Source organism: Mytilus edulis, chromosome 7 (genome assembly GCF_963676685.1).
Source record: "Mytilus edulis chromosome 7, xbMytEdul2.2, whole genome shotgun sequence".
Lineage (NCBI taxonomy): Eukaryota > Metazoa > Mollusca > Bivalvia > Mytilida > Mytilidae > Mytilus > Mytilus edulis.
Window position 1 is genome coordinate 7,289,713 of NC_092350.1, and position 278,191 is coordinate 7,567,903.

General features: G+C 32.4%; 6 protein-coding genes and 1 long non-coding RNA gene across 18 annotated transcripts; 6 read left to right on the forward strand and 1 right to left on the reverse strand.

Moving 5' to 3' along the window:
• Nucleotides 1-4,561: 4,561 nt before the first annotated feature.
• On the forward strand, nt 4,562-19,553 carry LOC139529828 (uncharacterized). Its single transcript, XM_071325739.1, has 2 exons — nt 4,562-4,659; nt 15,775-19,553. The coding sequence occupies exons 1-2, from the start codon at nt 4,592-4,594 to the stop codon at nt 16,484-16,486; spliced, it is 780 nt and encodes a 259-aa protein (XP_071181840.1). The 5' UTR covers nt 4,562-4,591; the 3' UTR covers nt 16,487-19,553.
• A 7,860-nt stretch (nt 19,554-27,413) lies between these two features.
• Nucleotides 27,414-30,451, forward strand: LOC139529829 (uncharacterized). Its single transcript, XR_011665905.1, has 2 exons — nt 27,414-27,546; nt 28,326-30,451. It is a non-coding gene; the product is annotated as an uncharacterized lncRNA (long non-coding RNA).
• A 26,455-nt stretch (nt 30,452-56,906) lies between these two features.
• On the forward strand, nt 56,907-64,567 carry LOC139529836 (intraflagellar transport-associated protein-like). The gene is made up of 7 exons (XM_071325751.1): nt 56,907-56,995; nt 58,590-58,738; nt 59,649-59,824; nt 60,278-60,340; nt 61,245-61,314; nt 62,512-62,906; nt 64,352-64,567. Exons 2-7 carry the CDS (start codon nt 58,597-58,599, stop codon nt 64,496-64,498), a joined length of 993 nt encoding a protein of 330 aa, XP_071181852.1. The 5' UTR covers nt 56,907-56,995; nt 58,590-58,596; the 3' UTR covers nt 64,499-64,567.
• A 13,809-nt stretch (nt 64,568-78,376) lies between these two features.
• Nucleotides 78,377-200,753, reverse strand: LOC139529837 (LIM domain only protein 3-like). 11 transcript variants are annotated; one of them, XM_071325757.1, is made up of 9 exons: nt 200,658-200,719; nt 196,407-196,509; nt 166,795-166,863; nt 162,220-162,344; nt 157,113-157,321; nt 139,847-139,885; nt 82,604-82,826; nt 81,971-82,096; nt 78,377-81,518 (listed from the first exon to the last, which is right to left on the reverse strand). In XM_071325757.1, the coding sequence occupies exons 5-9, from the start codon at nt 157,195-157,197 to the stop codon at nt 81,329-81,331; spliced, it is 663 nt and encodes a 220-aa protein (XP_071181858.1). In that variant the 5' UTR covers nt 157,198-157,321; nt 162,220-162,344; nt 166,795-166,863; nt 196,407-196,509; nt 200,658-200,719; the 3' UTR covers nt 78,377-81,328. The 11 variants fall into 11 exon arrangements, with proteins under 11 accessions (XP_071181858.1, XP_071181857.1, XP_071181862.1 ...); XM_071325756.1 differs by lacking the exon at nt 162,220-162,344 and having other exon boundaries at nt 200,658-200,710; XM_071325761.1 differs by lacking the exons at nt 196,407-196,509; nt 200,658-200,719 and adding an exon at nt 189,186-189,364.
• A 5,348-nt stretch (nt 200,754-206,101) lies between these two features.
• On the forward strand, nt 206,102-230,928 carry LOC139529839 (rho guanine nucleotide exchange factor 39-like). Its single transcript, XM_071325765.1, has 12 exons — nt 206,102-206,209; nt 206,724-206,866; nt 208,179-208,394; nt 208,794-208,912; nt 209,379-209,449; nt 210,148-210,311; nt 211,028-211,237; nt 211,480-211,568; nt 212,246-212,357; nt 221,001-221,279; nt 222,711-222,946; nt 230,693-230,928. The coding sequence occupies exons 1-12, from the start codon at nt 206,182-206,184 to the stop codon at nt 230,793-230,795; spliced, it is 1,770 nt and encodes a 589-aa protein (XP_071181866.1). The 5' UTR covers nt 206,102-206,181; the 3' UTR covers nt 230,796-230,928.
• Nucleotides 230,929-238,408: 7,480 nt separating this feature from the next.
• LOC139529840 (uncharacterized) lies at nt 238,409-242,584 on the forward strand. Its single transcript, XM_071325766.1, has 2 exons — nt 238,409-238,632; nt 241,383-242,584. Exons 1-2 carry the CDS (start codon nt 238,447-238,449, stop codon nt 242,553-242,555), a joined length of 1,359 nt encoding a protein of 452 aa, XP_071181867.1. The 5' UTR covers nt 238,409-238,446; the 3' UTR covers nt 242,556-242,584.
• A 3,232-nt stretch (nt 242,585-245,816) lies between these two features.
• LOC139529841 (uncharacterized) lies at nt 245,817-252,973 on the forward strand. 2 transcript variants are annotated; one of them, XR_011665906.1, is made up of 4 exons: nt 245,817-245,865; nt 246,420-246,649; nt 247,486-250,823; nt 251,583-252,973. XR_011665906.1 is itself a non-coding variant. In XM_071325767.1 (2 exons), the coding sequence occupies exons 1-2, from the start codon at nt 250,632-250,634 to the stop codon at nt 252,753-252,755; spliced, it is 1,365 nt and encodes a 454-aa protein (XP_071181868.1). In that variant the 5' UTR covers nt 250,570-250,631; the 3' UTR covers nt 252,756-252,973. The 2 variants fall into 2 exon arrangements, 1 of the variants encoding a protein (XP_071181868.1); XM_071325767.1 differs by lacking the exons at nt 245,817-245,865; nt 246,420-246,649 and having other exon boundaries at nt 250,570-250,823.
• Nucleotides 252,974-278,191: the final 25,218 nt, after the last annotated feature.

The following is a 278,191-nucleotide window of genomic DNA, read 5'->3' on the forward strand; positions in this document are numbered from 1 at the left end:
CTTTTGGGTTAGTAGTTTGAAAAATGTGTCCGGTGACCTGGCCATCAAACCAAGATGGCCGCCATGGCTAAAAATAGAACATAGGGTAAAATGCAGTTTTTGGCTTATAACTCAAAACCCAAAGCATTTAGAGCAAATCTGACATGGGGTAAAATTGTTTATCAGTTCAAGATCTATCTGCCCTGAAATTTTCAGATGAATCGGACAACCGGTTGTTTGGTTGCTGGCTCTGAATTAGTAATTTTAAGGAAATTTTGCTCTTTTTGGTTATTATCTAGAATATTATTATAGATAGAGATAAACTATAAACAGCAATAATGTTCAGCAAAGTAAGATTTACAAATAAGTCAACATGACTGAAATGGTCAGTTGACCCCTTTAGGAGTTATTGCCCTTAATAGTCAATTTTTAACCATTTTTCGTAAATCTTAGTAATATTTTACAAAAATCTTCTCCTCTGAAACTACTGGGCCAAATTAATCCAAACTTGGCCACAATCATCTTTTGGGTTAATAGTTTGAAAAATGTGTCCGGTGACCTGGCCATCAAACCAAGATGGCCACCATGGCTAAAAATAGAACATAGGGTAAAATGCAGTTTTTGGCTTATAACTCAAAACCCAAAGCATTTAGAGCAAATCTGACATGGGGTAAAATTGTTTATCAGTTCAAGATCTATCTGCCCTGAAATTTTCAGATGAATCGGACAACCGGTTGTTTGGTTGCTGGCTCTGAATTAGTAATTTTAAGGAAATTTTGCTCTTTTTTGGTTATTATCTTGAATATTATTATAGATAGAGATAAACTATAAACAGCAATAATGTTCACCAAAGTAAGATTTACAAATAAGTCAACATGACTGAAATAGTCAGTTGACCCCTTTAGGAGTTATTGCCCTTTATAGTCAATTTTTAACCATTTTTCGTAAATCTTAGTAATCTTTTACAAAAATCTTCTCCTCTGAAACTACTGGGCCAAATTAATCCAAACTTGGCCACAATCATCTTTTGGGTTAGTAGTTTGAAAAATGTGTCCGGTGACCTGGCCATCAAACCAAGATGGCCGCCATGGCTAAAAATAGAACATAGGGTAAAATGCAGTTTTTGGCTTATAACTCAAAACCCAAAGCATTTAGAGCAAATCTGACATGGGGTAAAATTGTTTATCAGTTCAAGATCTATCTGCCCTGAAATTTTCAGATGAATCGGACAACCGGTTGTTTGGTTGCTGGCTCTGAATTAGTAATTTTAAGGAAATTTTGCTCTTTTTTGGTTATTATCTTGAATATTATTATAGATAGAGATAAACTATAAACAGCAATAATGTTCACCAAAGTAAGATTTACAAATAAGTCAACATGACTGAAATAGTCAGTTGACCCCTTTAGGAGTTATTGCCCTTTATAGTCAATTTTTAACCATTTTTCGTAAATCTTAGTAATCTTTTACAAAAATCTTCTCCTCTGAAACTACTGGGCCAAATTAATCCAAACTTGGCCACAATCATCTTTTGGGTTAGTAGTTTGAAAAATGTGTCCGGTGACCTGGCCATCAAACCAAGATGGCCGCCATGGCTAAAAATAGAACATAGGGTAAAATGCAGTTTTTGGCTTATAACTCAAAACCCAAAGCATTCAGAGCAAATCTGACATGGGGTAAAATTGTTTATCAGTTCAAGATCTATCTGCCCTGAAATTTTCAGATGAATCGGACAACCGGTTGTTTGGTTGCTGGCTCTGAATTAGTAATTTTAAGGAAATTTTGCTCTTTTTTGGTTATTATCTTGAATATTATTATAGATAGAGATAAACTATAAACAGCAATAATGTTCACCAAAGTAAGATTTACAAATAAGTCAACATGACTGAAATAGTCAGTTGACCCCTTTAGGAGTTATTGCCCTTTATAGTCAATTTTTAACCATTTTTCGTAAATCTTAGTAATCTTTTACAAAAATCTTCTCCTCTGAAACTACTGGGCCAAATTAATCCAAACTTGGCCACAATCATCTTTTGGGTTAGTAGTTTGAAAAATGTGTCCGGTGACCTGGCCATCAAACCAAGATGGCCGCCATGGCTAAAAATAGAACATAGGGTAAAATGCAGTTTTTGGCTTATAACTCAAAACCCAAAGCATTCAGAGCAAATCTGACATGGGGTAAAATTGTTTATCAGTTCAAGATCTATCTGCCCTGAAATTTTCAGATGAATCGGACAACCGGTTGTTTGGTTGCTGGCTCTGAATTAGTAATTTTAAGGAAATTTTGCTCTTTTTTGGTTATTATCTTGAATATTATTATAGATAGAGATAAACTATAAACAGCAATAATGTTCACCAAAGTAAGATTTACAAATAAGTCAACATGACTGAAATAGTCAGTTGACCCCTTTAGGAGTTATTGCCCTTTATAGTCAATTTTTAACCATTTTTCGTAAATCTTAGTAATCTTTTACAAAAATCTTCTCCTCTGAAACTACTGGGCCAAATTAATCCAAACTTGGCCACAATCATCTTTTGGGTTAGTAGTTTGAAAAATGTGTCCGGTGACCTGGCCATCAAACCAAGATGGCCGCCATGGCTAAAAATAGAACATAGGGTAAAATGCAGTTTTTGGCTTATAACTCAAAACCCAAAGCATTTAGAGCAAATCTGACATGGGGTAAAATTGTTTATCAGTTCAAGATCTATCTGCCCTGAAATTTTCAGATGAATCGGACAACCGGTTGTTTGGTTGCTGGCTCTGAATTAGTAATTTTAAGGAAATTTTGCTCTTTTTGGTTATTATCTAGAATATTATTATAGATAGAGATAAACTATAAACAACAATAATGTTCAGCAAAGTAAGATTTACAAATAAGTCAACATGACTGAAATAGTCAGTTGACCCCTTCAGGAGTTATTGCCCTTTATAGTCAATTTTTAACCATTTTTCGTAAATCTTAGTAATCTTTTACAAAAATCTTCTCCTCTGAAACTACTGGGCCAAATTAATCCAAACTTGGCCACAATCATCTTTTGGGTTAATAGTTTGAAAAATGTGTCCGGTGACCTGGCCATCAAACCAAGATGGCCGCCATGGCTAAAAATAGAACATAGGGTAAAATGCAGTTTTTGGCTTATAACTCAAAACCCAAAGCATTTAGAGCAAATCTGACATGGGGTAAAATTGTTTATCAGTTCAAGATCTATCTGCCCTGAAATTTTCAGATGAATCGGACAACCGGTTGTTTGGTTGCTGGCTCTGAATTAGTAATTTTAAGGAAATTTTGCTCTTTTTGGTTATTATCTAGAATATTATTATAGATAGAGATAAACTATAAACAACAATAATGTTCAGCAAAGTAAGATTTACAAATAAGTCAACATGACTGAAATAGTCAGTTGACCCCTTCAGGAGTTATTGCCCTTTATAGTCAATTTTTAACCATTTTTCGTAAATCTTAGTAATCTTTTACAAAAATCTTCTCCTCTGAAACTACTGGGCCAAATTAATCCAAACTTGGCCACAATCATCTTTTGGGTTAGTAGTTTGAAAAATGTGTCCGGTGACCCGGCCATCCAACCAAGATGGCCGCCATGGCTAAAAATAGAACATAGGGTAAAATGCAGTTTTTGGCTTATAACTCAAAACCCAAAGCATTTAGAGCAAATCTGACATGGGGTAAAATTGTTTATCAGGTCAACATTTATCTGCTGTGAAATTTTTAGATGAAACGGACAACCCGTTGTTGGGTTGCTGACCCTGAATTGTTAGTTTTAAGGAAATTTTGCTGTTTTTGGTTATTATCTTGAATATTATTATTGATAGAGATAAACTGTAAACAACAATAATGTTCAGCAAAGTAAGATTTACAAATAAGTCAACATGACCGAAATGGTCAATTGACCTGACCCCCTTAGGAGTTATTGTTTTTTATAGTCAATTTTTAACAATTTTCATAAAATTTGTAAATTTTTACTAACATTTTCCACTGAAACTAATGGACCAAGTTCATTATAGATAGAGATAATTTTAAGCAGCAAGAATGTTCAGTAAAGTAAGATGTACAAACACATCACCATCACCAAAACACAATTTTGTCATGAATCCATCTGCTTCCTTTAATATTCACATAGACCAAGGTGAGCGACACAGGCTCTTTAGAGCCTCTAGTTTTGTGTAAACAGAATTCAGTTACTGTGGTTTTGGGTTACAAAACAGGATGAACTGCCATAGGATTGGTTGAATGCAGTGGTCAGCTGGTCATGTAATTAGAAACAATCCTTGAATTTAAATAATTTTTTGTTTCTTTTCAGTTTTGCTCTTTTTTTTTTGTAACATTTTGTTTTAAAAATCTATGTCTTTATTTTGGTTGGGTTGATTAATTAATTATCTTTTTTTGGTTGAGAAAATTCATATTTTTATCAACTTTTCAAAGGTGCGTGTTTAAATTTGTTATAAAAAAGGTAAAAACTTAACAATAAGTGGTTAGATTTAAGGATTGTTTCATATATTTTTTAGATTGTATTTTTTCATGAAAAAATTTTCACCATTGGTTTCAATTTTTGTTTTCAGCCCACATATAGAGAATACATAGCGAATAACATAGAGACATGGAAATGGACGCAGTAAACGACTTAGTAGCAGTTTTAGGAAACGGCCTACCTCCAGTTGCTCCACGGTAAGTTATATTATTTAACAATCTCTTTTCATAGAAAAATGTAACCTCAATGAATTAGTAAACAAGCAAAAAGTGGTACTGACCAGTGGATTATTGCACATTCTTGTGAAAAAGATGAAATGGTGCTACATTGTATGTAATATATAAAAAAGAAGATGTGGTATGATTGCCAATGAGACAACTATCCACAAAAGACCAAAATGACACAGACATTAACAACTATATAGGTAACCGTACGGCCTTCAACAATGAGCTAAGCCCATACGGTCTCTTGATACATAGTTCAAGGGTGCAAAATAAACTCCCTACAGAAACACACAAAACTTATATTGGTATTTTGCACCCATGGTCATTCTCAGTTTAATATCTGTGTTTTAAAGTTTTTAAAACTTTAATAGTTTTTATAAACTTCATACTGGATTTCAACCAAACTTGGACAGAAGCTTGTTTATGATCATAAGATAGTATCCAGATGTAAATTTTATAAAAACAAAATACCATTTTTTCCCTATTTTACTTATAAATGGACTTAGATTTTAATGCCAGGAAACAACACATTCACTCTGTGGTTAAAGTTATTAAAATTTTAATAACTTTCTTATACTATTTTGGAATTGTACTAAACTTGAACAGAAGCTTGTTTATGATCAAAAGTTATTATCTAGAAGGAAATTTTGTTAAAATTTTGTACCTGTTTATTTGTATTTTACTTATAAATGGACTTCGTTTTTCATCAAGTTAACATTACATATGTACAGTCTACAGTTAAAGTTTTTAAAACATATATAAGATTCATAAACATATAAAAAGTGTGGGCACTGCATATTGATAATTGCCAAGACATATACCACTGTATAAGAAAGTTTACATGAATTCATTTCTTTTTTCATCTCAGTTTCACCTTAATTAAAAAGTGTTGGTTTAATAACAGTTGTTAGAAATCAAATCCAGTCAAGATTATCACGGGACCTAGACTCAAAGTGAACAAAAAAAATTATTTCGGATTAGGTTATCTAATGTTCTTTTTTTTTGTGTTATTTTAAAAAGTGCTCTTTTCTTAGTTTTAAGTTTAAACATATTAAAAAATTATTTACTTACATTTGATTGGGAAACAAGTTGTTGCAACTTATATTAATCCATTTCCACACTTTAGACACTCTTGGATGTTTTTAAAATATGTACATGATTGGGTGTTTATGAAAAAAATCCACCTCAAAATTAATAAATCTATTTTACAATTGTTAAGACATCTGAACTTCTGACAAATTCACCCAACCCCATCAAAAAAAGCATTTATGATCAATATGTCAACAGTATTGAGTGAGAGAGAAAAAAAGGTTTTGACATGTTTCCACTATCAAACTTTTTCTTTGATGTAGATTTTATTTTAAGGAGAAATATAGGTTACAATTCCACAGTTAAAGTGGAAAACAATCAAATGTTTAACAAATTGTTTTAAAAGATTTAAAGGAATTTCAGACATAAATTTGTTATTTTGCTTAAGGATTAAAAAATAAAGGGGACTTAATTTGCAAGTTTCATTTTTTTTTCCCCTTTAAACAAAATATTGCTTCAACAATTCATTTAATTTTAAACAAAATAGAGTGGACCGAAATAAAAAAGTTGTCATGGATCTATTCAAGTCTATAATTTAACAGCGTTGGCTAATTTTACGACTTGTAAACCAATATAAAAGTTTGAATGTTTCATGTGTTATTATCTCCTTACACTTGTCAATGTTAAACAAATAATATCTGACATGGAAATATAATGACTTATTAAAGTCAATAATTAGTTTTCAAAATCAGCTAACTTCATGACCCATGTATACACAGTACATGTACATGTATATAAAAAGCTCAGAATGAACTGCATAAAATTGTGACAACTTTTGTCTTCTAAAAAGGATTTAATATTAAAATACAAAAATGGACAGTCGGTATTCGAAATTCGTCAAAATTATCTCCCCATTATGCCAGCTAATTTTTACAATCATCAAACTGGAAGCCATTGTATGGATAAATGGCTGCTAGTTTAGCTCATGAAAACTGATAAAACATTTTCCACATACATGTAGCACCATTATGATCCTAATATATGCCAGTTGTATTTTAAATGTATCCATTAGCTATTGAGCATCATTTCTGCATTTAGTCAACTTAGGACTATTGTCCGAAGGGCCAAGTGAGCTTTTCTCATCACTTGGCATCTGTCGTCTGGTCTGTCGTCATCGTTAACTTTTCACATTTTGAACTTCTTCTAGATAACCGCTCAATGGAATGGCACCAAATATGGCATGAATGTTCCTTATGAGGGGCTAACCATGTGTTGTTACTTTGTAGCCGATCCATCACCCAAGATGGCCGCCAGCGGGGGACTTAGTTTAACAAAGGACCCCATGGGAAATACATACAAATATCTTCTTTTAGAGAACTACTGAATGGAATGAAACCAAACATGACATGAATGTTCTTTATGAGATGCTGACCAAGTTTTTTTCTTATTTTCCTTATGCAAAGTGACCTTAGCTTGAACCTGCTCGTAAAAATCTAGTGATCGCAATAAGCATGGATCTGTCACTGAAATAAGCTATTATATGATTGTACATGTTAAACATGTGCTCAATACCCATGCTTTTTTGTTGATTGTTGACAAACGGTTGTCAATCGTGAAACTGCGGCTTCACAACACGAACTTTAATTACCTGCCATATTTTCACAACAACACTGACTGAACGGAAAAAAATTGACGATTGTACGAAATTTATGCGCTAAAAAATGATAAAATCGTGCACAAAAGACTAAGTTTATCATGAATATGCATTGGTTCAAGAATTGGAATAATATTATTTTTCATCTTGTCTCTCGTTTCATATGACTTTAACATTAAAAAAACTTTCTTAAACTATCCTAGATTTGTACCAAACTTGGACAGAAGCTTGTTTATGAGTATAAGCAGGTGGGATCGTAAAAGGGGGGGGGGGGTTCCAACTATATGCTCCCATTCAAATGCATTGATCGTCCCCTAAAAAGGAGGGGTTCTAACAAATTTTACCATTCTTGAGTTAAGTCCCTTTATAATGTTATATCATCTAAGTCTCATGGACAAATTCTTCATTTATTTGTAGTTTACATTTAAAGTCGTTGATTAAAATTAATTAGACATCAATATCCTTCATAGAATTTTATAAAATGTTGGTTATTGATTTGGGGATGTATGGGGGTTGGTCAGGCGGGCAGCCGCCAAATGTTGTCCGTGCACTTACTCATGAACTGTTCAACCAAAGCTTTTATTAATAATATGTTGTTACTGACAACCAAATTGAGGTCAAGTTCAATAATGATGATTTTGACTTTTCCTGTTTTAGGAGTTATGGTTCTTGAAAGATTGAAAAATGTGTTTCCAATCGTGTCATGCATTTACTCATTAACACTGTTCAAGCAAAGCTTTTCAAATTTATATATGGTGTTACTGATGACAAAATGGAGGTCAAGTAGTATAATGAGGATTTTTGCTTTTATCGATCAGGAGTTACAGTTCTTGAAATATTAAAAAAATCGTGTTTCTGGTTGTGTCTGCATTTACTCGTGGACCATTCAACCCATGCTTATTAAATTTTAATATGTTGTTACTGATGACAAAATGATGGTCAACTTTGATATTCATGATTTTCACTTATATTGATCTGGAGTTATGATTCTTGAAAGATTGAAAAATTGAGTTATGGTTCTTGAAAGATTGAAAAAATTGTGTACCATAACTTGGAAAATTAAAATGTCAAATGTTGACGAAACAGACGGAAAAAAAAACCATGCTGTATCAAATATTCAATCAAAATTCAAATTGAGAGCTGTTTTAAGCTTAAATGGTGTTTATACACTTGCTCAACTGTTTGATCTCTGCAAGACAATCTGGTTTGCTGTCTCTTGTTTTCATTGTTTCCCACTATCCACCAACTAAGAAGATTGATTGATGAAAAGGAATAAATTTTGTCTCCAAAAAATACCCTGACTAAAATATTTTCTAAGTTGCAAATAGATATATTCCGGAGGGGCAGAGAATAGTCTTATTTATTTATGACGTATTCATATATTGATGTCATTATTATAAGTCTTGTTTTTATTTCAAACTGGCCAATATAATGAGTAACCAAAGAATCTTCATCCAGGTCAGGATACAGATGAAAATTGTTTTGTACATTTTACCTATCAGAAAATGTATGCCCAATAATTCTAGCATTCATGAAGTTCAAGATTTATAAGTAGTCTTTTGAATGCAAACCTGCCCATATTAAGATAATTGAATAAAAAACACAGCAACAATTTGACCCTTTATCATTATATGATAAGATGATAAACTTGGGACCTGGAGAGACTGAGTAAATATCTGACATTATGGTGATACCCAACACTACAGGGAGATAACTCTGTAAATTCAGCTAAATCGTTAATCATATTGTATTGTTAAGAAAGTTCTTAATGATCAAAATTAGTGTTTGTCAAAATGCTATGTATATCCAATGAAATTTTTCCAAGAAAGTGATTGGTTGAAGTCCACACTTCGGACAATTACTAAAAATCGCTTCAACCAACTTTTATGAAACTTTGTTGAATTGTTTATATCTATTGACGTAAGCTCCCTTTCGATTTTTATAAATTTCAGATTTCAGATTCATGTTATGATGTTTTATTCTTAAATAAAGGGTGATTGTCCAGTTTTCGGACAATCACTCAAAAAGGATTTCATCAACTTTAATGAAAATTTGGTGAATTGTTTATATCTATTGACCTATGCTACAGCAGGCGTATCATGAGTGTGCTTATAGCACCCTTTTTATATTTTTTTCAAAGGGTCAAAGCTAATATTGTGTCAAAATTTTATGAAAATTAAACAAACCAAATTTTATTTTAGTTAATGTGTTGGGTACAAGCTTAAGGGGACTTTACTAAGGCATTCTAATGTAGAAATTTTGTGTTCAAATGTCTTTGTACATGTATAAGCAGACATGCCAAAAATAACATGTAAAGTAAAGACACTTATCTGTTTTGAAATCAACAAGATGTTAGATTTTAAGTTTCTGAGTTGCAGGGTTTTATTCATAAAAAAGGGGTATTTTCCAGTTTTCCGGAAAAAAACTCCAATGCTTTCAGCAATTCTTATGAAACTTAAGTGAATTATTTATATCTATTGATGTAAGCTCTCTTGATTTTCATAAATTTCTTTTTATTGATATTGAGATCAAATTTAACTTTAATTGTTGAGTCTGACAACAGATTTACTAAGTATTGAGCAACAGCACAGTGTATTACACAACAGCAAAAATCTTTAATTGAATATAATTTTTATAACTGATTTCAAGTTCTTTGACTACATTTAATCAGGGTTCAGGGTTGGACCTCTGCAGGTGTACCTAGTTGTTCTCAGAGAAGCATTTCATTCCCTTATAGAGAAAACATTAAACAATAGAATTGGTAATGATTCAATGAGAGTAATTCATTTTATAAATTGCACAGAAAAATAACAAATAAAAAGACGATAGGGATCACATGCCTTACTTACTATTCAATTTGTCCTGTAAATTTTGATACAATTATCTCCCCTTGATTTTAAAAAGATTTTTTCTGAAAAACAACACTTAATTTTTTGACAGTTAAAACCTTTATTTCAAGTTTTAGATGGTCAAATTATTATCATTAAACTTTCAAAATTTCATGTACAGTCAGAGACTCCCCTTCTTTTTCTGTCAATTATAAGCAAATATTTTGTAAACTGTGGATTCATTATTATTGTTGGATACAAGTTTTTGTGGTTTTGTAGCATTTACCATTGTACCACAAATCAAATGTTCAACAAATTACAAATTTTCTATAGGGTTTGCATGGAAAGACTGGCAAAACCACGAAATCAAATATCCATGAAAAAGCAAGTTTTCCTTAATACATGAAAATTGATACCCACTAAAATAAATAAATTCACAGCTACATAATAAATTTAGCAGTTAAACTTCCTTGTTTGGTTCTCAAATGTTTTAATTTGAGTGCCTCTGATGAGTAATTGTGTGGATAAAATATGGTGTTTTTTTATTGTGGTTCCCAGGCCCGTAGCCAGGAATTTCCAAGGGGGGTTGGGGTTTGTTGGACTCATGAACTCTACTTTAACAGTCGCAATTTGAACAAAACGTTGACTTTAACTGTGCAGTGGCGGATTCGGGGGGGGGGGGGGGGTTGGAACCCCCCTTTTTTTTGGCCGATCAATGCATTTGAATGGGAGCATATAGTTGGAACCCCCCCTTTACTCTGGGTTGGGAACCCCCCCTTTTAACCCCCCTGGCTACGGGTATGGTTCCCATTTAAAATGTTTGCATCATGAACATCGGTCACCATGATCAGAATTGGAAATGTTAAAGAATGGTTCTTGAATGTTTTTCCAGCCATTCTTTATATTATCTAGATATAAATGGTATGATTGCCCTTAATACAAATATTAACACCTTAGAATAAGGACTATTAATAGGAGATCTCTTTTTACATATAACCTTCAAAAACAACAAAATCCTATGCTGAAGTGTTATATCTGAAAGTTCAAGATGACAAAATATGAAACACTTTTGTTGAATAGCCTGATTAAGACAGTAACATTATGAATTAAAAACAATGACAATCACAGGATTAAAGATTTTTTTAAGGTGCACTGTGGGTTGGAAGTATTTGAGAAAGAAATATTCTGGCCAGTGGGCAAAACTGGAAATAGAATAAACATGAATATTCTTTCAAAACAAATACAGGATACAGCTGTGTACTAAAATAGAAATGAATAATTGCATTTGCAAAAAAACATAAATATGCAAAAAAATACAAAAAAAAAAATACTCCTCAGCTGTCTTGTGAAAGACTATTTGCAGAAATGTTCCTAAATAATTGTCACAGTTCAGAATATGCCTTATAAACTGGAATTTAAACCTTTAAGGTGATCTTTTCACTTACACCAAATTAATTTATTATGACAACTTATATAGCCTAAAACAATGGAACACTAAATCACTTATATGAGGTTATAATTTTCATTTTGGGTACAGACAGGGAAAGCAGGCCGGATGTTTGATGCGATTTCAAAATGGCTAAAATTTTATAAACTACAATATATTGTCATAATGAAGCACATATATATATTTATATTTCTCTAATTCTAAGCTGATTTATCGTTTTCCTAATCGGTTGATTATTTTTATTTAATCAACATGTGGTTCATTTGATCTCAGCTATTCATTGGTCAAATTTCGATTATGACGTCACATTTTCTTGCTTTCCTCTGAATTTCTTATTGTGACTATTAAAAAAGGCGTCTGATGATGTTGTATAGAAAGATCACATCTTTTACAGATCAATGCAGAAAAAGGAATAATTGAGTTTGCTTCCATTATAGCATAAAAATCTCTAGAGAAACTGATTCCACCACTAAATCTTGTGTTATACGATATTTATCAACTCTTGACAGTTAAATTTTAAATATTAAAAACGCTCGGGCGAGCCTCGCATTTTAAATTGATAATTTAACTGCCTCTAGTGGATAAATATCATATCACACTTGATGGTTCATAAATATAGCTAAATCAATTACCAGATTAATGAAATATACCAATTTTGTGAAAATTTATGTACAAAAAAGGGAAGAAAGATACCAGAGAGACAGTCAAATTCATAAATCGAAAATAAACTGACAACGCCATGGCTAAAAATGAAAAAGACAAACAGACAAACAATAGTACACATGACACAACATAGAAAATCAAAGAATAAGCAACACAAACCCCACCAAAAACTAGGGGTGATCTCAGGTGCGCCGGAAGGGTAAGCAGATCCTGCTCCACATGTGGTACAAGTGTATTCATGACATCACAAGTTTCAAGTTTCAAGTTTCAAGTTTTTATTTCTCAAGACCCTTAACCAGGGTATGTGAACAAATACAATTGAATACAATTTAACACAATATAACAAAATAGGTTGATTAAATGAACAAGTTAACATATATACATGATATACATTTCCAAATATATGGAAGACGAACATATTATATAAACAGTAACTTCAATCATTTTACTAAAGAAAGTATGATTTTACAAAATTTTGCAGCTTTGAATATTACATTATAATTGTCTGAGTTAAACAAAGCATGAAATTTATCAACATTTGGATTTGTAGTGAATTCTTTTGGCAATAACATTTTCCTCTCGTTTTTGAAATAAGAACATTGGAATAAATAATGAAATTCATCACCTAATGAGTTACAGTCACAAATATCACAAATTCTATCATCTCTTGCTATTCCCCAAAACCTGCCCTTTTCAACTGGCAGTTTATTATTAACACATCTAAAATTACATAAAGATTTCCTTAAATCTGTAGGAAGTTCTATTAAATATTTTTCAAAACAATGCTTTCTTTTAAAAATTCTATAATTGAGACATTTAGGTGATTCATACACAGTAGCACACCATTTCTGCTTAAATTGGTCACATAACCTTTGCTTTACAATCTTAGCTAGGTTGACAGATTTAGACACATTTTGAGTTAACCAATATTCAGAACAACCACATTCATTTAGAGTATTTTCAACACAACGTATCCATTCTGAATGGTACATATTTCTGTTATGCATGGTGTATAACAATTTATACAAAATAGATGAAATCTTATCTTGCTTACTACACATGAATCTTTTCCATAGACCAATCATCCTACTTTTAATAAATACATCAATAGGATATCTACCTAGTTCTCCATATATAATACAATTTGGAGTTGACTTCTTAACATTTAAAATAATCTTATAAAATTGTAAGAATAAAGATTCAACAGTATTATTGTTACTATAACCCCACACTTCACACCCATATAACAATATAGGTGCTACCATTGTGTCAAACATTTGTAATTGCAAATCAATAGGCAATCCTAGACTTCTACATTTTCTTAACATACTGTACATGGCTTTTCTACCTTGTTCTAACAATTTATTCTGGTTATTTTTAAAGGAACCGTTATACATAAATATAATACCTAAATAAGCAAAATCATCAACAATATTCAAAACCTCCCCATTCAGTGTAAATACAGGTTTATCAGGGGATTTACGTTTCCTAAATACAACAACTTTTGTTTTTGTAGCATTAATTTCAAGTTTCCAAGTCTTACAATATAAATACATGGAATTAAGTGCAGCTTGTAACTCAGCCTTAGATTCAGCAAGTATAACAGTGTCATCAGCATATAATAATAGATACAATCTTAAATAGACAGAAATTTCATCAGTATCAAGAGCAGTATGAACAGCATTACAAGCATCTGACAACCCATCATATGCATTAGATACAAACTGGACTAAATCATTAAGAAACAGCGAAAAAAGTACAGGCGACAGGTTTTCTCCCTGTCTAACACCAACATTACTTTGAAAATAATCTGACATTTGACTACCCTGTCGTACACAAGATTTAGCATTTTCATACATAGCATGTACAATATTAAACATTTTACCATCAATACAGTTTTGCAGTAACTTATTCCATAAAGCTGTTCTATTAATGGAGTCAAAAGCCTTGCGATAATCAATAAAGGCACAATATAGTGGTTTATTCTTGTGTAAGTACAAATCAATTAAACATTTAAGATTGAATATATGATCATAAGTTCCATAATTCTTTCTAAAACCTGCCTGTTCTTCACAGAGAACATTCATATTTTCAAGATAAACATTAAGTCTGTTATTTAGTACAGCTGTAAAAAGTTTACCATAACAACTAAGTATTGTAATCCCCCTGTAATTGTCAGGGTTAGTGACATCACCTTTGTTTTTATAAATTGGACATATAACACCAATCGACCATAAGTCTGGCACAATACCAGCTTCAAAAATAATATTAAACAGCTTCACAAATATAGGAAGCATTTTATGGCTTGAATACTTTAAAAATTCATTCAAAATTAAATCTGTACCACATGATTTGTTATTTTTCAAATTCTTAATTGCATTTTCAACCTCTTTTTCGGTGATAACAGCATTTACATTAATATTCAGATTAGTAACAGTATTTCTATCAACATCTACAAAATCACAATCATTGTCCTCTTGTGCATTGCTTAACTTCTTAAAATGCTCAAAAAAACATTCATTCGACACTTTTTCAAGTACCTTATTTTTACCATTACAATTTCCTGACCTATTTAACAATGTCCAGTAAGACTTTGGATCATTCAGACTAAGATTTCGGAGTTTCTTGACAAAGTTTCGTCTATACTCATTATATTGACAATTCAATACCTTTTTATAATTTTTACTACATCTGACTAAGTTATTCATGCTATCAACAGTTTTGACACGCCAATTATAACATTTGGCTTTGTGATAATCACTCCTTTTTCTTTTACAATCTGCCTTAAACCATGGTTTATTAACCTTACACTTAGGTTTTTTTCTACATTTCTTCTCACTAACATTTAGTAAGACAAATTGGGACTTGCCACAAACTTGAATGAAAACTTGTTAATATTAGATAGAAGACAATATAACTCGTATATTGACAAAACATCGAATTTACCTTTCTGACTCTGATATTTAGTATGTGGAACTCTTAGCTCTGTTTTTAATTCGCCTTTTCAGAATCTAAAGAACTATGGGTAATCTAATTGCTTGTACACCAAAGTAAAAATAACGTCACATCATCGGTTGAATTCCAATTGTTTAGGACTCTTAACCAATCAAGACGCTTTAGTGTACGCTTTTTTTGCCTGTTTTTTAAATGTTGATGCTTTAAAAAACATGCATGAAAATTTGGAAAAGGCCTATACCTTACTTGCGCCTTGAACTATGAATTCTTATTTTCTGAGTGAACAATTTCTATTTATTTTCTTTGTCACTGTAAATTCAGAATTTGTGATTTTTTTTTAAAAGAATAATTTGGTACTTTCTAAAAAAATCACAATTATAAATAGATGCTATAATTTCTGAATTTACAGTATCTCAATGACCTTGTTTCATAATCAATTTGACATGTGATTGTTATGATAAAAAAAAGTGGGAAAGCAGAATATGTATTATATTCAATATATTATATTTCAGTGTGAGGACCTACGTGGACAACCAGATGAACAGGCGTCTCCAACGAGTTGGTATGCCATACGGATATGTGGCTCCACGACTAGAGGCACCACGATGCTCTCGTCGTCTTTTAGGGTTGGAGCCAGAACCAGTACTTCTCCCAGTTGCGTCTCCTGAGCTGCCAAGAAATGATCAACCTGAACATTTCGAAGCAGTTATTGTACCTCGGGCACGATTATTCTCCGTCATAGTTCCTGAAGCAGCTATTCACATTGCTGATGACGAGGATGATATGGTTGAGGTTGAGATAGCTGGCGAGGAGCTCTCGGTTCTGGAGGACGAAGAGGTCATCGAGCTGTCTCTGCTGTGTGGTATGGACACAACGGTGGAGGAACCAGCCGACTGGTTCCTGGAGAAGACAGTGTCTTTCCTGCCAACAGAGGAGGAGACTGTTTTGTTCGAGGAGGTAGTGGATGAGGATGCAACAACCAACCATGCTGAAGAGACTGTCTGGTATGGTCCTGAAGAGGTTGAGGTTCCAGCCACACCAGTCACACCTTATGTTGTTATAGGTAATGATGTAGGTGTTCCTTTGGACTGGGAGGTAATCCCTGCTCCAGTGGTTGAGGTTGCTCCTGTCCCTGAGGCAGCTGGGAGGTTTGTTGGGTGGAGACAGGTGGCTAGAGTGCTAGGCTGCCTTGTTACTTCATACCAAACTGTCTCAGCTGTCTAATTTTTTGGTTAATTTTTGGTAAATACATATACATTTTGTATATTTTCTTAAAAAAAGGAAAATTGGAAAAGTATAAATTTTTGCTTTAGTTTAAAAAAAAAAGTTTGGAAAAGTATAAATTTTTGTTTTAGTTTAAAAAAAAATGTTTGGAAAAATTAATTTTTAAAACTTAACTTTTTGTTTTGATTTATGGTCATTCCTTTTATTTTTGAAAGATTTTCATTCTTTGCTAAGTAACACAATTTCTTCAAACTTCAAAAGATTTTTTTTATAATTTTGGCTATTTAATCATTAAAGGTTTTAAGAAAATATTTTGGTATAATTTAATTGAAAGTTTTTAATGTTTAATTTACTTTACTTGGAAATTTATAAAGAATGTGTGTCTGTGTTTTTGTAAGGTGACTGTTCTTTTTATCCAACACATGTTAAACTGTCAAAATGGATCACCATAATTATCAGTCAGGTCAAGGTCAATCAGTATAGATATCCAATCATTTCAGGTCAACATTTTCGTTTAAAGTTTGGTCATAAGTTAGAGGTTAAAAGTTCAGGTCAACATTGACAAGAAAAGAATGGTCATTACTCCTTTATAGGGTAGAGGTCTACTATAGAGTTAAGATCAAACTATTTGTAAGAATGGTTATATATAAGGTCAAAGATATGCAGTGTTAGGTCAAGGTCAATGTTTACTTCTACAGAATGATTGTATCTGTTAGCAGGATCACAGATATGATTAATTGCTTAAAAGCAACAAGCACATGTAAGAAGCATATTCCTGCTAAACAGCTTTAAATATGTGTACTTATTTTCACAAATAAGAACAAAAATAGGTCCCTTCCCCAAGGGTTGACTGGGGTATAGAAATATGGTCATCCCTTGGTCTTCATTTGACCGGCAGTAAAATGCTTGCCAAAGATCAGCCACCGTTTAGTTAATACATAGCCACATCCTGTTAAAATTTAAAATTAAAAAGTTGCATCTAATACCAGAGTAACTTTTAACCCGAAGTGTGACAGAGAAACAAACGAACAGACAGACAAAGGAACGGACGAACAGGTAAGACCAGAAAATTTTGATGAAAAATACAAAATATTTCCTTTGACTCCGTTAAAACATTTAAATTGTCACCACCCTTTAGAAAGAAAATGAACATTAAGTCCCCTACATAAATTTCATAGTTTAAATAAAGGGATTTTTTTCTGCAATTTTCACTTCTGGATGAAAGGATAAAATTACCACTTCTGTTTCATTATTCATGGAGAGCATTTATAAAAAAGTACCAATCAGAAGTAAAACAAAAAATGAAAATATCACTTATTTCCTATTAAACATCCCAAAAATTTCACATTTGTTCATTTTAACCTTGACCACTCTTTTAAAATTTAATAAAATATTAAATAAGGTTTCTGTATCTGAATTTGGCAGCTTCTGATAAATTAAAGAATATATTTGGTATATATAAATCAATGAGGGGTACTAAACAAACAACAAAAACAAGACGTCTTTAGGTCAACATAGTCTTCAACAAAGATAGGGATCTATACAATTTGTTCAGTGTTTATAGTTCATCAATTCATCAACAAAATTTACAAAATATCTATAAAGAAAAATGTCGACAAAATTTACTAAATATATAAATATCTATTAAAAGAAAAAAAGTCAACAAAATTTACTGAATATCTCGAAAGAAAAAAGTCCACAAAATTTACTAAATATTTCTAAAAGAAAAAAGTCGACATAATTAACTAAATATCTATAATGAAAGAAGCCCACAAAATTTACTAAAAAAAGAAAGTCCACAAAATTAACTAAATATCTATAAAGAAAAAAGTCCACAAAATTTAATAAATATCTATAAAGAAAAAAGTCCACAAAATTTACTAAATATCTATAAAGAAAAAAGACCACTAAATTTACTAAATATCTCTAAAAGAAAAAAGTCCACAAAATTTACTAAATATCTATAATGAAAAAAGTCCACAAAATTTACTAAATATCTATAATGAAAGAAGTCCACAAAATTTACTAAAAAAAGAAAGTCCTTAAAATTAACTAAATATCTATAAAGAAAAAAGTCCACAAAATTTACTAAATATCTATAATGAAAGAAGTCCACAAAATTTCCTAAAAAAAGAAAGTCCACAAAATTTACTAAATATCTATAAAGAAAAAAGACCACTAAATTTACTAATTATCTCTTAAAAAAAAAGTCCACAAAATTTACTAAATATCTCTAAAAGAAAAAAGTCCACAAAATTTACTAAATATGTATAATGAAAGAAGTCCACAAAATTTACTAAAAAAAGAAAGTCTACAAAATTAACTAAATATTTATAAAGAAAAAAGTCCACAAAATTTACTAAATATCTATACAGAAAAAAGTCCACAAAATTTACTAAATATCTTTAAAAGAAAAAAGTCCACAAAATTTACTAAATATCTATAATGAAAGAAGTCCACAAAATTTAATAAATATCTATAAAGAAAATAGTCCACAAAATTTACCAAATATCTTCAAAGAAAAAAGTCCTAAAATTTACTAAATATCTTTAAAGAAAAAAGTCTACAAAATTTACTAAATATCTTTTAAAAAAAATAATAATAAAGCAAAATAATTTTAAAAAATTTCTCTTGCAATTAAATAAGCTTTAAATTTTTAATTCAGCAAAAGATTTTGGCTCACAACAACTTGATGTGAATGATATTGCATTATTATAGTGTCTGAGTACAACATTATTACATAACTTGCTGGATTCAAATTTCATTTTTTTTACAAAAATATAAAGTATATCCAAAGTTAACACTGGCAAGTCAAGTATAACAATGTATCTAACACTGCACAATCTGCATAAACCTGCATACCTGCATAGGATAATTAGCATTGCATATATAAATTAACATGTAAAGCTTATGCTGGCTTGCTGATGTTTTCTTTCATTGTTCTATTTAATTAACCCCTAGCCAAATATAGCAACATCTATTTAAAATTGACCTGGGACTTGGATTTTGGGCAGGTAGGGAGGAATAAGGGAAATACCTTGGCCTGGGATTTTAGGGCTTAAAGAAAGGGGAGGGGAAACCTTGGGACTCTGGTGAAGTGGGTATATAAAAGGAGAGGGGAATCCCAGGACCTGGTGTATTTGGGGAGATAAAAGAGGGAGAAGGTTACATCCACAGTCTGGTGAACTGGGGGAGATAAAAGAGGGAATGGGGAAATAGTTGCTGTTCATTGAATGAAGTAAGTTATGTGTTAATGTTGTAATCACATTGTTGTGATGATTGTATTGTTGCTTTGAAGTTTGTGGAGCACATATACCCCAGTAATTTTGGATAGAAATGATAATGAAAAAATATTCCCGTTTAGACTTTGTTTTTAATAAAGATGAATATTCAATTGTTCAAATTAACTATTAAAGTGGTCTTTCTTAAAGTTGTCAAATAAGAACCAAAGTGTACCTTTTAAACTTTAAAATATGAATTGAACATTGAATTAGAAACCTTTGGTTTAAACATTTATGCGTGTTTCTGAATTCCTTTCATTAAAATTGAGTAAATAAAATCTCACTCTATTTAAACAATTTTGTGTTGTAAAAAAACCCACAAAAACATACTTGACCTATAGTATAGAAACTTGTTTTTGTTGGAGACTATATTGACCTCTAGGGTCCAGGTTTTTTGTGTTGTTTAATTGCGGTCTCAATAACATAATCCCTAAAGTTATTTTCCATTAATAATAAACAAAGGACAAATTACAAAAAACCCAGAATATCCTAATCATTCATATAAACTTATAATAACTGTTAATTTTCCTTCAAAATATGTTTCACACATCTCCTTCGTTTAGATAAATTTCAAAGTGAAACAGAAAATGGAAGCCAAATAATTAAAATTTAGATCAATTGAAATAGCCTCCCCACTTAAAAAAAAAATAAAGAACAAATTTTAACAGAAAAAAGGGGGAGGGAAACCTAAAGATACAGAATTTAAATAGTGATAAAAAGATCCTCCATCCTTTTCTAAACTTCTTTTTAAAGTTTTAAACTTGGTAAATTAGATGTCCCCTGAATTTAGAGTATCCATGGGAACATGTCTCATTTTTACCAGAAATTAATATACCCATAGGAACAATTACAGTACATGTTCCTCTTCAAAGTAATAAAGGTATCCATAGGAACATCACATCACATGTTCCTCTCCAAAGTAATGAAGGTATCCATAGGAACATCACATGTTCCTCTTCAAAGTAATAAAGGTATCCATAGGAACATCACATCACATGTTCCTCTCCAAAGTTATGAAGGTATCCATAGGAACATCACATGTTCCTCTTCAAAGTAATGAAGGTATCCATAGGAACATTTCATGTTCCGCTCAAAAGTAATGAAGGTTTCTATAGGAACATCATATGTTCCTCTTCAAAGTAATAAAGGTATCCATAGGAACATCACATGCTCCACTCAAAAGTAATGAAGGTATCAATAGGAACATCACATTTTCCGCTCAAAGGTAATGAAGGTATCCATAGGAACATCACATGTTCCTCTCCAAAGTAATGAAGGTATTCATAGGAACATCACATGTTCCTCTCCAAAGTAATGACAGAATTGGCTTTACAATGAACTTTGAACTCAAAGACATGGATACACATGTTTCAGAAAAGTAAGTTTGGTACCTATATCTCTTTTCACACTTTTGTTATTTTTAAATCATTTGTAAATTTAATTGTAAATGTAACATATTTAAGTTGTCAAATTTTTGTGTAAAAAGGGGAATGACCATATAAACTTTTATTTTTTTATTATAAATTTTATTATTTTTGTTATCATGATACAGAATGGATACATTCTTTTAACTGGAATTTGGAGGATTTAATTATATCATGATACAGAATGGATACATTCTTTTAACTTGAATTTGGAATTTAATGAAATCATGAAACGGAATGGATACATTTCTTTTAACTTAAATCTGGGGGAATCAATTATATCATGATACAGAATGGATACATTCTTTTAACTGGAATTTGGAGGATTTAATTATATCATGATACAGAATGGATACATTCTTTTAACTTGAATTTGGAATTTAATGAAATCATGAAACGGAATGGATACATTCTTTTAACTGGAATTTGGAATTTAATGATATCATGAAACGGAATGGATACATTCTTTTAACTGGAATAATGGGGATTAAAATAAACCCTTTAAAAAAGTGGGGTTTACTGTTTTACCTCTGTCTGTCTGTCCATCATTCAGTCTGTCAGCATCAACAATCGTAACAAGGATTTCTGAAATTTGGTTCAGTGTTGAAAAATGCAGCTTTATTGTTTACCTAACACTTGTATCATTTACACATGATAGCTAAGTTGAAAATTTTTGTCACTTATTCTCCGGAACGTCAATACAAGGATTTCTGAAATTTGGTTCAGTGTTGATATAATGCAGCTATACTGTGTCATGCGTTTTTAGATTCATCACTCAACAACTTCCTGTTTACTGAACACTCGTATCATTAACACATGTTAGCTAAATTGAAAATTTTCGTCACCTTGTTCTCCGGAACTTCAATACAAGGATTTCTTAAATTTGGCTCAGTGTTGATATAATGCAGCTATACTGTGCCATGCGTTTTCAGATTCATCACTCGTCAACTTCCTGTATACCTAACACTTGTATCATTTACACATGATAGCTAAGTTGAAAATTTTCGTCACCTTTACTCGGGAATTTTATAAATACAAGGATTTCTGAAATTTGGTTCAGTGTTGATAAAATGCAGCTATACAGTGCCGTGCGTTTTTAGATTCATCACTCAACAACTTCCTATTTACCGAACACTTGTATCATTTACACATGATAGCTAAGTTGAAAATTTTCGTCACCTTTTTCATGAGGAACTTCAATACAAGGATTTCTGAAATTTGGTTTCAGGGTTGATAGAAGTCGGCTTAACTGTGTGATGTATTTTCAGATTCATTACTCAACGACTTCCTGTTTACCAAACATTTGTATCATTTACACATGATAGCTAAGGTGGAAATTTTTGTCACCTTATTCTCAGGAACTTCAATTCAAGGATTTCTGAAATTGGGTTTCTGAGGATTAATAATGGTCAGCTATACTGTGTGAGGTGTTTTTTGGATTCACAACTCAACAACTTTCTGCGTACTGAAGTTTCACTTATTTTGCAATGATACGGAATGGATACATTCTTTTAACTTGAATTTTGGATTTATTTATATCATGATACGGAATGGATACATTCTTTTAACTTGATTTTTGAATTTAATTATATCATGATACAGAATGGATACATTCTTTTAACTTGAATTTTGAATTTAATTATATCATGATACGGAATGGATACATTCTTTTAACTTGAATTTTGAATTTAATTATATCATGATACCTTTTTAAGAGTATACATTTTTATTTTCTGAGGATTGTTTTGATATGTGTAAGTGAACAGCAACCAACAACACAAACAAAAAAACGTAAAAAGATTAGTTAATACATTTTAAATAAAGATAAATAATGTTAATACCTTTTGTCCTTCATTTGGAAATTTCAAGATAAAATAATATGGAAATTTATAAATGAAAAGGAATAATGCTATATTCCCTTTAAATTTTTATAAAACCATAATTCATGTTTGATGTTAAAGGTGAAATAATTTTTCAAATTTTCAAATTTTAGATCAAATTGCCCTTAAAAATCAGACGTAGAACATATATGTATCAGCTATTCCAAAACCATTTTACAGTTTTTAAAGGAACTTTCAGAACAGAACATTTAAGATACCAATTTCGTAATGCAAGGTTTATCAGTATAATTTTGGGAATTTCCCAAAGTAAAGGGTGTTAGTCAGAGAAAGATCTCCAACCCTTCCGGGATACATTATTCTGACTCGGAGTCAACTAGACTTTGCTCTTACTTTTAAATACTACTTGCTTAAGGGAGAAGCAGCAAATATCCCTTTTAAAGTCTTTAGTTTGTCCATACATGGGATAGAGCCCTTTACCTCCAACATATCAGGCAAGCATAGGACCATTGAGAAGGTTATAATTGGTAGTGAAAAGTATTCTTTTTAAAATATTCATATTCATTTTATTTTTGTTTATTTGAAAATGAACTGTTACTCATTTAGACTGTTGTTCAATTCCTAGTAGTAACCTAAGAAAACATAAATTTTTATATTTGGTTTAAAAATATTTTGGTTTGAAAAGTTAATCAAAATATTTAATCGAAAAGTATGTCTCCATGCAAAATTATCCATCCCTCTACAGGACTTGTATCTTAATATAAAAACATCTTATTCTTAAAGTATCAACACTAACCATTACAAACAATTGATACTTAATTAAATAGGTTTAAGGATGGAAGACAAGAGAGGGAGAGAAATGAGAGGGGAGGGGATAGGGGAGAGAGAATAGAGATTGATGGAGTGAGTTTTCAGATAAGGGTTTAAGGTACTAGTCTTGTAGAGGGATATGTCTTCTTGTAAAGTTTATGTATTCAGTCAAAAAAGAGAACTTCTTGTTAACAATATGAATATGAGTAGGAATACAAACCAATTTTTTTTTTGGTATGCAAATCCAGTCTGAAAGTCCTTGTTTTAAATAATGGGTCTATTACATTTCAAAATTATTTCCAAGTCTGTAAAATGTTTGTGACCCCAGTGGCCGATCCAGGGGTTGGGGTTGGAACCCCCCCTTTTTTTTTAATGATAATGCATTTAAATGGGGATATATATTTAAAACCCGCACTTTCTCCTGGGTTGGATCCCCCTTTTTTTAAAGATTGCTGGGTCCGCCTCTTAACCCCTTTTCCCTTCCTATTTGGTAAAGACATATAAGATTGTGTTCATAGTACACAGATGCCCCATCCGCACTATCATTTTCTATGTTCATTGGACTTTGAAAATGAAGAAAAAACCTCTAATTTGGCATTAAAATTAGAACGATGATACCATAGGGAACATGTGTACTAAGTTTCAAGTTGATTGGACTTCAACTTCATCAAAAACTACCTCAACCGAAAACTTTAACCTGAAGCGGGACGGACAAACTAACAAACGGACGCACAGACAAGAAAACATAATGCCCATAAATGAGGCATAATAAATGTTTGCCTTGGAAAACTCCCTTAACAATTTGTATAACAACAGCCAGTCTAGCCTGTCATAATTCAGTAACTTGCAAGTTATTTATCTATTCTTGATAGATATGACTGTTTCAATGCCACTTGTAGTACTCCTAGCTATTACAAGGCTGCCAGTTTTTATTGGTGGCAGAAGCCATATAAATGGCACCTGAAAAACCACTGACCTTCAGTGTCTGTAAATGTTGTCCTAAGTTTCTGTTGAAATGTTTGTACTGGTTTGAGGTATTGCTGATTAAAAGTGTTGACGTCTGATTAAACAAAAAACATCCTTTACCAAATTGTCCAATTCACAACTTCTGGGGAGATAAACGTATTGAAATAAATCCTTTACAACAACTTTGGATCAATATCTTATAACGGGTACTCTGATAATATTTTTGGAAAGATTTTCAGAAAAGCAATTTAAAAATGTGTTAAAGGTATATTCTCTAAATTAATAAAATAATTGGTCCAGTGATCAATGAAGAATGAAAAGATGAGATGTGGTCAATATGCCAATGAGATGTGGTTTTGAATAAAGCTAATAATGTGCTAAGAATGCCAATGAGATGTGCTAAAAATGCCAATGAGATGTGTTAATACAACTAATGAGATGCACTAAGAATGCAAATAAGATGTGGTATGAAGCTAATGAGATGTGCTTAGAAAGCCAATGAGATGTGGTAATAAAGCTTATGGATGTGTCAATAAAGTTAATGAGATACACTAAGAATGCAAATGAGTTGTGGTAAAAAAGCTAATGAGATGCGCTGAGAATACACATGAGATGTGGTAGTAAAGCTAGTTAGATGCACTAAGAATGCAAATGAGATGTGGTAATAAAGCTAATGAGTTGCATTAAGAATGCACATGATATGTGGTAATAAAGCTAATGAGACGTGCTAAGAATGCCAATGAGATGTGCTAAAAATGCCAATGAGATGTGTTAATACAACTAATGAGATGCACTAAGAATGCAAATAAGATGTGGTATAAAGCTAATGAGATGTGCTTAGAAAGCCAATGAGATGTGGTAATACAGCTTATGGATGTGCCAATAAAGTTAATGAGATACACTAAGAATGCAAATGAGATGTGTTAATACAACTAATGAGATGCACTAAGAATGCAAATAAGATGTGGTAATAAAGCTAATGAGTTGCATTAAGAATGCACATGAGATGTGGTAATAAAGCTAATGAGACGTGCTAAGAATGCACATGAGATGTGGTAATAAAGCTAATGAGACGTGCTAAGAATGCACATGAGATGTGGTAATAAAGCTAAGGAGATGTGGTAATAGTGCTAATGTGATGCACTCAGAATGTAAATGAGTTGTGGTATTTATGCCAATACAATTTGGTAAGAATGCCAATGAGATGTAGTAAGGATGCCAATGAGATGTGGTAAGAATGCCAATGAGATGTGGTTAAAATGCCAATGAGATGTGGTTCGAATTCCAATGAGATGTGGTTAGAATGCCAATGAGATTTGGTAAGAATGCCATTGAGAACTATTAACCAGAGATTGAACCACAAGGCTGCACGAGTTATCTTTCTTTCATGTAGATTTTATGTATACTTTATAGATGTAGGAAGATGTGGTGTGAGTGCCAATGAGACAACTCTCCATCCAAATAACAATTTATGTATACTTTGTAAGCTCCCCTACAGCTGATAGTTTAACATTTTCAGCAATTTATGATTAAAGTTGCCCTTTCTTTTAATAAAATTATTTTATAAATAAACTTTTATAATTTAGCAAGTAGAAAAAGCTTGCTATAAATCTCAAATTCAAAATTTTCTGAAAACCCCCCAGTAAGTAACCACTTTTGATTTTTTTTTGCCAAATTAAAAAAAAGATATACCAGTAAAGGCACTAGCATAGAAGATGTGTGGAATCAAATAGGTTACAACTATAGTGATAATGAAATATTCTAATAATAACCAGTTTTAAATGTATGGACTTAATGGACTTATTGTATGATGTTATATGTGACCAGTCAGAATAGTGGACAATGAAATATTCAAATGATGGAACTGACTGACTTTTAGTGAATAGACTAAATTCAGGATCGAACAGCTTTGGAATTCGACCGACAAGTAAATATTGACACCAGCCTTGTAACCAGCAAGTGAATTATTGACATTTATATTGATGTGACCAGTATTCATGTAGATGGACAGTGCTAGTGGACTATAAACTGATAAATCTCACAGAAAGGCACATCACAACTGGGTCTGAAGCTGTTACATACAAAAGATGAGGTAATTATACTCAAAATACATAACATTACACTGAATGTGATTACATGTAGATGTAAAACAGATGTGGTATGATTGCCAATGAGACAACTCTCAACAAGAGACCAAATTATCAAAAAATTAACAATTATAGGTCACTGTGCGGCCTTCAACAATGAGCAAAGCCCATACCACATAGTCCGCTATAAAAGGCCCTGAAATGAAAATGTAAAACAATTCAAACGAGAAAATATAAACGGCCTTGCTAACTTGTGTACCAAAAATTAACGAAAAAACAAATATGTAAAAACTAAAACAAACGACAACCACTGATGTTTATTAACCTTATATAAGCATTTAGGTTATTTTGAGTATTTTGAAAAAGATATAATAAATGTGTAATAGAGCCAAAGGTCTTCATTACAAAAAAATCAGCCTGGTAAATTTAAAAACAACATGTACCGTATGTACCTGATTGGATGTTTTATTATACTTTGGTGAAAAATTGTCCTACTTTTAATTATAATTAAAATTCCATATAAGCATTTTTAAGAATGTGGCTGTTCAACATAATTTTTTCTTCTTCATATATCCAGGAAATAAGAATTGTATGTGATCTATTACAAGATCTGAGGACAGTAGGACCTGGAAGAACTATATTACCAACTTCAAGGTGAGTTTACAGTAAAACAAAATGGTAATAAACACATGTTAAATCGCTAAAATACTGAACTCCGAGGAAAATTCAAAACAGAAAGTCCCTAATCAAATGGCAAATCAAAAGAATTGACTACATATATCATATTAAATTAATTGGTGGATTGAACCTGGTTTTATAGCGCTAAACATCTCACTTGTATGAAAATCCCAACAAATTCCATTATATTGACAACAATGCGTGAATAAAACATGATAGGTAACAATGTCAAAATAGGGGTTCAGCAGTCAACACAGTGTCACAATCTTAATCGCAACAAAAACAAACAAATATTTAATAAAGAAGCACTAAAAAGGAATATATCGATCACATTTAACAACCTCGTTCATTATGCTTGCTTATTTTTGTATTTTATTTATTTATGCCAAATAATAAATTGCTCCTGCAATTATACAATGGAAACTTGTTTATCATCATACCTTTGTTTATCATACTGTTAAAGTCTTGGCCAAATTTATTTCAATGTTTGAATTTTGAAAAGAAACATTGATGCTACTTAGCAAGATTTAATACTCTCATTTCTGAGTTATAGGTTATGTTTAATGCAAAAATTAAAATGTCATGGTAAATATGCATGAAATATTTGCCACTGGACATTAAGCATACAACAATCAATCAATCTTATATATGTATATATGGTATGAATAATTTCTGACATATCAATAAGAATTAAATCTGTTATTTTGTGAATTTAATTTCCATGTTTTAATTGACATTTTGTTGTTTCTCTGTAGATTAACTGCTTGGGAATTTACAAATCAACTGATATAGAAGAATTTTGCCATTTAGATGAACTTGGAAACATTATTGACAAACAATATAGTGTATTATTATTCTTGTTAAAATCAACAGAAAGAGAGAGAGAGAGAAAGGATAGGAGAGAGTCAATTGTAAAGATTTATGTCTTTTTAACCAGACATGTCGATTACATTAGAATTTCAGAGACCTACAGTTCTCCCTAATTAAATGGTCATGAAGCAGTTTAATGTTAAGACTTTGATGTGACCAGCAAGAACAATCAGGCAGCCGCCATTGGTTTAAATCTCTTTTTTCGAAGATGTTTGGTTACATTAGAATAAATCTGTGTGGAATGTCAAAAAAAAGTAAAAAAATAATAATTTGTGGTATTTTGTAGTTTCATTATGCAATCTTGAATACATTTATGATTACTATTTAGAAAGAAATATAACATTAGAATGGAAATTGTATAAACATTTATTTGAGACAGAGTTTCACATTATGTCATTAAAATAATTAAATTCTTTTTCTGTGAATGAAGGACAAACAGGGAAAACAGACAAAGCTGCTATTCGATAAATTTCAAATTGTATTTATTCACATTTGATTGATTAGTTAAAGATTAACTACAAGTATTCAGCATAGTACAAAATTAAGGATGCACTGCAAGTGTATATTATCTTTATAGTTATCATCACACTATGGATCCAATCTAGATGTACAACACTCTTTTTTATAGTGTTCTGTAAATTATCAGGAACACCAGTTGTGATGAATGGGAAGACTGGCAGGCTGAGAAATGGGTATAAGGGGAGGGAATACCCCTGCTTATCTTTTCATACTGGTTAGTTCCTTTGGTCAAGGTTTTGTACAAATGTTGTTCATATCAGATGTATACTTGTTATTTGGAGCTCTGTAAAAAAAAAAAAAAAAAAAAAATGTAAAAAAGAAAAGAAAAAAAAAAAAAAAAATTGTGAACAGAGTTCTAGATAATAACTGGGTGGTATGAAATGTGGGTTAAATATTTTCGGTATATTTTAAGTGATTTTTTTTTTTTATGCATCTGATATTTTTTGTGTATAAAATGTTATGTTATTTTTTTATAGAATTGCTTTAGTTGCCTTCTTGACTAACATTTATTGGTGAATGGAGAGACTAGCAGGCTGAGATTGAGGCATAAGGGGAGGGATTACCCCTGCTTTTCTCTTCATACTTGTAAATTCTGTCACTGCACGGAAGGTCAACAATTAAGAATATATAATTTTTTTTATGTATCAATGTAAGTTAGATAAGTTATATCAGATGTATATAAAGTAAGATGAAAGTATTCTTTAGAGCTCTGTAAAAAAAAAGCTTGTAAACAGAGGTCTAGATAATGCATTAAGGGGTTTGGTTTGACATGGGGATTTCAAATTATATTTACAAGTCATCATCTACAAAAATGCATCTGATATTATTTGCCCCCAGCCCAGTTTCATGTCCCAAATATAATGACTGCAGAATAATGGCAACAGCTTAGTCAACACCCTTATTTAAAGTTTCTGATTCACTTCCATTCCCAACCCCACCCCCACCCCACCCTTTTAATAAGTAGTTATAGATTAAGGTTTCTTATTGGGAGTAATGATTGATTGATTTTAATTAAGTGTCACAGAATTATTAAGATACTAATTTCTGTGTAACAAGATTAATCTCCAATATTTAAAGGTGCTTTTGATTAAGATTTATTAAACTAAAAAAATTATGTTTCTTCAGCTCTGTCTTATATACTAAATGGAAATTTACCTCTATATATATATCTTCATTTTATATGCTACAAAATTGTGCCTGTTTTACAAAGGTTTATCTAACAGAATGAAAAACCCTGTCCATGAAATTGATTAAATTGAACTTAAATTGTACATGTTATAATCACAATATGATATACAGTATTATTAATCAAGTAAAATACTGCAAGTAATAACCCTGTTTGTTCATGACAATTGAACATGTGAAATATCTGTTACAATAACACACCCATGCTTTTTCCCTATTGGGTTTTTTAATGCAGGGTGCATGTTTTTCTATGATTTGTCATATTTTTGTCTTCTCTTTTAATAAAGACCATGCAATTACATAGAAATGTTTCTGTTTTGTTGAAAAATTGAAAGGTCCTTATTTAGTTCCTCTTCAAAGGTACGAGTTTGTTACAAATATCTTGACCCTAGCATAATTCATCAGTTTGGATGATTGACTCTGTCCTTGAGGCAAGGTCAGAAAGAAAACTGGTATTTGCAGCTTCAATGCCAAGGACACATCATTTAGGAGAAGTACTCGTCTGTCATATTTGTTTTTCATGAACTATTTCTGTTAATAGCTTTCTTGGTTTGAATTATCTCCCCTTGTTTTGTCCTGGGCATTATATAGTCAACTTCCTGATATACAATATGGATTTTGCTCATTGTTGAAGGTTGTATAGCAACGTATACGGCTGCTAATAATCAGCCTTATTTGAACTTTGGAGCATCGATAGACTAGTTGTCTCATATGTAATCATATGTAATCATACCACATCTTATTTTATACACTGGTTGGCTGGAATCAGAATATTGATTAAGGATATGTTGATCTAGTTGATTTTGAGGTTAAAATGTTGAGGCCACAGACCAAAAATGGAAGTGAAAGGTTTTTGTCGAGCCTTCGACTTTAGTCGAAAAGTGAGACTAAGCAATCCTACATTCCGTTGGCGGCGTCCACAAATATTCACTCCATCATGTTAAAGTTTTTGAAATTTTAATAACTTTCTTAAACTATACTTGATTTCTACCAAACTTAGACAGATGATTGTTTATTGTCAAAAGCTAGTATCCAGAGGTAAATTTTGTAAAAATAAAATTCCATTTTATCTGTATTTTACTTATAAATGGACTTAGTTTTTCTGCTGGGAAACATTACATTCACTCTGTGGTTAAACTATCCTGGGTTTATACCAAACATGGACAGAAGCTTGTTTATGATCATAAGATAGTTAATCCAGAAGCAATTTTTGTAAAAAAAAATCCATTTTTTCAGTATTTTACTTTTAAATGGACTAAATGTACTGTTATACCACTGTCCCAGGTTAGGAGGAGGGTTAAGATCCTGCTTACATGTTAAACCCTGCCACATTATTTATGTATGTGCCTGTCCCAAGTCGGGAGCCTGTAATTCAGTGGTTGTCGTTTGTTTATGTGTTACATATTTGTTTTCTCGTTTGAAATGTTTTACATTGTCTTATCAGGGCCTTTTATAGCTGACTATGCGGTATGGGCTTTGCTCATTGCTGAAGGCCGTACGGTGACCTATAGTTGTTAATGTCTTTCATTTTGGTCTCTTGTGGACAGTTGTCTCATTGGCAATCATACCACATCTTCTTTTTTATATTAGATTTTCTGCTAGGAAACAACACTTTCACTCTGTAGTTAAAGTTTTAAAATTTTTAATAACTTTCTTATACTATTTTGGATTTGTACCAAACTTGGACAGAAGCTTGTTTATGATCATAAGATAGTTTCCAGAAGTAAATTTTGAAGAAAAGAAAAAATCCATTTTTTCAGTATTTTACTTTAGATGGACTTAGGTTTTCTGCCAGGAAACAACGCTTTCACTATGTGGTTAAAGTTTTTAAAATTTTAATAACTTTCTTATACTATTTTGGATTTGTACCAAACTTCGACAGAAGCTTGTTTATGATCATAAGATAGTATCCAGAGGAATATTTTTATTGATTTTTTTCCTCATTTTTGTTGAGCCTGTGATTAACAGCAAAAGTAGGTGAGACACTGGGTTCCGTGGAACCCTCACAAATTTTTTGGTGAACTTCAAGGAATTTTGCTGCAATTTAATCTTTATTTGGATTAATTGGCTAGTGGTAGTGCATTAGAGAACCACAACCTTCGACAGGAAAACTGACAATTATAGTCAATTAAGATAAGTCGAGTGCACTTGCCACATGCAGGGTTAGAACTTACAACCTCAGCGTTGACAGGCTAGTGATTTCAGTAGTTGAACTACTATCACTACACCACCAAGACCTCACCTAAATTGGGATATATGTTATTTAATGAGAAAGATCAAATATGATGTCTTTAAGTTTAATGTCACATATACCAAAACAAACTTAAAGCAGTGCAGAAGCAGTATTGTCGCACACAGAACCTTGCTAGGAACTAAACTTGGATATGGTAAATCAATACATGGAAACCCCAAAATAATTTGTTAGTCCACATATAAAGGGTCCTAGTAATTCATTTCTGGACTGTATCTTTGGAACATTTCACAACAATTGTGTCTATTTTTGTGGTATGATTTCAGCAATAGTTAATGTATAAGTATAAAGTGCTATTCCAAATTATTCCATATGTTTTGTTTCCCAATTATTGGAGAGCCAACACATGAAAAATCTCTGCTTAGATTACATGTAAAAGTTTGCTAATAAGTCAATTCAAGGAGAACCACAATTGGTAGGTCAGTGGTATTTGATATGCAGTTGTATAAGCATTGGCACATCTCAAGTTTATGGAGATTATTAGGCCCTGCCCCTTCAGTTGTGGTCTATTGACTTTGAAACTTGAGCTGAATTTACATGTTTAGTGATTGTCAGTAAGGTGTCGCATCTCATTTCCATTGCATTTTATTGGCCCAGCCCCCTCAGTCCTTTAAATTGCATAGTTTACATTTTGAAGTCGTGATTAGATCAGTTTATGATCACATTAAATTCAGAAATTATTGCGTGCATTTATTATTGCAATTTTTTCAGTTTAGACTTAAATGCGATTTTGAGAAAAAACCTGTCTAATTCATATAAAATATTTCAAAATGCAAGTTTAAATTATTTGATTTTACAACTCTGTCCCATTTTTTCAATAATAAAAACCTCGCAATAATTTCTGAATTTACAGTAACCAATAATGCTAAGTCAATGATATTTAGTATGCAATTGTAATAGCATTCCCTATTATATGACCCTGCCACCCATAGTTTATTGACTTTTGCATTGTTTAGATGGTAAAGTTTGTGTTTGTCAGTTTAAAGGGAACTTACATATGAGAAGTCAATTGTATTAACTATGCAGTTGTATTGGCATTTGCAATTTTCAAAGAGGTTATTTGGCCCTGCACCTTCAGTCATGTAAAAAAATGAAGATGGGGTATGATTGCCAATGAGACAACTCTCCAGTCCACAAGAGACCAAATGACACAGAAAATAACAGCTATAGGTCGCTTTATGACCTTCAACAATGAGCAAAACTCATACCACATAGTCGGCTATAAAAGGCCCTGAAAATGACAAATGTAAAACAATAACAAGAAAACTAATGGCCTAATTTATGTACAAAAAATGAAGGGAAGACAAATATGTAACACATCAACAAACGACAACCACTGAGTTAGGGAGCTACCATTTGATTTTTATGGGGGGGGGGGGGGGGGGGGGCTAGGATGAAATTTGAAAAAAATAGGCAGGACAGGAATTTTGAGTAAAAAAAAAGGCAGGATCAGACACTTGCAAAAAAAAAGTCAGGATAAACTAAAAAAAAAGAAGGCAGGACCGAATAGAGTGAAAAATAAAAAGGCAGGACAGAGATTACAACTAAAAAAAAATGCAGGACAAAAAATGTCATCCTAGCCACCCCCCCCCCCCCCCCATAAAAATCAAATGGTAGCTCCCTTACAGGCGTACTTGGGACGTGCAAACATACAGAATATGGCAAAGTCAGACATGCTAGCACTCCTCTTAAACTGGGCTAGTGATGTATCCGTAAAACATGAACAGGATCACAACCCTCCTCCTAAACTGGGCTAGTGATGTATCCATGCAACATATGAACAGGATCACAACCCTCCTCATAAACTGGGCCATTGGTGTATCCATGCAACATATGAATAGGATCACAACCCTCCTCATAAACTGGGCTAGTGGTGTATCCATGCAACATATGAACAGGATCACAACCCTCCTTATAAACTGGGCTAGTGGTGTATCCATGCAACATATGAACAGGATCACAACCCTCCTCATAAACTGGGACAGTGATGTATCCATGCAACATATGAACAGGATCACACACCCCCCCCCCCCCTTAAACTGGTCTAGTGGTGTATCCGTACAACATATGAACAGGATCACAACCCTCCTCCTAAACTGGGACAGTGGTGTATCCGTACAACATATGAACAAACTATAATAAACAGCTGCGCCATGAGCGCATGATACGCCCGACGTCTTGTGTGGAAGTTTTATGCAATAATCATAAATAGTTTCTGAGAAAGTTTTAAGCAATAACCATATATTGTTTTTGAGACACGGCGGGACATGTGAAACCCCCAACCCTGTTTTTTTTTTCTTCGAAAAACTAAATATTACTAAAATAAAATTTTGAATCAAAACCAAAAGTATACAGATCTTAAGATTAATATAACAAAGAAGTGTGTAAAGTTTTAAGCAATAATCATAAATTAATTTTTGAGATACGGCACGACATGTAAATAAACACCTCCCCTGTTTAACAAAATACTCAATAACTCCAAAATAAAGTTTTGAATCATCAACAAAAAGTATACAGATCTTTAGATTAATATAACAAAGAAGTGTGTAAAGTTTTAAGCAATAATCATAAATTGTTTTTGAGATACGGCACAACATGTAAAAAAAACCCTCCCCCTTTTTTACAAAATACTCAATAACTCAAAAATGAAATTTTGAATCATCACCAAAAAGTATACAGATCTTTAGATTAATTAAACAAAGACATGTGTAAAGTTTTAAGCAATAATCATAAATCTAAAATGAGATATGGTGCGACATGTAAAAAACCCTCCCCCTTTTTTACAAAATACTCAATAACTCAAAAATAAAATTTTGAATCATCACCAAAAGGTATACAGATATTAAGATTAATATAACTAAGAAGTGTTTAAAGTTTTAAGCCATAATCATGAATCGTTTTTGAGATACGGTGCGACATGTGAAAAAAAACACACCCCTGTTTTAGTTACAAAGTGCCGTAACTCAAAAAGTTTTAATCTTATTTTCACCAAAAAGTATACAGATCATTTGACCATCATAAGAAACAACTATGTTAAGTTTCATGAAATTTGGATAAGTCGTTCTCAAGTTACGGTGCTACATGTTTACGCCGGACAGACAGACGGACAGACGGACGGACGGACACTGGACATTTGTATACCATAATACGTCCCGTCAAAATTTTGACGGGCGTATAAAAATCAGTTGAAAAAGGCTTTACTCATCAGATGGATACTGAAATAAAAATACTTATCAAAGTGGACGACAGGCAGGGTACAACAACAAAAAGACACTAAGTACAGATCTTAGAGTACTAGCAGTTACTTTGTATGTTCTGCATAGTTGACGCGTTAAAAGATTGCATTTCTATCTAAACATTTGCAGTATACTTAATAACATATGGGCGAGACAAATATCTGTGTCTACTGCAGTTTAATACTTATGATGAAAGAGATGAAATGTCTAACCAAATTTAGAAAATATGACTTTTGCTTTTTCAATATTTTACTTATAGATTTACTCAGTTTTTTGCAGTGAATATTTACACAGTATATCAATCTGAATTTTTTTTTTTTATTAAAACTCCCAATTTTTGACCCAACATCTTAACATTTCCAAATGTTTTGATAATTTGAAGAAGGCATATGTTATAATGTCTAATTATTTCAGTTAAAGAAGATTTAAACAGATTCACTAAAACTGATTTTTGTTGTAATTTTGCAAAATATCTGACCACTTTTTGAAAAAAATGAACAGTGGCCACCCTCAGTGACACCAACAAATATTTATGTTAGAATATTCCTCATGTACCCTATCTTTAACTTTTCACCATAATTTTAATAGGCAAGGGGTGGAGCCACATATGAAATCTTTAAATGAGGTTAAAAAAAGGTAACAAATATCTTGAAAAAAATATGATTCATTTGTCTATCTGTTGAGATGAACACGGCCGACACTCGGCTAACCGAGAGATTGGTCGGTTAATCTATATTGAGTATGCGGCTATATCGGCGGTTGGTCTGTTAATCGGGTTGGCTAAAGTCTGTTAATCAGGTGTTATCGAGACAATCATTGCAAATTCAGTATGTTTCATTGTATAACTTTTTAAATATAGTTTTGTCATAAAAATCATTTATGTCTAACAAAACAATTCAATGTACCGAATACAGTGGTGTAATTATTTTTTTTCTAGCTTCGATAACCGATCTATAAAATGAAAAGGCGGGTTACTCGTCAATAAATTTATACACATTTTACACACACAAAATGTACAAAAAATGGCAACTTGGTTGAATCTACTTGCATGCAATATTTTAAACATCGAAAAAATACAGGCACTATGTTTGTTAACTATATTGATATCATTGTGTGAAAAATCTACACGAAAATCGGTATTTTGGTTACATTAATCAATTTTCATTAAAAACCTGGTCTGTTAATGGGTCGGATGTATAAAACCCGGTCTGTTAATTGGTCTGTTAAGAGTTATGAATGGCATTAGTATAATTTGATTGCTTTATGGGGAGTTATCGGATCAAATGGGTAGGCTCCAGACAAGTGGCTAAAATATACGAAAACAACACATGAACAATGAAACATAAATTTAGACAATGGCAATGATAAAATTGGTTTTAAAAGGTGTAATATTTAAGTAATATTAATTTCATCCAAGAATGGTCGAATACATCATGTGGATTCTGTTTCGTTGTTATGATGATAACACCAATTTGTCATCTGCATTGGTAACAAGTATATAAATCAGAGATAAACGTCGTAATGTAACTAAACATCAGTAAGTAAAATCTATTGGGATGCATAAATATATAATAGAGAAAAAGTAATGAAAAAAATAAATAAAATGCAGAGAAAAGTGACATAACAATTTAAAGAATACAGAAATAAACAACACTCCCGATCCGTATCCTCATGGTATATACGAGAATCTGGATAGAGACGCAGAATATAGAATAGTAGGTAAAATAGATAGAGAGTGATGCATTGCTAAGAAAAGGGAGAAAAAAATAAGAATACAGACATGAAGCAACTTTTCGTTATTTAGACCCTCGAAGATGATTGTTCAATACAGTGGCGGATCCAGAACTTTTCCTAAGGGGGGGGCCCGCTGACTGACCTAAAAGGGGGGGGGGGGCTCCAGTCATGCTTCAATGATTCCCTATATAATCAACCAAATTTTTCCCACGAAAGGGGGGCCGGGCCCCCCAGGCCCCCCCCCCTGGATCCGCCTATGCAATATATGATAAGTAATAGAACAAAAGAACCAATTGAATGATACTGACGAATTAGGATTTTTAAACTTCTAGTGGAAAATGTCATTTGCATATGAGAACGACAACACGTTTTATCGCACCACGGGTAAATTATCACGTTGTGATTGGTTTAACGCCGTCACGTTGTGACCCCCTATGAGACCGTAGGGGGTTAGTAAATTTCATATGGGGTTCATGACGCGTTAATGGTGACGTCATCTATTAATGTAGTTGTGTTTCATTGTTTATTTTTCCACAAAACGCAGTGGAAAATGTCGAGCGTGCGATAAATTCGTTATACGGTTAACTACTGACCCCTACGGATCCATACAGGGTGAATAAAATCCCCATGCTTCAATGATTCCCTATATAATCAACCAAATTTTTCCCACGAAAGGGGGGCCGGGCCCCCCAGGCCCCCCCCCCCCCCCTGGATCCGCCTATGCAATATATGATAACATTGCTTCACCTAGCGAAAGAAAACGTCAATCAGATCAGATGGCTGAACACTACATCGAATCAGACAATATAAACAAGAAAAGTAGATGTGATTTGAACTACTCGAGTGCACCCTCGGCGATTGATAGCGAAAATTCCCACAATAGACTTGAATCTTTAATTCTTCAATTGTCGGCAAATTTTACATCTATGAGTAAAAGCTTAGAAAAAAGAATTGATGACCTCGAAACTAACATGGAGGAAAAAATATCAGTAAAAGTGTCCGAAAGAATTTCAACAATGATAGACAACAAGTTGAAGGAAAAGATAGATGAAGTAAAAACTGAGGTAAAGAATGAACTTGATGTTATGAAAAGTCAAATAAACAGTCTAGAAAAAAAAATATCAGATAAAGACACTAACAGTTCACGCCAAAGTAATACCAGAAACCGATTCATAATCAAGAATTTGTCGTTTGACGAGCGAGAGCTAACCGAAGATGAATTGACAAAACATAAAGTTAAAGGTATGTTGCGAGATGGACTGGGTTTAGCCAATGTTGATATAAAAAGTGTACAGAGAAAAGAAAGTAGGGGGGCTTACCCTGGTATAGTGGTAGTCGAAACGAGCAACATGGAAAACAAAAAGGAAGTCATGAAAAATAAATCGAAACTTAAAAGCAGTAGACAATTTGAGAAAGTGTATATAGAAAATGATATGCCGTTGGAAACGAGGAACTTCCAAAATGCGATGAGGACCGTTTTGAAAGAAATGGGAAAAGACAAAGACTATAAATTTGCAGGAAGTCGACTCTTAGCCAAGCGCACATAGGATGCAGTGCGGCTTGGGGTATGGAACTGCAGGGGATGGTCTACTAAATCGAACGAAAATTCAATTTTCCGGGGAAAAGTTTTAAACTATATTAACTGTGATATTATTGGAATTTGTGAAACATTTTTACGTGGAAATGAACGCCTACACGTTCATGGTTTTAGATTTTATGGAAATAATAGGAAAACATTGCATAAACGTGCCACTCGCGGCTCAGCAGGAGTAGGTGCATTTGTGAAAAACAATATAGCGGATATGTTTGATATACATGTTTTAGATGAGGAGGAAGAGGGAGTATTATGGTTGGAGTTCTCAGCTAAACTAGAAAAACTATGCTTTTGTGTTGCAATATGTTATTTGCCACCAGCAGATTCATGTAGACCTGTGGACTCGGACGTATTTTTTCGAAATCTATTACATCAGATATATTCTTATCAACACAAAGGGAAAATATTTATTTGTGGAGATTTTAACTCTCGTGTAGGATCAAATTCCGATTATATTGAAGGTGTTGATCTTGTTAAACCAAGGAATTATATTGATCATACAGAAAATCATCATGGAGATGTGTTCATTAATTTTTTAAGTGACGTTAATTTCGGCATGTTAAATGGGCGATTTAATGATAACCAATTTACCTGTATTTCTACAACTGGAAAATCTGTAGTAGATTATATATGTGTTCCTTACGAAGATATGGAAAATATTGAAGACTTCAAAATAGTTCCAATGTCAGATATAATTAATGATATTTCATACATTCCTGATAGTATTCCGGATCACTCAGTATTATATTGTGATGTGAATTTATCTATTAATTTAAAAAGGAATATGGATATGAATAAAAGTGAGAATAATGCTAGTCATAAGCATAATGTTTCATCTGTGCCAAATGATTTCTTGCTAAATGAGGATATATTTCATAAAGTACTGGAAGCTATTCAGAAAATAGAAAATTATATTGAAGTATCAAGTGATGTTCAAAATGCCTACGACGAATTCCAATCTTTAATTAAATGTGAAATGGACAACAAGTTACCTATTTATAATAGTTCAAGTGGGAATAAACGAAAGAAGTCACGTTTTAAACCTTATTGGAATGATAGTCTAGCTGGTCAATGGAGTAAAGTTTGTGAAACTGAAAAGAAGTGGTTACGTTACACTGGACCAACATCTTTAAAGCAAAAATATAAAAAAGCATACTGTTCCGAAAGAAAAACTTTTGACCGTCTAAACCGAAAATTTAAAAGAAAATATCAAGCCAATGAACGCCATATACTTGAAAATAAATTGTGTGAAACCAATCAGCGTGATTTCTGGAAATCTATTGGTAAATTGGGTATTGCCAACGAGCGTAAACCGTGTATTCCAATGGCAATTGTTGATGAGAACGGTTCAGTTAATACAAACAGAAACGATGTTATGAATAAGTGGAAGACCGATTTTCATTCATTATTTAAGCGAAAAACCGGTGTCGAAACTGAACTTGATTCTGCGAACTTTAATATTGAAATTGATGTAACTACGCTTAATGCATCTATTTCCAGAACTGAGGTTCTCGATGCAGTCATACGTGCCAAATCACGGAAAGCTACAGGAATTGACGACATCCCGGCTGAAGTATTAAAGAATGACACAGCTATTGACTTATTACACCAAATTATTATGGGCTGTTTCAATCTCGGCAAAGTTCCAATTCAGTGGAAAAGTGGTATTATAAACCCGATTTTTAAACACGGATCCGATGACAATAGAAACCCGCTCAACTACAGGGGAATAACTTTGATTTCGGTGCCTTGTAAAATTTATTGTAACATTTTAAACTACCGTTTAAGTAAATGGCTTGAAGATAACAAAATTTTATGTGACGAACAAAATGGATTTCGACGAGGCAGAAGCTGTGAGGAGCATATACATTCGCTATACTCAATCATAAATGATCGTAAAATATCAAGAAAATCCACGTTTACATGTTTCGTTGACATGAAAAAAGCATTTGATACGGTTGAGCATAGCTTTTTATGGTATAAACTGCAACGTGCAGGAGTAAGGGGAAAGTTTTTATTCGCAATTCAGTCACTGTATGATGATGTTAATTGTACCGTTCGTGTTAATAATGACCTTACTCAGTGGTTCAACGTTGAAGCCGGAGTAAAACAGGGATGTATCCTTTCACCGACATTGTTTTCTCTTTACATAAATGACTTAGCGGACCGCATTAATGCGTTAAACTGTGGAGTGAAGGTTGATGATTTTCATTTGAGTATTTTATTATATGCGGACGATATCGCCTTAATCGCACCAGACGAAAATAGTTTACAACGAATGCTAGATGTCGTATCGGACTGGTGTGCTACATGGAAACTTTCAATTAACATTAACAAAACCAAAATCGTACATTTCCGAAATCAATCAATTGCAAGGTCAGATCGGATTTTCAATTGTTCAGGCAATAATATTGATTACTGTGAATCCTACAAATACTTAGGTGTCTGGATGGACGAGTACTTGACTTTTAAAAAACATGTAACGGAGTTATCAAAAGCGGCTAGTCGTGCCCTTGGAGCTTTAATGACAAAGACGTCTATGTTAGGTGGAATGACATATAAGGTTTACACTAAACTGTATACATCAATGGTAGAGCCTGTTCTTCTCTATGGTAGTGGTATTTAGGGCACTAAAGCGTTTAGTGCCATATCGACAATTCAGAACCGGGCCTGTAAATTCTTTTTGTCCGTAGGAAAACGAACGTCTAATTTAGCATCACGCGGCGATATGGGCTGGACGTCGTGCTTTACAAAACAGCGAATTAACTTCTGTAGGCTTTTGTGTAGACTTTTACGCTCCGATCAACATAGAAACTGTACTAAAATACTTAAATGGACTTCAAGGTATAGAAAGGGTTGGGCTTTCCAAGTGCACAAAACTGTTGATTTGCTAAATGTGAGAGATCTTGTGTACGATTTATCTGTATCTACAAAAACTGTAATGCGTACAATTAGCGAAAAAATAACTGTTTTAGATAACACGGAATGGAACGAGGAAGTCTTTAATGATCGACATAACTCACAGAACGGAAACAAATTACGAACTTATAGGCAATACAAACAAAGTGTGAAAACCGAACAATATGTCCGTTTGAACATTTTCAAAACTGAGCGACGTACAATGGCTCTGTTTCGCTCCGGTTCACTTCCACTTGCGTGTGAGACGGGAAGATACTCCAGGCCGCCTACACCCATTGAAGACCGAATATGTGTGCTTTGCGAAACCAACAGCATAGAAACAGAAAAACATTTTCTAACGGAATGCTCATTATATGACGATCTTCGATACAATTTGTTTAATGAATGCTCAAAACTTATTGAAAACTTTCAAGATTTTAATACAAACAGAAAATTTATTGAAATTATGAATTGTACCAATATCCAGTATTATTTTTGCAAATGTTTACATAAATTTTATTTACGTAGAAAACTATTTTTACAGTAATATTTTTCATTAATCAATTTTTAATGCATTTATTTATAAGATTTTTACCCAATTTTATAGTATTTCATATTTCATAGTTAATACATATCTTTTTTTTTTTTTTTTTTAAACTAAGAATTATTTATATTTTAAGCTACTTGTTCCATTTAGATAAAACTTTTATGTGATTACTTACAAGTTTAAATAGTATATTTTTGTATATGTTTTGGTTTTAAGGATCAGTGTCTCATAAGTCATTTTTTGGCTGGATATTGATTGTAGTATGTATGTATATGAATATTGTGTGAATGTCTTGTTTCAATCAATATGTGACACTATAATAAACAATTTTTTTATTTTTTTTTATTCATTTTTTTATTTTATATGATAAGTAATAGAACAAAAGAACCAATTGAATGATACTGACGAATTAGGATTTTTAAACTTCTAGTGGAAAATGTCATTTGCATATGAGAACGACAACACGTTTTATCGCACCACAGGTAAATTATCACGTTGTGATTGGTTTAACGCCGTCACGTTGTGACCCCCTATGAGACCGTAGGGGGTTAGTAAATTTCATATGGGGTTCATGACGCGTTAATGGTGACGTCATCTATTAATGTAGTTGTGTTTCATTGTTTATTTTTCCACAAAACGCAGTGGAAAATGTCGAGCGTGTCGAGCGTGCGATAAATTCGTTATACGGTTAACTACTGACCCCTACGGATCCATACAGGGTGAATAAAATCCTCTAAGGATCCGTAGGGGGTCAGTAGCGAACCATATAACTTATAATATGTACCCGGTGTTGTGTTAGACAGACACTTTCAGTCGGATTTTAGAACGTGCTACTTTGAACAGACACAAAAATTAAGGCTGATTGGAAACGTTAATAATAAATCAATGCATATTCCAGCGGCCAATCTATATCACGCTATATTGAAGTGACACACCTTTCAATAAAATGCAACGAAAGTCAAAATAAAAATGCTCTTACTAGAAGGATCCTGTTGCACCGAATTGTCATGTTTTTACTCAAGTACATCTCATTTTTAACTTTTTCAATGGGATATACTTATAAAGGTAGCAAAACTATTGTCATGGCTAAATAACTCTTTAACTGACTCAGTTTTAATTGTCCAACCCATTAACAGACTTTATTCCCTTAATATCCACTAAAACGTGGTACAACTCACGTTATATTACAATTATGAAATATTCACTAATGTCAATTTATTTTTTAGAACCAAAAGTACAATTTTTGTGTCCTTTAAATGATATCTAAAATTGTTTGTTTCGTCTTTTATTAAACAAATTGCTATGCGTATAAGCATATATACCACATACTTGCGCGACGCCTTTTAGTTTTACTGAAATTTGCGTAGACTTTGAAATGTTTTTACAGATGGAAAATGTTCTTTGATAGATATCATTTTGTCAGACACTTTTCTTTTTTTGATTTGGTTCTTATAATATACCAAAAATCTGTATATTTAATAGAGTTTAACAATAAATTGTGCGTTTTACTCTTAACAGACGTATAACCAACCCGATTAACAGACCAACCGCCGATATAGCCACATACTCAATATAGATTAACCGACCAATCTCTCGGTTAGCCGAGTGTCGGCCGTGATGAAGAAACCATACTCTGAGTTCAATACTTTGAGTTAATTAAGTTCTAAAAATACATGAAGTCTGAAATTTACAAAATAAGTATTTATATGATTATTTATCTGGAAAATTACATTGAATTGAATGCAGACCTGACTGTATTATATATAATCAGAATTGTTATATTAATTTATCTTCCACTAGATAATATTCTTTGCACAGAAATAGATTTTTAATTGGGAAATAGACTTTTAAATGTTATTGTCTACCAAGTTTAAAGCAAGATGTAGGCAATTTTAAAGTCCTTATGAACTACTGATATGATATACATACCATTATCTGTCAGAATTTGTAGAATAACAATGTTTTGCCAAAATCTAAAATAATCCTTAAAACTTTTCAAACCAAAAAAAAACCAATAAAATAAAGAATAACAAACCTTGTCCTGTGAAGAAATGTGTTTACATAAGAACAAAATATTGGGGCCAAAATGGAATCATTAATAGGGTCTGTGATAAAAAAAAAAAAAACTCTAGAAAGAATTATATACAGACTAACTAAAGGTTTTTAGTGTGAGAAAAAATCAGGCATATTAATGATAACATAGAGAGAAATATGATATACTACTTTCATCCATCCATTCTAACAACTGTCTGATAGGGAATGATTCATCATAAAATTAATATAATCATACTAGTAAGTCAGTTGACCTGTTATGTACAAAGAGGGATAACTCGAACATTTTTTTTACATTTTAACAATAACACCATAGAGCATATAGATTGAAATAAACAATTAATTTCCCCATAGGCGACAATGGTAGCCTTTTTCGAGATACAGACGTTAGAAAGTTGATTTTCTTAACGAAACCTTGCTAGAATCAAAGAAAAGTTATTATGACAGTATTTTTTGGTCCAAAAAATATAGGTTCGCGTTGCTTTTCTTAGCGTATTTTGTACTTATCTCCCATGCCTATCAATTTTGCCCTTAAAAATACGTGTCTTGTCCTAGCGTTGAAAAGTCATCTCAGTGCCTTTAGGGCTACGGAATAATTTTTATTTTGCCTTTTGTATAAAGCAGAGTGCACGAAGTCTCTAATAATAAAAAACAACGGGCGCACATATCGACCAATCAGGATAAGTCATACTCTTAATTCTGAATACCATGTTGCGCCCATAAAATCTAATGGTGTATTGTAACCTATAATCAGAACATATTAATATGGACGTCAAGTTGGTTACCTATTCCCTATTCCCTATTCGTTACCTATTCCCTATTCCCTATTAGTTACCTATTCCCTATTCCCTATTAGTTACCTATTCCCTATTCCCTATTCGTTACCTATTCGTTACCTATTCCCTATTCCCTATTCGTTACCTATTCCCTATTCCCTATTCGTTACTTATTCCCTATTCCCTATCGTTACCTATTCGTTACTTATTCCCTATTCCTTATTCGTTACTTATTCGATTTTTAATATCCTTCCCCCTTTTTAATTGTTTATACTCTTATATCTGGTAATAGTTCTAAATTTGTTGAGGTAAAATGATCTTTTTATGACCTATTTATATGTGTTTGTGCTCAACCGATCCTTTTACTTTATGTTCGATACTCATTTGTTCCTTATTTGATTTTTATACGTTCTACCTTTTAACTGCTTTATGTCCGTATGTTTGAAGATGGATCTTGGTTCGAAGGGATGAAATCAACGCGTGTAAGCGCTTGCATAAAAAAAGATGTGGTATGATTGCCAATGAGACAACAACCCACAATAGACCAAAATGACACAGAAACTATCAACTATAGGTCAATGTACGGCCTTCAACAATGAGCATAGCCCAAACCGTGTAGTCACCTATAAAAGGCCCAGATATGACAATTTCAAACAATTCAAACAACAAAATTAACGGCCATATTTCATATACAAAAAAAATAAAAGGAAAACAAATCTGTAACACAAAAACAAACGATAACTACTTAATTTCAGGCTCTTGTCTAGGGACAGGCACATACTAACATAATGTGGTGGGGTTAAACATGTTAGCAGGGTGTACATCGTTTCGGAGCATGCTATTACCTTGTTTAATTCGTTCCATCACTCGCTTATAATTCGCTTATAATACGTGTATCATACGTTGCACCTTTTAAAACATGATTTTCAATTGTTTTGTTGTCTCTGGTGGTAGATTTGGGTTCTTAGAGGTGATATAACTCTGTAAGCGCATATGTACCCGTTCCAGCGCTCGGATAATACCCTGTTAAATATTCGTTACTTATTCGCTTTTAATACGTTTGTTGTACGTTGCACCTTTTAGAAAAGGATTTTCACTTGTGTTCATGTCTGTGGTGGTAACAATGTGTAATTAGAGATGAAATGACCCTATTAGCGTGCATGTACCCGTTCCAGCGCTCGGTTAATACCCTGTTACCTATTCGTTACCTATTCGTTACTTATTCGCTTTAAATACGTTTGTTGTACGTTGCACCTTTAAGAAACGGATTTTTTCAATTGTGTTCATATCTCTTGTGGTAATAATGTGTTCTTATAGATGAAATACCCCTATTAGCGCATATTACCTGTTCCATCGCTCGGATAATACCCGGTTACTTATTCGTTCCTTATTCGCTTTTAATGCGCAGGGTATACGTTGCACCTTGAAATAAATCGTTTTTTAATTGTGTTTGTGTCTCTAGTGGTAACAATGTGTTCTTTGAGATGAAATGACCCTATTAGCGCGCGTGTACCCGTTCCAGCGCTCGGATAATACCCTGTTACCTATTCGTTACCTATTCGTTACCTATTCACTTATAATACGTTTGTTGTACGTTGCACCTTTTAGAAAAGGATTTTCACTTGTGTTCATGTCTCTGGTGGTAACAATGTGTAATTAGAGATGAAATAACCCTATTAGCATGCATGTACCCGTTCCAGCGCTCGGTTTATCCCCTGATACCTATTCGTTACCTATTCGTTACGTATTCGCTTTTAATAGGTTTGTTGTACGTTGCACCTTTAAGAAACGGTTTTTCAATTGTGTTCATATCTCTTGTGGTAATAATGTGTTTTTATAGATGAAATACCTCTATTAGCGCATATTACCCGTTCCAGCGCTCGGATAATACCCGGTTACTTATTCGTTCCTTATTCGCTTTTAATGCACAGGGTATACGTTGCACCTTGAAATAAATTGTTTTGTAATTGTGTTCGTGTCTCTGGTCGTAACAATGTGTTCTTAGAGATGAAATGACCCTATTAGCGCGCATGTACCCGTCCAGCGCTCGGTTAATACCCTGTTACCTATTCGTTACCTATTCGTTACCTATTCACTTATAATACATTTGTTGTACGTTGCACCTTTTAGAAAAGGATTTTCAATTGTGTTCATGTCTCTGGTGGTAACAATGTGTTCTTAGAGATGAAATGACCCTATAAGCGCGCATGTACCCGTTCCAGCGCTCGGTTAATACCCTGTTACCTATTCGTTACCTATTCACTTATAATACGTTTGTTGTACGTTGCATCTTTTAGAAAAGGATTTTCAATTGTGTCCATGTCTCTGGTGGTAACAATGTGTTCTTAGAGATGAAATGACCCTATTAGCGCGCATGTACCCGTTCCAGCGCTCGGTTAATACCCTGTTACCTATTCGTTACATATTCGTTACCTATTCGTTACCTATTCACTTATAATACGTTTGTTCTACGTTGCACCTTTTAGAAAAGGATTTTCAATTGTGTTCATGTCTCTGGTGGTAACAATGTGTTCTTAGAGATGAAATGACCCTATTAGCGCATATGTACCCGTTCCAGCGCTCGGTTAATACCCTGTTACCTATTCGTTACCTATTCGTTACTTATTCGCTTTAAATACGTTTGTTGTACGTTGCACCTTTTAGAAAAGGATGTTCACTTGTGTTCATGTCTCTGGTGGTAACAATGTGTAATTAGAGATGAAATGACCCTATTAGCGTGCATGTACCCGTTCCAGCACTCGGTTAATACCCTGTTACCTATTCGTTACCTATTCGTTACCTATTCACTTATAATACGTTTGTTATACGTTGCACCTTTTAGAAAAGGATTTTCAATTGTGTCCATGTCTCTGGTGGTAACAATGTGTTCTTAGATATGAAATGACCCTATTAGCGCGCATGTACCCGTTCCAGCGCTCGGTTAATACCCTGTTACCTATTCCTTACCTATTCGTTACCTATTCACTTATAATACGTTTGTTGTACGTTGCACCTTTTTGAAAAGGATTTTCAATTGTGTTCATGTCTCTGGTGGTAACAATGTGTTCTTAGAGATGAAATGACCCTATTAGCGCATATGTACCTGTTCCAGCGCTCGGTTAATACCCTTTGACTTCTTATCTAAATTCTAATTGGGGATGGGCTTTTTAATTTGTTAACTGGGTCAGGTTTTTTTTTATATTGGCTGTATAAGTCATGCTTTAGTCAAGTCAGAGACTCTAAAATTGGTACTCCAAAAGGAAGAGACTGGTGGTCACTGCGGCCATTTGTTTCGGTGAACTAGCACCTTAAAGTCCAGATAACCCTCAGGCCAGCTGGCTAGTATATTAGCAGACAGGTACTTTTTTGCCATTTGGCATTTTTAAAACTTTTGGCAATTTTTAATTTAGACTATTTTCTTTCATTTATTTTTAAATTTAACAGTTATTAAAAGTTAATATGAAGGATTTGGTTATTCTTTTTTTTATAATTTGTCCTTCGTCTATTATTAATTGTCAATGACTTCTAGTCAACACTCGGCCTTCAATAAGTGTTTAATACTATCACAGTTATAAATTCAATTTTTTTTCAGATATCCTGGATATTTTGAAAACACGTAAATGATTTACTGAAGGAAAATCGAAGGAAAGTAGGACCTTGATGTAAAATATTACCAATTTTGTATGTTGATGGTTTCATTAAATCCTTGTTTCAAGGTAACATTAAAGATAATGAACGGTTCTAGTTTATTGCTTCTATAATAATACAATACCTAATTACAGATTTAATAATATGAAGATGTGGTATGATTGCAATTTTAAAAACTCTCCACAAGAAACCAAATGACATAAAAATTAACAGCTATAGGTCACAATTGTGCCTTCAAAAATGAGTAAAACCCATACCACATAGTCAGCTATAAATGGGCCAAAAAATTAGAATTGTAAAAATATTAAATGGAGAAAACAAACTGCCTAATTCATATCCAAAATAATGAACAAAACAAATATGTAACACAGCAACAAACATTATCCACAGCAACAAACATTAACCACTGAATTACAGGCACATACGGAGTGTGGTAGGGTTAAACTAGTTTGAAGTCATATTGTCCTTATCCATCAAATCTTTGGTTAAATAAAAAAAAATTGATGTTTATTTTAAACAAATCTGAAGTAAAATGTAAGTACCATGCTGGCATTTCATACTTAAGATGCCATAAGATTTAATACAATTCCAAACTGCTTTATATGAAGAATTTCTTTAGCATCTGTCTCCTGGTTACCCCATATATGGATAAAATGTAAATATCTTCTGACATCAACATTATATATATTATTTGGTGAATTTTAGTTTGTTTTGAATGTAAATTTTATTTTCTATTTGTAGACAAAGCATGCTTGTTAATTAAAAAATCAACTGAAGTAGAAGAATGGATTCTGTTAATCTGAGGAACTTGGAAACACTTAATTATTGACCAAAAAAATATGTAGTAATACAATTATGTTTAAGGAGAGAGATAGAAAGAGGGGGAGAGCCAGTTGTAAAGATTTATTCTTTTAAACCAGATATGTTGATTACATTCAAATTTCATAGGCCTACAGTTCCCCCTAAATGGTCTTAGTTAATACATGTACTAGGTGTTTAATGTAACACTTTGATGTGACTTGTGAGAACAATCAGCTGTCATTGGTTTAAATCTATTTTTATGCCCTTTCAGTTGGGGGGGGGGGGGGGTATTGTTTTACTCCTGCCCTTACACTCTACCATCTTATTATAGGTATTAGATATAAGAAGATGTGAAATTAGTGACAATAAGACAACTCTCCATCCAATTCACAGTAATTCCAGATAACTACTCCTAGAGTTTAATGAGTTATCTCCCATATTTGTAGGTACTTTTGATATTTTAATATTTCATGATAAGGCTAATGCAAATAGAAGATTTAACTTGTTTTTAAATTTAACAAATTGAGCATAAGTTGTGAGGAATGGAAACTAGCAGGCTGAGTTTTTCGGGTTAAGGGGAGGGATCATACACTTGTTTATCTCTTCATATGAGCTAGTTTTGTTTACTGCATGGAAGGCCTGCAAAAAATTACAATGTTTTAGTGTTATATATAATTGTTATATATTTTTTTGTTACATATGCTATATAAGTTGTAAATAAAGTAAGATGACAGTATTATTCAGAACTCTGTAAATAAAATCAGCTTGTCAACAGAGGTCTAGATAATGTATTAAGTGGATTGGTCTGACATTGGGATTTCAAATTATATTTACGCCGTCATCATCTACAAAAGTGCTTCCATTCACAATACTATCTGATATTAAACGCCCCTTCCTCCCAATTATGACTTCATTTTAAATTTAATGAGTTATCTCCCATATTTGTAGGTACTTTTGGTAACAGTATTTCATGATAAGCTAATGCAAATAGGAGACAACTCTTGTTTTTTGTGGAAAAGAAGATTTAACTTGTTTTTAAATTTAATGGTAAATCCTGTGAATTTTGTAAATTTTTTCTTAGCTTTAGAATAATATTTAACACCCTGTCCATGAAATTGAACATTGCTCCTCTTGATTTTAGTAAGTGAATTCTTTTGCAATAGTTTAAAAGAAATGTCAAATAGTATTTCATAATGCATTAGAAGGAATGGTATATTTTATAGAACGCTAGTATTGTTTTACTTGTATGTTTAGTAGTCACAAAAAATGTAATATATTGTTTGTTTTACTATTTACTATTTAATCAATTGGAATAACATGAACTAATTTCCCTGTTTGCTAGTTCATAACGATTGGAAAGATGTATGAGTTTTTTTTTTAAAGCAGGGTGTATTTTTTCAATATTGCCATATTCTTATGTCTTAAGTAGCAGTATTATATGAGGTAATTGCTACATAAATCATTTCTCATTTAAATAAATAATATTTATTTGAACTTTTTTATGTTTCTTTAAAATATTATTAAAATAATATTTTGTTCCGCTTTTTAGAATTAATCTTGTTTCAGTAAATATTTTGAGAGGAAGAGTTTTGAGTTTAAATCCCTGGCTGGGTCAGACCACACAAGATTAAAAGCTGGTATTTGCTTGTAACAATATTTCGGGTTACATTTATTCCTTCAGAATAATATTTTAGGGTATAGTGATTCTAAAGATATGTAAGAAGATGTGGTATGAGTGCCAATGAGACAACTCTCCATCTGCTGAATTATGTTTTGGGGTATGGTGATTCCTGTCGATTTTGAGGTTCACTTTTAATTCAATGGTAATCATTTCCAATTGTTTTTTTTTACATAGATCAGGCCTTAATAGTTTCTGCATTTGAAATTGTATCATGTTGTGTTATTTATGGCGCCTCTTACAACTTGCTTACAGTGGCCTAAACACCTACATCATGAAATAAGTACCTACTGATTTGTACTACTAGTATATAGTAATAACACTGTCTGTCATCTGACTCTTGTGTAACCTCGGATCAAGAATATCATAACCTGTTATGTTTTGTGCACAGTATACCTTAAAAATGAAGGTACATTGTCATTAGACAATAATCAACATTTGATAGTTATTCCAAAGCTATGTGGAGGTAATCTGACTAGCATTTGTATGACATAAATATGACATTTTTCATGCAAAGATTTGCAAGGCAAAAAGAATAAGATACCATTAGTTATTATCGTTTATTGGGAAAGACTGTACTTTGACATTTTCATAGCTTTGTTTTGGTTTTACTCTATTGTTGAGTTACTGTCACATTGTATTTACCCAAAAGGTGACATCTTCTTGGAGCCTTTTGAAAACCTTCAAGGAAACCAACTAAAACTGGACTACTTAGTACATTTGAACTTGTATAAAAAAATATATCACTTTTTGCACAGGAAACTTGGGTGCAATGTTTTTATCTTGTTATTGTTGTAGGTTTTTCATTAGTTATTTTATAAACATATTATAACTTATCAGTAATAGCATTGAATACTTGATTACATGTATGGGAAGTTAAGTCGCCATCTGTGTTGCGGGTTCACAGATACTATACCTCCCATTTTGGTATAGTAACGTCCCCACCATACATATCAGTATCTGCTAGTACTGGTAAGAACTGAGGGAGATAGATCACTCAGTTGGACCCTGACCGTCAGACCAAGGGTGCCTTGGTCAGACTGCGACCGAGACGTGGTCTAAAAAAAATTCATAGTACCATGCATGAACTGAGAGATCGATCACTCAGATGGACCGTGACCAAGGGTGACTTGGTCAGACTGCGACCGAGTCGCTGTCTTGTTGTTTTTATCCTTTAATTGTTTTTATGTTTTTATCCATATTTTAATTGGGGATGTTTTTATCTTTTTATCCATATTTTAATTGGGGATGTTTTTATCTTTTAATCAATTTTCTATTGGGGATGTTTTTATCTTTTAATCAAATTTTAATTGGGGATGTTTTTATCTTTTATTCAAATTTACATTGTTTTTTTTTTTTTATCTTTTTATCCATATTTTAATTGGGGATGTTTTTATCTTTTTATCCATATTTTTTATTGGGGATGTTTTTATCTTTTTATCCATATTTTAATTGGGATGTTTTTATCTTTTATCCATATTTTTTTATTGGGGATGTTTTTATGTTTTTATCCATATTTTAATTGGGGATGTTTTTATCTTTTAATCAAATTTTTATTGGGGATGTTTGTATCTTTTATTCAAATTTTAATTGGGGATGTTTTTATCTTTTTATCCATAATTTAATTGGGGATGTTTTATCTTTTAATCAAATTTTTATTGGGGATGTTTTTATCTTTTTTCAAATTTTAATTGGGGATGTTTTTATGTTTTTATCCATATTTTAATTGGGGATGTTTTTATCTTTTTTTCAAATTTTAATTGGGGATGTTTTTATGTTTTTACATATTTTAATTGGGGATGTTTTAATCTTTTTATCCATATTTTAATTTAGGATGTTTTAATCTAATTATCCATATTTTAATTTGGGATGTTTTTATTTTTAATCAAATTTTTATTTGGGATGTTTTTTCTTTTATTCAAATTTTAATTGGGGATGTTTTTATCTTTTTATTCAAATTTTAATTGAGGGTGTTTTTATCCTTTATTCAAATTTTAATTTGGGATGTTTTCAATTTTTATCCATATTTTAATTGGGGGTGTTTTTAACTTTTTATCTAAATTTTGATAAGGGATGGGTTTTTTTATTTTGTTAAATGGGTCAGGTTTTTTCATATTGGCTGTATAAGTCGTGCTTTAGTCAAATCAGAGACTTTAAAATTGGTACTCCGAAAGGAAGAGACTGGTGGTCACTGCGGCCATTTGTTTTGGTGAACTAGCACCTTAAAGTCCAGATAACCCTCAGGCCAGCTGGCTAGTACATTAGCAGACAGGTACTTTTGTACCATTTGGCATTTTTAAAACTTTTGGCAATTTTTACTTTAGACTACTTTTTTTCATTTATTTCTAAATATTTTTTACACCTTTCAATTAAATATATATTTTGGCTGCAAAATGGTTATCCAAGGATAATTTCTTTAAATAAAATTTACATCACACATTTTGGCTTATTGTAACTTTGGCTGTTACCTTAATTTTAAAAATAATGATAACCATTTAATATTGAAATAAAAACTACAACTCCAAATTAATTCAATATTAAAAAAAAACATGAAAAGTTAAAATCTTCTTTCAGTATTGAATTTTTTCATTCTTCCATGCCTGGTACTTCATGATTAAAATCTTTTCATCAACTAACACTTTCATGGGGATATTTAACACACAGAGTAGGCTAATATAGGTGGTTAAGGTTGATATGGATAAGAGAGAAATTGAGGGAGGTGAGGGTAAATAATGAGAGTGGTATGTATGGATATATGTTCTATAGGGAGAAAAGGACAAATTGAGTAGATGAGGGTAATATTGAGAGTTGTATGTAAAGTAGTAAGGGTGAGAATATTAATTTCTTTATAAGGGCTTGATGTACTGGTCTAATGGAAGTGCAGTTTTCTTTTTTCTCCTGCGTAGTTCTTATATTCTTCAAAAATCTGGAGTAAACATTTTAAAAGTACTGCTGTCAAAAATTAACAAGTTAACAGCCTTTCTTGTTACTGATTATGTGCTGCTGATATAAACATTGTAGCACTTCTCAGTGACTAGATAGGGTTGCAGCTTTTCATCAATTTTAACAGCATTATCTTACAGTTATAGATGCAGTGATCAACACACCTGATTAATGTTTCTTTCATTCTAAAAAAATTTGCTTTCCAGTCTTATATAAATTTCTTGGTCTAATGTTTCTTCTGTATCTTTGCTGTCAAGTTTGTAGTTCATTCGTATCATATGGTTTTTTCACAGGCACTTGTCTCAGAATTTTGTTTTCCTATATACCTTAATATAATAATATATGTGTTATATAAAGGTATATAGGGGGGGAAATTCTGAGACGAGTGCCTGTGGTTTTTGTCGAGCCTTCGACTTTAATCGAAAAAGCGAGACATAGCGATCCTACATTCCGTCGGCGTCGTCGGCGGCGTCCACAAATATTCACTCTGTGGTTAAAGTTTTTGAAATTTTAATAACTTTCATAAACTATCCTTGAATTGTACGAAACTTGGACAGAAGCTTGTTTATGTTCATAAGATAGTATCCAGAAGTAAATTTTGTAAAAATGAAATTCCATTTTTTCCGTATTTTACTTATAAATGGACTTAGTTTTTTTCTGCCAGGAAACATTACATTCACTCTGGTTAAAGTTTTTAAAATTTTAATAACTTTCTTAAACTATCCTGGAATTGTAAGAAACTTGGCCACAAGCTTGTTTATGATCAGAACTGAGATAGTATCCAGAAGTAATTTTTGTAAAAATAAAATTCCATTTTTCCCGTATTTTACTTATAAATGGACTTAGTTTTTCTTCTAGTTAACATAACATACAGTCTGCAGTTAAAGTATTTAAAACATTTTTAAGATTCTTAAACTAGCCTGGATTTTTACCAAACTAGGACAGAAGCTTCTGACAATCAAAAGATAGTATCGAGAGGAATAATTTTATTGATTTTTTTTCATCATTTTTGATGAGTGTGTGATTAACATCAAAAGTAGGCGAGACACTGGTTTCCGCGGAACCCTTACAAATTGTTTTATCAGTCTTCGAAGGTAGTAATGTGTGTAGGGTGCAGGTATCTAACATTTCATGGATAATTTTCAACAGTCAAATCAATAAACATGTTTACCAATTACAAGCAAAATACAAAATGGGTCACGAAGACATTTTTTATTGGCATACATCATTTTATATATCCAAGGCTCTTTTAAACCTTTAAAAAACAGCCTCTGTTCTCCTGTCAGTGCTTGAAGCACAAAAAGAGTTGAACTAGACTCTAAAATTGTTATTTACTGATTCTTACACTAAGCGCATGGCATTATCAAAGAAACTAAAAACCAGCAAAGACTGTTGCTTGGAGTCGAAATATTGAGTCCGCGAGCCGATAGAGTGACACATTTCTATTCGGACTGTCCCCTTGTGAACTAGCATGTTAAAAAGATCAGATATTTTTAGATTTTCTCATTACTTGGCGTCCGTCCAGTCATCTGAAATAGATATATGACAATTTTAAGGAATTAGCGAATCTCTGATACAAACGTTTATTTATACATGAACAAAGTAATTATTGGGGTTTAAATTTGCTCTACATTTGCTGAATGATTGGAAATAAAACAATACTATAGAACACACTACCCCTTATTCTCGCTCTGGATATTTAGTATTCATATTTTCATTTGACAAAGTCATGCTGATTGTATATGACTTTATATTTTTTTTTAGGTTAAGTCGGTTTACCATGATGAAATAGTACAAACATCAGCTCGCTTTTTGGCAACAATAACAAACCGTACAAAATAAAAACATCTAGGACATATATAACATACACAATAGACAATACATAGACAGCTATATTGCATACGCAAAAAAGTTCATATATAAAAGTCAGCACAACAAATAAAGCACTAATATAGCATAGGCGGATCCGGGGGGGGGGGGGGGGGGGGAGCCCCCCCCCTTTTCGTGGGAAAAATTTGGTTGATAGGGAATCATTGGAGAATGACTGGAGCGGGCCCCTCCTTAGGAAAAGTTCTGGATCCGCCACTGTATAGATTATAAGCATTTGCAAAGCATACGAAAAAATAAGCTTAACTCGTTCTTAAAGTTGCATGGAAAACATAAAAAAAAATAAAAAAAAGCTTTAATATATGAAGGAGCCACATCTGTATGAGTTGCCATTTTAGTTGTTGATCATACTTTTAAACTGGTTCAGATTCACTAGATTTATACATGATATCACAAAACACTAGATTAATACGTGATATCACAAATATTTCCGACTTTGTATGGTTTTAGAAGTCTTTGGGCTCAATGAAATCAGTCTCTTCCTAACAGTAGTACTTTTTAGATTCCTACTAAATGTTATCAAATAAATCATGGGTACGAGCTGAGACCACACTAACTTCTTCTTCTTCTCTGATCTTTACACCCTTTATAGGATAAACATACTTTCGTATGTCGAACAGTTCCACCACCCAAAAAAATAAATGAAAACAACACATGTGTTATAGTAGTCTGAGGTACGAGTTGGTAAGAATATGGTACGAGTTGGTAGAGAGTACGAGTTGTCGTGTACTGGTACCACTATTGTTAAAATCTTCATACAATACCAGTCTAAATTTTAGTAAACAAATATTCAGATTGGTATTCAGGTAATATGAATATTTTATTTACGTCCTTTTAAGGGAGGATAAAGTCAAGGGGTATAGAATAAGATAGAATAGAATATTTTTATTTTCCAATAAACCTATATGTCTCTGCTTGAGCTAACTGAATCACAGTCACAAAAACATGTTAAAATAAAAATGTTATACTCTATACCACAGATGTTAAATTTCCAAATAATAGCCCACTTTCGAGTCATGTCCATCAACGCAAAAGTATGTCTTTTTGACGTCATTTACCATGTTTACCAGAAATAGGGATTAAAGGCTGTAATGGGTGTATCTTCATGACGAATCATGGTTATAAGTCTTTGCAGACAATGTCAACAGTATTTTTCCTGCATGGCTATAAAATGTACACTTTCTTTTGGACGTTTAAAAAAAATCAACTGATTTTGACGAATCAAGTTATTTTTTTTCCAAAAATAACATTAACGTTAACTATTTGAGACCTAATTATTTGGACAACAAGGATGTGTACATGTACTATTAGTATACAACAATAGTACTATTAGTACATGTATAACAATACCATAATTAGCTCTGTAGAGCTTTTATAAGACATACCTATGCTATCAAACTTTACACATGTACAGTAACACTGTCTAAATTCTTAAATGTCTAAAGTTCTGGCTTTAAAAAAATCCCCAAAATAATTTGTGAGGATAAAAAGTTATAAAAATTTCTTTGATTTTGAAATATATACAATGTATAATCATAAGTAATCCAAAGTAATAATGATTACTTTAAAGAAAAGTAATCTAATGTAATCAATTACATTTGAAATAAGGTGTAATTGTAATGTAACCAATTACATTTTATTAGCAAAGTAATTGTAATTTAATCGATTACCTCTTAAAGACCTCGACCCAATCCCTGTGTACTAATACTAAACAAATCCTTGTCTGTACCTACTAGTATATAAATTATAATTTCTGTATATATATATGACTTTTGTCAGATCTGGCAGTATATTATATATATGTCTCAGGTTTGACAGATATAATTATCAGTTAAACATAGTTATTACAATTATTTTATAATAGGGACATAGGGGTTTGTTACTATTTGACAGGTTTATTATCCATGGGAACCCCTACAATGATTTTTTAAGGGTTTCCTTGGATAGTAAAAGCAGATATAGTAACAAACCCCTGTGATAGGATCTGAATAGAAAATTATTTAATTAAAAATCATCAAGTGCTCAAAAAAAGAAGGGGGAGGGGGTCTTAACATATACATTTCGCTAAACTTCTTACTAAAATGCTAAATCTCAGAGTTTACAAACTTTACAGCCTTTTACATTGATATAAAAAAAATTTCCCATTCATATATTTCTTACGAATTTCACAGCATCTGAACAGATGATAGATATTAGAAGATGTGTTATGAGTACATGACTATGAGACACGTCTCCATCCAAGATGAACAGTTATGAACATTTAGGCCATTAATATATATATATATATTACTTGAAATTGCACCCCATTAATATATAACTTGAAATTGCACCCCTGGCCCATTAATATATTACTTGAAATTGCACCCCATTGGTACATGTATATTTGACATTAATTTGTAGAATCACCATGGCCAGAGAGCTAACAGCTTCAGAAGAAAACAATGTTAACTGTCTCAATGATACAATGACATCGGCAATAAACAAAGTGATGGGACAAGATACACAGTCATATGACGAATTCATCAATGGGTTTCAGCACATAACTAAAGGTTTGTAAGTTACAGATTTGGTTCAATTAAAATATTGAGTAATATCAGATACTAGCATTCTTTTTTAATTGTCCATTTATGAATTGATAAATTATTAAGAAACTTAGGTTTCAAATCCCTAAGGCAAATTTAAGCTTATATGGATTTGGTTATTACAATGTATTTGTAGGTACTCTTTGTTTATATAAAGCTCTTCAGCTATTTTGGTTCTTATATGTGTTATGTATTGCTTTGTAAAAGGTGAGACGTTAATAAAATATTGTATTGTATATATCCTTGGTCTTCATATATCAGCTTAGAGCATTCCAAGGCCTGCTGAAGGTAAATCCAAATTTTACAGAGGCACTTTAGTCTCATAAAAGTTTATATCAAGTGCTGTTTTCATTTATACAGCTATTTAAAAAAAAAGTGAGAAAAAAAGTTAAACTTTATACATGTACAAAATGTATTATTGATCATGAGTTTGTTGACAGATTTGACAAATTAATGTACATTTGTGTATACATTTTTTACATGCATGTAAGTTACTCTAAATAGCTACAGCTTGAATGAACAGATTTTATTGGCCACTCAACTTAATAAGGACTGCTACAAACGTACATATCTAACTATATATTGGATATTGTATGCATACCTATTGTGGTAGATCTTACTTTGAACGTTGAAATTAAATAATAATGACACATCTGGCTGGATAGAGTGTCTATTGGCGGATCCAGGGGGGGTGGGTTTCCGGGGTTGGAACCCCCCCTCCTTTTTTTTTTGCCGATCAATTCATTTGAATGGGGACATATAATGTCAAATATGTGGTTTAAGTTTAAATATTTTAGAGGTATATCTCAGTGAAGTACGACTGAACTTGTGTGCATTATTGGTATATAATCATTTGATGATTCTTTGTTTTAATCAGAAACTGTTAATCAGCCTAAGAAACTGAAAAGCACCACAAAAACCCTCAGAACAGAGGATGTTGAGAGGAAACAGCCATCACAAACCAAATCAGGGAGATTACAGCAAAACAAAGCTGAGCAATTACAGGCTGACAAGAATACACATATAATGTCTGATGATGAACTGGAAGAAGAGGTTAAATATTTAAGATAATTGAAAGAAGCATAAAATATGCACATTAACATCAATACTCACAGTTAAATCCTAACTTATGTTTCTTAGTCTTAAGAGATTAAAATCAGGATAATACATCAAATGTCAGGCTGGCTCAAGTATTTTTGGAAGCCCTGAAAATTTCATACATGTATTTAAAAATGTTGTAATATTGTATACATGTGTATCTGAAAATTTACTTTATTTTGATTTGATAAGTCATACATGTGCAATCATATCTTATCCCCCAAAAGATTACAGAAATAACTTACTGGCCGTTTTCATGTATTCCATCACATGCACAGATTTATGATGGGCTTTTACAACACATCCCTTGATTTATATGAATTTATAAGCTTACAAAATTCAATGTTTAAAACTGAAAACAAATTGGAAACTGTTATTGTAAATAAGATTTTGATGACTGTTTTTAAGGTGCTTGACAGTGGAACCATAGCAACAGAAATGACTTTTGAAGATTGTTCATCTAGAGTCAAGGTTAGAAACATTATTTGTTTGATTTTGCTGATAATTCTCAAGTATTGTGATACCTTTTGAATTCATAGATGGAGAAAATCTCGCAGTATATACAATGCTAGTGTATCAAGATTTACCTTCTGTTGATTTCCACAGAAAATATCACATTGCTTCCTACATGCCTCTTTATGTACATGTATGACATCTTCACTTATTATATTGAAATTATAATAAGTAATTAGCAGAAAATGTTTTGAACAAAAAATGACCAGCAATACAATGTTTACAAAAATAGAAATCAAGGATTTTTTATAGCTGTTTTTTGGTTTAAAATAAAGACATTAAACCATAATAAAGCATTCAATATCCATTGGAATTCTTTATAATTATTTGTGTGAAAAAAAAAATTAAGAAAAAAAAATTGATAATGGTTTGGGTTATCCCTCTTTGTATAAGTACAATGTATCAAGACATGAACCAGTGCAACAAAACAATGCTGGTATAATTAAGGGGAGGATACACTCACTGCATACATTTAATCAAGACCACCAAAATCTTACAACCTCATTAAAAACACCAAGATATGAACACAAAAAAGTTTCTTGGGAAAGGGACAGGCTGATTATTATATGGTGGGCTCCAAGGAATTCTCTTTGAATAAAGCATTTCAATACCAGTAATTGAGTAGTAGAATTTTCAACTGATAATTTTACAGCCCATAACAAGAATTATCAAGCAATTATACCTTAGCCTTTCAGTTAATTGAATAAATCACTGTTACCATAACTTATACTGTTTTGGAATAGCTAAGTCATTATCTAATAGTCCCAACAAAAATGATATGTGAGAATATTTAACAGTAGAAATTGAGAAATTACCTCCCTTTGTCCATTTATAAGTGTTAGCATGTGTTTTTTAATTTTAGTTGGACAACTTTATTGAGGATGACATGTCAGATGAGGAGGTTCCGGGATATATAGCAAGCTTTGGACAAGGTAAAAATATTGTGTTTTACAAATCATTAATTCCTGGTAATTATTTCCTAAGAACTATGAACAGTTGTACCCAGTTTATCAGACATCAATAGAAGAAGTTATAAAGGATTTAAGATCTGACAATTACAAAGCAATGTAATAAAAACAGGCAAAACTGGAGTCTTGGAAAAAAAACCAGATTTATTACAATCAAGACTTAAACATCCAAGAAATGAGTTACACATTTAAAAAAGAAGGTTGCGGATCCAAGGGGGTTGGGGGTTGAAACTCTCTCTTTTTCTTTGATGATAAATGCTTCTGGATTGGAACCCCCTTTAAATATTGGCTCAATCCACCAGCCCCCTGCATCTTGTACTGGTCTAAAGTTGTAAGGCACATGTTATTTTTATGCTTTATTTAAAAGATAAACATTATTATAGAAAAAGGTCTGTATGCCGCTGTACGAGTGTGTACTCTAAAGACACAAATAAACAAAATAGGTGCATCATGTTTACGTTTCATTAGACATTTTTACTTAGTTTTGGCTTTTATTTTTATTTGGTGTTTAAAAGAGTAAAGTTTTTTTTGTAATTTATTCTTATTTCATCTGAAAATACACCAAGCATTGTGATACATAAATATATAGATAATTCATAAAACATATATATTGATATTAAATTTTTCAATAACAGTCTAAAATTAAAAAGTTAGCTATGCTAATTGTTATAAATTTTCTACTCGATCATACACATCCTTTGTCATTCTCGATTAGAATACCTGAATATGTTGGTAAGGTTAATGATGGCATCAGCCTTCTCCTCTAGCCAGATGCGTCACTTCCTATACAATGATGTTGAACATGAGAGGTACCAGGAGAGGCCACCAGAGATCATTAACAGATAACATGTTGGACAGAATCACATAATAAATGTCAACCTGAGTCAAGGGGAGATAATTCAAATACAATCAAACAACAAGTATATCAATATATATATATACCAATAACAATAAACATAGATATTATTAGATAGTACTTTTAAGATGCACACAAATCACTGTCCAGTTGTGATGTGCATCAAAAGAGTAAAGTTGTTCATATCATATTGATAGAGTTTGATGTGGCAGATAAATGGTAATAAGTGGACATAGTAAACTCTAAAAAAATACTTAATTTGTAAGAATAAATAAAAAGTTTAAAACATTTTATTTGTTTCTTAGAGTCAAATGAAAAGAATGAAGACTTGTTACCAGATATTCCTGATGTCAACACTGGCTATGGAAATTACAACTCGGACTGTTTAACAAATATGGAAACAACGACAGTTCATTCCAATCATACATCAGAGAATATGAAAAATGACGATTCAACTGAGGAGCCTGATTTAATGTCTGAAATAGTAAAGGAAGACAAACGTTTGGTATCAGACAGTTCAGAGAATGAAAATACTGATGAAAACTCAGACGTTATAGAAGTCGGAGATAAGACTAGTCAGATGTCATTGTACCCTGGAGAGGCGGAGCCAGAGTCAGAGGTCACAGGGAGGAACATAACTTCACATACAAATCTAGATTTTTTAGTGGTGACAAGTCGATCACATGATCAGAGAGAACAGGTTGGTACTGACACATGGCATATATAAAAAAAAAATGATCTGATGTCTATCTTAAAAATCAGTTTTGGATATGCCTGAAGTCAAATATTAATGTGCTAAATTCCTATAAAACTTTGTGAGATGCTATAATTGACTCAAAATAACTTCCAAAACCATCTTATTAATAAATGAGTATTGAATCCTGCTTGTCACATTTGACTTTAGTTTACTAGGATTGCCAGAGGTGAAGATTGAGGGTTTATTGAGGCACTCCTGCTTCCTCCACCAATAAAAACTGACTGTCATAAAATAGCCGATAGTACTGAAATAGTCGTTAAAACTCAAAAAATCAATCAAATGTAGTTCTGTAATTCCATTGATTTCAGAATATGGTTTAAAGTGAAATCAAACATACTTTGAATTCATTTATTTTCATGGGTACCAACTTTTGTTGAAGGAAGCCATTTTGAAGTGCAAGTTTGCAATTAAATATTAGATTCCTTCGTTTTGCTGAAGTTGACGTAAATGTACAAGGCTATGAGAACTTACACTTCATTGAACATTATATAAATAACACAGAGAGGGTGATAGAGCAGATTGTTTCCCCCAGAAAACATTGTCAACCGCCGCAAAGCCAAGGTTGACAATGCGTTTTTGAGGGGTACCAATCTGCTCTATCACCCTCTCAGCTATGTGTTATTTAATTAATTATACTGAATGTCCTATCATTATTGTCTTTTACTGATCAAGATTACATTATGTTTTCTGATCTGTCCGTCCATCAGTTCATTCGTTCGTCTGTCCGTTTGTCCCGCTTCAGGTTAAAGTTCTTGGTCGAGGTAGTTTTTGATGAAGTTGAAGTCCAATCAACTTGAAACTTAGCAACCATGTTCCTATGACATGATCTTTCTAATTTTAATGCCAAATTAGAGATTTCCCCCAATTTTTATGGTCTATTGAACATAGAAAATGATAGGGCGGATGTACTTGGGACACATTCTTGTTTTCAAAGTATTTTCTGTGAGGCAAGATGATTTATTTTTTTAATCAAATGATAAAATCTGAGCGAAAACGTAGAACTTAAGCATATATTTAATTATTTGATGTAAATTCAATTCATTGTCCTTTCAATTGTCGACTTCTGATTGGTCTGGACGAAAGGGTAACTAACATTAAAAAAAAACGTCACCTGCTCAGCCATGTGATAGAGTTAATTAACACTCTCGTAGTAGCCAATCAAAATATGCCATTTTAATGTGAAGTATAATAATTAAATTTATGGTTTATCTTCATGTTATACATAAAAAAAATGAAAAACAGTAAATCTCACTTTTAATAAATAACAATAAACATCTCAGTCAACTAATGGACTTTTTACAAGAGCACAGAAAACTAATTCATTGATTTAATTTTGATCATGATGACATATATTTATACTCTGTGAATATTTTTTTTTCTAATTTTAGATATGTCCAGATACATCAGACGAAGTAGAACCATTTTCATTGGACAATGATTTTGATTATGACAATGTTATATTAACTCCAAAGTTCACCATGAAGGAAGTTGCACATTTGAAATCATTTCTACCAAGAACTGATGTCAAGGCATGATACTTCAGATGAAAACTTTTAATCAACATTCCGTCCTTTATAATAAAATGCCAGAAATACTAATACAAATATTGTTCATGTTTTAACCTTGTAATGTTTTAAAACCAAAAAACCATGAAAATTGAAAGAATTAATTCCAATTTATTAAGCAGAAAATACCATGTAGCACCATTCAATCAGCACCTACATAAAGAGCATTTTTCCCAGTTGATATGTTATTCCAGGGCTTGTATTTTGCTATCACAATTTTCTTGATAAAAGGTTGCTTCTCAAAAAGAAGCTATTAAACCAATTGTTCTAAGTGGTGAAGTTGGAGTCATCCATTTGTGAATTGTATGGATGCCATCACAAGCTTGTTGACTGTTATGGAATATCTGTTTCACAGATGATAGCAGATATGCTTCAATTGTCGTAATTACAACCCAATTCCCTGCTCCCCAAATGAGACCTAAGGAAATGGCTTTTTATCAGGGTTTTAACTCACATGAGCAACAGGATGGTTGCCACATGTGGAGCAGGATCTGCTTACCATTCCACACCTGGGCACCTGAGATCACCCCCAGTTTTAATTGAGGTTTGTATGGTCCACCTATTTGTCTGTTGGTCTTTTTTCTATTTTGGCCTTGGTGTCAATTATATTTGACTTCTGAGTTTGAATTACCCTTTGGTTTCTTTCACCTCTCTTCCACTTAATATTTAATATGCACATGCATATGCATTCTTTTTCGCTCACCGTTCAGAAAGTGCTATCACCTGGTATCCCTCGTCCGTCTGGTGTTTATAAAAGGCCCCGATAAAACAATGTAAAACAATTGAAACAAGAAAACAAACGGTAAACTATTTCAAACATCTTCTCCCCTGAAACTACTGAAGCAATTACTACCAAACGTTAGCTGAATAATTCTTAGGGTATATAAACTTTGTGTTTTATTTTATGTTTCGTTTAAAAACATGGCCGCCAAGGCTAATAATATAACATAGGGGTAAAATGCAGTTTTTGGCTTATATCTCAAACACTAAAGTATTAAGAGCAAATCTGATGTGAGGTAAAATTGTTTATAAGGTAAAGTTCTATCAGCCCTAATATTTTCAGATGAATCTGATAACCCATTGTTGGGTTGCTGCCACAAAATTGATAATTTTAAGGAAATTTTAGAAGTTTTTAGTTATTATCTTGAATATTAGCAAAAATGTTCAGCAAAGTAAGATCTACATAAAAGTTTATGGGACCAAAATTGTCAATGGACCCCTTAAGGATTTACTGCCCTCTAAAGACAATTTACTGAATTTGTTCATCCAGTTTGCTTGCTTTAAAACTGCTGAATCACTTTCAGCAAAACTTAGGCTGAATGAGTTGCAGAATATCTAGTATAAATTTTATTTCCTTGTACGTCAAGAGACATAGCCACTATGACTAAAATGGAACATAGGGGGTAAAATGCACTTTTTTCGCTTTTGAAAATATGACAGATACAAAGAACATTTAAATGGAATTTTTAAGACACCCATTTAAAATATATATTGAAAAGCAAAATTATCATTATGGAACATAACAAGTGAGCTATTCAGGCTCTTCGGAGCCTCTTGTTTATATAGATTAGGCCATTCTTTTTCTTATATCTATAAAAAACAAAGATAAAATACATTAATTGTTTTTATCTTGAAAATGTAAAGATAGTCTAAATTAAATTCTCATGTTTATGTTAATATGCACATATGAAATGTTTACTGTTGTCCTGTGGTGTTAACCTTTGTTTTGTTGTATTAACCTTTGTCCTGTGGTGTTGACCTTTGCCATGGGGTGTTTACTTTTGTCTTGTGGTGTTAACCTTTGTCTTGTGGTGTTTTTGTCTGGTGGTGTTAATTTTTGTCCTATGGTGTTAACCTTTGTCCTGTGGTGTTGACCTTTGCCATTGGGTGTTTACTTTTGTCTTGTTGTGTTAACCTTTGTCCTGTGGTGTTGACCTTTTTCTTTTGTTGTTTACCTTTGTCTTGTTGTGTTAACCTTTGTCCTGCGGTGGTGTTTACCTTTGTCCTGTGGTGTTGACCTTTGCCATGGTGTGTTTACTTTTGTCTTGTGGTGTTAACCTTTGTCCTGTGGTGTTGACCTTTGTCTTTTGTTGTTTACCTTTGTCTTGTAGTGTTAACCTTTGTCCTGTTGTGTTTACCTTTGTCCTGCGGTGGTGTTACCCTTTGTCCTGTGGTGTTGACCTTTGCCATGGGGTGTTTACTTTTGTCTTGTGGTGTTAACCCTTGTCCTGTGGTGTTGACCTTTGTATTTTGTTGTTTACCTTTGTCTTGTTGTGTTAACCTTTGTCCTGTGGTGTTGACCTTTGTCTTTTACTGTTTACCTTTGTCTTGTGGTGTTTACCTTTGTCCTGTTATGTTTACCTTTGTCCTGTTATGTTTACCTTTGTCCTGCGGTATTGACCTTTGCCATCGGGTGTTTACTTTTGTCTTGTGGTGTAAACCTTTGTCTTGTGAGGTAACCTTTGTCCTGTGGTGTTAACCTTTGTTCTGTGGTGTTGACCTTTGCCATGGGGTGTTTACTGATGTCTTGTGGTGTTAACCTTTGTCTTGTGGTGTTAACCTTTGTCTTGTGGTGTTAACCTTTGTTCTGTGGTGTTGACCTTTGTCATGGGTTGTTTACTTCTGTCTTGTGGTGTCTACCTTTGTCTTGTGGTGTTAAACTTTGTCCTGTGGTGTTAACTTAATGTCCTGTGGTGTTAACCTAATGTCCTGTGGTGTTAACTTTGGTCTTGTGGTGTTAACCTTTGTCCTGTGGTGTTTATACTTTTTCTGTGAATTTTACCTATGTCCTTGGCGTTAATCTTTGTCATGTTGTGTTTACATTTGTCATGAGGGCTTTACCTTTGTCCTGTGGTGTTAATCTTATGTCCTGCGGTGTTTACCTTCTTATTGCGGTGTAAACTTTTGTCCTGTGGTGTTCACATTTGTCTTGTGGTTTTACCTTTGCCCTGTGGTATTTACCTTTTTCCTCTGGTTTTTACCTTTGTCTTGCGGTGTTTCAATTGTCTTGTCGTGTTAAAATTTGTCCTGTGTTGTTTAACTTTGTCCGTTGGTAAATAGCTTTGTCCTGTGGTGTTTATCTTTGTCATGTGGTGCATGTTAACATTTGTCCTGTGGTGTTAATTTTATGTCCTGCGATGTTTATGTTTATCCTGTAGTGTTTACATTCGATCTGTGGTGTTAACATTTGTCTTGTGGTGTTTACCTTTGACCTGTGTTGTTTACATGTGTCCTGTAGTGTTAACATTTGTCGTGTGGTGTTTACCTTCGTCCTGTTGTGTTTGCCCTTGTTCTGTTGTGTTTACCTATGATCTGATGTGTTTACCTTTGTCTTGTGGTGTTTACATTTGTCCTGTGACGTTACCATTTGTTCTGTGGTGTTTACCGTAGTCCTGTGGTGTTTACTCTTGTTCTGTTGTGTTAACCTTTGTCCTGTGTTATTTACCTTTGTCCTGTGATGTTGACTTTGTCTTCTGTTATTTACCCTTGTCCTGTGGTGTTTAACTTTGTCTTGTTTTGTACCTTCGTCCTGTGGTGTTTACTTTTGACCTGTGTTGTTTACATTTGTCCTGTAGTGTTAACATTTGTCGTGTGGTGTTTACCTTTGTCCTGTGGTATTTGCCCTTGTTCTGTTGTGTTTACCTATGATCTGATATGTTTACCTTTGTCCTGTGGTGTTTACATTTGTCCTGTGATGTTAACATTTGTCCTGTGGTGTTTACATTTGCCCTGTGATGTTAACATTTGTCCTGTGTTGTTTACATTTGTCCTGTGATGTTAACATTTGTCCTGTGGTGTTTGCCCTTGATCTGATGTGTTTACGTTTGTCCTTTAAGTATAACCATTGTTACACAGTCTTGGCACACACTTGATTTGTTCATATGAGAGATGATCATCTTACCAGCTTCTGGGTATATTGACATAATGGAAAAAATATGTAAAAGTCTTATATGTCTAAATGTACACTGTATGTGTTTTATTACGGCCTTGTGTAATGTTGGCACAAAGTAACAACAATGAAATTAACCACCAAAAAATTTAAATTCAAGAATCCGTTAGTTTCATTTATGTTGACGTGAACTTGTCCTCCTCTTTCTCTTGTTGTCTTTTATGTCAGATCATTATGGTCTTGCATTGCATATGGTTTTGTCATTGGCAATCATATCACATATTTTGATTTTTATATTGCATAAGATACAGACTTGCTTTCCGCAACGCATTGATAAGATACAGAAAGTGTATGGTACATATCATATAAAGCCGTTTATTAACTAATTACTGTGAAATAATGGTACTCTACTCAACAAATTTGTATTAGAACTCAGAAAGGGGAAATTCACAATTGTCATTTAGCAATCTATGAATGAAAGTCTTTAAAACGGGTTTTAAACGAACTGTTAACACATTTTTTTAAAATAAAAATTCAGGCTTCATTAAGATTTGTTTGAAAATAAATATGATTGGCTGTCCAATAACACCGGTATGAGACCAATGCAATAGGAAGATCATGCTCGGGCAATGGATTTAGGTACGTAGAGAATATTCCCACGACGAGCAGGTACTTGTTCTTGGTTAACCATCATCATTTTATTTCATACATTATCATAAAGAGCAAATTACTAAGTATACTACCATGTAAACGTGTGAACAAATTAAAATGAAATCGAGTGGTCATTTTAAAATGAACTTTTGATGAAACATTGACGTGTCTAAATACTCATTCTTGCTTGTCACATGTTGAGTGTAGCTGAAATCCAATGGTTAGTTTGGTAGTAAACGTGACTTTTCAATAATACCCGTCAATTAAGACAGTATTAATATAGTTATATCAACTTAAAAAAAACAATTAAAATAATTATGTTATCAGTGATCGGGAACGTACTATCTTTACAGTAAACCATTTCTACTGCTACTTAGTGTCAGAGTCAATCTATTAAAACGATGATAAACACATTAGGATATATAATTTTATCATCAAAATAAATAGATCATACTGCTAGAGATGATAGGAGAGGATAAGAATTTTCAGAAGTCAAAATTTATTGATTTTCTAACTATTTTTTGTTTTTCTATAAAGTTTAAGCTTAAGTAGCTCTCGGTTGGGTCTCTGATTAAGTTGTCTGATTCTGGTTGGTAGGTCTGGATGGACAGACGAAATAAAAGAAAACATGAAAGAGAAATTAGAACGTGTAATGACAACATCATATTTTGTACGATAAAATAAGTGATAGTGGTATTAACATCATTCAGTCGTAAATAATTTGGATGATAAGGTTTAGATAATTCATAATTTGTTTAGCTTCTGTTATAGATGATTTATTTTATTTTCAAACTGTACCCGCTAGGTATATATGACTTTCAGTATACAAACTGAAAATATTACCTTTCATCATAGAGGTGTGACTTTCTTGGTAAATATTTCATTTTCAGTTCAGGAACTGTTTTCAGTTTGTCCTTGCTTTTAACAGACATTTAACGATTTTAAACGGAACAAACTCTTGCAGAAATATGAAAAAACATTAATAGGTCACTGCTTCGATATGCAACTTTGATTGTAACAAGTCTTTCGCATTTCTGCACATGTAACTTAGTCATAAATGCTGAATGACAACTGAAAGAGCATCCTGTCATTTTGATTGTTCCTTTTCAAATTATTTTTAAAGAGAACAAAGAATATAGCTGATTATGGGGTATGGGCTTTCAAGTGCTTATTGTTGAAGACCGTATGGTGAACTGTAGTTGTTGTTTTCTGTGCCGTTTGGTCTCTTGCGGAGAGTTGTCTCATTAACAATCATGCCACACCTTCCTTTTTATTAAATCAAACTCAACATAAACCACGATGCAATAGCAACTAAACCAATGTATGATTTCGTGCTTTTGTTGATTTTTATACGACCGTAAAAAAAAATTTGGGATCGTATAATGGTATGATGTCGTCTGCGTCGTCGTCGTCCGAAGACGCATTGGTTTCCGGACAATAACTTTAGTTTAAGCGAATATATATTTATGTTTTTTCAGAAGGTTCAATACCACAAAAGGAAGGTTGGGATTTATTTTGGGGATGTTGGTCCTAACCGATTAGAAATAAAAGGCCCAAAAGAGGCCCAAAAGAGGCCCAAAACAAGCATTTTTCTAGTTTCAGGATAATAACTTGTGTGTAAGTATTTCAATTGCTCTGAAATTGTACCAAAATGTTTAATACCATGCACCAGTAGACGGTTGGGTCTCATTGTATGGGTTATGGTGCCAACACTTCAGGAATTAAGGGCCAAAAAGGGGCCAAAAACAAGCATTTTTCGAGTATCCAGACAATAACTTGTATTTTGTGCAAGTGTATGGATCTCTCTGAAATTGTACCACAATGTTCCATATAACAAAGGAAAAGCTGAGATTGAGTTTTGGGTTAATTGCCCTTAACATGTAGGAATTACGGGCAAAATAAGGGCTAAAAAGAAGCATTTTTCTAGTTTCCAGACAATAACTTGTGTTTAAGTGTATGGATCTCTCTGAAATGTACTACAAGGTTCCATACTACAAAGGAAAGGCTGGGATTGTGTTTTAGGGTTATTGCTTCAAGGGGGAATTCAATAAGCTTTTTTTTTGGGGGGGGGGTGATTTTTTGTTTACATTTTTTTTTAAGAGATTCATATTTTGTTTGAAGAAATCTTCAATTGCACAGTATTGCACAATAGATTTGTAAGATCTTTGACCACATTTATTGTGTGTCAGAAACCTATATTATGTCACAATTTTATCACAATCCAAATTCACAGCATCAAGCTTGAATATTGTGTTCAAATTTGCCCCAACTGTTCAGGGTTCGACCTCTGCGGTCGTATCAGGCTGCGCTCAGCGAATCATTGTATCACCGTTTGTTCTTATATTGTCCTGTTATCCGAGTATTTTATGTAGACGAAACGCGTGTCTGGCGTATTAATTTATAATCCAGGTATATTTGATAACTATTTACACCACTAGGTTGATGCCACTGCTGGTGGACGTTCGTCCCTGAGGGTATCACCAGCTAGTCAGCACTTCGGTGTTGACATGCATATCAATTATATGGCCATTTTTATAAATTTTCTGAAACAAAACTTTGAATAAGATTACCTTAGCCGTATTTGGCACAACATTTTTGGAATTTTGGGTCCTCAATGCTCTTCAACTTTGTACTTGTTTGGCTTTATAACTTTTTTGATCTAAGTGTCATTGAAGAGTCTTATGTAGACGAAACGCGCGTCTAGCGTATTAAATTATAATCCTGGTACCTTTGAAAACCGATTAGGGTATAATATTTATCTTGAGAAATACTTTAGTTTCAACACATCTTGTAATGCACCTAGGGTACTTCAGTGCCCGCCTGCCTCATCCTGATATTCGTGGGTAGGTTTTGGTTTTGATTTTCACAGACAAGACACGAACTGGAAGTGACATGACCAGATATTCAGGTCTTTGACTTCTAAATAAACAACCAAGTTCTACAATGAGATAGAAGTAAGCTTGTAAAGCTATACGACCTGATGACGGTTTACAATATTCCATTAAAAATCCAATTCGAATTAGAAACAAATGCGTCAAATATATTTTAGCCGATTTAGAATTGACTGGTGATAAATTTTCACCCCTCCCTGACTGTTTCCTCACAAGCTATTGTCAGTAGTAATTATAGGATAATTATATCTGAACATACAAATCATTGAAATCTCTGTGGAAATTACAGTTTCACGACTTAGATTCTGGGCATTAACGTTCAAAATTACATTGGTAGAAAATTACAATTTTAATCTTTAAAGAAGACCTCATTAAGCCGAGACAATTTGAAGCCGTTACCCAATGAGAAGGCTGAGATTACAATATATTCTAATAACTTCAGGAGCTTCTTCATTTTCTTAAGGATAGAAAGTATTCTGTTGATGAGGTCGGTTGTAAATCAATTATTTTTTCATCTAAATAGGAAGGGAAAACTGTGATGTTTTAGATACGTGGATTAGTGTTATAATGACTTTCCCAAGATTGGTTTACTCCTAACAAGATTCTCATGCTGAATGCACTGTGACGTAGGACAAAGACAAATTACCATTGTTAAAAACAATTTATCACTTATTTTATATACATGTATATTTGAAACAGTAATTTTGTGTACACTTGGTACAGACGCTTGAAACATACATGTATGCTTTCCTCGCTGATTCGTTCGTTATATACGTCACTGTAAGTCTGTTATAGAACCCAAATGACAAAAAAACTGCGACGTTTATAATATCATTCAATTTCTTTGGTGTGCTCAAAAAATTATGCCAAGTGTATAAATAAGATTAATTTGAGAACGCGAACAATTTTGTTATAGATTTAGGCATTTCGTTTTTGTAACTGCACGTTGATTCCGGGCTTCAAAACTGTCTGTTCCTGAAATAAGTCTCAATGCCATTGCAACAGTTCCTAAAAGATTATTATTACTTCTCAGTCTATAAAGTGCACGTGTGAAGATTTTTGTCGTTCTAAGCGCATGTTATTCAATCTCCACCCTTCTACCAATTTAATTTCTTTCATTTTCATTGATAAAAGTGTTGAATGTGCACAAATAAATTTAGGGGAATGACACGAACATGTCATCGGTTCGTATGTTGTATCTTCGATGTTGTGTCAATTTCACTGCCCAATGAATATAGAAAACGATAGTGCGAGTGGTGGTCATCCGTGTTTTGTTTTTGTTTTTGTTGTAAATTCTCTGATTTTTAGTTTTCAATAGTTTTAATAATCCCATATACTTTGCAGCGGTGCAATTTATTTTTAAATCATTAGAAACGTGTTCCGCGAAAACCATTGTCACTTGTAACTATGAACTAGAGATGTGCTACTGGACTGTAAAAGCGACCGTTTGAGAAGACAGGCTATAGAAGATGATGTTTAAATTCTATTTAAGGGGGGTTCGCGGGTCAAATTTTTTTATATAGGATTTCTCAATATTTTTCTATAAATGAACTTTATCTTATAGTTAAGAGAAAAATAAAATAAAAAAAATGGGGTCACCGTTCATTTGCGCTCACAATCTGCCTTCGAAAGAAGCGTACATCTTTGTAAAAGTATTTTTTTTTCTGTTGAACTAATAGGAGAAATAAAGGTAATATCGAAATAAAAAAAGAAATTTATTACAGAAATTGCTCAAACTTTACAATAATTTAGTCTAAGTAAAGCATATATCGAAATTATATTAAAAAATATAGGTCACCGATGAGTTAAAAGAGATATTTCAATTTTAAAGCCAAAAAATGGCATTTCCCACCAAAGGGAGATAATTTGGAACTTTTTAGATGATGTTTACATTTTAAAAGTCATCTGGGGCCAACACGAATTATTTTTTTTTGTACCATATGATAAAGTAACAACTACAAAAGGCAATAAATAAAATTTGTAATGAAAAACAAATGTTTAATTTTTTTCTGAAATTTGTATACCCTCGAGCTTAAATACTTAGTTCTTAATGGTTTTAATTGTCATTGATATTTTATAAAATTTGTGATAAAATAAAATATTCAAGAAACCAGCCAGTTTTGGTCGAATTTTGGTCTATATGTGTTTGGTTTATCAATGGGTTGTATTAAATTATTTATTTTGAAATTTAACATCCGTCTAAAAGAACAAAAATACATTCAATCACTACTTCCCATTATTTAGCCATTTAACCATTTAAGCCGTGAAAAATTATTGGAAAAATTAAATATTTTAATTAGCAATGAGAATAATCTCTGTATAATTACATCGAGTTTGACATGTTACACGTGGACAGATTGATCGCTTCAGCCATTTAACCACTTTGTTGACAGTAAAAATCATTTTTGTCGTCTGTATCAAATGCCGCATGAATTTTATTGAAAAGATTTCCTATTGACAAAAACGGGGGCTTTGATGTTCATTAACATATATTTTCACTTTCATTAAGCTGATAGACATCTTGACAGCAAGAATGTGGCCATTATATCCTAAAATATTAAAGGAAATTACATTTTTCTCTATAATCCGTTTTTACATCTTTTTCTGTTGAGAAGAATTGTATCATGATTGGCAACACATATACTTTCATCCCTCATAGAAAATTAGAAAGCCTACAACTACAAAATCAGCACGCGTTTGGCCGGATAGAAAACGACTTTTAATATTTTTCAAATTAGTTTCATGAATAATAAGTTGTATATAAATGTCTAAGATAGTATATATAATCTCCGTTGTCTGTCATTGTTTTTTTCATACCTATATATTGTATGTTATCAACTATGACAACTCCAAGCGGATTGCCGGCTAGGATTTACATGTAGATCCTGCAGCTATGACTGTCATATCCTATAAGACGGCGAGACAGGACGAGGACAGGACACCAGATGTACTACGAAATTAGTTTAAAGTTTACAACAAATATATGATAAAGGTTAACTAATCATGCAAGAGTACATTTATAACAGTATCAAAAAGTCGAGTTTTATACTTTATGACATTGAACTAAGACTTCTATATATACTGTTAAAATAGTCTCAGCATTGAAGTATTCTGATCTTTATGATTTCGTTTGAAGACTTTTGTCTTACTCACGACTTATTGTTTTGTTCTATAGTTTCAGTTATATGTGCTGAATCTAGGCAAAAGGTTCAGAATGTTGAGTGCTACCAATTGTCCAAATATGTCAAAACTGTTAGACGACTTCATATCGAGGTGCTATTGTCCATAGATACTGTAGCCAGCCTTAAACGACAAATCTTATTTTTTTTCCGTTTTTGCCTTATATCTTTAAAACTATAACAGATAGAGAGAAAATTTTAATTGCAAAAATGATCAGCAAAACAAGGTCTACAAATACGTTTAATGTTCGAAATCATCAGTCAACCATCTCCTTATTAGAGTTATTGCCCCTCTAGAATTACAATAATTAAGAAGGAATCATCTGATGACACCTTACTGGAGGTATTGAATTTTTCAATTTTTATGTGTTTTGCATAAAATGATAATAAATAAATAAGACCTTTTAAAAAATATCAAGAAGGCAAGATCTTCTTACAAATCAAATTTTACCAATATAGTTAAAAGACTGTCACTCTTTATGGGAGTGATTACCCTTAAATGGAGATTTTTTAAACTCTTTTATGTTTTAAGCAAAGATGATAAAGGCAATTTAACTAAACTACAAGATCAACAAAACAGAGATTTTTGTCATGAATTCTATTCTCGTCTACAATGTTGGAGAGTGTCCTTTGTTGAATATTCACAGAGACCTAGGTGAGAGACACAGGCTCTTTATAGCCTCTAGTATTTAAAGCAGTAACTAAGACATGAGGATGAGGTCAAGTATGAAACACATACACCAGACATTGATAGTGAAATGCAAGATTTAAAATTATAATTGAACATATTATCTAAGTAAAACTTTTAAGCAATCCAATCTAAGGGTGAAAAACAAATTGAGGCTCCTATTAACTAGCTTTACCACCAAATTCAAATTTAGCAAACATTGCAGAAATTCAATGAAGCATAAATGTTGAAGTTGGGTCATATTATCTCCACAGAGAAATGAAATGTGCTGATGCAAATATATAAGTGCACACCAAACATTATTGGCTTACCATTCATTATTACCTTTAATTCTACCTTACCACAAACTGAAACAATTTGTTGACACAACTGTCTTGAATAACAAGCTTAAGTCTCATCTCTGTGACTCTGTGAATGTGGTTTTGCTTTTAGTTGGAACTGACTCTGAACTAGCCACCATTAACTGAATGTACTCTTAGATGGGAACATTGTTTTTTGGGGGTCTTTTTGTTAGATTTTTGTATGTGTTAAGTACCTCTTCCAATGATTTGTATGTGTTTAATACCTCTTCCAATGATTTGTATGTGTTTAACCTCTTCCAATGATTTGTATGTGTTTAGTACCTCTTCCAATGATTTGCATGTGTTTAGTACCTCTTCTAATGATTTGTATGTGTTTAATACCTCTTCCAATGATTTGTATGTCAATGATTTGTATGTGTTTAGTACCTCTTCCAATGATTTGTATGTGTTTAATACCTCTTCCAATGATTTGTATGTGTTTAACCTCTTCCAATGATTTGTATGTGTTTAGTACCTCTTTCAATGATTTGTATGTGTTTAGTACCTCTTCCAATGATTTGTATGTGTTTAGTACCTCTTCCAATGATTTGTATGTGTTTAGTACCTCTTCCAATGATTTGTATGTGTTAAGTACCTCTTCCAATGATTTGTATGTGTTAAGTACCTCTTCCAATGATTTGTATGTGTTTAGTACCTCTTCCAATGATTTGTCTGTGTTTAGTACCTCTTCCAATGATTTGTCTGTGTTTAGTACCTCTTCCAATGATTTGTCTGTGTTTAGTACCTCTTCCAATGATTTGCATGTGTTTAGTACCTCTTCCAATGATTTGTCTGTGTTTAGTACCTCTTCCAATGATTTGTCTGTGTTTAGTACCTCTTCCAATGATTTGTATGTGTTTAGTACCTCTTCCAATGATTTTGATTAATTGTCCTTATGTTGTGCAGTCAAAACATCTTCTCAGGTGAGGAAAGGGTTGGAAGCTCACAGAAAAGTACAACCCTACTACATTCTGTATGCCCTTGTACATAGTCAGGAGCCTTTAAATTGAGGCTGTATTAGGTTGCTGTCCCCATTGTTCAGTTTTTAATTTTATCAGTAATTAAGCCTTTGGTTTTTATTTTTTTTATTTTGTTAAAACATTTTATCATGGTTGAGTCTTTCATAGCTTAATACCAAATGGTATTGGTACCGCCCATTGTTGTAGGCCATACACTGCCCATTTGTTGTTTAAATCCTTGACCTTAGGTCTCTGTTGGAGGAATGCTGTCAAATTGGCAATCATACCATATCTCGTATTGGTACACTTTATACGAAAAGTGTTAAAATGACTCTGCTACTAACACCAGATAAGAATCCCTTTGTTTTTATATTGAGACATTTGTTGCATGCAAGTCATTTGAAGCATCAACCATTTGCAATTGATGTTTATAAACTATAACATTTCCTCAGCAATGAATCGCCAAAATCTTGGTCATAACCCTTTTTTGGCATATATTACATAAAGTGGCGTGGAGCAGAGATAGTTAAACGGATATTTGCTACAGTAAAATCAAGTTTTATGAACGGCAAGCTTAAAATACAATACAGTTATCTCTATTTTAATGCCACATATTAAAATAAATGTCATTTAATAAATATTTTGGCTTAAAAATGGCATATATGAAAAAGTCTGCGAAACTGTTGCATCGTCTTTAGCATCCTTAAACAATCATATGTATACTCTGGATGTCAAACATGAATACTAAAGGTATTTTTACTTTTTGTACGCTTCAGAAAGGTTTCAATATAGACAAAAAGAAGATTTTGAGGCTCAAAATCTGACTATCTTGTTTATCTTTTGAGAAACTACATACCCGAAAAAAAAAATCGGAATTTAAAATGGTGGATTTCTTAGTTACGAACAGGTAGAACGTGGACTCTAACCCCTCAAAATATTTGTCAACGTCCAATGAAAATTATAGTTACAAACTTATTGCATTAGAATAATTATTGTGTATAAGTTTATTAACATTTGGGTGCAACAAACTAAAGTTAGAAAACTGAAACCAATTTTGGGATGTACAGATGTATGGACGTACCAAGAACAAGGGTAAACATAATACCCCCTCCACAACTGAAAGCAAATATCATTTGACAGAGGCTGCTGTTAATATAAACTGCCCATTTTAGGGTCAACATGAAAAGATAACATTTCAAAGATTGAATGGTATCTTTGGTAGAAATGGCTGACGATAATAAAAAAGAATAGTATACTGACTTTTTTATTCAACAAGAATCTGGACTAGAGAAAAATCACCTGTAAGTATATATACATATATACCGGTATATATATACAATAATATATATATACAACCAAACAATGAACATATAGACTAGCTTGTATTTTGATGTAAAATAATAAAATTCTAAAAAAAAATCCCAAGACTTAAACTCTAAATAAAGATAAAATTATAATTTGTAATGTAGTATTAAAGTCTCCAATATATTTTTTTGTATTATAGATTTACATAAGGTCATTTTTTGTTTTTTAATAAATTCAGGGATCTAAACTGAAAAGGTGGTTTAGTGTCTAGAAATTGAAAAAGAAAATGAGAAACTTAAAACAGAAAGTTGTTTCCAGATTTGTAAATACATTTACTCTATATTGAGTGTAAAATTGTCTGACATTGATGAAATATTCTGATTTAATGTTGCTATAAAAAGTTCAATTTTCTCTTTATTTTCTGAAAATGTTTAATAATACTTTTCTCTTCTTGTCATTTTAAGTTTCAAATCTAAATTTAGAAAAAAATATTTTGTAAAAGAAAGATACAAGTCTACAAAATTAGTTTAGAGTCCTAAACCACCTTTCATTTCTTCTGAAAATATAACACAGTAATTTGATTAGAATATCTCCTTAGTGCAAAAGTCTATGCATGTTTTTTGTTTCTTGAATCCACAAGAAAAGAAAATGTCCCCCTCCCCCTCCCTGTATCAAAACAAATCAAAGTCCTTGACCTTTAGTTGAAATGTGAGATTCATACAAATGTGGCAGCATGAAGTATTGCACCTCAAATCAAATATCCTTAATCCTGAAAAATGAGAAAAATAAATACATCATAAAAATCTTGTTTAATCCTATTACAAATGAAAAATAAAACTATTTATGATGATGAAAAATCTACAAAAGTGTATGCACAAAAACTTTGAACGTATCAACTTACCAAATGGAATTGAAAATGAGAAATAAAATTTTTCATTAGAACAGAAATATCTCTATATTAAAAAGGCTTAACCAAACTAACAACAATAACACATCTAACAGAATACCATCCTATGGTACAATATTTAAAGTCAGATAACTCTTAATACATTAATAATGTTAGCCAAAGAAGGATTTATCTCCATATCAAGTCGAGACATCAATTGGGAAGAAGTCAAAATGTTTCTTTTCATCATTAACTTCTTTATAATATAGAAATAAGGGATTAAGATCAATTCTATGAAAATTACAACATTATAAATCCAACTTAATGCCTTGATTGCATTTAAAATTGCACTCAATTCTGTTTACAACTTCAAAGGCTAAAAATCCTAGATTTCAGAACAAAAAGAGTTTCTTATTGTAAGAAATATAAAATACATATCATACTAAGCTACCATTTTTTTCTTCTAAAATTTAAAGCAATGGATGATCAAAATTAAAGTGTTGTCCATCCACTACACAGACCTTTCTACGTCTTTAAAATAACAAAATAAAAAAGGTATTTAGTGTTAAGGAAAAAAATTCCAATTTTAAAAATAAAAATTCAGGTATACAATATGAACACAAAATTACAAACTATAAATGGAATGTTAACATTTTTTTCACAAATTCCAGGGATGAACTATTGGATTGGCTCCAAAGATAAATCCTTAGAATTCATTCCAGTCCATAGGTCCATCCTAAGTTTTTCAGCCTGTCATATCTTTTTTTTTTATTTCAATATTTATAAGTATGGATATTTCATTATAAATAAAGTAATAATATAATATATACAAAATTAGCACTAAACTCTTGGAAAGTAAACAACGTTTGTTTTGGATTTCACTTTAAAGTAAATTTAATATATCTTATTTTAAATATAAATATATAATGATATGCACAGTGACTAAGAAAATAATTAAAAAAAAATCAGACTTCTGAAAAAAACACAATAAGTTGAAGTAATTCCATTATAAAATGTTCTTCTTTTCATACAGACACTCTGTTCTCTGTACAAAAAATAGTCAAAAAGTTAAACTGAAATGTTAAAAATAACAGTTATTTTGTTTTTTAAGAATATTTTGTAAAATGAGTAGCACTGATCGGCCATTTTTTTTTTAACAAAGGTAAAATTATACTTCAATTTCAAATAACAAACAAACTGAATCTGAATATTAAATTAGTCACATGATCTATCATTATATCTAAAAATAGCAATTACTCAACATCCACACAAGAAACATTATCATTCATTCAGATATAATCACTTGAACTCCATACTCTGGGAATGTACATACAATGTATCTCCCATATAAAGTTCACAATAATCAAGTCTCATTTGGCATACTTAAAATTTTCCAGTCCTTGAAGAATTGATCTGTTGTTTTTTACCGATAGTTACTGATAAAAAACAGCAAAATAATCCTGTATCTTAGGTATGAATTATATCATTTATGGACAAAACAGTGTCCTTGCAAAAAGAAAAAAATCATGTCCTTATCATTAAAGAATATGGTGTCTTTTGTAATAATAAATACAATTTATAAACAAGTAAAGTTTTAACGATTTACATATTTTTTTATGAATGTTTTTGACTAGAAAATGTCATACTTATGTACATGCATTACTAAGAAAAAGTACACAAAAAGTTACATAAGTGCTTTACAAAAACAACAAAATATTTCTGTTCAAAACTTCCATTTCATTTTCTTTTTTTTGGGGAGAAAAAATTTACATATTCTCAATTTCATACATAAGATTAATATGCTTCAGTAAATTTGAAATCTGTATTTATGTAAAACAGTTAAGAAACCACAATATTGATAATAAGAAAAACTTTCTACATGTTATAGTAGTGAAGAAAAGTTTGGACTGTCAATCATTTTAATGATACTGATGATTCCTGAACTATGACCTGCAGCCAATGGGAGACATCACATATGATAGAACCGGTACATATCATTATATCCCCTAGTTCATAAAGAGCCTGGACTTGGACTTCCATATCCGCTTGACAAATCGTCACTGAGACTCTGAGTTTGTCTTTTGATTTGAGTCAGTGCATTGTAATTAAATGGCATGTTAGCAAAGACCATTCTTTCTTCATAATCGTATTCACACAATATTTTGTTATCACACAAGTAGAATTTGTCTCCAACACAAAATCTGAAGTAGAAAAAAAAATTTGTTATATGCCTCGAAGAAAAATTGTGTATATAAGGTCAAATATAAACAATAAGAAATAACATGATACCAAAGGAGATGAGTTTGTTTGACTTATCCATTAAAGTTGACACAATTAAGATATTTTGAAGGTGATTTAGAAAGAATATGGAAAAAATATGAGTTATCTCCCCTTAAAATGATTTTTTTGTAAAACGCTGTACCATTCAAGTCAACACATGACTTATGTAACTGCATGCAAATTCAGGGCAGAACTATTTAACATTAGATTTCTTCTGATCACTTTGGTATAAAGAATAAGTACTCATTCCTTCGTTCCTACATTTTCATTAATCCTTTGAACAACTATTTGGTATTCAATAATAGAACTAGCTGAGGTTCCCTGTGCTTATTTTATATATCAAATCAGGTCATTAAGAAGAAATGTTTTTTACCTGTGATTACATTGTTGACAAGCAAAACATTCCAGGTGATACACGTTACTTTTGGCTCTCATAACCATTTCAAATGCTGGAATCATTTTACTGCAAGCAGCACAATAACCTGTGGTACCAAATAATCTGAAATATACAATATTCATCGGTCAGTTAAATGTTGATGTTCCGAGAATGAACTTTTGGCCCAAGGAATTTTGTGGCCTAAATTACATGGGTCCATCTATACCATGTTAATCAGATTTTTTGTAGATAGCCTGGTTGACATTCTAAAAGGATTTTTAACTTAGACCTAAAACTGGAAGTAGTGTTTTCATTGACCTGTAAGGTTTGTTCTTTTTTCAGTTTCTATAATGGTTATTTTGTTGCTAACTTAGTATCAGATACCTAACTGCAATATTTGTTTCAAGTTTAATTTGGGGCTATGGCAATCTATGTCTGGATGTAGAAAACGTTAGTGTATTGAACAAGGGGACATTTTATAAACAGTGAATTTACAGAAAATAACCATGTCAATGATATTCTATGTCAACACAAAAGGGCTGGCTATGATTGGACCCATGACAATTACATTTACATTACAAACTGAGATTTTTTATCTAGCTATCAATCATACACAAAACAAACACTCACCTCAAATAATCTCTCCTGCACAATAACAAGTTAGCCTTGGCAAACAGTGTAGATCCCACCTCTCCTAGTCGACAATCACAGCAGGAACACTTCAGACAGTCCTCGTGCCAGTACTGGTCCATGGCCTTTAACATGTACCGTTCTGATATCTCCTTCTTACAGCCAGTACACTCCTGCTTCACTCCAAGACTGGAGGCAGACTCCTGTGATATCTGCATTTGACCTGAAAAAAAGAACAGGAATTGAAATAGAAGTCTAAAAATAATACTTTCAAGGGTAGATTCTGGGTTGAAAGGAAAGAGGGTGTAATTATCTGTAATGGTAAAAATTGTGGCTTCTCTGCAAGCAAAGCAAGGTGAATGATTTTTTAAGATTTTATTCAATCACAAGGCAGAGGTAGGTAGGTGCATACAGCCTCTATATTCCCACCTGAATCTGACACTGACTATACATGTAATACTGGTTACTTTAACTGATGGACTGGGATTCCTGGTCTAGATCTAAGTTCAAGAACAAATAATGTTCAAGAACTGAGTTCAAGAACAAATAATGTTCAAGAACTGAGTTCAAGAACAAATAATGTTCAAGAACTGAGTTCAAGAACAAATAAAGTTCTAGAACAAAAGTTCAAGAACAAACACCGTTCTAGAACTCAGTTCATGAACAATTTTGGTAGTTCAAGAACAGTTCTTGATGTTCTAGAAAAGTTCTAGAACATTCAAGAACTTAAAATCTGTTCTAGAACATTTTTCGCAGGGGCCAGTGTAATGGATTGATTGTCTACAGTTTGCTGCCTCATAAGCTCTATGGTGGCATGTACAAAATGAGGTTTAAATTACCTTAAAATACAAATCGTAATAGCTTATGTGTATATCAACTCTTCTATTTTAATATGATCTGACCAAGAATTTCTCTTATTAAACAAACATTTTTTCATAAGCTTTCACAGAACACCACAATTTGAAACATGTGGTATGATTTCCAAGGAGAAAATTCATGTTGCCATCTTACTTTAATAATACATTTTTATTAGTGGTTTCCATCATTTTGTGTTGATTGTACAAATGTATTATAAACCCTATTTCTTCTTTCAAAGGATTCAGTAAACAATGTATATTATATATACTGTAAATGTATTTTTGGTATAAAATAAGAAAATAAATTTAGGATATAACAAAACATTTTATTCCTCAATATTAAAAAGCAATTTATTTCAACAAAATATATCAAAACAGTTCATTCAGTAAAATAACTGCATGAGGAAGACATCTCAATATCTGAACACAGAAAATATATACACAACATGAATGTTAATATCAATACACTTAAATATCTATCTTTCCTATAACATAACTACATACGAAAATATTTAGTAAACCGGAGAAAATATTTAGTAAACCTGACCTTAAGAGTGCGTTTACATCCAAGAAAGTGCCTGAGACAACTGTTTTGTACACAGAATGTTAAATAATCTGGTATAATTACACCAATCTAACTTCTATTTATCATTTACTGGCAAATTAATGTTCCCTAATGTCATAACTACATCGTTCTCTAATGGAACTGTTTGTATAACTTACATATGGTAAATTTCAACACAAAATATTTTTATAATGGTGTGTGATATGAAACTATTTGGCTGGAAGGCTGAGTACTGAAAAACCTCCGTAATTAATAAAGCAGAAATGAAATATGAAAATGCAATTTGTCTTGGCCAGGTGTATAGGGTGATTAAGTTGTACACATTACAAATCTATCATACAGAGTTAATGTTCAGCTTCTCGTAAATTACACTAATTAAAAGAAACTTACTTTTTAGTACAAGGTTTTATTAATGCAACGGAACAGCTATTAAGTATAACTTTTCTTTTATAATACAAAGAAAAGATGAAATCGAAATAAGATTTTTAAATTAATTTTTTGATCCAGTGATTAACTTTCACATTATTAAATATCGTTAGATAAGTAGTATGGGTTCATGTTGACCTTTCTGAATATTATATAAAGTCCACCTTTGTGCCCATCGGCAAACTATTGCAATGATGTTATGATATAAGGAGTTTAGTCAGTACAATTTCTTACAGTATTTACAGAAAAAATGTTCTAATAAAAAGACAAAGTTTTTATAAATATAAATCATTATATGCCTATAACTTTTGGGGTTTTGAAACTTTTTCTCAATTAAACTATACCAGTACATGAATAAGTCACCAGCTTCAAAATACAAGTACTTTCACATAAATTAAAAGTATGACATTTAAAAAATAAGGCTTTCTTTCATACTTGTTGAAAATTTTCAATTAGTGAATACTTTATACTTAACACTCAACAAAGCTGTCAAAATATGTAAACTAATAACTTTATTTTGATAAACTACCAAAATAATTTGGTGAAATCAGTGTTTTTAGGATAATTAGTTAAACAAATCTTTATCTTTAAGATCTATAACCATATTTCATATATGAACTAAACCACCCCCCTATTTTTTTTGTAATAATATGCATATAAATAGTGATAAAATCTGCCTCCATTAATCAAATCATAAGGCATTTATCACTCTAATTCAGTGATGTCAGTTTCCCATCTGATGTAATGTAAATTTCACTGTTGTTTACTAATGGTCACAGTCATCATATGGATGTCAACACTATCTATCTCCGTGGTGACAGAATCATTAGGTATAATGGACCCAGTCAAAATTACTCTCTTTATCTGCACTGCTGTTTACTAAATGAATGGTAATATTCTCAACTTGGTTAAATAATGGTGGCTTTTTTCAATTAACTAGTTTTGGAAGTTGTGAAAACTATCAGAACTAAATAGAGATGTCTCAGAAAGATGCCATGTCGTTTTAGTTGTTAATGTAGTCTACATGATATACAGGTAGTTAAGTGATACCATTGATTTAGGTCTTATAGTTATATAAATGGTAACAATATTCTGACCATGACCTCAAAATAATACTCAAAATACATGTGATATCAAAGTTTAGAAATTCTACTGATTTTAACAACATTCAATCACTGCTAATAAACCAAGAAGTTCAAGTCATTCCCTTTGATAGTTGAGCAGATGACCTGGGAATAATTATGTTGTAATTTATGACTTTACAAAATGAGTCTTGTCACAAATGTTTGACTTGCTTTTAGTAACTTGATGAGCGCCAACAGTGGAGCTGTAAGGGTCATCCTTCATCCTTCTTAAGATTTTTGGTGATTTTTTAAGATTTTCTCAGTCCTCAGTTCTCCGTGTTTTGTTGTGTTGTGTCCACTGTTATTTACCTTTCTTTTTGTTTTTTTTCTTTTTGGCTGTGGTCTGTTTTCTTCGACATGATATTCATTAATTGCTCATAAGAGTTATGACCCTTTTGTCTATATATGGATACATTAATATAAAACCAGATGCTCCGCAGGGCGTAGCTTTATACGACCGCAGAGGTTGAACCCTGAACGGTTGGGGCAAGTATGGACACAACATTCAAGCTGGATTCAGCTCTAAATTTGGATTGTGATTAAATAGTTGACACAGCATAGGTTTCTGACACAGAATGAATGTGTTCTAATGAACTTAAAATTTTTGTTTTCTCTTAGAGCAATTCACTATGCTGTTGAATATTAATCCTCTCAAAAAAATGTTTGAAGAAATTTTCTTTTTTATTTATGAAATTTCAAATGAGAAAAATTGAACCCAATTTTTTTAATCACATCCCCCTTTCCCTTATTCCAAAACTAATCTCAATTAAAATTTCTAATGGAGTTTGCAACAATAACTACTCATTTAAATACATCATAAAATATTAAAATGTAAAAAAACTGCTTGTTATCACTGAATGGTAAAGATTATTTTAATTTATCAGTTGGTAGTAAAAAGTGAATATACATTGTATATTGTATATAACAAAGATTTAAGTTGATTCTGGACAAAGAAAGATAACTCCAATTAAAAAAAAATCTTGCTATTGCACAATATTTTGCAATTAGATATTTCTTGCTTACTATTCTGGACAAAAAAAGATAACTCTAATTAAAAAAAAAATTTGCTATTTCACAATATTGTGCAATTAGATATTTCTTGCCATTGCGCAATACTGTGCAATTGAAAAGACTTGCTATTGCACAATACTTAATATAATAATTTTAGATCCTGATTTGGACCAACTTGAAAACTGGGCCCATAATAAAAAATCTAAGTACATTTTTGGATTCAGCATATCAAAGAACCCCAAGATTTCAATTTTTGTTAAAATCAGACTAAGTTTAATTTTGGACCCTTTGGACTTTAGTGTAGACCAATTTGAAAACAGGACCAAAAATGAAGAATCTACATACACAGTTAGATTTGGTATATCAAAGAACCCTATTTATTCAATTTTTGATGAAATCAAACAAAGTTTAATTTTGGAAATTGATTTGGACCAACTTGAAAACTGGGCCAATAATCAAGAATCTAAGTACATTTTTAGATTCAGCATATCAAAGAACCTAACTGATTCATTTTTTGTCAAAATCAAACTAAGTTTAATTTTGGACCCTTTGGACCTTAATGTAGACCAATTTGAAAACGGGACCAAAAGTTAAGAATCTACATACACAGTTAGATTCGGCATATCAAAGAACCCCAATTATTCAATTTTGATGAAATCAAACAAAGTTTAATTTTGGATCCTTTGGGCCCCTTATTCTGTTGGAACCAAAACTCCCAAAATCAATACCAACCTTCCTTTTATGGTCATAAACCTTGTGTTTAAATATCATAGATTTCTATTTACTTATACTAACGTTATGGTGCGAAAACCAAGAAAAATGCTTATTTGGGTCCCTTTTTGGCCCCTAATTCCTAAACTGTTGGGACCTAAACTCCCAAAATCAATACCAACCTTCCTTTTGTAGTCATTAACATTGTGTTTAAATTTCATTGATTTCTATTTACTTAAACTAAAGTCATTGTGCGAAAACCAAGAATAATGCTTATTTGGGCCCTTTTTTGGCCCCTAATTCCTAAACTGTTGAAACCAAAACTCCCAAAATCAATCCCAACCATTCTTTTGTGGTCATAAACCTTGTGTCAAAATTTCATATTAACTCAAACTAAAGTTATAGTGCGAAAACCAAGAAAATGCTTTTTTGGGCCCTTTTTGGCCCCTAATTCCTAAAATGTTGGGACCAAAACTCCCAAAATCAATACCAACCTTCCTTTTGTGGTCATAAACCTTGTGTTAAAATTTCATAGATTTCCATTCACTTTTACTAAAGTTAGAGTGCGAAAACTAAAAGTATTCGGACGACGACGACGACGACGACGACGCCAACGTGATAGCAATATACGACGAAAAATTTTTCAAATTTTGCGGTCGTATAAAAAATGCTATCCAATGACAATATGAGCTTAGTTTCACAAATGTGCCAGAGTCCACTCACACAAGGCCAACATCCTTGCATACGTGACATTTAAATACATGAACTAAAACATGAGAAAGAAAATTAATTTGACTTGTGTATTTCTATGCTTGCCATTCCTGTTATATTATTTATTGTTATTTTATTGTTCTTAATCTTCTTTATGAAATAGAAAAGTCTTACAGGATAAAGAAAATTGAAAATTAAAACACCTGATGCTAATGTCATATCGTTACTGTGTATTGTGCATTTGTAAGTCAGGAAACAGAAAACATGGCATGGAGCAACAGAATGGTCTTAGTTAGGAAACAGTAAAACATGGTATGGACCAACAGAGTGGTCTAATATTAGTGATGCAAGTCAGGAAACAGTAAAACATGGTATGGGCCAACAGAGTCTGATAATAATGATGTAAGTCAGGAAACAGTAAAACATGGTATGGAGCAACATAGTGGTCTAAGTCAGGAAACAGTAAAACATGACATGGACCAACATAGCGGTCTAATTATAGTGATGTAAGTCAGGAAACAGTAAAGTAGGGCATGGACCAACAGGGTGGTCTGATAATAATGATGTACGTCAGGAAACAGCAAAACATGGTATGGACCAACAGAGTGGTCTGATAATAGTGATGTAAGTCAGGAAACAGTAAAACATGGTATAGACTTACAGAGTGGTCTAATAATAATGATGTTAGTCAGGAAACAGTAAAACATGGTATGGACTATGCAACAAAAATTAGGGTAGAATTTTTTTTTATTATAAAGCAACACTAATTTTAATAAATTGAGCAAAGTGCACAATGCATACAATTTCACTCAGCTGCTATTTACATGTTGCAATTATATGCAAGCAAACCAGTTCTATTTTTCATGGTTATCTTATAATAATGATATTCAAATGAACTTCTGATTGATACTATAAAAAAACAGATTATTAACACATTTTAAACTAACTTTCAGGGAAAACCTAAGTTGACCTATTTCCACTTTTTGAGACATTGATTTGATCCTACTATTAGTATATGTCATTCCACATCTTGAGACATCGATTCAATCCTACTTTTAGTATATGCCATTCAATTACTACTTAATCAAATCTTTAACATCTTAACATCATATTTGGAATTGACATTAATATAAGCACGCTATTTTACTGTAGTATTATTCTTACAGAAAATATCCTGCTGTGAGCCTCACCTGAGTCTGCAAATTTGAAAATTAATAAGTGTTATAATCAGGGGCCAACAGAGGTAATTAACACTATGACAATTTCCTTCACTTAAGTTAAGCCTGTGATTGATGGGGACTATTTGATCTTCAATGATCACTAGTAATGTGTCAATGTTGGAGGCCACAGAAGGGAGAGACATGTTTCTTATCTGATTTGGCTTGGTTGTGATTTGGTAATAATTAAGGTTTTCAATTAATTTCCAACTTTAGGATATTGGTTTAAATTAGGAACTGGAGTGAGAAAAGAAAGAGAAATACTCAATGGGTTGAATGCAGAATTCACTTAATTTTGCATTTTGATAAATGTTGATCACAATATTTACAAAAAAATAAAAATAAAAACAATAAAGTTAAACTTTAATGCTGTTATGCAACCACCCAGAATTTAAACCAAAAAACCCACTAAAACTAATTTGATTACACAAGTTCTCTGTTGTTTATACAACTGTTTCTAAATATCAAATCACAGTGAGGAGAGGATTTTGTACACCATTAATTGAACATTTTTTTCCTGTAACCACTTTTCTACAATTTGTTAGTGCACCTTCAATCTAATCATCTTTTTTCATTACAAGGGATTGAAGTCGTCATATGTTAATCAAAACTAATTATACAGAAAAACCAGACAACAAAAGTGGACTTGATAAGGTTATTTTCTATTTCTTCTTAGCTCCTATTGAAAAAGTGTAGGACAAATACTGAAATAATAAGAAATTTAAAATCACTGACAAAAGTGAAACATAATTATTTCAAAGGAAGGGAAAAATATCTTGACAGCTCTTAACTTTGTTCAGGAGCTTTCCTTGAGAAAATTAAAAGTCTCCCGAAGTCCCACATTCTAGCTCAGTTTGTTTAAGGTTAACTAGTGAATTCCTTCCTGGATCAATTACTTTGTACCCTGCTCCATCTTTGCTCCATCAACAATTCCGGACCATCTCTACCATGTTCAGATTGTTCATAGAAATTGGAGGACTTGCAGAATAGAAAGGTATTAATCCATACTCAATAGACTAAGTAATAGTTAATTATACATTGATGTGTTAGGCTGGCTGAATTATTTACTCAAAATGTCTTCATACTAAATTGGTTTTGTACTAATCATGTAAATCCTTTAGAAATGTAGCTTAGCCGTTGGAAATAGGTACACAATACCATTTTTCAGACATATTGTGTTCCGTAAGCTTATTGTGGCTCATTGCGTCATGGTTCCTTTGCATCTTATCTTTATTTCTTTAACTCTCCAATATTTCATACAATATAGTGGTTATTTAACCAACTATTTGAGGGGGAAAAAGGACCAAGCACTAAAAGACTTTATCTAATGGACAAGAAACTTGAAACACTGATTATTTAATCTTATTTGAATGGGCCCATAACCCATCATTGATAATCTACTCTGATGGACCCAGGACCTGAATCATTCATGGATGAGTAAACACAAACATTATTCATTTGGTATTAATTTTTATTGACCAAGGATGTGGTCACTGACCATGAAAAAGGAGTAGGGGCATTAAGGTTTTAGCCCAAGAAAAGAAAATATTTGATAACCATTTCAAATTGGCACATAATGTTTAGAAATGCATAGGGTCAAGAAATATAAATGAAAAACATAAAGATTTTAATCTCGTGACATCACAATTACGTCATAATATGTACTGTTTTCATAAAAACAATGAAAAATACAGAATTTATGCAGTTTTCTTTCATTATTTCCGTTGTGGAAACATCCTGCGCAGCCCAGAAACAACAAAATAATTAAACAGAAGCTTTATTATAACTATTGGCATAATCTCACCAAATATAAAGTTGTTACTTGGGTGTCACATACTTTTTCAATCTAAAATATACTTAAAAATTTGATGAAAAAACAAGGAAAATCATGAAATTTAACAATATATGCAGATTAAGTCATGATTTGTTGCCATGGTAACTTGTTCGATGTCAAATTTGTTTAGTTTTTCTGAATACCTTGTACCTTAGTCAAGTTTTCAGTTAGTTAAGAATATGTATGATAACTTTTGAAATTGCAGTAACTTTTAGGCCAAATAAGGGCCTTTACAAAATTTACTTTAATGGATCTAAAGAACTTAACATGGAGACCATTCAAGTAATTATGTTTTTTTCCTGAAAAGACACAGAACTCAAAAGAGACAATTTATGTATTATAATATTAAATGGACTTAGGATGAAAAGTCAACCATGTTTAGTTCATTTTGAATGGAAAGTACAGGACCTGGAAACAATCACTCAGAATTTACTTACAATGTGTAGAACAAACATTCCCCACCTTACACTGAATTGAAATTTTATGTTTATTTCATTAATTTAAAATGTTTCTGTTGAACATATGTTGTTACTTAAGTATAAACTGGAGAGCCTTTCATTACCTGGCTGAACTGTCTAACAGACACAAAAGTAACATTATCAATTTGAATTTGAGTGGCCAATCTTAAAATCTCATTAGGGTACCAGATTGAACAGACAAATCCAGTATTAATGAATGGGGCTCTCTATGCTGAGTATCAGATACATCCAGTATTAATGAATGGGGCTCTCTAGGCAGAGTACCAGATACATCCAGTATTAATGAATGGGGCTCTCTAGGCAGAGTACCAGATACATCCAGTATTAATGAATGGGGCTCTCTAGGCAGAGTACCAGATAAATCCAGTATTAACGAATGAGGCTCTCTAGGCAGAGTACCAGATACATCCAGTATTAATGAATGGGGCTATCTAGGCAGAGTACCAGATACATCCAGTATTAATGAATGAGGCTCTCTAGACAGAGTACCAGATACATCCAGTATTAATGAATGGGGCTCTCTAGGCAGAGTACCAGATACATCCAGTATTAATGAATGGGGCTCTCTAGGCAGAGTACCAGATACATCCAGTATTAATGAATGAGGCTCTCTAGACAGAGTACCAGATACATCCAGTATTAATGAATGGGGCTCTCTAGGCAGAGTACCAGATACATCCAGTATTAATGAATGAGGCTCTCTAGGCAGAGTACCAGATACATCCAGTATTAATGAATGGGGCTCTCTAGGCAGAGTACCAGATACATCCAGTATTAACGAATGGGGCTCTCTAGGCAGAGTACCAGATACATCCGGCTCTCTAGGCAGAGTACCAGATACATCCAGTATTAATGAATGGGGCTCTCTAGGCAGAGTACCAGATACATCCAGTATTAATGAATGGGGCTCTCTAGGCAGAGTACCAGATACATCCAGTATTAATGAATGGGGCTCTCTAGGCAGAGTACCAGATACATCCAGTATTAATGAATGGGGCTCTCTAGGCAGAGTACCAGATACATCCAGTATTAACGAATGAGGCTCTCTAGGCAGAGTACCAGATACATCCAGTATTAACGAATGAGGCTCTCTAGGCAGAGTACCAGATACATCCAGTATTAATGAATGGGGCTCTCTAGGCTGAGTACCAGATACATCCAGTATTAATGAATGAGGCTCTCTAGGCAGAGTACCAGATACATCCAGTATTAATGAATGGGGCTCTCTACGCAGAGTACCAGATACATCCAGTATTAATGAATGAGGCTCTCTAGGCAGAGTACCAGATACATCCAGTATTAATGAATGGGGCTCTCTAGGCAGAGTACCAGATACATCCAGTATTAATGAATGGGGCTCTCTAGGCAGAGTACCAGATACATCCAGTATTAATGAATGGGGCTCTCTACGCAGAGTACCAGATACATCCAGTATTAATGAATGGGGCTCTCTAGGCAGAGTACCAGATACACCCAGTATTAATGAATGGGGCTCTCTACGCAGAGTACCAGATAAATCCAGTATTAATGAATGAGGCTCTCTAGGCAGAGTACCAGATACATCCAGTATTAATGAATGGGGCTCTCTAGGCAGAGTACCAGATACATCCAGTATTAATGAATGAGGCTCTCTAGGCAGAGTACCAGATACATCCAGTATTAATGAATGGGGCTCTCTACGCAGAGTACCAGATACATCCAGTATTAATGAATGAGGCTCTCTAGGCAGAGTACCAGATACATCCAGTAGTAATGAATGAGGCTCTCTAGGCAGAGTACCAGATAAATCCAGTATTAATGAATGAGGCTCTCTAGGCAGAGTACCAGATACATCCAGTATTAATGAATGGGGCTCTCTAGGCAGAGTACCAAATACATCCAGTATTAATGAATGGGGCTCTCTACGCAGAGTACCAGATACATCCAGTATTAATGAATGGGGCTCTCTAGGCAGAGTACCAGATACATCCAGTATTAATGAATGGGGCTCTCTACGCAGAGTACCAGATACATCCAGTATTAATGAATGGGGCTCTCTAGGCAGAGTACCAGATACATCCAGTATTAATGAATGGGGCTCTCTAGGCAGAGTACCAGATACATCCAGTATTAATGAATGGGGCTCTCTAGGCAGAGTACCAGATACATCCAGTATTAATGAATGGGGCTCTCTAGGCAGAGTACCAGATACATCCAGTATTAACGAATGAGGCTCTCTAGGCAGAGTACCAGATACATCCAGTATTAACGAATGGGGCTCTCTAGGCTGAGTACCAGATACATCCAGTATTAATGAATGAGGCTCTCTAGGCAGAGTACCAGATACATCCAGTATTAATGAATGGGGCTATCTAGGCAGAGTACCAGATACATCCAGTATTAATGAATGGGGCTCTCTAGGCAGAGTACCAGATACATCCAGTATTAATGAATGAGGCTCTCTAGGCAGAGTACCAGATACATCCAGTATTAATGAATGGGGCTCTCTAGGCAGAGTACCAGATACATCCAGTATTAATGAATGGGGCTCTCTAGGCAGAGTACCAGATACATCCAGTATTAATGAATGAGGCTCTCTAGGCAGAGTACCAGATACATCCAGTATTAATGAATGGGGCTCTCTAGGCAGAGTACCAGATACATCCAGTATTAATGAATGGGGCTCTCTAGGCAGAGTACCAGATACATCCAGTAGTAATGAATGGGGCTCTCTAGGCAGAGTACCAGATACATCCAGTAGTAATGAATGGGGCTCTCTAGGCAGAGTACCAGATACATCCAGTATTAATGAATGGGGCTCTCTAGGCAGAGTACCAGATACATCCAGTATTAATGAATGAGGCTCTCTAGGCAGAGTACCAGATCCATCCAGTATTAATGAATGAGGCTCTCTAGGCAGAGTACCAGATACATCCAGTATTAATGAATGGGGCTCTCTAGGCAGAGTACCAGATACATCCAGTAGTAATGAATGGGGCTCTCTAGGCAGAGTACCAGATACATCCAGTATTAATGAATGGGGCTCTCTAGGCAGAGTACCAGATACATCCAGTATTAATGAATGGGGCTCTCTAGGCAGAGTACCAGATACATCCAGTATTAATGAATGGGGCTCTCTAGGCTGAGTACCAGATACATCCAGTATTAATGAATGAGGCTCTCTAGGCAGAGTACCAGATACATCCAGTATTAATGAATGAGGCTCTCTAGGCAGAGTACCAGATACATCCAGTATTAATGAATGAGGCTCTCTAGGCAGAGTACCAGATACATCCAGTAGTAATGAATGGGGCTCTCTAGGCAGAGTACCTGATACATCCAGTATTAATGAATGAGGCTCTCTAGGCAGAGTACCAGATACATCCAGTATTAATGAATGAGGCTCTCTAGGCAGAGTACCAGATACATCCAGTATTAATGAATGGGGCTCTCTAGGCAGAGTACCAGATACATCCAGTATTAATGAATGGGGCTCTCTAGGCAGAGTACCAGATACATCCAGTATTAATGAATGGGGCTCTCTAGGCAGAGTACCAGATACATCCAGTATTAATGAATGGGGCTCTCTAGGCAGAGTACCAAATACATCCAGTATTAATGAATGGGGCTCTCTACGCAGAGTACCAGATACATCCAGTATTAATGAATGGGGCTCTCTAGGCAGAGTACCAGATACATCCAGTATTAATGAATGGGGCTCTCTAGGCAGAGTACCAGATACATCCAGTATTAATGAATGAGGCTCTCTAGGCAGAGTACCAGATACATCCAGTAGTAATGAATGGGGCTCTCTAGGCAGAGTACCAGATACACCCAGTATTAATGAATGAGGCTCTCTAGGCAGAGTACCAGATACATCCAGTATTAATGAATGAGGCTCTCTAGGCAGAGTACCAGATACATCCAGTATTAATGAATGGGGCTCTCTTTGGACAAAAAACAAGATAAATTTAAGACAGAGCCCCAGATAAAACTATTAAATTTCAACTATGTGACCTCAAAGCAGTGTTTTTTTTTTAGATAACTCCAGGAATATAAACTACAAGGAAGACATCAAATGATAATAAATTGGTATATAAACACACACATACAAACTTTCATATTTTTATATATTTACCTATACATTACACTTAATTAGAAAGTCATATCATTATCTTTCAACTATTCTCTACACTAAGGAACCAAAAGCCTTGCAGGTGTAAGCAACAACCTTAGTTTTAATATTCCAATGAGACCCCCACTGTAACAAAGACAGAGGAAATCATTAGAGAAAGTTCTGGCAAGAAACAAATTCTGCAAAAAAATTTAATGAAGTAGAAATTGTATATATTAAACTAATCAAAAGTGTTAACAAGACGACTAATTGGGAATCATATACAGAGCAAGGGTGGGCTGTAGTTCTAATGAGAATTCTACCAAAACTTTTAATCAACACAGCTGAACCCCAGGTCTGTTGTCTCAATTTGATAATGTCATTCAGGACATGCTATCATTAAGGGGTATGTCTAAAGTAAGGATATATTTTTATCATTGTTAATAAACAAGACAAAGGCATGTGTTCAGTGTTCGACTTGACGAAAAGGGGAAAGGAGAAATAAATCAAGGAATAGTAATTTATACAATTATGAATAGTAATTTATCAAGCATGTTCATATAGGAAGGTGAACTAATATAATCTAACCAGTTATACAAGTTGTCAAAGGGAAGTAACCTGAACAATGACATGTATTTAATAACATGTATTTTTATTTTAAGACAAAAGTTAGCAGAATGTTTTGCTAAAGATTTTAAGATACCAGTGAAATAAGACCAATGCTTTCTTTATAGCTTGATGAAGGCATTTAGTAATAACATATAAGTTTTAAGTTTGCATCATAGATCTGAACATACACTGTTATGGATCGACACAAAGTCAACTTACACAGAACATTTTAATAGGTCTTCAAAATGTTTATCTAAGGTCCCAGAATCTATGTTTCCACTGTACATTAAATACATATTAAATTCGTAAGAGCTTAATTCTAGCTTTTTTTTGTCTGATACACCAGTATTTCAATCATAAATTAGATATGTCAAAGCGACACGAATGGTCCCGTCCCAAAAAGTTGAAAAATCTGCAATTTCAATAACACATGTGGACACAAACATGATGGTAGTCTCACTTATCAAAAATCAGCTCAAAATCTGGAGGGGTATAGAAAAAAAATCCGTTTAACTATGATTTTCAATAATTTATCAAAGTCCTTAAAAAGCCTGTAATTTTAGCAAAAATTAGCGTAGCAGAACAAAACTGATACTTGATCTGTAACTCATCATGGTTAACTCACATATAAAAAATCAGCTCAATATCTGAAGACGTTTAGAAAAAAACTCTGTATAACTGTGATTTTCAACAATTTCTCAAAGTCCAAAGTCTGTAATTTCAGCAAAAATTAGTGGAGCGGAACGAAACTTAAACTTGATCTGTAACTCATCATGGTTAACTCACATACCAAAAATCAGCCCAATATCTGAAGGCGTTTAGAAAAAAAACTCTGTATAATGGTTTGTTGCGGAATGACAGAATGACGGAATTACGGAATTTCGAAATTTCAAATTTCGGACAAGTTAAAACTATATGGCACCGACAACTTTGTTGCGGGATCTAAAAAAAAATGAGCTTACCATTCATTTCCCTGTAATTCCTTAAGTATCTGAGTATGTACCCTAACTGATAATGATTACAGATTACATCAGTGGATATACCATAACCGACATTCTAATATCCAATCATAAAGGTTTTGATAATATCGTAAACACTCATCTTCAAATTAACACTTTCTTAAATTTCTAATTCACACCTCACTCACAGAGTCTGTTATTAATATAATAAAGATGAAAGTTTAATAACACTTAGATTGTTTATTAAAGCAACGATTATCAACATGGCATGTCTTTTAACCAGTTTTCTCTGGGCACTCCAGCTACCTCCACAAAACCAAAAACTGGCCGCCACAAAATAGTCCAAAGGTTGTGCTTAAAAGTGGGGTTTAAACACTAACAATCAATCTATCTAACCAGATTTTTAATGACCCCTCTCAAATGCTCTGTTGTTCAATTTAGAAACCTCATCCAAAGTTGGCATTTACTGGTAATTTAATTGGATATAATCATATTCAGGTTCCTTTTGTGGTCAAATACCTATTCAAATGTTTTAAGTTTGTGTTAATTTCCATAATGTTCAATTTCAAGCTGTTTTATTAATATTTTGATTCACAATATACAAACCTAACTTATATACATTTTCCTCATGTAGTCTGAAAGCCTTTAACAACAGAAATTTTTCTAATATAATGTTTGAGCTTTTGATTTTGCCATTTGATTAGGGACTTTCTGTTTTGAATTTTACTCATACTAAGTTCAATATTTTTGTGATTTTACATTTTTTACACAGAAAATTGAAATCTGAACAATTTACTTTGATTTGGAAGAAAAACTCAATGTATTTTTTTGTGTCAATTCTCTATTACATAGTTTTTAGTATCAGCAGTAACCACCAGCTATGGTGTGAACATATACAAATGAGATAAAGGGTTAAAATAGAGTGCTACATCAATAAAATAAGCATGGCTGAGTTACTCTATCATACTATTAAAAGATCGTTCACGTTTAAATATAGCTTGGATTCTTACCTTCACTAGCCTGGGTAATCATTCTATTATCCGTTAACAAAATACAAATGTTCAAACTGCTCTATTATCCAAAGGCGTTATAAAATACAAATGTGGAAATAAAATATAAACTGCTCTATTCTCCCATATCTTTATATTAAAACTGTACAAAAAAATCCAATAACTGCTGAAACTATGATGTGTGACACTATACCGACGTGATCCTCGGAAATTAATCCCCTCCCGTTATTATAGAGAATTAATATGTGTTATAATGAGGCTCTCAGTCTTCATATCAAGTCCCGTTGAGCATTAATAATACCGAACGCCTTGTTACTGTTGTTTATTCAATACAGTTATAATTAGGTAATAGAGAAAAGTGATGTTACTGGCCAATTGTAAATTTCTTTGTGATAGCATCATAATTATTAACTTTCCCCATTCATTGTTAAGGACTATAATTGTTTGCAAATAATTACTAGGTTAGCTAACATCTTGAAATTAATCATGGATTTTTACGGCTTTATATCCCACACTTATTTTTTCATATCTTAATTCATTTTTTAATCTAGATTGAAGTAAGATAAGCTGTGAAGGTTTATTGTATAAACTGATACACTGGTTTTTACAGTAATCAACCTTATTCTATGATTAAAAGCAATGTTACTCAACAAAATATCCTTTTATTCAAAACAAACTCATTAATTGCTAGACCATTGTTGTCCATAATAAGAAATTATTAATTTTCACGTTTCTAATTCACAAATGATTGACCATACTGAATGAAATTGCATAAAATTTAATCATTTTCATTATAATTATGCATAAACAATTTCAATTCAAATTCTTAATGATGAAATAAAAACTAATCTTGTAATGCTTTTTAAATTACATTTTATAATTAGTTGATTCAAATCTTTGAGCAGGTGCTTGCTCATATAAAATTTATATAAGTACATGCAGTTAACAGTATTAGTACATGCAGAATACACCATAAGTCTCTGTAGGTTTAAGTTTACCGATATATGAAGATGGTGGTATGATAGCCAATCAGACAAATCTTCATCCAAGTCACAATTTGTTCATTAAAGTCCAATATTTTAAGTTAAAATAAGTACAAAAAAATTAAAAGTACCAGGCAGAGCTCTCCCCTGCACCTTTATTCCCCAAACAATATAGAGAGGATACGCAGTGTACAAAGGAGCATGGGTGGCTGAGTGGTGTTATTTATAATAGTAGTACTAGTCAAACTAATGTATCACTTAGCCTGTCAACACTCGATCATGTTGTGTCAAGATTGAACCATGCACGTAGTATGTGTGTTTGTATCACTTAGCCTGTCAACACTCGATCAGGTTGTGTCAAGATTGAACCATGCACGTAGTATGTGTGTTTGTATCACTTAGCCCGTCAACACTCGATCAGGTTGTGTCAAGATTGAACCATGCACGTAGTATGTGTGTTTGTATCACTTAGCCTGTCAACACTCGATCAGGTTGTGTCAAGATTGAACCATGCACGTAGTATGTGTAAAATTGAGAAAGGAAATGGTGAATATGTCAAAGCGACAACCACCCGACCATAGAGCAAACAACAGCCGAAGGCAACCAATGGGTCTTCAATGTAGCGAGAATTCCCGCACCCGTAGGTGTCCTTCAGCTGGCCCCTAAAATATGCATAATAGTACAGTGATAATGGACGTCATACTAAACTCCGAATTATACACAAGAAACTAAAATTTAAAATCATACAAGACTAACAAAGGCCAGAGGCTCCTGACTTGGGACAGGCGCAAAATTGCGGCGGGGTTAAACATGTTTATGAGATCTCAACCCTCCCCCTATACCTCTAGCCAATGTAGAAAAGTAAAACAATAACAATACGCACATTAAAATTCAGTTCAAGAGAAGTCCGAGTCTGATGTCAAAAGATGTAACAAAAGAAAATAAATAAAATGACAATAATACATAAATAACAACAGACTACTAGCAGTTAACTGACATGCCAGCTCCAGACCTCAATTAAACTGATTGAAAGATTATGTCTTCATCATATGAATATCAGGTACAATCCCTCCCGTTAGGGGTTTAGTATCATACTATCATAAAATATATGAGAAGAACATAACCCGTGTCATGCCAACAACTGTTTTTTTAGAAATAAATGTGTTTAGTTCCGATGCAAAGACCCTATCAGTGAATCAATGTTAAAGCCAAAATATGCAATCTTTAATGACCTGACAACAGTATCGTAACTATATCCCCTTTTAATAAGTCTATTTAAAGGTTTTGTTAGTTTCTGAGGAGAATACTGACATTTTTGTGCTTTATAAAGAATATTTCCATAAAATTTTGGATGTGAAATACCTGAACGTATAAGATGTCTGCATGTTGAGTTATATTTACGAATTATTTCCTTATACCGGTGATAAAATTTAGTAAGTGTTTGTATCACTTAGCCTGTCAACACTCGATCAGGTTGTGTCAAGATTGAACCATGCACGTAGTATGTGTGTTTGTATCACTTAGCCTGTCAACACTCGATCAGGTTGTGTCAAGATTGAACCATGCACGTAGTATGTGTGTTTGTATCACTTAGCCTGTCAACACTCGATCATGTTGTGTCAAGATTGAACCATGCACGTAGTATGTGTGTTTGTATCACTTAGCCTGTCAACACTCGATCAGGTTGTGTCAAGATTGAACCATGCACGTAGTATGTGTGTTTGTATCACTTAGCCTGTCAACACTCGATCAGGTTGTGTCAAGATTGAACCATGCACGTAGTATGTGTGTTTGTATCACTTAGCCTGTCAACACTCGATCAGGTTGTGTCAAGATTGAACCATGCACGTACTGTGACGTAGTAGGTGTATTTGACTCCAATCTATATTGGCTAAGATTGTAAGTTTTTTTTGTATAAAGACACATATATAAATAACCTATAGAAATATATTCGGCCTTCTTGTTTTCCTACATCTTAACTTTACTACCAAATATAATTTTAATGTATCCTTCAAGATATGTAGGACACTGTGTTTGAAGAAACAGTTTATAAAATACAAAATACTAACTTTATTTACCTAGATAATCCAATACTAGAAGAAGTTTTAAGATACTGTCCTGTATTCAATGATATTTGTATTGCATTGACAACAATTGTCATGCTTTCTAGGCTGCATTTAAGACATCAAATTATAAACAATTATATTTCAAAAACATCCTAGCTGAGAATTTGTATGACAAGCTGTCATTGAGATATAATACAGACCATTACTTAACACTGGTTGTCTTCTTGTCTTTTAGTAATTTGATGAGAAACATTAAATAATGCTCGTTTTATTAGCTCCACTTCAATAACATTCAATAAAACTATTCAAACATGCATACAACTATCTAATAAACAAATTCACAAAGGAGTAAAATTTCATACTAACTTTAGAGCATGTTTCTCTTCCATTAAGAGGCTTTATATGGGGAATTCCTTAGGAGAAAATTGTTTAAATGAGAAACTGTCCATCACCCTTTGCTATTGTTTTATTTTTTCAACTTAAAAAACAGAAAATTTCCAACGGTATGATTTATCAATCACATGGTTCAAAGTTGGCATGTTAAAACATTTGTAGATCTAAGCTTTTTAGCTGTAACAAACCCTCTGTAAAAACACAGAATTAATTTCCAGTATATTTTTTATATGTATAAAACATGATCTTAACCAATCTAAAACACAAAGGAATGCATCGTCAGTTATAATTTACCCACCATCAATAAATAAAAAAATTATTTACTATAATACACACGGAAGAACTCAAAAGGAAATCCCCAATGGCTAGAAAATACAACATAGTCCCAGAGGGCCATCAAAGAAAGAATTGTAACCAAATTAAGACAAATTAAGATAGATGATGGATCAGAACCTACGAGATATGGTAGAAGGCATGTGTATCTAATATACTAATGTCTTGTAAAAACACAATGTATGCAAATAAGGCGTCATTGTTTTATAATTTTGTTTGATAAAGAAATTTTCTATCTGGCATAACGTTAAACATTTGAGAAAATCTACAAGATAAGTCATTAAAGTCAATATGCATTCAAATAAGATAAAATTGAGAATGGAAATGGTGAATGTCTGTCAAAGAGACAACAACCTGACCAAAGAGCAGAAACAACCGAAGGCCACCAATTGGTCTTCAACACAGTGAGAAAATCCCACAACTGGAGGCGTGCTTTAGCTGGCCCTTTATTACAAAAATGTGTACTAGTTCAGTGATAATGTAGGTTTAGAGCAATCAAGAAATAAGGTCACTTTAACCAAGTTATGGATCTAGTATCACAAAATCAAACTTTTAAGTTAAAAGTTTAATTAGATTTCAGTAAAAAGCATAAAAAACTCAATATAACATACCAAAGAGTTAAGTTCGTCAAAAATATCCAAATATTTCAAAGTCCTTCAAAAATATCCAAATATTTCAAAGTCCTTCAAAAATATCCAAATATTTCAGTCCTTCAAAAATATCCAAATACTTCAGTTGTACAGTAATATCCAATTTGAAAAAGAAAAATAGCTATTTCTACTAACAAATTCCTCAAAAAATCACTTCTTGGTGTGCTTAATATGTCGACACTAAACTGAAATGACTAATTCTCACAATGTCTGAAATAAAACTTTCACACTGACAAATTTGTTGTAAATTCTGAACAATTATAAATTGTTCTAAAAATATTTGTTATAATTCAATTAGTTAGAGTAAAGAAAGAAGCAGTCTTTAGAGTGTGTAATTGGATTAAACTTTCTAAACATGGACTTTCAACTAAAGCTAGATTACAGCTAATAGTGGAAACTTTCAATTTGACAGCATTAGTAAAGCAAAACAAACTACCTTGGTTGTATGAACCCTTGAGGTGTAAGTCTACTTACAAATGTAGATAATTAAGTGCTGTTTAAATTTAGGGTATTACACCAACCAATTTAAGTTGCATTTAATACCCTGGTGTGCTATAATTTTCTATTAACTATTTTTCTTACTTTAAATCAAGTGTTTACTTTGATTCCCATCTATAAAATTAAAATGTAAATACAATTAAATTCATTAATAATATTAACAAAGGAATGAATTAGTTATAAACATTATACAGAAGTCCATTTAAAGGCTATAAATTGTCCACTTGAGTGTATAATCTGTAAGGTATTTATTTGTGGCATCTACACAGCTTTCCCACCACCAAACTTCCATGCCACTAATATACAAGTACAAATCTGATGAGTTAAAGTCATTTTCAATTGATGTATTTTAGAATGTTTATATCTGATACACAACTGTCACAGTTTAGGAGTAGGGTTGTCAAGTCTCATAAACATGTTTTAAACCCGGCCAAAATTTCTGTATGTGCCTAGTGCAAGTTAAGAGTCTGTTTTTAGTGAGTAATGCTCTCTGCCATATTGGTTTTTTTAATCTCTTTCTACGATAGTAGAGTGGCATTATGTTTTCTTGTCTGTGGGTTCCTCCTCCCGTCTCTCCCACTTTAGGTTAAAGTTTTTGGTCAAGGTAGTTTTCGATGAAGTTCAAGTCCAATCAACTTGAAACTTAGTATACATGTTCCCTTATAATGATATGATGGTTTTAATTTTAATGCCAAATGTGACTTTTTACCCCAATTTCACTGTCCACTAAACATAGAAAATGCGAGGGGGGCATCCATGTACTATGGACACATTCTTATTTAGCATAAATCAGGAAGTTGGTTTTCTCTACTGAATTAATATTTCCTGCTTTGTCATGCCATGGCCTTTTATAGGTCATATAAGGCATGGGTCAAAAGGTTGGTTTACAGGGCATAATTTTTCTTGAGATTTTTATGTAACATTTACCTGCTTTAGACTACAATAGCTTCATTTGAACACTAAAATAAGATGTCTTTAGTGTGTCAAAAGGGAATTTGTTTCATGTCAAAGGAACACTGTACAGTTTACTTTAGGCTATGGTAGCAAATCCAATTGAAAATGGAATAGAAAATTGTACTGTGCAAACTCAGCTTTAGGAAGATAACTAGTTTGGCAGGATTTTTAATTAAAATGGAGTAAATCAAAAATTTGATTATTTAGGTTGGAAAAGCGGCAAAAAAAAACCTGTGACACTATTGTTCAGTTTTTGAAAGACATTAACTTTAAAATGTCCATTGTCCAGTTAAACACGGTACTTTATTTTAACCTCAACTGGTGGCTGCTCTGACTGCTGAAAACTTACATTTCCATTGCATTACAAATACACTGCCAATTAGTATAAGAGATGGTTGATAACAAATTCTGCAAATTATTGCACTTCAGTGGTAATTCTGACATGACTACAAACTGTTAAAACAATAAAGAGCCTTCCAATCATAGGTATTTAATAGACAAAATTGACTCCCTACTGGTTAACATGACATAAGCTTATTTTTTGAGCTAATGGTTTTAATGACTTTCAATACTAATAAATGTTTAACAGATTTTCAAACTAATGGATCTGCTGAGTGTTTAAGAAGTTGCATAACCCATGGAGGCTTCACAGGGTGACTTTGTCTAGGGAAATTATATTTCTTAAATCAATGAGAATGAAAAACTTTCCCAGTATACCCTGCCTAATCTGACACCAGAGTGAGTATTCCAACATCCTGCTTTATAAATAATGGTATTTGAATGGTTCCATAATATGCCTATTCTTCCTGAGTATTCCGACACCCTGCTTAATCTGAATTTTTTTTCTGGTCCCCCAGTGTGTTGGATAACACAGGTTTACTACACTGTATATTAGGACCACTGAAAACAAAACAAAGGGGAAATTTGATATAATAATAACAAGTGGTCATCTTACACAATGCACTTGCTTCTATCCATTAGGTCAACTATCCATATATATATATATATATAATTGAATGTATGGATAATCAATTTTCCAATGGATATATATAAGTGCCTGTGGTGCCTTACAAATTTACTCTCAGTTCAAATTAGTGTGGGTCCAATTTAGGTCCAGGACCTGTCTTTTCAAGGAGAGGACTTTTCATTTCTAAATTACAAAATCAAGGACCTATACCATTCTTTAGTTTAAACATATTTAATTATAGTGGATTGGGAAACAAGTTTTGCAACTTATATTAATACCTTTCCACTTTGCGGGTGCGAGTGCTGCCTTGTACCATTCTTTAATCTGATGCTTTAGTAATTAACCCAACCATGATGGTTTCTTTACTAAAAATTTCAAATGGTCCTGAACCTGAATTATTTAATGAAAATTTGAACCCCTGTTAACCTTATTCACAGTCTAACATTCAAATAAGGGTTTATACCATTACTACAGTGAGTACAAAAATGTTAGACTGATGCCTATATCTAAGTGTCAACCCTGATACAGCTCTTACAATCATAATCATTACTTAACATATTATCCTTATTTCATTTTCATTTCACAGAACAAAAAAACATCTGAAAATTTGTGAATGAACATTAAATTCATCACACGATTCATTAAGAACAATTTGTATCTATTGATTTTACTATTTACTGACAAAATAAAGAACTCACCCTCGCTGATCCTCATTTGAATATTAACTTTATCCCTTCCCATCAACTATTTATAAAGTCTATATGAAAGTTTCATAATGCAAAAACTGTATTAATTTGAAAGAAAAAAAGCTTGCCTATTAGAACCATTTAATCTTTGACAGCGGAGTGCAAAAACATTTTTCGTTAAAAGGTTTTACTCATTCTGCTTGGCACTTTACCATAACCTAACATTGACTCCTAATGGTTCAGATGTTAAGTTTTTATACAAAATGCTAACACTTTCATATGATTCAAATTTTCTGACATTAGTTAAGAGGTACGTAATGGGATTTAATATCAGGATTTTCTTAGAACTAAAATTAGATTAAGTGTTGAAGCTTACATGCATTATTCAAAACATTCTCCCCTTACAATGGCATGTACAAATCTAGTGATGTGGGGACTGACCAGAAAAGTACATGGATATATTTGGGAGGGCTGATGGGGTTGTCGGGTTTGGGAGACTTGGGATTAATCATGGATATGTTTGGGAGGGCTGATGATGTGGTCAGGGTTTGGGAGATTTGGGAACAATCATGGATACGTTTGGGAGGACTGATGGGTTCAGTTTGGATTAGGGAGATTTGGGATTAATCATGGGTATGTTTGGGAGGGCTGATGAGGTGGTCAGGGTTTGGGAGATTTGAGATCAATCATGGATACGTTTGGGAGGACTGATGGGTTCAGGTTGGATTAGGGAGATTTGAGATCAATCATGGATACATTTGGGAGGACTAGGGAGATTTGGGATTAATCATGGATACAGTTCGGAGAGCTGATGGGGTGGTCGGGGTTTGGGAGATTTGAGATCAATCATAGAATGCTGGAATAACCATTTCACAGTGTACATGCATTGTGCATGTCCCAAGTCAGGAACCAATTACATAGAAATCATGATAACTAATTAATGGTTTGAATGAAGTTTTAGATTTTTATCTAGCCTTAACAGATTAAAAACATAACAAAATTGATTGATTATTGTTAGTTTAACATTTACAATAGATCCTAAGGCTTTATAAATACTGCAGTGGTGTTTAATATTTCATAAACCATTAGATGACTGAAGTAATTTGTAATTATACCATTGACCATCATGAAGTTTGTCAGAATTGGTCTATAACTAGGGCCAGCCATTAAAATATCATTAACTTAAAAGAATATACTAAATGTTCTTCACATAAATAGATATCCGTTAATTTTCAAAAATTACAGGAAGTCAATTTCAGACAACCGTTTACATCAAGGTAAATACTGAGTATATACAGTGGAAATTAGTAATAAGTGAAGCAGACTTCTAAACTGGGTGAAATTAAGCCAGAAAATGCATTAAGAGTTAAGGTAATTAACATTCAATTACAATTGGTAAAATAATACAATGAAAAACACAAATTTTTAAATAATTATCACAATCGGTTGAAGAGATATTCATCATTTGTAAAGGAAACATGTTGTTCTTTGGAATTATTTCTGATGACTTAACAGTCCATAAATGTACAACCCTTACAACAGACTTAGTATTATATAAGAATATATAATTAAGCAGTCATGATTTTGCAACTTAACAGACTTTTATTATACTATGAATAAATTATTCTATTTTAGTCTGTACTCTGAATACTTCATTTTTAACTTCATAATACCGACTTCCTGTTCAATTTTAGAATATTAGGGGAAGGGTGACGACTCTCAAAGACTGGTTTCCTTGTCAATGTTAACCTGATGGAAGATTTACCTAATGGCATTGGTATTGATGTATGTACCCACGTAACATTTGCATGAACAACCACTTAATTTTAAATCCTCTTTCTACAATAGATGTGTGCTCTTTTACAAAGAAAAATATTAAGTCTGATCCATTTGGTCACTACTTCTTCCCTTTGAAAAACATTCTTTAATTGGAAACAAATTGTTACTTGTAGGATTGAAGTCACTGTATTACAACACAAATAGAAAGTTCAGTGTGACTGATGTTGTACAAGTAGTGACTTCAGTGTTACTGATGTACAATCAGTGACTTCAGTGTTACTGATGTTGTACAAGTAGTGACTGCAGTGTTACTGATGTTGTACAAGTAGTGACTTCAGTGTTACTAGTGATGTACAAGTAGTGACTTCAGTGTTACTGATGTTGTACAAGTAGTGACTTCAGTGTTACTGATGTTGTACAAGTAGTGACTTCAGTGTTACTGGTGATGTACAAGTAGTGCCTTCAGTGTTACTGATGTTGTACAAGTAGTGACTGCAGTGTTAACTGGTGTTGTATAAGAAGTGACTTCAGTGTTTTATGGGGATGTACAAGTAGTGACTTCAGTGTTATATGGTGTTGTACAAGTAGTGACTTCAGTGTAACTGATATTGTACAATTAGTGACTTCAGTGTTACTGATGTTGTACAAGTAGTGACTGCAGTGTTAACTGGTGTTGTATAAGTAGTGACTTCAGTGTTACTGATGTTGTACAAGTAGTGACTGCAGTGTTAACTGGTGTTGTATAAGTAGTAACTTCAGTGTTTTATGGTGTTGTACAAGTAGTGACTTCAGTGTTTTATGGGGATGTATAAGTAGTGACTTCAGTGTTACTGATGTTGTACAAGTAGTGACTGCAGTGTTAACTGGTGTTGTATAAGTAGTGACTTCAGTGTTTTATGGTGTTGTACAAGTAGTGACTTCAGTGTTAACTGGTGTTGTACAAGTAGTGACTTCAGTGTTTTATGGTGATGTACAAGAAGTGACTTCAGTGTTATATGGTGATGTACAAGTAGTGACTTCAGTGTTAACTGGTGTTGTACAAGTAGTGACTTCAGTGTTTTATGGTGATGTACAAGAAGTGACTTCAGTGTTATATGGTGATGTAAAAGTAGTGACTTCAGTGTTACTGGTGATGTATGAGTAGTGACTTCAGTGTTAACTGGTGTTGTACAAGTAGTGACTTCAGTGTTATATGGTGATGTTTAAGCAATGACTTAAGTGAACATGTAGTGACTTCAGTGTATTCAATGTTTACTAGCTTTTAATTTCAATGTTTACTGATTCACTATAGTATATATACAAGGGCTTTTGACTAGAAAACTTTTGTTATTTTTTGTCAATGTCAAGGGAGGTAACTCTGGAATATTATAAGTAAAAATAAGAGTCAAATTCGAACTTTTCTGGTTTTTAGTAATCCAACATTTTCAAGTATTTCCATCATTTTGCTAACCTGCTAATTACATCATCTCAATTGAGCTTTATGTACTCTAGACAAGGTTAGGTAAAAGGTGCAGCCTACGCTTGTTTGCTCAGTTGAAACAAGATACAAAAAGGAAACTCTATTTTCTTGATTTAAAAAATTAAAATACCCAAAGACTGGATCCCCAAAAAGATTATATATCAATGAATAACTTTCCAACCATCTAATTACAGAGCTGTATAAATAAAGGATTAAGCTGATGACCTTTAAATTGACCAAACTAAGACCAGTAGGAGTTCTAGAAGCATTATTAAAGGACAAAGGTTACAATGTAAGATGTATGACAAGGATGAAAAGTTTGTAAAACACATTGGACGTTGTGTTGTCCCAGGTGACGTATTTATAGTGTATTTAGCCTGAGTGTCTATTACTGTGAGTAGGGAAAGCTTTTTAGTGATGTGTATCTAATAAGGAATTGTCTTTGTATCACCACAGAATCAGCTTCTAATATCATATAATTTCCCTATGGGATCCTCTCCTTAATTGCTCCATTCAAAATGTCATGAATAGTTTGGTAACAAATATAGAAAATGCAAGCACTTTTTAACCACTATAAAAATGAAGAAGCTAGGTTGTTTTCCTTATCTGTAATCAATGCATTAATGACAACGTGAAAATAAATGCATATGGTTAATTTCAAATGATTTTTGTTCATTTATAGAGAAAACATTATGATACAGAAAATCTAAAACCCTGCTCCTTTTTTGCTGAAACAAACCTCTGATTGTAGTCACATATACATCCGTTTTCAATAGATAATATGAAAACAGCCAATTAAATCTCCAGGCAAAAACTGAAAGAGCAAATAGTTATACATTGTTGAACCAGTAGAAATACATTCTTAAGAGTGACTTAAGGGTCAAGTAAAAGCTACTTTTCAGTAATGGTTTGCATCAAAGAATATTAAAAAATAATAATTATAATTTCTTAAGATCCTCTTACTTCTAACAATTTTTTTTTCAAATTCAATCTTCACTATGCAAAAAAAAGTTCATAAAATACATTAAACTTCAAAACAAATTAATGTGTCAGAAAGTAGATTTTTTGATAATTGTATTAATATTTTCTGGATGCTAAAGTATTTAGCTTTATTATTGTAAACTCTCCTTTAATTATGGTATTTATATTTCCTAGATGCTACAATACACTATATACCCCTCCTTCAATTATAACAAATCAAAATTCCATTATGCTTTCGGTAAATACATTAAGCTGTAACATAATGACAGCAAAAAATCTAAACATTTTAATGGTGATTGCATTGCAATCTTAAACGCTATCAGTTAAACAAATCAGTATATGTCTGCCACGGAACATGAAAAGAACATTTCCATTTGATATGTGATATGTAAGAATTATACATGGATCTTTTTTTCCCTAGTTAATGATCCATGTTTAATGATCAGGAGAATTTTTATAAATAGCTTAGATAGTTTGTTTACACATTCAGAATGCAGTTGTTGGTTAATTTGTAAGATTTTAATTGATATATGTGTTCTTAGTGAGAATCTAGAGACCTGTCATAGACACTTGCAGGGACCACCAGACATCAGCTTATATTCATCATTCAAATTTGTTTATGAATGTAAAGCTGCCATTGTGAAATATTATTATTTCTATGACTGTATTACACAGCATAGAGGAAAACCATTGTAATTTGGTAAAAACAAAAGATATGTCCTAAAGCAGAATACTTTATTTACAGCAAAACATAAATCTGTAGAGAATATTCTAAAACTAATAGATTTGTTTAATTGTTTCCTTTTCTACTCTCTTATATTATATTTTTTTGGTTTCCTATATTTATACAAGTTAACATAATTTTACTTACTGTGTTTTACTGAGAAACTTCTTTATAAGTCCTTTATACACAATAAGTATCGTATTTCACGAATATAGCTAGACTTCTAATGAAGACTGACACAAAAATTACAATTTTACCCAAATAGCACCTTCCTCATTTCCCCCTGCTGTTTGAACACAGTTACAGTTAGTAATTGAATAACTTGAGAGTTTGGTCAGAGGGGAAATTAATTCAACAGTATATACAGGTTGCAAGCTAATGTAATTGCAACTCTGGGTTCGTAATTAGCTGAACAATGTGTATGCAATATTTTAATCATGTTTTTAATTACCTGACACTCGTGTATTAATCTATTACAAGCTCCTGCGTAACAAGATTTTCTGTAACAAAAATTGGTATTTGGTGTACGGCATGATTGGAGATGTGTAAGAAAACAATATGGATAAAAAGCTATTAAATATCGTAATTTCCATATCCAATAATGCTAGATAATAAAAACGGAAGTCCATAGTACCATAGTCTGATTACAGAAAGAAATTGAGGACTCTCTTTTCTATTACAATATTGTCTTCTAGGAATAGTCATTAAGTTTATAACCACTTGATTATAAAAATCTAAAAATTGTTTGAAGTTTCGTCAACTACTTACTAACAGTCATTCGTAAAAATAATTTTATTCAACAATCTCAAAGAAAAGTTCTTCCTCTACTTTTAAATAAGAAATCAAATGTGTTATGACATCTTCCTTCTTACCTATAAAGGTAATTTCCTTTCCTGTACTGGCATAGGCGGATCCAGGGGGGGGGGGGGCCTGGGGGACCAGGCCCCCCCTTTCATGGGAAAAATTTGGTTGATTATATAGGAAATCACTGAAGCATGACTGGAGCGGGCCCCCTCTTAGGTCAGTCAGCAGGCCCCCCCTAAGGCAAAGTTCTGGATCCGCCACTCAAGTCTGGCATTGCAATTATTTAAACCAAATTTATGAACTTACAATATATTTCCAAACATGGGATTACTCTTAATAATCAAGAAATATAAATAAAAAGACAATTGATATCTTTTCAACAAGAAAGCAACCCAACAACAAAACAAATAAGACATTTAGAAGGCAACACACAGTCTTTAACAATACACAGGTGTCTACACCATGAGTATGCATGGTACGTCTCTTTATATTCATTTAAAGTTGTGATGAAATAAAACAAAGTCTATATAAAAGATCAGCAATCCACACCTGAATTTCTTCAAATTACACATAAATAAATGGTGATATGACTTACAGCAATCAAAGACATTAGTTCGACTGGTGAACCTGACTTCTATTAAGCACATGGACATGTAGCATGATGCTGCAATGCTAAACTTTATTCTTTTGAGATTTTTGTTAAAAGACATATAAGAATCAATCCTTATGTGTCATCATAAACCGTATTCAAAGATATACCAGGGCTTATAATATTAAAGGCTAATTAAGACATACAATTAATCAACATTATAGACTCATTAGAGAGATTTGAATAAAAACAATTGGAAGACCAATTCAAATAAGATGTTGGAGAGCTTTTAAAAACACCTAAAATTCCAAAAAGTCCTTAAAATTTGATAAAAGTTTGATATTACCTTCTAGCTGATTCCAGAACTCATCGTCTATATCCAAATCTTCTCCCATCATAAGGATGAGAAAACAGCACTTAATGGTCAGTTACTAGCTGAGAAAACACCACTTAATTAATGGTCAGTTACTAACATCACCTAGACAGTCAACTTTCACAAGATTCCATCTGTCTTGATCAATAATTATGTTGTCAATTAATTAATTAAATTTACAGGTGAAAATAGGTAGGAGATTATAGGTCAGTAACCATCTGTCAACTTATGTCTTATGATTCAATTAGGCCTGAAAAATATATCTCTGCTACATTGTCACATAATTAAATAAGGCCAAGCTAAAAAAAACATCTTTTTCCTTCTCGTGAGTCGAAAAAAAATTGTAGTAGATTTTCATATGATATATATTATTATATTCATCAATTCGGCCAGAACAAATACAGTGTCACCTCATGTTGGAATATTATGGCCGGGCAGAGATATTTCTGGTTCATAATTTAGACTTCTCGCAGATTTAACCAGATGCTCCGCAGGGCGTAGCTTTATACAACCGCAGAGGTTGAACCCTGAACGGTTAGGGCAAGTATGGACACAACATTCAAGCTGGATTCAGCTCTAAATTTGGATTGTGATTAAATAGTTGACACAGCATAGGTTTCTGACACAGAATGAATGTGTTCTAATGAACTTAAAATTTTTGTTTCTCTTAGAGCAATTCACTATGCTGTTGAATTGATTAATCCTCTCAAAAAAATGTTTGAAGAAATTTTCTTTTTTATTTATGAAATTTCAAATGAGAAAAATTGAACCCAATTTTTTTAATCACATCCCCCTTTCCCTTATTCCAAAACTAATCTCAATTAAAATTTCTAATGGAGTTTGCAACAATAACTACTCATTTAAATACATCATAAAATATTAAGATGTAAAAAAACTGCTTGTTATCACTGAATGGTAAAGATTATTTTAATTTATCAGTTGGTAGTAAAAAGTGAATATACATTGTATATTGTATATAACAAAGATTTAAGTTGATTCTGGACAAAGAAAGATAACTCCAATTAAAAAAAAATCTTGCTATTGCACAATATTTTGCAATTAGATATTTCTTGCTTACTATTCTGGACAAAGAAAGATAACTCTAATTAAAAAAAAATTTGATATTTCACAATATTGTGCAATTAGATATTTCTTGCCATTGCACAATACTGTGCAATTGAAAAGACTTGCTATTGCACAATACTTAATATAATAATTTTAGATCCTGATTTGGACCAACTTGAAAACTGGGCCCATAATAAAAAATCTAAGTACATTTTTGGATTCAGCATATCAAAGAACTTCAAGATTTCAATTTTTGTTAAAATCAGACTAAGTTTAATTTTGGACCCTTTGGACTTTAGTGTAGACCAATTTGAAAACAGGACCAAAAATGAAGAATCTACATACACAGTTAGATTTGGTATATCAAAGAACCCCATTTATTCAATTTTTGATGAAATCAAACAAAGTTTAATTTTGGACCCCGATTTGGACCAACTTGAAAACTGGGCCAATAATCAAGAATCTAAGTACATTTTTAGATTCAGCATATCAAAGAACCTAACTGATTCATTTTTTGTCAAAATCAAACTAAGTTTAATTTTGGACCCTTTGGACCTTAATGTAGACCAATTTGAAAACGGGACCAAAAGTTAAGAATCTACATACACAGTCATGACAGTTAGATTCAGCATATCAAAGAACCCCAATTATTCAATTTTGATGAAATCAAACAAAAGTTTAATTTTGGACCCTTTGGGCCCCTTATTATGTTGGGACCAAAAGTCCCAAAATCAAACCCAACCTTTCTTTTATGGTCATAAACCTTGTGTTTAAATTTCATAGATTTCTATTTACTTATACTAACGTTATGGTGCGAAAACCAAGAAAAATGCTTATTTGGGTCCCTTTTTGGCCCCTAATTCCTAAACTGTTGGGACCTTAACTCCCAAAATCAATACCAACCTTCCTTTTGTAGTCATTAACATTGTGTTTAAATTTCATTGATTTCTATTTACTTAAACTAATGTTATTGTGCGAAAACCAAGAATAATGCTTATTTGGGCCCTTTTTTGGCCCCTAATTCCTAAACTGTTGAGACCAAAACTCCCAAAATCAATACCAACCTTCCTTTTGTGGTCATAAACCTTGTGTTAAAATTTCATAGATTTCCATTCACTTTTACTAAAGTTAGAGTGCGAAAACTAAAAGTATTCGGACGCCGGACGACGACGAAACCGACGACGACGACGACGCCAACGTGATAGCAATATACGACGAAAATTTTTTCAAAATTTGCGGTCGTATAAAAAGGCCAAGTGCAAGATATTTGTGTCATCTATTGATTTTTCATTTTTGATGTTTTAATGCCACTTTTAAGCACCACATTTAGGCTATTCCCTTGTGGCCAGTTTTTATTGGTGGAAGAAACCAGAGTCCCTGAGAATACCACCGACCTTCTATAGGAAAACTAACAATTCTAATCAATTAAGATTGGAGTCAAGTGCAACTGCACAAGCCAGGTTTAGACTCACAACCTGAGTGTTGAATGGCTAGTGATTACTGAGTAGTAACAGATACATATAATACAATTATATTATATGTCTCTGGTAGTACCTACTTAGACAACTCTCTCTGGTAGTACCTACTTAGACAACTCGGCCATCGAGGCCCTGTGTAATCTTTTGTCATATCAACCAAGATAGATAGACTTGAAAGATATCTCTGGTACATAATCTTTCTTTAAACTCAATTAGGCCTGAGGCCAAAGATATCTCAACTTATCCAACTTAAACCCTCATGTGGGAGATTGTGGGTTCAACTTAAACCCTCATGTGGGAGATTGTGGGTTCAAACCCCAGCTGAGTCAAACCAACTTAAACCCTCATGTGGGAGATTGTGGGTTCAAACCCCAGCTGAGTCAAACTAAAGACTTTTAAAATTGGTAAGCTTGAGGCTGGTAAGCTCAGTCAGAATAATGTGTTACACTACGTAAGCTTGAGGCTGGTAAGCTCAGTCAGAATAATGTGTTACACTACGTAAGCTTGAGGCTGGTAAGCTCAGTCAGAATAATGTGTTACACTACGTAAGCTTGAGGCTGGTAAGCTCAGTCAGAATAATATGTTACACTACGTAAGCTTGAGGCTGGTAAGCTCAGTCAGAATAATGTGTTACACTACGTAAGCTTGAGGCTGGTAAGCTCAGTCAGAATAATGTGTTACACTACGTAAGCTTGAGGCTGGTAAGCTCAGTCAGAATAATGTGTTACACTACGTAAGCTTGAGGCTGGTAAGCTCATTCAGAATAATGTGTTACACTACGTAAGCTTGAGGCTGGTAAGCTCAGTCAGAATAATGTGTTACACTACGTAAGCTTGAGGCTGGTAAGCTCAGTCAGAATAATGTGTTACACTACGTAAGCTTGAGGCTGGTAAGCTCAGTCAGAATAATGTGTTACACTACGTAAGCTTGTCAAATCGGTAAGAGCAAAGGCTGGTAAGCTCAGTCAGAATAATGTGTTACACTACGTAAGCTTGTCAAATCGGTAAGAGCAAAGGCTGGTAAGCTCAGTCAGAATAATGTGTTACACTACGTAAGCTTGTCAAATCGGTAAGAGCAAAGGCTGGTAAGCTCAGTCAGAATAATGTGTTACACTACGTAAGCTTGTCAAATCGGTAAGAGCAAAGGCTGGTAAGCTCAGTCAGAATAATGTGTTACACTACGTAAGCTTGTCAAATCGGTAAGAGCAAAGGCTGGTAAGCTCAGTCAGAATAATGTGTTACACTACGTAAGCTTGTCAAATCGGTAAGAGCAAAGGCTGGTAAGCTCAGTCAGAATAATGTGTTACACTACGTAGCTTGTCTGCTGACTCAAAAAGGCTAGGCTAAAGATATCTCTTTCACATATTATGAACTATATGAATGTATATTGGGTATTCCTGACAGTTTGTTATGGACATTGGAAGTCAAAGTATAAAAATACTCTGGTTAAGTATCAGTTTGTTGTTATTAAAAGTTATTATAATCAAAAAGAAAAGTTTAAAACATTAACATGTTTAAATTAACATTTACATCTTTTACAAATATTAAATAAATGGAAGAAATTATCCATGTTTGTATCAAAAGATTTTTATATACTGGCACATAGTACAGATTTTTAATTTCATGCAGATCTAATGTTCTGTCATGTAAAATGATAAGATGATAATTACCCTATCTGACTAATAAATCACTTGGCCACATTGTGGTCACCTACCATGAAAAAGGTTGGTTTCAGGATAATCATAGGTTATTATCAAGTTAATTAAGTTCAAAAGAGAGAATTAAATACAGCAAAGAAATGTGTGGTAATTATGGCAATAAACTAGTTCTTATTAACTGTCAAAAAATCTTATCACAACCCAATAATACAGGCAATGATCTATCACGATCATCATTAATACCGTCCTCAATTATACCGAGGGACATGTGTAGCCGAGATCATAGAACATTGCAGGTAGACAAATTAGAAAAAGTCACCATAAATTTCTTATCATGGCCCTAACAAGACCAAGCAGAACTATATGGTGGTAGTCAGATAACATCTAGAACCATGATAGCGGAGACTTTAACCATTTCTCATAGTTCCGATCGTTTATTATATGGCTTAATTACACATAATCAATCAGATGTTCAGACAAATTTTAATTAGAAAAGTTGAAAAATCATAAGAAATATTCATTGTTGCGGTTATCGTAATAAGACATAAAAAGTAACCTATGATTATTTAACCTGAACACGACTGATTAAAAATATTTTATGCTCCTCTGCCCCAAAAAATCACTGATTAGTTTTCTTGGCAAGTGTTAGAATCAACATTAAAATCGTCAAACCATGAAAAATTCACACACAATTATATAATTAGCTAGGCATGATACAATGATTGTTTAGTAATTAATTATGATCGGAAGCTTGTTATTAATTGATGTGAAGCATGTCACATGATTTATGTGACAGCCGATAGCTCTGTCATGTGACGTCCCATGGCCCTTCCTCCGGAGCCTTAAGCTAGACCGTTGTATGAGAAGTTAAATTATTTCACTTTCTGATCATATTAACCGTTTCAGTGTGCAAACTTTTCTTAATTGATTTTACTGATATAATTAATTTTACACTATTACTAAATATAATGAGAGGTGACCCTGGGGGGTAATATGAACTTATTATTGTAATAATTTTGTTATGTTAAGGTCCCATAAGACACATAACCTTCCATTACAAATATGAGTAAAAACAACAGATGCCTGGTCTGTAATGAAAAGCTAACTTACAAGTGGGTTTTTATGATGCATCAGTATGCATTGTATAATTAGAGAGCTTACAATAACTGTGAGTAGATCTGACATAGGAGGCTATTAACTGCACATTCACTAATTACATAGCTAATGTAGGATCCATTTACTGTATTACCTAGCTGTGTTTAACATTACATCAAATTTCCATCTGAAAGTCATTATCTAAAACATGTAGCCACTCAGAATCAAACATGACAACACTTTTATACTTTGGCAGTACCTAAGTGATTACTTAATACTTTTATATTTGTGTTAAATAAATTATATCTCATTTTTATGAGGAGCTTCTGTTAAAAGGTGCACATTTTCAGTATCTAAAATATAATTTTATCTTCTTTCTTTTAAATTCTGCAGAAATTTGTCAAGATTGATCACAGGCACTTGTCTCAGAATTTTTTCCCCTATATATGGGGAAAAAAATTCTGAGACGAGTGCCTGTGAGATAGATATAAGAAGATTAAAGTGCCTAATGAGAAAACTCTCCATCCAAGACACAATTTGTAAAAGAAAAGCCATGATAGGTCAAAGTATGCCCATTTAAAAAATGTTATCCTTTTTCTAAAGACCTGATAGTTATGATGAAACATTATCATAAATCTAAAAACAAGAATGTGTCCAAAGTACACGGATGCCCCACTCCCACTATCATTTTCCATGTTCAATGGACCGTGAAATTGGATAAAAAATATAATTAGGCATTAAAATTAGAAAGATAATATCATAGGGAACATTTGTACTAAGTTTCAAGTTGATTGGACTTCAACTTCATCAAAAACTACCTTGACCAAAAACTTTAACCTGAAACATGCACTTTCATTTTCTATGTTCAGTGGACCGTGAAATTGGGGTCAAAAGTTTAATTTGGCTTTAAAATTAGAAAGATCATATCATAAGGAATCTGATGTACAGTAGTTGTCGTTTGTTTATGTAATATATACGTGTTTCTCGTTTCTCGTTTTGTTTATATAGATTAGACCGTTGGTTTTCCCGTTTGAATGGTTTTACACTAGTAATTTTGGGGCCCTTTATAGCTTGTTGTTCGGTGTGAGCTAAGGCTCCGTGTTGAAGGCCGTACTTTAACCTATAATGGTTTACTTTTTAAATTGTTATTTGTATGGAGAGTTGTCTCATTGGCACTCACACCACATCTTCCTATATCTATGTGTACTAAGTTTCAAGTTGATTGGACTTCAACTTCATCAAAAACTACCTTGACCAAAAACTTTAACCTGAAGCGGGACAGACGGACGAACGAACGAACAGACGAACGAACGAACAGACGGACGGACGAACGAACGGACGCACAGACCAGAAAACATAATGCCCCTCTATTATCGTAGGTGGGGCATAAAAAGTTGGTTATCATAAAAAACTTATACATGTACGTACGTATACTTATACTTTTTTTAAAACAGTAATGTTATTGAAACCGTATATAGACTATACTATAGTATAGTATATACATATCAAAGCCCTAGTCTATCTGCTATCTTAAACTCAGTATTGCTACCTTATGTAGTTTTAACCCCAGGTTCAAATTCAAGAGGGGTCAACATTCTATTTGACCCCTTCATTAAGATCAGGGTTGGACTATTCCATCACAGATTTACTAATATTCATTATGCTGAATCTTGTTCTTAAAAACTAGCTAGCAGAAATAGAAATGTTTTATGTTGTGTTTTTTTTTTTTGGGGGGGGGGTCTTTAATTTTATAATAGCAGATTTTGTTTTCTTAATCAAGTGAAAGTTTTAAATTCTTGTTTCTAAAAGGGAGTTAATTTCTTTTTAAACCTTCAAAAGTATCACATGAGATCGCTGTTCAAGCTTTAGTTTTCTATGATGTATAAGCTGGACTAATGTTTTTCATTAGGTCTTTTTGTTTTTAATAATGGTGTTATTTTCATGATGACTCACGAGTTTTGAATGTCTCGTTGGTATTTACTGTCTTTCTTATTAACAGTCATACCTTTATAGCAGAGAAAAAATAACTGTGACGTACTTTTAGTGAGATATTAATTTCTGTAATACTAAGTTATCATTTTCTAATAAAAGCTATAACCTTTGAAAGGGTTACGTGTCATTTCCTGAAATATTGAACAATCTTTGTATGCGACCGAGTTAATAACCTTAAAAACAGCAAACAAAATCAAATATGCGAGAAGAAATTAGACAATATTGAATTTCTGGGAGGTAAAAAATGATGGAAGTTATTATAGACTTAATAAGAGTGCACACACTGAAATGCCTCGCCTTCTCTACTGACCATTGATATTATGTTGATAGTTCTAAATATAAAGCTCACTATTAAATTATTCTAAATGACTTAAATGTTCTTTGTACTTCTTAAATCTAAATCCACCAAGTTACAAACTGCCAGGCAGACATGTACAGCTAACAGTCCTTCCATACAACAAATATAGTTAACCTATTACTTATAGTTTAAGAAAAAGAAACCAAAACACAAAAACTAAACACTGAGCAATGAACTGGAAAATGAGGTCAAGGTCAAATAAAACCTAAGAGACTTACCTGTACATCATATAATATTTCTATACACCAAATACAGTTGACCTATTGCATAGAGTTAAAGAAAAAAAAGACCAAAACTCAAAAACTACCCTTTGACCACTAAAAGATGAAAATGATGTCAAGGTTAGATGACACCTGCCAATTGAACATGTACACCCTACAATCCTTCCATACACCAAATATACTAGACCTATTGCTTATAGTATCAGAGATATGGACTTGACCACCAAAACTAAACCTTGTTTACTTACCCATGAAATAAGGTCAAGGTCAAGTGAAAACTGTCTGACGGGCATGAGGACCTTGCAAGGTACACATATACCGAATATAGGTAACCTTTTGCTCCTTAAATAAGAGAGAAATTAACATTACAAAAAATCTGAACTTTTATTCAAGTAATAACTGAACCATGAAAAGGAGGCCAAGGACAATGGACATGCGACAGACGGAAACTATGTAACATAAGGCATCTATATACAAAGTATAAACAATTCCAGGTCTTCCAACTTCTAAAATATCAAGCTTTTAAGAAGTAAGTTAATGCTGCCGCTGCTGCTGGATCACTATCCTTATGTCAAGCTTTTTGCAACAAAAGTCACGGGCACGAAAAAATAATGATATAAGTATAAAAATTGACAAAAGGTTTTCTCTGAACTAAGTGTGCACAAAATTAGATTTTTTTTCAGACGCTATTTCTGAGTCTTCAAAAAAGGCTAATTCAAATTTTAAAACATTCAATAAAGGTCTAACAAAGTTATTGATGTTGAAATAATGTAATTCCAAACTACTGCAGTGTGCCTTTTTAAACTATCAAACAGTAACTGTTATGTCCTTGGATTGAGATATCCATTTCTGTAACAGTAAGTTTGTCATTTTCTAATAAAAGTTATAACCTTTGAAAGGGGTAGTGTCACTTCCTGAAATAGTGAACAACTGTTTTATGCAAAATTTAAAAGGTATTGTTACTTTAATAAAACTTTGTAGCAGTCAAAATCAAATATCTGAGAAGACATTAGACAATATTGAATTTCTGGGAGATATAAAATGACGGAGTTATAATACATAATGAAAATTCATTAAAGGGTTTAACGGGACATGCTGAGGTGTTGTTGCCTGTGATTCCTACTGTCCGTGTTTTATATTGACAAGTCCATTTATCAGTACAATAGAAAAATATCACAACATTACATTTCTCTTCAGATTCTATTTCTAGATCTTGAAAAAGCCTATCTTTAACATTGAAAGATGGTCTAACAAAGTTTAAGTGATGACTAAAAAATGTAATCGAAATTTTACGCTGTCATTACTGAGGACAACTTTTTTAATCATAAAAAAAGCTTTTGTCTAAGTTTGATAAAATTTGATGAAGGTTCGCCACAGTTTTTGATGTCTTATAATTTAAACAACTGACGCCAAACTTTAGGATCTTGCTTCAGCAACAAAATATTGCACACTCAGCAAAAATCACTAAAAAGTAGAAATAGCACTAGAAGTCTAAGGTCACATGATGCCTGCTTTAAAACACTGATGTATAAAACTTGTAATTCTATAACATATGGTACAGGTATAAGTTACTAACGAGGTACTAATTACCTGTACCATTTCCTTATAGTCAATATCTACTTTATTATTTTTTTGGTTTCCCAATTTCCTGTATAGATAATTGCTTCAATCTTTCTCTCTCTATATATATAAATAGTCCATACAATTTTATCAAAAATTTTGCTCTTCATTTAATATCCAACTTATTTTTCAAAATCCCAACGTAGCCATGAAAACGAGGAAGAAGTTAATACAGATAGACCATTAGTTATAGACAGGACAAAACGTACTTCATACCATTTTTTTCAATAAATATTTGTATATTGCCCCAAACAGTTTTATAAATCTTTTTTTTAAACAGAAGTGAATGAATTATAGTCAGACATGCACTACAGTTATACACGATAGGTCTATAAATAAAATACTTCCTCAATACATCTTATTTTACTTTTTTCTTTACTTTTTCCATATCAATTAAAATTGAATTAGGTAAAAATGTAAGATATGCACAAGCAGACATTTGAAAGGGTAATTTGCTAAAGATGTACGTACTTCTTTACATGTAAGAACAAACAAATAAATGATGAATTACATAGTTATACCATTATCAATCTTCTATGTTATTGTTCTTAATATTTCATATAATTTCTTTAATTTATCATGGGAGTAAAATGCGTCATAATAAAACTAAAGATTGAATTAAAATGTTTTTGTTGGGTTCGATGCACTGTTGTGTAATTCATATTTTGTCCAATTCCAACAAAAACTGACAAATCTCTGATAGATACTTGGCCCAAAATCCCCCTCCCTGCTTATGAAGAATGTCAGAATTACTTGATCAAACCCTCGATCTCCCTACTAAAATGGCATGCCCTAAATTACATCTACAAAAAATGAACTCCGTAAAAATTTGTTGAGATTAGTAACAGAAATCCAGGGATAAAATAATCATAGCAACCAATTTTTTCTTTTTTTTTCTTTGAATGAGATTGACAGGCATTATATAGGAAGCCTCCATCAGTTTGAAACTGACAACTTCACTCTGGTCATTCTGGAGTTACTGGCCCTTCTTTGGTTGATGAGATTAGACTCAGAACTTGGTATGCTTAGGTTTTCATTTCATTAATTCACAGTTCATAAATTAAAAGTAGTTTGTAATTAAAAGTCTCATTAATCCCCATAAATTAACAGAAGTTTTGACTAAATGGAATGTAAATGTTGGCGACCATGACATTATAATTTTAGGACTATTGCAAATTACAAAGCCATTTCAAGTAAAACCAGGTGCTCCGCAGGGCGCAGCTTTATACGACCGCAGAGGTCGAACCCTGAACAGTTTGGGCAAGTATGGACAAAACATTCTAGCGTGATACAGCTCTGAATTTGGATTGTGATCAAATTTTTGACATTACATGGGTTTTTTTTTTACACAAAACAATGTCAAGATTTTACAAATTTCACAATTAAAGATTTCTTCTTCAAACTTTTTAAATCTAAAATTAAATAGTTGACACAGCATAGGTTTCTGACACAGAATGAATGTGGTCTAATGAACTTAAAAGTTTGTTTTTGCCTTGTAGCAATTCACTATGCTGTTGAATATTAATCCTCTCAAAAAAATGTTTGAAGAAATTTTCTTTTTATTTATGAAATCTGAAATGAGAAAAATTTAACCCCCCCCCCCTTTTTCACATCCCCGTTTCCCTTTTTCCAAAACTGATATCAATTCAAATTTCTAATGGAGTTTGCAACAATAACTACTCTTTTAAATACATCATAAAATATTAAAATGTAAAATAAAGTGCTTGTTATCACTGAATGGTAAAGATTGGTTGGTAGTAAAAGTGAATATACATTGTTTATTGTATAAAACAATAAAAAAAACTTCATCAGCAACATTTTATATTGGCAAATTTCCAATGAAGTTATTTACATAAAGTTATTGGCAAATAAAAATAGAAAATGACATCATAGTCACGTCTGGCAAATGTCCAACATACATTATCTAAAAACATTTTAGATAAGATAAGGAAATAAGATGTAAAAAAACTGCTTGTTATCACTGAATGGTAAAGATTATTTTAATTTATCAGTTGGTAGTAAAAAGTGAATATACATTGTATATTGTATATAACAAAGATTTAAGTTGATTCTGGACAAAGAAAGATAACTCCAATTAAAAAAAAATCTTGCTATTGCACAATATTTAGGAATTAGATATTTCTTGCTTACTATTCTGGACAAAGAAAGATAACTCTAATTAAAAAAAAATTTGATATTTCACAATATTGTGCAATTAGATATTTCTTGCCATTGCGCAATACTGTGCAATTGAAAAGACTTGCTATTGCACAATACTTAATATAATAATTTTAGATCCTGATTTGGACCAACTTGAAAACTGGGCCCATAATAAAAAATCTAAGTACATTTTTGGATTCAGCATATCAAAGAACTTCAAGATTTCAATTTTTGTTAAAATCAGACTAAGTTTAATTTTGGACCCTTTGGACTTTTAGTGTAGACCAATTTGAAAACAGGACCAAAAAAGAAGAATCTACATACACAGTTAGATTTGGTATATCAAAGAACCCCATTTATTCAATTTTTTGATGAAATCAAACAAAGTTTAATTTTGGACCCCGATTTGGACCAACTTGAAAACTGGGCCAATAATCAAGAATCTAAGTACATTTTTAGATTCAGCATATCAAAGAACCTAACTGATTCATTTTTTGTCAAAATCAAACTAAGTTTAATTTTGGACCCTTTGGACCTTAATGTAGACCAATTTGAAAACGGGACCAAAAGTTAAGAATCTACATACACAGTCATGACAGTTAGATTCGGCATATCAAAGAACCCCAATTATTCAATTTTGATGAAATCAAACAAAAGTTTAATTTTGGACCCTTTGGGCCCCTTATTATGTTGGGACCAAAACTCCCAAAATCAAACCAAACCTTTCTTTTATGGTCATAAACCTTGTGTTTAAATTTCATAGATTTCTATTTACTTATACTAACGTTATGGTGCGAAAACCAAGAAAAATGCTTATTTGGGTCCCTTTTTGGCCCCTAATTCCTAAACTGTTGGGACCTAAACTCCCAAAATCAATACCAACCTTCCTTTTGTAGTCATTAACATTGTGTTTAAATTTCGTTGATTTCTATTTACTTAAACTAATGTTATTGTGCGAAAACCAAGAATAATGCTTATTTGGGCCCTTTTTTGGCCCCTAATTCCTAAACTGTTGAGACCAAAACTCCCAAAATCAATCCCAACCGTTCTTTTGTGGTCATAAACCTTGTGTCAAAATTTCATAGATTTCTATTAACTTAAACTAAAGTTATAGTGCGAAAACCAAGAAAATGCTTATTTGGGCCCTTTTTGGCCCCTAATTCCTAAAATGTTGGGACCAAAACTCCCAAAATCAATACCAACCTTCCTTTTGTGGTCATAAACCTTGTGTTAAAATTTCATAGATTTCCATTCACTTTTACTAAAGTTAGAGTGCGAAAACTAAAAGTATTCGGACGCCGGACGACGACGACGACGACGACGCCGACGCCAACGTGATAGCAATATACGACGAAAATTTTTTCAAAATTTGCGGTCGTATAAAAAGCTATTTAGCTTTTGTCAATCTGTAAATGTTTCCAATGCTGTCTTCATAAAAAAAGTTACAATTCTAAGTGTTTACTACCAAATCTAAAAGTAACTACCATCAAAATGAAATATAGTGTTACTGTTTATACATCAAAGAGAAGGAGACATTAGCAAAACCACACACAAATATCTGAAAGACAACCATGCAACATTCTGTACATGCCTGTCCAAAATCAGGAGCCTGTCCCAAATCAGGAGCCTGTAGTTCAGTGGTTGTCGTTTGTTGCTTTGTAAAATATTGTTTTGTACATAAATTAGGCCCTTTAGTGTTCTCTTTTGAATTGATTTAATTACATTTGTCATTTCTGGGTTCTTTTTTTACTCTAAAAAAAAAGAAATGTATAATACTAATTTTTAACTTAGGAACTTAAAAGCACTAGATCTTATTGTTAGCAAAATAATCAGGCCAAAATGTACCAGAGTGCATGAATTAAAAGCTGAACCAAATATTTTGAACTGAAAAGGCTTGATACTCAAAATTTAATTTTCAATTCTTTCATAACTCATTTACATGCAAAATGAGAAAAAGTTTTCTGATCTACTATTTATATGAGAAGTATGCCAGTGTCCATCATTGAATGAAAGAGAAGAAAATAACCTACCTGAATTAAGATGCCCTAACTAATCCTTTCTATCTGCTTAAAGAATGACGTTAAATCAGTCAAAAACCTCTTAATATATAACTAAACTGACAAAATTTATAAACAGTTAACATTAGTGTAGAAATCTGAAACAACAAATGGCGTATTTCCACCGAGAATTAAGATACAGAATGCATTAAGAATATGTCACAGTTTAATTTGTATGTCTCCTTTCAAGTATATTACATCAAGTGTATGAATATGTTGGACAGTCAATCTGAAAGCCTAATCTTCTTTTCCATTTCTAAGCTTCGTTTTCTCTATGATGTGTAGGGTTTAATTATAATGGGCCAACTAATGAAAAAGTAATGAAATTATCTTAATTGTCATTTTCTCAATGCGAATCAAGGAAATAAAAAATATAAAGGAAATTAAGGCAACACAGAATTCGTGTGGTAATTTTAAGACAGATTCTTTATTGGATACAACCAATACTAATGAAGAAAGGTGCTTTTGGCTGGCAGGATTTAATTTAAAGTTTGTAGAGATGAGGACAGGGTCATTACGGCATCCTCGGCAATCAAGACATATTTTTCTTGATGGTTACTCTAGTCATAACCTGTGTGGTTCGTTACAATGAGCTTATTAGAGGAGATCATGGAAGAAAATTAATATTTCTTACGATGAGCTTATTAGAGGAGATCATGGAAGAAAATTAATATTTCAGTGTAATTGGTGGTTGATTCAGTAGCTTATAAGGCACAATCATTGGCAATCTGAGATAATCTGATAGCAGTAACACACTTTGATTATTTCAATCAACGATGATCGCTTTCAATTCACTATTTTCTAACATAATATAACAAACTAGCTGGTTACGAAAGGAGAAAAGGGGGAGGGCAATTAGGAATAATGGCAAAGGAGAGGCAGCAATCAAGTTCAACAATGTTAGATTTCTAGATTACAGAAAAATAGGATTTTTTTTATGTAACAGGAACAAAATATCCATGTTTTACAAAAATACACTATTAACTAGAAATTTTTCATGAACAAACAAATTAAAGTTGTATGAAAAATTAATTTGGTAATAAAAAAAGACAACCAATGACCATAGAACATTTAAAACACATCACACATGGCAAAAATATAAACCCAAAAATGACCAAAAGTCAAAAATTAATCCTGTAACAAAACAATTATAAAATTAAACATTGATTGATCTATTGCTGTTTGACGCCACCTTCAACACTTAATTAATGTGCTAATAATTGCGTGGTGGTCAATTTATATTGCAGGAGAAGCTAGAGTCCCCAGAAAAATATAAATTATGTCTGATAATGTACTTTTAAGGGCATTTTTTTATTATTATTGTTTTTTAAATCTAAATATAGTTTGAACTACATTTTTACAACCTTTAAAAAACACAGTTGGCATGAAAATTCATTAATTTGTACTTTTTTACAAGTGATTAGTTTACAAGCTTGTAATACATAATGGTGTGAAAAAAACATATAACAACAAAAACAAGATTCCAATTTTTCATAAAATAACATTAAAATTCAAAAATAAATTAAAAAAAAGATTTGGTCAAGACATAATTGCTATCATAAATCATATTCCAAAATTTTGTCAAATTTAGTATTCAACATATGCATCTCTGTAACAATACTGTAATTTTTTCTCCAAATTTGATCAAATTAGGTATTCAACATGTGTATGTTTCTCTCTATAAAATAATCTTGTTATAGTATGACAATAATTACCCATGCTACAGTATCAATCTTAATTGATTAATGAAAAAATTTGTCACATTACGTTCCTCGACAAAAATTATGAAGTAATACATGATCAGAATACACCATTCTCATCACTCACGGTAAAAACACTCATTTGTCAAAATATTTAACAAGCATAAAAGTCTTAAATGACTGCTTTCACAAAAAGAACAAACATTTTATTGACACAGAAGACAAATTTTGTGGGAAAATTAATGTTCCGCATTGATGTTTTCAATAGAGAGATAAAGTAGAAATTTCATACTCATTTTACTCTTGTAATTTAACAAAAAAGAAAAATGTATTACAAAATTTTGACTTATTAGCCCTATGCTCAGTTAATGTTCCTGGGCAAACAAATGGGTGATTCTTTATTTGATTAGGGAAGCTTTTGGGTAATTAGTATTATCAGTCTGAAGTTGAGCATCTATGTAATGAGCCATGTTAATGTCCCACCAATCACACCAGATTTATAGAGAGGTGAAAAATTGTTTTCTTTGAGCCTCCACTGAAAGAAAGATATTTGTCTGTAAACTGATGTAAGTTTCTCATGAAACTGAACAATGATCTTATTCTAATCCATGAATTTCAATTACTGAAGCAAAGTTTTGACATCCATTTAAGATGCAAGTAATTTCTCATAGACTTGAAGAGAAAAATGATTTGTTTCTTCCTTGATATCATCAGGCCAAAACCAAGTTAATTATAGGTTTTAAGTCTTATAACTTCTTAATTCTGACTATAATTCAAATTCTAGTAAAATCATTTATTCAGTTACAAAGTGAACAAGAGACAAAGCAATATATCAATTTTAAGAAGAATCTTACTCTTTATGACTAATATTATGGGTAGAAAGATCACACACCCAGCTAGTCTCAAAAGCTTCAGTATGAAAACTAAATGATAGCTATACTTTCAACTTTGACTTAACACAACACCAAAAAAACCTTTGTCAATGAAAATTGGACATAATTCAAACTGATAAGTCAAAATTAAAGTGACAACGGTCACAACGCTATATAAAGTGACAACCCTATGGCAAAAAAAGTAAAATAACAAAAGACAAACGAAAGAACAAAAAATCAAAACATTATGACTGAGCAACACTAACCCGACCAAAAAACTGAGGTTGATCTCAGGTGCTCTGAAAAGGAGCACATCCTGTGCCCCATGTGGTCATGCAAGTACAAACCCAGTCAATCAGTAGCTCACATTTAGGTTGAAGAGGACAAGATTGTGGTTACAGAATTGGAACAAATCTGTTATCCTCTGTGAAACAGATATTCCATAACAGTCAAACAACTCTGAATTTGTGCTATGATATAAAGTTTCCCTTTGAGCAGCAACCCATTATCAAGGAAATACAAGCCCTTGAATATCATATCAACTGGAAGATAAATACTTCATATGCAGGCGCTGCTGGTATGTTACTACATAGAAATGGAAAGTTCGCAATTGAGAAGTTGAAATTATCTCTTTTTTTTTATAAACATTTGTTTTACCAACCCTAATTGTCAATTTCAAGAGGCAGACTTAACTGTATCAGTTGTATTCTTTATCGCAAGTTCCATGGAATAAATGCCTTCAACATGGTCACCAAACTTTGATATTTTTAGTGAGAGGCATATCATCTATATATAGAAATTGAATAGTTTCAGAAATTTCTGCCATTTTTTGGTAAAAAAGCAGGTAAATGTGAACAATTACCTGAACAACAGATAAATTTAATGTATTACTTTCAGTATTTATAAAATAATATGTGCCCCTTAACCCATCATTTTGCCTAAATAAAGAAGGACCAAGAATAACTGTTACTGAAGTGAACTAGACAGTTAACGGTACATCAAGGACATGATATGTATTTTCCTCATTACCCAAATTTTATAAGTGCAAAATTGACTGTGCTTTGATTAACATATTTTTGTACATAATTAAGATTCGGTATGAAATTAGTTAACTTCTGCCTTACAACCTTAGTGCCTTACACTAAAACACATTTAGATGAAATCAAAATAAATGATCTTTATCTTATGAAACAGTTGATGAGAGGAGCTGTAAGTTACAACAAAATGATAGATGCCCTTAAATTCTAATTTATTGGAAAAGTCTTATAACTGCCTGCTTTATCTTACAATCTTAAAGAAATATTGCAAAAATCTTCATCAGAGAATGTTTGTTCAAGAAATGAAGATGATAATTATCTTGTAAATTTGACAAATATAATCTGTGCCACTTCAAACATTCTTGTGACATTGATCAATCTGAGTTAACAAGGTCCTTGATTAAATAATCAAACCTCTTGTTTCTTCCTTCTTTCGGCTAAGAAACTGATAAATTGAAACTTAACATTGAACAAAAAATGCTTCAAATATAATTATAAAAGTATGATTGATCAATTATTGTTGCTTAATTTCCAGTGGAAAATTTTTCATAAATAAATGTTGAGAACACATAAATTTGACAGAAACCAACAACTAAAAGACATCAAGTCTTAAACAGTATGGAGTATAGATAAGTGTCTATACAATAGATAACTTCTAAATAGTTCATAGCAAGCTGTGAGGTTGATAAACAAAAAAAATGACATTTCATTATATACTTCTCCAAATGATATAGAACATTAACTATGATACAATGTATAAGACAATCACTTATGAGTTTCCTTTCTTGGGACAGACAGATGGTTAAACTAAAAGTCTATCATCCCTTTCTGAGTGCATTTACAAAATAAAAAATATGTTACATATTTTTTTTTTTTAAATTATCTTATATTTTAAAACAAATTTAAGTCAACAACCAGGTGCTCCGCAGGGTGCAGCTTCATACGACCCCAGAGGTTGAACCCTGAACAGTTGGGGCAAGTATGGACACAACATTCATTACCTTGATACAGCTCTGAATTTGGATTGTGATCAAATTTTTGACATAATATTAGTTTTTGACACAAAACAAATGTCAAGATCTTACAAATCTATAGCGCAATATTGTGCAATTAAAGATTTCTTCTTCAAACTTGATTTGGAATTTGAGAAATTTGGAAAAAATAATTGAAAGCTACTTCCACCCCGTTTTTTTTGCAATTAGTCTAAAACCTGACATTTCTTTATACATAATTTACAAGTAGTGTTATCTGAACATGCCCAACGTTGTATGTAAATGATTTTGAATTACCTCCCTTACACTGCTTTTAAATTGTTTAAATTGTCCATTGACCTTTTTGTCCCTTATTCCAAAATATTTTGAGCAATAACCCGCAAAGTCAATACTAACAATCCCTTCATGGTATGGAAACTTGTGGTATAATTTCAGAGAGATTCATACACTTTAACACAAGTTATTGTTTGAAAACTACAAAAATGCTTATTTTGGGCCCCCTTTTTGGCCCCTTTTTTCCTAAACTATTGGTACCATAACCCCCATAATCAATCCCAACCTTCCTATAGTGGTATTGAACCTTCTGGTAAAAATTTATAGAGATCCATTCACTTAAACAAAAGTTATTGTCCGGAAACTAAATGTGTCTTCGACAATGACGACAACGCAGACGACAATTAACATATCATACCATTATACGACGCAAATTTTTTTTTAAAAACTGACCTTGCATAACTTGACAATATACTGTTTTTACTGTAAAACTTGTATTGTAACAGTGACTGTTCTTCAGGTCAAGACAAAGCGATTTGTTTCAATGGCATCATTTTAAAGTATCAAATTATTTTATTATTATCAAACCTTTTTTACAATTAATGTGACCTTCATTATCTCCAATTTTATATCTTACTTTTACGAGTTATTAAATTATCTATCATAAAAATACATATTTGAGTGCAATTCAATACATTTCTATCCACAGTATCTCTCATCATTAGAAGATTTCACAACATGATAAAACTAATCATTTCTTTAATAATTTATAACTTTACAACTATACAGAACTGATAGATGTTTTAATCTTTGAATTTTCTATTTTCTTGAACATTTCATTTTTAAATTATTCATACATAGAATTCAAATACTATATATAACAATTTTGTAAATATTTTTGTGTTATTAATAATATATATGCAGATATGTTCTATCTTAAATTTTCTTTCTGTTAAAAAAAAATGACATGTCAAACTGAGGGAGATAACTCCAATTACTTACAAGAAATTACAAAATTATCTCCCCTTATCAAAAGGTTTCTTTTCATTGGATTTGATTTCACACATTTACTGAAAATAAATAATGCCAGTCAACGTACTTCTAATTCCTTCTTTTTGGTACAAGTATTATTACAAGCTCAAATTTATTTATTTATTAGTTCTATTTCTGGTGGACTGTCAGATCCAGAGGGTTGGTTCGAGTAAAAGTAAACTCCAGAGCAGGGTCAAACTGTAATGTTATTCCAAAGCCTTGTAGAGTTAAAACTATTATTACTTTAGCATAACAGTACAAACTTTCAGGAACTGTAGTTTTATTTCAGAGCAGGGTCAAACTATAATGTTACTGGTCAGTCAGCTCCCTATGGTGTGAACGTATTTACTTATCGTCTTTTATAGGTTTATACAGGAAGAACCTGGATTATCATATTGAAAACATTTTTTTTTACTCAAATCATTACAGGTCCCACCTAGAGGTTCTTTCATCACAAATAACCTTTACAAGGTTACTGACCAACTTATGAATAGTCACTTGCTCTATTTTAAGAGTTAGAGTAAATAATGTTTGGTAAAGAGATATGACCTTTAAGAAAAGAAAGACAAGCTTGACATCTCATGTCCTTTATTGATATTAATAAAACAAGGAGAAAATACAGAGGAGTGGCCTATAGTGTCCTTTATCTGGAAGCTAGTAGATACAGAGTGGCCTATAGTGTCCTTTGATGACTCTATTGTAGAGCTGGAAGCTAGAGATATCTATAACTAAGGTTTATAACAGGAGTTAGAGGTTTTCATCTGTAGATTGACCTCATCAGCACATGCACTTTAACCTTTTATTTTACAAAAAAGGGAAAGAGTATTTATCTGAAGATTGACTGAGCTCAGCATCACCTGAACTTTAACCTTTTGTTTAGTTTTACAAAAGGACGGAACAGGTTATTCATCTGAAGATTTAACCTGATTATCTGTGATGATTTTATGTAACCAAAAATTTGGTTGTTTAATGTACTGACTTTTAGCACCAACAGGTTTGTGTAATATTTCAGTTTTGCTACCCACTATAATATCTCTATATTTTATATTCATTTTCATTTTGAAAGTAATATACGTAATGGATGCCTGACAGATTCATCACATTAAATGGTGTTTCACAAACTTCAGGACGGTGTTATACCCTTAATTGGCTTCTATAATTGAAGCAACTGAGCTAGCCTCCGCATCCAATTATTGGTTAGATATACCATGAGCTGTAATCCTAACCTTCTCTGCTCTTTTTCAATTAGATATTAGACCATTTTAATCATTCACATGGTAGCACATGAAACGATGGCCATAGCCTTTTGCAATATATAAAATTACATATTTGTTTTGGTGCTTTCTTAAGACGATGAAAGTTAAAAGAATTGATTAACGTACAGACTGATGAGCTCTATTGTCAAGGTGGCGCTGAGGGGTGTTAATAGACAGATGGGGGTCGTGATAAGGGGCAGGCAACTCTAGCTAATCAATGTTATCTAAAACAATTGGCAGATTCTTCATTCTAAAACAATCAATCAGAATTGTGTTTGTCAATATACATTCCTATTAACTCGTTCCAATTATCAAAATTTCCCATTGAAAAAGAAATACAAAAGAAAATAGCTAATTGAGGGATCAAACCCTCATCACATCATGAAGAGCAGGATAATTTTCTCTAAATTGGTTCCGTTCATCAAAAAGATAAATCTATGGACCAGGACTTGTTTTCTTCCATTTCTTAACTAGATATTGACAATTTCATCAAGTGTTAAGTTTTCCTAATACATTTTACATATCGTATTTGTTCTGAAAGCTAACTTAGGGAATTGTTATTATTGAATAATATCGCTTGGTTAAAAGGTGATGCATACTGAATATAAATATAGCAATTTTTTTTTTATAAATTAGCAATGGCATATTATACTGTAGTAAAACGTTACAGTCAAATATTTTTACAGTAAAAAATATAACAAATTAAATTTTTTCACCCAAATTGGTTTAACAAATAAATATGCACTTTTAATAAAGCAATTCCAACTAGTGAACAAGGCATCATTATTTTTAGACTGTATATTACAGGACTTATTTGATTATACTGACACTATTATTATCTGCTGGAACCATATTCTGTAGATTTATGTTGATTTCTGCTTGACCTCCAGAATAACCTTAGAGTATAGAAGCTCTTTAATGTTAACATTGTGAACACTGGACCTTTTATAGCTGATTATGCAGTATGAGGTTTACTCATTGTTGAAGGCCATGAAACCTTTGTTACCTTCTTATAATTGTTATTTGGTTTCTGGTGGAGAGTTATCTCATTGACAACTTTTCCCCAAACGTTTGAGTTGCCAGTGTTACATGTCCATTCCAGAGCACTTCTAGGTCAGTTTTGTGACCTTTGATGTGACCTTTGGTGATGGTCTTTTATTAAATACAGGAAGAATTGATTAGATCTCTAGATTTCTTATTGAAATTTGTTTATCTACTTCTGTCGTATTTGGTCACACCTAGAGGTTCTGTCATCACAGTTAACCTTTACCAGATTAATGACCATTACTTTTGAATAGTCACTTGACAAAGTAAATGATATGTCTGGTAAAAGATAAAAAAAAGGCTGACCAGAATGATGTCCTATTTAGATGAAAAATAACAACTTAAATTTTTCTTTACACTTGTTTCTATATGAAACTTTCCGAAGCAATCTCAATGGAAAACTTACCACATCTCCTTTATTTTTATGTTGCAAAGTTCGAACAATTATAGAACTTCTGTAATGCCTAAACTATTTGAATCATTATGAACTTAAATAATTTGTCAGCTATATACACATCCATAAATTTTACAACTTGTTTCCAAAAATAAAAAATCTGCTAAATCAATATTTTTTTTTCATGATGTATTTCCTATTCAAATATCATTCTCTTGAGAAATCAGATTAACTATTGGTACAGATTAACATTGTATCTATATAAACACAAGCAGTTCAAACACGATCATATGATAGGCAACAACTCTCTCAAGCAATCATAATGTTTCTGGCTATTTGTGTTGGTAGGTAACTGTCACATTAAGACTAGAGGTAAATCACACACCACCTTGCATTTATTTATTTTACATTTTTGGCAAGTAAGTTACAATAACTGTCCCAAAATTGTGAAAAAGGTCCATTCCTTTATCTGTGACGAAGGTCCAATTTGTTACTAAATCCATGTGAAGCGAAATATATTTCTGCATTCACATCCAACATCTAATTGTATGATTTGGACAAAACAAACTGGATGTGATCAAGTTCTTTTCAATTTTTGAAGTGAAATTGTTCAAAATACTTGAAAGTGAATGAAAATTTAAAAAGGATAAAAATTTATTACATTGTCCAGTCTTTGTGAAAAAGGGTTTTGGAAGCTAGAAAAAATACTAGTGTTATCATGAGACCTGCAATAATGAAAACATGAAATGAAGAATGGACAGACAGAGTGATAGACAGAAAACAAGATGGAGAACAGAATACTATTACACAATCATTGTTGATTGGCATATAAAAACTAGAGCATTAACTTTCTTCATCTAAAATGTCAGCATTAAAATATTTTCACATCCCTATAATAACTTTTGGAACATCAAAAACACATTACAGATGCCCAAACTGTATTGTTTTTGCCTAAAAAGATTACAGCAAGTTCTTTGTATAAAGTTAAAACACCCTGATGATCTACAATTGTCACTGGGAAGCTTTGAAAGGCTAACTACAGTCTGCTGCGATGGTAATTATAGCGGGAAATAACATTTAAATGATTTAAAGAATTAAATCACAGAAAATTACAATTCTACGGAACCCTTCTCGTTGTAATTACATATGGTAAATAAATTTACAATTGTTTTTATCAGGGAAAATTAATCTATCAGTAAATTGATTTCTCATGTTCTTTATAATAATATTAAGTATGTAACGGGACTATAGGGTGTTTTCCTAATTCTAGTAATATGCTTTGTGATCAGCACACATAAGTGGAAAGTCAAATTTGTTGAAATGATAACTGTATTTTATTAACATCAATCTCTATGATAGCTGTCAAGTTTAACAACTTGTAAAGCTGTTTTCTTCCCCATAAGTATCAAACAATTTTCATTTTTTAATTAAGTATATTTTCACCACTTATGATATTAAGACCAAACACATACAAACGTTCAGGTGTTATAATCAAATATAAATCCATATATGGTCTTGGAATTGAATAATTTAGCCCTATAGAAACAAAACTGATGCATGAAGATAGACAGATATAGCCATCCCAAAAACCTTTGGTAGTCTTTTTAAATTAATTCATAACTTTCTGGACAGTTTATTTCCTATGCATGTTAACTGTTATAACATTTTAGGGGTAGTATCTAATTGACCCATACCCTTGTAATGGCACATCTCTATTCATTTGTGTACGCTCTCAAAAGTTAGCATAACAGACTATATTTGTTGGTTTTTTTTCAGAAAAACCAATCTTTAAATTATTGATATTTTTCACAGAACTTAGTTTGCTCATGTTTAAAGTTTGTGTACATTGTGTGACACATGCTTCTAAATGGTTCTAGGGAATTATTAACACTACACACCAAACATAGAATGTAGTTTCTAAATCATCAACACTGCACCCTGCACATTTCTAAATCATCAACACTGCACCCTGCACGGCATATAGTATCTAAATTACAAAACAATTTAGTAGATTGCTAACACTACCTATTCAGCTTTCTCATTATACCAGAAAGAATTGGATCTTAAAGTTAACTCATCGACTGTTTAAAGCTATGAATACTTAATTACAAACCAGAATGAAAAATATTTACCAAAGGAAGAAGTTTATAAAACAAAATGACTCCTAGTTGGAGATATCCATTTCAATCAAAGCTAATTTAATAAGATAGACTTAAGGCTGGAAAAGGCAATCTCTCCTAATAAAGGAACGAGCTGACTTCTAATACATTCCTTTATTTAAACCAATGATATATGTATCAGCAGCAATCGTAATGCAGAGAAAATTAGCAGTTTAACGGCGTAATGATGCTGATTTCATTATAGGTCTGTCACTTCTTATATGTTTAGTCAACTTATTTAAAACCTAAACCAAAGCCAAATCACACGACGCTTTCTTTAATAATTACTGCCCCTGTCAATGGATGGACGTTAGATTTCTGACGTTTGAATGACCCTCGTAATGGGTGAAGTGAAATAAATCAAATGTTTTTGTTTTTCTAAAACACAGGAACATTTACATATTAATGTAATTGTCCATTTTTTCTGTGAGAATTCCATATTGTCTGTTTATCCCTCCGACATGATTCAGACTAAACCTTCCATTTCCTAACATTGTTAATATGCATCCAAAAATCACAAACGCATTTTATCAGTTGATATGTGGTATTTACAATACGTCAGTGAGACAATTAGTTCTACTCAAATAGGAAATTAACAAACATTTCTGCTATCTCCCCAATCCTGAAAATCTCCCACAAATGAAGAAATTTACACTGAAATTAGAATGTTACCACCTTTTGATACCAACCTTAATATTATGGAATGGATTTTGATCTATGTCTGATACATAGATATCAAGATACCAGTTAAGGTTATAGGTCAACATTTCACATTTGCAATTAAAAAACCAATCTAGAAAATGGTAACAGATTAATCCCTCTCTCTTATTTAACTTCAAATAAAAAAAGAGAAAGGTAAAGTGATTGCATTGACCAGACAATTTGTTCAACAAAGTAAATAATGAGGTTATATCAAGACAGACGCAAAACATTTAGAATCGGTAGTTGGTTCAACACTTAAAATAAAAAGATGTGGTACAGATTGTTTGAACAGAGAGAAAGGGAGTGAAAGAGAAAGAAGAAACACTTAATGTGACAATTTTAGCTTTCAAGCATAGAGCCGGAATGTCCACACACATTTACTCAGGTTCAAGCTGAGATTTGAAAACATTATAAAGGCGTGCAAACAATTTCTTTAATCTTGAATTTTTTTTTAATTTAAACGTTATGTTTATAGGCCTAAAAAAACTTTTACTAAGGCTAAGTTGGAACAGCCTTTGGCTGTTTTATGATCTCTGACACATTCCTCATTTCCATTCTCAATTTTATATGTGTAAAATGTCTGTTCATCAACATACAAAAATTAAGCTGATACATGTATTACTCTCATGTTCTATGTTTTAACCTTGATTTGTACCCTCTAGATGGTCTAAATGGCTTTGTAAAATTTGAACAGCTTTAAAAATACTGTTTCCTCCAATCTTAATTAAGCAGATTACTGAATGTTTGTAGAGAGAAAACAAATAAGACCCCTATATTACAAACAGATTTAGCATAAAGAATTTATATAACTGCTTCCATCACAAGTACACTATAAATGAACTTGGAATCTACAGAGTAAAAAGTACAAATCCTTAAATCATTGAAAACTTTACAGCACAACTCTGGTATTTCAACATCCTTATTATGTAATAACTTTACAGCACAACTCTGGTATTTCAACATCCTTACTCTGTAATAACTTTACAAGTTAAGTCTGGTTACAATACTGTAAACCAAATAACTTTTCAGAGCAATTTATTTTTGTGACTTTGTGAGCAGAAAAAAAACACATATAAATTGTTGTGAAAATTGTAAAATTGAATAATTAAATTTGAAGAAATTAATTTGCTGCAGAGTGGACTAGTCAAAGAGCTTGATGCAGAATAAAGTAGCTGTGAAAATAAGTTGGTTTACAATGTGTATTGCATTTGAAGGATATATAACTTTGTCACCTGTTGTTTCCATATAATATAGTCAGAAAAGTGGACAAAGTCCATGTTTTGGTATGGAAAACCACAGAAATTAATCATCTCATTAATTCCAATTCAAGGGGATAGTTTGTAATAACTTTTTCAATAAGCTGCAGTTTAATGCACTGATATAAGTAGTTGTTCTAGACAATAAAGTGTCCCTAAATATCAAATGACTCTACCCCAAATCTAATTGAATACCAGCTTTCTTTCATGCAAAGGAACATTGTGTTCAAGTTTCATAAGGATCAGTCTAATATTGGCTTATGGTGAGAAAAAAAATCTGCACATTGGCCAATGCTGACAACAAACACATCTCTATTATATGACTATGACCACCAAATTGTGATGGTCCTTCTGAAGAAGGTGCTCACTGAATTGTTACAATTTACCTTAATATAATTCATCAACTAATCAATCAAACATATATAAAGTTTAAAAACTTCATTTTCTTCATTAATTTAACAGTAATTTTAGCAGTCTTTTACTGTAATTATATGTGAAAGAACTTTGAGATGAAATTTCTCAAATAAACCATTCTGGAAGGATTTTCCATATTTTTCAATCTGAAAAGACTTAGGGTGTATTATGTACCAATGAAAAGTCTTTATTTAATTATGTTTCAGATGGAAACCTTCAAAGAACTTTTGGAATATATTTCATACATATGGTTAAAACTTAAATGCATTTACAGAAACAAAAACTTAATAAAAAGTTCTGCCATTTCTCTATCTGTGAAATTATGTGTTTTTTTTCACTTGCCATTTTAATTATTATAATTAAATAATAAAAGTAATTTTGAAAAAAAACTTTGATAAAAAGGTGATAAAAGTTTAAAGAACAAACATGTTGAAATTTGATTTGCAACATATAAATGTTAAAAAAAAAAAGAATAAACTTTAAAATATAATGTCATATAATACAAATATTTTTTTTTTATAAAAAGCTTAATCATTTAAAATAATAAAATAAATATGAACTTACCAGAATTATCTACCTGGAGCTCTGTTTCTGTCATCTCTCCTGAAATAACCAATCAAATTCACTCGTTAAATAAAAAACTTTTCAAAAGTACGAACAATATTGTAGATAATCTGTGTATTGAATTACAATATCTCTCTATAAGATATATATCTAGAAATTTAAATGTTTTACTGCCAAATACAAAGGAAGTTTCACTTTTCAAATATGCTGTATCTATTGATGTCTATTTTCTCTTTGCTACATTTATAAAACATGCAGTATAAAATCAATAAAGAGTTTTGACAAGAAAGAGATGTATCACCTGCAATCGGCCTGTGGGCTGGGTTTGGTGATCAGTAATTAATCAGGTGATTGGCTCTGTCAGGTAGGGGTGTGACAATAACGGTAAAATTCATGATCATATCAGAGATTTCTAACTTTTTATGAGGAAAATAAATTCATGAAACTATTGAAGCAATATACCGTTTGATAATTTTATAACTTTTCCATCACCTGTAACGATCATTATAATTTCTTCTTTAATTTCAACAATATCAAATTCTTCATTTGGAAAATTGTATGCTAATTTGAAACTTCAGTTTTTTTGCTATTAAAATACAAATGTATAAAAAAAAAAAATCTGTGAAACCATATTTTTTGACGGATTCATTTTCTGCTTATTTTTGATTATTTTCCCCATTGAGGCCAAACTGCTAACCTGATTAACGAGGTCAGATGATGATTTTAACAAAAATAATGAATACGTTTTGTACTACCAGGTTTCAATCTGTGTTTTCAAACCATGTTAACCTTAATTATTAATGTTTAACCCTCATAAATCATGTGACAATAATTTAGTCTTCCTTGATATTTTACTATCTTGTCTTAATATATAACTTTCTCCAATTCTTCTCAGATAATTTACCCAGCTGGTTGATTGTACACAATTTAACAAAAATTTAATTATGACATCAAATTTTCTTGTTTTCCCCTGAATTTCAATTAATGAATTATGATGTCTGACATAAAAAGAACACATAATATCAGACTAGAAAAGAAAAGAAAGATAAAATTATAAAAACTAAAATTTCAACTCCTTCATGCAGTTGACTTTAGATGGAGAGCGGTGTTTTTGTTAAAGGTTCTTTTTTGGAAATATAGCTCAGTGAGTGAAGTTCAACAGTTTAAGTTTGCAATTATCCGCTATGCAATGAGCTTTCAAATATTCAGCTTTGAGGGTTTCAGAAAAGTGCTTCATATGCATGGTATTTATAATGTGTTCTTTTAATTTTTTAGTTGGGTAAAATGGGTCCCAGGTTAGAAGAAAGTTATAAGTTGCTCGCAAACAATGTATTTACCCTGCCTGTTTTAATTAATGCATTGCTGTATTTAACGAATTTAGAAAGGCAGAGTGGATTTACATTTTATTCAGAAAATTTCATTATCTAAATCTGATTTGGAAATTTCAATAGAGAAAATGCTGTTTATCTGACCAATCTAACTACTAAAAAATATTCTTAGAACTTCAACCTAATCTGAAACGAAGCTCCAAATTGACCCCACTTAAACTTTTGACTTAGCAGAGAGGTGGCAATAATACTATTCCAGGTGTCCAGGGTTAAATCTTTGAAGGTACAATTAAAATAAATAGAAAATCATGCTTCTATAAACCAGTACATGTGACATTATGTCTTTGTAAAGCTTCTATAAACCAGTACATGTGACATTATGTCTTTGTAAAGCTTCTATAAACCAGTACATGTGACATTATGTCTTTTTAAGCTTCTATAAACCAGTACATGTGACATTATGTCTTTGTAAAGCTTCAATAAACCAGTACATGTGACATTATGTCTTTGTAAAGCTTCTATAAACCAGTACATGTGACATTATGTCTTTGTAAAGCTTCTATAAACCAGTACATGTGACATTATGTCTTTGTAAAGCTTCTATAAACCAGTACATGTGACATTATGTCTTTGTAAAGCTTCTATAAACCAGTACATGTGACATTATGTCTTTGTAAAGCTTGAATCTATAAACCAGTACATGTGACATTATGTCTTTGTAAAGCTTCTATAAACCAGTACATGTGACATCATGTCTTTGTAAAGCTTCTATAAACCAGTACATGTGACATTATTTCTTTGTAAAGCTTGAATCTATAAACCAGTACATGTGACATTATGTCTTTGTAAAGCTTCTATAAACCAGTACATGTGACATTATGTCTTTGTAAAGCCTCTATAAACCAGTACATGTGACATTATGTCTTTGTAAAGCTTGAATCTATAAACCAGTACATGTGACATTATGTCTTTGTAAAGCTTCTATAAACCAGTACATGTGACATTATGTCTTTGTAAAGCTTCTATAAACCAGTACATGTGACATTATGTCTTTGTAAAGCTTCTATAAACCAGTACATGTGACATTATGTCTTTGTAAAGCTTCTATAAACCAGTACATGTGACATTATGTCTTTGTAAAGCTTCTATAAACCATTACATGTGACATTATGTCTTTGTAAAGCTTCTATAAACCAGTACATGTGACATTATGTCTTTGTAAAGCTTGAATCTATAAACCAGTACATGTGACATTATGTCTTTGTAAAGCTTCTATAAACCAGTACATGTGACATTATGTCTTTGTAAAGCTTCTATAAACCAGTACATGTGACATTATGTCTTTGTAAAGCTTGAATCTATAAACCAGTACATGTGACATTATGTCTTTGTAAAGCTTCTATAAACCAGTACATGTGACATTATGTCTTTGTAAAGCTTCTATAAACCAGTACATGTGACATTATGTCTTTGTAAAGCTTCTATAAACCAATACATGTGACATTATGTCTTTGTAAAGCTTCTATAAACCAATACATGTGACATTATGTCTTTGTAAAGCTTCTATAAACCAGTACATGTGACATTATGTCTTTGTAAAGCTTGAATCTATAAACCAGTACATGTGACATTATGTCTTTGTAAAGCTTCTATAAACCAGTACATGTGACATTATGTCTTTGTAAAGCTTCTATAAACCAGTACATGTGACATTATTTCTTTGTAAAGCTTGAATCTATAAACCAGTACATGTGACATTATGTCTTTGTAAAGCTTCTATAAACCAGTACATGTGACATTATGTCTTTGTAAAGCTTCTATAAACCAGTACATGTGACATTATGTCTTTGTAAAGCTTCTATAAACCAATACATGTGACATTATGTCTTTGTAAAGCTTCTATAAACCAGTACATGTGACATTATGTCTTTGTAAAGCTTCTATAAACCAGTACATGTGACATTATGTCTTTGTAAAGCTTCTATAAACCAGTACATGTGACATTATTTCTTTGTAAAGCTTGAATCTATAAACCAGTACATGTGACATTATGTCTTTGTAAAGCTTCTATAAACCAGTACATGTGACATTATGTCTTTGTAAAGCTTCTATAAACCAGTACATGTGACATTATGTCTTTGTAAAGCTTCTATAAACCAATACATGTGACATTATGTCTTTGTAAAGCTTCTATAAACCAATACATGTGACATTATGTCTTTGTAAAGCTTCTATAAACCAGTACATGTGACATTATGTCTTTGTAAAGCTTGAATCTATAAACCAGTACATGTGACATTATGTCTTTGTAAAGCTTCTATAAACCAGTACATGTGACATTATGTCTTTGTAAAGCTTCTATAAACCAGTACATGTGACATTATTTCTTTGTAAAGCTTGAATCTATAAACCAGTACATGTGACATTATGTCTTTGTAAAGCTTCTATAAACCAGTACATGTGACATTATGTCTTTGTAAAGCTTCTATAAACCAGTACATGTGACATTATGTCTTTGTAAAGCTTCTATAAACCAATACATGTGACATTATGTCTTTGTAAAGCTTCTATAAACCAGTACATGTGACATTATGTCTTTGTAAAGCTTCTATAAACCAATACATGTGACATTATGTCTTTGTAAAGCTTCTATAAACCAGTACATGTGACATTATGTCTTTGTAAAGCTTCTATAAACCAGTACATGTGACATTATGTCTTTGTAAAGCTTCTATAAACCAGTACATGTGACATTATGTCTTTGTAAAGCTTCTATAAACCAATACATGTGACATTATGTCTTTGTAAAGCTTCTATAAACCAGTACATGTGACATTATTTCTTTGTAAAGCTTGAATCTATAAACCAGTACATGTGACATTATGTCTTTGTAAAGCTTGAATCTATAAACCAGTACATGTGACATTATGTCTTTGTAAAGCTTCTTTAAACCAGTACATGTGACAGTATGTCTTTGTAAAGCTTCTATAAACCAGTACATGTGACATTATGTCTTTGTAAAGCTTGAATCTATAAACCAGTACATGTGACATTATGTCTTTGTAAAGCTTCTATAAACCAGTACATGTGACATTATGTCTTTGTAAAGCTTCTATAAACCAGTACATGTGACATTATGTCTTTGTAAAGCTTCTATAAACCAGTACATGTGACATTATGTCTTTGTAAAGCTTCTATAAACCAATACATGTGACATTATGTCTTTGTAAAGCTTGAATCTATAAACCAGTACATGTGACATTATGTCTTTGTAAAGCTTCTATAAACCAGTACATGTGACATTATGTCTTTGTAAAGCCTCTATAAACCAGTACATGTGACATTATGTCTTTGTAAAGCTTCTATAAACCAGTACATGTGACATTATGTCTTTGTAAAGCTTCTATAAACCAGTACATGTGACATTATGTCTTTGTAAAGCTTCTATAAACCAGTACATGTGACATTATGTCTTTGTAAAGCTTGAATCTATAAACCAGTACATGTGACATTATGTCTTTGTAAAGCTTATATAAACCAGTACATGTGACATTATGTCTTTGTAAAATAGTAATTCAAATATTTTCTCATTGTTGAAGGTCATACATTTGCCCATAATTGCTACAATATACTTCATTTGACCCTTGGTGGATTTTAGTTTTTATACTTTTAAGATGCAGAACAAATATTAGATAATTCTCATTCATGGAAGACAACAAGACTTCAATGAAATGTTTTCTACCCAAGGTCATTTGGATGGACAGACGGATTCCAGAGGTTACTTGACCTGTTTGACCTTTGGTGACGTAGATTACAACATTTAAGTCTGTCATATGTAAAGAAAACAGAGAGAATATAATTCTTAATCTTAATTCTCTCAGAGAATGAAAAAGGGGGAGATAATCTCATTTAGTATATTTCATTAATCAAACTTAAAAAAATATGAGAAATCTACATCTGTGTATAAAAGTCTGAGGATAGGGAGTCCAGAATAGGTGGTTATTGCATTTATTCAGGTTTTATTTATTGTCCAGTTATTATCTTGGTTAACTTGGTTGGCTGATGTTATTCAAAATTTTCAATTTTTATTATGAATTAATCAAATTAGCGCTTATGATAATAGCACTGTTGCCTTGTAGTAAAACCATGCTCGATTAATTTGTTTGGGTGGAAGTGACATTAATTTCCACATTTGCTGAGTTTCAAGGTGTCCATTTTTTCAAAGAAAATTTGGAGTGAATAAGTCTGACTGACCTGCATGTTATTTCTTTTTTACAGTATAACAGGTATAACAGTATATTGTAAATGCTGAAAATAGAAGTGGCATTCTCGTATGTATAAACTATGTAAATCATTCAAAACTAATGAACCATAACTTAAGGTGCAGTTCACGGGTTCTAGTACAAATAATTATGACGTCTGGGAAGGCTATTCTAAATGATTACTTTGATGCCCTTCTGCGACGATGTAAGGCACCAAAGAATGCCTTTCAAGACATGATAGTTATTTGAACTAGTAGGTATAAAAAAGAAGATGTGGTATGATTGCCAATCAGACAACTCTCCACAAGAGACCAAAATGACACAGTAATTACCAATTATATGACACCGTACGGCCTTCAACAATGAGCAAGGCCCATACCGCATAGTCAGGCCCCGAAAAGAATGTAAAACAATTCAAACGAGAAAACAAACGGCCTTATTTATATAAAAAAAAAATGAACGAAAACAATGTGACACATAAACAAACGACAACAACTGAATTACAGGCTCCTGACTTGGGACAGGCACATACATACATACATACATAATGTGGCGGGGTTAAACATGTAGTTGGGACAGTGGTATAATAGTACACCATAAGAACGAACTATAAAATTCAGGAGAAAAAGGCTTATAACTCATCAGTACTCACAGTTAATTGACAACTCGTTTAAAGTCACTAACAACTATTACAAAAAATCAATCATGCATCTAACATGCATAAATGGGTTCATTATTTAAGTTGTCATAGTTATTCACCGTCTCCATCAACAATCGTTTTTCAGGACTGCATGACACATAAAGCTTCACTCATACATGCATCAATATGAATATTTCTATTACGCCGGAATGAACGTGTCTTTTCGAAACATCCGTCAAAAGACCTTCACATGTTAATCTGGGATAGAGCAGAAATAGACCATTTGTGTTTTGTTTGGCATTGCATGTGATATTGCTCCGTACCGATGTACTTTTACTCAAAGAAAAAAAATCAAGATTGCGGAAAAACACTTGTTCGTGAGAAGTTCCAGACTTGTATATTCTAGCACACGATGTCAAATACATGGGGTTATTAAGATCTTTTATTTTTCATTTCCCAAACAAACAAAAAGTACGAAAACATCATTTTTTTTACCCTGGTAAAACAATAAAAACACAATAAGTCCTGTGCTAAATAAACCTCAACAGTTCAGTGCCAAAAAACACGCCATTTTAGGAAAACCCGATTAGTCGGCTGACAACCAATTTTGATAAAGCTTTAATATAGGATATTTTAAGTTTTTGAATGCACACGTGGTTCTAATATGTATTTTGTATGAAAAAAAGGAGCTCAAAAAGTCCACATTCTAATATATTGTGTATTTGAAAGGAAAACACACCATTAGTAGCTGTGTTCGGCCTGTTATCGTGTTTAGTGTGGAGCTTTTTGAAAAAGCCAAGAGTGGTACCGAAGCAAAATGAAATTTTTTGCAAAGTTAGATTATCGGTACCTTCTGTGCTCATATAAACATAAGCACTATGACTTCTTTTCGTCTATTTGGCTCATTTTATGTCACACTGTCTGAAAACAAAACGCGAAAAGTCTGTTGCCGAACCCGATTAGTGCAGAAACGCCGACAAAAACCCAATAAGTCCGTTACCATCCTACACCGTGATAAATGTAAAGAATAATGTGATCAATGGTTTTATCGGTAGTCCAGTTTTTATCGTAGTTTTCTTGGTTAATTTCTTGCAGATGTTATTCCCGGTACAAAACATTTTTTGCAAAGATGTCTGTTAATTACACATTTATGGGTTAAATTGTTTGGGCGGCAATGTCTTAATTTGGTAAATGTCAAGGTGGCAAAATTAAGTGTGAAACAACAATCTAACAGGTAGTCTTGGCCTTGATTAGACAGTGTCATGATGTCTCTTTCAAGAATCCTTCCATCCTTAAATTACTCCTTAAAAACAGTTATAGTCAATAGACCATTTTCATATTACCAACTTTTGACTCTGTGTACTACTATTTTTTAACAGGTTAACTTCTCTGTGGTAGGACATCCTGGTTCTCTGTCAATTAAGAGCAACCAAAAACAGTAAAATCAAATACATAATTTGTTCCTGATGATTTAGTCATGTATAGAAAGCATTAAACAGGTAACCTTCCCTTGAAATTGTACCGATTAAAATCTTGAATTTACTAATTTTTCTACATTCAATTGTTTGGGCAATGCACAAGAAGATGTCCACTTCAACTTTTAATTTAATATGTAGCTGTATGAAATCTTCTAGGAGGTATAACCACTGATGTTGATTTGAAGATGACATGATTTGAAATTTTTGATAAGGTTGAATGAACTCTGAGTTTGATTGCAGTAACTTGAGAGTTAACTGGTTGGAGTAACATTGAATATTCTTTGAAATAATTACCCATAGTTAACTGCACTTTAAGCTTGGATGCAGAAACTTTGATCATTCTTTGATAAATATATATATATAAAAGTATTGCAATTTGTACAAAATGTGAATTAACACATGTTTTGTAAGCTGAGAGAAAAAAATCCAGAAAAAGGATACAATATCTCAAACAGTGGCGTACTAAATGAAAGAGGCCTCAACTTCAACTTTGAAAGGTCTAACCCACATATTCATTTCAACTGCAAATCAAATAAAGACCTAGCTATCAAAAAAATAGTGAAATTTCGTTTCATAAAATCATTAAAATCCCTTAAATGTTGAAATTTCACCAATTCAAAAATATGAAATCTACATCTGTGTTTAAAAGTCAGGATATAAAGTCCAGAATTGGTGATCATTGATTCATTCAGGTTTTATTTATTGTCCAGTTGTTAACTTGGTTAATTTCCTGGCAGATGTTATTCAAAATTTTCAAATTTGCTAAATGTCATTATTTTTATTATGAATTATTCAAATTAACGCTTATGATAATAGCACTGTTGCCTTGTAGTAAAACCATGCTCAATTAAATTGTTTGGGCGGAAGTGACATTAATTTCCACATTTGCTGAGTTTCAAGGTGTCCATTTTTTCAATGAAAATTTAGGGTGAATAAGTCCACATAGAATTATGACTGACCTGCAGGTTATTTCTTTTTTACAGTAAATTGTAAATACTGAAACAAAAATGGCACTTCTCTAACATGTATAAACTATGTAAATCATTCAAAATTAATGAACCATCACTAAAGGTGTAGGACCAAAAACCCTCCATGGAAATCCCAATGCTTATACAATTGCGTACCAAATACCATATTCTAAATGACTCCCTTTAAACTGACCTCATTAAGGGCATACGATACAGTTACAGGGGAGGTAATGACGCTGCTTATGTAAATTGCTATTTTCGCGACGTCAAACTATGACTTATCAGGAAAAGATTCAGTTTTCAACTGATTTTTATCATTCAAACTTATTTAACTTGAAAATGAGTTCATGGATCCCTCTTTTTTAAAATGCCATTTGGTTTGATTACGCGAGAAGATTATGTGTGCCAATTTTCATGAGAACGTAAATAGTGCAATTGTTTTAAATATGATAAATATACACCAAAAAATGATGCTTTTTTCTGCATTCATGAACATTTGATAAATATGAGTTATTTCTGAATAAAAAATGCATGAATTATTAGGATACTTATAAAATACAGAAATTACAAATTATTTAACAAAAACAATTTGTGTTTATCTTTAAAAACAAGAAAGTTATGTCTTTCTTTCGAAAGAGAAACTACGGCCACAAATCCAAATTTTGAGCAAATATACAAAATTTCGACCTCATTTTACTCAAAAAGTAGCACATGAAGGTATATTCTTTATTACATATTTGATTTAATGAGGTAAAACATTGTCTATATGGAAATTTTTATCAAAATGTAAATACGGGATCAAAACTGTATCGTATGCCCTTAAACACAAACTCTTTTAAACATGTGAACTATGCAACATTTGACCATGACTAAGGAGGGCATAATGAATGTGATGTTCCTATGCTAAAACAACTGCATACCCAATACTATTAACCTACCCACTGAAATTGCTTCTAAGAGACCAGACAAGTATATCATTTGTCAAACAATAATCAAACCATAATAAAACCATTGGTGCCACATTGTGATGTTTTAGAATCAACCCTGCTTAAATAATTGTTGAAATAAATATTATAAGATATATAATCAAATGTTCACTTTACAAAGAACAACTGAAGTCACAATTAAAGCACAGAGCTAGAGAACAATTTTTTATTTTGTTTTTAAGGAAAATTAATGAGGATTGTCATGTTCACAAGGGGTGCCACATGTTTAGCAGGATCTGCTTACCCTTCCTTCTACAAGGGGTGCCACATGTTTAGCAGGATCTGCTTACCCTTCCTGCTACAAGGGGTGCCACATGTTTAGCAGGATCTGCTTACCCTTCTAGAGCACCTGAGATCACCCCTAGTTTTGGTGTGGGGTTCATTTTATTCTCTTTAGTTTTTAATGTTGTGTTTTATGTACTGTTGTTTGTCTGTAGAATGGTGTTGTCAAGTTTATTTTCGACTCTTGGGTTAGAGTATCCCTATGGTAATTTTTTTGCCTCTCTTTTTTGGTATATTCAAAGTTAAATTCAATTATCAAATTTAGGAATCAGACTTTGTTTAGATATAAGTCATGGGAGTCAAAAATGTATTGTTATTAATTTGTTATCTCTTGACATTCTGGCATACGTCATATAAAATTCTTTTTTGATATTTATTAATAACAATAAATCAAGTGTGAAACAATAATACTAAAACTATGACGTCAGCCTTTTTGTTTTGACCATTATTATTTTCTACAATTAAATGTCTTTAATTCTAATGTTTATCTAAAAGTGATTAGTTAAAGTTTGCACCTCTGTCCTAAGTCAGGAATCTGATGTTCAGTAGTTGTCGTTTATTTATGTGGTTAAGGTGGTACCTAACACTACAGGGAGGTAACTCTGTAAAGTCAGTTAAACGTTTTAATTACCTTTTGTTGTTAAGGGAATATTAAGCTTCTCAATGACCAAAATTGGTGTTTGTCAAACTGCGATATAACCAGTGTAATTTTTCTGATAAAATGGTTGGTTCAAAATTTTTGAAATTTTTATTTTTTCTTTAAATAGGTCAAATAAATACTTAGTCAAAATTTTATGAAAATTAAACGAGCCAAATTAATTTTAGTGAAAGTGTTGGGTACCACCTTAAATAGTGTTTCTTGTTTCTCATTTTTTATATAAATTAGACCGTTGGTTTTTCAGTTTAAATGGTTTTACCCTAGTAAATTTTGGGCCCTTTATAGCTTGCTGTTCGGTTTGAGCCAAGGCTTTATGTTGAAGACCGTAACTTGACCTATAATGGTTTACTTTTATAATTGTGACTTAAATTGAGAGTTGTCTCATTGGCACTCATACCACATCTTCCTTATATCTATAGTCAATTATGCCCTTTATTCTCAAAATGAAATAAATCTGATTGTTTTACGCTAATGATTTCTCTATATACAATTGGGATAACTATTTTAAAAGCTGATCACTGAATTTTGCAATTTTCATTATTAGCCATCATCAGGGATGGAACTCTTTGTTAAAATCTATCTCATGTTAGACTATTATATAAAACAAATACAATATGAATTGTTTCTGCTGTCTGCTTTCATTGGTTTACATTGAAGGGACTGAATTATATTCTATATATGTGAAATATTCTTTACACATTTTCCATAAACCATGAGTAACATTTATTTTAAACATATTTATTTATAGTGGATTGGGAAACAAGTTTTGCAACTTATATTAATCCCTTTCCACTTTGCGGGTGTGAGTGCTGCCTTGTAGCGGCATTAGCCTACTCTTTTTCAAAATCTACAAGGGTGTCTTTAACGTGCAAGAGATGTGGCTCTCTCTTAACACGGGTCAGCCATTTATCGTCCCCTTCCGACGGACTATCATTGTTTCCTCAAGACCATACTGAGTAACATTTAGGCTTACACTGTTCAAATTTACAAATTTGCAGTGGCAATTTTTTGTTCTTCCCTTTGCAATATTTGAACCCATGCCTTATATCAACTTACTGAGTTTTGTAGGTTTATGATAAATGTACACACATATAATCTGTCCCCTTGGCAGATGTGGAGTTATCAATAAGCTCGGTCAGTTTAGGATGTGTGTTGGGTCCTTAGCTTGTATCCAAAGTGGTAAAGCAGTTTATTTTTAGAAGGAAATTCATGTTTAACTGTAACATGTTTGTCAAATATCCTTAATAAAGTATGCATTAGTTCAAATATGTTAACATGAATGTAAAGACTAGCGATTCTTCATGAACATTTCAATTAAACTCAGCCTGAGCCTGCATGAATATTTCAATTAAACTCAGCCTGTGCCTGCATGAATATTTCAATTAAACTCAGCCTGTGCCTGCATGAATATTTCAATTAAACTCAGCCTGAGCCTGCATGAACATTTCAATTAAACTCAGCCTGAGCCTGCATGAACATTTCAATTAAACTCAGCCTGTCAGAGTCTGGATGAACATTTCAATTAAACTCAGCCTGAGCCTGCATGAACATTTCAATTAAACTCAGCCTGTCAGAGTCTGGATGAACATTTCAAATAAACTCAGCCTGAGCCTGCATGAACATTTCAATTAAACTCAGCCTGTCAGAGTCTGGATGAACATTTCAATTAAACTCAGCCTGTCAGAGTCTGCATGAACATTTCAATTAAACTCAGCCTGAGCCTGCATGAACATTTCAATTAAACTCAGCCTGTCAGAGTCTGGATGAACATTTCAATTAAACTCAGCCTGAGCCTGCATGAACATTTCAATTAAACTCAGCCTGTCAGAGTCTTGATGAACATTTCAATTAAACTCAGCCTGAGCCTGCATGAACATTTCAATTAAACTCAGCCTGTCAGAGTCTGGATGAACATTTCAATTAAACTCAGCCTGTCAGAGTCTGCATGAACATTTCAATTAAACTCAGCATGGCCTTCATGAACATTTCAATAAATCTGGGAGTATGATTTGTGCAGAGTCACAGGTTCTCCAAGAACAATAGTTGAGTAAATGGAACTGTGGGAGAACAATTCTTAATCTCAATATCTCTTGTTGAAGGACATAAGTAGGGGGAGATCAGCTCTCATTCAGTATATTTCCTATCAAATATAAGAAATAAGAATTATATAGAAATATAATTGTATAAATGTCATGATTAATAACTCCAGAATATGTGATCAATGGTTTTATCTGTTGTCCAGCTTTTATCTGAGTTTTCTTGGTTAATTTCCAGTTACACACATTTTTTGCAAAGGTGTTTGTTTACACCTTTATCGGTTAAATTGTTTGGGCGGCACTGTCCAAATTTGATAAATGTCAAGGTGCCTCAGTAAAATCTCAAAGTAAGAAAATCAAAGTGTGAAACAACAATCTAACAGGTAGTCGCTACGTAAGCCATTGGCCAGATTAGACAATTGATGTCATATAGTCTCTTTCTAGAATCCCTCAATCCTTTTATTATTCCTTAAAACAAGTTATACTGTGAATTCATTTATTTTCCTGGGTACTAATTATCATAGATTGAGGAAAACTTGCATGTTCGTGGATATTTGATTTCATGGTTGTGCCATAAAGGCTTCACAAGAATCTATATAAAATTTGTTATTCTCCTGTAACCCATGAAAATTGGTATCCAACAAATAAAAATGAATCCCCAGTAGTCAGTTGTTACTTCCACATTCAATTGTTTTGGGCAATGCACATGGTAATGTCCTCTTAAACTTAATTTATTATGTAGCTGTATGAAATCTTCTAGGAGGTATAGCCACTGATGTTGATTTGATGATGACATGATTTGATATTTTTGATAAGGTTGACCGCAGTAACTTTGATTATTCCTTGACATCACAGGCTACAATTGCACTTTGAGAGTTAACTCTTGATAAGTAGGTCCAAGTACACAGTTTTTTCGTAGTGCATTTCATTTAGACAATAAATGGAAATAAAAAAAATCCCACCTGCGCTTTCTCCATAATATTTATACAGTGTGTTGTACTACTTTTGGGACAAATTATATCAAAATTATAGAAAACCTCATCAGCTCTAACTCAAAATATGGACAATTTTATGTGAAGGGGGTCTTGAAATCTTTTGACAGCTTCTGAAATGTTAATTTTTGACCTTTTTCAACTGGACCAAATCACTACTTTACATTATAATTCATGAATCAAATTTTTTTACAGTGTAGTTTTATCCCCCTTCTTGCTACTTGAGGCATAAAACATAAATAAATAAATTTGGAAGGGGTTTAAAAAAAAATGACAAGTAACACACTGTCCACACTATAGGGACTATATTCGTGAACAACGAAAATCAAAGGACTATAACTGTGTACTCAGACCAGTAACTTTGATCAATCTTTTATCATTCTTTGAAATACCCATATACATGTATAGTCAATTGCACTTGGAGCTAATGGATGCATAAACTTTGATCATTATTTGATATGGTTAAAAGCACTGATATATTTATTTATAGAAAAGTAGTTTACTTTAATCCAGCAATTTGTACAAAATTTGTGTTAACATATGTTGTATATACGTATGCTTTAATCAAAAGTTGAAAGAAAAAAATCCAGAAAGAAAATACAATATGTCAAACAGTGGCATAATTTCTGTGAAAGAGGTCTCAACTTCAATATGCATTAGTAACTTGGAGTATTTTTGTTTCAAGGATGTATCTAAATGCTTCAAACAAAGATAGTTTGATTTAATAAAACAACTTATTTGCATCTGCCTGAATGAACCACCTGAGTTACCATATACTTATTGCCAGTTTTCTAATGTCTACTCCACAACTGCAATTAAATGTAAGTCCTATATTAAATGATATCTAAGTGAAACTTATTTCAGAAAACCAATTAAGTCCCTTAAATGTTGAAATTTCATACTAAACAAATTTAAATATATGTTAATAAGTTGGCAACATATTTTCTGCGTTGGAACTTGATGGATGACATCTGAGGACAGTATGGAAAAAATCTCTCTTATATTTAATCGCTATACTATGACAGATTTAGTTATTTAATTATTATCACTGAGCAGTTAATATGCCCTATCCCCACTTGTTAATTTATATGCAAATAATATCAAAGACATCCACTAACTTAAAATTGTACTGCAATTATCAAGCCAGCATGAAACACCAATATCACGCTGTTCTCATGTCTCAAATTTATGATTTATTATTTTTTAACATTTTAAAAATAATTTAAACAATTAAATTGAAATCTGAAAACTTGTATCTGCTGAGAATTTAATCCTTTTATAAATTCTACACATTTCATGGAAGTTTAGTTTTACCATCATTACACTACCTTAACCTGTATTTTGTTAATTTAATCAACAGAACAATCTTATATGAATCATTTTTATTCACAGTAAAAAATTAAATCTGAATATTCTTTACTTAATCATCAATCTTTAATTTTGATTGAATTTCATATATATTTTGTTTTGGTTGCTTTGAATAATTTCAGTCCTGCAACCTTTGCTTTTTAGTTGCTGTCACATGCAAAATAATTATGTCTGGATTTATCCAATAAATGCAAGGTATTTTTGGCAAATTCTGTTAAATAAAGTTTGTAAGCAGGAATGGGCCAGGTTAAACACCCCTGTCCTCACTAAGTCTGTGCCTGATTTGCATCTATGAGTACTTGAATGCGATTGGTCAACTTTAACTTTTTTCCGATGGTTTCAACTTCAAGAGTTGCAGCCGAACTATCTGAAGTTTTTATTCAGTTTGTGAGTTTAACTTATACAGTTTACAATATTGACAACTTTTAGATAAATTGAGTTTGTTAAAATCCTACAATGACAATTTGATCATTTAAATATTTGCCATGAAAAAAAGTATTTCATATCCATTTAAATATGTCACTTGTATGATGGAATAGCTGGCATTACAGTTGGAATAGAGGTTGAATTAGTGTATTAATGGAGTCAAGCAGTCACAATACAGTTGTATTAAGTCTTACTTCATGCAAACAAAGAGAAAACAATATATATACAAATGTATATAAAAAAAAAAAGAAGATGTGGTATGATTGCCAATGAGACAACTATCCACAAAAGACCAAAATGACACAGACATTAACACAACTATAGGTCACCGCACGGCCTTCAACAATGAGCAAAGCCCATACCGCATAGTCAGCTAAAAAGGCCCCAATAAGACAATGTAAAACAATTCAAACGAGAAAACTAACGGCCTTATTTATGTAAAAAAAAAAAAAAAAAAAAATGAACGAAAAACAAACATGTAACACATAAACAAAGGACAACCACTGAATTACAGGCTCCTGACTTGGGACAGGCACATAAATAAATAATGTGGTGGGGTTAAACATGTTAGCGGGATCCCAACCCTCCCCCTAACCTGGGACAGTGGTATAACAGTACAACATAATTAGAACGAACTATAAAAATCAGTTGAAAAAAGCTTAACTCATCAGATGGACAAAAATACAAGTGGACGTGGTCCGGTACTTATACATCCCAACACAAAAAGACACAATGAACAGATCTGAGAGTACTCACAGTTATCTGACAGCTAGTTCAAAGCCACTAACAACTAATAAAAAAATCATGCATCTTATATGATATTTATTGTTTCAGGGTTTTGAATTATACACATTTCATTGTCAAATCAACTAGCTGTTTTTATGATCCCCTGCTGACAGGTGGTATATGAAAGAAATAACAAAACAAATGGTGAATGGGCACAGATGATGCCCCTGCTTGCATATCATATAAAGGAAGATAACTGAAGAGGAGTAAAAGTGACGCTACCCAAATTTGTACTTGATCTGTGTGTTGTGTTTATAAGTATTGTGTGTATCAGTTTCATAAAATTTGCTTGATGCAAACATAAGTTAGAGACGGAAATGAAAAGTTAAGTAATGTTTCCATTGGTCATGGGCCAATTTACTCTAGAACAGTAAAAGTGACACCCCCAAAATTTAAACCTGATCTGTATTTTGCAGTAATAAGCATTGTGTATAAGTTTCATAATATTTGGTTGAGGCAAACTGAAGTTAGAGAATGGAAACCATCTTTGGGACGTATGTACGTAGATACAACACGGATAAAACAAAATGCCCCACCTGCTATGGTGAGGGCATAAAAATGATAGAATTTGTTTATACTTTACCAAAAAGTTAGTATATATTGACTGTTCAAAAATCTAGGAATCTAAATCTTGATGTCACCAATACAAAATGAAGAATCCCTATGTTTGGTTTTCTCAACTTATGTTGAGACAAATATACAAGGATATTTTTCTGCAGAGACAACTTATGCCTACACACCATTTGGTTTAAACTGAAAAACTTGTAAAAACTTAATTTAGTAAAGCTTCTTTAAGGGTTTTAGGAGGAGTTCTGAATACAAAATAGGTGCTGTCAAATAAAGTCCATGATTTGCTAGAAGACATCTAAAAAAATAATTAGGATAAATAATTTAGGAAGACATTGCACAAATCAAATAAAGTTCTATTTCATAATTCTATTACAAGAAAAATATATAAAGATTCAGACAATGGACGATAGGTGTACAGAATGATTGTTATATGAAAGAGTTAACTTCATATTCTTAAATTTCCTTAAAGTGAAAAAAACAGCTCACCGTCATCAGCCCCAAAATCTTGACTCTCCACGAAATCGACCATATCTAAAAATTCACTGGCGTGTGTGTGAACATGTTCCTCCATTTTAGTTTGTTATAATGAACCTGTCTGTCCACTAGATATTAATGTATCAATAATTATATGTCAGTAAGTAAGAAGAGGGCACCTGTTACACCGAGATGTAGTGTCACCAATATGTTACCAGCATCTGTCAATATCATTGAGGAAAATAATCATTAAATGTTTTATAGATATCATTTTCATAATTATTTAATTCACTACAAATTTTCAAAGATAAAGAGATAATTTGGATTTTAAAGAGGATTTGATTTTAGATAGAAAGTATATTTTTTTGCTTGCTACTAATTGAATTTGTAAACAAGTGTACAGGAGCTTGAATAGCGATTGAATATAATTTAATAAGAATGACACACAATTTCTCCCCTCCCCCCTCCCCCATAATAACCCATAATTACTAAAACCAAAATATTCATACCCTCACTGTTCCCTCATTTGAATTGTACATAAAAAGATAACAGGATCTAAAACCCAAATTTAGGCAGCACACTGCCAACAATAGATTTAGAACTCCTAAAAAAAAAACGCTTGACAAATAATGTCTAAGTTATGACAGAGTACATGATTCCTGAGTAAATTCACAAAATAATTCAAACGCTTGACAAATAAAGTCTCAGTTATGACAGAGTACTAGTCCAAATAATTATGAAGGCTTGAAAGCCTATTATATTTTTTTTCTTTAATGCCTTACATCGACGTCGACGAAATTATGGCGTCAAAGAAAAAAAAATATAATAGCCTTTCAAGACGTCATAATTATTTGGACTATACATAGTACATGGTTCCTGAGTAAATTCACAAAATAATTCAAATTTAAAAAGTTTATGCCTTTTATCTGCCATAGAATTAAAAATATATATCCCTTAAACGAACAATCTCCATCACAGAGTTCATATCTGTTCCATAGTCATGCGCCTCAATACAATTTACTACACTTAATATGACCTCTTGATATTGAATGTACTGTGACTTTAGTCCATAGTATTGAACGGTACGTATATGATCTCAGAGCGGGAATTCAACGAACACATGTACCTGAGTTTTAGAGTCGATGTGACCTCTAATTCCTTGTAAACTACTTGTATATATACACCCAAAATCAACCAATTTAGGACAGAGTCGGAAGAATAAATTATTGGACATGCAAATATCCAACAGATGCACAGATCAAAAACTTAATGGCCACTATATGATCCTTAGGCTGGACATTAAAAAAAACCCCACATAAAACAGATAACAGGAATTGCCAAATTATTCAACAGACCACTATAAAACCTTGATGTATAAACAAACTAATGTATCCTGGTATACATAGAAAGCAGGACTAGGAATTCAATAAATTATTGAAGTGATGTTCTATAAGGCAAAATGGCTTTAATGCAGGGCCTTAACTTTCTTGTATATATTGATAAAATAATCTGAAATTGTATATGGTGAACCAACACCTGAAGTGGTGATCATGTAGTATGGTAAATTGGGGGGTTGAAACTCAAGGTTTTAGAGTTGTCTTTTACCAAGGTAACAGATATATTTACATTAAAGACATTAATGGCTGCAGCTGAGCGAAAGTTTGAGGACATCATATATTTTACTTGGGTCAGTTGGAAGTTGTTTTTTTCTATTTGATTACAGATATTTCTATCTCAAAAGATAAACCAAAAGACATAACTGTACACATATCCTTGGGGGCTATGTTAAACCTGGAAGTAAACCAAAAGACATAACTGTACACATATCCTTGGGGGCTATGTTAAACCTGGAAGTAAATCAAAAGACATAACTGTACACATATCCTTGGGGGCTATGTTAAACCTGGAAGTAAACCCTTGTAGATAAACCAAAAGACATAACTGTACACATATCCTTGGGGGCTATGTTAAACCTGGAAGTAAACCCTTGTAGATAATTAAACCAAAAGACATAACTGTACACATATCCTTGGGGCTATGTTAAACCTGGAAGTAAACCCTTGTAGATAAACCAAAAGACATAACTGTACACATATCCTTGGGGGCTATGTTAAACCTGGAAGTAAACCCTTGTAGATAAACCAAAAGACATAACTGTACACATATCCTTGGGGGCTATGTTAAACCTGGAAGTAAACCAAAAGACATAACTGTACACATATCCTTGGGGGCTATGTTAAACCTGGAAGTAAACCCTTGTAGATAAACCAAAAGACATAACTGTACACATATCCTTGGGGGCTATGTTAAACCTGGAAGTAAACCCTTGTAGAAAAACCAAAAGACATAACTGTACACATATCCTTGGGGGCTATGTTAAACCTGGAAGTAAACCCTCAATGTAGATAAACCAAAAGACATAACTGTACACATATCCTTGGGGGCTATGTTAAACCTGGAAGTAAACCCTTGTAGATAAACCAAAAGACATAACTGTACACATATCCTTGGGGGCTATGTTAAACCTGGAAGTAAACCCTTGTAGATAAACCAAAAGACATAACTGTACACATATCCTTGGGGGATATGTTAAACCTGGAAGTAAACCAAAAGACATAACTGTACACATATCCTTGGGGGCTATGTTAAACCTGGAAGTAAACCCTTGTAAGACATAACTGTACACATATCCTTGGGGGCTATGTTAAACCTGGAAGTAAACCCTTGTAAGACATAACTGTACACATATCCTTGGGGGCTATGTTAAACCTGGAAGTAAACCCTTGTAGATAAACCAAAAGACATAACTGTACACATATCCTTGGGGGCTATGTTAAACCTGGAAGTAAACCAAAAGACATAACTGTACACATATCCTTGGGGGCTATGTTAAACCTGGAAGTAAACCCTTGTAAGACATAACTGTACACATATCCTTGGGGGCTATGTTAAACCTGGAAGTAAACCCTTGTAAGACATAACTGTACACATATCCTTGGGGGCTATGTTAAACCTGGAAGTAAACCCTTGTAGATAAACCAAAAGACATAACTGTACACATATCCTTGGGGGCTATGTTAAACCTGGAAGTAAACCAAAAGACATAACTGTACACATATCCTTGGGGGCTATGTTAAACCTGGAAGTAAACCCTTGTAAGACATAACTGTACACATATCCTTGGGGGCTATGTTAAACCTGGAAGACATAACTGTACACATATCCTTGGGGGCTATGTTAAACCTGGAAGACATAACTGTACACATATCCTTGGGGGCTATGTTAAACCTGGAAGTAAACACTTGTAAGAATATGTTTGCCTATAAATACATTGATCAACACATCAGGAAGCTAGTAGTATTATATCTTAATGTTATCAAAGGAATGTGGTATCTGTTAAATGACAAAACTCTGATCTAGTCTCCACTTTATTTTTCAGAAGTTTTTAAGTTTTGTGACAATTCATTCTGAGATGAACATTAAGTGTATAAAACATAATCTACTGGTGATGACGTTAGTCTCTAGATGTTTTTTTTGCTTCTTGCAACATCGGTTGCTACAAAACATAAAATACAGAAATGTAAACCAAGTGAAAAACATTGAATATACTGAATAATTTTGACAAGTAATAACTCTTTCCCTACCTAACAGTGACTTCAGTATAAACCCTGTGTATTGCTTGTGATTGCTGCTGTCAGTGTAAAATTATTATGTTTGAACTGTAAAAAGTGAGATTCAATTTTTAAAAAATATACAAAATTAAAAAAAAAATCAAATGTTTTCTTTAGATGCAATTTCGAGATTAGCTTCTGTCTTGGTTTCATAACAATCAATAAAGGTTTAAAAATTAATGATGTAAATAACATATGTCCTCTCTATCAGTAAAATACTGTTATTGTCTGTCCAAATTTCATGAAATTCCATTAAGGATTGACAAGTTGTCAGACAATTGTGTCTGAAAAACTTGAACACAGACAGACTGAACCTCAGATGATGATACTGATGATGATGGAATCTAGGATCTTATGTAGAGAAATAAGTTGTAATCATAAATGCTCAATTGTTACTTTAATAGTTAATAGTTAATAACCCTTAAAAACTTGGACACTGATCATATATTGGTTACTTAGCACATACTCTATTACTAAGAATTTATAATGTCAATTTGGAAAACAGGGAGTCTGAAAAACAGTAGGATCACTTTTCAATTGTCTTATAACATAATTAAACGTTTTTTGATGAAAATTGTGATGTCACTTATTACTATATTCAGAATTCTGTTAAAACTAGAAAACTAAATCATACATAGGTTATTTAGCACATACCATATTATTAAATATGTGCAGATGTCAATTTACCAACCCAGGAGTCAAAGACAAAGGTCTATAGTGTCACTTTACAACTGTTTTAATTAACACCAGGCCTTGAAGGCATAAAACTTTGATCAGTGCTCGGAGCACAAAAAACGTGCTCGAAACATGAAATCCAGCAATTTGATTGGTTGATTTTCGAGTCTGAGTACAAAAATCATGCTCGAAAGTTTTATGACCCTGAGGCCTGATCATTATACACTGAGTGCCATTTTCCAAATTAGTTAATACAATGAAGTGTCCGGAGTGAGTGAGTATTTCAAATAAAGTCAGCTTGGTCTAAATGTACCATCTCATCACTGTGGACTTTTCAAAAAGAGCAAATACATAATAAGAATGCTTCCAGTAACTTTTAGTACCATAGTTTTACAGTACTAGAAATACCATAATTTTACAGTACTAGAAGCTTTTATTTGCACTCCTGATCTGTAATACATGTGTTATACATTTGTACAACAGAGATACAAAATATATACAGTCCTTTAGTAAAAGTAGAATACTATATGACGTACATAAACTTGTACTAACAAATCCAGTATTTTATGTTTTCTGGTACATGTACTGAAATATCCTTAGACAAATTAAGTAGTACTATAATTACATTATAATGTACTTTCTCAAGCCTAAAGTACTTTATATGCAGATTCCAAATTATCCAAAAAATATGCATTGGACAACATCAAATTCTGTACAGATTTCATACAGTAATCAAAAATGGTAAATTAATTGTTTAAAGTAGATGTACATACCAGTACTTCATTAATGTTCAGATTAAATTCAATGTGAACAGTCCATACAGATATCAGTTTCATTCCAATGATGTTCTACCTTTTGCCTTTAATGTCCAGCCAGCATAAAAATCTGAATGAATCTCCTAATATGAAAACACACTGGTCAAGTAAAGCAGCAAAGTTGTCCAAGTACACAGTTCTTTTAGACAATAAATGGAAATAAAAAAAATCCCACCTGTGCTTTCTCCATAATATTTTTACAGTGTGTTGTACTACTTTTGGGACAAATTATATCAAAATTATAGAAAACTTCATCAGCTATAACTCAAAATATGGACAATTTTATGTTCAGGGGGTCTTGAAATCTTTTGACAGCTTCAGAAATACTTATTTTTAACCTTTTTCAGCTGGACCAAATCACTACTTTACTTTAAAATTCATGAATCAAACTTTTTCACAATGTAATTCTATCCCCCTACTTGCTATTTGAGGCATAAAACATGAAGAAATAAATTTTGAAGGGGTATAAAAAAGATTGGCAAGTAACACACTGTCCTCACTAGGGATAATATTCGTGGACAATGAAAATCAAAGGACGATAACTTTGTACTCAGACCAGATCTCAATAATAAACACACTGGTCAAGTAATGCAGCAAAAAACTCAATAACAAACACATTTGTCAGGTAAAGCAGCAAAGATCTCAATAACAAACACACTGGTCAGATAAAACAGCAGAGATCTCAATAACAAACACACTGGTCAAGTAATGCAGCTAAAATCTTAATAAAAAACACACTGAACAGATAAAACAGCAAAGATCTCTATAACAAATACACTTGTCAGATAAAGCATAAAAGATCTCAATAACATACACTGGACAGATAAAGCAGCAACAATCTCTATAACAAACACACTTGTCAGATAAAGCAGAAAAGATCTCAATCACAAACACACTGGTCAGATAAAACAACAGAGTTCTCAATAACAAAAACACTGGTCAGGTAAAGCAGCAGTGATCTCAATAACAAACACACTGGTCAGATAAAACAGCAAAGACCTCAATAATAAACACCTGGTCACGTAAAGCAGCAAAAATCTCAATAACAAACACACTCGGTCAAGTAAAACAGTAAAGATTCCAATAACAAACACACTGGTCATGTAAAACATCAAAGATCTCAATAACAAACACACTGGTCAGGTAAAACAGTAAAGATCTAAATAACAAACACATTGGTCAGGTTAAACATCAACGATCTCAATAACAAACACACTGGTCAAGTGAAACAGGAAAGATCTCAATAACAAATACACTGGTCAGGTAAAACAGCAAAGATCTCAATCACAAACACACTGGACAAGTGAAACAGGAAAGATCTCAATAACAAACACACTGGTCAGGTAAAACAGCAGAGATCTCAATAACAAAAACACTGGTCAAGTGAAGCAGGAAAGATCTCAATAACAAACACACTGGTCAGGTAAAACAGCAAAGATCTCAATAACAAACACACTGGACAAGTGAAACAGGAAAGATCTCAACTGGTCAGGTAAAACAGGAAAGATCTCAATAACAAACACACTGGTCAGGTAAAACAGGAAAGATCTCAATAACAAACACACTGGTCAGGTAAAACAGCAGAGATCTCAATAACAAACACACTGGTCAGGTAAAGCAGTAAGGATCTCAATAACAAACACACTGGTCAGGTAAAACAGCAAAGATCTCAATAACAAACACACTGGTCAGGTAAAACAGTAAAGATTCCAAAAACAAACAAACTGTTCAAGTAAAACAGGAAAGATCTCAATAACAAACAAACTGTTCAAGTAAAACAGGAAAGATCTCAAGAACAAACAATCTGGTCAGGTAAAGCAGTATTGATCTCAATAACAAACACACTCACTAGGTCAGGTAAAGCAGTAAGGATCTCAATAACAAACACACTGGTCAGGTAAAGCAGTAAGGATCTCAATAACAAACACACTGGTCAGGTAAAGCAGTAAGGATCTCAATAACAAACACACTGGTCAGGTAAAGCAGTAAGGATCTCAATAACAAACACACTGGTCAGGTAAAGCAGTAAGGATCTCAATAACAAACACACTGGTCAGGTAAAGCAGTAAGGATCTCAATAACAAACAAACTGTTTCGGCAAAGCAGCAAAGATATCAAGATATCTAATTACTCAAAAAAAATCAGGGAACACTTTTGGATTCAATTTGGCTACAGTAAAAAACTCAATAAATAAATAAGAATGTGCCCATCAGACACAGTGCTTGTAAATATATGATAAAATCTGCCAATAATCAATTTACAAAAGGGAACAACTCATGAAGGGCTTAAGTAATGTTACCCTAATTCAAACTTGATCTGTGTTTGGTGGTTATGAGCATTGTATAATTTTCATAACAAAAAAAAAGATTGCAGAAACTGCATCAACCCTTATCATCTCTAATGACATATTACCAAAAGGTTTTTTGCAAGCATTACCAAGCCCATGAAAAAAACTTTAATTAAAATATGATTGCAGACAATTTGATTAAAAGTTCTTGATAAGTCCTTACAATTAACACTTTAGATCAACTGGGAATGAGTTATAATTATAATATCCTGAACTTTTGAGTCAACATTTTTTTCTCTGCATTGTCACACGTTTCTAAAAAAAAAATCGGTTATAATTAACAATAAATGTTGTGTACGTATTCCCCCCGTTTTCCTGTGCTAATCAACTATAAGGAAACCTACCTTTTGTTACTAGACTGATCAGTATTCTTTAGCAATGATCCAAGTATTATCCATAGCAAATTTGATCAAAATTATACCAACATGAAATTATGTATGATACACAGGTCAATTGGTTTCGACATCTAAGATAATTGCATTTTTCATACAACTATATTAATATTCAGGGTAAATGGTATATTTTTTTATTTAATCTAAATGACATTGTCATATGCATGTGACAGGTATAATACATCCACAGAACCCTGGGGCTCTCTCTACGTTACTAAGGTCAATTTATTTTCATAGCTTAAGAGGATAAGGAAATCATGTACAAATATCGTCTTAGTTTTGGTAACGTACAAGTAGAGAAAGAAATAGCTGTAAACAAATTGGTTTTCCATTACTCAAGAATAGGTTAATTAAAGGAACATTCAACATTGTAAAAAAGGGGCCATTTCCTGAGTTTTGGTTGGGTTGTTGTCTCTTTGACACATTCCCAATTTTATTAAATTCCTGCCAATAACTTTTCGACAGATTTTACTTTTGGATCTAGTAAATGCAATGTAAAGTTAAAAAAAACTAAAAAAAAAAACTTTTGACTACTCTCTAAGCCCTATAGAATAATAAAAAGTCTACACCCTAAATAATTACATAGATTTAAAATAACAAAATGCCTTTAATGGTGTGTATTTTTGAAAATTTACAGCCAGTAGGTGCTTATTAACTAGAAGACACATCTGCCTTTCAAAATACAACATTCAAGTACGTGTTTTATCACTTTGCAAGAGCTTTTCCACTATTTCCACTCTACAATGGCTACCATTTGATGATTAAAATAGTCTTGAGACAATTCTGACAAGGCAGAAATCTTCCTTAATACCACATTAAGCAACATAACTTTCTCTTTTTATCTCTCTTCTGAATTCAATATAGGTTTCTACACCCATTTTTCTCATACCATTGAAGTATTGATTTAAAATCTATAGGTCATACAACCTGTCTAATTCATTTTTTTACCACTGCTGTCCAATTTGACAAGAAAGGGAAGTCTCATTTATTTAGGTGTCACACTTTCAGACAAAGCTATTACTTTTAATGTTACCATAAGTTCAAATTCTAGATTTTTTTCCTAGTGGACAACCACTTAATAAACTTTTAAAATTGAAAAGAAAAATTGTCCTCGGCTTTTAACTTGCAGGACATCAATTCTTTATTGTTTCTAAGATAACTTAGTTAGAATCCAATCTTTTTGTTTTGTTGGACTTATACAAAAGGAGAAGCACATTATACGTCAAATCGTCAAATCCTGTTTCGCCAGAATTTGATGGGAAATAAAATTACAGCATATGATTTTGACATTTTTGTTCCTGGTCTTTCATGGATGGTGTTATATACATTTTGTACAATTACGCCAAGGTGTATAAGACCTATACTGTTATTCAATTTGTATGATGTCTGTCATAACGCCTTATTTATGATTTCTTCATCTTAAATGACAAACCAACACTATGATGGTTGAATAAAGTATTTCCCACAAATTGAACTCATGCTTTTGAATTATTTATATCAGAAATATGTTTTCATATCATTTGATGGCACATATCAGAAACTGAAATGAAAATCGGCACTGACATTGATTCTATAATTTTTTTTTATAAAAACTATAAATGGAAAATTAACGTTTTATTAATATGCTGCGTCTGAAGTGTTTTCTGGAACCCATGTTATTTATATAAAGATAAAAGTGTTTAACAGTTCCCTTGATGTTCAGGTGTTGGTATTATTTTTTTTTAGATTTCTTGTATCTTTTACAACACTGATAATTCGTACCAATTAATAAAGTTCTTTTTAACAATATCTTACCAGTGATTGGGAGGACATCCTGGTCAAGGATTAGGGGAGATAACCCCTCTTCTGTCAGTTTCTCATCAGCTGAAAATAGAAATATTTGAGAATTAAAACAGTGTCATATGGAAATGATATCCCATCATGCAGTTTTATTTGTCATTTGTATTTAAGTGTTTTCCTAATGTACACATTCACATGCATATTTTTTTGTGTTTTTCTCTTAGGTTCAGTTTTGAGTACCAGGAAATATGGTTTTTATGACTGCAAGAGGCATCTTCAGAAAGTAGATCAATATCTACCTCCCTAAGTGGAGAAGTAAAACGGTTGATTCAGTATCCTTCATAGAGTACCAGTTTTGATGGGTATAGGTGAACCCTACCTCCCTAAGTGGACAAGTAAAACTGTCGATTCAGTATCCGATATAGAGTACACATTTTAATGGTTATAGGTGAACCCAAAATTCTATGTTCAATAAAGTACACATTTTGTAAAGGCTTGTGTGCAAACATAAACAATACCTCAAAATCAAATATCAACAAAAATACATAATATTGGTAGGGGGTCTCATTGGGGGTTCCAATCCCGGATCCCGCTTACTGTTTTGTCAGATTTCCGTATCCCGCTTACACTATGTACGTAAGCAATTCTCATTTTTTTGTCATTTCCCGGGTCCCGCTAGACCTCATTTCCCGTTTTCCCGACTCAATAATTTGACTTTCACGTGTCACCCTTACAAAATATCGGCAATCCCACGTCACGCTTAGACCCCAACGAGACCCTAGCTCTTGGTAATAAGGATAATAAATGAATCCAGAATAGCTTTGTTGGTGGAGCTGTGACTTCCTGTCACGTGCACCACTTTGGTCCATGACTGCTTATAGTTGCAAACTTTTTAAGAAAATAAAAAATCAACTATAAATTTGTCCCTCTTGTTTAAAAAAGTTAAAGAAATTTAACATAGTTAAGTTTGATGTTGGTAAATACCATCTACATTTTATAATGGTAATTTGGGTTGGAAAAGGTTAACTGGTACCCTTGACCTAGTTAAATGACTGCACTGTATAAGCTGTTCTCAGGTACTCCTTTAGAAAAGTTGGTATAGCATTTGTAAAATGTGTGAGTGGTCCAGGGTTTGTACTCCTTTAAATAGCTAGTTAATTTGGGAATAGTCTGATTAAAACCAGCCCCAAACACAAGTCAGGAAAAGTGGGACTCAGGTTTTAATCAGACTGATTTTGATCTACAGTTCAATTTATCAAAGGATCAGAAGACAATTTTTTTTGTGATCAGAGAATGTTGACATGCACTTTTAAATAGATAATTTGACAAATTATAGCCTAGACCCTTTATTTAGCTTGACATGCAAACTGTTTTCAAAGTTAGAAACACTTGACACATCTATTGAAAGTATATATACAATTTAACACTTCTTTCAAAACCTATAACACAGAGCATTAGTTATTCATGAAGACTTCTATTTTATCCTTTTATTCTGTAATAAGCCAATTTCTTTTCAATGAAAGTAAATTTTTTCCTTAATTGAAATGAGATTTTTTCTCGTGGATACGTGGGACCTTTCAGTAATCCATCACTATGCACCTGTCTACTGACGAGGAACTCGATTGGACAATTATAACGGAAATTGAAATGGCTCTAGCCTAATTCATTTCTGGCTAGTGCAAAACAAAAAGCTCATTTATTTTTTTATCATAAGATGTTAAAAGCAATTTTCTGAAATCCATATAACCACCAAAAGATTGAAATTCATTTTCATCATGACTTTAAATTTTCTTTTCAAATTAAGGAAGCAAACAATCAAAGAATAAATTGAAATGGCAATTATTACAGAAAGTACAAAATAAAGTGAGCTTAGATGATATAGGACTAAACAATCACCAGAAAAATATATATAGAAGCTTTAAGGAATAAAGTTCTTGGCAAGGACACTTGCATTTAATGGCCATAAATCACCAGCTAGTCAAGCTTGAACAAGGACAATCTACAGGCTCAGCCTGAACCCCTCACATGTCTTATGACCATGAGATGATATTCAGGTCTGGTTTTTAATTATATCACTAGCTTACATAGTTATATGCATTATTGTCTATTGTTATTTGTCAAATTACAGATAAACAGCCATGTCACTTGAAGTTCATAAACTCAGATCAACTTTAATCTTACACTGCATCTAAAAGGTTACTGACAGTGAAAAAAAGTTCATTTATAAGAAAATGATGACATCTGTCCCATTGACTATGTACAGGCTGTTTGCACAGCATCAGCATTCAACATACATATACCTGTTTGTAGTTTTGTTCAGAAGGGATATCTAGGAGAGAAAACTTTTAAAACCATAAATAGACATGAGGTCTTCAATGGTTTGCTCATTGTCGAAGGCCCTACAGTGACCAATAGCAGTTAATTTCTGTGTCATTTGGTCTCTTGTGGAGTCTTTCAGTTGTCTCAATGGCAATCATACCATGTCTTGTTTTTATATGAGGGGAATTGCAAGAATTGTTCTAAATGATATCAAAAATGGTCATACAAATCTAAAGTAGGATTGTATCTTAGAGGTAAAAGGCAGAAGATGGAAGCCTTGTTTATATTGCTGCAATCCTATAACATATTAAGGTCTCTAAGGATGTAATAAACTTTGTATTAAAGTTGAACTGTGTAGCTTAACTTCGAATTTGTTAGTTTAATCAGGGAAAATTTTCAATTGAAATCTACAAATTATTCGTGCAATCAACATTTGTATGATAGAAATGACTCGGATTAATCCAATAAGTCAATTAAGTTACGTTTATTACTCATAATACATCGATATTGGCTCATTTAAACAGGATTACGAACATACTCTACTATTTAAAAATTCTTCAAATAAAGAAAATCAAATTTTAGATTTCGACTAATATCCCTAATTTGTTAAATATTGCTTAAATTATGCCCTTGAGCTTGTCTTTGTGACATTAAATTTCAAATTAATGTTTAGAAAATTGAGCAATGAAGGGATTCTTATCCTGCCTAGGGAAGCCATTGAAAGTTAAAGTTTCCGTACTATTCTGATCATAACAAAAGCATTACAGAGGTGACTACAGAGTTAATAGGATTAATAGATTTTACAACAGTTTGATCACCCAAAAATTTGCATTTTATTACAGCTAAATTTTTTAAAACTTCCTATCTTTTGTTTATAGCTGTGAAGAAAACCGGAAGTTCCCAAGTGTTCATAGAAAACAATGGCACTTTTCATGGCAATTGTACAAATGTATTGAAAGAATAGAAAGTTGTAAAAGCCTGACTATTCTTCCTGATAGACTTATAGAATTGATGAAGTAAATTAACATTATATTATGAAAAGATTCTTATCTTCTTATTTCACTTGACAAAACAGATCAAAATGATGCATGACATTAAAAAACAAACAAAAACAATTTCAGATGATTTTCTAAAGATTAAAAACAAAATGTCTATAGTTGCTATAACCTTCTAGGTCATTGGGTCTCTAGTGGAGAGTTGTCTCATTAGCAATCATGCCACATCTTCTTACTTTTTTGGTTTTCTATAGAGGACTCAGGAATATGATTTCTTTACATTTATACTGGCTGACTGGTTGCAACAAATATTACACATATATATAAGGGAAATAATTAGTTCTATGCATTTGTAATTTAGCCAATATTGCACATAGATATATAAAGGAAATAATTAGTTCACAGAATATACTTTCTGCTATTTTAAAAGCTTGCAATATATCTGAAGCCGGAGGAGATAAACATTAGAATGGAGCAAAGACCACAGATTTAGCCATCATTATTTTGTAATGTTACAGGTCATGAAGGACTGCCAGGTGACAACATGAATTTGATTAAAATACATGAAAATGAATTTAAATAAGTATTAACAGTTAATACATATAGTATTTGGATACAAAATATCAGATCAAGGGTATAACGGTTTTAATTATTTCTTGACAATTATAGGATTTTGTATTTACAAGTCGTACTATGTATCCGAGCAAAAACTGAAATTTTTAGATGTGTATGCTATGTTTATAAAGGATTTAAGAAGGTTTATGAATGAGAACAAAACAGTATCTCAAAATGTATTTTACATAAAGTTAAAAAGATTAATATAATTGATGGGGAAAAAAAAATGTTTTATTATATTTTATCATATTCTGTGTATTTTCCTGGATACTCAGAAAGTATTTCACAGGGATACTTTATTGAAGCTTGGACAATGAAGTAAAGATGTAACAAGCAATTTGAAGAAAAAAGAATATTTATTTGTTGGTAAAAAAAAAAAAAAAAAAAATAAGTATTAACAGTTTGCTTATCTTGTTATTATGACATGAATAATGACATTTGTTTAACAGCAGCAGTTTGAACTATTCTAGTAATTAAATATGATTTCATGAAGAAATTTTGGAAAAAGTGGCAAAATTTTATGTTTATATAAGGTCATATTGGTTAATAAACAAAAGGTCAAGTTCTTAAATATTATTGTCCAACACCTGACTGGAAGACATAGTAATTTGATAAAGAGATACTGTAATGATAACTTGATCATCACACCTTTCTTAACCTTGGGCACACTTAATAACACCTGGACAATTCTGATAAAACTTAATACTTGATTACACCTGGACAATTCTGATAAACCATATCACCTGATCATTTACATGTGGACCGAGAATAACAATCATTTAGTCAAAGTAATGACTTCATATAGAAATATATTAAATGTTCAAATTACTTATTATTGCATAAAACTTAAAGAATAAATGTTAACCAGATGCTCCGCAGGGCGCAGCTTTATACGACCGCAGAGGTTGAACCCTGAACGGTTGGGGCAAGTATGGACACAACATTCAAGCTGGATTCAGCTCTAAATTTGGATTGTGATTAAATAGTTGACACAGCATAGGTTTCTGACACAGAATGAATGTGGTCTAATGAACTTAAAATTTTTGTTTTGCCTTTGAGCAATTCACTATGCTGTTGAATATTAATCCTCTCAAAAAAATGTTTGAATAAATTTTCTTTTTATTTATGAAATCTGAAATGAAAAAAATTGTCCCCCCAATTTTTTTTCTCACATCCCCCTTTCCCTTATTTCAAAACTGATCTCAATTCAAATTTCTAATGAAGTTTGCAACAATAACTACTCATTTAAATACATCATAAAATATTAAAATGTAAAAAAAGTGCTTGTTATTACTGAATGGTAAAGATTGTTTTAATCTATCAGTTGGTAGTAAAAGTGAATATACATTGTATATTGTATAAACCAATGATTTAAGTTGATTCAACTACTATTCTGGACAAAGAAAGATAACTCCAATTGAAATCCAATTGGAATTTCTTGCTATTGCACAATATTGTGCAATTAGATATTTCTTGCTATTGTGCAATACTGTGCAATTGAAAATATTTGCTATTGCACAATACTGTGCAGTTGAAGATTTCTTGCTATTGCACAATACTGTGTAATTGAAGATTTCTTGCTATTGCTGAATACTGTGCAATTGAGAATTTCTTGCTATTGCACAATACTTAATATAATAATTTTGGATCCTGATATGGACCAACTTGAAAACTGAAAAAAATTAAGAATCTACATACACAGTTAGATTTGGCATATCAAAGAACCTCAATTATTCAATTTTTGATGAAATCAAACAAAGTTTAATTTTGGACCCCGATTTGGACCAACTTGAAAACTGGGCCAATAATAAAAAATCTAAGTACATTTTTAGATTCAGCATATCAAAGAACCCCAAGGTTTCAATTTTTGTTAAAATCAAACTAAGTTTAATTTTGGACCCTTTGGACCTTAATGTAGACCAATTTGAAAACGGGACCAAAAATTAAGAATCTACATACACAGTTAGATTCGGCATATCAAAGAACCCCAATTATTCAATTTTTGATGAAATCAAACAAAGTTTAATTTTGGACCCTTTGGGCCCTTTATTCCTAAACTGTTGGGACCAAAACTCCCAAAATCAATACCAACCTTCCTTTTATGGTCATAAACCTTGTGTTTAAATTTTATAGATTTCTATTCACTTATACTAAAGTTATGGTGCGAAAACCAAGAAAAATGCTTATTTGGGTCCCTTTTTGGCCCCTAATTCCTAAACTGTTGGGACCTCAACTCCCAAAATCAATACCAACCTTCCTTTTGTGGTCATAAACATTGTGTTTAAATTTCATTGATTTCTATTTACTTAAACTAAAGTTATTGTGCGAAAACCAAGAATAATGCTTATTTGGGCCCTTTTTTGGCCCCTAATTCCTAAACTGTTGGAACTAAAACTCCCAAAATCAATCCCAACCTTTCTTTTGTGGTGATAAACCTTGTGTCAAAATTTCATAGATTTCTATTAACTTAAACTAAAGTTATAGTGCGAAAACCAAGAAAATGCTTATTTGGGCCCTTTTTGGCCCCTAATTCCTAAAATGTTGGGACCAAAACTCCCAAAATCAATCCCAACCTTCCTTTTGTGGTCATAAACCTTGTGTTAAAATTTCATAGATTTCTATTCACTTTTACTAAGGTTAGAGTGCGAAAACTAAAAGTATTCGGACGACGAAGACGCCGACGCCGACGCCGACGCCAACGTGATAGCAATATACGACGAAAATTTTTTCAAATTTTGCGGTCGTATAAAAAATGCTCATTATAACATGATATATAATAATATATAAATGTTAGAAAAATACTTATTATTTACACCATTTAATTGATATTTAAAAATAAATATCAAAAAATATTTATTGTGAACTGATACTTAAAAATCAACATTTTTGTTTTCAAAACCACTTTATAATAACCATTTTAAATTCATGATTTTCTTGGTGACTCCAGTTTAAAATTTGATTACTTATTTAATTAAACTACATGTACATGTAGAGGAGATTTGGTTTGATCGCCTATGAGACAACTACGTATCCACTAAAGTTCAAATGAAGTGGTTATAATGACATGTATAACAGAGGACCTTATTTAAAGACAACTTTAGAATTTGTAGGTATTATATATATATCTGCTTTATAATAATCTTTATTGCAAAATTACACCCATGAGGGTCAAGCAATACAATCAAACAATAATAATTAGATGTTTTATATACATATTTCTCGTTTCTTGTTTTTGTATATAGATTATACCGTTGGTTTTCCCGTTTGAATGGTTTTACACTAGTAATTTTTTTAGAATCCTTTATAGCTTGCTGTTTTGTTGAAGACCGTTACTACCTTGATCTATAATGGTTTACTTTTATGAATTGTGACGTGGATGGAGTTGTCTCATTGGCACTCATACCACATCTTCTATGTGGTTATACTAGTATTGAAATATTTAGTAACAGGTGTATCATGTATTGTCTATATAATAACAACAAAAAATTCTCTGCTTGTTCACTAGATTGAGATGTTTTCAAACTATCTGTCATGTATAATTTAGAAAACATATCAGTAAATTTATAAATTTAGGGATTATTTGGGATTTAGTACACAGTACATCAGCATAACATATACAAAATGTATTAAAGTTTGTTCATCTGCAAATTCTCTTGGCCTACATTGAGAAATATGGTTTTCTAGGATTTTTTATTTTCGTGATTCGAACCTACTGTGAAAACAAGGAAAAAAACTTGCCAAAAAATTTCCAGATTTACGAGTAAAAAGATGGCAACAAATGATGCCTGATCTGTACATTAGTTGAGAGAAAACTATAATGAGTGTCATTTGGCAGTAGAACCACTAAACAAAGAGGATAATGTTCCTTCATCCAAGCATATCTTGGATGTGCAGGATGAAGGTCATTCTTAGAATATGAGCCTGAGGCTCGAAAGTAATGAATTAGCTTTACTTCTCTATGAGGGGTGAAGCTTACATATGATATCTCTGTTTAAAGAAACAAACTATATAACCACCTATAGCTGGCCAGTGACCTTGACCCTAGTATATAAGCACCTGTTCCATAATAACTTGTCATAATTTAAAGCAAGTTTGTGTCGACCAAATATAAAACCCAGTGGAAAAGGGTGGGTCTGACTGATAATCCCTAGGGTGGGAATTAATTACTTTCGAGCCTCAGGCTCATATTCTAAGAATGACCTTCATCCTGCACATCCAAGATATGCTTGGATGAAGGAACATTCTTATTCATATTTCGCCTTCGGTCTCAAGTAATGAATTAGCTTGTTTAAAGTGTAGACACAAACTAAAAACAATTTTTATATAAATGCCAACATTTAATAAAGGATAAAAATCACAAGATCATCCAGTAACTACAACTGAAGAAAAGTGTTTTAGTACTGATATTATTTACTTTCCTGTTATAGAACTTGTAAAAAGTTTTACCATATGTCCAGACAAAACTGTTGCCATAATGTCCTTAATAGAACATCCTGAAGCTAAATGCACTTATGAAGAGGTTCCTCCAAATGAGTTAACCTTAAAACCTCGGATAAAATTAGAACTCTCTCTAACTATCTAAACTTTACGAAAAGACTTAGATGAATTCTCTCACCTATTTTGTACACAAAACATGATAAATCATTGTCTTAATCAACACAAAGTTTTGGTTTATCAAAACCTTTGATCACCTCATTAGGTAAACTAACTAACAGATCTAGTATTTTTCAAAAACTCATGTATATGAAAAAATAAAGTGCCATGTCTCTGAATGAAAGACATAGAATGTAAATCTACACCTGATAAAGATAGTACTTCAAGGCAGATGTAGTCAAGGCAAATAAAGACACAAGTATAAAAGACAGTTTCAATGTTAAATACTCCAATGAATATTAAGAACTTAAAAAAGATAGCGCTAAATTCATCTCCCAAGTGAAAGAGTATCTAACTCTTCAATTGCAGATTCAGGTTTAAGCAACCTTCCACAAATACATGTAGTAAACAAACAAATTCAGTAAAATCTATTTCTTAAAGGATAAACTCTGTTTCAACATAGACCAAGAAAAATTCACATTAAACATGCTGAATATGAAAAGCTTGTGTTTTACAAAAATTTCAATAATCCGTGACTAACATCCTTTTTAGATGGTGATAAGGAATTGGTTCTCTAATTGAACACACCAAATAATGAAATTTCTCAAAAAAATATTGATAATGCTTGATTATAGATGCATGGTCTCCAAGATGAAGTGTAAATATATTTTACAAATGATTCTGAAATCTCCTGTTTATATTAAAGTGATTTCTGAGTATAATACACACGTTTTTACCCTACTGCACAATCAACCCTTCAGGTGTTGGTTCACTTTAATTTTTTACAATATACAGTTAAATTAAGTCTCTTCCTGACGGAAAGACATTATCTTCAGTATGTAACATTGTTACTAATTTTTATGCTTAACAGTTTAACTGGCAAATAAATTAAAATTGGTCTTAGCAAAGAAAACCAACTCTGAGCAAGCCAAAAAGGATAATCAAAAGAGCCTTCTGAACTTTATCACTAATAATTTTCTTTATAAATATCCCCAACAATGAAAAAGATGGGAAAATATAAGGTCATAATTCTGATCATGAAAATAAAAACATCTCTGAAAGGAGCTTGTTGGTCAAAAGACAACGAAGTAATTATCTACAGATTGAAAATGAAAACGTAATAACAACAAAACAAATATATCTTCTTTCAATTGACATCCTTTTGAATCTGTAAATTTTTTAGACATATGATAAGCATCAAAAATTTTCTTACCAGGAATATAAAGAGCTGTGATAAAAATGTTCTTTCTTGAACACCAAGCCCAAATAATGAAATATTTGTAGTAAGCATGTTAAGTGACAAAGAGGTTACACCTCCTATTGCATAATAAAAGCTACTGAAATTGTATCTTCTGATTGTATAACTCTCTGTGACTAAAACTTTTTCTCCAGAAGAATATTATAGCCAACAATACTATGAAATCTATATGAAATGAGTGCATACTCTTAAAGAAGCTCCGTCTACCAACAGAAACATTTTCTTCAAATTTGGATCCCAAATCCTTATGTCAGAGGAATCTGGTACAACCCAAAAACTTATTTGGATGGGTCTATAAATCAAATTTTTAATTTCTGATTTTAAATTGTTAAAAAATTTCACCTATTGATGATAATAAACACTGTAACAACTATACAGTGTTTCAACATTATTTCTCGCCATGTTTCTGCAATGTAACATTCCCATGCATGCCACAGATACTGCATTAAAAGCATTCATCACAAGACCAATAAATGATGTAAAACATCTATAATACCGTTACACAATTCTATTTAAAAAGAATTTCCCAAGGGAGATAATTTTACCATTTCTCATCTGTCAGAAAAAACTTAAATAGCTCAGTATCAATAATGAGACAAAGGAAAACAATGTGCTTCCAAGGAATGAGTACCAACTTCTCAAAATTTTTCTGAAGCACAGCTTATCAAGCATTTGCACCACTTCTTCTGTATTCACAATACAATCATCTAAACTCTGATCCATAATAAAATAATCATCAATGTATAAACTATAGCATGTATAATAACTTCAAGTGACATTATTTCATAAATACATAGACAGGTTTTAAAACCTTAGTAAAAACTCTTGATGCAGAAGCCAATCCAAAACAAAAAAAACATAAATATCATATCAATGTCTTTTCCACATAAAACAGGAAATTGTGATATAAACATAAATGATACTTAAATATGCATCTGTGAGATCTATAGATGTTAGCTCTATCTATATATATATATATATATATAGATAATTATTCTAAAGAATTACATCTAAACAAAAGATAAATGGTCCTGCTCCAAATGCTGATAAGCCACAAACTTAGTTTGTTTTAATTTTTCAAATAGATACAGGCCTTGAAGACCAATCTTTCTTAGGAACCAAGAAAATATAGGAAATAAACTGATTTTCCATTGATCGATCAACCTTTTAAATAGCTCTCTTAGCTATCAATTTTTGGACTTCTGAAATTAATTCATCCTTATGAAAGGTGAAATGTATTTAATTCAAAAAGGATAAACCTTGTGGTACATCATTAAAAATAATTTTATAACCATTTCTTAATAAATCCAATATCAATAGATCATTAGTAACATTTTCCAAATCATAATATTTAAGTTATCTACTGTATATATAGCAACTGGTTGAGAAATGTGACCTCTTTGAGATTCTCTGTTCCCTTTTTGGAAACGTCTCCCTCTCAATGAAGGGAATTGCCTACTACATGTAGTATAGTCGCCCTGTTGACCAACAGAGCCTCTGCAGTTAAAAAACTGATATTGCCTTTCCCATAACAGCTGGTAGTAAATTAATTGCTAGACCTGGAACCTCTTCCAAGGAATCTATAATTTGCTAAGAATCTTTGTATAAACACTAAGTTTGCTTTTTGCAATCATAACTAGAAATGTGATAAAGCAACTATCACAACAGAATTACAAATAAGTTTTATCATCTAAATATTTCTGAGCATCTCCTATGGGTTTAACCAGAAAACCATGGTAAAACAAACAAATATAATTTTACAATAAAATCCTTGTCTTATCAAGATCCAATGGCTCATTCCTACAACAAGAAATAGCAAACTCAACAATAGGGGTGATGATCAACCCCTTAATAAAGTATCTCTGGGTTTCCTGCATCTTTGAAACCACAGAGTGGGCCTGTCTAGGCATTGCCATTTCGATTTTTTAATTATCCTAGACACACTAGGATTGTCACAGTTCTCAGTGTGATAGTATTTCCTCTAAGAACTTTATATATTCCTGATTTTATCAAAATCATGATTAAACTGTTCAACAAACAGGATGAGATAATGGACCATTAATCTCACTAAAAGAAGCCTTAAAGGCTTCTGAAAACCTTAATGCAGGATCAAAAGACGTATCAAATTCAACTCCGGCTGGACTATCATCAGCCATGGCACATACTCCAAAAGGAGGTACATACACCGTATCAATTCAGTAGATAAGATCAAAATTTAGAACTAAATCTTCATTAAAGTAAGCCTCTAATGGCAAAAATTCAAATATAGCAGCAGGTTTCTCTACAAACTCTGCTAGAGTTGAAGGCAGTGAAACTGTCTCAAACCTCATGATTCATACAGGTTCTTTAATACATTAATAATAAATAGTAAATGTATTAATATACATGCCTATCTAAATCTCAACAGCACTTTCGTTAGAAACAATCACAAATCAAGTAGATTTTGAAGTTATACAAGTAACACTAGATTTTAAAACTTACTTTTTACAGGTTCTGTTGCTTTGTCAATTATTTCCAATTGCCATGCCATTATGATCTATTATAAAACTACTAGGTTTTATAACTGTTTAAGAAGAGGATTTATTCAAAATACCTCTTGTATTCCTATTAAATTTATCATCTTTAATTTCTAAAACATTCCAGAGGTGATGAAAATCATAACCATCACCCTTGTAAGTGTAAACATCATTCTAAACATCTTGCAAAAACAATACATTTGCATAAACAAATTCAGCCATTGTAATACAAAAATGTGTACCTGTGCAGGTAAAACACGTGTAAATTGTGAAAAGTACTCACGACCTTCAGATGAATAGAAATACTTTTAAATATCTACCTGTTTAACAAACAGGAGTATGAATTAAGTAACAAATGTGCTATTAGGCAAAAACTTAAAGAATATATAAAATTGTCATACATCGTAGACAATAAAATATTTAATTAATTTCCATGAACACTTGTCATACATCGTAGACAAGAAATTTTTAAATTCATTTCCATCAACAATTGTCATACATCGTAGACAATTGAGGAATTATTATTTGTAAATAACAAAATAACATTAGAACTTGTCGTACATCGTAGACAAGTTAATGTAACTTTAATAACTTTCTGCCAAATTTAAGATAAAAATAAAATAACTAAAAAGAACTTATGTGAAGTGTTCACTTCAACCCTCTAGAAAAATAATGACAAGTTATTATGGAACAGGTGCTTATATACTAGGGTCAAGGTCACTGGCCAGCTATAGGTGGTTATATAGTTTGTTTCTTTAAACAGAGATATCATATGTAAGCTTCACCCCTCATAGAGAAGTAAAGCTAATTCATTACTTGAGACCGAAGGCGAAATATGAATAAGAATGTGAATGTTAAAAATCTCAAGTAAGTTAAAGCAAGGATTTGTATATTCAAGTGTTACTATCCTTGGTTACAGTTTGTTATAAATGTTATATGACCTAAGGGTTTAGGTCTTGTGCTTTCTTCATTGACTAATAGCCTCCAATAATGTTATCCTTTATGAATTCATATGAAGGTGACAACGGTTTTATTTTTACTTGACTATAATAACCAGATTATTTTTTTTTTATTCACCCTGGTCAACCATGGTTGTATGGATTGACCAAGGTCATTAAGGTAGAAAACCAAGGTTGTCAAATTGACCATGGTCACCAACTTAAGATTTGAGGTTTGTAAAAAATGGTTAACCATGGTCACACAGGTAGGAAATCCATAACTGACCATGGTGTAAAGAACATCCAGCCATAGCTGACCATGGTGTAAAGAACATCCAACCAATGTTTGACCATGGTGTAAAGCACATCAAACCATGTTTTGACCATGGTGTAATCACATCCAACAATAGCTGACAACTGTTAAAGAACATCCAACCATAGTTTGACCAACCATGGTCAAGTGTAAAGCACATCTAACAAAGGTTTGAATATGGTGTTAAGCACATCCAACCAAGGTTTAACCATGGTATAATCACATCCAACAATAGTGGACTACTGTTAAAGAAAATCAATCCATAGTTTGACCATGGTGTAAAACACATCCAACCATGGTTAGACCATGGTATAAAGAACATCCAACCATAGCTGACCATGGTGTAAAACACATCCAACCATGGTAAGACCATGGTATGAGAAACATCCAACCATGGTTTCACTGTGGTGTACAGCACATCCAACCATTGTTTGACCATGGTGTAAAGCGCATCCAACCATGGTTTGACCATGGTGTAAAGCACATCCAACCATGGTCTGACCATGGTGTAAAGCACATCCAACCATGGTTAAACCATGGTGTAAAGCACATCCAACCTTAGCTGACCATGGTAAGGTACATCCAACCATAGCTGACTATGGTATAAAGCACATCCAACCATAACTGACCATGGTGTAAGGCACATCCAACCATGTTGACCATGGTGTAAAGCACATCCAAACATAGCTGACAACGGTGTAAAGCACATCCAACCATGGTTTTACCATGGTGTAAAGCACATCTAACAAAGGTTTGAACATGGTGTTTAGCACATCCAACCATGGTCTGACCATGGTGTATAGTACATACAACCATGTTTTGACCATGGTGTAAAGCACATCCAACCATAGCTGACCAAGGTAAGGTACATCCATTCATAGCTGACCATGGTGTAAAGCACATCCAATCATGGTCTGACCATGGTGTAAATTACATCCAACCATGTTTTGACCATGGTGTAAAGCACATCCAACCATGGTTTGACCATGGTGTAAAGCACATCCAACCATAGCTGACCATAGTGTAAAAGACATCCAACCATAGCTGACCATGGTGTAAAGCACATCCAACCATAGCTGACCATGGTATAAAGCACATCCAACCATGGTCTGACCATGTTGTAAAGTACATCCAACCATTTTTGACCATGGTGTAAAGCACATCCAACCATGTTTTGACCATGGTGTAAAGCACATCCAACCATGGTTTGACCTTGGTGTAAAGCACATCCAACCATGTTTTGACCATAGTGTAAAGCACATCCAACCATGTTTTGACCATAGTGTAAAGCACATCCAACCATGTTTTGACCTTGGTGTAAAGCACATCCAACTATGTTTTGACCATAGTGTAAAGCACATCCAACCGTTTTGACCTTGGTGTAAAGCACATCCAACCATGTTTTGACCGTGGTGTAAAGCACATCCAACCATGTTTTGACCTTGGTGTAAAGCACATCCAACCATGTTTTGACCATGGTGTAAAGTGCATCCAACCATGGTTTGACCATGGTGTTAAGCACATCCAACCATGGTTTGACCATGGTGTTAAGCACATCCAACCATGGTTTGACCATGGTGTAAAGCACATCCAACCATGGTTTGACCTTGGTGTAAAGCACATCCAACCATGTTTTGACCTTGGTGTAAAGCGCATCCAACCATGGTTTGACCATGGTGTAAAGCGCATCCAACCATGGTTTGACCCTGGTGTAAAGCACATCCAACCATGGTTTGACCCTGGTGTAAAGCACATCCAACCATGGTTTGACCTTGGTGTTAAACACATCCAACCATGGTTTGACCTTGGTGTAAAGCACATCCAACCATGGTTTGACCCTGGTGTTAAGCACATCCAACCATGGTTTGACCATGGTGTTAAGCACATCCAATCATGGTTTGACCCTGGTGTTAAGCACATCCAACCATGGTTTGACCTTGGTGTAAAGCACATCCAACCATGTTTTGACCTTGGTGTAAAGCACATCCAACCATGGTTTGACCCTGGTGTTAAGCACATCCAACCATGGTTTGACCCTGGTGTTAAGCACATCCAACCATGTTTTGACCATAGTGTTAAGCACATCCAACCATGGTTATCAATGGCTTAAGTGGTGGTAACAATGGTTAACCGAGGTAGCATGTTGACAGTGTGTTGCGTGTTTCAAGTGTGTACAATGGTATAAGAAACATTGATATTTATATATGCAGCCATCCTTTGATGTATAAGAGAGGGCCATTCAAAACATTAAAGGAAGTTGATAACATTTAATCAAATCTCTAAAAGAATAGTTTAGTTTAGACACTTAAGTTTTTTTGGGGGGTAATATTTTCACTAAAATCTTATATATTCATAAATCCCCTCATAAGATTCTGAAGAGGAACAAATTTCACTTTTTTTTCTTTGGGATGATAATAACAGACAAAACATAAGTCAGAATTTATTCCTTATATTTAATTGTGAGAATGCAAAGAAAAACAATTAAAATTATCTTTTTTACCATCTTTATGGAGTAAAAAAATACAAGCTTTATATCAATTAATTCATCAGTAGCTGTCCAATGGAACCAAGCTGACCAGTTGTGGAAAAACTAAATAATCAATAACTTTGTTTCATAACATTCCCACCAAAAATTATTATTAAAGTTGTTATTTACCTTCATCAAAATTGAAATCAATTTCCTCCATTTAAAGCATGTGTTCTATTTCATACAGAATTATACAGGTATCTCTCATGTTTCAATCTAATCAGTTATATCCCGTTTTGGAGTATGTAAGGAGTTCATAGGTCATACATGATAGAACTTTATCATCCAGTAGCAAAATATTATGAACTTATACAGGGAATATGTGAAACAAAGCTCTATCTGGGGTATTTCAATATAAATCTCAGTTTCGTAAATATTATGAAGAAACTTACAGTCAAGAAAGTTTACATTGACAGAACATCCCCCCCCTAAATATATGATACAATTGAATTAAATAAATAATAATAAAAAAAATGTTTTGTGTTTTCAATTATCAATCTAGATATAAAAATTTATCAAATGTCTTGCAAATTGGTGAAAGCATTTTTGAGTTATTGTCCGAAATACTGGAAAATCCACCCTCCTAAATTAGGCCAAATAAAAATATATGTGTGGTTCCAGTAACCCGACCCTAGAACTTTTTTTTCATTTCTGAAAAATAAATTTTCAAACGATCAAATTTTGAGGATTGTGAATTAAAATAATTAAATTCATAGATTTCTGTCATTTGAATTTCCATCACAAGTACCTATCTGTTATGGCTAAAATGCAACAATTCATAACAGAAAGCAACAAAATTAACTAAAAACGTATCATGACTGTTTATTTTACAACCAAACACATGTAAAAATGGTGGACTTCCGGTTGGGGCGTGTATAATACCGGAAACAATTTCGGTAAACACACGATTTTTTCCGAATTTTGACATTCAAAAATTAAAATTAAAAAAAAAAAAAAAAAAATTTGCCGACCTACCGACCCTATTTTTTAAAAGTATGTAACTGGAACCACACATATATTTTTATTTGGCCTTAATAAAACCCCATAACTTGGAAATGTAAGATCTTAAATTTATATATATATCAAAAAGGGAGCTCCAAGTCAATAGATATAACCAAATTACCAAAGTGCTATGCAAATTGGTAAAAGCATTTTTTAGTTAATGCCCGACAGACAGACAGACAACGGTATTCCATAATATGTCCTGTAAACAGGCCTATGAAAAATGTAATTTAGAGGGGGGAAAAATAGAATACCAAGTCCAAAACATTTTCCAATAATAAATACAGTTGAACCTTGAAGCTTATAGAGTATGAAGCAGCTGATATGATAACCTAGGTGAGGCATTATTTCCTGTATGATGGCCATATTATAGTACATGATAACAATTTTAAAGTGTCCTTGAAAAAACTTATAACAAACTGTCAAAATGTAAACCTGTCAACCACCTGCTAATGACAGTACAGGTCCCGAGCCACCTGCTATAATGACAGTACAGGTCACATGGTACTAGTAGTTGTTTAGTCTGCCTCTAGATTACAGTAACAGTAGTTTGTTATTTTAAGGTACATGTATGTAACCAGTGGAATGCTGCAATTGAATGATTAACTTCCTATCATATATTTCCTATGGAATTATTTTTTAAAGAGTGAATCTAATACAGTGGTGGATCTAAGGAGTTTTCCAGGGATTGGAATAAAACCCTCCTATTTGCTTGACATCTTATGTTTTGGAACCCTCCATTTTTTTTATACCTTGAGTGTATAGGAACCCCTCCCCTTTCTAATTATGGTCCTTTTATGATTATTAAGTTATTCAAAATCAACATCATTCAGAATTTATCACTAAGAGGTATAATTAAAGTTGCCAAAATAAGAGTCATATTCATGGCAAAATAACCATTTTATTTTAAGTATGAAGCATTTCAAATAAACCTTTTTAGAACAGAACCTTCTAGTACTGATTGGCCCATGAAATTGAAGTTATGATACAGCTTGAAATACAGTCTGTTGTAGAATTTGTATGTTAAAAAAAACCAAGTTGCTTTCTTTAAAAAAAGAAAAGCAATACATGAACCTAAGACCGCTGACTGCCGGGTCACCAAAAGATTGTTGCTGAATTTGTGTTTGCTTTTGAATTGAAATAATTGACTGTGAATAGAAGAAGCCAGTTGAAAGTATATATTTACAGCTTCTATTTGAATAGTTATTTTAAAGCTGGACTATTTTATTTATTACTTGGGAATGTACATAATGTTTCCGATTATAACCCATTGGCAAATCCTAATTTCTACTAACCGGATGACTTATGCAAATTGCACAAACCTATCGCAATATAAATTTATGCACTCAGTTTGCTTTATAATCTGGAATTCTGGATGCATTCATTTTATCTATCATATCTTTATATTTTGTTTCCTAAATGAATGCCTTTATATTCTCAACTCGTATTTGAAGCTGTCTTTACTCATGGTAGATGTTGTATGCGGTTAAACCTGTGGCATGCAATTGATTGGGAGCTCTTATGAAGAGACTTATTTTGGTCTCATAAAACATCTCAAATTTTAAGGATTTCCTGATTTTACTTAAATCAATTCAAACATTATACAGAGAAACTTAGTTTTGCCAAAGAATATCTTAATTCAGAAGTTTATGAATACCTGTACACACTTTCAAAATAACCAATTTATATAAAAAGGTATGTAGATATAAAAAACGCCAGACACGAGAAAAGGTCAAAGTTTATAATAGGACAGTGACTCAAAAAAGAAACAAAAGAGAAACAACTCGAGGTCAGAATACCATTAGTAATGATGACCATGCTTGAAAGTCACATGTAAAGCTCTTTCTGCCGTGTCCTGAATTTAGATAACAAAAACGAAAATTAGCTTCCACGAGTGAATTTAATAGTATTGCATGCAAATAGTATTTTAGCGCACAAAATAGTAAATAGAAAGCATCTCACCGATACTCAGGAAAAGAAGACGCATTTGCGTCATCACATATCTTAATCTAATAGTTGAAATCGAATGTGGCCTACATTAAATGTTTTGACTCCGGATTCATTGACATTTTATCCGGAATTTTTGAGAACGCAAACCGATAGTTGTAATTAAATTTTGTTGTAATTATTGTTAATTATCTGTACGGTTGTTGTGAGCTGCAAGGATTTAAAATCATGCTTTATGAATTGAAACCACACAAGTATTTTTATTCACGACCGTTTAAAATTTTAATATTTAATAAATTGATCTTACTTTCCGTTTTATGGATATATTACAATACAAAATAAATAAATAATAATTACTCATAAAACATAAAAACTAAAATGGTATGAAATAATTAATGTAGAAATATAATGATTATTGTTTATACACATTTTTTTTGTAGGATGCAAGAATTTATTTAGATTTAATTTTTATGTTTCCTTTACAAATGAATATTTTAAAATACCAAAGCAGAGTATCTTGTCATATAAAATATTTAATTGCAAATCTAAAAATATTCTGATTTCAATCATTGTTAGTTTCTCCAGAAACATAAATACAGTATTTATTTTGAATATAATTGTTTGATTCCGATTGAATTAAATTCTTTTGAAAAGAATATTATCTTTCCGTTTTCCGATCTAATATTATCTTTCTGTTTTCCGATCTAATATTAATATTTTAACCAGAATGTTATCTCCCGTAAGTCTAGTATGATGAAATACACAGTATCCCGTGGTTAAATCTTCAAACATAATTAGTTTACATGTTATCTAGACAACAGACAATACCAGGTTATAATTGACCTAGATACACACAGTGCACAGTGGTCGTTTTAAAACAATTATAATTGCGTCGTCAAGGGCCATCAAGAGACCATATCAAAGACGTAGATAACAACCTGTTAAGACCTGTATAAATGACCGAAAACTTTAGAGATGTTCCGAGGAATTTTATTCTGACTTCCGGCCGAGAGATATCGAGTGGCCCATAGACACATCCAAAACTCGCCAATATATAAGCATGAACCCCTTGGGACCATGTATATTTAAGTGTGGTAAAATCACAAATAGATATCTGAGCTCCAATTAGACAACAGCAGTTTTTTCATAAATAGTTCTATATATATGTACTGGTATAAATAATTTGCAGAATTTGATATTTGTTTTTGGATGGTCATCTGTCAGGTTACTAAATGATGACATTATTGATCGTTACTAGAGTGACAAGTATTCAATGACATGTATTATAATAATTAAGTCTATTTAAACTTCTGGAATATGAAAATCAACACCCCGAGTTTCTGTAGAATTCAAATATTTCTGTGAATCTCTCTTTTTTGTATGTCATAGTGATAATTAAAATAAGAACTTTCCAAAGGGGACTACATTTAAGGTATTTAGTCAAAGTTTGTGATGATTTTTTTTCATCAAAATCTTTGATGGTGAAATGGATGGAATAGAATCTCATCAGGAATTATCCAATCACAATGCAGGTTTTTCTTTGACCAAGTATTTGATGATAAACTTTGAAAGTGACTAACAATGACTTGGACAAAGTAAACTTTGACAGGGACGTTACCAGGCTTATATTAGTTATGGAAATTCTTGTAGGAATAACAAATTATTACACACAGATTTGGCAAAGGTTCTTAACATAAGGTCTCATTCTTCAAGAAAATTACTGACATATCCTTACAGTATTTGTAATTCTCTATTTACTATATCAACTGTGCAATTCTATAAATAGATTCTTACCTTCAATTTTAATCCTGATCATATTCCCCCAAAAAATGATCCCATGTACTTATAAATATGTACTACTTGAGGGATATTATAATAAATATCCACTGTTACCAAACATTGCGTCACAAAAACATATCTGTATCCGGGAATAGACTCAAAATAAAAATGTCGGAAGGAAGTTTTACAATAGATTTAAGTGTTTTATTAATTCAATTAACATTGCAAACATTGTCCTCAAAGATCTTCTCCTTATGAGATAAGTACATGTTTTAGCAAGGGGGTCATTTGGGGACAATGTTTAGCAAGTACAATTAGTAAAAAGAAAAGGGTCAGTTTCAGGACTATGTTTTGCAAGTACAAGTATACGAAAAGGTCAGTTTTGGAACAATGATTAGTAAACTCAAGTAATAAGAAAGGGGTTAGTTTCAGAACCATGTCTAGCAAGTACAAGTATAATATTCATAAGTCGTTCTCTAAATTAAACCTTAACACAAACATTAACTTATGATAAAATTCAATCACCTTTGACCAAGTTTATTCTTTGACAAAGATGGTGCCACGGGTGGGGCTATATTAAGTTATACGCACAGTAAAACTCATTTTAAAAGAAGTCTAAGTCTGATGTCAGAATAGGTAACAAAAGAAACTTAGCAAAATGACAATGATACATAAATAAGCAAAGGACTACTAGCAGTTACTGACTTTCCAGCTCCAGACCTCAAGTAAACTGATTTAAAGATTATATCTTCATCATATGAATATTAAGCACAATCCCTCAATCCTGTTAGGGGTTTAGTATCGTACCATGAGGGGGGATAGGAGGGGTCCTGATCCCGAAATCCCGAGCTTAAAAACATGAAATCCCAAAATCCCGAATTTAAATAAAGTAAATCCTGACGTCCCGAAATCTGAAAAAAAGAATTCCCGGATCCCGAAAGGGTCAATCCTGAAATCCCGAGCTTAAAAACACTCGATCCCGGAGTCCCGATAAAGGTCCTATCCCCCCTCTACCATCATAAACTATAAGAACATTAAACCTGTATCATGCCAACAACTGGTTTTAGAATAAATGTGTTTAATTCTCATGCTAAATAAGACCCTTTTAGTGAATCAATATCAATATCAATACCTAAATATGTCATCCTAAACTACCCGACAACAGTATCGTAACTATATGATCCCTTCTGAATAAGTCTGTTCAAAGGTATGGTTAGCTTTATCATCTAGATATATGCTGCTACATCAGTATTTTCGTTTGATGTTTTCTGCTGTGTATCCATCTGATTGAGTTATGTCCTTTTCAACTGATTTTTATAGTATATTCTTATTTTGTAGTGTTACACCAATGTCCCAGATTATGGAGAGGGCTTTGCACTAGCAAACTAGCTAAACCCGCCATATTCTGTATGTGCATGTCCTAAGTAAGAAGCATATATATATATTGTCCTCAAACTGACAACATTTCTTCTTTACTTTTAATTTATCATTTGTCATAACATGCCCTGGACTTACAGTTTGACCTTTACTGACGAATAGATACATTTGTACTCAGTCTCCCCAACTCAAAAATATATATAAGAAAAGTTAAAAAATAAACTTACCAGACATTACAGTAATATTATGGAAAGATTTAAACATTCCCTATAAGTAGTATTATAAATCCTAACATTGTGGTATGTTACAGTTAACAATAGGTTGTAAAACTAACATAAGGAGACAGAAAAGTTATCCATAACCACCAGATATAAAGTAGGATTAAAATAAAGTAGATTGAATCAACGACCTTGACAAGGTCAACAGATCTGTCTTATTCTTCATCCACTTAATACTTCATAAAACTCTCAAACTGTAATTTATGATGACTTATTTGATGAATTGTGCATGGATTTGTCAGTCTGAATTTAATGCATTTAAATTTAAATGATTTAATTTAACTTAAAAAAAAAAAAGTATTTTTTAATCTAAATTGTTTGAGGAAACTGAGCACAAATTAAACCTGTATAACACTTAATCAGCATATCCTTTCCTGTGGCTGCACACTGATTACAGAAAATTACAATTTATTTGTTGAACCAACTGTTTATCAAGTGTTTCCCTATCCTTTTTAACTTGTTGAGACTATTTTGAAAGTTCAATTCGCTATATATTTTCTCATAAAATAATAAACTAGTTTATCCAACACATGTGTCGCCCCAGAGTAACTGGTCATCTATTCAGAGTATCATAGATTAAAACTAAGGTTTTTCATACATGAAAATTACTGTAATATGTCTTGTAAGAATAATAAACTATATTTTCAAGCTGCTCCTTAAAATAAGGGTTAAGTATTGCAACAAAGTAAATATTACTGGACCTGTATTTCATGTCAGTAGTCATAATACAAAGTTATATATGGTTCTATTTTTTAGGAAATGCTTTTATTTGTACACAGTTGACATGTGTGTTTCAAACTTCAAAGTACATGTACTACAAGTTAAATACTTAAAAAATCATGACAATTTTTTAGCCAGAAAAAGTAGAAATTTATCTTCAGTTCATGTTCTAAAATATAATCCAGTATTGTATCACCAAGGATTTGTATAGTAATCCTTGGTATCACCAAGTAAACATGCAAGTATCTATAATTCAGGTTCATTAATCTATTGATGAACAAATTAAAAGTATCCTCAGTTCATGCATTACAGATTACAAAATCACAGGTTAAAACAAAGGCGTTACAAAGTTGCTTCCAGTTATATCACATTACTTATACTGATGAAATAAAAATCATGTCTTCTTATAACCTAATATATATGTCACTTTATTATCCTGGAGATATTGTAGCAATTAAGCTTAATAATGAAGAGTTGTTGTTTTTTTTGGCCTATGAGACGACTATCTATAATAGGCCATTTAAGGATACCAATGGCAAAATTTCTGTAACAACAACGAAAACCAGATGCATCGCAGGGCACAGTTGGGGCAAGTATGGACACAACATCCAAGCTTGATACAGCTCTGAATTTGGATTTTGATTAAATAGTTGACACAACATAGGTTTCTAGACACAGAATGAATGTGGCCTAAGAACTTAAACCTAAAAACTTAAAAATTCTAAATAGGACATTTACCTATTATGGTCCAATATCTAAAATTTAAATACATTCAGCATATCAAAAAACCCCAAGAATTCAATTATTGAGGAAATCTAATAAAGTTCAATTTTTTACCCTTTAGACCTCAGTGAATATGGAACAATTTGATAACCGGGCCCAAATATCATAAATCTAAATACATAGGGTAAGATTCAGCATATCAAAGAATCCCATTTATTCATTTTTTGTTGAAATCAAACAAAGTTTAATTTTGGACCTCGATTTTGACCAACTTGAAAACTGGGCCCAAAAATCTAAGTACATGTTCAGATTCAGCATATCAAAGAACCTCAAGAATTCAATTTTTGTTAAAATCAAACTAAGTTTAATTTTGGACCCTTAAAGGACCTTAAGGTAGACCATTTTGAAAACAGGACCAAAAATTAAGAATCTAAATACAAGGTTAGATTCAGCATATCAAAGAACCCCATTAATTCAATTTTTGATGAAATCAAACAAAGTTTAATTTTGGACCCTTTTGACCCGGAATTACTAAACTGTCGGGACCAAAACCCCCAAATTCATCCCAACCTTCCTTTAATGGATATAAATCTTGTGTTAAAATTTTATTGATTTCTATTTACTTATACTAAAGTTATTATCCTGATTTCATCCGTCTTTGGACAATGCTGACAATGCTGACGACGCAGACAACGAGATACCAATATATGACCAATTTTTTTTAATTTTTGCGGTCTTATAAAAAGAATGGGCACTCTAAAATCTCGACTGCTTTACTTAAACCAAGATTGATTTTATGTCAATAGTTTTACTTCAAGCATCACATAAACTTAAAACATTATCAGCAATCCATGAAAATGAGGTCAAGATTAAATGAACCATGATCATGTGCCTGTTAGACAGGTTCACCTTGCAATCATTTCATGCATCAAATATAGCTGATCTATTGCTATTAGTATTTAAGAAATAGACTTAACTAGGAAAACTTAACTTTGACCAATAAACCATAATAAACAGCTGCACCAATAGCTCATGATACGCCAGTCGTCTTGAGTGTGAGGTTTTATGCAATTATCATAAATCATTTCTGAGATACGGCCCAACATGTGAAACCCCCCTTTTTTTTTACAAAAAAAAATCAATAACTCTAAAATAAATTTTGAATCATCACCAAAAAGTATACAGATCTTTAGAATTAAGAAGTGTGGAAAGTTTTAGGCAATAATCATAAATCATTTTTGAGATACAGCACAACATGTGACCCCCCCCCCCTTTTTTTTTTTACAAAAAAACTCAATAACTCTAAAATAGATTTTTGAATCATCACCAAAAAGTATACAGATCTTTAGAATAAATAACTAAAAAGTGTGTAAAGTTGTAAGCATTTTTGAGATACTGTGCGACATGAGAAAAAACACCCCCTGTTTTAGTTACAAAGTCCTGTAACTTTAAAAAAAGTTTTCATCTTCTTTTCACCAAAAAGCATACAGATCGTTTGACTATTATAAGTTTCATGAAATTTGGATAAGTTATTCTCAAGTTACAGTGCGACAAGTTGACGCATGACAGACAGACAGACAGACAGACAGACCTATTGCTAAAAATATATTCTACAAAATCAGACAAAAACACAAATTTTAAAATTGACCAATACACTGTAAAAATATTACCTCAACCAGACTGATATGTGTTCACTTGATATTATCAAGCTGAAAATAACTAGTGTGGCATTCTACAAATACATTATTTGTCTAGAGAAAAATAGTGTGGCATTCTCCAAATACATCAATACACTACAGAAAAATAATGTGGCATTCTCCAAATACATAAAAAGACTGGGAACAAATATAAACAGTGTGGTATACTCCTAACATACCCAACCAGACTTAAAACAGTGGGGCAATCTCCAGCCCCCAATCAAACTGGATAATTAACAGTTCTTCCCATCACAACATGTTAAGCAAATGAATTTAGCCCTTCAACTTAAAGTAATTTTTCTAGAAAAAGCTGAGATAACTTCAAAGTTATGGAGCAATTGATCTGAAATAAAACCTCACAATAATAGCCTTCTTATTACAACAATTATTTGTACAGCTGGGAAACAATTGTCAATCTTCAATATTTAATTACACAATTATTACTAAAACTATATTAACTAATTTATTTTCAACATTGTAATGCTCAATATGATTTCTGAGAGTGGAATTTTTTGCAAGTTTTCAATTAAGTTTTTTAACAAATGAATAAATATTCTATTTCTATCTTCATCATTACCACTTCATGACCGATATTCAAATAATTAAATATTATGGGATGCCAAATGTTTCAACAACTGTGGTAATTTTTTCTGGTCAGTTATAGCAATGATTCTTTATGGTTATTTCTGAAATTCTGTTATCATTTAATAATATAATTATCTAAGTTTAGTCAGCTATATGTTTTAATCTGATTTCTGTTACAACTGCATACAAAGTTCTGTCAGTATCCAAAGGGAGATAACTCAATATATATTAATATAAAAAAAATATCAAGCTCTAAAACAAATTAAAGTACTGAAGGATTGAACATCAGATGACTGCAAGTTCTTGTGGATGGCTGAAAGCACTTGTCTCAGAAAAAAAAATCTCTATACCTTAAAGTGAGGTAAATGAACAGATGATCATATAATTTTTTCTGCGACAGGTTTGTGCTTGGATGATAAATTAATGATAGGGAATTCATCCACACCGTAATGACAATTATATTGTAGTGATACTTATAGATTATCATTGATCATCTCAACGAGATTGATTTTCTCACTTGAGCCGGTATGGATGACCAATGATAATCTGCTTATCGCTATTTTACCTATGATGACGTAAATTTCATGTCAACTTCATTAGCAATGCCAAGTGCCCCCTTAGTTACTAGCGATAATTTTCATATCACTGGACTCCGCTGAGAAAGGAAATTATCAGTCAGCAAGATCAAAGGAAAATTTCGTAAAATAGCTATAAATTATATTAATACTTGTATACTACAGTTACATGTATATATAATTTTCATGTATTTGCATATCAGCCTATTCTACTATATTAATAGTAGTACAGTGCAAGTGCATGGTGGACACAAAACTCTTCTGTAATAATTCTATTTTCTAATAGAATGGATTTGAGTAGGCATCTGTATTTTCCCACAAAAAAATGTTTATTCATCCATGCAGAGTTATCTTTCCTAAAGATTGCAAACGTTCTTCAGATATTCTTCCACATGCGTTTGCATAGATATTAAGGATTTTTCAATTCTATGTATACACATATAACAAAACATTTTAATAATATCAATTTATCTTCTTCAAAGAGTATTTGATGAGTATTCCTTGAAGAAATGAATTTATAACAAGCGATAAGGAATGTTAGTTTGCACTTGATGATGTCGTTGTATTAATTATGTTTATAGATTGGTTAAAAACCCAAAACGAATATTACAGAAATCTAGGCGATAGCAATATGCCAAAATCCCCTCACGGTCATCTGCTGTAAAAAGTATTTGGACTAGGAATCATGAGGGAAAAAATGCTGTAAAATTTTAAAAATCCATAAACTTTAAACTTATATAGGCCCATACATTTTAGATAAGAGCCACTATTTGGACCTCAAAATTTTCAAATATATAGTAAATTAAAAAAAAACTTTAAAAAATAAAAATATGAAAATGAGGAGTCTGTGGTATGACTACCAATAAGAAAATTCTCAATCAAAGAACAAATGATGTAGAAAAGTCTTTTAAATTAGTTAAAAGTTACCAATAAATGAAACAGTTAAAATAAATCTAGACACTTAAGTACAGAAAAGTTACTTGTGTCAAATGATATCACTTTGATATCATCAAGCGACACTTAAAATCATTTTGGTTTGTCCAAACCCTTCCAAAAGGTTGAAACAGTGGGTAGGTAGATAGGTATTTTCTTCTTTTTTTTCGACAAAGAGAAACTAAAGCGTCAAATGTTTTTTTTTATCTGATTAAAAAAAACAAATTTTTGACATTAATTAGGGACAATCAAAGATATTGAGTAGGCAGCTATTTTTTGGGTAGGTAGGGTTAGGGCAAACAAACATATTATGGCCTCAATATGTCTAAATAAGGGTATTTAACGAGAAATTGCAATTCATGCTCAGTATTTTGTCAAGCTGTATATCTGCAGCAACTTTACCCAAAAGATTTTTTACACACATTTACATCCCTCAGTATAATACATATGGTTGCTAATTATGTTCTTGGGTTTTAGCTGTTGTTCATATCTAAATATTAATTACAAGATATGTGCAGTTTTTGCTGTTATCACTAAATGTGAAAGTTTGAAGCCCTTAAGGAGGCTCGCGGGTATAAGATTTTTAGACAAAAATTAAACATTTATTTTTCATTACAAATTTTATTTATAACCTTTAGTAGTTGTTACTTTATCTTATGGTACAAAAATCATTCCTAAAAATCAATTTGTGTTGGCCCCAGGTGACTTTTAAAATGTAGATATCATTGAAAACGCTCCTAATTATCTCCCTTTGGTGCAAAAATGCCATTTTTTGGCATCAAAATTGAAATATCTTTTTTAACTCATCGGTGACCTATTTTTTTTATTGTTGTTTTCGAATAAGCTGTACATAAAAGTTCTTTTTTTATTTCGATATTACCGCTATTTCTCCTATTAGTACAACAGAAAAAAAGGAGATTAACAAAAATGTATGCTTCTTTCGAAGGCAGATTGTGAGCGTAAATGAACGGTGACCCCATTTTTTAATTTCATTTTTCTATTAAGTATAAGATAAAGTTTATTTATAGAAAAATATAGCGAAATCCTATATAAAATAAAAAATTTGATTTAGACCCGCGAGCCCCCTTAAATGCCAATATATATGCAAGACAAATTCCAAAAACTTTAGTACTCATATCTGACAGATTAATGTTTTATAAACACCTGAGGACTGTATCTTAACAGATCCAAATATTGTGGCATAAGATCACATATAATACATAAAAGAGATATTAAAAGATAAATTTACCAAAGTGTGGACTGTTTACAGTATGGGATAGATGACTCTTGAAAGATCTGTTAATCTTGAAACAAGTCTATCTAAATTATTCAGCAGTTTTTACATATTTAAAGGGGCATAACTCTAGAACTGTAAAAGTGATGCCACCAAAGTTCATACTTGATATGTGTTTTGTGGTAATTAGCATTGTGTATAAGTTTCATAACATTTGGTTGAGGCAAACTTTAGTAAGAGAACAAAATTGTGACTTGGATGGAGAGTTGTCTCATTGGCACTCATACCAAATCTTTCTATATCTATAAACCAACTTTGGGACACACATACAGACAGATAAGAGTAAAACTGAATGCCCCCTCTGTTACAGAAGGGGCATAAAATGCCATCTTTAATGACTTCACAACAGTATCATAACTATATCCCTTCTGAATTAGTGATTATAGCCTGTTTAGAGGTTTAGTAAGCTTTTGAGTTTTCCACCCAATGTTCTTGCAAAATATAGATACAAAACAAACATTTACACAAAAACTTCAATTTGCTATTAACTTTGGCAGGTAATAATAGATGTCTTGACCAAACAGTTCTGATTAATTGCAAAATAATAATTATGTTTGATTAAAAGAAGTGGAACATTTTGATTAACAAGTACTAACCATTTATAAAAATATTTCTTGAGTTGTTATAAAGAGCTCTTACTTACCATCAATCCCCAGGGAGTCGTAGTAAATACTCTTCAACACCCTCATGGCTACATTGTGTACAATTCTTTAAACACCAGTTCTTTCATATTCAGCCCATTCAATCTGAAATTCATAGCAATATCATACAAAATAAATTATAATTCCCCTTAAAAACTATAATACTGCTGTGATTAAAACATCTTTGTACTGAAGTATATAGTAACAAGAGAAAAATAGAATAACCTTACCATGAAAATTGAACCTTGACCAAATTATTTTCATATTAATGATATTCCTATATACTGAGAATTATCCTCTACATGTATCAGATAGTCATGATAGTATCAGAGTGTTCAATATCAATCATTCAAAAGGAGTACACTACTACCGTTAATGGAATAGAGAATGGAAACCAGGATGCACGGTTCAGCTGGCTGCTAAACAATAATGTACACTAATAAAGTAAAATGAACGCCACACTAAACCCCAAAACATACAAATAAACCAATATTAACCAAGAAATGGGTTGCCTGCTTTATTGACCATTGACTTCATGTTGAAAGTCTTGAAGAAAATGGTTTTACTACAAGTATCGCATAAACGTTAACAATAAGGGGTACTAGATTCCCCCTTGTTACTTTATCCAGGTTTAAGTTAGGATGTTGTTTAACCCTTTCCTCCATGGAATTTTTTTTTAACATACTTGATTCGCGTAGGATTTTATCAATAAACGAATATTTTATATATGAAATTCAAGTCGGATATTCTCATGAATAACCTTTTCATATTGAATACAAATTTTTTAAGTCTGATGCTGATATTTTGTAGTCAAAGCGTTTCAACTGAGTTACTACACAAGCGTCAAAAGGCATCATTATAGAGTAAAGGGGGTGGCGTCAAAAGGTGTCATAATGGAGGAAAGGGTTAAGTAGAAAGCATGTTCTTGCAACATTTTATTATGTATTTGATTTTGATTGAAAATAAAAGAACAAGGAAGCCTACAGCTTATTTAAAGGATAAGGATTTCATTTTATCTTCTTTTGATATGCAGAACGAGTTAGGGGGGGTCTTGGGGTTGGAACCACCCTTTTTTTTTTTATAGCCGATCAATGCAGTTGAATGGGGACATATAGTTTGAACCCCCCTTTATCCTGTGTTGGGTACCCCACTTTTTTAAATGGCTGGATCTGCCCCTGCAATGACAAACAAAATCGTATAGCAGTTTCAGGTGAAGCAAGAGCATGGAGGATCAGCTGAAATATGATGTGCCATGGCCACATGAGCATGCCCAAACCAAATCCTTGAGTTATTGTCGAAGAATTTGGACTCACACAGCTCGTTAGAGGTGAAATATTTATTATGCATAACATAAAAGAATTTGTGCCATTTAAATGCTTAGACAAAAGCATTGAAATGGCACAAGTTCTTTATGTTATAAAATTATGGCATGTTTGCAGGAAATGCATTCGTGAAAGCAGACTTGAAAGTCTTGTCAGTTCAACATTCATCGAAGGATTGTCTGTATCATAAATATTATTTAACTTCAGTGCTACTATAATGAATTAACCATTGGTTAACAATAACAGCAATTAATATTCCCTGCAAAAGTAGGTGTTTTTTTGTATGATAACTCCAAACATACATTGTAATGATAATATTGTGAAACACCCTGCAATGCCAGTTGTGATTGCTTCCCCTGATTATTCATGTATGTACTATAATGAATTTACCATTTGTAAAAAGAAATCCTATTCCCATGTCAAGGCAGGAATATTTTTGTGTGTTAACTCTAAACATAATGATACTGTGAAACCCCTTGCAATGCCAGAATATGCAGGTGTGTATTAGAATTTACCATGCTTAAACATAAACATATTCCCCTGCAATGTGTGATGTGATTACTTCCCCAGAATATGCAGGTGTGTATTAGAATTTACCATGCTTAAAGATAAACATATTCCAATGCAAATGCCGGCATGTTATTGTACATTAAGTCCCAAAATTCATTTGGAATATCCTCTGAATGAGGCAGATATGTTTTGTAAAATTTGTGATTTTTGTTCCCTGCATTTGTAAGCAATACTTCCCTGTATTTACAGGAGTGTATAAATTTATGAAAATGATCCATATCTATTGCAGCCTTTTTCATGTAGCACTGATTTTGATGAGACTTTGTACAAAGTGAGAGGTTTAGCACTATAAAACCAGGTTCATTTTCTACATTTGAAAATGCCTGTACCAAGTCAGGAATATGACGGTTGTCCATTCCTTTTTGATGTGTTTTATCATTTGATTTTGCATGTGATTATAGGGACTTTCTGCTTTTCTTTTCATGGGAATTCAGTATTTTTGTGGTTTTACTTTAAATACAAAGATAACAATTACATAAATTACAATGTTGTTGATGAAATAAATAATGTACTTTTAGTTTAAGAAAACAGCAGGATCTGCATATATATATATATATATCTGAGTATTCATCAGATATGAGTGGAAATATGTTTAAATGTGCCGGTTTATTTTTGTTGTTGTTTTTTTGTTTTTATTGCAATGACCAGCCTTTACCCATGAATTTTCTTATGTGTTAACAGGAAGAATGGTATTGTTAGTGATAAGGGTATCCTTTATTTAATATTGAACTAGTCAACACTAGACAAGATCATGATTACACAAGTTGTTTCTTTTTATCCTTTTTCTTCCCTGTTTTGGCAACTTCATTCGCCAAACACTATTAATTGTCAATTGCTTACAATGGGAGGCATTGTACCCAATTGAAAAAGCCTTGGACTAGAATTACCCCATTGTTAGTTGTTACACCATCTGAATTGAAGTGTTCTTTAGATAGCCTGTGGTAAAGAGCGTGTTCCAGCCACATTCTATTATGTATATGATTTGTTTTTCTTAATCATCAATATTATCAATTTTTACCCAGATGGGGTTTAGGTGCTTCATATTGACACTTTGTTCATTGTAAAATTTTATAACTCATATAATGAGTTATATAACTAAATATGATTGCAAATCAAATCAATTAATCAAATCATTTCATTGGTGAAAAATCCAAATATTGGATTGTTACCAAGACAAACATGACAAAAATTATCATTACAAACATAATATTTAAATTTAAACAACATTCACATTCTATAAGACTATATTTAGATGTTTTGGAGGAGGTGATCCTTTTGCAAATTTGAAAGTACAAGTACGAAATTCATAATGCAATTGTTATGATATATATCATAATAAATTACTATAAGAAAAATAAAAAATAGTCATAACTTTGTACATCGACTAGTTTTTCTTATCAGCTAGGTTGTTTCTTAATACATACATATAAATCATTAACCTCCCTTGACAATAATTTTAGTAACATCATACTCATTAAATGTAAACATTAAATGCAAATTTTTCCTCATCAGACATTTTGAGAAATCTGGAACTATACTCTCTACTTCCTGAAAAAGTTTTTGCCTTAAAATTCTTCTAACATGTCTAAAATTTGACATTTTAAAGCAAAATGGTATTCATCTTCTACCTCCTTTTTACAGAGAGGACATAATCTTTTTTCCAAAGGTAATTTACGGTGTCTACCCTGTTCAAAATTTAGATAACTACTATTTTATATGATTGTGATTGCATTATTATAATAAACTAAAAGCATCTTTCGCCAAACACTTAGTTTTCAATCACAAAAAAATAGGACCAATGGACCCTGGTTAGACAGGCTGTTTGGGTAACCTGAGCCAATTTGTATGATGCGAATGAACAGACCGGAAACCTTCTGTCCCATAACCAGGGCCACAGAGCTGCTGGGGACCTAATACACCTTATCACTATTTGTCCGCCATTACTGGATATCACACAGGCTCCCGTAAAATTTTGCCGTCATAAAACAAAATATCTGACGCCACAATGGAAAAGTGATTGTTGTATGCATCAAAAGTTCAAGCGGCTGGGTCAGCCGGGATTAGCGATAAGGTGTATGGTACCCAGACCCTCCCCAATTTTTAATAACACAAAGCGTGCAAAATCCTGGATGTGTCCCTGTAAATGCATATATAACCTTTTCAATGAAGGTAAAAAATGCACAGGACCAAGTTAATGAAAAGAATGCAAATCAGTAGAAATCATAAATTATTGGACAATAAAATGTGCCAAAATAGCAAAGCAACTTTTTTTCCTTTCGATGTTACACATCAAACAGAATCGATTATAATGTAGATCATATTTTTTGGTAATTCTTTTGATTAACAAATAAAAATGTGTACATTTTAACAGTTATATGAATGGTTTTCTACCAAGCCATGTTATTTTTGTTTCCGGAAAATCTAATATTTCCCGTCTTCGACTTTTACTTAGAAAATCTCAAACCCAAAAGCTATTTATTATTTTTGTTAGATAAAATATGATTGTTTTTTTTCAGACAGGTTGTTGATAATTTAGATATTTATTTGTTTTTCAAATTTAAGAAGAATGCCTTAGTTAGGAAAATTTAATTATGGTTATTCATTATTGTTTAAAGATTAAGCGGACAAGCAGTTCCGGTTGACAAGGGGCGGAAAATTCAAACACCTGTCAAAGATTTGTTTGTTCGTAAATTTAACCAATTATCAATTTACTTTTCTATTCATATGTCATAACTATATCGAATTACAAAAAAGTAAAATCACAAAAATACTGAACTTAGAGGAAGATCAATTGGGAAAGTCCATTATTCACATGGCAAAATCAAATAACAAAACGCATCAAAAACGAATGGACAAAAACTGTCATATTCCTGACTTGGTACAGACATTTTCAAATGTAGAAAATGGTGGATTAAACCTGGTTCTATAGCGCTAACCCTCTCACTTTAATGACAGTCTCATCAATTTCCGATATTTTTTACATTGATGCGTTAAATAAACAGACACAATAAATATAATAGTCAAAATATGGGTACATCAGTCATCATCGTTTAACAATTTTAAAAGGAACAATTTAACAGAACACAAAAACATCTACTATCTACGAACACATTTATTGAGTGTCTGACGTCAGAAAATTTTATACGTCACATAAATTTGTCGTTCAACGTGCGTACAAACAATTTTAAAATTTTCATGGGAATGTTAGCATTCAGGGTTAAAAAATCAAAAGTATGTAAGAATAAATTTAAGAAATAGACCGAGATTTAAACTAGTCCAAAAGTTATATATAGAATTTATAAGAATCCAAAAATAGTTAATTCCACTACGCGATTGAATGATTTTGACGTTTCAGCGTTTGTGGTTCAACGTATTTTGTAATTCATAATAGAAATATATCATAATGACATATAATAGAACAATATTATACAAATGCACATATATTTGAAAAGAAGAAAAATATCGAACATGAGACATGTTCCAGAATCCTTCGCAAACCACATGGAAATAATTTAATTTTGAACTGACATAATTCAGTTTTGTATTACCCAATACTTCTTATACCCTAGCCGGCCTCTACCAACTGAGCCTAAAACCATGCAATTTTAATAGAATACAGTTATATCACTTCAGGATCAAGGGAAGCAGCATTTCCATTCCCCACCATGAGCTGTTCAGACAAGCCTCAAGCGTTCGTTTTTGCCTTGGTTTATTGTCATCAACTTATTGTGTGAGTTAATGGTCTAGTGGTTAAGACCGATGGCTACAGTGCTGAAGGTCTCGAGTTCGATTCTCATTCGGGGTGCTAAAAATATCAGTACATCAGAAGGGTAATTTTCACCCTCACACACATCTCTGGTACCCAGACAGGAGTTTAAACTAGAATGGGTACTTAGGGGGCCTCGGTTGGTCAAAGTTGTCCCCTACTTTGACCTGGAGATCAATCTTCTGATATCTCTCTGGTTTGTCTGTTTCCACTGAGTGGCCCGGTGGTTCTCTCCGAGTACTTCGGCTTCCTCCACCATAATAACAGACTTCCCGGTGTCCTACACACTCCCTTGGGCTGTGTTGGGTGGGGATTGTTCTGGTGGTGGGATAATATTGTAAAGGACACATCTCCATTAATCCTTAGGGAGTGTACATTGATCCGCTGTACCCTTGCAGTCAATCAAGGGGTGCGTCTAAATTGGCGGAATCTTGAGTACATACATACATACATTGTCCTGAGATGTTGTTGTGAGAAGTCTCAATTTATTATCATTTTCTTTATTTTTTGGAAAAAATCATTGTGATTCGTAAAAATCAGTTGATTTTGTAATTGTCTTTGAAGAAAGTGTACATTTTATTGTCATGCACTAAAAATTACCAATAACTTCACAAGTCAAGAATTTTTACTGTATCTGTATCAATATAAATTCTGGGGACACATTCTTGTTTGCCTTAGTTTAAATAAACATGGTTTTTGGGATACGATTGCTTTTAAGCAATCTGTACACTTATAAATACATTGAATGATTGACTCAGGGCCATGCCCTCACATCAACCGTTTTATTCTAAACATCAAGAAACATCTCAGATTCTTGAGATTGTCTTGCTTTAAATGGTTTAAAAAACAAAAGGATTAAATTTAAATAACTGTCCTTTAATGTTCTTCTCATAATCTTCATGTGTCGATATTTTCCGTGACTTGTATGTGTACATTTGCATGTTTTAACAACAGGGAAAATCAGAATTAAGCAGTATTTATAATTAGTGTTTTTATAAATTTAGAAACACGTCAGAGGGAATTCCCCAGTTTTGATAACATGGGAGAGTTCTCTGAATTTCGATCGATAAATCTATTTCTGTCATATAAGAACTGAAGTGGAGTTTTCATATGTCACCGTTATGAAACTGATATTTGATATTGTACTTCCAAAAAGAAATGGAGGTCGATAAAAGCCGTTTAATTAATATTTAATACATGTATATATCCTTGCTACAAACTGAGACTACTATTACACATAGTGTTATAGTAGTCTCAGCTACAAATCACAAGTCTGGGGTTTATTTATGTAATTATGCACATGCGAGTGTGTATAGTTTTTTTTTTCTTAAAGGGGTATCAGATTGAATGGTTGCTCTGGATTCCCCACTCCATTGATTGATTTGAAACTCACGAGATCCTTTCTATGTCTGTCTGCTATTGAGGGTTATTGTTGTTGCATAATTTTAAATCATATGCATAATTTAAATTAAAAGAAATTTAGTCCACAACGTAAAGGTGTAACTACATGTAGAACACCCCTTCAGCCAAAATGGAGTCTTCCATATTATTGCTTCGAGTTGTCTCCCTTCCGTAAGTTACTTTCTTCAAACGACGATACGTCGAGATAAATTAACTCGTTCTGTCGATAGACGTCATATTATATTAAAACCAATCGTAATTTAAACAGAGGAATGTGCACAGAAAGGAGTCATGCCACTGACCCAAAGGAAATTAAATATTTAAAGAGTTACGAATAGGGGTTCCACCTAGAATTCATGTAGGAAAATAGGTGATAAGGTACGAAGTGAAATACCTTCTCTCACTCGCAGTGACTGCTGTGGAAGTCAACTTGGAATTAATCAGTCAGGGGACTTACTGAAATAAGTGATTTTTAAATCACTTATTTGAGTAGCAAATTTGAGGTTTTGTCACAAATTGGGATTTTGTAGTTTTAAAAAAAAATTGAAACACATAGGTTTAAATAACATCTTTTAATTAGTAAAATGAAAAAATATGAACTTTTTGCTTCTTTTAAGTAGCAAGGTTTATGCTTTTGATGCTATCATTTACCCGAAAATTCTATTTTAGTTGAAAAAATGCTATAGTAATGGCTTTACATAATGAACTGATACTTTTTTAAAAGATTTTTCACAGCAGTGGGAGTATTTTTCCTGTGAAGTTTAAGGTTTCATCTTTCAGATTATGTAATAAAATTCTACTGTTCGCGATAAAAATTTCACTGTTCCGGGGTGTTGAGATTAGTGGGGGTTATTAAAAGAATGATACTTAAAGAAGTGATTTTTGGGAAGGAAATTGAGGTCTGATACTTAAACAAGTGATTTTTATGTCATTATCCTAGATTCAGTACAAGGTCATCACCTGAAATGACCTGGTCATCCTAGACAACACAGATGTTGGTTCTGATAAGTTTAGAAACATAATTAGTCCCTGGATCATTAGTATTCTATATTTAAAGCTACACTAATATTAAATCACTTCTTCTAGTGATTAATTTGTACTACTTAAATAGGTGATTATTAAAGAAAGACAACTCTAACTTCCAACCTTTATGGAAATAATGTTACTTGAATCAGTGATTTAGAAAATCCTTTGTTTATTAAGTAAGTCCCCTGACTGTTAATAGTACAAAAATAAAAGACAATAAGTACATTGTTCATACACTTGTATCGAGGATTGGCTATTTTTGTTGCAGAAAGCTCGACATAGGGATAGTGATCCGGCGGCGGCGTTAGCTAACTTCTTAAAAGGTTTATATTTTAGAAGGTGAAAGACCTGGATGCTTCATACTTTGTATATAGATGCCTCATGTTACGAAGTTTCCGTCAGTCACATGTCCAATATCCTTGACCTCATTTTCATGGTTTAGTGACCACTTGAAAAAAAAGTTCAAAATTTTTGTAATGTTGAATTCTCTCTTATTATAAGTAATAGGATAACTATATTTGGTATGTGCGTACCTTGCAAGGTCCTCATGCCCGTCAGACAGTTTTCACTTGACCTCGACCTCATTTCATGGATCAGTGAACAAGGTTAAGTTTTGGTGGTCAAGTCCATATCTCAGATACTATAAGTAATAGGGCTAGTATATTTGGTGTATGGAAGGACTGGAAGGTGTACATGTCCAACTGGCAGGTGTCATCTGACCTTGACCTCATTTTCATGGTTCAGTGATTATAGTTAAGTTTTTGTGTTTTGGTCTGTTTTTCTCATACTTTATGCAATAGGTCTACTATATTTGTTGTATGAAATGGTTGTAAGGTGTACATGTCTAGCGGACAGATGTCATCTGACCTTGACCTCATTTTCATGGTTCAGTGGTCAAAGTTAAGTTTTTAAGTTTTGGTCTTTTTATCTAATATTATATGCCAAAGGTCAACGATATTTGGTGTATGGAAATATATTATGATCTATATGTCAGTCCCGCAGGTTTTATTTGACCATGACTTCAATTGCACGGTTCATTGCACAGTGTTAAGTTTTTGTGTTTTGGTCTATTTTCTTAAACTATAAGTAATAGGTCAACTATATTTGTTGTATGGAAGCTTTGTTAGCTGTACATGTCTGTCTGGCATGGTTCATCTGACCTTGACCTCATTTTCATGGTTCGTTGGTCTTTGTTTAGCTATCTTGGTTAATGTTAAGTTTATGTGACAGTTGTAATCAAGCTTTATACTTAGGACTATCAACATAATATCAAGAAGGCGAGACATTTCAGTGTGTGCACTCTTGTTAAAGTTGAAAAACTATTCAGATTAAGTCAATTACATTTTCCGAGTATTTTACATGTGCAGTTGAATTATTTTTTTAAATAATACTAATACATGTATCAATGAAAACAATGGCAATTGTATCCCTCAGAGCAATCTGCTCTTTGATTGTTTATTTTATTTGACATTTTGTAAATAAGAAATAGTTTAGGTCTAATTTGTATATATATCTAAGCATTTGAACAGACTTAATGACATAGGCTCCAAAATGACAAACATCAAACAGTTAAAGCAAGGAAAAATAATGTCCTGATTTATTAAATTTTATAGTCGGAGATCATTCTGGATTGGAAAATATTTAATTAAACTTTGACTTTGTAGGTAGCTGGTGATGCCTGGGATCTGAACAATGTTGACAACGAGGAGTAGATTCAAAGGTTAACTATAGAATTTAGAAAATAACCTTATTTGGTTCCTCCTATAAAAAAACTTGCAAAATGTAAAATCACAAATATACTGAACTCCAAGGAAAATTCAAAAAGGAAGTCAGGAAGTAGCATTAATTTTGGCAGCTAGTGGCTCTTAGCATTATTATTTCAACATGATTTTTGTCATTTTATTGTCATTTTTTTATATTATAGACCATGTATATACATAGTGATTCTAAATTTTTACGATCATCATGATTGATTTATTGAGATATACATTTATGTTGCATTGTCATCGTTAGTTGTTGCGTAATGGACATTTAATTACTTGCAAAAAAAAATATACATGGTATGATTGTCAATGAGACAACTCTCCTCCAAAGACCAAATAATGTAGTAGTAAGCGTATATAGATCACAGTTCTGCCTTCAACAATGAACAAACCCATACATCACAAGGTATAAAAGGCCCGAAAGATTGACAAATGTAAAACATTTATTGCAAAGTCTTTTGTTTGTGACAGTGTTGAATGAGATAGCCCAGCAGAACAAGGAACAGATTGATACAGTCACAGAAGAAAAAAGAGAGAAAAGGAGAAAGAAAGTCATTAGAGAATTGTTTGAAACAGAAAAGACTTATCTGAACCATCTAGAATTAGTGAACAAGGTAAATGTATAGAGTTAATATAATGGTAAAGCTAGAATTACTGTAACTTCTAAATATAAAAGTTTTAGCACTGCACACACACTTGATACAGATCTTGCTTTTGTCAATGCTATTCCATTCCATTAAAACAAGCTAAAACATTCAATTTTAATAAATACAATAGTAATTATGGTAAAGACACAATCTATAGATAATTCTAACATGTCTAATAAAACTGAGAATGGAAATGGGGAATGTGTCAAAGAGACATGATTGAATTAAATATTTTCAAAACTACTAAAATGATAAAACAAGGGAAATATCTTTATTTATTATATACTTAGTAGTAAATACAGATAAATTGTATGTGTAATAAATCATTGGCAAGCGTGCTGTATCAGCCACCCGTGATGATATCGATATCAGCACGGTTGCAAAGGCTTTATCACACCTTTAATCTGTATGACGTCACGTCATCGATTGTAGTCATTGTTGCAAAGGCTTTATCAAACCCCTCATCTGTATGACGTCATGTCAAACCTATAATCTGTATGACGTCATTTCAAACCTCCTTATCTATATTACGTCATGTCACATAAAAAAATCTACTTTTAAGTATGTCAAGTATATATATATAATAAAGTGTATTTGATATGGCTTTTCCAATATCACACACCGTATCAACCCTCAACCAATATAATCCCTTGAGCAGAGCTCTTGGGATTATATTGGTGTCTCGGGTTGATACGGATGTGATATTGAAAAAGCCATATGATATTCTCTATATATAAGTATGATTATTTCTGGATGCTTGAAATACATGCTAAACCTTATACTTAGGTAACAACTGTTAAAGTGTCCAATCCAACATTCTTCAGCAGTAAATAATTTGGCTGAAAACCCATGCTGATTTTATTAAAGACGCCATATATGTCTGCTTCATATAACATGTATAAATCTTTATATGTTAAAATTTAAGGGAGCAATTCTAAACAACACAGCATCAATGAATAAATCTATTGGTCATGAAATAATATTCTGCAGATATATTTCTTTTATTTTTTCTGTATTAAAGTTCTATACAATATAAATATAAGAAGATGTGGTATGATTACCAATGACACAACTCTCTACCAGAGACAAAAAGACAGAAGTTCACAACTATAGGTCACTGCATTCAATGCCCAAAATTTACAAGAAAGATTAAATGGAGAGGGGTGAATGCCAAGAGAAATATTTAAAAACTATTTGAATTGTTGTTTGAATTTTCTGCTAGTGACTGTGTTCTTTTGCAATATATATTTATTTTTCATAAAGTTATTTTTTGTTTCAGTATTTTGATTTTCCACTGAGGTTTAACTGTTTAATCCCAGACAACATCCACAGTAAAATCTTTGGTAATATAGAACAGATATGGGAGGTCAACAAGACACTTCAGGAATATATGGAACACACCACTATAGGCCAGGCCTTTCACTATCTGGGACCATTTCTAAAGTTATACTCATCATATGCTAACAACCATGAAACTGCTTTAGCAGCCTTGCAGGTAAGTTCTCAGACCATTATCATTATCAATAATATTAGGCATACTCATTATTGAAAGGAAAAGGGGGAAAAAGTAGGCGCCTATACACTGTTTTTTCTCATTGTTAAAGGTTGTACAGTTGCCTATTAAATTGCCTACATTCATTTTATTTGAACTTAAGTAGATAGTTGTCTCATTGGCAATCATACAACATCTCCTTATTTTTATATGGAAGCCTTATATGTATAAAACTGACAGAAACTCTAAAAAAAATAAAATTTCATCTTGCTACAGTTTTAGGGTAAAGTCTTTTTAAATAAAATACTACTGATATAATTTTAAAGATTAACTTCCATCTCAAGAAGAAGGAAAACTTATTGTGTATCATGTTCATTCCTTTATTGATGAAAATTTAAATAGGAATGGTTACAGAAAAGCACCGAATTTAAAGATTTTATCCAGACTCAAGAGGAACGGTCAGATTTAAACGGTCTGAAACTAAATGCTTTACTGATTACTCCTGTACAGAGAATACCAAGGTATGGTTAAATAATGAGGGTATGATTAAATAACGAGGGCATGGTTAAATAACGAGGGTTCTCACAAACCAAATCAGAGGTACTCAATTTTATTACACCACAATATATAATAAGACATAGAAACAAATATATTTCAAAGAACAGGATAAAGAATTGATCTAGCAGTCACATCAAAATTGTTAGTATATTTAAGCAAATAATAAACAAGCCATTAGCAATAAATAAATATAATAAAGCCAAACAAATTGAATACACATTTGAGCTAGGCACCAAGCAAACAGCGGCCAAAAAACAAACAACTGTGCTGAACAATGAATTTTAAGTAAATAATTAAATAACTAAAATAAGAATCAATGTCTCATATGAAAAGAAAAGCACTCCACATGATGCTAAAAAGGCCTGGGTGGAACACTGTATTCTTCCCTGATTGAACCTCTAATGTAATTCTATTATTATTATTCCTCAGATATAGACTGTTACTAGAAGACCTATTACAGTGTACAACAGAAGAACATCATGATTATGAACAGATAAAAGGTAAAAATAGGATAATTAGATTTAAGTCCATTAACTTAACAAAATATATGATGAAAAAAACTTTTGAGTATTCATAATTAAATCCTTCAAAAACACATCCATACAGAATTACCTTAATGGTGTTAAAAAATTTAAAACTAGAAAGCATCTCACAAATTAGAACTAGTGCTCATGAACTAGCACTACCACTTCTTCTTTTTTATATCGCTATTGAGCAGGGTCATTATTAAAAATGTTAAAAGATTGACAAAGATAAAACAATTTCTTTTAAATTTTCCAATGGAATGTCCAGCATCCGAGAAAAAAAAACCAATTTAGGTTCTGCTTTAAAATATGTACATATTAATTTAAAAGAATCTAGATATAGAAAACAGATTTATTTGGCTTTTTTCATGTGAACAAACAAATATATTCAACACTGTGGTTTTGATTTGTTATAAATGTTAACAATAAGAAAACACTGATAAATTTAATTCCAAATGATCGTTATCATTTTTTTTTCTTTCTTATATGTATTTGTGATCATTATATGCAACATGCCCTTAAAAATGGATAATATTTGCCAAATTAGAGTTTTGACCCCTAAATTCACAGTCCACTCAACATAAAAAGTGATAGTGCAATTGGGGCATACGTGTACTATGGACACATTCTTGTTTCTTAATATTTTGATTTATGTACCTTGAAACTATTTCTAGAATCAGCCCAGCAGGTAGGAGAAATAGCCAGTCATATAAATGAACATATAAAACAACATGAGAACTTCCAGAAAATGTTGAGTATTCAGAAGTGTTTTGACAGCTCAGCACCTAAAATACTGGCTCCAGGCAGAGAGTTTCTTAGGGAGGGAGTACTGAAAAAGGTAAATAACTTAGGTGTCAGAACTTACATAGATTTATTTTGCAACATATCATTGAATACTGTGGATTCATTTATTTTCGTGGATTGAGGAAAATATTGTTGAAATTATATTTCATGGTTTTGCCATTCTCTGTATACAAAGTGAATAGAAATTTTGAAATTTGTTGAACATTTGAATTCATGTTTCACCTGTATTCACAAAATCCACAAAAAATGGTAGCCAACATTAATGACGGCACACTTGGTCTTCTGTTTAGCATCACTCTATTTTCAATATGTAGACTGATACTCTCAAAGTCAGTTGTTTCCTTCAAACCAGTGCTCATACTACTGTGAGACTAGGGCAAAGAATTTGCTATTCTACTCTTAACTTTGCTTTTTCTAGTCACCAACTTCTCCCTATGACTCCAAAAGTAGTGTGAGCCCAGCTTATCCAACCATTCTAAAACTAGATATCCAATAAATTATTATCAAATATATGCTTATACATTTTAATTGGAGATGATTTCCACATTATGCTTTTTCAAGAATTGTTTAGGTTTATGAAATAAATAACTAAATAAAATTTCACTGAAACCGACTCTTGAATATTTCATTATATTTAAGTTAAGATAATCTTTTTGAAGACATTTCCTTTAACACCCTCATATACTGTTTTCTAGCCATTAAACTAAAAACTACTTGACTTAATATATGTCTTTGTTCAATTGTTGACAGGTTTCAAGGAAAGGTGGGAAGTCACATGACAGGATGTTCTTCCTTTTTTCTGACATGATGCTTTATGGGAAAGCTAAGTTTTTAGACAGTGGTAACAATACCTACTCATGTTGTTGTGTACTACCATTAAAACACTGCCAGGTAGAGAGGATGTTTGGACAGAGTAAGAATGGTAATACTAGCCTGACAGAAACTGGAGGCATGTTTTCTGTGAGTATAACTAACTACTACAAACTTCTATAAAAGATAATTGTACACCAAAAAAAAATCAGGACTGTTTTTAGCAACTCTTTATGTTTTAATCTTAAAAAGATATTTCTTATTAGGCGTTCCTTTTCTTATTGTATGCAGGAAACCTTAAAATAATGAAACTTTATAAATTGAATGTCTTATATTTTCACTGACACATCAGTTTACCTTATAGATTTGACAGAATTGTTTCTTAATTGCAGATCGCATGTAAAGATGAGAGTTTACTGTTGTTGTCACATGACCCAGAAAATGTCCAGCAATGGGTGGAGACTCTGGAGGCTGCTATCAAGTAGGTTAAAAGGACTACAATGAATACAAAATAATAGGATATATATCAAAATAATTGGATATATATATATATATATATATATCCTACTCACTGGTTTGTCCTATTTCCAATGGAAATGAATTGGATGTCGGCTTCAGTGCCAAAAATGGTGTGACTCAAACGTTATTTTGAAGGCTATCACGTGAAATATCTCCAAATGAACTATACACTCTATTTTTTTTAACTTTATTTTTTTTCTCCTATAGATTTTCTATATCACAACATAAAACGATGCATAAAATTCCAGTACAGAAAAGAAAAGAGAAGCTTTATTCATTATTAAATCATTCAAACTGGTAAATAAAAGAAACAATAAAATAATTTAGAATACAGACACATGGATTTAACAGCAACAGCAGAATAACAGTTCTTATTAACAAATCCTTCAGGCAAAAGAAAACGGAAATGAAAGACTTTATATTTACCTTTTTGCCTTATCAATAGTTTTACTATAAAGATTGAAGATATCCTTGAGCAATTTTGATATCAAGGTTAAACAGGACAACAATTGTTTTTATCATATTTAAGAATAAGACCATGCAGATGGACAAATTTCATTGGTACCGTTAGAAAATGCTATTTTATCTAATAATTAGAAAAAGATGTTGACAGAACAGATATAATTTTGTGTTTTGTAGAAAGTTGTGTAAAGACAGATCAACTCTAAGAAAACCCAGCAGCAACAAACTACCAATGAGGGGGAAATCACTATGGAGACAGAAAAAACAAGAAAAGATGGAGGACAAAAAGGTGAACTTTAGAAAGATTAATATATATAAATTACCTACATTATATAAAAAACAAAATCACAAAAATACTGAACTCTGAAGAAAATTCAAAATGGAAATTTCCTAATCAGGCTTAAATTAAAATATTGTTTGTTTGCAGTTTACCGACCGACCCTTGAAAATCCTCCCGACTGTGAAAATTTTATTGCTTTAAATTTGAAGAAAAATTTTTTAATACTTCTATTGACACGATCCGGAACTTTGGGTCCTTTCCGCAAATGATTTAAAGTCTGGGTCAATTACGCATTTCAAGTTAATTTTTTCTTAGCTTCCCGTCAAGCGTTCATGTGACCATTTAATGATAAAGCACATGGAAATTGCTTACAGGTATCCATGAAGTCACGGAGGAGTACTTTACGCTGTCGTCTCGTGTCAATTATTAGTAAACTGTTTATACAGATTCATGCACATGTAATGATGTGTGATGATATCATTGACGATGATGCAGCGGATATTCATAACTGACACGATAACCATTCTGTCTCAAACAAATCGGGTACAGAATCTGTGGAGCCTGACTTTATGGAACCAATTTCAGTGACAGTGGTTAAATAATTCGACAGCAGCTTGAAGTATGGTATAATTTCTACAAATCGTTGTGAAGACGACAAAGATGAAACCACTCCTCCGTGACTTAAATCTTCATGGATATCTGTAAACACGCCTGTACGGAGGAAGGGCTCATTTGAAATGTTAATGGATATAGATCATGCCAAATCAATAAGAAGCAACCATAACTACACAAAGATGTAGAGAAAATGAATGGTTAGCTTGAAAAATAAATATACTCTCTCTATATTAAATCTATCTTCGATTGCAATGAGTATGCTCGTTTAGGATAAGGGGGGCTTCCCCACTCATTGCAATTATTCTCTTTCATACAATATTAAATATACCCAAACTGTGTGGCCTGTGTGAATTCAATTAAAACATGTCCTTAGGAGCTATGCTGCCAATTTTTTTTATACATTAAAAACATTTCAGTACAGACCATTTACTTTTAATGGGGTGCTATGGATTTCACCCCAAACTTTAGACTTTAGACTTTGGTTTTGGCAAAAATACAACCTTATCACATATAATTAAATATTGTTAGAAATATGAAAACAGTCGATTGTGACTGTCTTAATACTTTTTTTCAATTGAGGAAGATTCAATGGTTATTTTTGTTTTTATTAAAAATACACACTTTAATACATTGTCTTATAAATCTTTAATATCTACATTTTTCTGATGAAAATACTCTACTCATGAAAACATTCTAGTCAAGAAGCATACATGTCTGAATATATTTCTTTAAAACAGTTCTAGTCATAATGACATTCCTTAATTGTTTATAAGTGTTCCAGTATTTAATAATTATACCATATTTTATGCCATAAATTGGATAATGACACTATGTTAAAGTTTCAGTTTTGGTTAAAAAGTTTTTTATCTGAAAATGTCTGCAAGATGTTGATTTTCAGCATGTCCAGTGTTTGTTGTTTTAAAAGGTTTTTTTCTTCACAAGAAACTTGGTTTAGTGTAACTGCTTGTTTAAACTGTATTTTGGCTGATAAAATAAAATATGTTTCCTACCTACCGACCCTTCAGTCTTGAAGGTACAGTCGGAAAACTGCAAACAAACATATTTTTAAGGTTGGCCTCAAATGGCAAATTAAATGATAAAACACATCAAACGAATGGACAACAACTAAAAGTTAGTTGAGGATGTATAGATTTCAAGAAAAACGTTTTTTTGACCCCTCGGTCATGGGACTGACAAAGCAAGATTATTTGTCAGTCCTACAAAATTTTAGCCAGTCCTAAATAATCTGTCAATTTTATCCTGAAATAAAAATAATAACATATGCATAGCAATATAATATTCCCCATGGAAAGTAACAAAAAGTTCGTGTGCAATAAATTCTGCAATAAATTCTAATATTGCACTAGTGCAATCAGGGTTTCCCCTGGGTCAATTATTTTTTCGCCACCTCTTTCGTCAGAACAATATATTTTTCGCCACTTTATTATTTTTTTTTTGCCAAGTAACATAAATATATTTTTCCTGTTGTGCCCTTTTGTACTAAGAAGTAATTTTTACAACAAAACAAAAGCTTTTATCACATGAAATTGATCCCTCATTTCATGTGTAGTCATTACATTGAAGGGTTACTCTCATTCGAGGGGTTGTTCCCAGCCTTTTGGATAGATTTTTTCATAAGTTATAACAACAGTTTTCTTTTCTTGACCATCGTAAATGAAAAAGTTGAGACGTACAACTATGCTTGAAACACGTGCATGTGTCACTCAAACGACTTTATTAAAATCAAAGGATAAAAGAATTAAAGTTTTAAATCGGAGATTTTTCTTGCTTTTGAACAATTTTCGTCACAACAACAGCTTTCTTTTCAAAACTATCTGTAAAGGGAGAGATGTCAAAAGTTTGCTTCAAACACGTGCGTCGCAAAGATGTAAATAAATTCTGTATGTGACATTTATAGCGGAAGCCATTTGACCATATCATTTTGTGAAACAATTCAATCAACACCTTTATTAATTAGTCCTTTGTTGTCGATAGCCAAAAAATGCAATCAGCTGATTATTGATTTTCTGTCTAAATCTTAATGAGGTCAAGGTTAATTCCGAGTATTGTCTGATCGGGTAAAGTCCGAGAAACTCGAAAAAAAGTAAATAAACAAGATGGAGGAAAATAAATCGGTTTATATATTTCTTTCGCAAATGACGAATTTTTATCGCCACAATTATTATTTTTTCGCAAATTGCGAAAATGGCGACCGCCAGCGGAAACCCTGAGTGCAATAAATCTTCAAAATTCATGATGTCATCAATGACAAAATCTTAGTTTAAATCAATTTTTACTTTCAAATATATTGCTATACAATAAAAGGGATATTGCAATATAATATTTCCCACAGAAAGAAACCAAAAGTTAGCGTGAAATAAATTCCAATATTGCACTAGTGCAATAAATCTTCAAAAATCCATGACGTCATCAACGTCAAAATCTAGTTTAAACCAATTTTTACTTTTAAATATTATATTGCTATACAATAAAAGGGTTATTGCATGAATATTTGGGAATATTGTCCCTCGTAGAACATATATTGCACTCGCAAGCTCGTGCAATATAAGATTCTACTCGGGACAATATTCCCCAATATTCATGCAATAACCCTATATTATTGTATAGCAATATAATATTTCCAACAGAAAGTAACCAAAAGTAAGCGTGCAATCAATTCTATTATTATACCTTTCATATATTTTAAACAATTCTATTGGGTGAAACGTTATCACGTGACATGGAATAATTCAGTTGTTATTCATTCAATTGCAAGGAAGGATGAATAACCCTAAAAATTTCCACCAAGGTTATTGACCGGCGAATAACTTTTTGAGTTTGTTGATTTGTACTTGAGTTATCTCCCATTAAAATGACGTCATAGACGTAAATAAACAAAATGGCAGCGTTCACGTTACACTGGAAGCTCACCGAGAGACGAGGAAATAAGGCATTGGACATGAATAGAGTGCCAGCAGCTGATGATAGCTCTTATAGAGTAACGGTCCTTTTCAGGGCCATCAATAGTTTACAAAAAAAATTCTACCTTTGTTGTACATTCTAGAAATTCTAGAACACAAATGTATTTTCAAACGTCAGCTTGTCTTTGATTTTGTTATGTAAAAAATATATAAAAAGTGTTTGAAAGGCCTTTCTTCTGTTAGTTCGGTATAATAAAACAATTGTGGCCCCTTAGAATCGATGAATATAAAAAATTGTCAACCCTTAAAAGTTATTTCACTGAGGGCGCAGCCCTCAGTGAAATAACCTTTTTGTGTTGACAATTTTGGATATTCATCTTTTCAACGGGCCATAATTGTATATTATTATACCTTACATATACTTCAAACAATTCTATTGGGTGAAACGTTATCACGTGACATGGAATAATTCAGTTAATTTTCATTCAATTGCAAGGAAGGACGAATAACCCTTGAAATTTACACCAGCAGTGAATAACCCTATTATTCACCGGTGAATAACCTTTTGAGTTTGTTGATTTGTACTTGAGTTACCTCCCATGAAAATGACGTCACAGACGTAAATAAACAAAATGGCAGCGTTCACGTTACACTGGAAGCCCATCAAGAGACGAGGAAATAAGGCATTGGACATGAATAGAGTTGAGAATGCCAGCAGCCGATAATATCTCTTATAAACGGTCCTTTTCAGGGCCATCAATATTTTACAAAAAGATTCTAGTTTTGTTGTAAATTCGAGAAATTCGAACACAAATGTATTTTCAAACGTCAGTCTGTGTGTTATGTTTATATTGTTAACAATATAGACACTATAGTAAGTGTTCGAAATGCCCTTCCACTGTTAGTTCGGTATAATAAAACAATTGTGGCCCCTTAGAATCGATTAATATCCAAAATTGTCAACCCTTAAAAGTTATTTCACTTCGGGCTGCGCCCTCAATGAAATAACCTTCTCGTGTTGACAATTTTGGATATTCACCTTTTCAACGGGCCATAATTGTATAATATTGCACAAGTGCAATAAATCTTAAAAATTCATGACGTCGTCAACGACAAAATCTTAGTTTAAACCCTTTTTTACTTTCAAATATTATATTGCTATACAGTAAAAGGGATATTGCATGAATATTGAGGAATATTGTCCTTTGTAGAACATATATTACACTTGCAAGTTCATGCAATATAAAATTCTACTCAGGACAATATTCCCCAATATTCATGCAATAACTCTATATTATTGAAAAATAATTTTATTATTATTAGTTTTATTTTTCACAGCCACAGAAATTAGTAGCAGGTACATCTGATGACCGATGTAAACACATACTGGAATTAGTTGTGGTACAGCTAATTACCAATAAGAAGGCACTGCAATGGCCATTCTTACATCGGTCATCGGGACCGGCACTAACTTTAAAAATACTGGTCCGAGCCTCATTTTGACCGATAGGACCGACAGGACTGACCATTTTCGCAAACTCTGGATGTTTGCTTTGTGCATTTCAAATTTTTACTATATATGTTTTGTAATCTCTGAAAACTTTTTTTTAATTTTCATATTGGCTGACAATCCCTGTTCATTTCTAAGTTTCTTTGAGTAAACTTCTGGTTTAAACATTTTAAAGAGCTTTTCACTCATTGGATGGATACTTATTCATCATGGATGTCAGGAGTATAGGTGAACATACAACCTTAAGCAATGCATCATGGATGTCAGGAGTAAAGGTGAACATACAACCTTAAGCAATGCATCATGGATGTCAGGAGTAAAGGTGAACATACAACCTTAAGCAATGCATCATGGATGTCAGGAGTATAGGTGAACATACAACCTTGAGCAATTCATCATGGATGTCAGGAGTATAGGTGAACATACAACCTTAAGCAATGCATCATGGATGTCAGGAGTATAGGTGAACATACAACCTTAAGCAATGCATCATGGATGTCAGGAGTAAAGGTGAACATACAACCTTAAGCAATGCATCATGGATGTCAGGAGTATAGGTGAACATACAACCTTAAGCAATGCATCATGGATGTCAGGAGTAAAGGTGAACATACAACCTTAAGCAATGCATCATGGATGTCAGGAGTAAAGGTGAACATACAACCTTAAGCAATGCATCATGGATGTCAGGAGTATAGGTGAACATACAACCTTGAGCAATTCATCATGGATGTCAGGAGTATAGGTGAACATACAACCTTAAGCAATGCATCATGGATGTCAGGAGTATAGGTGAACATACAACCTTAAGCAATGCATCATGGATGTCAGGAGTAAAGGTGAACATACAACCTTAAGCAATGCATCATGGATGTCAGGAGTATAGGTGAACATACAACCTTAAGCAATTCATCATGGATGTCAGGAGTAAAGGTGAACATACAACCTTAAGCAATGCATCATGGATGTCAGGAGTAAAGGTGAACATACAACCTTAAGCAATGCATCATGGATGTCAGGAGTATAGGTGAACATACAACCTTAAGCAATGCATCATGGATGTCAGGAGTAAAGGTGAACATACAACCTTAAGCAATGCATCATGGATGTCAGGAGTATAGGTGAACATACAACCTTGAGCAATTCATCATGGATGTCAGGAGTATAGGTGAACATACAACCTTAAGCAATGCATCATGGATGTCAGGAGTATAGGTGAACATACAACCTTAAGCAATGCATCATGGATGTCAGGAGTAAAGGTGAACATACAACCTTAAGCAATGCATCATGGATGTCAGGAGTATAGGTGAACATACAACCTTAAGCAATGCATCATGGATGTCAGGAGTATAGGTGAACATACAACCTTAAGCAATGCATCATGGATGTCAGGAGTATAGGTGAACATACAACCTTAAGCAATGCATCATGGATGTCAGGAGTATAGGTGAACATACAACCTTAAGCAATGCATCATGGATGTCAGGAGTATAGGTGAACATACAACCTTAAGCAATGCATCATGGATGTCAGGAGTATAGGTGAACATACAACCTTAAGCAATGCATCATGGATGTCAGGAGGATAGGTGAACATACAACCTTAAGCAATGCATCATGGATGTCAGGAGTATAGGTGAACATACAACCTTAAGCAATGCATCATGGATGTCAGGAGTATAGGTGAACATACAACCTTAAGCAATGCATCATGGATGTCAGGAGTATAGGTGAACATACAACCTTAAGCAATGCATCATGGATGTCAGGAGTATAGGTGAACATACAACCTTAAGAAATGAACAAAATACAATTTCCCATGTACAGGTATGAAGAGTTTTCAAAACATACAAATAAATTATCATCAAAAATGCATATTTAACTTAAGAAATGAATTCACAGTATTCCCTCATCTTGTCATTACCTTGAATACCAGTAGTCAAAGTTCTTGAAACTAATTGTTTATCATTACAAGACAAATCATACTCATTCTCATAGATTTAGAAAAAAAAAATATATATTTTCAAACTCATAGTCTAAACATAAAGTAAATAGATATTAATTTACAATATGTTAAGAGTGCAGGTAATAGTAAATGTGTATTATATATTCCTAAGGGCTTGTATAGGTATGAAGAGTTTTCAAAACAAATCAAGTTTTGTTCTCGGTTAATATTATCCAAACAGGTCCATATATATAACTTATTGACCACGTCAAATGTCCATAATTTATATATTACATATGTAAATAATGTATTAGAAAAAAGCAATCAATGACATTATGTTCTTTCTGTGTATTTTTAAATTGTATTTTACAAGAATTTTAACATATTATTGAAAATATCAATATTTTTTCAAACTTCATAGCTTGTTGCATTAGCATTCTTGTATTCTTATCGTCTGCATTTAAAATAAAATTCTTGAAATATCCTGATAAACTTGCAATTATCTTTTTGTCTACTGAGGCGCTTCCTCCATGGTTGTTATGTGTGATGTCATGACGTCATAAATCTAAATATAGAAAAAAAAATTATATTGACCACCAATATATAAAAAAGAAGATGTGGTATGATTGCCAATATATTTATATATTACGGATTACAAATGAGTCGAGGTTTCTGATTGGATAACAACACAGAGATGTCAGTATATATTCAGGAAACTGCCAGGGTATATACGACGTTTTTATCCCCAATTGGAACCTCAAAAACGTCAACATAACACCGGTTACTATGTGACGTAGTCATAAGCTATCAGACTGTCAGAGGTTCACAGAGGGAAAATAATGACGTGCTTCAGTCAATACATTTTTGATACAAAATCACGCAATTAACACTTTTAATACTTTAATTTGATGTTAAAAGTGTTATTATAAATTATTACATACAAGATAAAATTATGTTCACAGCAAATTAGAAAATCCTTCACGTATGCCGAACATATCAGGTTGGGTTTTTCAATATATATATGTGTTGTCAACAAATACCTGCACTGGAAAATAACATTAAGTTAGGGGTAATCCGTAATATATGTGTAATTCAGGTCTCAGAAAGGGTATATACTGTGACATTCCCGGCTTGGGGCTTAAATCCCCTTCGCCTTCGGCTCAGGGGATATAAACTCTAAGCCGGGAATGTCACAGTATATACCCTGTCTGAGACCTGAATAACATATAATATATAAATAGAAACAAGGCTACAGATATATAAAATAACCTTTGAAACACATGATCCTAATATCCAATGAAAATATTAGAATGCTACACTTTATGTAACATTTGTTGTTAATAAACTTAACATACTTGAAAAAAGTCATGTATAGAAAATTTCTATTAAAAAAGAAATGAACAATACATAATTCAGTTGTAAAAGGATTATTTAGAAAAATAAAAATAAATTTGATTTCTACATGCTGTATGCAGTATGGTGTTGGTGGTAGGTGTGGTCTTTTGTCTGTCCAATATCTTAAAAAGTAATTCCTCATATCCTTCCTATATACCAGGAAAAAAGTGTTTTTTTTGTTAAGGTTGCTTTTGTTGGCAGCATCTCAACAATAAAAACGTTATAGTAACATAACTTGTATAAATCCATCCTTTTTGTTTGTAGATGAAAGCTAAATTACAACCAGTCAATGAGGATACAACAACATGTCCAGAATCTCCATGTTTACCTGATGGATTATCTCCCTTTAAAAAAACTTTTCCTGATATTATAAGCTGTATGTCACCTAAAAGGAGAAAATTACAAAAAGACAAAACCAGTTCACCACTTCCCCCTCCCCGTCAAAGGAAAAGGGGTGTGGCTAGCATATCTGATGACTATTCCAGTTCACCTGTGCCCAAGAGATTGACAAGAAGGCCATTGTCTGAATCAGAATATAGTCAGGTTGGTGGCTTTAAATTTCTTTTTATGTCTGTTTTTTTTAGCATGTTTAGAGCCATTATCTTTAAATTTCATAATAGATTTCAACATCCTGAACTATCGGATATTTCAGTGTTTAGTGACCCGAATGAAATACTGAATTATGGCAAAAAAGTTTATTGCTTATACGGTGACAGTTATACCTCTTTTTAGCTCACTTGGCCCAAAGGGCCAAGTGAGCTTTTCTCATCACTTTGCGTCTGTCGTCCGTCGTCGTTGTCGTCTGTTAACTTTTACAAAAATTTTCTCCTCTGAAACTACTGGGTCAAATTTTACCAAACTTGGCCACAATCATCATTGGGGTATCTAGTTTAAAAAATGTGTCTGGTGACCCGGCCAACCAACCAAGATGGCCACCATGGCTAAAAAAAGAACATAGGGGTAAATGTAAATTTTCTCTGAAACCAAAGTATTTAGAGCAAATCTGACATGGGGTAAAATTGTTTATCAGGTCAACATCTATCTGCCCTGAAATTTTCAGATGAATCTGTTTTTGGGTTGTTGCCACTAAATTGGTATTTTTAAAAAAATTTTGCAGTATTTGGTTATTATTTTGAATATTATTAGCTCACCTGGCCCAAAATCTTCTACAAAAATCTTCTCCTCTGAAACTACTGGGACAAATTTGATTAAACTTAGCCACAATCATTATTAGGGTATCTAGTTCAAAAAATGTGTGCAGTAACCCGGCCAACCAACCAAGATGGCTGTCATGGCTAAAAATAGAACATAGGGATAAATGTAGATTTAAATTGTTTATCAAGTTAATATTTATCTGCCGTGAAATTTTCAGATGAATTGGAAAACTGTTTGTTGGGGGAGGTGTCCTCCAATTGGTAATTTTTAAAGAAATTTTGCCATTTTTGGTTATTATCTTGAATACTATTATAGACAGAGATAAATTGTAAACTGCAATAATGTTTAGCAAAGTAAGATCTACAAATAGGTCAACATGACCAAAATGGTCAGTTGACCCCTTAAGGAGTTATTGCCCTTTATAGTCACTTTTTAACAATTTTCATTAATTTGGTAAATTTTTGTAAATTTTTACAAAATATTTTCCTCTGTAACAAAAGGGCCAAGTTTATTATCGATAGAGAAAATTGTAAGGAGCAAGAATTTCAGTACATAAAGATCTACAAACACATCACCATCACAAAAACACAATTTTGCATGAATCCATCTGTATAATTTGTTTAATATGCACATAGACCAAGGTGAGCGACACAGGTTCTTAAGAGCCTCTAGTTTAACTCACACGATTAACAAGTGATACATGTTTGATTAATGTGTTGTGAAAGCTTTCTTGGCCTTCAGCTATTGAGATTGTCATACTTACCAATAAAGGAATATCTATTATTTGACCTCACCCATCTATGTATTCATGTATTTCAGGCATCTGATGTATTTGATGATACCAATGATTGGATTACTACCTCCACACCATCAGCTGATTGTACTGAAAACACTTTCATGCAGGTCACTATGGATGACCTTGACTTGGCAGAGGTCACAAATAATTCGTTTTGTCAACCAAAAGCAAATGAAGATAAAACTTCGACAGATGTGTATTATACAAATAGCTATAGAGATCAGAAAAGTCAAACCTGCACCAGAAAACCATTTACAAGGTATAATGAAAAACCAGCGTTTGCAATAGGCAATTATCAAATTGAAGATATATAAAGGATGTATGGTCACTTTAAGGGGGCTTGACGGTATAAATCAAATTTTTTTTTAATATAGGATTCCGCTATATTTTTCTATAAATAAACTTTAGCATATACTTAATAGAAAAATGAAATACAAAAATGGGGTCACCGTTCATTTAAGCTCACAAACTGCCTCTGAAAGAAGTTTACATTTTTGCGTCTGTCCCAAGTCAGAAGCCTCTGGCCTTTGTTAGTTTTGTATTATTTTAATTTTAGTTTCTTGTGTACAATTTGGAAATTATTATGGCGTTCATTATCACTGAACTAGTATATATTTGTTTAGGGGCCAGCTGAAGGACGCCTCAGGGTGCGGGAATTTCTTGCTACATTGAAGACCTGTTGGTGACCTTCTGCTGTGGTTTTTTTTTTTCTATGGTCGGGTTCCCCATTTCCATTCTCAATTTTACATTTTTGTTAATGTCCTTTTTTCTGTTAAACTAATAAGAGAAATAGAGGCAAAATAAAATAAGAACTAAATTACAGGAATCGCTTAAATTTTACAATTATTTTGTTTTTGTACAGCTTATTTGAAAACAATAATAAAAAATATAGGTCACCGATGAGTTAAAAAAAAGATTTCAATTTTAATGCCCATAAATGGCATTTTTGCACCAAAGGGAGATCATTTGGAGCTTTTTCCATGATATAAACATTTAAAAAGACATCTGTGGCCAAACCAAATCGATTGGTTTGGGTTATTTTTGTACCACATCATAAGGTTATAACTAATATTGTAATTAATAAAAAAAGTCTAATGAAAAAACAAATGTGAAAATTTTTGTACCCCCGAGTCTCCTTAGGTTGCTAGTTGAATTCTTTATATTGTATCTTTCCTCAACTTCTATAGGTTAGAATTAATTTTTTTTCTAAATTTACTTTGACCTATAATGGTTTACTTTACAAATTGTGACTTAAATGGAGAGTTGTCTCATTGGCACTCATACCACATCTTCTTATATCATGTATATATATATATATATATATATATATAGTATTATATTTGGCTGTATGATAGGATAATATCACTAAAGATCTCAATTCTAATGTCTCAGGTCTGTCTTTATCCATGGTTAAGTCCTCTTAGTCCAGTCATTCTATGGTTATACCTCAAACTAATTGCAACAGAAATGTTTTTTGTGGAATTCGTGAGAAATATAACGTATAAGAAACATATCAAAAATCGAGAAAAATCGAAATAGGGGAAAGTCGTCAATTTTAGCCCTAAAAAAATCTGGATTTTACTTCAAATATTATGGAAAGATATGGCGCCCGTAGATTAAGAATGACGATATGGGAGACAACTCGTAATGGTCAACTGCAGACGACGCATCTAGGTTCCATCCTTTTCATTCTGGTAAGTTAATATAAAACTTATATATAAAAGTTTTATACGTATTTAACATTCTTAAGAGATAACGCTACCATGCAAGGTATTTTGGATGTTTTTAAAAGGCGTAGATACACGGGAAATGTCAAAATATAGTACGCGGCAGAAATGAGCTCATTTCGGTTTGCCGAGGTTTCTAAACCAGAAATCACATACAAAACAGCTCTGTTTTTTATATTTGGACTACAGTATAAACATTACATACATTAAATAGTCCCGTAATAAGGAAATTTTATTCTTATTGCCAGGAGTTGCTGACGAAAAAAAAACTATGGAACGCCGATAGTGCCAAAAAAGTTACAATCGAACTTAATTTAATTCATGGAAAAATGAAGCTGTACCGATAATTAAATACAAAATTGATGCAGACAAATCGTGTTATGGAGCTACCAATTATTTTTTCATGTTAGTATGGGGGCTAGGATGAAATAAAAAAATAAAAAGGGTGGACAGGAGATGAGACAACTTAAAAAAAAAATCAAATGATAAAAAATGAATATTTATTAATCAACTAAAAAAGGGAAATTAATATTCAACAAAAATACCATTATACAATTCAATTGAGAACAGATACTACATCGGAATAATGTATTGGTTATAAGTCAACATATATCTTTTTTAATATTGTATTCAAAACAAATCTTATATGATAAAAATAAAATGAAAGCAAAATCAAAATCATTGAATCTCATCTTAACAGTTTGATCTTCTTTTTTTTTAGGTAATGATGGATGCTTGTGTTTTTTGTCGGGTGTCTCTAACAAATGGTGAAGAAATAACACAACTAAGAGAAAAAGGATGTAACACGGTTAATAGGACCAGCCAAACCAGAAATGATACAATCGTCACAACTCCAGGACAAAAAGTTCATCAGAAATGTCTACGAGATTACATTAATGCTAACTCAATCAAGAAGGACATGCGAGAAAAGGATGTATCGATAACCGAGCCAACTCGTGACTTACGATTTTCTACTCCTGATTTTGAGTTCCAGAAGAACTGTTTATTTTGTGGATGTTTTGCAAAATTTACAGAGAGCAAAAGGGGAATCGACGTGTTTCCTGTCAGGACAACAGATTTTTCTAACACCCTTAGAACCATCTGCAAAGAAAGAAATGATGAATGGTCCAAAATCGTTTTGAGGAGGCTCAACATTGCACCATCAGATTTGCACACGGCAGACGCAATATACCACCAAACATGTAGTGTTAATTTTAGAACTGGTAAGCAAATCCCCGTCTCGAAGCAAGCAAACAAAGAGGTCAAACGAACGACACCAGGACGACCAAAAGAAGATTCATCAGAGAAAGCTTTCCTGCAAATAGTTAGACAATTGGAAGAAACACCAGACGAACTTGCATCCGTAAGCGATCTTGTTCAGGCTATGGAAGACATTTGTGGAGATAAGGCGTATAGTGTGGTGCACATGAAAAAGAGACTGCAAACTTATTTTGGATCCGATATCATCATCACGGAAGTAAACGGAAAGCCGAATATAGTCACATTCAGGAGAACAGATCATCTATACTGAACGAATTTTACAGAAGACCATCATCTAAGAGTCCAGAAGAGGAAAAACTATCGATGATAGAAACAGCAGCTAAGTTAATAAAGGCTGATATTATGCGTCTTAAAGATGCAAAAGCTGTGTATCCGTCTTCTGTAGATATAAACTCAGAGCAAAACATTACATTTGTCCCAGATTCGTTACAAACATTACTACGTGCATTATTTAGTCAAAACGACTCTTCTGTTAAAGTTGCATCTGTTGGTCAAGCTATTATTCAGGCTTCCCGACCAAGAACACTTATTGCACCGCTACAAATTGCCCTCAGTGTACAAATGCACCATCACTTTGGATCAAGATTTTTATTGGACACTTTGAACACTCTTGGTTTCGCTTCTTCCTACACAGAGGTTCAACGATTTGAACTTAATGCTGCTGCTGCTGCTCATGACAGAACCAACACACAGTTTGGGAATGGTACTTTCGTTCAGTACATAGCTGATAACGTAGACCATAATCTGAGAACTTTAGATGGTCATGGAACATTTCATGGTATGGGCATGATTGCAGCTGTCACTCCAGGATTCAGACTTGACAAAGCTGTCCCTAGGCTGTCTCCTACACTAAAGGAAGTCTCTGACCTAGCAAAAATTAACATAGAATATTATAAAATGCAATCTAAACAATCATTACAGGCAGAGTTCGCAACCATGAATTATGAGCGAAATATGATCAATACAACGTGGAAGTTAGACCTTCTGTCAAAAGTATGCTGGCCTTTGACATGCAACCGACCCAGTTGGTCCGCAATTATGCACAAAGTGATGGACGGTGACTACCCAGGAAGATCATCTGTTGTTTTTTTGCTGATGATAGACATGAATCCTAGTGATCTCAAATGTATAAATTCAACACTTAACTTCATAGGCAAGCACGCAAAGGCTCAACATTGTGTACCTATTTTGACATTTGATCAACCCCTCTATTGGAAGGCAATGAACATAATTAAAGATGAACCATTGAACAGTCCTTTAAAGTCGGTTATCTTGAGACTTGGAGGCTTTCATTTAGAAATGAGTTTTGTAGGCGGCATTGGTCACTTGATGGAAGGATCAGGAATCACTGAGCTACTGGAAACAGTGTATGCATCAAATGCAGTAACTCATATGACTAGTGGAAAGGCAATTGCACGAGCAGTAAGGGCACATTTTTTGATAGATACAGCTCTCACGTCAATAATCTTGTCTCACATATACGGCATACCACTTCCAGATGAAATCGAAAATGAGACTGGTACCAATGATATTAATCCAGCAAATTACATAAATACCGACAGTACCGATATTAACGCTGATGATCTTTCGGATGAATTGCATGAAGCAGATGCGATGTTGGATGAACTACTGAAAGGAGACATATCTGTCGAAAAAGCTTGCGACGATGTTTTAATAGATCAATTCGGTGTCAGTAAGGCAGCGACCCTAAAGAAATTTGGAGAACATGACTTTCTTAAGACTCAGGCACAGTTACTTTGCAATGCTAACGCAAATGATGATGTTATTTCTGCTGGTGAAAACATTATTTCCTCTTTATATAATGGTGCTCCATATGAAGGACTGAATGTTCTTCGCTACAGAACAGTTTGCTGCAAGAGTATTGACAAACAAAACATGCGTTCAAATTCATACTTTGCCGCCAACATCAAATGCGGCTTCATTTCATAGCCAGAGAGCTTATCTTCAAATGAAAATGTGGATGAACAAGGACAATCTAAATCCGTGTGAATGGGGTTGGAAAGTCGCTAATGGAAATCTTGTTCCGGTTAAGTGTACAATGGACGCAGCTCCCTCTAAATTGCTGAACATTATTCGATGCAATTGTAAGACAAACTGTGACACTAAAAGATGTACTTGTAGAAAAAACGGACTTGAATGTTCAGTAGCTTGTGGCGAATGTAAAGGAACTGGTTGTAAAAATTCGAGCAAAACAGTTGACATGGACGATTAAGTGACAATCAACTTCTAAAGATTTATGTAGAATACGCAAAAACCATAATAAGCATAATTAAGGGGTTTCGGTAAAACAATTGCATGGTTTTGTTATCATATAAAGTAAATATTTTGGTTGAAAAATAAGTATAATACCGGTCAATCGTTTTTAGCTCACCTGGCCCAAAGGGCCAAGTGAGCTTTTCCCATCACTTGGCGTCCGTCGTCCGTCGTCTGTCGTCCGTCGTCGTCTGGCGTCGTTAACTTTTACAAAAATCTTCTCCTCTGAAACTACTGGGCCAAATTACACCAAACTTGGCCATAACCATCATTGGGGTATCTAGTTTAAAAAATGTGTTCGGTGACCCGGCCAACCATCCAAGATGGCCACCATGGCTAAAAATAGAACATAGGGGTAAAATGCAGTTTTTGGCTTATAACTCAAAAATCAAAGCATTTAGAGCAAATCTGACAAGGGGTTAAATTGTTAAACAGGTCAAAATCTATCTGCCCTGAAAGTTTCAGATAAATCGGATATCCTGTTGTTGGGTTGCTGCCCCTGAATTAGTAATTTTAAGGAAATTTTGCTGTTTTTGGTTATTATCTTGAATATTATTATAAATAGAGATAAACTGTAAACAGCAATAATGTTCAGCAAAGTAAGATTTACAAATAAGTCAACATGACCGAAATGGTCAGTTGACCCCTTTAGGAGTTATTGCCCTTTATAGTCAATTTTTAACCATTTTTCGTAAATCTTAGTTATCTTTTACAAAAATCTTCTCCTCTGAAACTACTTGGCCAAATCAATCCAAACTTGGCCAAAACCATCTTTGGGGTATGTAGTTTCAAAAATGTGTCCGGTGACCCGGCCATCCAATCAATATGGCTGCCATGGCTAAAATTGGAATCTGGGGTAAAATGCAGTTTTTGGCTTATAACTCAAAAACCAAAGCATTTATAGTAAATCTGACAGGGGTAAAATTGTTAATCATGTCAAGATCTACCTGCCCTGAAATTTTCTGATGAATCTGACAACCCAGTTTTGGGATGCCGCCCCAGAATTAGTAATTTTAATGAAATTTTGCTGTTTTTGGTTATTATCTTGAATATTATTATAGATAGAGATAAACTGTACACAGCAATAATGTTCAGCAAAATAAGATTTACAAATAAGTCAAAATGACCACAATGGTCAGTTGACCCGTTTAGGAGTTATTGCCCTTTATAGTCAATTTTTAACCATTTTTTCGTAAATCTTAGTAATTTTTTTACAAAAATTTTCTCCTCTGAAACTGCTTGGCCAAATCAATCCAAACTTGGCCACAACCATCTTTGGGGTATGTAGTTTCAAAAATGTGTGCGGTGACCCGGCCATCCAACCAAAATGAAAAAAAAAAAATCTGGAGTAAAGGTGTTTATCAGGTCAAGATTTATCTGCTCTGAAATTTTCGGATAATTCAGACAACCCGTTGTTGGGTTGCTGATCCTGAATTGTTAGTTTTAAGGAAATTTTGCTGTATTTGGTTATTATCTTGAATACTATTATAGATAGAGATAAACTGTAAACAGCAATAATGTTCAGCAAAGTAAGATTTACAAATAAGTCAACGTGACTGAAATGGTCAATTGACCCCCTATGGAGTTATTGTCCTTTATAGTCAATTTTTAACAATTTTCATAAAATTTGTAAATTTTTTCTAACATTTTTCACTGAAACTATTGGGCCAAGTTCATTATAGATAGAGATATTTTTCAGCAGCAAGAATGTTCAGTAAAGTAAGATGTACAAACACATCACCATCACCAAAACACAATTTTGTCATGAATCCATCCTCTTCCTTTGTTTAATATTCATAAAGACCAAGGTGAGCGACACAGGCTCTTTAGAGCCTCTAGTTTATTGTTGTTATATGATCTATTGATTTTACGAATTGGTCATTATTTGATCCATCTAAACACTTCACATATATATAAAATTAATTTGAAGACTCATGATATAATTTGATTTTTATTAAGAAAACATAAATTCCCAGTTTTTATCAAAAATACTAACATTTTCACCCAAAATTATCACTTCCTATACTTCAAAAATCATCATAGTTTATATTTCTTTATTATTGTTATAAGATCTATTGACTTGATTAAAAATTATGTACGTTGCTATTTTCGTTTTTTAGTCACATCAAATTTCCAGTTTTCGGCGATTTTTCATCAAAATCCAAGGTTTTCACCCAAAATTTTCAATTTCCTGATCTTTGCAGTTCATCAACGTTTACATAAATCATAACTATAATAAGATCTAATGACTTTCTTAAAAATTGTGTCCGTTGCTATTTTTGTTTGTTAGTCACGGCAAATTTCCAGTTTTCGGCGATTTTTCATCAAAATCCAAGGTTTTCACCCAAAATTTTCAATTTCCTGATCTTTGCAGTTCATGAACGTTTAAATAAATCATTACTGTAATAAGATCTATTGACTTCATTAAAAATAACGCAAGTTGCTATTTTTGTTTTTGAGTCACGGCAAATTACCAGTTTTGAGTGATTTTTCACAAAAAATCAAGGTTTTCACCCAAAATTAACAATTTCCCTTCATCCAAACATTCTCGATTTTTTTTATGTTCAACAGTACACCTAAACCAGCTTGGAAAACTAGAAGAACATTCTGTTGCAATTAGTTTGAGGTTTGGTCATATTTTGGCTAGAATGACTGGACTATCTATATAAGTGATGATAATGTTAATTTCATTAAAAGTTTCATATGATGACTTTATTTTTCAGATTATTGAATACAGGAAGAGGATTCACAAAGAGATGTCACAGTGCCATTAACAATGTCCAAACTAGAATTAGTGAAACGAAACAGAACTGTTCTATACAATAGTACTAACTTGTAGGATACAAATAATTATTTTGCCTCTCAACTCCTTTATGCCTGCAATGTTGGGATATCTTAAAATGTAGTGGTTATTTATTCCAACAAATTAAAAGAGACAGATCTGTAACCAGACAAACTGGAAAAATTGTCTTGTAAAAGAATAAAAAAAAAGGTTGTAGTTGATATAGACATCAAAGAATTTTTCTTTCTGTGGGTTTTTGTAAGTTGGTGTAAGGCATACAATATTTATTTGTTTTATTCTCAGTTAGAGAAATGGTGGATCCACAGTGCTAATGGAGAGAAATGAATTTCATAAGTTATGAAGTAAAAAAATATAAAATAACATTTTATTTTAAATATATGAAATATTATACTATTTAATACTCCTAATGATATTGACACATTAATATTTACACGACTGTTTTTATTGTATATCAAAACTGTCTAAGAGAATAAAGTGAAATGTTAAAAAATATTCCACATTGTAGTAATATGTTATCATGCTTAGATGGGTTTTAATAAACAACAAAACGCAGCACTTTATAATTGTCCAATGAAAATATAAATGTGTATGTGGACAATGAATTTTTTAGAGTGCACACAAAAATACTAGATAATTTAAAAAAAAAGTATTTTGAAACCTACTTCCTGAGATTTTTTAAGACGTTGGAAATGTTTATGCATTAGCATGTTTAGTAAAGTCAAGTAAGATATCTTCTAATAGAATTATCTTATTTTAAATACATTTAACTTGAAATAACTCAGTTTTTAACATTAACTTTTTATGGAAGTTATTTTGATATTTTATTGAATAGATTTTATGGAATGAAAATTTATAATCCCTTTGAATGTTTTTTTTTAATGATGGCCAGTAGCTTTTTATATTGTAATAATTTAGATATTTTATTTTGAATGTAATAAAAAACATGGTCAAATATTAAAGGAAATTGATATCTACATCTTATATTATTTAAACAAGAAAATCTGTATTCCAACACCCTTATCTTATTTTTCATATTATATATTGATAATTATTAGTTTGACTATAACTAATTTTACTCCAGTATATGTAGTAAAAGTAAAAACTATAAAAAGTAATAATGAGACCTGTTGTTTCTCTTTTTGATATGTGTCTCATATTTGCTCACATTGATATTTTATATCAGTATATTTTTATGCCAGACAAACTAAAGAATCGTCTGCAATGGAAATATTATCTTAGGAAACAATCAAAAGTATATGGGTATTCTCTTTTAACTATCTTTATTTTAAATAATTATAATGAATATGTTATTACTCTGATTTACTTTTATATATTGTAGTGTGATTTTACTTTAATTTTATTTGTTGTTTAAAAAGGTTGTTACACTTCACAGAATAATTCTTGCTATTAGTATTACATTCCTAATTGCTGATTAAATATTATATTTGTACCTTAATTTTTATAAAGAATCAAAATTGGGGTTGGGGTATGAATCTTTGAAATCATCCTGCCTGTTGTATAGTGTCATAGTTCATTGTGGCACCTGACAGTGTCCAGCTGCCATCTTGCATTATAATCTGCATTAACGATGTCATGCTTAGTTCATCAGTTATGTTATGCTGCCCTATAGAAGAGGTGACCAATCAGCAATTAGCTCAATTTAATTGAGATAGGTGAATCCTGATCTAATCCAAATGGTTGATTGAAGATTTTTTATTGTCTATGCATTCAGGCGTTAATGTAGTAATTGAAGACCAGAGAAATATAACTGAATTATTTAGATTAATTGTGACGTCCTGAAAAAGGTGAACATGCCTTATGACGTCATGTGTAAAAAAACACTACTTTCTGCAAATCTTTGACAAAAGAGCGATATAAATCTATAGAGAAACACATTCAACCTCTATAATTTGTGTATTACAATCTTTCTCCACTCTCAACAGTTAAATTTAAATATTTAAAAAGCTCGGCAAGCCTTATGCTTTAAATATTAAAATTTAACTGTCTCCAGTGGAGAAATATTGTAACATACTTGTTGCAGTGATGAAATCTATATTTCTACCACTGAATTAAGTGTGAAACAATATTTCTTCCACTTGATACAGTTAAATGAAAAACAAGAGGCTTGCTGGGTATTTTAAATATTTAACTGTTGAAAGCTGAGAAATATTAAATTGCACAAGATCTGGTGGTATAATCTCTAAAAATTTGTTGACAATATGCAGATAAATTAATCCTTTCAGCCAAAAGTTGTGTTCTTTCTATGTAACGACATCAGACATGGTTTAAAACAAACAAAAATTCAGAAGAAAGAAAGAAAATGAGACATCATAAGTGAATTTTGACAAAAAAAGAACTGAAATCGAACAAACCACATGTTGATTAAATAGAAATAATCAACAGGTCATGAGGAGAATGAAAAATTGACCAAAAATTATGGATGTCTTTGCTCAAGCATACAGCATCTCACAAAATATTTATGCTGTTATATTAAACAATTAGTTGGAACTTGATCAAACTTTCAAAGACTGATTATAAAAGTCCAATTCTCAGATTCCTTCCCAAAAACTGATATGGGTGTTGTCATAATTTTACTTTTCTTAAACTGATTTCTATAAAATTGTAGTGTCCATATGAATATTTGTCTGAATCTGGATAAGATTTCATAATTCATCTGTTCTTAAATGGTTGAAAATTAAGTGCTATAAGATTTTTTATCAGTATTTTAGTTTATCTCTGCTTGGTCAAACAGCATGTGAAGGATTGTACTTTAGTAGGACACTTTGGTATGATCTATAACAGACAGGTCTTATTTCTGGCACACATTTGGTTATCAACAAGATGTAGTATTAAACAGCTTTAATGATGATTTAGCATAATATATTTACAGTATTTTAATTGACAGTTATATATATCCTATATTTGTCATTTTAAGAATGAAATATGATTAATGAATGACCATATGTATAAATGTGTAATTCAGGTTTATTAGTCTGTAGACACTCTGTAACATTTATAGTAAAATACATTCAAGACATATTTTGATGTTCTTGATATTTGATCAGTGGTTGTATTCTTCTTTATTATAAAGTGTGAAATATGAAAGCAACTCAAAAGAATGTCAAAAATGTTGGATGAAATATAATATATCAAAGATATTTATGAACGTAATTCATCACATTTTTTTAAATGAGCCCATAGCCATAATTTAGTCATGTGACCGTGACGTCATCAACGTTTTTTCATGGTTTTCTACGGTTTAAAATGGAATTTAGAATTAAATTATAAGAAATGACTAATATTTTTTCTGTCTATGAAGAAATAAAAACTGAATAACGCGCGTAGCGGGTTATTTAACAGTGTGCACCAAATTTTTTATGTTATTTCTTCATAGACAGAAAAAATATTACAGTCATTTCTTATAATTTAATTCTAAATTCCATTTTAAACCGTATAAAACCATGAAAAAACGTTGATGACGTCACGGTCACATGACTAAATTATGTCTATGGGCTCATTTAACAAAATAACGTCAGCCAATCAGAATACGCGTTACATCAAAAGTTAAATTATTCTTTTTTACCATTAAACATACATATTTATGTACATGTAACCACTTTCTTTTTCTTCATGTATATCATGTACACTTGTTCATCTCAATAAACATTGGACCTATTATGATCAAACTTTGTACAATTATTATTAGGGTGTCTAGTTTTGGAAATATATTTCAAGGCCACTACCGGTATATTGGATGAAACTACATTCCCATTTATACCCCCCAAAAAATAACATAAAACTGTTAAATTGATAACAAAAAATATTTCAGTAAAGATCAGTCAAAAACATTAAAAATATCATAAGAAATAATGTTTTGGAAATGACTTTTAATGATTCCCCTTTAATCAGTATGATGAAATATATATGACAAAAATATTCCCAAGGTTTGATTAGATCTACCGGTATGTTAATTTTGATATGTCTTTATTTCGTCTGTTTATTATGAATACTTGTTTGATTGGCTGATATTGTTCATGTAGGTTTGGCTATAATACTTGTGATGTGCAATAATTATATATATGTAACATATTGTAAGTAGAAGAATTTATTTTATACAGATATAGAAATAAATGTTAATTTTCAAATGTTTGTTTTATTTTAGATTCTTATGCTTATCATTACACAACTACCTGGTACCCATAAGAATAGCAGAAACAAATTTGAACATAAAATTTAATTTCAAAAGTTGTTAGAGTTTTCTAGAAAGAAATGCTTTGCAACTCCTTATTCTGAAATTAAATTACAAAATTGAGCTCAATAAAGACGAAAAATCAATTTTCTAAGGCAATTCATTATTTTTCAAACAAAACTAGGACAACTAGCACATTACTTATCCATGTGCAACCACTTTTAAAAATAAGGACAATAGATTAATAAGCAAAAGTAAACTACACCAGTAAATCAAAATGTAGGAACATCATATATCAGCTATATAACATATGTGTAAAGAATTGTAATAATACAAGTTCAATAGTGAGACTCTTTTCCTGTGTAAGATTAATGATGCCGTGATTTATGTACATGTATATAGAGCAAGAATCTTAGCATTAAACAGACGATGATGTATTTACACAAAATGTGTCACAACTAAGAAAGAACAGTTATCACCTCCGGTTGCGGGAATTTCTTGCTACATTAAAGACCTATTGGTGACCTTCTGCTGTTGTTTTTTTCTATGGTCGGGTTGTTGTCTCTTAGACAATTTCCCAATTTCCATTCTCAATTTTATTGATAATCTAATAATTACACACAATAAGAACACAACCCAAAACTAAAGAATAGGTCAGATTTATTAACCTATAATTTACATACACATTGTGTAGACAACATAGAAAAACAAGAGAAGTAAAATACATTGTGTAGACAACATAGAGAACAAGAGAAGTAAAATGCATTGTGTAGACAACATAGAAAACAAGAGAAGTAAAATACATTGTGAAGTCAACATAGAAAACAAGAGAAGTAAAATGCATTGTGTAGACAACATAGAAAAATAAGAGAAGTAAAATACATTGTGTAGACAACATAGAAAAACAAGAGACGTAAAATACATTGTGTAGATAACATAGAAAACAAGAGAAGTAAAATGCATTGTGTAGACAACATAGAAAACAAGAGAAGTAAAATGCATTGTGTAGACAACATAGAAAACAAGAGAAGTAAAATGCATTGTGTAGACAACATAGAAAACAAGAGAAGTAAAATACATTGTGTAGATAACATAGAAAAACCAGAGAAATAAAATACATTGTGTAGATTAAATTGGTTGGTTATATAGGGAATCACTGAAGCGTGACGGAAGCGGGCCCCACTTATACAAATTTCTAGATCCGCCACTGCCTAGTAGGTCCCAATAAAAAATATAACAATTTGTATGCCCCACTTAAGATAGTAGAGGGGCATTATGTTTTCTGGTCTGCGCGTCCGTTTGTCAGGTTAAAGTTTTTGGTCAAGGTAGTTTTTGATGAAGTTAAAGTGCAATCTACTTGAAACTTAGTACACATGTTCTCTATGATATGATCTTTCTGATTTTAATGCCAAATTTAAGTATTGATCCCAATATCGGGGCCTTTTATAGCTGAATTTGCGGTATGGGCTTTGCTCATTGTTGAAGGCCGTATGGTGACCTATAGTTGTTAATGTCTGTGTCATTTTGGTCCTTTGTGGATAGTTGTCTCATTGGCAATCATGCCACATCTTTTTTTATAAGAGAAGTAAAATGCATTGTGTAGACAACATAGAAAAACCAGAGAAGTAAAATACATTGTGTAGACAACATAGAAAAACAAGAGATGTAAAATACATTGTGTAGATAACATAGAAAAATAAGAGAAGTAAAATACATTGTGTAGTCAACATAGAAAACAAGAGAAGTAAAAGACATTGTGTAGACAACATAGAAAAACAAGAGAAGTAAAATGCATTGTGTAGACAACATAGAAAACAAGAGAAGTAAAATGCATTGTGTAGATAACATAGAATACAAGAGAAGTAAAAGACATTGTGTAGATAACATAGAAAACAAGAGAAGTAAAAGACATTGTGTAGACAACATAGAAAAACCAAAGAAGTAAAATACATTGTGTAGATTAAATTAGTTGGTTATATAGGGAATCACTGAAGCGTGACGGAAGCGGGCCCCACTTATAAAAATTTCTAGATCCGCCACTGCCTAGTAGGTCCCAATAAAAAATATAACAATTTTTATGCCCCACTTACGATAGTAGAGGGGCATTATGTTTTCTGGTCTGCGCGTCCGTTCGTCAGGTTAAAGTTTTTGGTCAAGGTAGTTTTTGATGAAGTTAAAGTGCAATCAACTTGAAACTTAGTACACATGTTCTCTATGATATGATCTTTCTAAATTTAATGCCAAATTTAAGTATTGATCCCAATTTCACGGTCCACTGAACATGTAAAATGATAGTGTGAGTGGGGCATCCGTGTGCTATGGACACATTCTTGTTTTTCTCACACTTCGAATTGCTCAGTCTAATTCTTCACCATTTACCCATAAATGTTTATGTTGTCAAAATGAACATAATAATTACCAACTACGTTTATGGAATCAATCTTAAATTCACTAATGTGACGACATAGTGGCAAGATTCAGAAAGAAGTGGAATATAGTAACTTGATGTACAATCTTTACAGACTATCTATAAATGGAAAGTAGCTGAGAGGTGCAAGTTGAGAAGAATCTACCAATTGCGAACATTCAGGGCGGGGGTAAATAAACTCATCATAGATACCAGGATTGAAATTTTGTATTTAAAACGGGATGATGAATTGCTAGATACATCAAAAACGAAGATGTAAAATTCACAGATTCGCTAAAGAGGATCAATCTGATAAGACTTTATGGGGAAATAAAATTACGGATCAACGTGCATGGCTTATTGATGAGGTTATATATTAATTTTATAAGTAGGTTTATTTAGATATAAATTATTGTACATGTCTGAAGTTTCCATTCTGTCTTCGAGCATTATTTAAGAGCTGTAAACTGTCAAAATGCACAGCTTGTAGAAATTAAAATAGTACGGTTGATGGCTTTTCATACTCTGTAAGTTAAAGCGGTTTCAAATTGTTGTTTTAATGTCTTTTCTTCCTCAACGTTAACACAGTCATTACTGTTACAAAAAGTACACTAAACATTATAGTTAGAATAGGAATTGTATTAGTAAAAATAAAAATCCAAGCAATATGATAGTTACTAAAGAAAAACATATAAGTAGGGAAGGACGCCTCCGGGTGCGGGAATTTCTCGCTACATTGAAGACCTGTTGGTGACCCTCTGCTGTTGTTTTTTATTTGGGCGGGTTGTTGTCTCTTTGACACATTCCCCATTTCCATTCTCAATTTTATTTAACAATTGTAGCAATGAAAAAAGGGAATGTTTATAACAATACTTTTTTGACAACATGCCTCCTCTATAAAGTTATCAGTTTAAATATTTTGATTATTAATATATTTATATTATAATATTAGTCATGAATCATTTCAAACAGTTATCAAAGGTATGCTGTAATCTACATGGTCAGATAAAGATTTATTTGTAAACATTGTAAGGATACAATCAGAGGTCACACCAGTAGTTTTTATAACACATTTAAAATGAAACAGATCTGCTTATTCTACGTGTTTAGCATCTTGCTAGCACAAATCTATGGCAATGGAAATAGTACATGTAATACTGAAATGTTTGGTGGGGATTTTAATGCCTACATGGCATGTAAAACACAATTTGCACTTCAATCGAATTGGTTTCCTTCACCAATAGCAGGATTATTCAGTTATTTGGTAAGTTTACTTGTATTTACTAATAAAAAGTAAAAACACAAAAATACTGAACTCCGAGGAAAATTCAAAAAGGAAAGTCCCAAATCAAATCAAATCAAATCAAAAATTTTGCCATAATTTACTATTTGCTCTTTATGGACAGTTCATTTATAATCTTACATCAGTAAATGGTTTACTTATATATATATTTGCGAAAGCAAATTTACAGATCTAACATTGTTGGGTTGATGTTTAGACGAGTTATATATATTAGACGAGTTGTATATATATAAATATATATATAAGTACGTCTGAGTCAGTGACAACTCTACAACAGATGTATCCATCGGATCGCCATCAATGATGGTGATACATGGCTGTGTACATAATGTATATACAACTCGTCTAAACATCAACCCAACAATGTTAGATCTGTAAATTTGCTTTCGCAAATTTTAGGTTCTTCCCTCGCCGGGATTCGAACCCATGCTACTGTCATATCGTGACACCAAATCGCCTGCACTGCAGCCGTCCCGCTAGACCACACGACTGGTCTAGCGGGACGGCTGCAGTGCAGGCGATTTGGTGTCACGATATCACAGTAGCATGGGTTCGAATCCCGGCGAGGGAAGAACCTAAAATTTGCGAAAGCAAATTTACAGATCTAACATTGTTGGGTTGATGTTTAGACGAGTTGTATATACATTATGTACACAGCCATGTATCACCATCGTTGATGGCGATCCGATGGATACATCTGTTGTAGAGTTGTCACTGACTCAGACGTACTTATAAATATAATTATTTTCTGTGACTGTATATTACATTAATTTGTAGGATCCTTTACTATAGATAATTTAGCTGATCTGTAACAATAACATCTTCATTCCTTATATATCATGTACTGTAGTACGCCGCTAGATTAAAACTGACGAGGAAAGGTAACACACGGCCAGCGAAAGCTCTTTTATTTGAGAGCCCAGGTGGTCGTGTGGTCTAGCGGGACGGCTGCAGTGCAGGCGATTTGGTGTCACGATATCACAGTAGCATGGGTTCGAATCCCGGCGAGGGAAGAACCTAAAATTTGCGAAAGCAAATTTACAGATCTAACATTGTTGGGTTGATGTTTAGACGAGTTGTATATATATATATATATATATATATATATATATATATATATATAACGTCTGAATAATAGTCAACGATTTTCCCCACGTGGGAGCTGGATCGTTACAAGTAACGATACATGTACACAATAAAATAAATTATATAAACGCCTAAAAAGTGTACATAACAACACCAAGGATATAAAAAGGAACTATAAATGTAATTATTTATAAATATTTCGGATAACAGATATCCTTCGTCAGTCAGATTCTGATGTTAAATGAATCATCTTTAAGTCTTCTTAGATTAAACTTTTACTAAATCTTGAAATTTATACAATAAAAAAGGCAAACCGAACATCAGTTAAGACGCTTGCACCATTCTAAAAATTTGTTGAATATGACATAGGTTATATGACTAATTACATCAGAGATTTCACATATATGCTTTAAATAAAAATAATAATGTGCGATGTGAACTAGCACAATTTTAAAGCTTTAACCGTGTCGATATTATGATGTTACAAGAAAGATTGCGTCAATAAGAATTCCAAATAAACAGCACTGAACGGTCTAAATTTCTAAATATTTCAGATTTGACAACTGTAGTGTAGTTACATTAGAGTCTGCGATGTTTAAAACAAACGGCCGTTAAAATATAATAACAAATTTTGACTAAAGTAAAATAGTTGGACGTGGCTTGGTACTTATACATCCCTCAAAAAATTAAGCAATTTAAATTGTTATGTTCAACAGATTTATTTTAGAGATGAGTAAGGTAAAGAAATAGAAACGGAGACTGTAATAATAAGTAATATAACCCAGATGTATATATATATATAGAAAAATACAGTGATGTGGGATGGTCTTCGATAGGACACATGAATTGATATAAATTAATTGTCATTGAACGTTAACATGGTTAAGAAAGCAACAATTAATCATTTGTAAATACCAAGTCAGGAATATAACAGTTTTTGTCCATTCGCTTTTGAAGTGTTTTGTTATTTGAATTTGCCATGTGATTATGGACTTTCCGATTAGATTTTCCTCTAAGTTCAACCCGGTATTTTTGTGATTTTACTTTTTGATTGGATAAAATTTAAAAATCACTTAAACAGTTTTTGCCATGTTATATACTCAGATTTACCCTATATAGCTAACAAAAAGTAAGTAAGTAAATAAAGTGTTTATTATAGTGACATGTGTAAATCATTATAAATATATAAATTTGTACAAAATGTAATTCATGAATTACATATATATTACATCCGGCCCAATGGACGCCACCTTTTATTTTAAATTTCAGTACAAATGTTCTAATATCGCGTGTATCAAACATCTATATATTGATGAAATATAGATCTAAATCAAGACAAATATAACCTGTCATGCAATTAAAACAACTGAGTTTTGTGTAAAAAATGTATAGATAACTTGAGGGCTTGGGATGCATGTATTCCATTTGAAAATAATAGATAATCGAGGGAAACGACTAGACTGAAAAGCATTACTGAATATTTGGTCTCGGCTAAAGCATTTTTGTGCTAAGGATACTAAAGTCTAGTCATAAACATGTAAGTCGGGTACATATTTTCCAATGTACGTCCAGACGGGTTTGAGTTTTTTTTTATCTTGTTAATCATGTATGTTATGTTGTTTTAGATATGGAATGGTTATGATGGGTTTTGGGAGAATGGATGCGTTCTGGAACCTATGGTCAATTTCATAGAATATGCCAACAATACCAGATACATGAACGTTGTCAAGGCATCTCAACGGGAACTCTATTCCTTGCTAGAGGCCTATGGACCTTATCCTTCATTTGACGATATGGGATGGTATGGTTTAAGCTATTCAAGAATTTACGAAGTCCTTGGGGAACAAGAGTTTTTACAAACAGCAATTGACATTTTTAACTGGGCTTGGAAAACAGGCTGGGATCATACGTACAGATGTGGTGGAGGCTTTTGGTTTGATAACAATTTTGAAAACAAAGAAACAATAACAAACACCGAATTTCTCCAGCTAGCTGCTAAACTTTATCGGTTGACGAAGAATAATGATTTTCTTGTGAAGATGGATCAGATATACTTTTATATTTTAAGAAATAAGCTTATAAATGAGACAACTTACTTGATCAATGACGGTGCCACAAGTAAATGTAAGCCTAACCAGTCCTATGGACCTACATATTTACCCGGCACCATGATTGGTAGTCTCGTAGAGATGTATAAAATCTCTGAAAATAAGTCACACATTGATTTAGCTATTAAACTTGCCAACGCTGCCATACTTAATAGTACAAACATAACTGGCATCTTCACAGAATATTGTGATCCACATTGTAACAGAGATGAAATCTTATTCAAAGGAATATTTGTGCGGAATTTACGATATTTAATGGACGAACTGGATGACGCAGACCAACGAGAGCACTATCAGAATTGGTTAGATTTTAATGTGAAAGCAATAATACAATTCAACATGTGCGATAAAGATCCAATATCTAACTGCAACATAACATTTCAAGACGGGCCGCCATATTTCAATGTGACAGGTCCAGTGTTTTCACCTGACTGGAATGGTCCGTTTACTTATGGTGCTCCGGAACCTCAAACAGCTGCTTTCGACCTTTTTGTTGCAAGCATTAAGCCAGAAACAACGTGTAAAGGCACCTTCTGCTCGTATGACCCTTCTTATCCTCCACCACAAACTTTGACCTGTGGTAGTCATCCATGTCCGTCCAATGAGGAGTGTTGTGAATATAGTCCCTATACATCTTATACTTGTTGTACCCCTGATCAAAAATGTAACAAACAGGGTATATGTGTATAACATATGTACTATAGTTGGAAAGCAAACGCAGCAATCGAGGCATATGAAATAATTATAGTAATTGATGCTTCTTTTTTTTTAATTAGGTATCAGGGTATTCTCATAAATGATACAGCTTGTTCCCAAGTCTTTTAATCAACTCAAGGGATAATTAATCTAATATGACTTATGCACACAGAAGAAAAGTTACTTCTCACTACTGGTAAATTTATTTCTAAAAACATGTTTATGGTGTGGCTTTTTGTCTGCGACAGACACGATGAAGACTGTGTATATGTTCCGGACCATATGAGTATTTGGACCATACGCGTATGGTCATGACCATATGCGTATACTCATATGGTCCGACCATACGCGTATGACAATAAAACAAACCGACCCAATAGGTAAAATTGTCAAAATAGGGGTTCAAACGTCAACATTTTGTTATTATCTTAATCACTATAACAACAAAGAAACACAAAAGACTAAGATATGCTACTACACCAGAAATGTGACAAACGTCCTCCCACTCGATTTTATTTACAATTATTTTTATTATTTTTTTTTTTTTTTAATATTTTTGCCGGAAATGTATAAATATATTTGATTGTTTAGTTGCAGAAAGTACAAAAAGAACGATGTTCTTAGGATTGTGAGCTTCAAAGACTCTAACAAACCTCCTTGTATCTGTTGCAGAGAAACAAACATGAATGTACTTTTAAGCAACAAAAGTTAAAGTTTATTCACAAAAAGCCACAAATACTGCAGTAATAGTTGTTGAGAATAGTGTAGGTTTCCTTACTATAACAAACACCAAAGGGCAGTGCTCAAAGAGCTGTATATATGTTCCGGACCATATGAGTATCTGGACCATACGCGTATGGTCATGACCATATGGGTATATACTCATATGGTCCGACCATACGCGTATGGTCGGACCGTACGCGTATGGTCGGGGTAATCAACACGTATACTTTTAAACTCTTCATTAGGTGTGACTCTACTGGATGTTACGTCACTAAAATGTCATTTTTTCATATATTAAAAAAAACTTATAAAAAACATTTTTACACAGTTAATATTACTTACTATTTGTAAGTACAATTATAAGAAGATGTCAAAACATATTGTAAAAGGAATGTTATTGTTTAAAGTAGGTGATATCATCGGCAATGTTCATTATATTTTTTAAAGATCAAGATATTTTTTAAGACATTTTTTATAAGTAAAATATTAAAATTGTATGTTTCTTTATTTTTTTCTATTCTTTATTTCTATACTTCTATTTTAATCTTAATTATAAGACCGGTAAAATATCATGTAAGTGCCATGCAATAGCTACTGCCTTTATTTAATTTGATCTGTGATATTCATTTTACGATATTGGAGATCTAAAGTTTCTTAAAAACACCGTAGACACATCGGAATTGTCCGAGTCGATATCAGTGCACGCAGCCAAAACAAGCAATTACAGAAAAGCTACATGTATGGTACCGTTTGAATGTCATTCTAAATATACAAAAGCATACACGAATACAATTAGCGATAAAAACTAAGATCAACTGGCTGTGGCATCAATATTTAATGTTTATGTAGCTTTTGAAATGTAAAATTAATACGTATTATTTCTATTGTATGTTTGAAAAAATACCTATATGGTCCAAATACTCATATGGTCCGGCCCGTTAATATCCAAACGAGTATAATACTCATATGGTCCGACCATACGCGTACGGTCGGACCATACGCGTATGGTCGGACCATATGAGTATACGCATATGGTCATGTAATCTGATGTACAGTAGTTGTCGTTTGTTTATGTAATATATACGTGTTTCTCGTTTCTCGTTTTGTTTATATAGATTAGACCGTTGGTTTTCCCGTTTGAATGGTTTTACACTAGTAATTTTGGGGCCCTTTATAGCTTGTTGTTCGGTGTGAGCTAAGGCTCCGTGTTGAAGGCCGTACTTTAACCTATAATGGTTTACTTTTTAAATTGTTATTTGTATGGAGAGTTGTCTCATTGGCACTCACACCACATCTTCCTATATCTATGACCATACGCGTATGGTCCAAATACTCATATGGTCCGGAACATTCACACACCGTTGAGAGGTTAAGAGAGCTATACAACTATGCTTAATCCACCATGTTGAACATAAGAACATGCCTGTACCAGGATCCACCATGTTCTACATAAGAACATGCCTGTATTAGGAATATCACAGTTTTATTCGTTTGATCTGTTTGAGCTTGATAGGGAAAACGGTAGTATTTAATTTAAAGACTTGCAAAATTTCACAAATTTGGTGCAAAATGACGGTGGGCATGGATAACATAAACAAGCTCCGTTGGAAGTTGGTCATGATACTATTTGGCTTTAATTTTTAAAACACAATAATAAAGTACTAACACAACATATAACTGTTTTATCCAGGTTTTTATCTTAAAAAGTTGTAAATTTAGAAAATGTTAATATTGTCGCCTATGGCAGAATAAATAGTACCGTTTTCCCTTTATCTTGTCATTTGATATTGAATTTTCCTCAGAGTTCTGTATTTTTTTAGTTTTATCTTTCAATACTTTTTTTATTTAACATATATGATCACTGTATCACTATTTTAGGTGTATTAAATTAAAGTCATGTATAATACTGTATGTTGTGAAGATTATAATTATATACGTTTGTCCCCTATGGATCTCATTTGAAAAATAAACTATCTTAATTTATCCAATTATATCTTTTGGTTGTAAGCTACTCCCAACGTTGTTTTAAACCCAAATAACATTAATTCATGGTTTTTGATTTACACCAAGTGGCAAATATTTCATACATATTTCATGCCTATGCTGCAGGAAAATACTTAAGTTGAACCGTTTAGTATCGTACGATTTCAAATTCGGTATAGTACTACTAGTAATTGATTGCAGTAGAGTCATACATATAGATCTGGCCAAACAAGGTTTTGCTTCTAGATAGAAGTTGTAATAGTCGTCAGTAATAATAGCCTACATCAGTAAAAAATAATACTACATGTGTGCCATGGATAATGTAAAAACACTGAAATAATGAGCCGTACAATATGATTATTAGCATTTTGACTTCAAATTCACTTTACTCACTCATATTTTTAAAAAAATCAAGCATTTCGCTACAAATTACAGTTCATTATACTTTGTGGACTGATAGATCAAAAGTAACACAGAGATCATGACTGATCACTTCGTGTCGACATAGATTTTGATTTCCGGAAAAACCTTATCCGTATTCTGTTTTTAAATTTATAATATCGTACTAGATTTCCAACTGTTTTGTTTTGTAAAATTTGTAAGTTCATATTACTTTTTCACTTTTAATTTTCTCGTGTATTTATGAAAACATCAAATACTATTCGAAATTAGAAAATAACCCTCGAGAAATAGCATGAAACGTTGTGTTTTTCTTACTGTCATGTCAATAGTTTACACGAATAGTCGGATAACTCGGCCTATGGCTATGCATATGAATTTATATCGTTAACTCACCCGCTGACCAAGTTGTTAATAGCTTTTTATCTCACCGGGGCCCGGATCAATGCCCCCATGATAGCTTATAAAAATGCCATCACTTGGCGTCCGTCGTCTGTCATCGTCGTCGCCTATTTTCCGTCCTCTGAACCTACTGAGGCCAAACACCTTCAATCTTGATCTGAAATTGAATGTTCATTAGGGTACATGTATCTAGTTTATAAAATTCGTATGCCATGGCCCAGTTCCTCGTCTTTAAAATTAAATAACTTAAATTTTGTGTCATCATACAGTTTTTAAATGGTTTGTAGATTGTCTGTTTCGATTATGTTTAGTTCCTCAATAATAATATCATATTTTTTTCTTATTTTACAGCCGGCTGGTTTTAAAAAGTATTTATGACGTGGAAATCAAATTTAACTGTTTGCCTTTATGTTCCTGTGTTATGCCTACTAATTAGTATGGCGGAAGGTGACACTGCTAAGAGTACATGCAGTATGGAAATGTTTAGTGGAGATTTTAGTGCATATATGGCCTGTAAAACACAGTTTGCTCTGCAGTCTAACTGGTGGCCATCTCCTATAGCAGGTTTACTCAGTTTCCAGGTATTGAATTAGCCAACTTGTGTTTATGCAAAAAGAATATGTTTAAAATAAATTGAATAAGCTCTATAAACAGTATAATAGGCGAATACATTACTGCATTGCCTACTGTTTATTGGAGAGGTAAAATCTACTCTTGTCTATTCTGTATATTGGAGAGGAAAAATCTACTCTTGTCTATTCTGTGTATTGGAGAGGTAAAATCTACTCTTGTCTATTCTGTATATTGGAGAGGTAAAATCTACTCTCGTCTATTCTGTATATTGGAGAGGTAAAATCTACTCTCGTCTATTCTGTATTGTGTCTTTCCTTGTCTTTTGTATGAGGTCATTGATCAAACACGGATTATTGTTGCCTCATGTGCAAGTACGCCCGAAAAGGATTATGATTAAGACTAAACACGGAAGAACTACGATATACGTTAAGTAAAACAATACTATTGAATCAATCATGAAGGCGAACAATGACACTTCTACCGCTCTCCTTTTAGATAGAAGAGAGTCAAATGATACCAAAGAACATTCAAACTCATAAGATTTATATTAAAGTATACCGAGAACGTCATTGGTGAAAAGAAAAGACAAAACACAAACTTAAAAAAACAAAACCAACCAAACAAACAAACAGATAATAGAAAGTTAAATATAATTATAAATATAGAAATTAGTTGAAAAAAATTCTAGAAAATCGTTCTTGAATTTAATTATATGTATTTATTCATACCGAATTACTAGTTAAAGTTAATATATTTGTACCATTGATGCACCAAGTTGGTTTTCAACTGCAGTTCGAATATTCGTTTTGTCCTTCTTCGGTGCTGTTTTAGATTTTTTTTGTAGGCATGGAATAGTTTGAGTGCATTTTGGGAGAATGGAATTATTCTAGAAACGTACGCAAACTTTGTGGCATTTGTAGGAAACAATACAAGATATACAGGCATAATAAAATCATCAAACCGTAATTTATCTTCTTTGAAGCAGGCGTACGGGTCTATCCCATCCTTTGATGATATGGCGTGGTATGCGCTAAGTTTTGCCAGAATTTACGAAATTTTTTGTTGGAATGAATTTCTAACTAATAGTGTGGATGTCTTTGACTGGCTTTGGAAGACAGCCTGGAACTCCAATGGAACTTGTGGAGGGGGAATGTGGTGGAATAATGGCTATCGACAAAAGGTTACAATAACAAATACAATTAGTCTTCAGGCGGCAGGAAAACTTTATCGTTTTACGAACGACACTAAATACCTTCATCAAATGCATGAAATATGGAGTTATCTTCTACGAAACGGAATAGTTGACAATTCGACATATTTGATACATGATGGTCCTACGCCTAACTGTACCGGAAATAATTTTATTGGACCTACTTATTTAGGCGGAACGGTTATTGGTGGATTAGTAGAGTTCTATAAAATATACAAAAATGAAACTTATTTAGATCTTGCAAACAAAATAGCACAAGCTGAAATAAGGAATTCTACGAACAAGTCATCAGGAATTCTTACTGAATATTGCGAACCTCGTTGTAATGATGACCAAAAAGTATTTAAGGGGATATTCGTCCGTAATTTACGATATTTAATTGACGTACTGGTTGATGGGAAACAGAAAGAGGAATACCAGAGATATTTAGACCATAACGTGAAAGGAATTGTACAGTATAGTGTATGTGATAAACATCCGATACAAAACTGTAATATTGTATTCCAATATGGGCCTCCATATTATAACGAATCAGGTCCTGTGTTTGCACCAAACTGGAATGGACCCTTCACCCGTGGCTCGCCAATGCAGCAGATCGCAGCTTTGGACTTGTTCATTTCTGCCATTAAACCAGGAACAACATGTAATGGGGAATTTTGTGACTTTAATCCATACTACCCTCCCCTAAACCATTGACCTGTAATGACAAACCATGTCCCCGGGACCAACCATGCTGTAATTATACTCCTTCTCAATCGTATACATGTTGTGGTTCCAACCAAAAATGTGTCAGTGGAATTTGTACATGAGTAAGAACACCAACACCAAAAGGATCGAACAAAATACTCCATAACGTTTAAGGTCCGCTTTGCATGAAAAGTGAAGCTATGTTACAACGACATTTTTGTATCTGAAAAGCAAGAGTCAACATGTAAACTAGATACTTGGCAGAATAGAAAACAGAAAATTAATTATTTACCTGCCAATTTAACATGTATATGGAATTCGAGATACCTAGGCCTAAATCTTGTATTGTGATATTATTGTTGACAGTACTTATTTGCTTGCTGAGGTACTAGTGTACTACTTTAACATTTAGTGATTCAACTGAAATGGTGTATTTTTAACATTATATTTGGGGACGATCCTTATTGAGAATATTTGCATTTTTTTGGGTTGTCACATAACAGAAAGCCCGGCTAAAATCGTATTGTTCATGGTTGGTGCATAGTGTTTCGAATATTTTTAAAGTATAAATCAATCCGTTTTTATAATGTCATTTGATTTCCTTTACATTTTGTAATAGTGATGTTCGCGGTATTAATTTTACTCATCACTGAAGGTCGAACGGTGACCTTTAATTGTTTATCTGTTTGTCCTCTGGTGTTTTGGGATAGTTGTTTCAATGAAGATTATATCACATTTTACATACTTTGTTTTAAAATATTTATTGTAATTAAACCGTATGGTCAAACATCGGGGTTAACTGTAAACCCTCTTGGAGAACAAACATCGGGGTTAACCGTAAACCCTCTTGGAGAACAAACATCGGGGTTAACTGTAAACCCTCTTGGAGAACAAACATCGGGGTTAACTGTAAACCCTCTTGGAGAACAAACATCTGGTTTAACTGTTAACCCTCTTGGAGAACAAACATCGGGGTTAACTGTTAACCCTCTTGGAGAACAAACATCGGGATTAACTGTTAACCCTCTTGGAGAACAAACATCGGGGTTAACTGTTAACCCTCTTTGAGAACAAAAATCGGGGTTAACTGTTAACCCTCTTGGAGAACAAACATCGGGGTTAACTGTAAACCCTCTTGGAGAACAAAAATCAATCAAAATTGGCTTCGTAGATTTTAACAGATGTACCCACGCATTTTCAGATATAACATTACACATACTACATATTCTCCTCGCACAATAATGATAGAAAAAAGCATGTAACAAATAACAATTATAAGTATAATACAATGGTAGTTTGGTAACAGTTTGTAGTATATATAGTATACCTCATCAGTATACAGGTCGATAATTTGTTGTCCTTTGTCCTCTGTCCATCGTTGATTGATTAACGTCTAGTTACAAGTATTTCTGGCATAGTCTGGGTAGTTGTTTTTACACAAGAAAAGAAATATTATTTCTCGAAACGATTAGAGTGTTTGATTTATAACGATTTATTTTAAATTTATACGTTTAATAGGAAAATTCGACCCCTATCGGAAATGAAGACCGTCATTTATTCAACTAACATTAGAATGTCTTAGCACAAATTGATTGGTTGGTTATTGGACAAAGATTAGTCGAATGTTAAGTAATGGATGATTAAAGCCTTTTACGCAACAAGAAAGGAAACACAGTTGGTTCCCATAGGAATTGATAAACAATGTTTATTTCACAAACACAAAAACATAGTATTCTTTTGACAAAGATTTATTGCAACTTTTAATGTTGACATGGTATTGTACAAAATAAGAAATAAAAAATTAAATTGAAAACATTATTTTTTGTACCTCGAAAATACCCATAGTTTATAACTAGTGTATCTGTTCAAAGAGAAAAAAATGGAATGCTATGGTTGCAAGTGAAATTAATATATATATATATCAACGTGAGTTATTAAATTATAATGTCATATAGATTTGTGCATTTGATAAAAGTGTTTTATTTGTTTATAGTCTTGTATTAAGGACATTTTGATAATAAGCACGTGATATTTTGATAATAAAGATTGAAAGATTAATTCAATTGTTTAACAAAATTATTAAGTGAAAAAAGATGTACATTTACTCAGTATGGTTAACATTGATGGGTATTGGGGTGGGCGTAGCTGGCAGCCATACCGCAAACACAACGTGTACAATGGATATGTTTGGTGGCGACTTTAATGCATATATGGCTTGTAAAGCTCAGTTTGCTCTGCAGTCAAATTGGTGGCCTTCTCCTATCGCTGGATTATTTAGTTACCAGGTAAGAAATCAGAATCAGAGAATAAGATATTTAATTATTTGTATAGATCTACAGGAACACGATCTCCAATCAAAATGTTAAAAACTGTCAAAAGTCTGTAATGGTAACAAGCTGTGCACTACAAACTTTTCTGATTTAGCTATATCGTTATATATGGGTACATTGTAGAATCCTCAGGGGCTTTATTAAAATGGGGACGAATTGCTGAGTTAAAATGGCGAGACTTATTTCTTTATCGTATGAAATATTTATCAGATATTAATTTTGTTGCTAAGGAAACGCTTTTCACTGGATTGTCATGGACTAGCTTATATCATGATTAATCTTTTGGAAAAAAAAAAGAAATAAAGTTGCAAGGTAATAGTATCAATTTATCATTCAATTTAAAGTTTAGTGGTATATGTTATTGAAAAGTGGCATAATATCTTCTTTTTCTTCAATGCAGAATGTGTTTATTCTATTTTGTAGTTTAATATCAAAGAAGTTTATTTTCATGGACCAATTCAACATTTTGTAAAATGAGAAGCAATTTCAATATTTAAGTCTTAAAGTTAAAGTTTGTTTGGAATGGTTTATTTACAAGGGTAATACTTTGTCACATGAAATTTAAAACTGCTTTCATTACGAAAAATAGTTCTGTTTTGTTATACCGATAAAAAAAAATATATATATGGCTATTATTCGCATTTGAAAAAAAGAGAGTTGACTGTCGACAAATGACTTTTACACTTTTATTATTTCTGTTTCGTATTATTTCAGGTATGGAATGGTTATGATGGCTTCTGGGAAGATGGCATCGCTCTAGAAACATTTACAAATTTCATTGCATTCGTGGGAAATAACACTCGGTACCAAGACGTGATAAAATCATCCGTGCGTGAACTATATTCTCTGTTAGAGGCATATGGACCGTATCCATCGTTTGACGACATGGCGTGGTACGCTCTTAGTTATGTGCGGATTTACGAAGTATTCGGATGGGACGAATTTCTCAAAAGTAGTATAGAAGTGGATGATTGGTTGTGGAAAACATCATGGGATAAGACCAGTAACTGCAGCGGAGGGATGTGGTTTGACTACGACTTTAGACAAAAAGTATCAATCACAAATCTAGAGTGCATTGTAGTGGCTGGGAAACTGTTTAGAGCAACAAAGAATGTCAAATATCTTGGACACATGAAAAAAATATGGAAATGGGTTATAGAAAATGGAATCATTGACAACACCACGTATTTAGTACATGATGGGGCATTGAATAATTGTACGGGAAACAATTTTTTCGGACCAACCTACCTCGGAGGAACATTAATTGGTGGTTTAGTGGAGTTTTATAAAATATACAAAAAGGAATCGTATTTAGATCTCGCAAACAAAATAGCACAGGCTGAAATTCGTAATTCTACGAACATTTTTACGGGTACTCTTACTGAATGGTGTGAACCTAACTGTAATGATGATGAGAAAATGTTCAAAGGGATATTTGTCCGAAATCTCCGTTATCTAATGGACGTTCTAAAAGATCCAAAACAGAGACAAGAATATCAGGAATATTTGGACTTAAATATACAAGCGAACCTGCTGTATAATATGTGCGATAAAGTTCCGATACATGAATGTAATATCACATTTAAGGATGGTCCGCCATTTTATAACGTGTCTGGTCCCTTATTTTCTCCAAACTGGAACGGACCATTTACAGTTGGTGCACCAATGCAGCAAACAGCTGCTTTAGATCTCTTTATTGCAGCAATCAAACCTGGAACAAATTGTACCGGGGAATACTGTAATTTCAGTCCAAATTATCCGAAACCACAACCACTGACTTGCAAAGATTACCCATGTCCAAAAGATCAGCCCTGTTGTCAATACACTAGTACCTCATATACTTGCTGCACGTCAGATCAGAAATGTTTAAGTGGAATATGTACTTAAATTGATACGGACTAGGACTATAGTACTAAATAAAATAACTTGCTTCTTTCATACATAAGTTATAGGTATGAAATAATCATCTGAAATGTTTTTATTATTGATACTATTTTGATAATGTCGACATCTTATTGGTAGTTTTTAAAATGTAACCACTTTATAACGAAATACATTATTATAAAATAAGCATGTGCCAGTGAATATTTTTATGGAAATTTAAAGTATGTTGTTTCAATTTTTTAATCGTTTGCGTGTGAATTTGTCTATTTTGCAATCAAGAAAAATCCTGTTTAATCCTAATAATTTGTTAAATACTTCGTTTTTACAAGTTTCATATGTGTAACTTGTATGAATTATTGACATTGGCATATTCAGTAGATTATGGGGCATTCCACAATTGTGGGGCTAATGCTTTGTTTGGGCCAACTTACCTCGAATGAACGTAAATTGATGGCTTAGTGTAGTTTTATGAAACATACAAAAAAGGAATCTTACCTAGAAGTTGCAAACTTACAAACAGCACAGGCTTGGAAATTATCAATTGTCGAATGCCTCATCCTGGTCCAAATATTCAGAATTAAAAAAAATCCTATTGTTTGGTTGGTTTTGTGTTGCTCAGTTTTCTATGTTGTTGTATGTGCTGGGGGCGGGGGATTATGTCATGAAATTTTCAATTTATTTTCAACTAATGAGTTTGAATATATTTTTGCCTCTCTTAAAAGACATTAGGTTGTTGGTTATAAAAATAGTTTGGTAAACATGATATTTCTTAATACATAACCAGAAGTTACCAAAACATGGCAAGAGAAACGGACCACATCAACCATCAACACCTGGGCATCCGAGAAAAACAGAATGAAAGTGAGACTAAATAAATTTCAAGACTCCCGAAGCGTTTTTTTTTTGTTTTTTTTTTTTAGATTCGCATTCTTTAGAAACGCTCAAATTTGAATATTTGAGTGCTTGTAACTAATCAAACTCAACGGTTTCTTATTTTTCTAAATATAAATAAGTTAAGAAAAAAGGATGTATTAAATTTAAGTCGGATACAAAGACAAACTAACTCAGAGGGAGAAATCTTTTGAACTGACTATCCACACAATCTTGAGCGAAACTGCTCGTGTGTTTTCTCTGAAGAAGATTAAACTATTTTTTTCTCTTTACTTGCCATAAATATAAATTGAATTATTTTGGTGAAATTTCTATGATAATATAATTGTCACCGGAGCTCTGCTAGTCTCGTACAAATAAAGCTTTATTGGTTGTTTTTAGTCAAGCGCTGTAGATATCAAGTCTTCCACTGATGATTTAGAGTCGAGAGCTGGAGATATAAATACAATGCTGAACTTAAGATCTACAGCGCTGTACTTTGCATCTCTGAAGGAACGTTAGGGATAATGAAGTCAAAACACCACTGACACCGGAAATTACATTTGGTTTTTATGTACTCTCGTTTGATACTTACGGAGCTATGGCGTTTGATGCAATATAATTAAACTTTGGTTTGACATATGTAAACCGCAATTCACACAAATCTAGATATTACAAAAAAAAAAAACGAAAATCTGTTATAGTTATAATTTAGAAAAGTTCAAATGGTCATACCAGTTCTACGTCTTTATTAGTTTTTGAATTAGCATTACTAAGAAGTTTATTAGTACAACAATGTACATGTAATTTATGATATTAAATTATAAAAGATGACGAAAAAGTTTGATATGGGTTAGATAAGTTAACGATAAATGTTTGATATAGGTAAGTTAAAGTCATCATTATTCGGGGTTCAATGACATTACCACAGTTACATAAATAACTCAAACTACGACAATATAATTTTGTCACGGTTAACCACAAGAGTTTAGATGAACACAATATGATGACAATATTACAGCATTTTCTGGTATGGTGACGGAAAATTAAAAAAATATTTTTTTGCATGAAGATGAGAAATATGAATTGGGAAAACGTACCATAGAAATTATGATAAACACGATGCGTAGGAATGTGATATTTTGAACTGCATAATTTCGAAAAAACGTATACACTCAAATTATTCCATCTTTTCTTTCGCTTTGAGTTTCTATGACTACTTGAATAGATATTTGAGCCCCTGACAGGACAGGTATACAGCAGAACTGTAGATTAGTTTTACATGGAAGGCAGTACGTTCGTTATGTAGATTAGTTTTATATGTAAGACAGTACGTTCGCTATGTAGATTAGTTTTATATGTAAGACAGTACGTTCGCTATGTAGATTGGTTTTACATGTAAGGCAGTACGTTCGCTATGTAGATTAGTTTTACATGTAAGGCAGTACGTTCGCTATGTAGATTGGTTTTACATGTAAGGCAGTACGTTTGCTATGTAGACAGGTTTTACATGTAAGGCAGTACGTTCGCTATGTAGATTGGTTTTACATGTAAGTCAGTACGTTCGCTATGTATAGATTAGTTTTACATGTAAGTCAGTACGTTCGCTATGTAGATTAGTTTTACATGTAAGGCAGCACGTTCGCTATGTAGATTGGTTTTACATGTAAGGCAGTACGTTCGCTATGTAGATTGGTTTTACATGTAAGGCAGTACGTTCGCTATGTAGATTAGTTTTACATGTAAGGCAGTACGTTCGCTATGTAGATTGGTTTTACATGTAAGGCAGTACGTTCGCTATGTAGATTGGTTTAGGTAATAATTAGCACTTCAGCTCTGTAGGTTAGTTTCACATGGTATAGGCACCACTTTCGATATACATTGGTTTTACATGTATGACAACACTTTCGCTCTGTAGATCGCGTTTACATGCTGTGCAGCATTTCCGCTCTGTCAATTGATTTCACCTGTTGAGCACCACTTTTGCTCTGTGGATTGTCACATGTTAAGCATCACACTTCAGTCCTGTAGATTGGTTTTACATGGATCACAACACTTCCGCTCTGTAGACTGGTCTATATGTTAGACAACATTTCCGCTCTGTCAATTGATTTCACCTGTTGAGCACCACTTTCGCTCTGTAGATTGTTTTCTCATGTGAGGCAGCACTTCCGCTTTGTAGATTGGTTTTACATGGTTCACAACACTTCCGTTCTGTAGATTGGTTTACATGCGAGGCAGCACTTTCGCTCTGTAGATAGGTTGTACATGTTAGGCAACACTTCCGCTGTGTAGATTGGTTTCACATGTGAGGCAAGATTTCTGCTTTATAGATTGTTTTTATATGTGAGTCAGAATAAAATTCCTTTCTGTAGATTAGTTTTACATATTAGGCAGCACGTTTTTTTTTTGTGTATACCAATGTTAGCACTCATATTCTAAATTATAATATAGTGGAGTTGTATACCAATGTTAGCACTCATATTATAAATTATAATATAGTGGAGTTGTATACCAATGTTAGCACTCGTATTCTAAATTATAATATAGTGGAGTTGTATACCAATGTTAGCACTCGTATTCTAAATTATAATATAGTGGAGTTGTATACCAATGTTAGCACTCGTATTCTAAATTATAATATAGTGGAGTTGTATACCAATGTTAGCACTCGTATTCTAAATTATAATATAGTGGAGTTGTATACCAATGTTAGCACTCGTATTCTAAATTATAATATAGTGGAGTTGTATACCAATGTTAGCACTCGTATTCTAAATTATAATATAGTGGAGTTGTATACCAATGTTAGCACTCATATTCGAAATTATAATATAGTGGAGAATATGAGACTAAATGGACATGAGGAAAAAGAAACATATGCTATTACCAAAATATCAAAGCGCTTTTATTGCATTTTATTTGTCTGTATACTTTAATTTCTATTGGAAGATCTTCAACTATGTGCCTTTTTGTATCGCCTCGACAAAGTCGAAATATCGAAACTTCGGGGTGCTGTAAAAGATACAATAAGGTTTGACATATATCTGTGTCTAATAGTTTATTTACTTGTTTGTGTGTATAAAGTGAGATAAGTTAAAACATATATGAAATTGAATTTGCTTTTGTCTTATACTTACGTATTATTTTGCTTTACTAGTGATAAACAGATGCTTCCAAAGGTTGTACACAATAAATATGCAATACATTCAGGAAGTATTTTACTATAAACACATGGTTTTATAATATAGGGTTATTGCATGAATATTGGGAAATATTGTCCTTAGTAGAATTTTATATTGCACGAGCTTGCGAGTGCAATATATGTTTTACGAGGGGCAATATTCCCCAATATTCATGCAATAACCCTTTTATTGTATAGCAATATAATAAAAAATTTGAAATTAAAAATTGGTTTAATCTAAGATTTTGTCGTTGATGACGTCATGAATTTTGAAGATTTATTGCACTAGTGCAATATTATCCGATTATTACATGTCATTTTTCATATCGCATGTATTATCAGCCCTAGGTTCAATATCAGCCCAAGAGCCGCATGGCTCGAGGGCTGATATTGACCGAGGGCTGATAATACATGCGATATGAAAAATGACATGTTATGATCTTTTTATCATATGCTTCAACAGTAGAGAAAAATAACAAATTCATATATTGATCCTTTTACGTGGTTCCCGAAAAGAAGTTGAAAGAGTAAAAAGTTCACGGACGTCGGACTCAAAATTAGATACATTCAATATGAAATCTTTTGATCATATGCCTCAACAGAGAAAAAAAAAACACATTTTAATATGGACGAATCGACAAAAAAATAATAATTCAACAATATACATAATGAACATTGTTTGGAAAAGTCAACTTTTTTAAAGTAACTTTCTAAATCATGTTTCAGAAAAACTTAAAAAATGCATTTATTTAATATATATTTTTTTAATTCAATTTTATTATTTTACACAATTTACTTTCCAGTATTCAAATAATTGTTTTGTACACTACTTTGTAATGTTTTTCACTGAAAACGTAGCATTGAGGTGTATTTTCCGGAATTTACCGAGTATCACCGGAATGCCATGTGATAACGTTACGGAAAGGCATGTGATAACAATCGAAGCATGTGATAAACTTTTCATATCAGCCCGCTAAGAAACAATTCGTAAAATATGGAGTTTACGTTAATTTAATGTTATTATCATCAAGGCTTTGTATAGTTAGAAATCTAACTATACAAATCCTTGTTAATATACAGTAAAAATCATATGTTATTTAGTCTAAGTATATGATAATAGAATTTATTGCATGCTAACTTTTGTTTACTTTCTGTGGGAAATATTATATTGCTATGCAATAATATTGGATATATATATAACAACCTACAAAAACCTCACCTAAATAGTTGCTATTATGACAGATAACCTTGACTGTTTTAATAAATGAATAATTATTCATTTTCAATATGAACTCTATTGGTGACATTTTAACTGAGTTTGAATATGCATGACGGGTTATACAGTCAAAGCAGGAGATGCTTATCCTGCACGTGGACTCGCCTGGTCTCGTTTATTTTGGCGTTATGCAATTCCCCCAGATTTTCTTTGTTACCTAAGATTTACGAGATCTAAACATCGGTACATTACTTTCGCATCAATTGCTATATCACTATAGTATGTTATGGTCTGTATGACAAAATACGGTGGCCTAGTACACTTAGAGTCCGCTTAAAGGGTCAGTTTCGATAAAGGAAGGCAATTGTTCGATCATAAATACATATTTTTCATATTTTTCATATTTTTCATATTTTTCATATTTTTATTTTTGTCATTGTTTTTTAGTCTATTTTAGTTTGAACACCATTTGTCTGTATTTTAAAGAATAACAAAAGTTATAGTCACCTAATAAAAACGTCCCCCAATAAAACCTAGTACTACTTATTTGACCCCATAATCATTCTAAGATAATCAATCTGTCTGACAAAATAAGGTTGTGTACACTTAGAGTCTGTATGGATACAGGAAGGCAATTGCTCACTCATATAGGGTCAAACATACATATTTTCCATTTTTGTGATTTTTTTTAAAAGTCTGCTTTAATTTGAACACCATTTGTCTGTGTATTAAAAACATAACAAAAGTGATATACACCCACTCAACTCGATCCCCATTAAACGTAGTACAACTCGACCCCCATTAAAGGTCAACGGAAAAAAAGTCACGGGAAAAAAGTCAAAAAATACCTAGGAAAAAAAGTCACAAGAAAAAGTCACAGGAAAAAAAGTCACAATATATGTTTAAGTAAAATTCTTTATCAGAAGTATGTTGTTATGCACATGAAAAAGTTGCTACTTACATGTATGAAATAAATAATTAAACTGGAGTTTTTGAATACACAGAAAAAAGTCATACTAGACTTGTATCTGATCAATTATCTTAAACTTGTGGTAAATTTTTTAAAACCATAAAAGGAAAATTTAACTCATTATTGTATGTGACGTAATATATAAACTAATAAAATTGTAATAGAATATGATTGGTTTTTTTTCAAAATAGAGAAAGCTTTATATTTTTTCCTTTTTTTTTTTTAAATGAGTCGAAGTTGTAATTCATTTGTATGGCTTCCTACCAATACAGGAAGTGACAGGTCTACAAAAAGAGAAATCTGCCACAAGAAGCCACTAATCAATATCAACAGTTCCTGTCAATAATTGTTATAAATACTTAACTATAATTAGTGACAATAAACATGATAAAATGCTTGTTTAACACTAAATTGAATCTTATCTTCAAAAATCAAAATAACATGACCATTTTCATAAAAAATATATTTTGGGAGTTGTTCTCTTATATGTGCAAACCATAATGACTATTTCATACAAAATATATATTGTGACTTTTTTTCCAGTGACTTTTTTTCCTGTGACCTTTTTTCCTGTGACTTTTTTTCTGTGACTTTTTTTCCGTGACTTTTTTTCCTGTTACTTTTTTTCCTACATTCCCATTAAACGTAGTACAACTAGACCCCCATTAAACGTAGTACTACTGATTTTAACCCTTAAACATTCATTCTATTGTTATTTGAAGGGAATTCTTTGATCAAAGACGACAAACTTGAAAAATGGTCTGCTTAATATCACGTTTTTTATCTAATGAGATAAATGAATGAATGATTCTGATTCAACATAAAACATGCATCTCCTTTGTTTTATATTTGTTTTACGTCGATCAAAGTTTTTGTTAGTTAACAATATTACATATTCAGTATTACAGCAAACGTAAACAAGAACATATTACAGATAATAACACAAAGGAGAAAGATTAATGTTCAACGGTTCATACATGTATATAACGTATGAAAACATAAATAGCACCTATTTAAACAGTTTTTTCACCAGCGTTTTTTTTTATGATAAAGACGAAATTTTCGATTCTGTGTTTATTTTATAACCGTATTCTTTTTTATTATGTAGGTACACCAATTTGATTGTTAATTCCCATTGAGTCATAGAAAAATGGGTTTGAAATTAGAATCGACCTCCAAAATATCCATGATTCCGTAAAGAGGAGTACCCGAATTGCATCCATGCTTAAATTCACAACATTAAAAATCAAATAACAGATGGGGTTTTTTCTTTTCGAATATTGAGAACAATAATTAGACATTTAATTTAGTTCCTACTCACTATTCATTTAATTTAAATGGATGCTTGTACTATATACTTTTTGTTCATTTTTAAAAGACGACTTTTTGTGAACGTCACATGGCCACGGTATAGAATGGTAACGGACTTTTTTCGGCGTTTCTTCACTTATCGGGTTCAGCAACGGACTTATTGCGTTTTTAGCAGCATTGACATTTTCTAAATTAGCTTGATGTCACTGAATGGGAAAATATTTACTTTGTTGGATATCTAATCATATATTCATGGGAAGCTACGATTTATTTCAAATTGTTTCCACCAACGTGGTACCTGAACTTGGAAACAAACATTTTTCATGACAAAAAGGTCCAATTGAAGCGTGTTGTAAGCATGCTGTTTTCTTTTCCAAGTTAATGTTTGGTAATTATTCATTAAATGTAGATATTTTCCCTTTCGGAACTGTTCCATGCACTATTAAGGTCTTAAATGGTGGTTAATTTGGGAAATTTGATGGCGTTTTCTTACATTTTTCTTTTCCAGTGAAAGCTTCATCTGTTGATATAAATTGTGAACGTTGAAGTGTATCTTTGAATATATTCACCTATTTTGTAATACGTGTATAATGTCAAATAATCAAAATACAAATTGTTTAGTCTTAAAGAAAACTTTTAAGAATTTCTCAGATGTTTATGTTAAATAGGTGCAACTTGGATACCGTGACGTTATATACATTGTTTTAAATATGTTCCATGCTCTTCTAAGTAATGCATACAGCAAAATGTTGTTCTCTATTAACATCCACAAAATCAAGAGCCGAAACTCTGGAGATTCTGGTCGTCTAACTTTTGATAAACTTACAGAGGCGGATTAAGATGGGGCCAGGGATCCCGTTTCCCTCTTATGGTGCTACTTTCATGGTTTATTATGATTGGGTGGTCACAAGTATTTGTCCCAGAAAAACATTAAATATATATATACCTGGAAGTTAGGTTAATGTACAGTTATATTATTATCTGAGACAAGTTTGTGCGTGGATGATGAATAAATGACAGGGAATTCAACCTCACCGTAATGACTACTATCATATTGTAGTGATACAAATCAGTATACTCTGGTTTGATGTTATATATTATATTAATAGTTGTATATAACAGTTACATGTACATATACTTTTCAGCAATTTGTATATCTCTTCTACTATCCTAATAATACTAATAGTTCAGCATAAGTGCATGGTGGACACTCATCTGTAATAACTCGATTTGTCTAATAGATTGAATTCGAGTATGCATTCATATTTTCAAATCTCTGTGGCAACTATACATCGGAATGCCCTCACGGTCAATGCCATGTAAAAGTGCTATCCGGTGAAATAAAGATGTTACTTTAAGAGTGACATACAAATGGACATGCACAACGACTGGTACAATAGCGTTACATCACAATAACTAAGGTAATTTAGATAGATCGTACACAATACTATAATGTATTACATAACAAGACATCCAAGTTTGGAAAATAATTAGTATTATATAACTACAAATAACAATAAAAGTACTGAAGTACTGAACATCGGATGACCGCAAGTTCACGTGGATGGTTAATTCAGATATATGTGTCAGAAAAACAAATCATATCTCTAGCCCTGAAAGTTAGGTTAAGGTACATAGATGTGTTTTCTTTTTTTTTCCGAGAAGGGGGTATGTGTTAATTTAATTTATTATACTGAACATTCTGTCAAATGTGTCTATTAAATTTCAAATTCAAATAATAAACTATGAAGTCTTGTACTTAAATTCTAATTCGTAAACTCAAACGAACATAAAATATTTATGAAATAACCACAAACTCTTACATGGGAGACGCCACTTGCAGAGACAAGCGCACATTTTATTATAAATTTGAGTATAATATTGTTGAAAGTTCATATAAATACACAGCTACTAAGCAGCTTGTAGTGGTTTCCCCATACTTGTGGTCCATCAATCTGAAAAAAATTGGCAAAATGCTACTGTACACTTTGACTGCAATGGCTCGAAGGCTTTAAACCACCTGCATGAACTCAATATCCCAATCGAACCGACCTTACTATAATTAACCAAACACGTGATAACTATAAACAACCAACATTTTACATGCTCGATTTTGTACAACTTTGATAAAAACATATAACAGTCATGCTTATCTAAGTAAGCGCACAATTGATCAAGCGTCCAAATGAAGGGTAATACTAGTCTCGATTATCCAGACGCTCCATATGCATATGTAGAGTCTGGATCCAATCGGTTCGAATGATTGTAATGTGAGGGCGTGTCCACATATGCAAACACACGAGTTGGATATTTCCGGAATGTTTCTAGACTTATCGTTCATTTGCGATAAAATTAGATGAAAACAAACGGAGGAAGTAGCAATCAACATGCCTGAAAAATTTGTAAAGCTAGGCAGTGATATCTGAAGCTTTGTTTTTGTAAATATACTTTCAAACACTTCATTAATAAGAACTACCTCTAAAGAAATAAAACACTGCATTCTCAAGTACGTGCATTACTTTCTTGTAGATGGGCGTTTTTCAATAAAAACGTATTTTCTTGTCCCAGCCACTTTAAAAAAAATATGTTTGATCTTTGCAAGTAATTTTTTGTGCAGTCAGTACATTGAATTAGATTTAACATTTTTAAGCAAAGAAACAGTTTATTTTTAGAGGGATTGATAAGATATTGACTCCTGAATGGTCCAAAACAACCAAAACGGCATGTCCCTAGACCGCCTGTTCAACATTCATACTCTAAAATATCGTAAAAAAATGAAGAAATAAATGTTATTTTTACTTTACATAAGTTCTTTAATAATTCAAAAGTATGTTCAGAGCCAACATATTTTAATAAACAGCTTTCAATATAGGATTTTTAATTTCAGAAGGTGTGTCCCTCACAAAATGTCCACTACGAAACGAAGTCATTAAATTTTGCCAATAAACAGTTTTACAAAATTTATGTAATTTTTATTTGCAAGAGATATAAACATTAGGGTCTTACAAAAGAAGTGATGCTTTTATAACGGCAATTAAATCGTTGGTTAGAAAAATTGAGCACATCAAATGGACCAGAGTGATACCGTATTTTTGTTAATGTTCGCTACGAAACGGGTCAAATCTCCTTCAGTATCTGGTTTTAAAATTATGAAAAAAATATCAGTGTACAGCTTAATAAATGCTTTGATGAATACAATCAGTCTTGTTACTATTGCATTATAGGGATTGTGAGGAAAAAAATAAAACATGCGAATATGTCCCCTACGAAACGGTCCCCTACGAAACAAGTATGGGAGAAAAACGTTTCGATGTGGACACTACCACTACCATGCAGTCTTTTTTTAATCTTCTTCAATTATATTCGTGCAAAACAAATAACAAGGGTTAGTTTCATGTAATTTTTATTATGTTTTTATTAACATATAATAGGGTTGATGTCAACTACGAAACTTTTTGTCCACTACGTATACGAAACGGTTTTGTCCACTACGTAACATGAGTTGTACCTTCATATGTGAAGTACTGTCTGATCTTTAACGATAAAAAAAGGTTTTCCAATTCAGAAAAAAATGAGATTTTTATAGTATTTAAAGTAAACAAACTGGAATGTCTATAGGAAACATTTAAAATTGCAAAAAATATGTGTGTTTAGAAGAAGTTTCATTATAGTCCCCTACGAAACAGTACACAAATTATGAAAATAATATCATTTTAATGAATATTTAAGATTGCACTTTTTGTTTACAAACAGGTCTATAATAGAGGTATACTAAATAACTCTTGAAATTAAATTTAAGACCAGTTGATTTTCCATTTTTTTTTAGGTCTGAAAGTTACGCTTTTATTGAAAAACGCCCAGATACGTCTGTTTGTTATTTACAAATTACAGTCCCCTTTATCATTAAACAGTTAAAGTTGCAATTTTGTCATTTATAATTTTCAGATAAATTTTGCACATCTTGGAGAGAAAGTAAAACAAACAATGGAATGTAGCAAAGTGGACATTATTCCTGATGAGTGCTGAATATGAAGATTGTTTGAACGGCCCCACCCCCTTTCGTTGGAAAAATTTGGTTGATTATATAGGGAATCATTGAAGCATGACTGGAGCGGCCCCTCCTTAGGTCAGTCAGCCCCCCCCCCCCTTTAGGAAAAGTTCTGGATCCACCACTGATAATGTGATCAAGCACAGAATCCTCTATAAACTGGTGATCCCAAGATTTGACAATCAAATATTTTAAAGGACTTATATATGACTGGTTATTTTTTGCGATAGAAATTATAGATCATTATAGTGAGGACCAGTAGGTTTTCTTGTAGGAACATCAGAAAAAAATATTTTCAAGAACTCTTAGTCTAGTCTGCAAGCATGCATTTCACAACTCACTGGTCAGTGATTTTTTGGTATTTCAGATCATAGAAAATTGCCAGATATTATGATGATCTTATCAATTAAAGATATATTATCGTAGCTATCTTTTTTTTTGTTCTAACCACAACCATATTTGTCTATGAGTGAATATAATTTCATTTATTCATAATTTCTATTATTCATTATTTTGCAACCCTGCAAATTAAAACAGATCTGGAGACATTGTGAATTGTATACTTATTATAATTTTATAGTTTTTTAACTAATGATTATTCCATTATTGTATTTTCTAGCACTTCTTTTTAACATGATGGAGTTGCGAAAATTTACCACGGTTCTATGGACAACTGAAGGAGAATAATTTCATTTGTCAAAGGACAGGAGACTTTCCATGCTTCAAGACTTTAAATGCTGAAATTGTAAGGCTTTAAGAAACTAATGTATATGTATATGGTCTTGTCTTAAGTTTCCATAAAAAAACATCAAGTATAATTTATTAAAGTCTTAACTTTTTTATTTAGACATATTTTTAAGAAAAATATAATGTTTTAACTTTGTTCAATGCATTTTTATAATTTCTTTAATTGGAAGAAATAAAGCACTTAATTTATACACAATAACCTTTTTGATTTAAGCTTTTGTATGAATTTTTAAAGATCATTACATTGAGCTTACACTGTTTGAAGAGATGTGGGTATATGCCAATGAGACAGCAACTCAACTACAAGAATAACCAAAGGAACATATCAAGATACTTGTTTTAACTGTCTAATCAAACCCAATGCTCCCTACAGTCAAATATCAAACAATTAAAAGAGTAAACGCATGCAGTAATTCCTTGAATACATAATGTTTGTCTCCAATTAATAAAGCAGTTGTCTGAACTTGTGTCATATCTTTGTAGGGAAATAAGATGCAGAGAACCATTCATGAAGTGTATACATGCAACTGATATTTACAATGTTCTTCAGAGCTATAACTCTAGCCCTTAAGATTACATTACACTACTATTGCTTTCTAATTCTACTATCAACAGTAGAAGAGAGAAGATTCAGGACTAAGAGTGATTTTTGCAATTTGCTGTGGATGATGACTTAATAAAATTTGGATGCATTGATGAAATTCATACAACGATGACAGTTAATTCTTTGAACAAGAAAAAGCTGTAGATATTTTCAATGGTGCAAAACAAAATAAGTATGAAGTATAAAATGATTAAAACTGTGTTGAGTTTACAATTTTTATAAAAGTTACAACATTTACCTACATGTAAAGAAATACAATAAACCCCAAAGATGCTTTTATTTAGATTGATTGTAAAGTTTACATGTCTGGCTGGCATGCATCATCTGTCTTTGTTCATGGTTCATAAATCAGTGTAACTTTTCAAATGGTGGATCCTCCTCTAAGATACTAGAAACAAAATGTCTCTATATGTCTATTTGGTTTATGGAATGATTGTAAGGTGTACAAGTCTGTCAGGCGTGGTTTATCTGTCAGACCTTGAGCTCATTGTTACGAATCATTAATATCTTTAAACTTGTAGTAAACTTTTATATGTTAGACTGATAATATAATCATTTAAGCAGGAAACACCGTGATTTCAGCTTGTTTAAAATATCAATCTCTTGGTTAAATTTCTTATTTTACAAATCTTGAAAAAAATAATTTATGATCAAATTAAAGAAGATATTCAGTGCAGAATATTTTATTTCATGTTGCTATATTATACTGATAGGGTCTGAGTGTCAGTCTTATGCAATTTTTATATACATGTAAACATGAAGATTGCATTTTTGGGTTCATGCATAAAAGCCAAAGTCAAACAGTCCTAGAATGTAGACGATAGATTTGCTTAATGTAAAACAATTCCAGAGAGAAAACTTAGTCTGATTTATGTTAAAAATGAATTAAATACAAATATGATATACAGCAACTGAAGTACAGGTTCTCGGCTTGGGACAGGCACATTCAGAATTCAAAAGTGGTGGGCTTAAACATGTTGGCCAGCGCCAAACCCCCTTCTAACCTTGGACAATGATTTAACAGTACTATATATGAAGTTGAACTATGAAAATCAGTTGATTAGTACTGAACTTGTATTTACTGGCAGTTACTGACAGCTAGTTATAAGTCGATAACAACTTGTAAAAAAAATCTGTTTCTTAAGACTAAAGTATCAATCAGCACACATCCAATCGATTTAAGTGTAAAAATGTAATTAACAGTCTAATTTATGACTGCAACAAGAAATATTACAGAAATCCACCTATAGGATAAAAACAAGTTCATGCCGAATGAATAAAAGCGCTGCTCTGTTTTATAGATGCACATTAGAGGGGCGGATCCCAGATGTCCCGATTCAAATGCATCGTTCTAAAAAAGAAAGAGGTCTGGATTTGTACTGCATTTACAAGACTTAGCATTCCACATTCTGAGCAGTCCTCCAAAGTCCATGCCCCATACTTCCATGCATTGTAATTTGATCTTCATCTATAAAAAAAAATAGGCCTGATAAATGACACTGGTGCGGTTTTCTTATTAGTTACAGTAACAATTTTCACTAATTTAATCTTTGAACTTATCAATGATGATATGACTTGCAGAATGTTTATGCTCCAAAGTAAGAGAGTTCCAGACTTCTGCTCTTATGTGTGTGCAAAATTGTAATAATCTACAGCACGATTGTGTATGCCATTTGCGAAGGTGAGCTGCATGCCTTTTTCTTGTTAATCATTTTGTCATTCATTCTTCCGTTGGTCTTTCCTTTTTTTTTTAAATTTTTATTCGTTTGGTTATGTCAGGCCTGGTTTAGACTATACGGTAATAATTTTGCCCATTGTTCATTGATGTCGTATGGTGGACTACAATACTTTAACCAAGGTCATTTCATAGATATTTGTGGACCGAGCAATAGTTAAGCCCTTTTTCCAATATCCGTACGGTTTCACCTAAAAATTTCTAAATTTTCCCGTTTTTGTATGTCATATGAATTAAAATATACTACAAATAACTTGCATTTGCTATTTTCTATCAATTTCAAGTTTAGTTTCCACAGCGGTCATACTAATTTATTTTACCTTGTTTATGAAATCCCTACTCAGCCTTCTTGGTCATCATTGTCATATTATACTTTTTCTCTATTTTTGAGGGGGTTAATCACTACACGCATATGCAAACAAATGGACAGCACTTTTTTCTTCTCAAAACCAGCGAGGCCGTCAACAACTTGAGGAGCAACAATTGCATTTTTTCGTGTGATGATAAATCCCCCCCTCTTTCTTCCTAAAGATATAGAGAAGGGCCTTTACCATCGCATGGAACTATTAGCCGTGTAAAACAGCGAGACAATGTTAGCATTTAGAAAAAAGATCCGTATAATATTAAAGATTTACAATATTGAATTCGATGTGTTTTATTAAATCTTAATATATGTAAATGTGAAAAATATTCATTAATTTTTTTTATTATTCAAATTTCAAATGCAACCCACCTCCCGGCCAGCCGAATTATTTTTACTTAATTATATACCCCAAAAAGCACCCACGTGAAAGCACCATGATGTTTAATTTGAGGTATTGCAGTTATGTCAAATTTCTACTGTGTCAGGATAATAGCAAAACTGAAAACAAAATAAAGTCAATATAATTAAATCTATGAGGTTTAACTATTTACTAATGCCCTTTCCATTTTGGAAAGCTGATAAATTTGTTGCATGCATTTTCCAGAAGGATAATATATATACAACTCCTTGGTTTAACATCACAGTCAAGTATACATATCTTGAAATTTGAAAGAAAGAAAATAAATAAATCAAAGGTAAAACATTATTTTTGATACCAATAATGACCAATCGGTATATATATATATATAGCTGCTTGGCATATACAGCTTGCATCCTCTGGAAAATGCATGCATGACCTATTTTCCTAACAACAAATCAATCATCTTTCCGAAATGGAAGGGGGGAGTAAAAGCACTATCAGTTGTTGTCAAGATAAACACAATATATTCGCTATTGTATTGATACTGACAAATCAGTGATTTGTGTACCACCCCCACCGTGACCCCATTAAAACCCCGATTGTGTTGATATAATACACAAAGCGTGTATGTCAATATACATGAAGTGGCCGTGAGTGGCGTATCTAGAAGTTTTCACTGACTGTCGCAGAGGGGCCGATGCAGTCTGCTGTGGTTATTCCCTATATAATCAGCCCATATATTTTTTCCGCATTAAAAAAAAAACCGAGAGTGGTGACACCAAAAGACTCAAATTAAAACTTGCTTTTTCAAATAAATGGTTCAATCATTCATCTTTTGATGAGGTGGAGAATGGGTTCGAGATTTATAATGTTTCTTTTATATACCAAAAACAATATATATTATTTTTTAACCAAGGATGCATGTATATGGAAATACTTATAGAATCCTTACTAAGATTCTTTTATATCTAAATATATTCAATGAAAATATTTTGTTCATCTCGCTTTTACTGACACAAATCATTCCTAAATGCATCTAAATAACATGAATAAAAGATAAAACTCTCCTCTTTAAAATAAAACAGCACGATACACGTGCTCTTCGACCACGTTGTTGTTATTGAAGTAAGCGAGGAGTTTATTATCCAACATGTAAATACCATCCAATCGCGTATTAGAAAAAATATCCGAAAATCTGGTGCGAGGCTCATGAATATAGTTCATACACAAGTAATAGCTTTTCTAAAAAGCTTGCCGTATTTTAGCTGATTATATTGAGATCAGTGGTTTGTGAGTAGTTTATTTTTATTGGAATATTGCACTTCAAGCAATATGATTGATTGTTGGTTGCTTAACGTCCAGTGGCAAATCAAGCAATATGAAAACATAGCGCTTTTTTTCTACTAATTTGTCATTTTTGTTGTATTATTGGTGGACCTGTGTTATAATGGAAGGAGACTTAGTAAAATTGAGAATGGAAATGGGGAATGATATTATAATAAAATGTATTCTGTGTCTATAATCAACTTGATAAAAATAGCATATAACCTACACATACTTTTGAGGATTACTACTTGACAAAATGGACAACAACAGAAGGCAGTGGCGGATCCAGAGGGGGCCGTAAAGTGTGTACGCCCCATTCCCCCCCTTTTTGCTCGTTTTTTTTTTTAAATGATTAATCATACGCGACTATGTGAACTTTGCCATTTCCTGTGTACTCTATTATTTAATTTTTATCCAACAATTCTTTACTTATAGAGATATTTTTCGCTGGAATTTACTGATTGTCAAAGTCATGTGATTCGCTATGGTGGAGTTGACCAGTGCTTTGAAAAACGTCGCTCAGTCATCTTGAAATTCAAATTACAGTAACACATTGCTTAAGCTGAGGATTACAATCATGACACCTTCAAAGCGACATAGGATTGAGCAAGAACGTATTGACTTCTATTTCACTATTCCACCAAACAGGAAGTAATACTCTATAGACTATAACACTCTCATGAAAAAAGTTCCACGGCAATATTATTTACCTACGAAAACATGTTTAACCCCAAACGTCATTGTCATGATTGATATGGACTATATAAAATTGCTGTTTGGTGTGAACCAAGCTTTGCGTTGAAGACCAAACTACAACCTTTAATAGTTTACTTTTATAAATTGTGACTTGGATAGACAGTTGTCTTTGGTACTTACATGTATATGAGATCCAGTAATATCTATCTACAAGATTGAGAACACATTTTTTTGTAATAAATTTAAAACATATTTAATTCTGTAATATCTGATAATATGTATCAGTTATTTGTGATTTTTCATTTGATGTGTACTCTCTGGTAATGTCAGTATCAGCATGATCAGTTGATTGGTTGTGATAAGAAAAATGGGGCAGTTTGCAATTGTCATGTGCAGGTACACCACATGTGGATCTTCTTTCCCCTCTCATTTATAAAATTGTGCATGATATTTATCACAGAAACGCACCAGTATTTTGGTGAATGAAACACTTGTCATATTAAAGTAAAGTCAGAGGTGGAGTTAGAGGGTTTTTCGGGGGGCCTGGGCCACCCCTTTTTTAGGAAAAAATTTGTTGTTTTTATAGGGAATCACTGAAGCATGACTGGAGTTGGCCCCTTCTTAGGCAGTCAGTGGGCTCCCGCTTATGAAAATTTCTGGATCCACCACTGAAAGTTTGAGTAAAGTTAGATAAGGATTTATGACAAATTATGTTGAAATTTGCACAGCTAATGAATGAAAAATCTAGTAAATTAAAAAATAGGCACTATTATTAAAAGCTATCCTTACTTATTCACAAGGACATATCATATCCTCCATGCTAATCCGATCTGAGTTTTTATTCATACATGTACATACATGTAGTCTGGTGCTGTTCCAAGTAGTCTTCTTTTTTCTGTTTCTTGAGAGGTATTTTTTTACCTGTTCAGTCACTGTAAAGTGTTACAATTTATATTTAAACGCAACACATAAATAGTGACCAAAAAGGTATGGCTATCACATGAGAGAAGCTAGAAAAAAGTCAAATGTATACATTTTAAACATTTTTGTGGGACCATGAAAATGTGGTATATAGATAGATATGCATAGATAGACCATAGAACAAATAAGCAAACAATTCAAAGGAGATGTACATGTAAGATGAATTATGAAAAAAAAGAGCCATGGCCAGGGGCCCCAAACTTGACAGCATTTGGTGTTGAACAGGTAAAATGTTTGCAGTGACAATAAATATAGCCTTTGTTAGAGGTGACCCAGGTCGCCTTTCTCTAAATCAGCTATATTAAACATATTTTTGGGCCGGGTTGAAAAATAAATGAAAATGACTTTAAAAAAAGCTAATAGAAATACACCAAATTTGGGAGACATATATTTAAATGTTTGAAATAATAAGAAAGTTGACAAGAACTAAGCTTTTTCAGATAATATACAGACTATTGCAGTCAGCCTATAATAGACTCTTTGCCTCCTGAAATGTTTGCTTATACACTGTGCTTTCCTATAATGATTTAAAATCCATGTGATAGTTTTCATGAAGAACACTGAGCGTACAGGTATTATGACAAGATGAATGTTGTGTTACATGTACATGTATCTACCCAAATAAGTAAAATATAAAAATTCTTGACTTCTAAAACCAGTGATTGATCTCCTGATTTATATCTCATCACTCTATGCAGATGCTGTGTGAAAAAAAAAATTGACTTACCAGTATGCTTCTATCCATTGAGTTGATTTATTATTAATTATTTTGCTTTGGATACACCTTATTGCTACAATATGTATATGTCTGCCATTACAAACTGTACATGCATGTACATGTACATCACATATATTCCATGTAAAATTTTGATGTTTTAATTAATACAAAATATATGATGCCACAATGGAAAAGTAATTGTTGTATGACGTTAATGGTTAAAATGGGACAGATTCTCAGGTCAGCTGGGACAATAAGGGGGGGGGGGGGGGGGGGCTGGGGGAGGGGGTGACTTATCCAGTCATGCTTCAGTGATTTCCTACATAATCAACCAAATAGTAATGTTCATCACGAAAAAATATACTAAGTGTAAGACCTGATGATGTGAATAAATTGAAATCAGACATATCAAATGAAGTTTTCAGTGCTTTTGATATATCAATGGGCAATCTGATGAGTTAAGCCTTTTTTGACTGATTTTTATAGTTTGTTCTTATGTTGTACTGTTATATATGTACCACTGTCCAAGGTTAGGGGGAGGATCGGAATCCCGCTAACATGTTTTACCCCGCCACATTATTTATGTATGTTTCTGTCCCAAGTCAGGAGCCTGTAATTCAGTGGTTGTCGTTTGTTTATGTGTTACATATTTGTTTTTCCTTCATTTTTGTATATAAATAAGGCCTTGGATTTCTGGTTTGAATTGTTATACATGTCATATCAGGGCCTTTTAAAGCTGACTGTGTTGTATAGGCTTTGATCATTGTTGAAGGCTGTACGGTGACCTATAGTTGTAATGTTAATGTCTGTGTCATTTTGGTCTCTTGTAGACAGTTGTCTCATTGGCAATCATACCACATCTTCTTTTTTATAATGACTGCTGATCACCACTGTGTCCATACTGGGACTATTATGGTCCAAGAACCAGTGGAGGATCCAGAAATTTTCATAAGTGCAGGCCCACAAAATTTCCCAGAAAAGGATGGAAAGCCCCCTGGTCCCCTTCTAAATCAGCCTCCTGACAACTCCAAAGAATACATCGTCATGTACGAGTACATCAAAGATCATCAAACTGTCTACCCCACATGCAAACATCTTTTTGGGAGTTCATTGTGTTGCAAGTTTTTTGGGTTCGAAGGATCGTATAAAATGATTGCCTTGGGGGTCATTGTCAAAATTAATATAGAGCTGTGCATTGTAAAAAGCTAAATTATATAATTTGCAACAGCTGACACTATAGTATCCTATAGTGCACTGAAACCCTTGCCAATAACAATACCGTGATGCTTGGTGTAGGCTTCTTTGCACATAAGAAACCATATTGCTCACCTTGTAATTTTTGTATTCTTCTAATCAGTATCGTCGGGTTTGTTTATTTACACCAGAAATCAATGAAGCGATGAAAGTGCTGGAAACGAAATTATGTAGGATTTAATAATGTCCTCCATGAAAAAATGTCCACCGGACACATTTTGACAATATTTACTTATTTAAATGTGTCCTGGACACAATTTCCTATGAAAACATGTCCTCAGGTATGAAAAAGTGTCCATGAACATGGACATTATTCACTACCATAATATTGTCCAGGTGGACATTTTTTTCACAGAACATTGTGTCCGCCACGGCATTTTTGATATGATTAAAGTATTAAATGATATCCATTGCCTTGTTATTACTGGACGCATTTTAACTTTAATTACGAACTTGAATTAATTGTTACTTTGACATAAAGATTGTCTCATTGGCACTTATACCGACCTAATTTTTTTTATTTAATTATATTATACATGTTAGATGCTGTTCCGTTTTATTTTCCTTTGATGACACAATTGAATAACAGTCACTACGAAAAATTTTTCTGCAGATGGACCATATTTCATAACTGTTGCTGTAAAATGCTGTCCACTTAGCTAGGAGACAATATTTCATGGCAATGGACATTATTTATTTTCTATTGCCTTCTTATCTGACATAATAAATATTATAAAGTTCTTCATATTTGATTTTACACTTCCTTCTTATTGTTATTCTTTCATTGTCATTACCATTTGCTGGGAATTTCTTGGAACTTAAATTTTTCTATATTTACTCAGTCCATCCATTATTTATTTGTTTACATTTGAATATTGATCAATTTCTCATCAATCCTTCATATTTTAAAAGTATAATAAAACTTTGTAATGACCTTTGTATTACTTGTCTTCCCTTGGAGGACACAATTTAATAGCAACTACTATGAACATTTGTCCTGTGAGTGGACACTATTTCATATTGTTAGCAGTAAAAATCTGTCCTTTTGAGGGACACCATTCCATGGCAATGGACATTATTAAATACCAAATTTCAATGAAAAAGTGTCCATGTGGACACTTTTTTATAGGACACTATTATGTCTTACAATTACATCTTCGGTAAATTCCGTGATTTTAATATTTTCTAATCAATATGTCCAAGCAATGAAAAATAAATGGTTTAATATTATTTTTATACATAGAGCATACGTTTTGTGTATTAACTATTTAAAATCTAAGCTTTATACGAAGAAATCTAACACAAAAGTATCTCAATCATTTAACCGTTTTAATACGCAGTCTAAAGTGTAAATTATACACATTACTGTTCTATTTTTAGAGAATAGCAATAATACATAAATGTACAGTTTCTTACCAAAATAGCAACATAATTTCAAGATTAAATCATCACATTGTCACATGATTATATAATCTGTACCAAATTGACAGTTTGTGGTGAGTTATCATCATAACTAATCACTATAGCAAATGAACACTTTATCATAATATGTACCTATAACCTAGTATCATGATTTCAATCCGACCCCACTTACGGACGCGTTGAACATATAATGCATGCCACTCATTAATAGCCAATCAGACGTTAAAATGACCTTCATTTCCCCCATAATCATTCCGGAAACAACCACGAAGCAGCCATTAGATAGTATTTATAACCAATGAAATAACAGAAATACCGTTAACAGATTTACCCGAACCTGACGTTTAGCCTCTGACTAATCAGACCGTATCACCATGGTGATACGGTAATCACAACAATTGACCCCAGACGTTATTGTTGATTGTAAGAACGATAACTCTGGTGCATCGAGACTAGGGTAATACTAGTAGAGCATTTTGCCATGGAATATAGTAATTGTCTACCTTGTATTATCCATTCAAAATCCGGCATTTTGCCATGAAGTAATAGGTGTAACACCATTAATTCGGGCCCGGCCAGAAAGTAGTACATATTTAACACAAAATAGTTCCTACGCATGGACATAACTTTCAAAATATTTAGAGTATTTTATTAACTTCGGTATCAAATGAAAGCTGCATGACTGGTGATCATTGTAGAACAATTTTTGTTCCTTCTTATATGCAATGTAAGGTATGTTGATTTTTTCAGTACAGGACACCAGAAGGTGTTGCTTTGACATGCAATGATTTTCACTTTATTTGAACTTAAGATAAAAGAGCTGTGACCACTCGAAATTGAGGAATTTAACATAGAAAGCAATGGGGCCATTAATTAGTAGTGTACTTCCTAATAATTATACTTAGCCATCCATCTTTTGAAACAATTAATTTGAATAAAACGAAGTCGTAATCTTTATTGTTTTCACCCCTTTATAGCTGACCTTGCCAAGAGGCCCAGAGTGAGCTTTGCCATCAAAGTGGTGTCAGTCGTCTGTCGAAGTCGTCATTAACTTTTATAAAGATTATCTCTAAAACTACTAGGCCAAATTTAATTAATTTTAGCCACAATAATCGATGAGGTATTAAATTTAAGAGATAACCAACCAACATGGCTGACATGGTTAAAATAAGACAAAGGGGGTGAAATGCAAGCTTTGTCTAATATCCAGATTTAGGTTTACAAAAATAAGCCGTCAGACATCCAATATGCATTGTATTATATACAAAATTATAATAGATAAAGAAAAAACTTTTTACATCAGAAATGACCAGCAAGACAGGATCTACTGCAGAAATAAGGCAACATGGATAGACACATTTTTATTGGAGTTTTTGCCTTTAAATGACGTTTTAACAGCAACAATGTTTAGAAAGACAGGATCTATAAATTAGCCAATGAAATCGTTGATCATTTCTGTATATAAGTTAGTGTTCATGAATGGCAGTTTTTTTTTATGTATCTTTAAAACTAGAATTTTCTAGATAGATTCTTTGAAAAGCAAACATGACTAGCAAGACAATATCTGAAGATATTTGTCAGTTGTCTTCTTATAGAACTTATTGCCCTTAATTTAAATGACGTTTTGTTTTTTTACCCTTTTTGTGTTTTTGGCAAGAACTAAAGAAACTAAAGAGAAAATGTGACAGATACAAGTTCAACAAAAAAGAGATATTTGTCAAGAATAATATTTGAAAAAAGTAAAATCACAAAAATACTGAACTTAGAGGAAGATCAATTGGGAAAGTCCATATCACATGGCAAAATCAAATAACAAAACACATCAAAAACGAATGGACAAAAACTGTCATATTCCTGACTTGGTACAGGCATTTTCAAATGTAGAAAATGGTGGATTAAACCTGGTTCTATAGCGCTAACCCTCTCACTTTAATGACAGTCTCATCAATTCCCGATATTTTTACATTGATGCGTTAAATAAACAGACACAATAAATATAATAGTCAAAATATGGGTACATCAGTCATCATCGTTTAACAATTTTAAAAGGAACAATTTAACAGAACACAAAAACATCTACAATCTACGAACACATTTATTGATTTGAGTGTCTGACGTCAGAAAATTTTATACGTTACATATAACTATAATGGAGTCCATTAAGGAAGATGCATGAGCGATACATGTTCTTTAGAGTCCCTACTTTGAGTTTATCTTAAGCAAACAATTGAATTATTTAAGATTTTATTATTTATTATTTATTTCTATTGATATATATTCAAAAGATAAGCCAATATCGATAACACTCTCAAGACATAAGCCCGAATTTCCAGCTACTTTGGTCTTATATGACATCATGCTGATGCCAATTATCCCAGACCAGTATCATGCTGGGTTTGTTTATCTTAATCCCCTACATAACTGGTCATATACTGTAACATATATAAATATATATATATATATATTATTTTCAGGATTTATTTTAAAGTACAGTTATAAATGTGTATAAATGATTTCTAGTAATATTCATATAGAAATAGTCAGTACATTAAAGTTTGATCATGTGAACGTTGGACATCAGAAGTTGAAATAAAAAAAGAAAACTACTTCAGTAATTATATCATAATTTATGTTCATATTTTAAAGGGATTAAGTTTTTATTGTAATTCATAGTATGTAATATGTTAATTGTTTTGCACAGTAGCAAATATTACACACTTTCAAAAAAGGATGACATACTTCTGATGTTGTCAAACAATAATGGATATGATTGAAAATAAGAGAACGCATTGATTAACACATTGTATTGTTTTGAAGAAAAAAGGGGGATTGCCATTTGGAGGTGTAATTCATATTTTTCGTTTTCTTGTAATCAAATTATTTATTTTTTTGACAAAAATCAGTTCTTTTGACAACATTGATTTTGTGTCACAAAACAATGGTGTCTCAACTATTCAATCACTATCCAAATTAGGAGCTGATTTTTGCTTAAATGTTGTGTCCAAACTTGCTCGGCTGTTCTGTGTACGACCTCTGCAGGAAATCTGGTTTGCCGTCACTCTGATAGCCTCTTGCTATACTTGAGTTTTGAAAATCATTGTTAATTTTGGAATATGACATCATCATGCATAGATCATAGTACTCAACGACAAGAAGTTTTTAAAGCCCTCCCCCTTTTTCTCAAAATGTATGTGTTTTTTTCTTCTATTAATTTCTCGCTGTGAATAGTTAACTTGGAATTGAAAGTAAGTAGCAAATAAAATCAAATCGAACATATTTATTTTTATATCATACTGATTACTGATAACATGCTGAGATAACTAAATTTGTAGACATCAAATATATTAGTAAATCGATCGGGCTTATATTTTAGAGTAAAATTACAAAACTGTTGAACTCCAAGGAAAATTCAAAACGGAAAGTACCTTATCAAATGGCAATATCAAAAGCTCAAACACATCAAACTAATGGATAACAACTGTCATATTCATGACTTGGTACAATGCATTGACATTTATCTTACCTCCTATACATTTCTAGGAATATGATTGGTTAAAAGCGTCCGCGTGCAAACCGTGTATGTTTGATATTAGGTTAGTAGGAAGGCGGAGCTTATTTCATACACGGTTAGT

Bases quoted from the DNA above. Each gene is read 5' to 3' on its own strand.
- LOC139529828 (XM_071325739.1), top strand. From the start codon at position 4,592: ATGGAAATGGACGCAGTAAACGACTTAGTAGCAGTTTTAGGAAACGGC. The intron at 4,660-15,774 runs GTAAGTTATATT...ATTATATTTCAG, and splicing joins CTACCTCCAGTTGCTCCACG to TGTGAGGACCTACGTGGACA.
- LOC139529836 (XM_071325751.1), top strand. From the start codon at position 58,597: ATGGCCAGAGAGCTAACAGCTTCAGAAGAAAACAATGTTAACTGTCTC. The intron at 58,739-59,648 runs GTTTGTAAGTTA...TGTTTTAATCAG, and splicing joins GTTTCAGCACATAACTAAAG to AAACTGTTAATCAGCCTAAG. The intron at 61,315-62,511 runs GTAAAAATATTG...TTTGTTTCTTAG, and splicing joins TATAGCAAGCTTTGGACAAG to AGTCAAATGAAAAGAATGAA.
- LOC139529837 (XM_071325752.1), bottom strand. From the start codon at position 196,452: ATGAGGGTGTTGAAGAGTATTTACTACGACTCCCTGGGGATTGATG. The intron at 166,864-196,406 runs GTAAGTAAGAGC...TTCTATTTTCAG, and splicing joins CGACTCCCTGGGGATTGATG to CTGATGAGAAACTGACAGAA. The intron at 81,519-81,970 runs GTAAAAAACATT...TTTCTACTTCAG, and splicing joins TGTCAACAATGTAATCACAG to ATTTTGTGTTGGAGACAAAT.
- LOC139529839 (XM_071325765.1), top strand. From the start codon at position 206,182: ATGTTGACAACGAGGAGTAGATTCAAAG. The intron at 209,450-210,147 runs GTAAAAATAGGA...AACTATTTCTAG, and splicing joins TGATTATGAACAGATAAAAG to AATCAGCCCAGCAGGTAGGA. The intron at 211,238-211,479 runs GTGAGTATAACT...TCTTAATTGCAG, and splicing joins AAACTGGAGGCATGTTTTCT to ATCGCATGTAAAGATGAGAG.
- LOC139529840 (XM_071325766.1), top strand. From the start codon at position 238,447: ATGAAACAGATCTGCTTATTCTACGTGTTTAGCATCTTGCTAGCACAA. The intron at 238,633-241,382 runs GTAAGTTTACTT...ATGTTGTTTTAG, and splicing joins CAGGATTATTCAGTTATTTG to ATATGGAATGGTTATGATGG.
- LOC139529841 (XM_071325767.1), top strand. From the start codon at position 250,632: ATGTACATTTACTCAGTATGGTTAACATTGATGGGTATTGGGGTGGGC. The intron at 250,824-251,582 runs GTAAGAAATCAG...GTATTATTTCAG, and splicing joins CTGGATTATTTAGTTACCAG to GTATGGAATGGTTATGATGG.